Raw genomic sequence first — 288,358 nt, forward strand, 5'->3', positions numbered from 1 at the left:
ACTTCAAAATTTGGAGGCTGCACAACAATGGCGCAAGGCAAGGCATGACACTCTCACGAGGAAGAAGAAGAAGCCAGAACTCAAGCAAGGAAGCTTAGTCACGAGGAAGAAGAAGAAGCGAGAACTCAAGCTTAGTCATGAGGTATGATGGCCGTGTGGAGAAACGGCTAGATAAGAAGCTTCTTCGACGCTGGGAAGGACCCTTCAAGATAAAGCAAAAGTTCAAAAATAACACCTATCTTCTAGAGGATGCAAGTGGCCAGGAGGTTCCCAGATGTGCCAATGAATACCGGCTAAAGATATTTTACCCTCGAGCACCATGGCCAGCAGACCCCCAAGACAAGCATGGAGGATCTACTGGGGGGGAAGATGTGACATGAAAAATTGATATCTTTCATTTTCAATTTTGTGCATATTTTGATGGTTTCTCAATGGTAATAAGGTGGAAGCTTGTCCAAGAAGATTGCGGCGCCCACAATGGAATAACGGCGTGGTGATGCGGCAGCTTGGCGGCTACCCCGATAACAACATTCTATCTTCAAATATAATGGTCTTACTTGATTTAGGGCGCACACATTGTAAATGCCACAAGTATGCTTGATAAATACTTTGGTATGGTAGATAGGCTAGTGATGTGGAAAATAAAAGTGGACCTTCATGCTCACATGGATTTTAATTGTATTATCAATATGGTATTCACCATAAGGCTACACGTTGGGGAGTGTGGAAGGCATGTGGAGGAGTGTGTGTAGGTGCATAATTAGGAAAGATTCTTCTAGAATACCTACATGGAAGAGGAGAATTCTTCCATGTGTAAGGGGGATCTCCACCTACATGCCACTTAGACTTGGCTATTATCTTATCACACTTTCAAAGTCAAAAAGTCTTCAATTTAATAATCAATAGAAGACTTAGCCTAAGAGGACAATTGATGGTGACATCTACCCTTATGTCACTAAAGGGTTGAAGATTTTTATGTTGTAATTTGTAACAATGGAAGAGAGGGTGATTCTCCACCTATAAAAGGAGCCCTCCTCTCCCTTTCAAATCAAGGAATGAGCCTCCTCAATTGCGCATTTTGTGTCATTGCCATTCTCTTATCTTTCAAACCCTTATTCAAACACTCTCTTTACATGTGAATATCTCATTTAGCATTAGCTCCTCATGCTTAACCCAATTTTGGACCTCCTTGATGATTCATGATAAAAGTGGGATAAGGAGTTATTATCTTGGTGGGCCTGTGACTTCTCAAGGTAGCCCTTGCCTTATTGCTACCCTCCTTTGGAGGTACCAATGGTTTTAACGGTAATGAGCATGTGGAAAGACTTTGGGGACCATAGATAAATCTTTACGATTGTCCGCTGAGCAATGTTAACCCTTACCCTCTAGCTTAAATCATGAAGGAGATGAAAATTGAGGTTTCATGCAAAGAGAGGGAAGTGCAGTTTTTGTGGTCCAATACCCAAATTTCAACCATCACTCGGGTATTGATTTCTAAAATTGATCATATGGCTAGGAAGCTCTTTATTAACTCTTTCCACTCATATAACTAATTTCTTAATCCTTTACTTTATTGATGATCAGAATTTCTTCCAAAGTTACTAACTTTTAGGCGAATTTTGACAGTTTTATAGTCTTGTAGTAAAATGCTCATAACTTTTCGCTCGGTTACCCGTTTTTTAAAGTTTTTATATAGGCGTGAAGCTCTCTTCAAGCTCTATGCATATATCTTATCCTCTCTTACATAGCCTATATGGATTTAAAACTGCAATTCTCCGTGTATCTCTTTTTTTATAGAATTTTGGCAGTTTTATAGTCTTGTAGTAAAATGCTCATAACTTTTCGCTCGGTTGCCCGTCTTTGAAAGTTTTTATATAGATACGAAACTCTCTTCAAGCTCTACGCATCTATATAATCCTCTCTTACACAGCCTTTATGTATTTAAAATTGTAATTCTCTGTGTATCTTTGCTTTTATAGACTTTTGGCCATTATTTCTTCTTAATCATGATTAATTCCTCCTAATCTCTTATCAAAAGGCAAACCCCATGTGTCTTATCCTCTTGTAAGTGATTGCTATATTCATTTTCTTTAATATGTTCCGTCCAAATCACCCAATTTGAACAGATGAACCTTACCAATATTCCCCGTATGTTTCTGTTCACATAATCCTGAGTCGGAAGATTTTCTTCCAACAAAGAATCGCTCTCTTGTTTGGAGCTGCAAGACTGGCAGAAATTCTTGCTTCTTCCATGAATTATGATCTCACCTTTGACGTGTATATCTTTATCTTAACCTAGGGAGAGAAAGGGACGTGAGGAGGCTGTGAGGTTTCATACAAGTGTGTTTTGATTCTAAGAAGCGACCGAAGTCCAAACCCCAACTTCGTGTCACAGTACTTCAAATGCAACAAGCCACCAAATTTCATTCTCAGACTGTACATTAAAGTAATCATGAACAAGGCAAGATGCTAGAATCGAGTGCTCTATTCAAAATGACCTTGAGGCCTCCAGGTCATGCAAAAATGGACCTAGGGCCATTCTTCCTCATGTTGTGCATGAGGAAGAATGGCCCTACTGCCAATTATTGGATGCCTCCATGGCCATCCCAAAATGACCTTGAGGCCTCGGGGTCATGCAAGAATGGTCCTAGCGCCATTCTTCCACCTATTGTGCATGAAAATAATGGCCATTTGGCCATTCTTGGATATCCCCATGGCCACTATTTCATTCTTTGTGATGCATTTCAAAGTAAAACGGTGTGCATTCATAGACATACTCTTTTTCTCCATAGTATGAAGTTCATTCTTCAACTGTATCTTTCATGCCTTGGTATTCATTTCATAGAGTTTTACCAAGGTGTCCCATGCCTCCTTAGGGGACTTGGCATCCTGTATGTGCCCAATCATGGTGTCCTGTATACTGATAGAGAGCCAATACATAACTTTTCTGGCTCCTTTGTTCCAATCCTTGAACTCTTTCACATCTACAGCAGTCGGATTGATCTCCGGTATCTCCGGTGCCTCTTCATGCTTACCTTCTATGTAGTCCCAGTAACCCTTTCCCATCAGGAAATTTGTCAACCTGAATCTCCAAGCATGGAAGTTGTTCTTATCAAGCTTCTAAGCAACAATCTGGTTTATGCCATCATTGGACATCTTGCCAGATACAAATATACCAGAAACAGCACTCTGGTTTGTTCTACACAAACTGTTGTATTTTTTGCAGCGATACTGTATTACACTCAATCTGTCTTCCTATGCTTCTCTTGCTTGCAGCTCACCCCTTAGCATGAACCAGGCTCTGATACCATGAAAAGATGTAAGGGAGAAGAGATCTTGAGCTCTTGCACAAGTACACACACACACTCAGAAAACCCTAAAAGAGAACACACAAGGTGAGAGGCTGAAAATATTCTTCTTCTTTTTCACACAACACTCAACACACCATATACAAAGATAAGAGTACACATAATATGAAAAGGCACTCAACCAAATACATACTAGGGTTCTCTATAGTGTAAACCCAACTAAATGAGCTGGCGCTATAGCTATGCGAGTCTCTAGAATGGCTGTCACACAGCCTCTCATCCCACTGCACCCATGATCTCACCAACTATGCCAGTGGTGTAAGTGTGGGGCCTATCCCCCAGGTGGGTCATCAGTGTCCACCACCTCACTAGATGAGCTCGATATCTCAATACCATATCCATCCCAAAATGACCTTGAGGCCTTGGGGTCATACAAGAAAAGAATGGCCCTAGGGCCATTTTGGGATGGCCATTCTTTCTCATGTTGTACATGGAAAAGAATGGCCCTAGGGCCATTCTTGCAAGAATGGCCCTAGGACCATTCTTGCAACGAGAATTCATTTTGGAATAGTCATGGGGCATCCAAGAATGGCCTTAGGGCCATTCGTCTCATTTCACAACAGGTCAAAGAATGGCCTAAGGGCCATTCTTGCATGACCTCAAGGCCTCAAGGTCATTTTGGGATCCAAGAATGGCCATGGGTCATCCAAGAATGGCACTAGGGCTATTCTTTTCATGCACAACAGGTGTAAGGAACATTCTTACATGACCCCAAGGCCTCAAATATCCACCGTTTTACTTTAAAATGCATCACAATGCATGAAATAGTGGCCATGGGGGCATGCAAGAATCGCCCAAGGGCCATTCTAGCATGACCCCAAGGGGCCATGGGTGCATCCAAGAATGGCCCTAGGACCATTCTTGCAACGAGAGTAGCCCTAGGACCATTCTTGGATGCACCCATGGCCCCTTGGGGTCATGCTAGAATGGCCCTTGGGCGATTCTTGCATGCCCCCATGGCCACTATTTCATGCATTGTGATGCATTTTAAAGTAAAACGGTGGATATTTGAGGCCTTGGGGTCATGTAAGAATGTTCCTTACACCTGTTGTGCATGAAAAGAATAGCCCTAGGGCCATTCTTGGATGACCCATGGCCATTCTTGGATCCCAAAATGACCTTGAGGCCTTGAGGTCATGCAAGAATGGCCCTTAGGCCATTCTTTGACCTGTTGTGAAATGAGAAGAATGGCCCTAAGGCCATTCTTGGATGCCCCATGACTATTCCAAAATTACCTTGAGGCCTTTGCGTCATGGAATCATGGCCTTGCATGAAACGAATGGCCCTATGGCCATTCTTGGATGCCCCCATATGCATCCCAAAATAACCTTGAGGCCTTGGGGTCATGCAAGAATGGCCCTAGGGCCAATCTTCCACCTGTTGTGCATGAAAAGAGGCAATCCTTGGATGCTCCATGGCCATTCCAAAATGACCTTGAGGCCTTGGGGTCATGCAAGAATTGCCTTTGGGGTCATTCTTTCACCAATTGTGCATGAAACAAATGGCCCTTGGGCCATTCTTAGATGCCCCATGGCCATCCTAAAAATGACCTTGAGGCCTTGAGGCCTTGAGGTCATGCAAGAATGGCCCTAGGGCCATTCTTTCTCATGTTGTGCATGAAAAAGAATGGCCCTAGAACCATTCTTGGATGCACCCATGGCCCCTTGGAGTCATCCAAGAATGGCCCTAGAACCATTCTTGGATGCACCCAATGGCCCCTTGGAGTCATGCAAGAATGGCTCTTGGATGCCCCGATGGCCACTAATTCATGCACTTTGATGCATTTTAAAGTAAAATGGTGGATATATGAAGCCTTGGGGTCATGTAGGAATGGTCCTTACACCTGTTATGCATGATAAGAATGGCCCTATGGCCATTCTCGGATGCCCGATGGACATCTCAAAAATGACCTTGAGGCCTTGGGGTCATGCAAGAATGGCTGTAGGCCATTCTTCCTCATGTTGTGCATGGAAAATAATGGCCCCAGGGACATTCTCTTGGATACCCCCAAGGCGACTATTTCATGCACTGTGATTCATTTTAAAGTAAAACGGTAGATACACGAGGCCTTGGGGTCATGTAGGAATGGTCATTACACCTGTGCATGAAAAGAATGGCCCTAGGCCATCCCAAAAATGGCCTTGAGGCCTTTGGGTCATGCGAGAATTGCCCTAGGGCCATTCTTCCTCATGGTGTGTATGGAAAAGAATGGCCCTAGGACCATTCTTGAGTGCACCCATGGTTCCTTAGGGTCATGCAGCAATGGGCCTTGGGACATTCGTGGATGCCCCCATGGCCCTTGGGGTCATGGCACCTTGGGCCATTCCTAGATGCCATCATGGCAACTATTCTGAATGGCCCTTGGGCCATTCTCGGATGCCCCCATGGCCACTATTCTAAATGGCCTTAGAGTCATGCAAGAATGGCCCTAGGGCCATTCTTCCTCATGTTCTACATGGAAAAGAATGGCCCTAGGAACATTCTTGGATGCGCCATGGCCATCCAAAAATAACCTTAAGGCCTTTGGGTCATGGAATAATCCCCTTACATGAGACAAATGGTCTTAGGGCCATTCTTGGATGCCCCATTCCCATTTCAAAATGATGTTGAGGCCTTGGGGTCATGCAAGAATGGCCCTTGGGCTATTCCTCCACCTGTTGTGCATTAAAAGAGTGGCCCTTGGGCCATTCTTAGATGCCCACATGGCTATCCCAAAATGACCTTGAGGCCTTGGAGTCATGCAAGAGTGCCCTTGGACCATTCTTGGATACCAACATGGCCATCCCCAAATGACCTTGAGGCCTTGGGGTCATGCAAGAATGGCCCCTGGGCCATTCTTCCACCTGTTGTGCATTAAAAGAATGGCCCTTAGGCCATTCTTGGATGACTTCAACCAAAAATTACCTTGAGGCCTTGGGGTCATGCAAGAATGGCCCTTGGGCCATTCTTCCACCTGTTGTGCATGAAAAGAATGGCTATAGGGCCATTCTTGGATGTCCCATGTCCATCTCAAAATGACCTTGAGGACTTGGGGTCATGCAAGAATGGCCCTAGGTCCATTCTGATGAAAAACAGGTAGAGGGAGAGGAGACACACACACAGGAGCATACCCTAATGTATATTGCAAACCCTAACCATAGAGGGAAGCCATCTCCCTTCTCACACAATGCATAAAGCCATAATCCATAATACACAAGATACACTATGTGTTGTGTCCACACACAGCTAACCCTAGCTAATGTCCACACCCTATGACCAGTTGGACGCGGTCATTTATGTCTCACACATGCTGCTACCTAACATGTCAGCACATAGCACAGCTGGCACACGCTGACATCATCGAGCTTGAATCTCAACAGCCCCTCTCAAGCTCATGATGTACTGCCATAGATGAAGATGTAGATGAGCTTGGGCTATCAAAGATCTCAACACTCCCCCTCAAGCTAATGTCCACACCCTATGACCAGCTGGACGCGGTCATTTATGTCTCACACATGCTGCTACCTAACATGTCAGCACATAGCACAGCTGGCACACGCTGACATCATCGAGCTTGAATCTCAACAGCCCCTCTCAAGCTCATGATGTACTGCCATAGATGAAGATGTAGATGAGCTTGGGCTATCAAAGATCTCAATACTCCCCCTCAAGCTCATCCCACATACTCCCAACATAGTACGGAAGTACTCAAACTTTTCCCTGCTAAGTGGCTTTGTAAAGATGTCAGCCACTTGCCCTTCACTCTTCACATACTGCAAATCCACTATACCATCCAACACTTTCTCTCTGACAAAGTGATAGTGGACCTCTATGTGTTTGGTCCGTGCATGAAAAACTGGATTTTTGGCTAACTGTATACTGCTCATGTTGTCACAATGAATGACAACCTTGCCATCAATAGGCTCACCCAAATCAGCCAAGAGACTATTTAACCATACTCCTTCACATGTAGCAATGGCTGCACCCCTGTATTCAGCCTCTGTACTAGATAAAGCAACAGTAGGTTGCTTCTCGCTACTCCAACTCACCACGGCACTTCCAAGTGTAAAGGCATAACCACTAGTAGACCTCCTGTCATACAAGCTGTCTGCCCAATCTGCGTCTGTGTAGCCATGTATATCCAAGTCTTTACCATGCTCATAGAGAAGACCATAATGTGCAGTGGTCTTTACATATTGCATAATGCGTCTCATTGCATCCAAATGAGGTTTTTTGGGGCTCTGCATAAATTCGCTTACTAGCCCCACAGCATAACTGAGATTCGGGTGTGTGATAGTCATGTAAATGAGGCTTCCAACCATCTTTCTATACATAGATGGATCATCCAACTCTTCACCAAAATCATCCCGCAACTTCACATTATGCTCCAAAGGTGTACTCATCCCGCAACTTCACATTATGCTCCAAAGGTGTACTCATTGGCTTATACCCTGTCATCCCATATTTTGCCAACATATCCAATGCATATTGGCGTTGCACTAACCAGGTACCTACATGGTCTTTGATCACTTCAATTCCAAGAAAATATCTCAACTCACCTAAGTCTTTCATGTCAAACTGCCCACTCAATGCCTTCTTCACATGCATAACATCTGTAGTATGATCTCCTGTGACAATCAAGTCATCCACATAGATGACAAGTAAGACAATCCCATGATCTGTTTTCTTCACATAGAGTGAAGAATCTGCTGTGGAAACCTAAAATCCAAGGGAGATAAGATATTTGCTCATCTTATCACTCCAAGCACGAGGTGCTTGCTTCAAACCATGATCTGTTTTCTTCACATAGAGTGAAGAATCTGCTGTGGAAACCTAAAATCCAAGGGAGATAAGATATTTGCTCATCTTATCACTCCAAGCATGAGGTGCTTGCTTCAAACCATATAGTGCTTTCTTTAATCTGCATACATGAGTGGGATACCTTGGGTGTACATAACCTTCTTGCTGTGCCATATAAACTTCTTCTTGTAGATCACCATTTAGAAATGCATTTTTCACATCCATTTGATGCATTTCCCAACCATTTGCAGCCATAGCAATGACTGCTCTCACTGTTCCCATCTTTGCAACTGGACTAAATGTTTCATCATAGTCCAAGCATTGGGTTTATGCATAACCCTTAGCTACCAATCTTGCTTTATGGCGTTCAATGGAACCATCTGACTTGCATTTCACTTTGTAAACCCATTTGCAACCAATGACATTTTTGTCTTGTGGTAATGCAACCAAATCCCATGTTTCATTTTATGAACCAATGCGTCCATCTCAACATCCATTGCCTTCTCCCATACATGGGTTTTCCAATAGCTTCTATATAGCATTCTATATAGCATGTAGCAAAATCACGATATGTCAACCTGTCAACTGGATACCTGACCCTTTGGGAACTCCGCAATGCCTGCGGATCACTCTGAACACCTGTCACTCTAGCATGTGGAGGCACATATCTATCCTGCCTTGCACCAGGTGTGTGTAAAACTAGTATTCCAAGTTCCTCATCCAAACTCTCTGAACTTGACGACTCATAACCTGTAATTCCAATTCCTTCAACCTTCTTCTTTCCTTTATCCATAGCACTACTCCCAGTGCTCACACTCTCATGCCTCAAGCGTCCTGACCATGGACGTATAGTGCTACTCTCAGACTCTGCTGGCCCTCCCAGACATAGAAATAGAACTTGCTTGTGGCAAGTTCACATGCACATCAGCATCAAGAGAATCCATGACACCCTCATCCTTTGCTTTTGTACCAACTAGCAAGTTCATTAAACACCACATCTCGTGAGATAACCACTTGCCTAGTTTGTGGATTGTAACATTTATATGCCTTGCGATCTTGTGCATATCCAACAAACACACACTTTTCTGCCTTAGGATTTGTTAGGCACATGTACATAAGCTATGCAACCAAACACTTTTGAGGTGTCCAATGTCTGGCCTAAATCCTGTAAGCCGCATCTCTGGCGTACTTCCATGTATGGCTGTTGTGGGTGTCTTATTAAGTATATACACTGCGGTGGCATATGCTTCTACCCAATAATAATCTGGCATGCTCTTTTCATTGAGCATCGCCCTGGCCACTTCACAAATGACTCTATTCTTTCTCTCAGCAACACCATTTTGCTGAGGTGTATACCTACAAGTTAACTATCTTCTTATGCCATGCTTTCTCAAGAAATGCTCAAAAGCATGTGAGGTGTATTCACCACCTCCATCTGTCCTCAAACATTTTATCCAAAATCCATATTGCTTCTATGCAAAAGCTTTGAAGTCCATAAACTTTCCCAACACTTAACTTTTCTCTCTGAGAAAGTAAATCCAAGTCATTCTGCTAAAATCATCGATGAATGTCACATAATATAAGCTGCCTTTAATGGATGGATTTTGTGCAGGACCCCATACATCACTATATGAACTATTTCAAGTGGCCTGCTACTCATGTTGCCTTCTCTAGGAAACGGCAACCTTGCCTGCTTTACAAACTGACAGGCATCACAAACATGCATATTCCCATCATACTTGAATCTAGGCAGCCCACTAACAATGCCTCTTTCCTGCATGTTCTTTAACCTTTGTATGTTTTAAGCCACATGTCAATGTCTTGTATCACATTTTGGCTTTTAGAGAACATGGCTAATTTCAACTCAGGAATCCCAGTATCTAACTTAAATAACCTGCCTTCTTTCTTGCCTTTGGCAATGACTCTACATCCATTTTTGAAATCCTCAACGAAGTAACCATGCTCATTGAAACGAACCTTTAATCCCTGTTTCACCATTTGACCAACTGAGGCCAAACTTTTTGTAATAGAAAGCACATACAAGACATCTGCCATAGATTTTGTTTCACCATTATGCATAACCAATGGTACACTTCCAACATGTGTGATAGCATGTTCGGTATCATCTCCTATCTCCACATAGCCTTTCACATCCATGGGCTTCATATGCTCACACCATTCACCATGACAAGTCATATGGTTTGATGCTCCTCCAGAATCCATATACCAAGTGTCATCACTTTCAGCATTTGACATCATAGATCCCACAACATGTTTCATGGCAAACAAGTGATTTGCACTGTCATCATTACAGCTTTGATGCATAATTTCCACCATGTTGTGCATAAAGTCCACCATGTTGTGCTCTACCCCCTCTCAAATCATTTTGTTTGCAGAAACAATCACGTGCCATATGACCAAATTTCCCACAGTAATGGCATTCCACATTTTGCATAGATGTTTGTTGGCCTTGCCAACATCCTCTACCACGAGGAGTACCTCTGCCTCTCTGAGGTGTATATCCACGACCACCTCTAGCACCATATGTAGGCTGAAAATTCTGTTGTGGTGTCCTGTCCTGCTATCCACGACCATTACCATGGCCACGTGATGCAAATCTCCCCCTGCCTCTAAATCCTCTTTGTGAGTAGAAAGCCTGATTTCTACCATTATCATCATGGCTAGTAGATGCATCATGAAAGGAGTCACTAAGTTTGATTTCCTCAACAAGCAAGATTGAAACCAACTCATCAAAATCTGGTAAACCTGTACTCCGAACTGAGATGGATGTATCAAACGACTTATACTCCTTGCCAAGACCACGCAAGGTAATGTCTACCAAATCATCATCAGGCATGGGAGCATTGATTGTTGCCAATGCATCTGCATACTTTTTTATCTCTTGTACATAATCATGGATGCTCCTTCTATTCTCTTTCACATTATGAATCTATTGTCGCAACTGAGACTTGCGAGCACTAGTGTCTGTATCAACAGCTTTACCAATGTATTCCATGCATCCTTAGGATTCTTAGCATCATGTATATGTATGAGTATAGCATCCGAAATACATATAGACAAATAATGCAAAGCTTTGTATGCTCTTTTTGACCATTGCTTATGATCTATAACCTGCTGCTGTGTAGGTTGTTGCAGTAGTTCCTGGCTCCGCACCTGTAATAAGGTTCCAAAAACCTTTTCCCTTCAGAAAACTTTTGATCCTGTACTTCCATGCCTAGAAGTTCTTCCTATCCAACTGATGAGATTCAAGCTCGATGTCAACGTGTGCCAGCTCTGTGCTATGTGCTAGCATGTTAGGTAGCAGCATGTGTGAGACATAAATGACCGCGTCCAGTTGGTCATAGTGTGTGGACATTAGCTAGGGTTAGTAGTGTGTGGACACCACTCATAGTATGTCTTGTGTATTTATGGATTATGGCTTTATGCATTGTATGAGAAGGGAGATGGCTTCCCTCTATGGTTAGGGTTTGCAGGGTTTGCTCCTGTGTGTGTGTCTCCTCTCCCTCTACCTGTTTTTCATCATGGTATTAGAGCCGTGCTCTCTATTAGGGTTTATGAGAGTGAGTGAGAGAAGAGGGAGAAGAAGCTGTCAAGCTTGCCCCATTGATGCTGTGAAGCTTGGAGCACACCGATTTCCATTAGATCTGAGAGCTTGGCCTACCGAGTAAGGACTACTAAACACCCTTGAGTGGATTGCAGCAGGTGATTCATGTAAGATCCATGTCCTCACCGCGCAACGGGATTCGGGGTGCTAGCAGTGGAAGTAGCACATCTTGTGCGGGGCAGGGTCCCACACTCGGGGCCTCGCCCCCCACGGATATCTGGACAGGTGACTAATTCCTTGGTTCTTCCAAAACGAAACTTGGAAAAAACTTTCCTTGCCCCCGGAAAGCACAGGCGATTCCTCCAAGATAAATTTTACTCTAACGTTATTGACCAAACTGATCTGACCGAACCTAAAGTCACTTGGTCAGATCAAGGAAGAAACTTGCACTTGGATCATAGAGATCAACGCTTTTTTTCCCATCGAGAGAGGCACAGTCGTTGATTCCTTTTTCCGTAGAACAATTACTATCCGGGATTTACTTCATCTAGCGTACTACAATAGAAATTGAGTCTCATTTTACGGATCCATCAGTCTAGCCTAACCCCATCCAGTTCCATGGGTTAGCCAACCGCCCCACCAACCACTGTAGTGATGGGATCCAATCTAGAATTTGGTTAGGTTTTGTCCCGGGTACTAGGGAGAAGAGTTCCCAGGCCCCCTAGCTAGATTTTCAAGAAAATTTAACTCCAGTCACACCACTTACGCACCTAGTATAAAATTGCCTTTTTCCCAGATTCAACTAATTTAAATCAGTCATTTAATGAAATCATAGTGTTACTGATCATAAACTTCCAAGTATCCGGTTGAATCTTAATTTCCAATCATTCCTTCATTGGAGTATCTATGGCATCATTGGCAACCAGAATGCTCACCACCTGTTCACTCAGGGGCCTTTTCGATAGTTCCTAGCTCATAGTACCCAGTAAATATTCACTTATAAAAATCAAGATAGAATCCTCGTTGAAGATCAGCAAGATCAACCAACACATCCATATAAGAGAGCTATGGACTCATTAGTTGAGGACCAGCAAGGTCAATCAACCAGATCCATACTCAGTTTCAGAAAATAACTCTTACTCCTTGTTCCAATATCTTCCCTGACATACTTAACTCAAATTTAAGAATTTTGGAAAATATGCACAATTTTGGGACAATTCTTTGTTAGATCCAATACAATGTTTACTGTGCGATATGCAAGATTTATTATTGGATGTTCTCAACAAGCATTTGAATAATGCGATATTATTTATGTACTATTGTACATTTGTAACAAGTATATATGATGTTGGTGGGATGTAAATTTGCCTGCACACACACACACACACATGCACACCAAGAATTAAGTTTGTTTATATCACATAGCCTCCAGTTGACCATCAAACACAGAAACTTTAACAAAGAAAGGATATTCAATGTAACTTTAAGTCGTAAGAAAGACTAGGTTATAGAATTAAAAAGATCACCATCTGTATTGAATCGAAATTCTTGAACAATGGGTGAACCATAAATCTAAAAGCTTAAGAAAGCCTTACAATCTGAATTATGATTGAACTATGAGTTTGGTAGCTTCATACAACATTGCTAAAAGATTACGAAGCTAGTTGCCCATGTGCTAACAAATCATTCTTGCTCAATCGCACTGACATGTGATGGTGTCTCACTTTCATGTTGATTTAATTGATTCTGTTTGGCCTTGAGTATTATAGCCTTTGGAATCTTGATTTTCTCGGGAAGTCTTCAACCCTTGGGCTTCCATGCCCAAATGATGCAGCTAGTGTCTTCCCAGCACTCAGGATCATTTCTGTTCTAGCAATCCTTATAAACCTCCACATCACTTGCATTCTTCTTCTTTGAAATTGGTGCCCAATATTGTATCTGAACTTGTAGGTAGTTTATCGAGTTCTTGTTTTGATCATCACTTGTTGTCACTCCCAACCATATTGGGTAATTTGCATCACAAGGTCGTATAAGCACAAAATCTCCTTTAGACACATCAAGAGTCGGGTTGAACTCTTCAGAAGGTCTGTTGGGCATTGGACCACAATAATGGTCCTCATTTACATCAAACCTTTCATCTACATCATCCTCCACTTGAAGGAGGTTAAGAGACTCAGCCTTTTTGCATACACTCCTTGGCCAAAAATCATGAAAACCAATGTCTTCCTTTGCACTAGGGGTTTGCATGTTTAGCGTAAGAGTCTCCCAATAGGCAAGGACCGGATTGATCCACTTAACATAATCACTTTGGTCTCCTTTCTCTTGCAAGTGCTCTTTCCACCAATTGACATGTTTTTTTAAGCCCTCCACAACCTTCTCATTTTCCTTAACATACTCAAAGGGTGGCAATACTTTTGGAAAACCTTCAAGAAGCTTGGGTCCTCCCTGGTCATTTCTCTTCTATAACTCTATACCGCTTTCTGGTAACCAATTAACATTTTTGGGCTGTACTTTGGATTGCATCAAAGGTATTCCATCACTCATATAAAAACCTGAATTGCAATGGCTTTGAATGTCTAATCAATCTATCGGCTCCATCATGTAAGCATCCCTTGAGAAAGCCTTTGAAGTCTGCACCTTTTGTAGGAGAAAGGGTGCTGGATGATGCATGCTAACACACTCATTAAAGATCTTCATCAAATGTGGAAATGTGAAAATGGCTTGTTTCCTCAACTTCTCAGAGAAGGGACTAAAGAATGCATCAATATCTTCATGGAGTATGACCAACCATAAGAAAACCAAGCTGCACCATGTCAAACACTCCTCGTGCAACCAATAGGGATAGATAGGCAAATACATAACAATTCTTATTTTCAAAACCACAATTGTCAAGTTGCAACAACAATGTCCTTGGTGATCTCTTGAAAAATGTCCTTGAATTTGATGGCATTAAACTTGAGGCATTGACATTTCCCCTATCCTGCACATGTGTGTTAGTATGAAAGACTGACTGCATATGTGAAGAACAATTTCCCTCTGTATCCACATTTGTTTCTACATGTGTCTCTGAATCTGCATCCTCAATGCTTTGCTTGCAATATGCATTTCTCTCCTTTAGCACTTCCATATGAAAGACTGACTGCATATGTGAAGAACAATTTCCCTCTGTATCCACATTTGTTTCTACATCTGTCTCTGCATCTGCATCCTCAATGCTTAGCTTGCAATATGCATTTCTCTCCTTTAGCACTTCCATATGTTGATACAGGGCCATAGTAGACAAAACACAATCAAAAAGATCTGTTCGTGGTTTTGCATCTAAGTTTTGTGAGCTCAAGTCACCATACATGTGTTGCTCTCCTCTTTCTAAGTTTCTTAAACATTTTAAGAGAGATAAAATTGTGAAGTTGGGATCACTTGGCCATAACCCCAAGGCAAAGTGACCATAAGCTGTTTGTCCATGTCCATGAGTGAGCATTCCTGTTAAGGATACTGGAAGCCTCTCAACCCCATTGAGAGATTTAGGAACTGGTTGAATTTGTGGTATGGCAGTCTTGCTCTATCTTATCATGTATAATACACAAATACCTGTTTGGGTTCATTTCAAAAGAGCTCCTCCAACCATAGTATAGATTTCTACAACTCATTTGCTGCAACATGTGTGCCCTTCTTTGTGCCATGTATCTGGCATGCTCCTCTTGATTTTTTGTTGATTCCAACTTGACATTGATTGCCGTACAAATGTCGCATTTCGAGAAGGTGTTGGTTTTTGAGTGCATAAAACCATAATCCATAATACACAAGACACACTATGAGTTGTGTCCACACACTACTAACCCTAGCTAATGTCCACACACTATGACCAGCTGGACACGATCATTTATGTCTCACACATGCTGCTACCTAACATGCCAGCACATAGGACAACTGGCACACGCTGACATTGAGCTTGAATTTTAACAGGCCCTCTCAAGCTCATGATGTACTACCATAGATGAAGATGTAGATGAGCTTGGGCTATCAAAGATCTCAACACTCCCCCTCAAGCTCATCCCACGTACTCCCAACATAGTACGGAAGTACTCAAACTTCTCCCTGCTAAGTGGCTTTGTAAAGATGTTGGCCACCTGCTCTTCAGTCTTCACATATTGCAGATCCACTGTACCATCCAACACTTTCTCTCTGACAAAGTGATAGCCTTATTACCACCCTCCTTTGGAGGTACCAATGGTTTTAGTAGTAATGAGCGTGTGGAGAAAGACTTTGGAAACCATGGGTAGATTTGCATCATCCACCACTACGTAATGTTAACCCTTATCTCTAGTTTGTATCATGAACGAGATTAAAGGCAAGGACTTTGCTAAGTTGGAGTCTCAAATACAAAGAGGAATGCAGTTTTGGTGGTTTTAATCCTTACTTTCTATTGGTGATTACTCTTTTCTTGGGTGATCTTTTCTAAAATTATTTATATAGTTAGAAATCTCTTTTAATACTCTTTCCATATGTGTAATCAATTATTCCATCTCATGTTAAAATGATGATCAAAATCTCTCCCAAATTCGCTAGCTTAAAGTCATTTTTTTGGACAGCTTTCTATGCCGTTAGTAAAATGCCCATAACTTTCTGCTCGGTTATCCGTTTTTAAAAGTTTTTATATAGTCTTGAAGCTCTCTTCAAGCTCTACACATATATGTAGTCTAATTTAAGTGTAGCCATAAAGATTGCAAATAGTATTTCTCTATTTTTTACTGTTTTTGTTTTCTGCATATTTGGTCATCCCTCTCCTTAATCAAAAATTTTTCCTTTTAATCATCTTGCCCATGTGAAACCCCATGTATTTAAATCATTTGTAACCTATTTTTGCTACCATTTTCTTTCCAATGTTGCATCCAAATTGCCCAATACGTCCAAATGAGCCATATCAATACACCCCTTTCACCTCTATTCACATTAGATGCATAAGAGAAATTCTTTCATTCTAAACGTGTAATTCCTACTAAATTGGATTTATGCATGGAAGGATGCATAAAGAATTTAATTTAATCCAAAAAGTGTTATTCTCATCAATTTTGATTTTATGCATAGAAAGATGCATAAAGAAATCTATTTTTATTTCAAAAGTGTTATTTTCATCAATTTTGATTTCATGCATAAATAGATGCATAAAAAATTTTATTTTTATTCCAAAAGAGTTATTCTTATCAATTTTTATTTTATCCATAGAAAGATGCATAAAGAATTTTATTTTTAATTCAAAAGAGTTATTTTCATCAGTTTTGATTTTATGCATAGATAGATGCATAAAGAAATTTATTTTATTTCAAAATAGTTATTCTTATCAATTTTTATTTTATGCATAGAAAGATGCATAAAGAATTTTATTTTTAATTCAAAAGAGTTATTTTCATCAATTTTGATTTTATGCATAGATAGATGCATAAAGAATTTTATTTTTATTCCAAAAGAGTTATTCTTATCAATTTTTATTTTATGCATAGAAAGATGCATAAAGAATTTTATTTTTAATTCAAAAGAGTTATTTTCATCAATTTTGACTTTATGCATAGATAGATGCATAAAGAATTTTATTTTTATTCCAAAAGAGTTATTCTTATCAATTTTTATTTCATGCATAGAAAGATGCATAAAGAATTTTATTTTTATTCCAAAAGAGTTATTCTTATCAATTTTGATTTTATGCATAAATAGATGCATAAAGAATTTTACTTTTAATCCAAAAGAGTTATTCTTATCAATTTTGATTTTATGCATAGAAAGATGCATAAAAGATTAATTTTTATTTTGAAAGTTTTATTTTCATTGAAATTGAATTTATGCATAGATAGATGCCTAAAAGATTTATTTTTATTATTTTCATTGAAAAATAATTTACGCATAGATAGATGCATAAAAGATTTATTTTTATTTTGAAAGTGTTATTCTCATTAAAATGAAATTTATGCATATTAAAATGCATAAAAGGTTTATTTTTAATTCGAAAGTGTTATTTTCCTTAAAATTGAATTTATGCATAAATAGATGTATAAAAGGATTTTTATAAAAGTGTTATTCCTACTAAAGTTATCTTTATGCCTAATTAGATGCGTAAAGAATCTTTATATTAAAAAATTAGAATTCTCTTACACTCTATAAATAGATGTGATGAGATGTGATAGGAATCAGATAGAGGAAAATGGATGGATGGAAGTGATAGGAATCAGAAAAATATAAATGGATGAATGGATGAATGTGGATGTGGATGTATGAATGAGAATGTGGATATGGATGTATAAATGTGGAATGTGGATGTGGATGTGGATGTGGATGTATGAATGTGGATGTGGATGTGTGGATGTATGAATGTGGATGTGGATATGGATGTATAAATGTGGAATGTGGATGTGGATGTATGAATGTGGATGTCGACGTGGATGTATGAATGTGGATGTGGATGTGTGGATGTATGAATATGGAATGTGGATATGGATGTATGAATGTGGAATGTGGATATGGATGTATGAATGTAGATGTGGATGTGGATGTATGAATGAGAATGTGGATATGGATGTATGAATGTGGAATGTGGATATGGATGTATGAATGTAGATGTGGATGTGGATGTATGAATGAGAAAGTGGATATGGATGTATGAATGTGAAATGTGGATATGGATATATGAATGTAGATGTGGATGTGGATGTGGATGTATGAATGAGAATGTGGATATGGATGTATGAATGTGGAATGTGGATATGGATGTATGAATGTAGATATGGATGTGGATGTATAATGAGAATGTGGATATGGATGTATGAATGTGGAATGTGGATGTGGATGTGGATGTGGATGTATGAATGTGGAAGTGGATGTATAGATGTGGATATGGATATGTATGTATGAATGCGGATGTGGAAGTAGATGTATGGATGTGGATGTACGAATGTGGATGTGTATGTTGAATAATGAATGCGAATGTGTATGTGAAATGATGTGACGTCGATATGAGTGAATGGATGAGATGTGATGGCATGTGAATTGGGATGTGAATAAATGATATGTGATGTGAATAAATATGATGTGATGAGATGGAAAACGATATGTGATGAGATGGAAAATGATGTGATTGGATGAGAATGAGTACACATATGAATGGAATGTGGAATAAGTAATGTGGACTGATGAGGGATAATGTGGAAAGACGAGAATTCATTATAGAAATGATATGTGATGAGATGGAAAATGATGTGATTGGATGAGAATGAGTACACATATGAATGGAATGTGGAATAAGTAATGTGGACTGATGAGGGATAATGTGGAAAGACGAGAATTCATTATAGAAATTGTATTTGTGACCTGTTTGTAAATGACTGTTTTATGTCAAGAATGCTGTGGAAGCATTTTGACTGTCTTGTGAATGAGATCGTGGAGATCTATTTGTTAAAGTTGCAACTGTTGAAACGAAGAGTCAATGGAGGACGTCTCGCGTAGCAAGGTCGGCCGAGGTCTTGACCAGCCTCAGTTTGATTAAAATGGTGAGCTTCCGGTACAGTGGACCAAGGAAGCGGCCTATAAGTGAAGCGCTAGGTGACCTGCGAAGGATCCTAGAGGGTGCTGACCATATGGTGCTCGGGCTCTGGGTCGCCGAAGATACCCACACAAGTAAGACAAATTTAAGAATTTTGGGAATTATTCGAGTCCCATTTCTTATAGGATTGGTTGGAAACTCGGTATTTTTGTGTAGTTTGAGCTAACATCTATTTGTTGGTGCACTCTTTGTGCCATTAGATTATATCTTGAGACTGTTCAAGAGTGTTTACATAGGCACAAACATTCTTGTGTAGCATGGTGGACCAAATACCAACATGAAAGTACTGGCAAATCTCATCCAAAAATTCAAAACACCCGGGGTGAATAACAACTGTGGTGCGACCAATATAAATTCGAATGCAATTTGTTTGTGGATGCCTCTTCTCTTCCTTGTTGAGTAAAACTCCATTAAGATCAAGTATAAGTGCATGTTTCTTTATGGTGATTGCACGAGGAATATTGTCTGCATATGATACAAAAGAATGATAACACTTTAATGTGTTTACATACTTAACAATGTTAAAACAATTAATCCTATATTATCAATGAGAGCTAATTACAATAAAACATCCACAAGTTTACTTTCGTTTCATGCTCCCATACTCATCTATGATGATGCTCCTAGACTTTATTGCATTTCCCTATTGATTGGTGAATGATAACACTTTAATGTGTTTACATACTTAACAATGTTAAAACAAGTGATCCTATATTATCAATGAGAGCTAATTACAACAAAACATCCACAAGTTTACAAGTTTTGTTTCATGCTCCCATATTCATCTATCATGATGGCTCCTAGACTTGATTGCATTTCCCTATTGATTGGTGAAGATTGAAATACTAATCTATCTCCATCTCTCTCAAAAGAATATAAACTTCCTAGAGGCCTACTCTTTTGTGTATCGGAATGTAGCTCCTCAACATGTTGCTCTATTTCTTGCACACTTAACTTGTGATTGTTAGAAGCAGCTATACCTACAAAAACATCTCTCGCTGCTAAGAAACATACTTTTTAACACACAAAATTGCTGAATAAATCATCTTAAATAACATCCTATTGAAAAAGATCTACCTTTAGTTTTCTTGGCACCCCCTGCCGCCGCCGCCGCAGAGTCCTTGATTTCAACTATTCTCTCTTTATTCGTAGCATATGTAGCCTCGTCAATTTCTTCAACACCCTTTGTCCCGCCACAGAGTCCTTGATTTCAACTATTTTCTCTTTATTCGTAGCATATGTAGCCTCATCAATTTGTTTGACAATCTTTTCTTGTCTCTCCTTGTTGCAAAAGTCTCTTGAAGCTCTTCATTAACTTTATCTTTATTCTCACTAACCTCAATATTAACTTGCAAATCAGGAATGTCCTTAGTCTCTTTAGTCCTATCACTTGAAGGCCTTGAAGATGTTTACAAAGCTGGATCATCGATGTGATCTACCTCCACCATGTTGTCTTCATTATTTCTAGCATTTGAATCATGAGAGTTGATCTCTCTAGTAGGGCTTTCATGATGATGTTCTAGTTGAGCAATGTTATCTTCATCTTTCCCTTCTTTGTATATATCTGTAAGATTAAAAAAAAATGCTATTACTTTTAGGATTTAAGTAATACACCAAGGATAATACTAGTCATTTTTATATCTACACATATACTTTGTATCCAAACTTAGATTACTCAACATTGAGTGATGTACCATAATGAATTAGGAACCATATTACATGCTAAGACTTTCACATAAGGGTCAAACTTGAGTTTGAGCCTCACTTACAAGGGCAAAGTAAAGATCCCTCAACTTGAGATTGTGCCTTGTGTTAGAAGACATCCCCAAGGTTGGACATAAGTGGAGGTACGGCTCAAACTTAAGTTTGAGCCTCACCGCTACACTAGGATATGGAGTAAGTGTAATTTCTTATTAATAGTAAGTGTGCGTCATCATTTGTATTAGGCTCAAACTTAATTTTGAGCCTCACTGTGCTACACTAGGATATGGAGTAATTTCTTAATAGTAAGTGTGCGTCATCATTTGTACCAAACGTTAGCATGAAATAAAGGATAACTAGAATAGAAATATTCACTTTAATAGAAAAATGTTAAAAGTGAATCCAAAAAACCCAATGTATTAATCAAAAGACTAATAATTATTTCAACAAATCCACACTTTGAACAAGACCTATGTTAATATAAGTTGTTGATAAGCTCCTTTCAATGATCACCATTAGTTGTATATTCATAAGCACTATCAATGCACTTTTCTACCTTTCTTTGGTTGAGAGCTTGATGGGCTACGAGCATGGAAAGCCTTGTTGACATTTGTATCCCCAATCTTCTCAACGGCCATAGCGACCCCAACATTTGAAGCTTCCATGGCTTTTGCAGTATCTAATATATCATCACCATTCCCACCTTCATCATCATTTTCATGCCTTCTAATATCTTCAAAATTGTCTTCGGCATCCTCATTGAATAGAGCATCATTCCCTTGGTCCTCTTCATTCCTTTGCCCTGTATCTTCAAAGTCTATAGTATCCCCAACTTCTTTATCATCATCTGTGTCATTTTTGTTGTCAATATCATCACCTTTGTCTTCCTCCTTTGTACTTGGCGGGTCGTCAATGTGAAGATTTTGAAGGTTCTCTTTTTCTGCATCATCTAGTGTTTGCTTTTTTGTGCCACCACTTGCACCACACCACTCTTGCAAGCATGGGTGACCGTCTAAAAGAGCAGAGAACTTTGATTCTAATGCCATCGCTTCCAAATCAACTTTGCATAAAGCAATACATCGTCTCTTCTTTAGCAAGATCTCCTCTAGCACAACTCCACCACAATATATCTCTACAACATAGATGTGTTCAGGAAAAAACCCTGTGATGAGACCGTTAATAAAGCCTTTGTCGATGAATTCTCTATTTTGGCCACTAGAGCCTGAGATGAATACATTTTTTGTGAGAACCTTATCAATGGTCTCAAACTTTTCAACCTTGCTGATGAAAAGAACAACAGTTGCAATCTCAACTGTTCCAGATGTCCAGGCATCATCTTTTTGTGTGTGGATCACGCCAAATTCATAGTGCACCTTTATTGATTGGCTAGAAATCCCTTCGATAAGCGTTCCAGTGGTGATGAAATCAACAAAACACACAAGAATATATTCATATTGTGAGTTTAGTGTGTTCAAAGCAAGTGCCAACTTGGAGAAAAATTTTGATGAGAGCTGCTTCTTTGTACCATGTAGGTCCATGATTGCCAGTTGAAATGGTACATGCTCTTCACTACAGAAGGCTATAATCTTTGTCATATCAAAACCCACCCCCCTAATTGTCCAAGGAATAGACTCTTGTTGAGATACAATACCCATAGATGCTCTATATAAGTGATTCAGTAAAGTTACTACACTTTTTGGAAGTGAAGGATTTTTTTTTGAACGATTGAGAGCGTCCCTAACAAAGGACTGGCTATAGCTCCTCAATTGATTATACTCATACTCCCCTAGCTTATATGTCTCACACACCTATTCCCAAGTCATCTTTTTTCTTGTCAGATCAAAATAGAAGGCGGTTATTGCATCTTTGAGCACTCGATCTATTTTTAGCTTCCAAGCTATCTCCTCCATATCCATTCTTTGATGGGTTTACTTTCCCTTCTTAAGCAATATTCTATTGTCAAGAAACGCTGTTTGAATGTCCAAAACTTCACTCTTTTGAAGGCCTAAAATGCACCTAAACAATGTTGGGCCTAGCGTGACTGTTCTTGGTGCCTGCTGAATTTGCCCACTCTTCAAAGTTGGAAGTTTTGGATTTTGATCAAGACCTTCAGTTTGAGTTTCGCCCTTTGTATTTGGTAGCAAGCCTTTTGCATATAGCCTCATGATCTTAACCCAATTCTGCCATGCATCATCATCACATAGAAGCAAGTGTAAATCATTTTTGACAAAATTCTTATGTAGTGTGTGCTCCGTAGTCTCCACAAAGGCCTGCAAAGTTGCAAAGTAAGAAGTTAGCCCCCTTACTCTAAAGATATCACAAAATATTAGGAGGAATCATGAATCTATGGGTTTTCAATCATTTGGAGCTTATGCTCAAACTTGAGTTTGAGCCTCACTTACCAGTGCTAAACTAGTATATAATGGTGATGCTCGATCTTAGGTTTGAGCATCACCTCCGTATGCAAATCTAGCACTTGCAAGTGAGGCTCCAACTTAAGTTTGAGCCACAATTAGATATGCAAGTGCTACACCATCACAGAGAGGTGAGGCTTGAAGCTCAATCTCAAACCAAACTATTAAGTTTATGCAGTTTGAGAAGAAGCCTCACATGCATCTTTCTTATGCTATTGCTACACTTGAAACTATAGATCCATAAAAGATATTATGAAAAGTAAAGAAGAAGTAATGTATGTCTTTGAATTACCAAGATATAGCAAAGAATCAAAAGAGTACCTTTTAAGACTTGTCCATCTTGGGTTGATTGACACCAGGCAAAGGTTTACTAGGATGACCGTTTGCATGCCATTGTGCTCGAGCTTGTAGAAGTTGATCGAGGAATGGCTCCTTTTGCATTGACTTTGCAACAGATAAATTTGCATCCTTGGAAATGTCACGAGAAATCTTGGGCAGGCAATTTACAATTATCTTTGATCTCCTGAACCTAAATTGCTGACGCAGTTGAGGGGTCACTTTAGCCATATTTAGAGCCTGCAAGCTTTTTGCAGCACTAATAGAGTGTTGACCAGAGATAATCCAATATTCAAGTTTATGAATATCTTCTTTTGCCATTTTATCAAGGGGTTGTTTCGTAGCACGATTACAGGGCATCAAAATTCCAAGTATCTCCTCTTGCTTTGGGTCCTCAATAAAGTCTTGGATCAAAATACGAACCCAATCCTTATTTAACCTTCTATATACATAGTTTGAAGGAGCAAGATAACATTTCATCACATCAATGCTGAAGACCTCATTTAGACCAAAGGGATAATATCCCTTCTTTATTTCTAATGAGATCATTGCTTTGCTGCCCTTGTTTGGAGTCTCAACCTCCATTAGCTCGTCACATCGGACGCATCTATCTCCTTTGAACCACTTGCTGGTTTTGTTCTTTGCCTCTTTGAAGAGATTTATTGAACCTTTGTAGAGTGCTTTGCGTTTCTCTTCTTTGCAAGTGCTTGCTCCTCTTCTTGCACCTAAGAGCTTGCCATGTCTTCAGCTGCTATTGTGCTTACATCAAGCACTTTTGTTTTGTCACCCTCCTTTTTATGTTTTGAAGAAGTTGCACCAGCATTTCTAGATGCTTCAAGTGCACTCTTCACTATGGCTCTGCCTTTTTTCTCCACAATTTTCCTAACTTGAGTGGTTGTTGTCTCCTTTTTAGGTATGGACTTTTTTCGTGAATCCAAAGCCTTCTTTGCATGCCTCACCGCTTTCACCAGGTCCTCCACATTATCCATCCCTGAGTCTTCTTGATTGGAAAAGTCAATGATATTCAATCCTAGCTTTACAATAGAATTTCCTTTCCTAGTTTACTGCCAGTCATGTCTGCTGGGTGAAAAGTATCCAATGATAAGCAAAACTTATTTGCTTTTGTAGTTTCTCCTTCTGGCAATACATTGCATGTGAAGCATGGGTTTGCTCTTGCATCCACATCATCCTTAGCACCTACCACAATCCCCATATCTCCATATGATGTATCACCTTGAGATAGAAACAAATGGAGGACTCCTTTGAAGTTTGCACTAGCATCGTAGCTATCCACAAACCATTTTACTCCTTCTTGGTTACTCAATTCGAAGGTTTTATCCACCTTCGTTCTAGGAGTGACACTTTTAGCTTGAGTTGTTGTTTCGAGAGCATCCAGAGTAAAGATTGGTGCACCGAGGTAGTGGGCACTCTGCTAGCTTTCCATTCCTGTGAAGCACAAAAAAAGTTTCAAAACCTTAGAAAAAAATAGATTTAAATGCTACATATCAAATCAAAACCTATCAAACTTAAGAAACTTAATGCATGCTACAATTATTGATGCTTCACTTAGTTTTCTTGAATAGCGGGGGCCTCACTTGCATTTACTTAATCCATACAGAAGCTCGACTTAAAGCTGGAGCCTAGATCCAAGTTGTGCACTCATATGCTAGGAGTATGCTAGCATAGAGAGGCAAGGCTCAAACTCAAGTTTGAGCCTTAAGGTGAAGTTCCATGTATGGGAGACTTGAACTTAAGCTGGAGTCTAGATCTAAGTTGTGCACTCATATGCCAGGGTACACTAGTATATTGGAGCCTTAAGGCCAAGTTCCATATAGGGGAAACCCAAACTTAAGCTAGAGCCTAGATCCAAGCTGTGCACTCATATGAGAGGGGTACACCAGCATATAGAGACAAGGCTCAAGCTCAAGTTCAAGCCTTTAGGCCAAGTTTTATGTAGGAGAGGCTCAAACTTAAGCTGGAGCCTAGATCCAAGTTGTGCACTCATATGCTAGGGATACACTAGCATAGAAAGGCAAGGCTCGAACTCAAGTTGGCCTCCATTCTTGTCAAACTATAGGTGAAGTTGTTGGGGTTGAAGTTGATGGTGAGGTTTTCTTCACATTGTTTGATTTTGGCAACCATATGATGGAATTACCATCATAGTATCCTTGTTGTTGAAGTACATGCACAGGCATCCATCTTTGATAAACACTGTAATTCGATTGCCGATGTGTTTGGTGTTTAGGCTTTCTTTCTGCAAGCTTAGGGGACTTTGTGATGCGCTTGGGGACCCAAGCTTTGTATTTCTTTTGTAGTACCCTTCTGCTTCTTGCAGTAATGTTTTTGCTACCCACACTTGTTGCATTGGTGTTGTTCTTTTTTTTAGGAACTCGCATAGGCATTTGTGGACGGTGTTGTGGAGTACTTTTCTTCTACCTTGGCTTTTGAGTGCTATGTTGAGGAAGAGGTTTTGACTGTCGAGGCACCCAAATGTGATTGGCACCTTCATAGTAGCCTTGAGCTACAAGTAGTTGCTTCTCCACCCACATTTTGATACAGGTATCATGATTGTGGTAGTCTCGATGGAGTTTTCTTTTGGGAATGTGGAAGGTTTGGGGCCCTCCTTGACTTTGGTTGACATTGAGGCTGCACGTCTGAGACTCATTGGCATTTTTGATGACGAGGTTAGAGTCTCTTGTGGAGTGGTTCTCGATGACGAGGCCTTGGAGCATGCGGTTGTCTCCTTTGGTGAGTTTTGTCGATGAAGATGCATAGGAGCCGGGGCCTTTCCTTTGAGTTCCATGTTAGAGTTAAATGGTTGGATTTTGGGAAATTCTTTAGGAATAGCTGCTGATTGCGAGGTTTTGGCATCAAACTTCATAGGTGAGGATGGGGTTGATGGAGTTGAGGCTTTATCGGAGTTGGTTATTGATGCAGATGGTAGGTCATTATATAGAGGGGCTTTTGTGGAAGAGGCTTGTATTCTTTTGCATTCAACATCATAGATATCCATTAAAGTTGGATCCTCTTCCTCGCAGTAAGGTATTGGTAACTTTTTGTCATTAACGATTTCATGATGACTCTATCACTAGCAAAGCACAGTGATACTTGGGTAGCAACAATCCATTTATGCCCCAAGATCAAATCTGCTTCCAACACATACTCAACCACAAAAAACTTGCAAGTGAGGGGGTTAGTTTCAATATACATTGTATGTTCAAAGTAACCCAAACATGGCATGTTCAAGTCTTGTGTAGAGGTAATCCTTTCAAGATGTTCCTTGAGTGTTGGTTGACCTAACAAATCCCATAGCTCGAGATTCATGAGATTGTGTTCTCGTGTTGGATAAAGGTGTGCTTGAGCTGTGGTGATTTTATTTGTAATTTCCAATCCAACCAAAATCCTAGGGATCTTTTCAATAAGATGTGTTGGAAGTTCCAGCTCTTGCAAGGTTTCTTCCTCCCATAATAGTAAGTAGTATTAGACCCGCGCGTTGGTGCGAGACAGGTAGAGTTCTAGCTCGGTTTCTCCAAGATTTAGGTCATGTTTTAAGTAAAAACAATACATGATTTCAAGTGACTTCATATATACATATCTCAAAATAACATCCATGTCTCGTAGATTTATAGCGAAAACAAAAATATCATAGTAATGTAGCATACAAGGATGCAAAAAAGGACCAATATTAAATATTCTCAAAATGCACCACAAAATCTATATTCTTAGTCATCACTAATGTCAGAATCAACAAATTGAATTCTTCTCTTATGAGAAGGATCATTCATTTGTCTCCTCACAATACGTTCTCTATTGTAAAGAGGTGATCCATCCCGCACATGCTCTACTACGATGAATGCAAAGGATCTGCACAAACCACACAACGATAAATCAAATCTCAAAAAAGGATCTGCACAAACAACACAACGATAAATCAAATCTCAAAAGGACCTGCACATAACGACACACCGATAAATAAAATCTCAAAAAATTCTTATAATAGAAAAACATAATCAAAATTACCTCGTGCAATAGAACGAGTGGATGGTACATGAGGGACTCTAGTATAAAACCCATAACGAATACCAATGGTCATGTGTGATGGATGTAAGAAACAACAAGTCACATCGGGTATTGAATACCCCTCAAAACGATGCAAAGCATCTATCCATATCTCTCCAAAACAAATAGACACCCCAATCCTCATCACAGGAACACCGATCCCGTACATCTCGATGCCTTCGTCGATAACTCTTACCATAAACGTATCAATGTCATGCAATATCCTAAAATCAAAGCATAACAAATAGGTTATACAATTATTTATATATAGGTTCAAAAAATATTTATACAATGCCTAACAATTACACTTATACTTACCCATGCCAATATCATAATCCTTGCTACGTGACCCACAGTAATAGGGGCTGACCATAACGGTGGCTCTAAGTACAAATTGACATTAGTATAGAATGTTTCACTCTCTTCTTTTTGAAAGCCCTCTCTAAGGTGCTCTATGTAGCCTTTATGGCACAGAGCACCAAATGTATAGTTCTGATTAAAAAATCCCTTGCCTTTGATGTTTTTGGTTCTGGATTTAGGGGTAAGCTTCTTGCTCGTATAGGTATAGCTAAAAGCATAGGCATAGAGGATTCTCAAGAAATAGCCCAATCACTCCTTAAGCACACTCTGCCCAATAACAAGAGAAGGAAGCTCAATATTGTAAGAAAGCTTTTGTAAAGATGATGTATCACTTCTTATTATGAATACAATACAGTTTTTGCAAACTTATTTTCATCAAGTATATCATTGTTTTTTCTAGTTTGTACCATCAAGTTTTTTTGTAAATGCATCAAAAATGACCCTGGGAGCCTGGAGGAGCAGTGCCAGAATAGTGCGAATTTTGAGCCTGAACCACTGCTTTAGAGCCCAAATTCACACTGTTTTGGCACAGCTTTTCTAGCCCTTCAGGAGCAATTCTTATGCATTGGATGATAAATAATGTATTTTTACACATGATTAAAGGTGTTTTTATCTTGTAAATTACTATTTTTCATAATCAATGTACTCAACTTCATTATAAACGCATTAGAAATAATCCTGAGTGGCTGGGGAAGCAATGCCAGAACAGTGCGAATTTTGAGCCTGCATCGCTGCTGTAGAGCCCAAATTCGTACTATTTTAGCATAGCTTTCCCAGCCCTCCAGGAGCTATTTTACACATGATTAAGGTGTTTTTATCTTGTAAATTATTATTTTTCATAATCAATGTACTCAACTTCATTATAAATGCATCAGAAATAATCCTGAGTGGCTGGGAGAGCAGTGCCAACATTGTGAATTTTGAGCCTGCAACGCCACTGCAGAGCCTCAATTTGCACTATTTTGGCATAGCTTTCCCAGTCCTCAATTTGCACTATTTTGGCATAGCTTTCCCAGTCCTCAAGGAGAAATTCTGATGCATTGGATGACAAACAATATATTTTTACACGTGATTAAAGGTGTTTTATCTTGTAAACTACTGTTTCTCACAATTAGTGTACTCAACTTCATTATAAATGCATCAAAAATGATCTTGAGTGGTTAGGGGAGAATTGCTAGAATAGTGTGAATTTTGAGCCTGCACTGGTGCTGCAAAGCCTAAATTCGCATTGTTTTGGCATAGCTTCCCCAATCCTCCAAGAGCAATTCTGATGCATTGGATAATAAACAATGTATTTTTACACATGATTAAAGGTGTTTTTATTTATCCAAAGCTATTTGCGCATTTTTACAAAAGCTGGCATTGGACAATCTACATTTGTGGTGATTGCACACAGATCTCTCCAGAGTCCCCAAGTCTTCTTTGAATTCTCTATGTTTGCTGGCTTCTCAAAAAATCTCCTTGCCTTTGCTCCAGTCATGGAGACCTTTTGAGAAACCTCGTACGACATACAAGAGGCCTACTTATTCACTTCAATTTTCACGTTTTTGCCATGGCAGCGCCCAGAGAATTCAAAAGATGCTCTAATTTACCAAGGGCTTCAACTTTCCTCTCTTGTGTAGGCATTGTGAATGCATAATTGATATGGCACTTAAGTAATCGATCGAAGATTCTCATGAATGCATGAAGTGTGCAGTAAAAGTGAATATTCTTTAGTGAAAAATTAATGATGGGGCTCCAATTTGAATTCTTGTTTGGTTCTCCAAGTGTGCAGTAAAAGTGAATATTCTTTAGTGAAAAATTAATGATGGGGCTCCAATTTGAATTCTTGTTTGGTTCTCCTTGCATATCATTCAAGAGACATGACACCTTCCACCCATCTTACATTTGGTTGTTCCTCATCTTCATCATCAGTTGACTCGGTTGGATCTACTACATCGTCCTGTTGCTTCTTCCCTTTTTTGGGACCTTTCGAGACATCCTTCCTCCCAACAGAACCAACTTTCTGCATACCTTTTCCATTTGTCTTTTTCTGCCTAGGAATATCAATCTGAGCATTGCAGTATGGACAAGGCCATCTTGATGTCGCACCTTGAGCACAACCCATCATTGTCTTCAAATCTCCCCCAAGATGCCAATCCACCTTGAACTTTCCTATGTTTTCTACATCTAAAAGTTGACCATCAATTTGCTTTTTGATTACATCTGTTATCCAAGGAGTCCTTTCAAACATCCATGTCAATACCTCATGTGTCTCCTTTGGTACCTCGAATGCACCAAGCTATGAGACCTCTTTCTCAGATTGCACACTAAAACTTGGATTGATAGTCTTTTTCCATACACATATCATGGCCTCATTCATGAGCGTAATGCTCATATGTTTCAGCTTTCGACCTTTCACAATTTGGCACTCATCTAGCTTGAGCACAAATGAAAGTGTGCTCCCCAAAACTATAAATAAAGGGTAATTTAAAATATTCAAATTAACAAAATAATCGTCTTCATTTTCTGTTGAAAAACATGAATAGTAGCAATTTCAAGTTCTCACCTTCTGGTGAAAGACCATAGAACTTCACCATAGCTTGTTGTAGTCTCTCAATATGAACAAAGATGTTATTATAAACATCATAGTGAAATTTTATACTTGTTATCTTGATTTTCTTTCTACTCGACCCTGTGTCTACTGTTAGTGTGCCGTGCCCTCAACGTGATAAAACTGTCCTATAGCTCGTTGCACATCATCATTTTGATATGCTTGACATTGTGAATCACCTTGAGTGTAGGAAATAAAGTGCCAGTGATTCCTTGTCTTAGAAATGCATCTTTTACAACACCTGACGGATTGCTAGGTACCCTTTCATGCTGATTCCAGCCGCATCACAAGCATGTTGAATTAATGCTTCCTTCCACATCAGCAAAACATTCTCGTATTTAGGTAGGCCCCAAAAAGTGCTTTATTTTTTTTAATTTATTTTTTTAACATTTTGAGGTGGAAAAAATACCACCCAACCAATATGTATGCTGAAAATAAATTTTTCCCTCCAAAAAGCTTGTAATTCAAGGGTCACGTCAGAAGCCTGTCAGGAGCCAGTACATCCATAACTAACAGTCAGGTCCCCACAACCCCATAAACATAACTAACTGTCAGGAACCACTACATCCATGAGATACCGAAATTGTGGGGATCCCAATTTTTTTAAAAATTTTTTCTCATAAATGTAAGTTATTGATGAAAAACTCCATGTTAGTATATTTGTATATCAAAAATATCATTTTCTATGAGATTACCACCTTGATCGATTCTTATGGTGAGAATTAATGAGAAAGGAGATTTCAAACTGACAAGAAAGATTCAATTTGCAGAGTGAAGATAAAAAATTCATACATATTGGTTGGGTGTGTTTTTTCCACCTCAAAATGTAAAAAAAATAAAAAACAAAAAAATTTCACTTTTTGGGGCCCACCTAAATACAAGAATGTTTTGCTGATGTGGAAGGGAGATATGGTGCGAGTTAATGAGAAAGGAGATTTCAAACTAACAAGAAAGATTCAATTTGTAGAGAGTGGATAAAAAATTCAAAAAGTAAGAGAGAAAGTATGAGAAAAGTCAAAAAGTAAGAGAGAGAGTATGAGAATGAATATTCCCTTTAAAAAGTGAAACTAGGGGGGTATGGCTGATGTGGCAAGGCAAAAATAGGGGTCATCATAGCATTTGTCTCCCTTAAGCCTAACTTTTTAAGCTCTAATCCCTTAAAATTAGGAATCCTTTGGAGGCCCTTTTTGGGTCCAAAAAATTCCTAATGAATTCTGGACAACAACAGTCCAATGATTCACAACAGCAATCGTACACAGGTGGAAGAGGCCAGCCTAGAGGCAGGGGGAGCCAAAGAGGCCGAGGTGGTTGGCAAAGAAATCAAAATGCAAATAGCATAGAGTGCTATTATTGTGGCAAACCAAGACACATGGCAAAGGACTACTACAAAAAGTAGAATGACATTAAAAGTGGGAAGTTGTAGCAAGGCAACTACGCATCATCTAGCAAACACGGAGGTGATGACAGAAGTGAGCAATTGTTTGTGATGTAGCACATGCTTAGCTCCATAATAGGGAATATGTCAGGATCTCAAGATATATAGTATGTCGATTCTGGCACCTCTAACCACATGACTAGTCATGCTGAGTGGTTTAGAGATATACAAAAAATGAAGAAACCAGGTTGTGGAGAAACAGGTGATGATATTGTGCATCCCATTGCTGGTAAAGTGCCATTGTCTGTGTAGGATGGCAAAAGGTTGTACTTGGTTGATGTACTTCATGTTTCGAATATTACAAAGAATCTAATTTCTGTTGGACAGATGGTTGAGCAAGGTGTGCAAGTGAGGTTTAATCCTCAAGGATGTTTTGTGGAAGACTTCAAAAATAAGTGTCGCTTGGTTTGCAAAGGATAACAGAAATGGTATGTAGGCCCAAAATGTTGTAGGTTTTGCCAAAGTTTAATGTTAACAGTATGCTTAAGGTATGTGAAGCATGCTAACTTGGTAAGCAGGCCAAACATGTTGTCCCACATGAAAATCATGTCAGTGCAAGGCATTGGATGTCATACATTCACATGTATGGGGACCGGCCAAGCGTACAACAATTACAGGTTGAAAGTACTATGTTACATTCATTGATGACCACACTAGGAAAGTGTCGGTTTATTTTATAAAGGAGAAAAGTGAGGTGTTTGCTAACTTTCAAAGATTTAAAGCCTTGGTGTCGAGAAGGAAAAAGGCATGCAAATAAAATGCGTAAGATTAGATGGTGGGGAAGAATATTTCTCCAATGAGTTCAGCGATTTTCTGAGAAAGCAGGGAATCAAGAGGCAGTTTACGTACAGGTACACTCTGCAAAACAGAATGGTGTTGCAGAAAGGAAAAACAGGTACATTACAGAAGTGGCACGTGCCTTGATGGCTAAAAAGAATATCCCACATTACTTTTGGGCAGAAGCAGTAGCAACTGCTGTGTACGTTATGAACAGGACAACCACTGCAGCTGTTCATGGTATGACTCCCGAGAACAGAAGTTGGCACAGGATTTGTTTGAAAAAACTTGAGTCTGCCCCCAAGAGCAGAGGTTGCATAGGTGAGTTCCCTAGGACCTCTGAAGCTATTGGAACCTAGACCAGCTCAAAGCCTTACTCAACAATTCTCTGGAGTATTTATTGTGGAAGTCTATAGGGTATAGCTGTAGCTCTTGTTGTTAGATTTTTGATAATTGTATGGACGTCCCTTGATTCCATGATGTCATCTCCTATCTATTAAATCCCAATTTTTTATATACACAGGGAAGCCCGATTGTGTTAGATGGATGAATTCCTATGCTTTGGTCTTATCTCTGCTATTTTGATAGAGTGTTTTGAAAATAACCATGAGTGAAGAGATGATTTGTGTTGAATCAGAGCTACACTAGTTAGCTTGTGTTTGAGTCAGCAGGTTCTGGGAGCGGCAACATTTGTGTGTTAGGATAGGTCCAGTTGATGTTGAAGCATTGGTCTACTTGTTTTTTACACGTGAGGTATGTGTTGACAATCAAAACCAACCATAAGTCAGTCTAATAGGTTGGGCACTGTTACTGGTTTAGGTGTCAACCAAGAACTATGTTGGGTCAAAGGTATGTGTTGACAATCAAAAGACGTATCGAGAAAATCCTGATCTATTCAAGAAAAAAGAGAAGCAGCCCGAGTACACATGCATAAAAGAGGGGCTTCTCATCTTGGATCGGGCGGAAGACCAACTTTCCTCTCTCAGTTTGTAAGTATTTGAACTCTTAACATTTTGTATTCAAAATTTTGTTTCCAAAGAATTAAATCTTATATAAATTGTTGTTTTTAAATGTGTGTTTAATGTAGGAAAATGTGGTGGGCCGTTCTCCTTCTCATGAGTAGTACAACTTTGCTGATCGCGAATGGAATCTCCACCACATTTGAATGGTTGCGACAACATGGTGTCACAATGAACTATGAAGCTATGCCTACTATAAGTTTATATTGTTTTGGTTTTATAAGCTTTTAGAAATTTATATAGTTTGTGTAATAACATTACTTGATCTTGTGTGATACACAGGAAGATGATGAAGAGGAAATAGGTGAGGAGGACCAAGAGGATGAGGAGGAGGAGGAGGAGGATGAGTAGAGATTGGCCTACTGTGTTTAATATTGTGTAACTTCATACTCAATGTGTAACTTCATACTCAATGTAACTCGCCTATTATGACATTTTGGATGTAACACCTTTTATGGCGTTCGGGATTTAATACAATTAAGATTTTGAGAGTTACCATGTTTCATTTTATATTTTAACATGTCAATATGTCCATTGGTACAAATTAGAACTATTCTCAATATATTGACTTAATTTTTTTTGGGGGGCAGATGTGGGAATTAACCCTAATCTGCCCCAAAAAGAAAAATTACAGTACCGCTAAGCGACGAAAATAGCGACGCTAACGTTTTTTATTAGCATCGCTGAGCGAAGAAAATAGTGACATTGATTTTGTTTTTAGCGCCAAAGTGTGGCACAAATAGCGACACTGATGTTTTTAACAACGTTGTTGAGCGGCAAAAATATCGACGCTGATGTTTTAGCGCTTACAGCAATGCTAAGTGTTGAATAGCGTTGTTGTGTTTAAAATAACATGGGATAAAGCAGTGGTTATAATGTGGGATATAGCATCAAAAAAATAGCGATGTATATAGCAGTGGTTACAACAACGCTTACACCCTGATACTTTTCTAGATCCTTTTACACCCCGATGCTAACCCCTCTTTTTGTTGGAGTGCAAGTAGGTTGAGGATAAATGTAGGTACGTATGTATCATATGCAAAGGGAAGGAAAACGTAGATCAACCTTTTGTACCTGATGATCTGTCAGCAAGTCACTGATAGGTGGATGGTGACTCTAGTGGCTCTGAGTAAATCCTTGATGAGATGCTCGGCATTCTATCTATGGTTAGTCCTCGTGTAAGGAGAATAAAGGTTGTTTTGAGGACACCTGGCAATGATCCAAGTGTACACACATCTATGAGGGTTAGGTACCCTGTTGATAGGTTGAGATATAATGGATATACAACCCATCATTATACTTACATGGTCAAAGAAATACAAGATTTGAGCACACTTGTTTTGAAGAAGTACTTGGAAATAAAATGGGAAGATGCCATGAATTAGGAGATGGCAGCATTGGATGCAAATGCAACATGGGAGTTAGTGCCTTTGCCTAAGGAAAAGAAGGCAATTGGATGTAAGTAGGTGTATAAGGTCAAGAATAACGTAAATGGTGCAATGAGTAGGTATAAGGTGAGATTGGATGCCAAGGGCTATGTGCAGACCTATGGCATTGATTATGTGGAGACATTCAGGTCTGGTTACAAGAATGGAAACCATGAGAGTTTTTATTACTATGGCTGGGCAAAGAGTTAGCCTTTACATCAGATATCTGAATATAAAGAATGCCTTCTTGTATGGTGATTTGCAATGATGTAGCCACCAGGTTATGAGAGTGATGCACACCTAGATTTTGTGTGAAGGTTATGTAAATCCCTATATTACTTGAAGCTACATGCACCCAGAGCATGGTCAAACAAGATCAGGGAGTATCTTGTTACCATTTGATTTCAGATATCTAATGTAGATTTTTCACTTTATGTGAAAAAGACAAATAGAGAGATCATGCTATAGGCCATCTATGTGGATGACTTGATTATCATTGGATGATAGTAATGCTGACATACATGATGTCAGGAGGATTTTGAAGTAGAGGTTTGAGGTGAAGGATTTGGGTGAGCTGTAGTATTTCTTGGGCATAGAGGTGGTGAGATCACCTCATGGCATTTTGTTATTACAGAGGTAGTATGGTTTGGACATGTTATCAAAGTATGGTATGATAGGCTGTGCACATAGAAGCTCCATAAATTTAGAAGATTACTTGGAGTGTAGTGTGTGGAGTTGAGCTCAAGGGGGAGTATTCACATATCAAGATCAACTAGTGCTGTAGGAACATTGACAGCCCGCCTTGGTGATAGCTTTCGCACTTATGCCACTGGCATAGTTGGTGAGATTATGGTTGACATGCCACTAGTGGATGACAAGCTGTGTGTGATAGCCACCTTGGAGTACTAGAGTTATGGCATAGTTATAGTGCCAACTCATATATAGTCGAGTTCACACTATGGACTGACGATTGTATGTTATTATAGGAGAGTACATTCTCTTATACTATGTACTCTTATCTTTTAGTTATATGGTTGTAGAGAAGAGAAGAAGATAGAAGAAAATTCAGCCATCCATCTCTCTTGTGTTTTGCGTTCTTTTGTGTGTTTGTGTGTGTTTGCATGCAAGAAACTCAAGTTCTCCCTCTCCCCTGTATTCATTTTAAGAAAGGGGGGGAGAGAAAAGAAAATATGATCTGTTTGTTCCCCCCCTCCCTCTCATATATTTCGTGTACTGGGGTCCCATTGGGCACTATGCAAAAAAGAGCGGGTGGCAATATACCGTCACACTCATCCAACGTCCGATGGGGGTGAAACTCTGCAAGTGGGGGGAGAGTGACCCCATGGACCCACTCACAAAATTTCACCTCCATCGGACGATGCCAGATAGGCGTGACGTTGTGAGGTGAAAAAAAGAAGAAAAGACCACGCCTCTATAGCCCTTCACCTCCCAAACTTGGATACAACAACACGAACGGGGGCACCACCAACCACCGGCTGGAACACTTCTCTTAGTTCACCACACCACCCACGCCAGAAAGACAGCACAAAACAGGGGCACCATAGACAAAGCAAACACCCAGCAATTATATTCCCAGTCAAAACATTTCATACAAGCTTCTCCCGACACAGAAGCCTCACTCACACAACCATACAAACACTCAGGCATGGATTTACTGCCAAGGGAATTCCACCACGGCCACACCACCTCCGGAATTACGACCTTGCGTCTGACGACCAAGCCATCCAACCACGAACACATCAACACTTTGACATGCATGCTATGCCAATCACACCAGAAATAACCCGGCCACTCTCACTCTTCAGAGGGCGCCCCACCAGCTAACCCTCAACTCTCTGCAGCCCATCACTTCTGTAGCTACCCAAACATCTCTCTCTCTCTCTCTCTCTCTCTGTGGTGCTGATCCTCTGCCGCCACTTCCTCACTTCCTCTGCCACCACAGGCAGCTTCTCTGCAATGCTACCGGCCCCACCAGCCAAGCAGCCCACCACTGTCCTCTTCCAATCGGCACCCTCTTACACGTTGGCAACACCAACCACTGCTACACATCCAAAACCCTTCATCAGCACCCCTCTAGGTGGCTCCCCCTTAGCATCTCACCAGGCGGCTCCCACGCGGCCCACACCAGCCCTCGTAGATTACCCGCCAGCCACCGCTGCACCTGTAATTGCCTCCATGTATCTCCCACAAGGCGGCTACCTGCCCTTAGCTCGCCTGTCTTTCAAGCGCCTCCGCAAGGCGATCCCCCTGCATCTCACCAGGCGGCTGTCTGCATAAGCACCCGCCAGCCCTCTTCACTGCTGAAGCACCTTCACAATTCCTTGCCACTTGCTCTGTGCCAACCACTGCCACACATGCCTTCAGCTTACCAGCCCATCGCCTTCCACCACCACCACACCCAGGGGCCTTCTCCTCAGTCACCTGCGCTGTCACCTCAAGGGCGGCCTCTACCTTCGAAGCGACTCTCTGTCCCAGCACACCAACACGAACGGGCCTCTTGCGCCAGTCAGCTGCGTTGTCACCACTCCTCGGCTGACTTCAGCCCTCCACGTCGCTTCGTTGCTCTTCACAAGGGAGGCCCCCAGCTTTACACGATGGCCCTGTCTGCTCCAGGGCGCTTCCGGCTGCGCCTAGCCACACACCACGACACTTTGACCTGTACCTGTGGCTACACACGCCCCAGTGCCACTTTATCAACTAGGCCGTGGCTTCAACTCCCAAGGCGTCTCTCCTCTTGTACTCGACACATCAGCCCTACGCGCCGACTCGCCCTTCGCCAACTTTCCAGAGAGAACCCGCTCTGGCAGCAGCAGCGCTGACCATTGAACAAGTTGCCAAGTGGCTTTTCAATAGTTAGCCATGTTGATTTTTTTAAATTTTTTGTAAGGCCTAGAAGATGGCCATATCACCCTTATGCTTTTCACACCATTTCTCTTGCATACATTGGCCCTTTCTTTCCTAATTGCCCATGCCTCCATACACCTGAATACAGCTTCGAGTGCCCATTCATTTAAAGGGACGCGTACACAACCAAGCTGCCGAATGCTGATATCACCTATAGTGGACCTCCTGTGGACCATGCTCTAGACAGGCCTGCAACAAGCCCAAAACAAACCGTCCACCCTGTACACATGTCAGCGCATTCCAAAGCCAAACTCTTCACATGCCATGCATTCCATATATACACAGGCCCAAAACACCTCTCAGAAAAACGCCTGACATACTTTGCCAACCCCCCATCTGTTAGAGCATTCATGCTCAGCAGCAAAAGACAAATTCCAATAGCTATCCACCAAGATCAAAGGGAAACATCTGTAACTGACCATCCCATTCCCCAGCATCCGTGAAAAACCATGGCTGCATCATTGCATACCAAACATAAACCATATAGGCTACAAAATCATCCACGTCCACTTCACCCACAACAAACCTCCCTGTCTTCAAAATCTGTGGCATTGCAGCATTTAGCATCCAAGTGAGGCCAAGTTCCAACATTTTGACCTTTATGTAGACAAAAATCCATCTCCTTTCCAACCGCAGTGTCCACCAGCACTTCCAGCTCTTGTAAAACAGGCATCTCTTCACAACCATACAGCTCAACTGGTTCAGAACCCTTATCATCCTTGGACTTTGCCTTTAGCCTTTCAGCAACACGCATAGAAGCCTTAGCTACACTCTCAACCATATTTGCATCCATGTCTACCTGTGGCTCCTGTTCATCAAGGGAGCAACTTCCCATATATCATCCTCAAGCACACTACTCACATCACAATGCTCTTCATCAGCCAAATCTACATGCATACCTTCTTGAGTGTTGCCAACCCCCCTGGTATCATCGTCCAAATACTCCCCAGCACATAATGCGTCAAATGGAAACGCATCCACTTCATCCATTTCGCAGGTACCAGATCACCATCAACAAGCTGTCCAAGAAAATCCATAATAATAGGATCTTCCTCCATGCTTTCCACATCTGCATTGCAAACCATCTTCACTTCATCACAAGTCTCTACCCCATCCTCCTCCCTTGTAGAATCCGGCAAAGAATCATCCTCAAAGCATCATGTATCCAGCTCCTCTTCCTTCTTATCATCAGCCAATCCCAAGGCATCATCCTCTTTGCTTTCTTGTGCCTGCACGTCATCCAGATCCGAATGCAAATGATCTCCAATAGAGCCTTCCAAATCACTATCATGAGCAGTCATGACGTCCGAATCCAAATAAGAATTCACTGGCAACTCCTCATCTTCACTTTGTTCCAGATTCCTCATCCCGCTTTGCACCTGTATAGGCCTTTGAGGTTCCTGTTTAATCAAACTTTGCATAGGACTTTTATCCACCTCAACCACACTTACATGCATATCCCTTGCAGACACAACACCTTCATACGAATAAATACCCATCTCCATCTGCTTTAAAACCTTGCCTTCCTTTTCCTTAGCAACCATAACTGCATCGTCAAATGACTCAAGTGGGATTCTTTAACTCAACCCTGACCTTCAAATGGGGTAGCAAACCATCAATAAACAAGCTCTTCTTCAGAAACATAGGATGAACTTCCTGCTTCAATGCCATACACCACTTACTCCACAAACATGTAAATACCTTCACAAAATCATCCAGTGATTGCATGGACCTGCTTCAAGATGCTCAACTCCTGCCAAAGCACACTAGAATCCTCCGCTTGCTGAAAATGCTCCAAAAGGCCTTCTTTCAATCTGTATAAGGTCAAAACACCATGTACCTCACATGCCGCACCCTGTGCTTCAAAATCCTTAAGCCAGCTTCGGGCATCTCCCTTCGAGAAAATCTTTATCAGCTTCAGAACCTGCTCTTCATCTGTCACATGATTGCTAATGCATGCCAACTCCATCTGCTCCAAAAAGTCACACACATCCTCATCCTTCCTGCCATGAAATTCTGGATAAGACCACATCATGACAAACCTGCAACAATCCCAGAGCTCTCCTCAGTGGGGCATACGCCCTTCTAGGCAAAGAACATCACCAGAGTTATCTCCTCAGTGGGGGCACCAGAAGAATGTGAGGTGAAGAAAAGAAGAAAAGACCACGCCTCTATAGCCCTTCACCTCCCAAACTTGGATACAATAACACGAACGGGGGCACCACCAGCCACCGGCTGGAACACTTCTCTCAGTTCACCACACCACCCACGCCAGAAAGACAGCACAAAATAGGGGCACCAGAAAGACAGCACAAAACAGGGGCACCATAGACAAAGCAAACACCCAGCAATTATATTCCCAGTCAAAACATTTCATACAAGCTTCTCCCGACATAGAATCCTCACTCACACAACCATACAAACACTCAGGCCTGGATTTACTGCCAAGGGAATTCCACCACGGCCACACCACCTCCGAAATTATGACCTTGCGTCTGATGACTAAGCCATCCAGCCATGAACACATCAACACTTTGACCTGCGTGCTGTGCCAATCACACCAAAAAGAACCCGGCCACTCTCACTCTTCAGAGGGTGCCCCACCAGCTAACCCTCAACTCTCTGCAGCCCATCACTTCTGTAGCTACCCAAACATCTGTCTTTCTCTCTCTCTGTGCTTATCCTCTGCCAGCCACTTCCTCACTTCCTCTGCCACCACACGCAGCTTCTCTGCAATGCTACCGGCCCCACAAGCCAAGCAGCCCACTGTCCTATTCCAATCGGCACCCTCTTACACGTTGGCAACACCAGCCACCGCTACACATCCAAAACCCTTCATCAACACCCCTCTAGGCGGCTCCCCCTTAGCACCTTCGCATCTCACCAAGCGGCTCCCACGTGGCCCACACCAGCCCTCGTAGATCACTCACCAGCCACCGCTGCACCTGTAACTACCTCCATGTATCTCCCACAAGGCGGCTACTTGCCCTTAGCTCGCCTGTCTTTCAAGCGCCTCCGCATGGCGATCCCCCTGCATCTCACCAGGCGGCTGTCTGCACAAGCACCCACCAGCCCTCTTCACTGCTGAAGCACCTTCACAGTTCCTTGCCAGCTGCTCTGCGCCAACCACTGCCACGCATGCCTTCAGCTTACGAGCCCGTCGCCTTCCACCACCACACCCAGGGGCCTTCTCCTCAGTCACCTGCGCTGTCACCTCAAGGGCGGCCTCTACCTTCGAAGCGACTCTCTGCCCCTGCACACCAACACGAACGGGCCTCTTGCGCCAGTCAGCTGCGCTGTCACCACTCCTCGCCTGACTTCAGCCCTCCACGTCGCTTTGCTGCTCTTCACAAGGGAGGCCCCCAGCTTTACACGATGGCCCTGTCCGCTCCAGGGCGCTTCTAGCTGCGCTTAGCCACACAACGACACTTTGACCTGTACCTGTGGCTACACATGCCCTAGCGCCACTTTATCAACCAAGCCGTGGCTTCAACTCCCAAGGCGTCTCTCCTCTTGTACTGGCCCATGCTCAGCCCTACGTGCTGACTCGCCCTTCGCCAACTTTCCAGAGAGAACCCGCTGGCAGCAGCGCTGGCCATTGAACAAGCTGCCAAGTGGCTTTTCAATAGTTAGCCACGTTGATTATTTTTTTTATTTTTTGTAAGGCCTAGAAGATGGCCATATCACCCTTATGCTTTTCACACCATTGCTCTTGCATACATTGGCACTTTCTTTCCTAATTGTCCATGCCTCCATACACCTGAATATAGCTTCGAGTGCCTATTCATTTAAAGGGAAGTGTACACAACCAAGCTGCCGAACGCTGATATCACCGGACCTCCAGTGGACCATGCTCCAGACAGCAGGCCTGCAACAAGCCCAAAACAAACCGTCGAACCTGTACACCTACCAGCACATTCCAAAGCCAAACTCTTCACACGCCACGCATTCCATATATACATAGGCCCAAAACACCTCTCAGAAAAACACCTGACAACGTCCTACACAAACCCATTCTTTTTTTGCATAGGGGACTCATTCGACACTATGCAAAAAAAGAATGGGTGGCAACACCCATCTGGCGTGCGTCCAATGGGTGTGATGTCTAAGTACCCAAACTTGCTCTATGCAGGCGGTTATGCCCCACAACTATATGTACGAATGTAGCTGTGTGCATATCTCCATGGGAATTTTAAAACTCCAAAATTTCGTTATTGAAGCATGGTTGTGGACACAGTTATGACCTCATCCTCGTATAGTGGTGCCGCAAAAAGCTATGTAAGAAAAGTCAAATATTGAGTTTCATTTCCTTTAACTAGAGTGTATAAAGCTCGACATTAAATAATAATATTGCAATCGTTGTAACTAATCAAGAAGAAGCTTGCTTGGATGGGCCATTAGTCACCATAAAATGTGTGTTATTGAGTTGTTACACTTCGACTAAAGCTAGATGGTAGTACCAAAGGCAGTATAATATGAGAGGAGGCATGGATAGGAGCCCATGAGTGAAAAAAGAAGACAATTCATTTTGGTTTCCTTGGATTGAAAAGATCAATAAACAAAGACACTAAAACAACATCTGCATGCCTACTATTGCATTTTCCTCCATCATCGACCCCCCTTCTCGCTTATCCCTTTGGCTCCCTATTCGCAAGGCAGCATGTGGTGCAATGCGTTAGTCAACATAGCAGTTTGGCCATTCCTAATCGGTGCAATAAATGTAATGTGCTACCACTGCTGCAACTACAGTCACAATTCATAAAAGAAACAGAAAGGATGCTTAGGAACCCTGCGTCATTCTGTTTCTTTTATGTGGAGTGTGAAGAAGCGATGCCTAAGAACCTTGCATCACATCTAGGAACATAACTGCATGCTAGAATATATTTCTTTGTAATTAAAAAAAACTGGTATTATAATCACATGAAAGTGTAATAAATGACACTTTTAATATATATTTTTTTGTCAAAAATAAAAAATATCTATGGTTCTATTTTTTCTTCCTCTTTTTTAAATTGTGAGAGTTTTATTTTTTTCAAAGAGTAGAGAGAGAATAGAGCTAGTAGCTCTAGTAGGGTGGCTTCAAAAAGGATCATACACGGAAAGATGCCCGAAATAATAATAAGAGGCGTGAAATATAGCTATGCAAGAAAAGCCGGTTCTAGCCTTTCAAGAGGATAAAGGCATAATTTTCTTAGCTTGAAGCAGGCAAGAACGGTATCGTGCAAGAGCCGTGAGAGTGAAATGCTGGGCGTAAAAGTGATACTTGAAGTAGAAATGACCAGGAAAGCCTGTTCCTGTGAAGGAAGCCTCGTACCAAGATCCATCTTTTCTTTGGGTGGTTAAGAGGTATCTGACTCCATGTTCAATGGAATCTACCTCATATTTTCCTTGAGCATCTCCTGCAGCCAATAATCCTATAACTGCCCATGCGGTTTGAGAAGGAGTGCTTTCATATCCAGTCTGCTCTTTGAGGGCGGCAGGGTCGTTGTAGCTGTAGCATGTTTCACCCCACCCTCCATCTCCTATACTGTTGTTAGTGTTCTGCACTTGAACTAGCCATTTGGCTCCTCTTGAGATTTCTTCTTCATGAGTGGAGGGTGCTACGACAGATAATGCAACCAGCACGCCGCACGTGCTGTAGATGTAGTTAACGCCCCATCTTCCGAATCAGCAGCCTTCTTTCTCCTGCTCTTTTCTGAGGTAGGCGAGGCCTGTAGAGATGGACTCCGGGGGCGGCAAAGGAGCGTTGAAGTTGCCGTGCTGTAATCTGCCCACCATTTCCAGGACTCTAGCGGTGACATCGGAGGTGTTGGGGTCGATCATAGCTTTCCGGTCACCGTAAGGGGTGGAGTTGAGCCAGTCCTGGTCATTATCTTTGTCGAACGCCGCCCAGCCGCCGGCTTTGCACTGCATGGAGGTGATCCACTTGACGGAGCGAGCAATGGCCCCCTGCTTGACGCTCTGTCGAGGGCATCCAGGGCCATGACGACAACCGCGCTGTCGTCCACGTCGGGGTACCATTGTTGAAGAACTCGAATGCCCAGCCGCCCGTGAAGCCGGAGTTATTCTTGAAGGACCAATCTCCATGCTGGGTAATCTGCTTCTTGAGTAGCCACTCCCCAGCCCGCTGGAGGGCCGGATGATCAGGCGGCATCCCGGACTCAACCAGCGATCTGACAACAAGCGCCGTGTCCCACACAGGCGACAAGCACGGCTGCACCCAGTACTGATCAGCGGTCTCCATTGAGAAGTCTTTTAGGGCGAGCAGGCCCCTGTGCATCACCGGATCAGTCACCTCGTGCCCGAGCGTCTTCATACACAGCATGGAGTAGAACATGGCCGGAAATATCCCCGCCCAATCACCCGAGTCCTCCTGCCTCTCCACCACCCACTTCTCCGCCGCTCTGAGCCCCCTCTCCCTGAACGGCACCAACCCCCACCTCTCCGCCACTACAAAGAAATCCGTCCAATCGCCTCTGAAGGGTGCTGTCACGCGCGCTTGCTTCCTCCCTTCCACATACAGCTCGTCAAAGCACACCGCCGGAGTCACCCTGAATACAGGCTTCTTATCAAACACCACAATCAAAGGCACTGTACACCCCCTCGCCCAGCTAGACATTTCATAAATGTTTGTCAAAAACCAGTTCGGCAACAACGCCACCCAAGCTGGCAAAGAAGGTATCCCCCTCCAATCAAAGCACCCCAGCATAGCCAAACAAAGCTTGGTGAAAATCCTAGCCTTTGTCACACCTCCTCTGTTAAGGATAAATTTCAAAGGGTTCTGCAGTGCTGGGTCGGTAACAGGAACGTTGAGCAAACGCAGTGCAATGTAAGCTTCTATGGAGACACTCAACTCACCACCATCTCCATAGAAAAGCTCCCACCCGCCATGGCTGCGCTGGTTTTTCCTTATGTTATTCTCCATCTTGTGGACTGGGTAGTTACGATCAATGCCCAATATCTTGAACAAGAGCACGGTTTCAGCAGTGATGGAAACATTGCTCTCTAATTCTGCCCACCAGTAGCCTTCTGGGTACTGTTGGGAAAGCAGCAGATCTTGGCTGCGCTTGATGGCCTCATCTAAAGTCGGGTTTTCTCCACCCATTCCACCTTTAATGGCTTTCGCTTCATTGTAAAACTCTTGACTGTATGGCAACATCTTTGCTCACGACTATACGCACACCACTAATACCCTGCATGCAGCTCATGAAAGAAACAAGCAAATTTCTAGATTAGAAATATATATGCACAATCCAATTGATAATTATAAAGAAATATTCTTAAATAAGACAAATAATTACAGATAATCATCTCTTGATCGGTTCCCGAATCAGTAAGATTGTTAAATAATGATAAAGTTAATTCAATCTCATCGGTCTGATCTGCAAGTTGCAGAAGAGAGACCACTAGTTTCTAATTTCAATTTTCAACTATCCAAAAGTGGAATGTGGAAACCTGAAAAGTTTTACATTTTCCGAAAGATTCTCTAAATGTCAATTAAGGGATTTTAGTTATAATTTTGCTAAAAACTTTAAAATTTAAGAAAAACCTACAAAATGAATTGTTGGGAAAAATATTTTCTGCAGGTGATAAATAATTAATTCAGAATTAGAGAAGCTTACTTAAGTACTCCTTAAAGGACTACTTTGTATGCCTGCATGTACAACATCTTCAAAGCCCTAAAACAACCCAGGGACTACAATATGAATGAGATTAGTGCTGTAACACGAATGTCCTGTCTAAGCTAAATACAGAAGTTGGAACCATTCATTGTGAATCCCTAGTGAATTGACACGTTGATTAAGTCTCGAAGGCTAAATTTTAAAATACTAATTAGTGGATTTAGTGTAAGTGTACTGATGAGCAGACTACAGTTGGCCACCACTTCGTATATGTCCTTAAACTATAGAGTTTAATGTTTGAACTGATCTAAAGATATAGCTAAGTGAGCATGGATACGTAAGTCTGTTTGTTACAACACTCCATGGCCCAATTATTAGACTAACAGCTAGGAGATTGAAGATTCTATCATATCTTCAACTTTGCACATAGTATCGTTTGGTATCGGACTACGACAAAGTACATAATCAATTCGTTGAAATCCAAATTGATGTCCGGGTGGCAAGTGGCAAAAGTATAATCAATCAAATCATCTAAATAAAAAAGAAGGTTTTATTAAACCCAAACTGCTAGGGTAGCAGAAAAACATGCCTACCATTGCAGGATTGGATGGAAAAATCTCTAAAGTTGAAAGGAAAATTAGGCAAACATGCCTATCATTGCATCAGGATTGCATGGAAAAATCTTCAAAGTTTAAGGAAAATTAGGCATATGTCTGTTGAAATATGGAACAGAAACCGTAGTAATATTAAAAACAAGGTACGTGGAATCCATACGTATGACGTATGAGCGCCATTGAAGGAAAGGCAAGGGCAAATATATGAAGGCATATTCTACACGGACCTGGATAAAAGAAGGAAGAAGGCCAGAACTTTGCAATCACAGTGAGGACAGGATTATTGGCAATATGAAGGCATCAACTACAATGGCTTCCCGTAATGAAGACCTTGATGTCGAGCAGTTAAACGGGGGCCACAACAGTACTCGGTGGGAGCAGCAGGCCTGGAGATCATGATCATCGATAGAACTTATATAAAGACCACCTTGAAGTGCAGTTTAATGGGGGTCACTAAAGTCGCTGGGAGCCTGGAGATGATCATCAATACGATCAATGAAGTAGGTGGAAGAGTTTGGGGTCCTAACTCTCTCTCCGAGAGATGGCAGCAACACGCGACTTTCAGCTTTTAATATTTGGGTGAGGAGTAGGTTGCTTTTTAAAGGGTCATGCCCGTTTTTGGGCATTTTGGCCACTTATTTTTGAATGACCGTAAAAGAACATTATTTCTACCAAATTATTTATCCTTGTACTGTACCTTTGTAGAAATCCGTATATTATGGATCCCTCTTGAAGTGAATGTACTTCTCTTTATTTAAGATCAAGCAAGATCTTGCCTTTTCTTTGCCCTTCATCCTTAGACAGTGTAGTATGTGCACAGAAAAATCTAATATATATGAACAGTGAAAAATCTAATATATCTACACTGAAAATTCTTATTTGAATCTCCGAAAACTCAGTCTTTTATTACTTCTCTCAAAATAGGCCTTCCATTTTTATTTTCCAAAAGGATTTTCTGATTTGTTTTAACTATAATTGCAAACTCGAGCATATTTTTTCTCGCACGAGTTTTTGATAGATGGTCATATTTGTTGGGCATTTAGTCAAACATTTAAGGATTTAATACATAAATTTGCCCCTTGTCTAGCTTACATTTACCATGGGTTATTTTTGAAACAATCCATTTGTCTATCTCATACACTACAGTCTCTACAGTAGCGCTAGCGCATAGAGGAGAGAGAGGAGGAGAGAGACCTTAGAGTGGTCACAACCTATAGGAAATTTTGGTTTGTATGTATTTGCTTAATTTTTTAAATAATGTTAAATATTTTATTAATCAACTTTAATCTTATTACCTACTCACATTTTGGTTAGTATGCATTGTTTAATTTTTGGAACAATCTTGCATATTTTATTAATCAATTTTAATCCCATTGCCTACTCATGTTTTGGGTAGTATGCATTTGTTAAATTTTTTGAATAATATTACTATACTTTTCATGTTTACATGCGGTAGCATAACTTAATTCACACTATTTGGGTTCTTGTAGATCAAGACATTGCTGCAGCTCAGTGCATTAGAAGTAGAAGCAAGTTTTAAATTGGAAGAGCCTACTTCCAGATCAAGTAAATTCTTAACTTATTGGCATTTTGAATTCAGCATTTTAAACTATATTATTATTGAAATTATGATTTTAAAATGGTGTTTGTGTTTAAGCAAAGTAATTTGTATTTTACATTATTTATTGTGTATAATGTGACGAACTATCATCTTAAAGCGATTTGGTAAAATAGTGTCATGGGAGTACATAACTCTAATTTATACTTTATATTTAATGTGCACATTTTGTAGATCGAAATGAGACAAAGCACACTATTTCAAGTGCTAAGTGTTTCACAACCTCAGAACAAGTCTAGAGAAGAAATGATGCACTACTAGCCATTGGGTGTACAACGACTCTTGTAGTGACTCTTTTTCGTCGCTTAAGCGACGTTATTTAGAGTCGCTACTAGCGTTGCTGCAGTACGTCATTTTTACGACGCTGTTAGCGAATATTGTAGCGACGCTTTACGTCGCATAAGCGTTTATTTTTAAAATTTTACTTAACCGTCGCATAAGTGATGACAATTTCAATGTATAAGCGACGCGTCACTTATGCGACGCCCGCGCAATGGGAAAAAATAGCTAGCCGATAAATTTATACCGACGGGATTATATGTTCTTATTAGTGCCTCTCTCTCTCTCTCTTTCTCTAGCTCTATCTAGTATTGCTCTCTCTCTTTGCCACTTGCTTCCTTGCAATTGTGATTGTACTCGGTGTTGTCATTCTTTTTGCGGAGATTAGTCAGACCGGTGCGTAAACGAACATGAATTATGGTAAACAGCGCTATCTAGATCTCTTTTATTGTTAATTTTTAAATTTGAAACTTTAAATTAAATGAAAATTAGACTCTATATACCTGTCACTCACACTCTCTCTCCCCGACACACATATAGACATATTATATATATATATATATCATACACACACGCACAGTGCACACTCTCTCTCTTCGTTTATTAGGAGCTCGTGAGGGAAGGGATCCCCTTGGAAATTTTGAAGGTAGCCTACCATGAGCTCAAGTGTCTGTTGCTTGTTCAAATAGCATCTAGTTCTCATGAAGCCCTTCTAGACTCAAGCAATACTATTTCTTGTTAGAGCTACAGTCCTGGGCACTGCCCATTGTACCACATATGCACGCACTTTTTCCCTGTCACATTTTTCCTCTCCACACGACTGTCTGGCTGGTCGGCCTACATGCATGCTTTCCTGTATATAAGGAGGGCCATTAAACTCCATAGCTATAGCTGCCAGGTGATAGCCGGCAGGTAGAGCTTGAAGCCCGTGGGTATCAACAAGGAGAGAGGGTTAGATTTGGTACTTGGTACTTGATTTGGTATCATGTTGAAACCTCGTACTTGCAATTGGTACATGGTACATGGTACATAAATTGGTACATGGTACATGGTATTGTAATCGTAATAGCTTGTGTTGAGCTTGATACTTTGAAATCACGTGCTTTGAAACTTCATAGTTCGGATCTTTAAGCTTGAAATTTAGCTTGAGTTGATACATAGCGTAGAATCTGGGACCTCTGCAAAAATTATGAAAATCAAAAGCTTGTTAATTATAGAGCCTAACATAGAAAAACAGTCACTGGAACTGTGATAAAGATTCTGATTTGTCTCTATCTAGCTTTCCAAGAGCTTTTGAGAAATGATTGATGCTTGTCAATCTTTTGCTTCTTTTGATGTGTTACAACGTGGCCTCGCCTCTTTCCTTGTTTAGGGTTTGTTTTTTTTTTAACGTAAAGATAAATAAATAACGTTCTCATAGATACTTAGGCTAATTAACTTACTGACAAATAATTAATTGTTTGACAATAGACAAATTCAGTGATGCAACGAGCATACATCAATATAAATCATCAACAAATATATGTACATGTGTCTAGAGTGTGTGGTGATCAATCCTCACATATACAAAACAAATCCCTAAGTATGATCACTACATGAGCCATCACTATACGAGTCGCTAGTATCGGACTCGTGATCACCACCATCACCATCACCACTGCCACCACCCGTGCCCCCACCTGCAACACCACCATCACCAGTGCCACCACCCGTGCCCCCACCCACGAGCGATCATGCCGCCGCTCCTCTCAGCCTCTCGGCGTCGCCCCTTAGCCTCCTGTCGAGCCACCTCTGTCATGTCGTCCTCGCCATATTGCTCCTGCATTAGTTAGTGAAATCAAATAAGAACATATTAGAGTTAACATCAAAATAAACTACAAAACAAAACAGTGATACCCACAAGTGGATTTGGCCTGTCAGCAAGTGTCACCTGCAAAGCGCGGTAGCCGTAGTATGTGGCGCACTCCATCTCCTACGTCGTAGGTGCACGACCATAGTCTTTGGTCTGCATCAAGACAAAACCAAGGGTGGTTGCAAGATGAGGTTATCTAGTTTCATGTCGTGGGCGCCCTTGGCTTTAGCTGGAAAACAGGCATTTTTTCAAGAAGAATAGCCAATCTCTCATAGTTAGCCAAGGAGTTTCACTTCAAGGTCTTCTAATGAAACATCATATGCAAAGTTGGGCACCTAAAACTATAATCTGATCGAATATCCAATAATTGCAAATCCCCTTTTCTTTGGGAACCAAGTTTGTATACAGGCCCTGTCCTAGGTTTAGACAGGTACAGCGAATGTGAGTAAATTGCCTATAACTTTTACATTATTACTCATATGATGTTCCCACTTTGCATATCACAAATACAAATAACATAGAGCTTAACTTGATTTATCGAGTAATTTTTGATATGTTCTACTATTTTCTATATTTTTTAAAAGATATTAGAATTGTTAAAAAACATACTATTTTATCCTCCCACCACATCTACCATTTAAAATGCTCAAATTGTATGGATCTAGTGATGATTAGATTGGGAAAGATTAGTATAATGTGGGTATAAGATAAAATTACAAATCTAACGGTTGGAGTTTTGTAGATTTACTTTGGAAAATTTATTATGACTGTCAGAGGCCCATTAAATCAATAGTAATTTAATTCTAGAAAATTAAATATTGAATCTTTCAATCTAAAAACTCAAGGGATCAATACTCTTGTTGCCATGAATTTATTAAAAAAAATTTGGCTTGATTTGAGTATGGGAAGGTCCATTTTCAATCCTCCCAAGTGAAAATTCCCATATTGTGTCCACTCTCCCCTTTTCAAGTCTAAAACCAATCCTAGTTAGGTTTGGAAATCTAGGCTTGGTAAACTTCACAGCTTAGGTTTCATTCCATGTGTGAGGCTTGGGTAGGCACAAACCTTATATATGCATGCCACTTTATGTCCACGTGAGCATCGAGAGGATCCACATAAGCAGCTTGCCACCTCAGCTTGCCACCTCCACCCTCCATGTCAACATGGTCAACCTAGTTGACTCCCCACCTCATCATCCTAGTCATCATTAATGCCACATCATCTTGCCACCTTTGCATGCCACCTCGCACATGGTGACATGGCATGCCACATCATGGAATTGCCACATCAACCATAATAGTGCCACATGTCAAGAGAATGCCACGTGTCATGCACGCTTGTGACACGTGGCATCTCCTTCCCACCTCCCCTCTTTTTTCAAAAACATATTTTTGGAAAAGTTAATTTAGTAATTTAGAGAAATAGAATATAGAAATTTAAATAATAAAATATATGTAACTTATTAAATAAAAGAATTTAAAATCACTAATTTTAAAGGATTATATTTTGGGATTAGATCAATAAAAATATTATTAAAGATCATATTATTAATTTAAAAAAAATAAATTTTTAAATTTTATATTTCTTAAAAATTTTTTATGTAGAATAAACCTTTGAATAAAATTTAAAAAAAATACTTTATTTAAAAAAAGCAGTTATATAATTATAAAATAAAAGATATCTTTAAAGATATATTTATATATCTAGTAATGATAAATATTTAGACTTGTTAATAAATATTATAAATAATATTAATTTTTAAGTGGATAATAGTTTATCTTTAATTATCTTTATGTTTATCTTAGTTATCCAATCAATCTTAGATAGGAAATCCAATGAGATTTGAAGTGGATAACCTATTTTTTCTATATAATCACACATCTCTAGTACTATCCCACACTAATCTCTAGTACTATCCCATCATTAAGCCTTTATAATATTTTCTCTCTTAGCTTCCTTGAGAATGGGTTCTCAAAGTCGTAGGAGTCGAAAACGTGATAGGACTAGACTCCCCCCATCCACCAAGTTCAAGAGGAGGAGAGGAGAAGGGTAGCTCGTGAGAGAAAGAGAGAGTGGAGAGCACGTCAACGAGCAACACCTTCCGTTGGCGATGATCCAAGCCTTGCTCCTCCTCTTCCACTTCCTCTCCCTTCGCCCTCTTCCCCCCCACTACCCCTTAGTTTAGATAATCCACATGAACCCGCCCTTCTTGAGTCCTCTCTTCTACAAGAACCCACCCCCCCTCCTTTGGGCGCCCTTCGTGTGGATAGGAAAGAACTATCAAAGTCAGGGGCACATCGTCGTGCCCATGCAATCTTCCATTCCTATTTCAAAGACCTCACGTCTTCATCACAGGCATGTGTGCTTGATGCTTTGATTGATCTGCCCACAACATGGCCAACTGCAGGGCGCTTTCCGACATTAGAGGTCGAAGAGAGAGGAGAGCTGGCATGGCGGTGCTACAAAGTGTTCGTCATTCCTATATAGTTAACAAGAAGAGGAACTCTGCGGACGCTTTGGCTGCTCGACGGGATATTGTGGCAGCCATAAGTAGCTCCCAAATGAAGGGTAAGGTTAGTGCCACATCTCGCATCCTTTCCATAGCACCACACGCACTTAGAGTTGGGTCTATTAGACGACAAAGTTTAGATGCCAATGAGGTTGGTGCTATGTGGGCGAGTAGTGGTCGTGTAGCTAGGCATGATCGCCTACTAGTTGAAACCACTAGAACCTTGATAGAAAGTTTTTGGGAGGAGAATTGTCGTGCATCGCCAGTTTTCAAGAAAGCTTTGCGTAAGAGAGTGACAAGAGGAGTGTTCATTGAGCACGGTGCTTGCTTTCTTGAAATGACCCAAACTGAGTTGTATTCTCAGTTTGTGGCTTCGTATTCCAGAGCTTAAAATTGGGCAAAGGTCATTTGAGGGGTGTAAGCCTTGGTTTGTGAGGTACTCACGTCAGCGTGACACATGTTGTTGTCGCTACCATGTTGAGTTCAAACTTTTTTATGATGTGTTCCGTTCTCTTAGTGGGCATAGAGAGTTGCCTCGTAGTCCACGTGATTTCATCCACTCTCTTTTGTGTGCACGCACGGAGGATGCCCAGTTCCATAGGATGCCTTGTGTGGAGAGCAATTGCACATCATGTGGTTCACTTGCACATCTACAGATGGTAGATCTTGATGCAAGTGACCAAGAGATAGTGGCATGGCAACGTTATGAGTGGGTTGTTGCAAGATCAGGGTGACCAGTTTTGTCCAGTTTATGCTGGATTGGGACAATTCTTGGACAACAAATTTGGGGGGAAAAGGTACTTCAAACGAGATCAAGAAACTAATAGAAAATACACATACACTCAAATTTACCCCCAATATAACTTAAATTAATATAAATTAGTCAAATTTAGCAAAATTAACTAAAAGTATGATAAAATAATAAAAAAAATAATCTTTCCATACTTAGAGTGATCTAATTTTTTTTCCATAGATGCACCAATACAAGTACACTAGCCCCTATAGGTTTTAGATGATTTACATCAAAAATGTAATTTAACTAATTAGATTATTAGTATTTGCAGGCCTTCTGATAGCTTGAAAGAATTTTAGAAAAGAGGTCATTAAAAATCAAACCATTGGATTTGCAATTTTGACTAACCACCACATTCTACCAATGTCTCACTATCTACCACTCTTTTGATCTACAAGATTATGCATTTTTAAGTGGTAGTTATTGTGGGTGCAAAAAGTGGCATATACTATAACACTTTAAAGACCTTGAAATATTTAAAGAAAATAGACAAATAGCTTAAAAATTTCTCAAAAAATCAAGTTAAGCTCTATATTATGTGAAGATCTAAGACGCTAAGTGGAAATCTCATATGAGTTTATATGTGAAAGATATTAGCATTTTATGGAACCAGGCCAAATTTGGGACATGGTGTATACATTGAGCTTGTACCTAAGGAAATGAGGACTTTTAACTATCGAATGCTTAATTAGATTATGCAACTATATTCCCAAATTTGCATGTGATGTTCCAACAAAAGAACTTGAAAGGAAATTCCTGGGGAAGGCCCGGATTTTCCATGGCCTCTTAAGCACCAAGAGACTTGAAAAACCCGCACTGGGCGCTAATTACCAATCCAAGCATGCTCTGATTGTGACCAAACTTTGCAAGCATGTGGGAGGGACCCACCCCCACATGCTTGCAAAGTTTGGTCCCCATCAGAGCATGTTTGGGTATGATGGTATGGGGAAGGCCCGGATTTTCCATGGCCTCTTAAGCACCAAGAGACTTCAAAAATCCAGACTGGGCGCTAATTACCAATCCAAACATGCTCTGATTGTGACCAAACTTTGCAAGCATGTGGGGGGGACCCACCCCCCCATTCTTACAAATTTTGGTCCCCATCGGAGCATGTTTGGGTACGATGGTATGGGGAAGGCCCGGATTTTCCATGGCCTCTTAAGCACCAAGAGACTTGAAAAACCCGCACTGGGCGCTAATTACCAATCCAAACATGCTCTGATTATGACCAAACTTTGCAAGCATGTGGGGGAGACCCACCCCCTAATTCTTGCAAAGTTTGGTCCCCATCGGAGCATGTTTGGGTACGATGGTATGGGGAAGGCCCGGATTTTCCATGGCCTCTTAAGCACCAAGAGAGTTCAAAAACCCACACTGGGTGCTAATTACCAATCCAAACATGCTCTGATTGTGACCAAACCTTGCAAGCATGTGGGGGTGAGTGCCCCCCCCATGCTTGCAAAGTTTGGTCCCTATCGGAGCATGTTTGGGTACGATGGTATGGGGAAGGCCCGGATTTTCCATGGCCTCTTAAGCACCAAGAGACTTGAAAAACCCGCACTGGGCGCTAATTACCAATCCAAACATGCTCTAATTGTGACCAAACTTTGCAAGCATGTGGGGGGGACCCACCCCCACATGCTTGCAAAGTTTGGTCCCCATCGGAGCATGTTTGGGTACGATGGTATGGGGAAGGCCCGGATTTTCCATGGCCTCTTAAGCACCAAGAGACTTCAAAAACCCGCACTGGGCATTAATTACCAATCCAAACATGCTCTGATTGTGACCAAACTTTGGAAGCATGTGGGGGGGATCCACCCCCCCATTCTTGCAAAGTTTGGTCCCCATCGGAGCATGTTTGGGTATGATGGTATGGGGAAAGCTCGGATTTTCCATGGCCTCTTAAGCACCAAGAGACTTCAAAAACCCCCACTGGGCGCCAATTACCAATTCAAACATGCTCTGATTGTGACCAAACTTTGGAAGCATGTGGGGGGGACCCACCCCCCCATTCTTGCAAAGTTTGGTCCCCATCGGAGCATGTTTGGGTACGATGGTATGGGGAAGGCCCGGATTTTCCATGGCCTCAAGCACCAAGAGACTTCAAAAATCCGGACTGGGCGCTAATTACCAATCCAAACATGCTCTGATTGTGACCAAACTTTGCAAGCATATGGGGGGGACCCACCCCCCCATTCTTGCAAAGTTTGGTCCCCATCGGAGCATGTTTGGGTACGATGGTATGGAGAAGGCCCGGATTTTCCATGGCCTCTTAAGCACCAAGAGACTTCAAAAACCCGCACTGGGCGCCAATTACCAATTCAAACATGCTCTGATTGTGACCAAACTTTGGAAGCATGTGGGGGGGACCCACCCCCCCATTCTTGCAAAGTTTGGTCCCCATCGGAGCATGTTTGGGTACGATGGTATGGGGAAGGCCCGGATTTTCCATGGCCTCAAGCACCAAGAGACTTCAAAAATCCGGACTGGGCGCTAATTACCAATCCAAACATGCTCTGATTGTGACCAAACTTTGCAAGCATATGGGGGGGACCCACCCCCCCATTCTTGCAAAGTTTGGTCCCCATCGGAGCATGTTTGGGTACGATGGTATGGAGAAGGCCCGGATTTTCCATGGCCTCTTAAGCACCAAGAGACTTCAAAAACCCGCACTGGGCGCTAATTACCAATCCAAACATGCTCTTATTGTGACCAAACTTTGCAAGCATGTGGGGGGGACCCACCCCCACATGCTTGCAAAGTTTGGTCCCCATTGTTTGGGTACGATGGTATGGGGAAGGCCCGGATTTTCCATGGCCTCTTAAGAGACTTCAAAAACCCGCACTGGGCGCTAATTACCAATCCAAACATGCTCTGATTGTGACCAACCTTTGCAAGCATGTGGGGGGGACCCACCCCCACATGCTTGCAAAGTTTGGTCCCCATCGGAGCATGTTTGGGTACGATGGTATGGGGAAGGCCCGGATTTTCCATGGCCTCTTAAGCACCAAGAGACTTGAAAAATCCGGACTGGACGCTAATTACCAATCCAAACATGCTCTGATGGGGACCAAACTTTGCAAGAATGTGGGGGGGACCCACCCCCACATGCTTGCAAAGTTTGGTCCCCATCGGATGTTTGGGTACGATGGTATGGGGAAGGCCCGGATTGTCCATGGCCTCTCAAGCACCAAGAGACTTCAAAAACCCGCACTGGGCGCTAATTACCAATCCAAACATGCTCTGATTGTGACCAAACTTTGCAAGCATGTGGGGGGGACCCACCCCCACATGCTTGCAAAGTTTGGTCCCCATTGTTTGGGTACGATGGTACGGGGAAGGCCCGGATTTTCCATGGCCTCTTAAGCACCAAGAGACTTGAAAAATCCAGACTGGGCGCTAATTACCATTCCAAACATGCTCTGATGGGGACCAAACTTTGCAAGCATGTGGGGGGGACCCACCCCCACATGCTTGCAAAGTTTGGTCCCCATCGGAGCATGTTTGGGTACGATGGTATGGAAAACTCGGATTTTCCATGGCCTCTTAAGCACCAAGAGACTTCAAAAACCCGCACTGGGCGCTAATTACCAATCCAAACTTGCTCTGATTGTGACCAAACTTTGCAAGCATGTGGGGGTGGGTGCCCCCCCCCATGCTTGCAAAGTTTGGTCCCCATCAGAGCATGTTTGGGTACGATGGCATGGAGATATTCAACAAACAATATGATAGCCAAAGTGTTAAAAAATATAATAAAATCAAGAACATCAACTAAAATGTAATGATACTCAATAATGAAAAAACTCATAATGATATAAACATCAAATAAGTACATCAGAATGAAAATGAGCTACCCCAGCTAGTCTGAGGTTAGTCACTGCCCAAAAATCTAAGTACAATGTAAGTGAGCTAACCGAGCTAGTCTGAGTTTAGTCACTATCAACAGCAACCCAATCAAAATCGTCATCTCTAACTGCCGGTCGACGTGTGCATCGAGGCTGCTATGCACGTCGAGGAGGCTGTGCCGGCTGCGGGGGTCGTCGAATGTCTGCGGGGAGGTATGCCTCAAAGGCAGGATCGTGAGCTGGTGCCGGTGTACTCGGGAGCTCACGAGTTCCAAAAGCTGCTATGGCCCTCTCTCTCTCTCTACGTCGTACTAATGCAAGATGCCTCTGTCTGTAAACCCAAAATCTATAATCTGCAATGGTACGTGTCTGCCACTCTGCTCGTGTAAGCTCCTCTGCTGTAAGGACACGCTGCTCATGAGAAGCAGCACTGCTGCTAGCACCATCACCCGAGGTGCCACTAGGGCCAGCACCACCCACGCGCTCATATGCTGTGACCTGGCTCTCATGTAGGACTCTCTGGTAAGCATCGAACTCATGTGAGCTCCACTCTATCTCAGGAGGCACCTCAGGCTCCTGGGCTCTATCGTCGAAGGCGTCGAGTCCCAAGTCCATAGCTGATGTAAAGTCGACAGGCCTGCCAGTCCTGGCATCTACTCGAACGAGGCCTGGGTGAAGATCATCGATGCCCAATACCCTGTACGTCGCTAGGTCGATGCGTGCACGATAGGAGGGGCATGCTGAGAACCAGACTAGCTCCTGGGTGATGCAAGACAAGTGGAAAATATGTCCACATCCCAGGGCATATCCACCTGTACTATCAATGTCCTCGATACATAAAGTGCAGCACGCATCACGTAGGAAGGGTGGTGCATCCTGCGGGAGAGGTCGTCGAAAAACCTCTGTGTGACAGGCTGTGGATATAAAGGTAGGTAAGGCACTGTCACGTCCGAGGATCTACGAAACTCTCGAACATGCAGCATCAGCTGCTCTGCCCTGTGCTGGGCAATCTGCTCCATAATCTGATGATGCTGTGCCTCAGCTCTGGAGCTCTCTACCTCGGTCCGAGTCTACGCAAAAAAGTAAAGCATTAAAATAATTGATTAGTCTCTCATTAGGTATTACTTAAAGAAATTTATAACTTAGGACCTTAATTATAACTCTTTTACGTGCAAGAGAAACCTACCTGCTGGATGTCGGAGACTCTCAGATGCTGTGCCTCTGCAGTAGCTGCCTCTGCCATCTGTAATGCAGCTCTGAGGCGGTCAATCTCCGCTCTCGCCTCTACCAACTCCTGAGTGAGCCTCTCAGTGGTAGGTGTGGGAACCTACGTGACACAATCAACCATGCTGCTCATGTAAAAAGTATATATAAACATGTAGATAAATGACCAAAAAAACTTAAGACGTAATATATATGTAAATACCTCGACATCTGTCGTCGGTATAGATCATGAGAACAGGCGCACCACGTGCTGGATGCTCTTCGTGGTACTCCGTACGTCAATGCCGACCTGGGTGCCAAGAGCCTCTACTGTCGACAATGGCACAAATGAAGGATCTGTGGTAGGTGCTACACGAAGGCCTGGTGGAGGCCGCCTACCCTGGGGTGGTCTTGGAGACGGCCTCGGCCAGCACCACCACCCGGACGATGGCTGGTGTAATCCACCTCCTCCCCTAAGACAAACTCCGCATATAACTGCTTTGTGAAGTATATGGGAGTCTGGCGGTTGTTCGGCATCCTCCCATATGCGGCAACATATCGACTATAGATATGTGCCGCCATACGAGGATGCGAACACCGCGAAATAGTAAGGGGCTTGCCCGCCCCAGGCCTCATCCCACGACTATCGAGGAAAAGATCTAGGTAGGCTCCATCCCTAATAGGAGCAAGATCACAGACCTGACAATATGTCAGGCCATGTGACATAGGAGCAGTGCGATGGTGGGCTATCCACTCATCTACATAAACAATATCGTGAAGGCTACAAAGGGACGCATCGCCTCCAAGTCTGCCACGATATGTAAAGTAGACGGTGTGTCTCTAGCACTCCTACGGATAGCCGCTAACTCGCGGTCTATCTCCGCGATGAGGTCCGCAATAGATGAGCGGCCCTCCTCGTGGCCCTCCTCGTGTGACTCCATGCTAAAACCTAAGCCAAACAGGTCCCAATGTGAAGGGTCTAATGTGAAGGGTCTAATGCTTAGTGCTAAGTAGCACTAATGAAGCTATAAAACAATGCTAATAGGCTCACTAATGCTAATCCAAATCAAGAGAGCAAGGAGAGTGAAAACGACTTGTGACAATGAGGCAAAAAAAAAAGTTTTCCGGTTTTATAACCTCGATCGAGGTTCGGTAACATCATGCAATTTAGGGTTTGCAAGATTAACGCTCTGGATATTAGGGTTAGTGCAACATACGGCCAAGATACACACCTAATTTTAGGGTTGGGGAAGAATCGACGGCGGAGATTTGATATTACTATCTCGTTCGAGGTACATGGACGGCCACGATTTAAAGTCATTACCACGACAAGGTATCTCGACGGTCAAGATTCATTATATACCTCGATCGAGATATTTAAACGGCCGAGATCGCATCTTCCAACGTACGTGAATGGACGGTATAGATTGCGTTTACGTATCTCGATCGAGATAATTGGACGGTGGATATTGCATCTACGTATCTCGATCGAGATATTTGGACGGTGCAGATTGTATCTCTGTATCTCGATCGAGATATTTGGACGGTTGAGATTTGATCTCAATATCTCGATCGAGATATGGGGACGGTGGAGATTGTATCCCATTACCTCGAACAATGAATGGTCGCGATTTGATGTTAATTTCTCGTTCGAGATACGTGGACGATGGAGATGTGCTAGTCAAATATGCCTAGGGGGATACAGCGTGGCCCTGATGTGGATCCGAGTGCCATAGATATCTCGATCGAGATAATGTGGTGGCGGTGACATGTATTGGTGACATGGATGACGCCTGGAAACCCGAACCTGCTAGCGTGGCATTAGTTGGCATCTCGATCGAGATATGTCGATTTAGACTCGGGAGGCACGTGTCGTCTTTTAATTCGCGGCACTATCACGATCGAGGTACTCCGCCCGAGATGCATGGATGTCCCAATTTTAGAGAGAGTGAACGAAAGTGAGTACCCTCATCTTGCAACCACTCCCAAAGACTTATTGATTTCTTCATTCAATAATATTACCTTTGAAAGTTAAAATTTGAACGGTCTATACTCACAAATGTGGCCACAAATCCATCTCGTCCCATCCTGCCTAGTCTAGATGTGTGACCACCTTGCAGTCTCTTTCGTGCTGCCAACTATGTAAATTTGATTAAACAAAATAACATAGATTCAAGAATACTTAGAATCAATCTAGCAAATTTCATATTAATTCTAATATACGTTAGCAAAGGCACACACCTTGTGCTGAGGAAAAGTGATGCGTAGGCGTCTCTCCTTGCGAAGTATTGCCATGTCTCCATGCACATATCAGCCCTCCTCTTGTTTGTCTCCACCATACAGTAGCGTCTATTTATTTTTCATATTACAATAAGCGTTAGAATATACCATAGAACTTGTTAGATTTCAATGTTTTGTTTCTTTTATTGATTTTTTAACTTCGATCATTTGATAAATGACTCATGTTTTTATGGTACTTGAAAATCAGATTCGAACCAATCAGAGGGTACACCGCCACCTCCTACTGGTGGTGGTTGGGGTGCACAGAGTTCCAATACTGCACATGAGCCGTTTACGATGATTTCTACTATGATGAGTCCATTATATGCTGGTGTGCTCGTTGTCGTGGCACATATTGGAGGCCACGACGGGAGTGCTTTTCACATGAGATGACTCATGGTACTTTTGAGCGAGCACCACCACCTGAGGAGCAACATCGACCTATGGTATGTGACTGTTCTCTCTTAGTTTTATTATTGGTTATTTTATAAATCAAAGGCTCATATATAATGCAACCATATTATATATGTAGGTATATTCACTTGATGACGAGGATGACTTCACTATCAGTGGTGCACATGTCCCTCGCACACGGCACGGACAGGTCATTTGTCAGTTGTTGCAGCTCAAGGTTTCTCGACATCCTCTACCTCCTGCTTTGGAGGCTTAGACGGGTGGAGATCATCCATTGCCTACTCGTTTGGATTCTCTAGTACAGACGTATGATTGAAGATGATACGGAGGATGGCAGAGAGGATCACTTCCTTTAGATGGAGTGGTTTTTAGCTTCTGGGGCAATCGCTACATGATTGCTCCATCTACCATCAGTGGAGCATGATGAGGCCTCTTTATTGCATAGGATTTGCATGTTCCCCCTCATTTAGAGGTCACCCTTATGTCTTTTTGTGGACCTATATATAGATGGGGTCCATGGCGTCAGCTTACTTGCTACATTCAGAGCATGAGTACTTATGGGTTATGTCTCAATGCAGCCTCTCTTTCTGATAGAGGGATTACACATGCAGAAGGACAAAGACTCTATGTTGACAGAAGATCTTAGTGTCAAGGAAACATAGCAGGTTTAATCAATAGTAGTCGAGGGATGAGTTCAAGAACCAATTGCACATTTTGTGGAGTGTGAGAATAGTCATGAACTAGGACATATGAGTAGGGATGTAGAAAGATACATAGTTGTCAATGCTATTAGATCATTACGTGCTGGTGATTAATTATGGATGGCGTAGACCTCCAGGAGCACCCTTAATAGATGAGGGTTGACAACTTCATTGTATACAATTCCTAATGTTATTTTGACCTCTTGTACCCTAATTCTACACTTTAATTTGCACCACGTTCTCTACTGTCTCTAATTTAATTTGATAATCGTCTTTTATTGTCTCTAACTATTTTGTATCTGTGATAATTATTGAATTCCATGCATATCTCTCTTTTCTTTTATATAGAAGCATGCTATTGATACAACTTTCTTTGGCTTCAAATATGTAGATTCCGGATTATGACATCGACAATATCACAAATCAACGTTCACATGACGTATCTCACATGTCAATAGATTGCATGAGGATCCTACGCAGGAGTGATCCTAATGCGTATGCAAGACTAAAGAAACAATATTCTCATGACTTTAATGGGCATGATGATATCTTTGATAACGACGATGGCATGTCTGATTTTATTGAGGACTGGTATCAAAATAATAGTGCGAGCGATATTCCTAATAACAACGAGAAGTATCTTCAAGAAGAAGCTCTAAAGCGTATCTACGCAGGAAGCCAACTGACATGACTAAGTGCAATCTTACTTATTCTTAATCTTCAAAACCATTTTGGATGGAGTAATCTATCCATTTCAGCACTTCTGAAGTATGTAACAATCTAACATATTTTTTTGTTACACTCTAAACATGGTTGCTTCTTATTGATCATATTTTTAATGAACTTGCAGGCTACTCTCTCAGAAGTTCTTACCGACAAGCAATTCCCTTCCTGCATCACATGATGAGGTGAAGAAGATGATAAGTAGTCTTGGACTTGACTATTCTTCTATACATGCATGTCCCAACGATTGTATTTTATATAGAGGTCAGTAAAAGGACGGTGTGACGTGTCCAACATGTCAAACGCCTCGTTATAAAGAGGAGAAAGGTAAGGTCCCTACTAGAAAGGTATTGAGACATTTTCTCTTGGCTCCACGTATAAAACATATGTTCCAAAGTCCCGAATTAGCTAAGCTTATGACATGGGGAGCGGAGCACAAGAGCAAAGATGGAGTAATGCGAGTTCCATCAGATAGTCCTGCATTTGAGCATATTGATTTGCGACCAGATTTTGCAAAAGAACCACGCAATTTAAAGATGGGTGTAGCATTAGATGGCATGAATCCACTTTCAATGAGATCAAGTAAATGGTCTACATGGCCAATGGTAGTTATTAACTATAATCTACCCCCGTATCTCAGCATTAAGAAAGAGCATTTAATGCTCTCACTCTTAATTTCAAGAAAACGACAAGTTAAAGATCTAAATGTTTATTTTCCCCCTCTCATCGATGATATTCAAGATTTGTGGAGAGGGATTGATGTCATGGATATGTCTAGAAGAATCGGTCAAAGACAGTCCATTGTTCGTGGAATTTTAGCATGGACTATCCACGACTTTCGAGGATATGGGTTTTGCTCAGGTAAATGGTTTAAATATATATATTGTCTCTTACGTTTGTACGATGTTCCTTGCGCTAATCATCTTTGTTATTTTTTCCATGCAGGGATATGTACCAAGGGTTATAAAGCTTGTCCAATTTGTGGTGATTGGTTGAGATCGGCTTATAGCAAAAACCTCAACAAAAATATATATCTTTGACATAGACAATTTTTATCTGAAGATCATTATCTACGAGAAAGAAGGCAAGCCATACATTTTAATGGAAGAAGAAGGAAGATGTCCAATACCAATGACACCGAAGGATTGGTATATCTAAAGTGGACTGTTGGACCCGCTATCGATTCGGAGTTGGAGATCATAAGCGGCGATGATGATGACGCTGTAAAGAACCGAGCGAGCGAGAGGAAAACGTGCTCTAGCTCAAAGTCCTTTGATATGGTATACTTTGGAATATTGGAAGGATTTGAGGATATGCCATCTTCTTGATCCTATGCACGTTTTCAAGAACGTATGTCATTTGTTATGGCAACACCTCGTTGGCTTGAAAGACACAGCAGCAGCAGCAAGAAATGACTTAAAGGATCAAAACTCAAAGCCCAATCTATGGCCACTTTATGATGAAATTCGACGTGAGACAACCTACGAGCCTGCCCCATGGGTGCTCAAGACAGAAGAGCTGGAGACTATCAATAGGAAGACTCACTCGATTCGTACACCTACAGGATATGGAGCATCTTGTCGAAACATGTTTACTCTAGATGACAAGAGCTTGTCTGGTTTAAAAACACATGATTGGCACAATTTTGTGAAGGTAAATCTATCCAGATCTTTGTAAGTATTTATTTTCTTGCATGTTTTGTTGATCGGATTAATCATGTATGCAGCATGTTCTACCCTTGTTATTGATGGATGTACTACAAGAGGAGTCCGAGATGTAATATATCACCTTGGATCGCTTGCAAGGTATTTATCGGTCATTAACTTTTAGTATAAAATTTTATTTGATATCTTGTTAATTCAAAAACATCTCTAATATTTCTTTCTTTTACTGTTGATGGATTACATCTAAAGAGATTTCCAAAGAGTCAATTCCACAAAAGAAGCGTGAATGTATAGAGCTTCTTTGTTTAATGGAAAAGGAGTTTCCAACCTCCTTTTTTGATATCCAGGTTCATCTTCTAATCCATCTAGTGGACGAGATAGAGCTCGCTGGTGTTGTGAGCACTCGATGGATGTTTTGGGTCGAGAGATTTATGGGAGTATTGAAAGGTTATGTACGTCAAAAAGCAAGACCAGAGGGTTCTATGGCGGAGGGATGGATGCTTGAAGAATGCATGTATTACGTTTGTGAATACCTTGAGAAAACCGATTCTGAAGCTCCACGTGTATGGACAAATGAGTCGTCTTCTACCATGTCAGACGAGGTATTGTCCGGTAAGGGAGTCCCTTTTCGACTTAAGGTCCAAGATAAATTGGATATTTCTACTTTCATTCTCTATAATAGCGAATGCATGCAACAATTCGTTGATGAGTACGAGAAGGAACTTCCAAGCAAACGAGTTGGCAGACGTAAAAAGAGGAGATCAAGACGTCAAACCAATGTAAATAACGATGGGGACGTACCCACTTTCATGGATTGGTTATACACCCGTATGCAACGGGCGGTTAGTGATCATGAGCCAATCTTAACGGAACAAAGAGAGTTTATGATCGGGTGTGAAAGACAGGTAACTTGTTGGGTTTTGAAAACTTTGAACTAAACAAATGAATCTCATTTTTTTAAATAATTTATTTATTGGTCTAGGCTCGAATGTATACCAACATGTGGGCTTATGGACAACATCTTTGGATAAAATCTATTGATGACTTACGTCTAACTCAAGATTCTTGCGTTGTTGCCTCTTTCAAGCAATTATCACGTGCAAGTTCAAGAGACACAAATCTTATCGATAGTGAACTTGGTTACGTGGGAACCATAGTCAACATTTATGAAGCATCGTATCGTATCTTCAAGCAAGTAAATGACATCTCTCTTCATGCAACAATGACATGTAGATTTCTTGAAGCTATACATAATTCTAAAGTTTTGATTCGTGTATTTTGATAGGTGGTTTTGAAGGTGGATTGGTTTTGTGCCGAGTATAAAGGCAATAATGCCATAATGAAAAGAGAACCGTCCGGATTTTGGTCCGTCGACTACTCGAAGTTATTGTGTGCAACAAAAGAGCCTTACATTCTGCCAACTCATGTTAAACAAGCGTTCTTTTACAAGAATACATATGCTCATCCATGGTGGCAAGTTGTGCATGTCCAACCTAGAGGTCGACACTTGTTTGATAATGTTGACTCTGAGAAAGCGGATCAGGATGAATTGATTACGTCCTCGAATCTAGACACATTGACGTCAGAGAGGTGTAGAATTCTTCTTTTCGATCATGATGACATTGTAGATGATGAGAACGACAACGATCCAGACTCACACTACAGACACCGAAGAGGAAGAAACAATGGATGTCGAGCCTACGGAGGAAATAAACATCAACATAGATTTAACGATGGAGGAGTTCGAAGAAGTCAACAAGGATAATGAAGATGAAATTTTATTGACAGTTAATCTCAGAGATGACGATGAGGACTATTAGTCTTATGTGTCAACTCACGGATCAACCTATGTTCAGTAAGATTTAATCTTAAAATAATTCATTGTGAAGTCATGATTTTTATTCTTTTGAAAACTTACTTACAAGGGTGGGTGGTGGGGAGTCTCGTGTGGTGATAGCCTCATATGGCTAGTGTCAGGATTCGATTCCCCCCCTCACTCGTTTTTCTTGCTCTAGCTGTGTACAGGGTAATTTCAGCTTCAAGTTCACTGAAAGAAATTTCGTATTGGGATTCGATTCCCCTCCTCTACCAAGGCTTCTATCTCGCATTTCAACCCCAGTATCAGCATCTCAACCTTCAGTACCCGCAATCAAGCATTGTTCCCTGGATCGACTTGGCCTAGCAGTAGACCATTACAGCCAGCAGTCTTCTAGCATTTCGTGGCAGTAGTTCTAGCAACACCCTCAGTGAGTACCTGTAGTACCCTTAGCCGCCCCGCAGCACCCCCCACGCTGCCCATTTGTTGCTCCAACTCTGCTCTCTCTCTCTATGACACTATGGTCACCCCAGCTTTGATGTATGGTCACCCCAGCTTTGATGTATGCGGCAGCAATATGGGCCCCATGCTTGTCAGTCACCTCATGAAGGCAGATTGAGAGACCACAGATATGTATGATCTCATGCTTGTTCCGCAGCAAACCATCAATACCGCTGTTCTATCTGACATTGGTATCAGAGCTCTCTGGTGGTAACTTTTTGGTCTCATAGGTCATTTTGGCCTTTTGAAGACGTAAATATAGCATTTCATTTTGTTTCATTTCTCTCTCTCTCTACTTGCCATGCATTGTAGCGTTAATGACTCATGAGTTTGCATATTTGCTTCAGCAACCACTTCCGACTCCATCCTGTCCCAAACTCCGTCTCAAGTATGTTGATGACATATTTCTTGTCATCCTCAAGTTGCTCGCTGCATTGCAAAATAAAGTCAGTTAGTAATTCAAATAAAAAACTGTAATTCATATTCTTTATGTTAAATAATACTTACTACCATGGTATATGAACTTGCTGTAAATAAGACATGCAAAGGTCTCTCATCCGACGTCTGAAGGCGATGCTGGCTCCGACTTGAAGGATACCCCCGTCAGGCGTGATGTCGCATGTGACACCCAAAGTGCCAGTGCATGTGCGCATCGGCACTGGTGGGGGACACTGGTGGTGTGCTACTCTGCCGTTCACGCCTATGTGCAATACAAACATACGATATATTGAGATGTGAGTTCTTAAAAAGTACTTGATATTTAATCTGTAATCGCCATAAAAGATACCTACGGGATGAACGGCCATTAGCCTGTGAATCAGGTGTCACCTGAGTACCAAGAGGTACATCAGGAGTAAGCCGCTGACTCTCGTGATGTGATGTACCTAGGATAGGAGTCCTAAGCAAACAAAGACATCAAAAGGATATATATATTAAGAATTCTATATGTAAAAAAGGATTTTATCAATCGAGAAGCTTATCGATGCACTGTAGTGTGTGCATGAGAAGAAGTCTCCACTCCTGCATGTGGCTAGGAGGATGTACCCTCTCCAGGTCATACGGGCATACTGAATCTCCCAAGAATCTCGATGGCACCGTCTAAACCCGCATCATCCATCTCCACATAATCTGCCATGGCCTCTGACAGTGTATCTCCAGAAAGTCTAGTGCCTCGTAGCAAAGTCTTGATGATCGCCAGCTTCACTTTACGGGTGTGGTCACTCATCGTATCTATATATTTAAAACAACTATATGTCAGACTAGAGATACATTGTTAGAGGAGAGCTCAATCTATCTAATCAGAAACATTGACTAAATAACTCTAAGCAAGATGCGTCCACATCTCGAAGTTTGCAAGAGTCATATATGGACTGTGGCAAAGAACGTTGAGGAGTCATATATAGGATCCCATAATTTGGCCCATAGCAATGGCATCTATGTTCAAGAACATTATTTCTACTAGTAGCTACCCAAGTTTGCAACCATCAAAACATTAAGAGACATTACTTAAGACCCAAGCATCAGAGCTTCTCCATGAATCATAACCTCTCTATCTTACTAACTCGCAATGTGGCCATAATGATGATCCCACCACTAATGTTGATGGACATTTGCACGAACATAGTTTTTTAGGCATACATGTTTAATGTCACATTTGAGAATATTGTCCACCATAATGATGTCATGTGCATCATAGATGGCATGGACATTCTCAGGGCTAAATCCAGAAGAGGCAGCCAAATAAAGAGTATGAACCAGGTAGAACCAGGATGATGGAGCACAGAGCACTTTAGGCACTGTAGACTGGAGACAGGCGTGGAGAGCAAGCTGAAGGTTAGATGGCTGTCGGCTGTGCAGGAAAAGGGTTGGTGGCTCCACACAAGGCTATCGGCTGCTCACTGAGGTGGTCGGCTGAACCAGAGGACAGGGATAGCAACAAGCGCAAAAAGGAGGACCAGTCGGCTAGAAGGAAAAACTAGTCGACTGTATTAAAACGCATTTATTGCATTTATGGCTGGTCGACCAGCAGCAGTCGGCCAGCATATCAAGTGTCTAAGACACATATAAAAAGCTAGTGTGCTCATCATTGAACTCATTCACTCCCTCTAGGGGTTTGGATCTTTAGGGGTCCGATAGGGTACAAATTTTTGGTGTGTTACCACCTTTTATGTAAGGTAGCCCATGGTGGCTGCTCTACAGATTTAGGTATCTTTTTGTACCATAGGATATACTGAATTTCCAGCACCTCTCTTTCTCTACTCTCTCTCTATATCTGCGTTTTGCATCAGATGGTTTCCAAGAGTGTTTAGGGCTGAAAGAAGACTCCCAGAGCTTCCGCATGTTACATTGGTATCAGAGCATCACGCTCAGCAAAGCTAAACACGAAATCAGTCCCAGATGATGGTGTACAGGTCCAAGGTATAGGAAAGTACACGGATACGAAGCCCAAGGCAAGGAGCACAGAATCGGGAGAAGGACTGCCAGGAGGTTTGTTGGTGGTGTTCCATAGTGCCAGATGGGGATGGCAGTTCCGTGAGCCAGATAGGTTCTCAGGCAATGGTCCCAAGGGAGGTTTATCCTTCAAGGGTGATGTGAGAGTGCCAGACTCATTTCTCAGGAAAAAAGACCAAGACGGTGTTTAGAGTCAGGGCAGGAACGGATTGTGGACTAGAGGAAAACAGATGCATAGATCTTTGTTAGAGACAGAGTGGTTTGGAGAACAGGCCGGGTTTTCAGAGAAAAAAGGTTGCCAAGGATGGATGATGACAGAGGGACTTCAGGACAGGATTGGGATGATGACAATCATACAAGAGTAGGTTGGAATCCCGTCATCAAGTTTAGCAGGGGGGGTGTCATGTGCATCATAGATGCCATGGACATTCTCAGGGCTAAATCTAGAAGATGCAGCCAGATAAAGAGTATGAACCAGGTAGAATTAGGATGATGGAGCACAGAGCACTTTAGGCAGTGTAGACTGGAGACAGGCGTGGAGAGCAAGCTGAAGATTAGATGGCTGTTGGCTATAGGAAAAAGGGTTGATGGCTACACACAAGGCTGTCGGCAGCTTGAGGTGGTCGGCTGAACCAGAGGAGGACAGGGGCAGCAAGCGCAAAAAGGAGGACCAGCCGGCTAGAAAGAAAAACCAGTCGATTGTATTAAAACACATTTATGGCTGGCCGACCAGCAGTCGGCCAGCATACCAAGTGTCTAAGACACATATAAAAAGCTAGTATGCTCATCATTGAACTCATTCACTCCCTCTAGGGATTTGGATCTTTAGGGGTCCCATAGGGGACAGATTTTTGGTGTGTTACCACCTTTTATGTAAGGCAGCCCATGGCTGCTCTGCAGATTTAGGTATCTTTTTGTACCATAGAATATACTGAATTTCCAGCACTTCTCTCTTTCTCTACTCTCTCTCTATATCTGTGTTTTGCATGAGATGGTTTTCCAAGACTGTTTAGGGCTGAAAGAAGACTCCCAAAGCTTCCGCGTTTTACAAATGAGCCTTATGGAGGCATAAATTTTTGACAGCTTAACCTACCACTCCTACCATTTGTATTTCTTTATGGGTGGAGTCTTCATCATGAGCTTCTTTAATAGCCATTTTAGCCTATAGAGCCAATAGCTCTAGGTTAGTCACAAAGGCATAAATGTGACTAGTACACCCTTTCCCAAAGACACTAGAATTCCTATATTTCCAAATATGGCAGAGAAGTTTACTCCCAATGTTATTCCATAGAATAGGATCCATATGCCTACATTCACAAAGAAGTATCTCTTTCCATGAGAAGGGGATAGCAATCATGGACAAATGCATTAAATATTCTACACCTTTGCCACACCTAGAGCAAATGCCATTATAAACCCCCACTCTTGTAGCTCTCTAGCCAGACCAAACTACTTTGTGCAGAATAAGCCCGAGAAAACAAGCATGTTTGGAGCTACTAGAAGAGACCCAAATAGATTTGAATCTATAGGTCCATTGATAGGCATTCAAATTGATGCATAAATTTACATAAACCTTGTCAAGTCTAGCTGCCTTGTAGTAGCTCCCCTCCTATTTGTTAGTCCAAGAGACCCTCTATCAGCCCGCGGGCACCTCGAATAAACAAATCTCTCTCTCATCGCGGCTGGTGGGCCGGGGATATAAAATTTTTAGCCGTCTCTTAAGCGACGCATATCAGTTTAAGTCCTCTGGTGTATTTGAATCCTTTTAACCTGTTAGTTAGGAGAGGAGGACAACGGGACTTCTTCCATTCAAAAATTTAATTGGCAAGGGGATGAAGCTTGGAAAGAAATTCAGAAGGAGGGGGATCATGGGTGGAGTGGGAAGGAGGTAGAAATGGCGCATGAAACTGCTTTAACATGAGTGAGGCATTAAAAATTAATCGGTGCACGAGGAACGTCAAGGGAATCAAAGATAAAAAGAAAAACACTATTTTTTGTGGCTTAGTCAAAGAGTGGGGTCTATCCATTGTGGCTATTCAAGTGCATAATTTATACGGGTCTAAAATTTTGAGGAAAGATAAATTTAAGGATTGGGTAGTGTTGTTGTATGGGGGTGTGAATGGAGGGTATAGTGGAGTTATGACTAGTGTTAAAAGCAGTTTGAAACCTAACATCATAGCTAATCATCCTAATGGTAGAATTTTGGTTGTAGAAATACTTCTAGAAGGGGAGAGAGTTTGGGTAATAAATGCTTATGGGGCTCATAATCATAAAGTCAGAAGTGGGATGTGGGAATGGATAGTTAACCTAAATATTCAGGGTCATTGCATCCTTATGGGGTATTTTAACATGGTTGAGAAACATAGGGATAGGTGTGGGAGTAGAATTGTTTTGATGGAATAGGAGAAGATCAAGTGGGAGGGTCTAAGAGGGAGAATGGGTTTAAGGGATGGGTGGGATATGGGTGAATGGGGATTGGATCTTGGGCATACTTATTTTAGTCTTCAATATTTTGGGTCATCTTCAAGATTAGATAGGGTCTTTTTCAGTCAACAAGATGTGTGGATTGTGAAGAAGCTGAGTTAAACAAGTTTCCTACTAGGAAACTAAGGGTAAACAATTTATTACTCAAGGATGAACTATTTATTAGACAAACTGAAGACGCAATTGAGAGACTCAAGAGGAGAGGCACTATACAAGAATCATGGAAGATTTTTTCCAATGCAATGCAGGATATAATTAGTGGGGTTGGGAAATTGAGAGTTGAGGAAAAAAGACAGGAAAGAAGGAGATGGGGTGATCTTGTAGAAACTCTATAGAAAAAGACAAAGATTGGGAAATTTACTGATGAGGAGGCTACTTGGTATTTCAAATGTCAAGCTGGGTTGAGGAGTGAAGATGAGAAATGTAGTAGTAGGGAGGAAATTAGAAACAAGTGGAAAACCTTTAATAACAAAAGGAAGTCAGATGGGTATCTATTTAAGTTGACTGAGGGGAAGAGGGGTAAGGAGATTATGGGGAGGGTTTTGGTTGAAAATGATTAAGAGATAGAGGGGATTAGGTTAATAGCCAAAAAATGGGTAGAGTTTTTGAGTTAATAACCCTCAGTATCAAAGAGGATTACTCAAAAATGAATCCAAATTTCTACAACAAATTAGCAATAGATTGGATAGGGCTAGATGGATGGAGAGAAATATTAAGATAGAGGAATGTTGGGATGCCCTTCTAAAGATGGGAAGAGAGAAATCACCTGAGTGGGATGGTTTATCTGTAGAATCCTTCATTGCCTTCTGACCATCCTTAAAGGAATTTGTTTTGAAAATCTGTAGGACAAGCAATTTGGATAAGGACTTGAAGGAAAGGTTGGTGAAAATCATTCCCAAACAAAATGTTTGTGATAGATTTAATCACTAGAGGGTAACTGTTATATACAAAATTATGGCCAAAACCATTGCCATCAGGTTCACTCCTGCACTTCAAGTCATCATATCTAAGAAACAACATGGCTTTATCAAGGGAAGGTATATATATGACAATATATATGCTGTTATGTTGGGGATATATTTGCCTAGTGTTAGATTTAGGAAAAATTCATTAGCAGGGGATTGTAAGGCTGGAAGAGACTTTGTATGGAGAAATGTTGGCTCTAACAAAAAGGCCTTAGCCTGGCTTTCCTAGGATAGACTTAGCCTTCCTAGATGTGAAGGAGGCCTTGGCATTCTTCATCTCTACCTCTCACATAGTTGCCACGTTGGCACTTCTTTTACCCAAGTGCCTTTAGTAAAAGGAGATTTGGACAAGAGACCCTCTAGCTGCCTTGTAGTAGCTCCCCTCCTATTTGTTAGTCCAAGAGACCCTCTGTCCGCATGCACCTATGGATGTATTATATAGAGCATACACTTCACACATATACAAATGCATTGTATATAATTCACTCACCTATAGATACCTGCCTTGATGTAGATGATGACACGCTTTTGTTGGTTTTGAGGATGCTATTCACAGCAGCTTGGACGGTTTTGAAGTTCTCTCTCCTGCAGACCGGGGATATAAATTTTTTAGCCATCTCTTAAGCGACGCATATCAGTATGCAAACGTTGCTAAAAATAGTCATTTTAGATGTTCGCTTATACGACGGCTCCCAAAACGTCGTATAGGCGACGAGTTTTTAAAAAAAAGATTTAGACGTCGCTTAAGCGACGTATTCGTCATCATATAAGTGACGCTAGATAATTCAAACCCCCTCGCTAGACCCCCCAATGGCTTGTAGTGATGCATAATCTATTTGGCACGCCAACTTCTAGTAATGTTGAGACAGAAAACTTTGAAATTAAAAGTAGTGAAGATGATGTGAATGATGATTTGGAAATGGTTGGTATGATGCATGATAGTTTATTGTTGTCTAACAAAGTAGATGAGCAAGAACTTTCAAACAATAAGATGATGCGAGATAGTTCATTGTCGTCTAATAAAGTAGATGAGCAAGAACTTTCAAACAAGAAGATGTTGTGAATGATGATTTGGAAATGTTTGGTATGATGCTTAAATTTCACCATGGCCCCATTTTGGCATCTTAAATCTTGTTTATGGTGTATCTTGAGTATTACTACTTGAAACTTGTTGGACATTGTATATTTGAAATCTACTCATCATAAGCTTCTTCATATGTCGCATGGAGGGGTTCTGACATAAGATTGATAGGGTTCACCATGGCCCCATTTTTTAGAGAGAGAAAGAGCATGAAACTTCTTAGAGGGGCCCCAAAATGAGCTCATAATTTCCCTAATGGTTCATTGTTGTTGAACAAAGTAGATGAGAAAGAACTCAAACAAGAAGAATTGTCATCGAAAATATAGAAAAGAGTGGGAGTCAAAATTCACCTTTCTAAAAATGATTGTGTGTATGGAAAGGAAGAGTGCATGAAATGTGTATGGTGTGAAAAATATAAAGTAAAGGAACATTGGGGAAAGGGAAAAGGATGTAAAACCATTCAACTTAGTGCTATTCAGAAGCACATATGCTCAGAAGAACACAAATTTTCTCACATGAAGTGGTGTAGTGAAAATGCCACTAAAACGCCTCAGCAATGAAGGATAGAAGAAAAAAAAGAGTCATAACTTACGTGAAATTAATGTACTTCATTACCAAGACGGTACACATTATTGGTCTTAGAAGCATGTGTACCTCCAATTCAATGATTCAATCATTAGGGTTATCTTCCCCATTTAAATAATGTTATGTATGGCAAAGAAGAGACCAATGTAGGGAAGAACCCACCTTACAAGGCTGCTGTGAAAAATAAGCCAGGGATTTTAAAAATGATCTGAATTAGATACATATTATTGGCCACAATTGATATAGCTAGGAAACAAGAGGGTCTACATGGGTTACAATTGATGGTCCCATCACTATAAATCCTTTACAATTAGAAAACGCAAGTTAGTGTTTAATAATTCCACACAAAAACTAACAAGTCACGTAGGGGGAGCCTACAATGGCTCGGCTAAAGTAAAATAAGTAGACTTGGCTAAACCTTAAGAAGACCCTAAATAGCAAAAGACCACACCCAGATTCAGAAAGCTGAACTCATTGCTCTCCTCAAGCAATATAAGGATTTCTTTGCATGGATTACCACGACATGAAGGGAGTACTCACCATTGAGGTTGTAAAACAAATAATCCCCATGGTACCAAACACTATATCTATCACCAACAAACAACCCTATCCTAGTTTAACCAATTGTGATTGTACCTTAAAAGAATGGAAAATTGAGAGTATGTGTTGATCTTAAGAAGGTAAAGACGATTACGAGAAGAGACCATTAACCCTTGCCATATTTAAAACACATTCTCGAATGTGTAGCAGACAAGGAATCATATAGCTTCTTACACAGATACTCGAGATATAATCAAATTTTCATTACGCTCCTTAAGGATCAAGCTAATAGTGTTTTTGTTACAGAACATGGTGTATTTGCTTATAAAGTTATGTCATTTAGTCTCACAAATGCACTAGCTATATTCCAACAATGACTTATGAGTACTACTTTGAACTATTTTTTAAGGAAGTTTCTTGAAGCTTTCTTAAATGATTTATGCATTCATTCATAATGGAAGGAGAATTTATCTTGTTTACGTAAGGTATTTGAATGATTATTGCATATCTCAAACCCCTTCAAGAACCCATTTTTTGTAAAACATGGAGTCATCATAGGGCATATAGTGTCCAAAAATGGGATCTCCACAAATGAAAACAAGGTAAAAATTATATTTGAGTTATCTCCCCCTATAAACTACAAGGTAAATAGCTTTGACCTACCCCCACCTAGGAAACTACAAGGGAGTCCAAAAGGTTTATGGGGCATGTAGGTTACTATAGATGGTTTATACTCTTCTATGGGGCATGTAGGTTACTCTAGACTATTTATACTCTTCTATGTCGAGATTTAAACTTCTCATTATATTTAAGTGGACAAAAGAGTGCCAACATCCCTATGATACGTTAAAGTAATCTCTAACTAGCTTTGCAATCTTGTGAGCACCAAAATGGAATAATATATTCCATGTGTATATAGATTCTTCTAGCTTTGCTATTGGATGTGTCCTAGCTCAGCCGAGTGAACATAAACTAGAATACCCTATAAGTTTTACTAGTCGACAATTATGTGAGGCTGAGAGAAACTAAACCACCCATGGAAAGTGAAGGATTAGGTATGGTGTATGTGGTGAATAAATTTTGGCATTACCTATTAGCTAATAAGTTTGTTTTCTATGTTGACCATGAAGCCTTATTATACCTTGGTAATAAACCATGCCGCACAAGGAGAATCACCACAGTGGTTGTTGATCCTTCTTGAATTTGATTTTACAGTGGTTGTGAGACTTGGCTCGCATACCTAATGGTGAAGCACCAATTGGAGTAGATGATGATCTAATTGATGCTACACTATTCAAGGTTAAAGATATACCAGAGTGGAGTAAGTAAATCATTAACTTTCTAGCTAATGGTTTTTGCGTTAAGGTGAGATTGAGGAAGTCTCTAAAAGAAGTGGATCCTTACCAATTGATTGCTGGAACCTTTTATAGAAGAGGTAAGGATGACATAATAAGATGTTGCCATAGGAAGGATGAATAATTATACATCTTCGAACAAGCACACCAACAGGTAGCTAGTGGACACTTTGACAAGGAGACATTACTAGAAGAAAGATACTTCAATCCAATTATTGGTGGCCCATACTTTTTAAGGATTGTGCATTATTTGTCAAAGGATGTGAGGAGTGTAAATGATGTGTCAAACCATTAAAAAAAGGGCATGAAGTCTTTGCACCTTATCAAAGTTTTAGAACCATTTATAAAATGGAGCATTGATTTTGTGGGACCCATCAGTCCGATTGCATGTAGCACCCAAGGAAGATACATTTTAATAGATCTACAAACTATGTCACAAAATAGTTTGAAGCAAGAGATTTGAGGATGGGCATTAGAGACATTGTGGCCATAACTAAGTTTCTTTACGTGTGAACATTATTACCTATTTTGGTGGTTATCCTTGTGAAATGGTAAGTGACCAAGGAAAGCACTTTACAAATGATGTAATTAAACAACTTGCCATAATGTTCATGATTGCACATTGCAAATCCACACCATAATACCCACAAGAAAATGGTCAAGCCGAGAGTACCAACAAAGTCCTTATTTCTATACTAACTAAAACTGTTGAGGCTCAATGTAATGATTAGGAATTTAATCTCACCGTAGCTTTATGGGCTTAGAACACCTCTTACAAAGAAAACAACCAGTGCCCACACCAGTAAAATCGTTTACAGTCTCGAGAGCTCAGGCAGGCTGCAGAAGAGAGCAAAAACAACAAAACACAAACATGCATGTAGCATTAAATCAGAAATACACCTCACAGATGCATAAAGATCAAACATCAAATCAGAAATACACCTCACAGATGGTAAACACTATAGATCAAACATCAAATCACCTCAAAGATGCGTAAAGAAACATACCTATCACCTGTGTAACCTCTTCACTTTTGTGGCCAAGAACGAAAAGCACAAGAACAATAGAGAGAAAACAACCAGTGCCCACCAGTAAAATCGTCTACAGTCTCGAGAGCTCAAGCAGGCTGCACAAGAGAGCAAAAACAACAAAACACAAACACGCATGCAACATCGTACGCTTCGTGCTCAAGACTCAGGAGTCAGGTCACAGGCGATGCATGCAAGGCGGTCCGCTCCATAGTACTGCAGGAAGAGTCAGGCATCGGGAGCTTATTACGATGGGCCACGACTGAGGAGGAAGAGCATCTGGGATAGGCTGGGAATCTGAATAATTTCATGTGATTGGCCACTCAACACCGCAGATAAGAGCCAGGTTCCATTGTATGAACCCTAAAGTTTAAACTTTAAACCGCCCTTATAAACTAATAAGTAATGACTATTATTATACAATGTATTAACTAAACCAAAGCCCTAGTATGAACGAACCCGGATCATACATACAACTGCAGGGATATATCTTTTGGTTTATTTTCAAGGATATATTTTTTCTAGTCTGGATTCCACGTACCTTCTTTTTAATATTACTACGGTTTCTGTTCATACGTATGGATTCCACGTACCTTCTTTTTAATATTACTACGGTTTCTGTTCAACATTTCAATAGACATATGCCTAATTTTTCTTTTAACTTTGAGGATTTCTCCATGCAATCCTGCAATGATAGGCATGTTTGCCTAATTTTTCTTTAACTTTACAGATTTTTCCATCCAATCCTGCAATGATAGGCATGTTTTTCTAGTACCCTAGCAGTTGGGTTTAATGAAACCTTCTTTTTTATTTAGATGATTTGATTGAAGCCGTTTGGATAGCGTGTCATTTGAGAACCTTAGTAAGCTTAGTAAGCTATGGAGATGCAGAAGAGCAGTGAGTGGATAGCGTGTTTTCAATCCACGTTTTATGAACATTTACAGAATATATATATTGACATTTACAGAATCTTTCAGAAAATGTAAAACTTTTCAGGTTTCCACATTCCACTTTTGGATAGTTGAAAATCGAAAGTAGAAACTAGTGGTCTCTCTCTTCTGCAACTTGCAGATCAGACCGATGAGATTGAATTAACTTTATCATTATTTAACAATATTCTCTGTAATTATTTGTCTTATTTAAGAATATTTCTTTATAATTATCGATTGGATTGTGCATATATATTTCTAATCTAGAAATATGCTTGTTTCTTTCCAATCTTACTCCATGCTGTGTATGAAGACGCTCGGGCATATAGAAATATAACACCTGGACATTTTAGTTATTAAGAAATTAAAACATTCAAACGTCGTGATTTGAAACGACATACTGAAGCGACGAACTATCGCTATGTATCCTGCCGATTAAGCAAAGTAAACACGCATTTGTTTTGTATCTCAAGTGTCTCTGAAAACACCTTGTGAGCACACACAGTTTGTATTTTTCTACATGGTATCTCGCACAGGCTAGGAAGCCAATCAACGCCAAGAACATATACGGAGCGCTGCAGGTTGACACTGATCCGGACAGTAGTCACCCATGGCCCAAGCCGCAGCAGCCTCTTGAACTTATAAAGTCGATAAATTGACCGACACTAATTATCAGCCATGGAAAATGACCATGGAGCTTCTTCTGCAGAAAATGGACCTACTTGCCGTTGTCAACGGAACCCAAGTTATGCCCGATCCAACGGTTGCAGCCAATGCGCAAGCCGTCACGGATTGGAGGACCAAAGATCTGAATGCACGATTAGAACTGTTTCTTCACATGGAAGACAGTCAAAAACAGGCCGTCCGAACACTAACAACATCCACCAAATCTGGACACAACTTCGTGAAACGTATGAGCACACAGATGTCTCCTCACAAGTAGCGAACTTAAAAAAATTAATGCAACTCTCTATGACCGAGTCTGATGATGTCTCCAAGTTCATCCAGTCTTGGCGGACATCTATGGATGATTTAACATTGTCCGAACTCATCCTTCCTCAGAATGTTCAAGCCATTTGCCTGTTAGCCGCCTTGCCCCCGTCCTGGCAACCTTTCATCACAACGAAGGCGAATCAAGCCAATCTCACTATTCCTTCTCTAGTACCCACCATTATTCAAGAACAGGCTATGCGCACCACGATGGCTTCAACGTCATCGGGATCTACCACCACTCTTGCGATGTATTCTACACCACAATCACGTTTTCGTCGCACACAGGGTCGATCCAATCGAAACTCATCTTCATCACGATCCAATATGGAACGTTTTCGTTCCTCCTCCACACGTCGTTATGGTTCCAAGCCACATAATAATCCTAATCTTCGCCTTGCCAAACCACATTGCTGCATATGCAATCGGATTGGCCATAATTCACGTGACTGTTGGCATAATAAAGCGAACAAAGGGAAAACACCCTATCGCTCAGGTCACGCCAACTATGTCTCTGATTCAGGGACGGAATCTGAGAACGTGGTAGAAGAGGATGATAATTCGGTGGTATCCGATACATCTTTGGTTGAGGATGCCTTCCTTGCATTTTCTGCCTCACATCAACAATCCGATTCAGCTGAATCCACCTGGATCCTTGATACTGGGGCTACTTGTCATTTGACATCCCGCAAGGAGTGGCTTCACAATTATCGACCTCTTACAATTCCAGTTGATATAAGATTTGGTGATAATGGTACTCAAAAAGCCATTGGAGTCGGCAGTGCGAATGTCGAACTCTCAGATGGGAATCTCGTTATCATTGATCAGATCTACTATGTTCCATATATCGCAAAGAACCTCATCTCCGTCAGTAAGGTGACAGGCCCAGACACCTTTGTGCAGTTTCACCACACTCACTGTTCAATTCATCATCGTCTTCCTAGCGGCAAAAAATATGTTGTTACCTGCCCCCGGTATGGCCGTTTGTACTTCCTTGGTCGCACAACACTTCCTGCCCATGAAGTCTACAGTGCCGTCCATAATCCTGCTCAACCCTATAAAACGCTACTTTGGCACTATCGCCTTGGTCATCTGAACCATACCACAATGAAATACATGTCCAAGGAGAGATTGGCCTTGAACTTCCATCTTCCACAATCTAGCCGTTTTTCCTTATGTGAAGGCTGTATCTACGGGAAATTATCTAATACTAAGTACCCGACTCACACTAAAGCTACGACAGCACCGCTCCAACTAATTCACACAGATATATATGAATTACCTACTCCATCTCTTTCTCGCAGCCTTTACTTTCTTACCTTCATCGACGATTACACGAGGTTCACAATCTTATCCTTTTTGAAAGATAAGGCCTCTGCCACGGTCTTACGGGCTTTCCAGACTTACCGTCATCTTGTTGAGAACCAGTTACCCTATACCATCAAGATGCTACAGTCTGACAATGGTGGTGAATATGCCTCGGCTGAGTTCCGAGACTCCTGCTATCAACACGGCATCAAGCAACGCTTTACTATTGCTCATAACCCCCAGCAAAATGGGATTGCTGAGCGAAAGAATCGTACACAAATGAATGCCGCTCGTAGCATGCTGAAGGTTGCTGGGCTCCCACCTTCATTCTGGGAGGAAGCAGTCTCTACCGCATGTTACTTGCAGAATCGCATCTACTCACGAAGTGTTGGTGCCATTCCCTATACTCTTTGGTTTGGCCGTCAACCTGATTACAAGCGACTCCGTGTTTTTGGTGCAACTGCCTATGCCTTCATACCTTCCCCAAATCGCCGAAAGCTTGATGACCGTGCCCTCAAAACAATCTTTGTTGGGTACGGAGAGCCTCACGGGGTCAAAGGCTACCGACTATATGATCCCGCACGGAGGCGCTTCTTGTTCTCTCGCACCCTCATCTTTGACGAAGAATCACTCATCTCGACTGCGACTACACAACCTCCTCCTGAAGATAGAACATCTACCTCTGCTCCACCTTCACCCGCGACCGCCCCCTGTGAACCCCAAACCTCCACGAAAGAGACCCATTCGATGGTTACTTGGCGGGCTCCCTTTGATCCACTGATTCCTGTGGTGCCACCACCACCGATCCCAGCAGCAGTCGCTCCACCATCCCCACCGATTCAGACAACTCCGCGAACACCTGCTGTCCGTGTCCTGCATCGCTCGACAGAACACGTCAGCCCACTAGCAGTCACCCAACGTCCACCGTGGAATCCCACGGGGCGTTCTTCCCACACGCGTCGGTCCCTAACTGCCAATCTACATGCCAACCGTGCCATGTATGGTCCATCCCCTCCGTCTGCACCTGCTACCTCCGATATACCCTCACCATCCAGCGATTCCTCTCTCATTCCTCCTTCTTCCCCTACATCTGCCCCTGCGAAACGCACTAGAGCCCTCGCAGATCTTTATAATACTACTACACGACTCGATGCACTCTTGGCTCAGCACGACCTTGCATCGGAATATGCTTTCTCAGCCGTTTCTGAGGCATCGACCTTTTCACTTACGGAGGAACCCATCTCAGTTGCATCTGCACTTGACGGACCTAACTCTTCCCAATGGTGGTCTGCCATGCAGTCTGAATATGATTCGTTGGTTCAAACCAGGACCTGGACTCTCGTACCGCCTCCACCTGATCGTCATCCGATCAGCTGCAAATGGCTTCTTCGCCATAAACTCAAGCCCGATGGCACGATCGCCCGTTACAAGGCCCGATTGGTGGCGCGTGGTTTCAGTCAAGTCCCTGGACTTGATTACCATGAAACATTTTCTCCTGTCCTTCGTATGGCCTCCTTCCGGATATTGCTTGCACTTGCCACTTTACATGATTTGGAATTATATCATCTTGATGTGCAGACAGCATTCTTACATGGAGACCTTCCGGAGGAGCTATACATGGAGCAACCACCATACTTTGTCAATCAAGATACTCCCCATTATGTCTGCAAGCTGCAACGATCTCTATACGGACTTAAACAGTCTCCTCGCTTATGTTTTGTATAACACCTTGTGAGCACACACAGTTTGTATTTTTCTACAGGGCACGAGGTCACGAATCCGGTGATGCACAGGGGCCTGCTCGCTCTAAAAGACTTCTCAATGGAGACGGCTAATCAGTACTGGGTGCAGACGTACGTGTCGCCTGTGTGGGACACGGCGCTTGTTGTCAGATCGCTGGTTGAGTCCGGGATGCCACCTGATCATCCGGCCCTGCATGGGCCGGGGTGGCTACTCAAAAAGCAGATTACCCAGCATGGAGATTGGTCCTTCAAGAATAACTTCGGCTTCACGGGCGGCTGGGCATTCGAGTTCTTCAACAGATGGTACCCCGACGTGGACGACAGCGCGGTTGTCGTCATGGCCCTGGACGCCCTCAAACTCCCCAATGATAGCGTCAAGCAAGGGGCCATTGCTCGCTCCGTCAAGTGGATCACCTCCATTGCCGGCGGCTGGGCGGCCTTCGACAAAGATAATGACCAGGTCTGGCTCAACTCCACCCCTTACACCTCCGATGTCACCGCCAGAGTCCTGGAAATGGTAGGCAGATTAAAGCACGGCAGCTTCAACGCTCCTTTGCCGCCCCCGGAGTCCCTCTAGAGGCCTCGTCTACGTCAGAAAAGAGCAGGAGAAAAAAGGCTGCTAGTTCGGAAGATGGGGCGTGCTGGTTACATTATCTGCCGTGGCACCCTCCACTCATGAAGAAGAAATCTCAAGAGGAGCCAAATGGCTAGTTCAAGTGCAGAACACTAACAACAGTATAGGAGATGGAGGGTGGGGTGAAACATGCTACAGCTACAACCACCCTGCCCTCAAAGAGCAGACCGGTCACCGGATATGCAAGCACTCCTTCTCAAACCGCATGGGCAGTTATAGGATTATTGGCTGCAGGAGATGCTCTATGCTCTAGGAAAAGGCTGAGGATAAGAAGCAAGCCCCGCCCCCGCCCCCCCCCCCCCCCCCCCCCCCCTAGCGGGGGGCCCGGCAGAGAAAAGTACCATTACAACAACGTTATGTACCTTTTCAAAAAGGTGTTCTCCAACAACTACCGGTGGATAGAGCTGAAATATGGGTACTGTGTTGTGCACGTGGCTTCGAAACTTAAATTGCACAACCATTTACCCTACACATCCTATATGATCACACTCACATGCTATATGATTACACTTGAGTGTGCTTATACATGCAGGTTCTCCCACACCCTCATTTTTACATGAGGGCGAGGTCCACACTTAGAGAAAAATTCTAAGTGTAAGTGCCTACATGTGGCCTCAATGGGAAAGTGTTAACACAAGTACAAGCACCGAAATTTTTTTTTGGCAACCCACAAAAATCCGGCCGAGAAGTGGCTCCACCAAGGGGCAGAAAAGACAAGGGGAGGAGCTTGGGATTTATCCTCAGCCAAAAAGGTAGATTTTATTGAACACGGAGTCACATACCTCTTAACCACCCAAAGAAAAGATGGGTCTTGGTACGAGGCTTCATTCACAAGAACAGAATTTCCTAGTCATTTCCACCTCAGGTGTCACTTCTATGCCCAACATTTCACTCTTACGGCTCTTGCACGATACCGTTCTTGTCTGCTTCAAGCTAAGAAAATTATGCCTTCATCCTCTTGAAAGGCTAGAACTAGCTTTTCTTGCATAGCTATATTTCACACCTGTTATTATTTCGAGCATCTTTCCATATATGATCCCCTTCAAAAGCCACCCTTCTAGAGCTAGGAGCTCTATTCTCTCTCTACTCTTTGAAAAAAATAAAACTTTCACAATTTAGAAAAGAGGAAAAAAAAATAGAACCATAGATATTCTTTATTTTTGTTGACAAAGAGAAATATATTAAAAGTGGCATTTATTACACTTTCATGTGATTATAATACCAGTTTTTTTTAACAAAGAAATATATTCTAGCATGCAGTTATGTTCGTAGATGTGATGCAAGGATCTTAGGCATCACTTCTTCACGCCACACATAAAAGAAACAGAAGGGCACAGGGTTCCTAGACATCCTTTCTATTTGTTTATCGAACTGTGGCTGTAGTTGCAGCAGCGTAAGCACACTTCATTTATTGTGCCGACGATTAGGAATGGCCAAATTGCTATGTTCATTAACGCATTGCACCACATGATGCCTTGCAAATAGGGAGCCAAAGGCATAAGCGAGAAGGGAGGTCGATGATGGAAGAAAATGCAATAGTAGGCATGCAGATGTCATTTTAGTTTCTTTGTTTTTTGATGTTTTTCGTTCCAAGGAAACCAAAAAAAGACATCAAATAATTAATAGAATGTCTTTTTTTTCACTCATAGGCTCCTATCCATGCTATCCATGCCTCCGCTCTCATTATCTTGCCTTTGGTACTCCCATCTAGCTTTAGTTGAAGTTTAACAACTCAATAACACACATTTTATGGTGACTAATAGCCCATCCAAGTGAGCTTCTTCTTGATTAGTTACAACGATCGTAATATTATTGTTACTTACAACGATCGCAATATTATTGTTTAATGTTGAGCTTTATACACTCTAGTTAAAGGAAATGAAACTCAATATTTGACTTTTCTTACATAGCTTTTCGTGGCACCACTATGAGGGCATAACTGTGTCCACAACCATGCTTCAATAAAGGAATTTTGGAGTTTTAAAATTCCTGTGTAGATATATATGCACACATTCGTACATATAGCCATGGGCATAACCGCATGCATAGAGCAAGTTCGGGTAATCACACATCACACCCATTGGACACCGGCGGATGGGTGTGATGTGTGTTGCCACCCATTGTTTTTTTGCATAGTGCCGAAGGAGCCCTCTATGCAAAAAAAGAACGGGTTTGGATAGGATGTCATACCTATCTGGCATCCGATGGAGGTGAAATTTTGTGAGTGGGTGCATGGGGTCGCTCTCCCCCCACTTGCAGAGTTTCACCCCCTAGTGTGATGGTGTGTTGCTACCCGTTTTTTTTGCATAGTGCCCAGCGAGACCCTTTACGCAAAATATATGAGTGGGAGGGTGGGGGGAAGAAACAGATCAGATTTTCTTTTGTCTCCCCCCCTTTCTTAAAGAGAATGTGGGGGAGAGAGAGAACTTGAGTTCTTTGCATGCAAACACACACAAAAGAAAGCAAAACACAAGAGAGATAGATGGTTGAATTTTTTTCTATCTTCTTCTCTTCTCTACAACCATATAACTAAAAGATAAGAGTACATACTATAAGGGAATGTACTCTCACATAATAACATACAATGGTCAGTCCATAGTGTGAACTCGACTATATGAGTAATGCCACCCGCTCTTTTTTGCATAGTGCCCAACGGGACCCCTGTTACGCAAAATATATGAGAGGGAGGGGGGGGAAGAAACAGATCATATTTTCTTTTCTCTCCCCCCCTTTCTTAAAAAGAATGCGGGGGAGAGGGAGAACTTGAGTTCCTTGCATGCAAACACACACAAACACACAAAAGAAAGCAAAACACAAGAGAGATGGATGGCTGAATTTTCTTCTATCTTCTTCTCTTCTCTACAACCATATAACTAAAAGATAAGAGTATATACTATAAGGGAATGTACTCTCCTCTAATAACATACAAGACAATATTAGATAATTTAGAAAAAATCTCATACTTTGGGAATTACCTTTTCAACATAGTTTTGGCCATATCTTGAGCATATTAACTCCAAATTTGTCAAACATTATAGATTTAGATCCTACTCTTCAAGATCTTTCTAATGATATGTCACATGATGGGGTTTTGACAAAAGCTTGGATAGGTTCACCATGATCCCATTTTTCAAATGGGAATGGAATTTTTCCCAAATTATCTAATATGGTGTTATACAATCGTCAGTCCGCCATAGTGTGAACTCCACTATATGAGTTGGCACTATAACTATGCCATAACTCTAGTACTCCAAGGTGGCTATCACACAGCTTGTCATCCACTAGTGGCATGTCAACCATAATCTCACCAACCATGCCAGTGCCATAAGTGCAAAAACTGTCACAAAGGCGGACCGTCAATGTCCCCGCACCACTAGTTGAGCTCGATATCTGAATACTCCCCCTTGAGCTTAACTCCACACACTACACTCCAAGTAATCTCCTAAATTTATGGAGCTTACTATACTTGGATAACATGTCCAAGCCATATTGCCTCTGTAAGTAATAACAAAATGTCATGAGGTGATCTCACCACCTCTATGTCCAAGAATTACTATAGCTAAGCCAAATCCTTTACCTCAAACTTCTACTTCAAAATCCTCATGACATCATGTATGTCAGCATTACTATCATCTAGTGACAATCAAGTCATCTACGTAGATGACTAATAGCATGATCTCTCTATCCGTCTTTTTCACATAAAGTGAAAAATCTACATTAGATATCTGAAATCCAATGGTAACAAGATACTCCCTGATCTTGTTTGACCATGCTCTGGGTGCCTACAGCTTCAAGCCGTATAGGACTTTATATAACTTGCACACAAAATCTAGGTATGCATCACTCTCATAACATAGTGGCTACATCATGTATACTTTTTCTTGCAAATCACCATGCAAGAAGGCATTCTTTATATTCAGATATCTGATGTAAAGGCTAACCCTTTTCTTACAGCCATAGTAATAACAACTCTCATGGTTTCCATTCTTGTAATCGGACCTGAATGTCTCCTCATAGTCAACGCCGTAGGTCTGCACATAGCCCTTGGCATCCAATCTCACCTTATACCTACTCACTGAACAATTTGTGTTATTCTTGACCTTATACACCTACTTACATAATTGCCTTCTTTTCCTTATAGGCAAAGGCACTAACTCCCATGTTGCATTTGCATCCACCCAATGCTGCCATCTCCTCATTCATGGCATCTTCCCATTTTATTTCGAAGTACTTGCTCAAAATAGGTGGGCTCCAAATCCTATATTCCTTTGACCATGTAAGCATAATGATAGGTTGTATATCCATCATATCTCAACCTCTTAATAGGGTACCTAACCCTCATAGATGTGCATACACATGGACCATTGCCAGGTGTCCTCAAAACAACCTTTATTCTCCTTACACTAGGAGTAACCATAGATAGAAGTCGAGCACCTCATCAAGGCTTTACTCAAAGGAGCCACTAGAGTCACCATCCACCTATGAGTGACCTACTAACAGTTCATTAGTAACAAAAGTTTGATCTACCTTTTCCTTCCCTTTGCGTATGATACATGTGTGTCTACAGTTCTCCTCAACCTGCCTGCACTACAACAAAAACAGGGTTTAGTGATGGTTATAGTGTGGCTCTTATAAAAGGATCTAGAAAAGTATTAGGGTGTAAGTGCCGCTATATACATTGCTATTTCTATGACACTATATCCCACGTTATAACCACTACTTTATTCCATGTTATTTTCGCCACTTACTGACGCTATTAAAAAACATTAGCGTCGGTATTTTTGCTGCTCAACAATGTTGTTAAAACATCAGCGATGCTACTCCCTCTATGGTTAGGGTTTGTAATATACATTAGGGTTTGCTCCTGTGTGTGTGTCTCCTCTCCCTCTACCTGTTTTTCCCTCCAGCCCATTAGAAGAACTCGGAGCTCATTTTGGGGCCCTGTAAGAAATTCACTATTTTCTTATTTATCTTACTCTTAAACTACGTAAAATAGTCACAACAGGTCCAAAACCGTCAGTTTGAGGTAATAAATATACTGTTGCTCACAAACAACGAGGTCTTATCATTAAAAGCTTTGAGAAGATACCTTTTTTATAGGTTTGGCTCACACGTATGAACGATTCTTTTGTCAGTATTACATAACTAATCTCTCTCATTTCGAATTTAAAAATGTTTAGCGCCTTCTTCAACTCTCAAACAAAACAATATATAGTAAGAAAGAATACATCGCATTGTGTTGCGAAACATGGCAGAAGGAGAAACCAGTAGGAAACGACTTCATCATTTCCATGTCGACTTGGAACAACAGTATGCACCGATATTGAAGCGCCAAAAGAGTTTGCATCTATGCACTGAGCAAAGAGACATGCTGCGGAAAGGAGGTTTGCAGCATATAGACTTGTGGTGTGACGGAGGCATCTATCCAACATGCATCATTAGAAATTCAACACCTCCATTCTCTAATCCAACAACTCTATTGAAGTTTGTAGGCAATGGAGTAAATGGATTGTATGGATACATCTCAGCTCAATGTGCTAATGCAAATATGTATAAGAATTTATATCTACGAGAGGAGGCAAGCAAAAGGCAAGATAAGATAGAGTGTGTGGCATTGAAGCAACTTCTAGAAAATGAGAAGGAAGAACATAAAAAGACAAAGGCAATGCTACTGAAAGCGAGGAGAAAAGGCACTGTATTAGGAGAGAGACTACAAAATAGAAAAATCCGGAACATTGCAGAGTTGAAGGCTGGCTCTGGAGGATGTAAGCGCAGAATTCAAAAAGCAAGGTATGACGATATATTATTGTTAACTTCCATTAATGAGCCAAATTGTTTAAACGAATGAAGAGTTCCCAAAAATTTCAATGTAAATCAATGAACTTTTAAAGGTGAGTTATAATTGTCTCATTGTATAATTGTAGATGTGTTTCTTTCTTGTTGTAGGGAAATTTTAAGGATTGGTGAAGTAAATGAAAATTCCAATCTTGTTCCAGTGAAGCAAATAAAAGGTTTAGTCTCTAAAGTTGTCGTGCAGAGCTTGATAGATGAAAAAAAGTTCAAAAGGGTGAAACGTGATGCTGTCGAAAAGTTTATATCAAAAAGTAGAGTTGATGTTGAAAAAATTCAAGAAGCCCTAGATATGAGTGGGGTGAGTAGAAAAGGATATGCTTCAATCTTTAACATCGTTTCTTCTACTCTCAAAGATCATCAGATAAAACGTGTATTGTTACCCACCCCAGCAGTAGTGTGGCACCAAAGAGGTCTTCTAAATCAAGAAATAAATGACTTCATTGGACAATATTTACATATCAAAAATGTATATGAAGGGGCCAAAGGAAGGACTATATATGATCCTTTGAATAATATTTTTGTGGAGCTGCAACAATTACAGAGAAGAATGGTGGAGTTTTATAACATCACACTTGAGGAATGTAAAGGAGTTTTAAAGTTTGTTGTTAAGCTTGACGAATGTGAAATTGTAAAGGAAAAGAAGATAGAAAGAGTGACTATTACCTTGATGAATCGAGCACTTGATCCATCAATCACAAAGGCCAGTTCAAAGAACTTTAGCGTTCAATCAAAAAAACATGTATAGTGCTTGGGATCATTTGAGGTATGGATTTTCTTATTTTGGTGTTAGTATTTGTTGAATATACATGTATATTTTTTAATAAACTTCTACCATATATCATTCTATTGTAATGGCAGGTGAAGATAGAGGACCATGAAACACGTAACTGGGTTTTTCACCAGACAGATATACCCTCAACTGTAAGGAGTCAAATTTTAGGGGGTCATCTTCATGTTCCAGGTGATTTTCAAGTAGAATGGCATATGGCAGGTGATCTTAAGACATTGAAGTGTATGTACAATATCAGTAAAGGGGGTAACTCCAAATCTCCTTGCTTGTATTGTAAACAACCAGCCCATGTCTTGGATTTCAAATGGTGGAGAAGAGCACCCAATAGGGACAAGGAAGATCTAAATTTTAAAGTAGTTCTTGATATTCCATTATGCAATGTTCACATTTGCATATTGCATGCATTGTGTAGAATTATTGAGAAACTTGTTTTTCTATATATTGGATTTGCTTGGAAACTTCGGCTTGAGGTGAAAAGAAAAGAGGCAATACAATCATTGGAAGCGCTATATCAAAAATTGGTCTACATGGTGGAAATGTTCATATAACAAAAGATCTTAAGAAATCTACAAATGGTAAAGAGGTACCTATCAAGCCATCCATTGGTGGAGTAAAGGCGCGAAGGTTTTTATCACGTCCACAAAATACAACAAGAAAAGGGGGTAGACAATCACAATATGTATCCAGAATAAAGTACAGTGTGTGGAAGCAAGTCCACAATGTAGTAAAAGATCATCAGGCAGATGGGATGGCACGAGATGTGAAGGCTGAGGTGTGGAAATCGTTGGACAAGCTATTTGTTTATTGTGACAAAGTTTCTTGGAACAAAAATGATCAACAGGCATTTGAGAAAGAGGTTATGAATTTTGGAAAGGCAATGAAGGAAGCATGGACAACGTGCAACATAACCCATTACATGGTGACAACACTAACTTCCACCCAATTGTTCAATTTTGAGAACAAAATGATTTGTGTTTTCTGTGTTTTCTAATGCTAGACACTTTCTGTGTCCAAATAGCATATTATCTACACCATCTTCCATTCTTTGTAAAAAAGTATGGATGCCCTGCAATCTAGTCTACACAAGGAATGGAAAAATCACACTACATGGCCCGTAATGCTTTCTTTAGACATACACAACATTTTGGAGGAAAACAAAAAGGCAACAGCTTAAAGGAAGTGTTTCAATGGTTTTATTGAGGTGTACTTCAAAAGATCGAAACAAAGAGAAAGGTCAATGCATCTCAAGTCAAGATAGCCTTTCAAGTAGCTCAGAAGCAGAGAAGACAGAAAATTTTAGAGAGTTCGAATGCAGCAGAGAGACATGTTGAATGGAGAAAATAAAAGGTCTTTGTAGATCACAAATGGGTGGATAGAATGCAAGTGTAAATATTGTGTATCTCATAATCTCATAATTGAAAACACTTCTCAAATTTTGATGCATAGAAATACAGAATGTGTGTTTACAATTCCTTTGTGGTGGATGCAGAAGAATACAAGTGTAAAAATTGTGTACTGCATAATTGAAAACAGTTCTCAAATTTTGATGCATAGAAAATACAGAATATAAAAGATACAACAGAAATAAATTGTTGTTCTAAAGCTAAATATATAATGACAATTATCTTATAGCTAATGGCCTTAGGGTTTCTCCCAAGGTCTACCAATGGGAACCCTCCCTTTCACTTTACTTGGAGACTTCTTTTTTTTCAATGACACCACAGTGCTCTGAGATCTTCCTTGTTTCTGGTGAGGTTGGCTCTCGAGCACTTTCTCCTTCCTCCAATTTCTTTGGTGATCCCAATAGTGCTGGCTCTCGGTTTCGTATAAGTTTGTGCTGCCATAAGGCTCGAGACTGAGAGGATTCTTTACACCAGCAGCGAGCGTATAGGCAGTATATGATAAAAAATATCCTGCTCTAGAGCACTGTTTTCCGAAATAATAACCAAAAATATGTAAGGCATACCGCTTCTCTATCAATTTCACTTTGTCTACAGACCATGAAAGGGAATGGCCACCCAAGGCCTCTGACATACACTTGAAAAAAAGAATTATTGCTTCCCCATTGTTGCTCATTGTCCCATGGTATATCAACAATTTGGCATTACATAAGTCTGCAAGGAAATGGAAAAGACATTACAGTTTACCCAAGCCAGCAAATTTGCTTCCTTTGGACCTCAAGAGGAAGGTTTCATCTTCAATATCTAACTGCATGTAGACAATATTGTTAGATTACCTAAATGGTCACTAGAACTCAAAAGCAGGGATTGAAATATCACAAAAGTACACAAATAAGATGCCATTACCTTCATATTCTCATCCTGCTCAAGCAAGCTCTCTTTCCACAATGAGATACTATGTTCTGATGTCTTCTTAGAATGATGTGCCAGAGCTGAGCTTCCAATGAGATTCATACAGGCTTGTACCTCTTTAAAGACTTCATCATCCACCTCTTGAAAATTACTTGCCTCCTTAAAACACGTAGAAAGTTCCAATGCAGGATTGAACTTGTCTTTTAGGTCCAGCAAGGGATCATCATCTATCATTACTTCCTTGTCCACCTTGCATGATTGAGCTATGAGGCCAAGTGCATAGTCCTCTCTTAGATTGAAAATGCACAATATGTCATTTAGGAAAACATATTCTCTACCTTCTATCTTGAATGATGGAAGGATGGGAACAGTATAATTGGAACTATCAAGCTCAATTTTATCCACTGTAACTGCATCTCTTAAAGTCTCTGATTTCAGAGATATAAGATCAAGTGCTGCAATAGCAGACTTCTCCTCCTCTAGATTAATGCTTTGCTCCTCATCTTGAAGTTCTTCACTTGTCAACTCCTCCTCCTTTTCCTCATATTCTTCCAAGTCATGTTCTTGAGCAGACTTTTCAGAAACACCGTTGGAGCAGCAAGGTAGAATATCAAATATCCTGTTCAATTGATACCTCAGCTTATCACTTTGGCAGAAGTCCTTGATATGCACAAAAGCTTCATCCTTATTCACAATCCTTCCATCAGCTGGTCATCTGTCTAAACACCTCAAACTGGTCCTCCAAAAAGTGTTTGTGCTGAGCCACAATGTTAGTCAATTTGAAAGAAGTGTTGAACATCCTGTGAAATGTTGGATACTCCTTTTGGGCATTGGACTTTTGGAGAAACTCAAAAAGCTGTAGGTCTGGTGACTTTTGCTCTTTCAAAAGCTTCCTTGGCTCACCAGATTTGATTACTCCTTTGCTATTGGTACTTTGCCTCTTAGCTGTAATGAAAAATACAATAGCAAAAATAAAAAATAATTCATATTTTCTCATATAAAGAGAGTAAATTCAAATATTGCTCACCTGGACTTTCCTCATCTTTGATAGAGTATTTTGACAGGTCCAATGTTCTCTTGGCTGGAGCATTATCCAAAACTGTACATGCACATAAAGATACACAAAGAGAGCAGAGAAAAACATTACAGAATATATCGGTAAAGGCCAGAAATACGAGATATGCATCGATTCTCATACAAAATACTATTGGTTGAAAAACGCGATTTTGACATGTCTTTGCAGCCAGAACATTGAAATCGCGTTTTGTTGGCGAAAATTCTTTGAATGCCTTAGAACTCATATACTAGCATATGTAATTAAGGGAGAGGATATAAAAGAAAGTTGTGCAGAATCTGCTAGAAAACGCGATATTCTGTCCCCCTCAAGCAAAACCATCCTATTTCGCGTTTTCCATCAAAACCACCTTTCGATATTGGAACTACTACAACTCGGGGTCCGACAACACAGAAGTTCAGTTTCAGTTGCTGACAATATAGAATATAACACTATAATATATAATTGAGATCAGTTTGAATTGTACCTCTTTTTCCTCTGTCCATGCTCTCTGAACAAAAGTGTATGCAGGAGGACCTTGAATAGGTGTATCAAAGGTGTATCAAAGTTGCCTAAAAGGAATACCAAGATGTGGTTTAGGGTTGAAGCAGATGATCTGTGTCTCTTTGGTATTGCAGGGTACGAGGCTAACGCTTGAAGAGGAAAACATTGGAAGGGTTGATGTGAAGGGAATGGTGAAAGTGGTCACTAGATGGTTGGTGTGGAGGAGAACGCAAAAGGACACGATAAAAGAATCTTCACAAAAACTGAGGACACATCATCATGACGCACATGGCAAGTACCGTTGATCACACGTGTGACATTTATACTGGCACGTGCCATGCGGGCGTGAATTCTGAGACATAAAGTATACAATGTGCTAGAATACTTGCCCTCCTCACATGTCTGTTCAGTACATCTCCTCCACAAAAAGGCATCCACCGAATGAAGGATAGCATTTAGCATGGCATTCTCTGACTGAAAGATACCATCGTCATATCCCCAACTCAACCAAAGTCAAGTACAAAGCCTCTTGAAAGGATTGTAACATCTGAGAGAGTATACTCTTGAAAAATTGAAACCCTGTTATTTTATTCCTTATATATATTCGATGAATAGATCACTTTTTTGTCAAGAAATGCGATTTCGATGTGTCTTGGCAGCGAGAACCTTGAAAATCGCGTTTGATCGCAAATTTTGGCTTTAAGCTTTTTCATTCTTTCAGCTCAGAGTCATGTATCATAATACATCGCTATGGAATAAAATGGAATAATTTGTGATTAGATAGTACTAATGTTTTAGTGAGAAAACGCGATATGAACCTATTTTCCATCAAATGTTCGAAAATCGCGTTTTTTGGCAAAACTCTTCCTTTGACATGCTATCTTGTGGAGAAGGCGGATTCCGATCTATTCCATATCTTACTTGATTTCTAATGACATATGGAATTTCTTGTTCCATGATAGTTCTCATTATTGTACCTATTTATGAGTGGAAGCTTACCTTATGGGGATGTCATCTTTAAAGGTAATTAATTATTTTGCTTATTACTCTTTCACTTCTGATGGCAAGAATAAAGGAAACTGCAAGGAGAAAGGGAAGTGGGCCTAACTTGGCAGTGTGGCTGGAGGTCAAAGTCCTTCAAAGGGGAGGTCAAAGTCCTCCAAGAAGGGCAAGCCCATGCACATGCTCCAGGTATGCCAGAAGAAGAGAATCAATCAGGGAGCCAATGTTCTCAGGGAGATCAGGAAGGCACAAAAGGTTGTAGGCTTCGCAATGCCCATGGCTCCTTTCCAGAGACTTGTGAGGCAAGTATGTGACTATTGGGGTGTCGGATTCAGGTGGTGTAGGACAGGCCTTCTCACCCTACAGGAGGCAGCAGAAGATTTTCTCATAGAGTTTTTCCAAGATACCATGCTAGTTTTTGCCCATGCACATAGGGTGACAATAATGAAAAAGGATATCAACACATTAGTGAGAGTAAGGTACAGATATGATAAAATTCTGAATGCAGAAGACTGGGATGATATTAAGATGAGAGACATCTTATTAATACCACCAAGCAGGAAGCACTCTAAGGATGAGGTGAAGATAGAAGAGGTCACACACAACTATGAGACCAGAGGGAAGTCAGCCTATGAGGATTTAATGAAACAACAAGTGAAGGATTCATCTTCGGACCTAGAGTCAGAAACACTTGTTAAGGAGTTGAAGATACAGGAGAGGCTTCTCGAATTGGGGTCCAAAATTAAAATAAAATTAGAGACCACTCATTTTGATATGGCTGATTTGGAGTTCAGGCTCACTAGAGGCTCACTAGAGACTGTATAAAAGCTCTTTCCCAGAGGAAGTCGTACCTAACACATACTCTCATCCTGGCTACTCTCTAATGAGTGTTTTCCAAGATTATTTTTTCTACAAAAGTATCAATCCTTTTCAATCTCAAACTGAGTCTTTGAGTCTTTTCTTGTGCAGCATGTTCAAGAGCAAATTGCATCCTGGGGTTATGCACAGGATCTTCATCACTGATCCAAGAATCTCTTTCAAGCTCGGAGATCACACAGAGAGCAGTGCAGACATTGCAAAATGGTTCAATTACTGTAATTTTGAAGTAGATGATGTCATCTTCCTACCATACCACTCCAAGTAAGTACACCTACATTTTAGATTTCACATTACTTTGCTTTTTTGGTTCCTTTATCTTTCTGGTCCTTATATTATTCTTTTTTTTGTAGCTCTCATTGGAGTTTTGTTTCCATTGACCTTGAACAAAAGAGATGTTATACATTTAACTCTCTTCAGGGTACCCACCAGGAGCTAGGCCTGTTAGTCTTATCCTTAATGTATTCTCATGAAAGTTTGGAGTATGGAGGATGCTAATATCAAAGAAATTTGATAGTTCTCACATTTCGTTTGGTATTGTAGTGTCTTGAAAAGACTTTTTGATGCCCTGGACTTATGTCCTCCAAATACAAATTTACTCAACCTTATTGAACCAATTGCACTATAGGTTTGTGGAAGAACAATCTTATTTTATCTTCTGTATAGAGAACTATTTATCTTTATTTAAATTCTCATAATTTATTTACAGACACCACAACAATCAGACCCATATTCTTGTGGATGGAGATTACTTATAACAGTTAAATACATGTTGGACTCCTACTTTGGAGAGAAGCAGCCTGAGTTTGTAAGTCAAAAGATTTACAATCATCAAATTTTTTAACATAAATGCAGTCAGTTTTTGAAAATAATATTATCTTTATTGCAGATGTAAGAAGATAGTTTTGGCTCTAACTATGTCTATAGTTTCAGAGCCAATACAATTTTGAGGTTGCTACGACTTTCTTCTCCTATTCCTGCATCTCCTCCAATTCTAAACGAGCCAATATCCCCTTCCAATATTGATGTGGAAGTGCTTACTGAGCAGAAAGATGATTTGAAATCTTTCAATCTAAATGATAACATTCTTGATGGGTTCAAGAAAGTTCAGGAGCAGCCTTCCAAAGTGCCTGAGGAGATGAAAATGGAAGATGAGCCTCTCCCACGAAATATGAAGTCTTCGGATGTAACTGATCAAAAGGAGAAGCCGAGGGAGAGCCATATCGACAAGGAGACTTTATCCGAGTCTTTGGACCAAAGCCAGGCTCAGCCGCCTGAGCTAGAAACCCAAATATAAGATTATTTGTACATCTGTAGATATACCCTCCTCTGTACATCTGAGAACAACAACAGTAAATGCAAAGATAAATGCAATTACTTTTTCTCTATGGATCACTTCTTGGTTTGAAAATGTTAAGAATTCTATAATGCTTTTACTGTCTGCTAAAAGTATATATGAATTGCCTATTGTACCTGAGTTCAAGATGATTGAACTATCTGAATTGTTCAGCTTGCAATATCTCTGCATTGTATCTTGCTTTCTCTTCTTTACAATATGTGAAACAAAATCACAGTTTGAAAATGAGATGTCTACATTTTTTGAATTAAAATTTTGATAAAACAATTTTGCCAATCTCGAATGAGTACTTTAGAAAACTCAGTTTACCTTTTTGTTGTTTAAAATGAATGAAAATCCCATGCAGACACTCCCTTTAGTCTCCTTTAATATGTCATTCCGTAATCGAGAGAGTGTGCAGTATCTTCCAAGTGTGATGGATGCTATTAAAATGCCATTCTCGACAACATCTATATCAATAATATCATTTTCTAGACATGAAGAGCTCTCATCTTGTTCCATTGGTACTAGTTGTGTACCTATCATCCTGCTTCGTTTATAGTAAAATGAGAAAATAAAATTCTGGGAGGCAAACATGTACTTGAGATTGATTGTGTCATGGATAACCTCACAATACATAGTGTTGGCCATAATTTTATCCCAACCATCATCCAAAAATTTTGGAATGTCATCATAGCCTTTTGCTTTAAAAGAAAACATAGTCTTACAAACTCTGATTGAATATTCTTGAAAAATATCTATGAAAACATTGACAGGCATAAAAACTGTGATTTTGACTATTCTTGTTGCAATGCACTTCTGCATATAGTTTGGCTCTATATGCCTCTATTATACTTCCATCAGGAACAGGCCAGTCTATTATATTCCATTCCAAAAAATCTTGCCTTTGCAATATGCCATAAGAATGATCATAGTCCAATAGCTGGTAGAAGTAATCATAGAAAAAAATACCCGCTTTAGCCAAGTCTCTTATAGATCTACCTTTGTATTGTAGCTCTCCTATCGCGCCATGTACGACATTAAAGAATCCTAAAATGCATTCCACTGGTTGCCGCTCCTCGTATGATAAAGGATATAGATCTGAAACATTCAGAAAGATCATCTTAGTTAGAAAGAGAGAAACAATTGTGCCTTGAAAATAATTTAAGTTATATTATGTGTTTACAATTTGGTTTATGATATGGGAGATAAGCTGGATATTCTCGCAATTGAAGTTCTCGATGCATATAAACATGCTGCACCAGAATCTCTTTTACACATCTTCTGCCTTCTTTCACTCTAAAACCTTTTACTCTACCTTTCCAGGATGTCAGGAAAGTACTCGTTGATTGTTGCTTTTTGCTCTTCTTCCTGATCCTCTTGGGTTGCATTAGTACCCAAGCTCCTTTTCCCACTTCAAACATTTTCTAACTAGCATTTTCTGTTACAATATTGGAAACCTCTATGCTTGAAATCTGTGTGATAGGCCTTCGTGGCAAAGATATGTTTCGTACATCAACAGAGTCTTCACCATCTAAACCCACTGAACGTTTTCTAATGCTGCGTCCATTGTTTCTGGGTGCCATCTCCTCAGGCTCCGAATCTAACACTCCCCTAATAGAAACCAACACAAAAGAAAGATAGTATGATGTTAGATTTTAATTAATCTAACATTGTAAGTAATGCAGATCGACTTAAAAGAAAGAACAAAAAGATATCCACAACAGGTGAAATATTGAAGAGAGCAAATTACAACAAAGCTATGGCAAGGAGAGATGCTTATTGAAGATGGAATAGTCCCTCAAAAGTCTGAGAAGAAGGGAAATTGAATTGTTGCGAGCGGGAAGTTTCAAACAGACTCTTACGCTCAAAGATGGACTAAAATCTCATGATAGAGACATGCTGGAGAAGAGAATCAAAAACAAATGTCCCTATTCATCTCGCACGCTTCTGCCACCATAAAGTACTGTTCTATTTTCTATTTTTCACTCTTTTTTTTGTGGATTTTCTACGTTACGTTGGCCTTCTCCTGATTGGTTTACGAGACATTTTCTCCAAACCCTAAAAGGTTCCTAATGAGCTCCCCTTTTTCCTAATGCCATGCAAAAATCTCATCAAACCGTCGGCGCATTCAAGAGGAAATCGCATTTTTTTCCAACGTAGTTTTTTTTGAGAAGATTGCAGATCTTATCTTTATCCAATCAAATTGGTCTAATTCCTCACAGCTCGAGGGGTTTTCAAGCATGCTCTACAAGCTGGTGAAGTCAGAAATTGATTTGATCAAGTCTACAGTGAGATCCAAGCTCTTCATCAAAATCTGCAGGTGACTTTGGTAAAATAGAGATTAAGCATTTAATATTTGGTCAAATCTTGTGGTTCTTGGCTTAATCCTCTACTAGACTCATTGCTATTGATGGCCTTGAAAGCATTTGAGCTCATTTTAAGACTAAGGCACCAGATATGGACTCCCCGCATACTCTGTTTTCTGCACACAAAATAGAGGATTAATTTGCCAAACAGTGATTAATCAGTGCTAATCACTATATTTTGGTGTAATTGAGGGTCCAAATTAACCATTAGATATCTGATACAGATCCCTATAACTTCAGATTACAATTCAGAGTTGGTTTGATACTCCAACCCCATTCCGTACAAATTGGTTACCCCCTTGATTTAATTATGCTAATAAAATTTATGGTAATCATCATTTTTTATTTAACCCTTGGTTAATGCCTATAAATCTCACTCAAATTCAAGATTATTCATAGCCAAAGTTGCAATTGGGAATCTTCCTTTTGCATAAAAGATTTCAGCCTTTGAGACGCGGGATCTCCATGCTTCAAACGAGGTGGTGCATAAGAATGAATGCTATATGCATTATGTATTGGGCACATTACATCAGTGTAAAAATGGGACCAGACACTGGCCCTTGTCCAGAATAAGGCAACAGGTAAGACCTCCCACATAGATTTGGGTTTGAATTGCATAATGATACAAGATAAACATCAAAAGCCCAAAAGAACTATCAACAAAACATTTAAACATGTTACTCACATGGAGCAAGAAGAACTGATGGACAAGCTCATGGCCCCAGCCATGAAAGAAGAAGAACATCTCTTTCCAAGAGGAAGATCCACACCAAGAAGATCTAAAGGAAGCATTGAAGGAAGACATGGACACGAGAAGAGAAGCTGCCCCGTGAAAGGAAGACTGAAAGAAGAGGAAGACATGGACGTGTGAAGAGAAGGTGCCCCACGACAAGAAGACTGAAAACAAGAGAAGATGTGAGGCTCCAAAGAGAGGAGACATGTGAAAATCTCTGAGAGAGAGAAAGAGAGAGAGACCCCACAACCCAATGTAACCTGCCCCAACAAAGTAAAACCACTTCTGAGCTGCCGATGATGTAGGCCACGTGGTAGATAGATGTATGTGTGAGCACTTTAGTCAAGGTCATGGGCACTTGTAGTAGCCTTGGACACATAGAGAGAGAGAGTGTCAAGGACTATGAGTTTAGGGACTTGAGGCATTTGTCGTGGGCTATCAAGTAAGAGAGAAACTTGGTATAGGGTCCACGTGTGCTAAGTTAACTTGAGGGGAGGTGTGCTAGACACTAGTCGCAGACTATCAAGTAAGAGGGAAACTTGGTATAGGGTCTAGGTGTTCTATGAGTATTCACTTGAGGGGAGGTGTTGAAATATACAAGTGAATAGGGTGCGTGCGGGAACAAGCCCTTGGTTAGAGGCTGTAAAAGAGAATTTGTAAATGTGAAAGAACCTGTGAAAAGGTGAGAAGAATCTACTGGGAGAGAATAAAGGGTAGCATGAGAAGATTTAGGGAGTGTGGAGATATTGTGGGAGACGTGGAGAGAATCAAGCAAAAGAGGTGGAGTGAATCAAGGAGAAATCAGTGGGATTAGATGCTTGGATGTAAACTCTATAAATTGAGGCATTGGCCTAATGAGAATTTGTTGGTTTTTGATTATCCATGCCTACATTAAGCTATTTGTTAATTACTCACTAATCACATCTTAATTACTCACAATCACATCTTAATTATTTGCTAATCACTTTGTTAATGATGTTGATTCTAGTATTTGATCCACCATAGCTCATCACATTGCTATAATTTCAACACATTGTTCCACCTTTTGTGCATGAAAAGAATGGCCCTAGGGCCATTCTTCGATGGCCATCTCAAAATGAGCTTGAGGTCTTGGGGTCATGCAAGAATGGCCCTAGGGCCATTCTTCCACCTGTTGTGCATGAAAGTAGGCCTATATTGGGAGCCCCATGGCCATTCCAGAATGACCTTAAATGGCCCTAGGGCCATTCTTCCACCTATTATGCATGAAAAGAATGGCCCTAGGTCCATTCTTGGATGCCCCATGGCCATCCCAGAAATGACCTTGAGGCCTTGGGGTAATGCAAGAATGGCCCTAGAGCCAATCTTTCACCTGTTGTGCATGAAACTATTGAGATATCGAGCTCATCTAGTGAGGCAGTGGACACTGATGACCCGCCTGGGGGATAGGCCCCACACTTACACCACTGGCATGGTTGGTGAGATCCTGGGTGATATGCGGCCAGTGGGATGACAGGTTATGTGACAGCCATTCTAGAGACTCGCATAGTTATAGCGCCATCTTATTTAGTTGGGTTCACACTATAGAGTATATTTTTGGTTGAGTACCTTTTCATATTGTGTGTACTCTTATCTTTGTATATGGTGTGTTGAGTGTTGTGTGAAGAAGAAGAAGATTTTCATTCTCACCTTGTGTGTTCTCTTTTAGGGTTTTGTGACTGTGTGTGTGCTTGCAAGAGCTCAAACTCTCTTCTCCCCTGCATCTTTTCATGGTATCAGAGCCTGATTCATGCTAAGGGCTGAGGTGCAAGCAAGAGAAATAGTAGAGAGCCTGAGTACAGAGGTGCTGCTATAGCAGCATGTGAGGTAGCTTGGTTGAGAAAGCTACTTGCAGATTTGGGTCTATGAGTGGATAGACAAGTTGTAATTTTCTGTGACAACACTAGTAGTATACAGTTAGCCAGGGACCCAAGTTTTCATGCTCGCACGAAGCATATAGAAGTCCACTACCATTTTGTCAGAGAGAAGGTTTTGGCAGGAGACGTTGACCTTGTTTATGTCAGCACACAGAATCAGGTCACTGACATCTTCACCAAAGCATTGGGTATAGAGAGAAGCTCCGCAGATTTAGGGCTTTGCTTGGTGTACATGAGATGGAGTTGAGCTCGAGGGGGAGTGTTGAGATATCAAGCTCATCTAGTGAGGCGGTGGACACTGATGACCCGCCTGGGGGGATAGGCCCCACACTTACACCACTGGCATGGTTGGTGAGATCATGGGTGATATGCGGCCTGTGGGATGACAGACTGTGTCACACCCATTCTAGAGATTAGCATAGTTATAGCACTAGCTCATTTAGTTGGGTTCACACTATAGAGAACCCTAGTATGTATTTGGTTGAGTACCTTTTCATATTGTGTGTACTCTTATCTTTGTATATGGTGTGTTGAGTGTTGTGAGAAGAGGAAGAAGATTTTCAGCCTCTCACCTTGTGTGTTCTCTTTTAGGGTTTTGTGAGTGTGTGTGTGCTTGCAAGAGCTCAAGCTCTCTTCTCCCTTGCATCTTTTCCGAAACGAGTGGCCCTAGGTCCATTCTTCGATGCCCCATGGCCATCCCAAAAATGACCTTGAGGCCTTGGGGTCATGCAAGAATGACCCTAGGGCCATTCTTCCTGGTGTTGTGCATGAAAGATTGGCCCTATGGCCATTCTTGGATGCATCCATGGAGCCTTGGGTTCATGCAAGAATGGCCCTTGGGCCGTTCTTGGATGCCCCCATGGCTACTATTTCATGCACTATGATGCATTATAAGTAAAACGGTGGATATTTGATGCCTTGGAGTCATGTAGGAATGGTCCTTACACATGTTGTGCATGAAAAGAATGGCCCTAGGGCCATTATTGGATGCCCCATGGCCATCCCAAAATGACCTTGAGGCCTTGGGGTCATGCAAGAATGGTTCTTACACATGTTGTGCATGAAAAAAATGGCACCATGGCCATTCTTGGATGCCCCTATGGTCCTTGGGGCCATGCAAGAAATGTCCTATGTCCATTCTTGGATACCCCCACCATGGCCACTATTTCACGCACTGTGATGCACTTTAAAGTAAAATAGTTGATATTTGAGGCCGTGGGGTCATGCAGGAATCGTCCTTACCTGTTGTGCATGAAAATAATGGCCCTAGGGCCAGTCTTGGATGCCCCATGTCCATCCCAAAATGACCTTAAGGCCCGGCGGTCATGCAAGAATGGCCCTTGGGCCATTGTTTGAGCTATTCTTCCACATGTTGTGCATGAAAAGAATGGCCCTAGGACCATTCTTGAATGCCCCATGTCCATCCCAAAATGACATTGAGCCCCTGGGGCATGAAAGAATGGCCCTTGGGCCATTGTTCCAGCCATACTTCCACACTTCCACATGTTGTGCATGAAAAGAATGGTCCTTTGGATGCCCCATGTCCATCCCATGGCCATTAAAAAATGACCTTGAGGCCTTGGGGTCACACGACAATGGCCCTAAGACCATTCTTCCACCTGTTGTGCATGAGAAGAATGGCCCTATGGCCATTCTTGGATGCCCCATGTCCATCCCAAAATGATCTTGAGACCTTGAGGTATGTAAGAATGGCCCTTGGGCCATTCTTCCAGATGTTGTGCATGAAAAGAATTGCCCCATTCTTGGATGCCCCACGGCCATCCCAAAATGACCTTGAGGCCTTGGGGTCATGCAAGAATGGCCCTATAGCTATTCTTGCACATGTTGTGCATGAAAAGAATGGCCCTATGGCCATTCTTGGGTGCCCTTGGATGCCCTAGGGCCATTTATACTATGCATGAGAAGAATGGCCTTGTGGCCATTCTTGGCGTCCTAGGGGCATTTGCGAATCTGAAATTTAAATTTCAAACTAGAAATTTTCCACTGAATTCCCACATCAAATTTGAAATTTGAATTTTAAATTCAAATTATAATCTTCCCATCTTCCTCTTCCGTGCATAATGTTTTCCCTCTCTCCCCATATCAATTTTGAAATTTGGATTTGTAACCATCCTCATCCATAATTATCACACCCATCTACGTCCAACGCACCCATCTATGTCCAACGCTTCTACGCTTCATGTTCGCTTAATCGACATTTGGAGCGCTACCATCTCTACACTCGAATAGTACCCATGTTAGATATGCAAATTGTTTTCTTGTGTTATTAGAGTCTTTTCAGTCGATTAAGTAATTTTCTCGTGTTATTAGAGCCGTTTAAGTGGATTAGGTAATTTAATTAATATTATAATTAAGATTAATGAATTCATCTCAATTAATATTAATCTTAATTAAGGTTAATCTTAATTAAGGTTAATCTTAATTAATATAGATTCAATTAATTATGTTTGAATACATATTTAGACACAATAAATTGAATTAATTTTAATTAGGAGTCTTACTTAAATTTTTAAATATAATTAAACTTGCTTAATTAAAAAACATATTGAGAGAGAGAGACAGAGTCTGTGAGAGAGAGAGAGAGAGAGTGTGTATGTGTGTGAGAGTGAGTGAGAGAGAGAGAGAGAGAGAGAGAGAGAGAAAGCCCTCACCTACTCCTCCTTCTTCACGCTCCCTCCCTTTGGCGCTCTGTGAACCGACGCTCTCTCTCTCCTTTGAACCGGCGCTCTCTCTCCTCGCCGTGCGCTTCCACTGCTCGTCTCGCTGGTAGACGGCCGCCTCTCCATTTGCTTGGTGGCTTACTTTCAGGCGTTTTTGTTTAGCTAGATTAGGTTATGTTTTAAATAATATATAATATACTATAATAATATATAATATATACTATATATACTATAATATATATAATATACTATATACTATATACTATATATACACACGGTGAGATAAAACCCTAATATAAAAGCATGTAAAAGTCTCTCCACCACATAGTGGATATCACCCAATTTTCAAGAAAAAGTACATGAGAAAATACATGAAAAAATACCCCAAAATTTTTGCTACAGGGGCACCCCCCCTTGGACCCCCCATGCGACGATAGTAAGGAGGGTCCTGAGAAACATGTGGTGGCAAATGAGATCAGGCTTCGCCACCTAACAATATATACGATATTATATATACTATATGTAATATAGTATATATACTATATTATAGTATATATAATATAGTATAGTATATATATAGTATAGTATATATTATATACTATATCAATGCTTGAACAAAAGTATTTCTAGAAAAAGTAGAAAACCCTTAATCTAAAATTAAAAGAAATATCACTTGATAAAATTTTAAAAATTAAAAAGTATTACTACTATAACCCTTGAAAATTTGAAGGTATTCATACCTTCAACTCAAATTTCAAAAGGTAATTTTTAAATTTTGAAGTTGGAACCCTGGTTTTTTTAGCACTGTACTATATTATAGTATATATATAATATAGTATATACTATACTATATATATAAAAAGTATAGTATATATAAAGTATAGAATATATATGTAAAAGTATAGTATATATATAAAGTAAAGTAAAGTATAGTATAGTATATATAAAAATTGTATATGATTCTTATTGTATATATACTATATTATATATATTATATATACTATATATTAAGTATATACTATATTAAGTATATACTATATATATAGTATAATTAGTACATACCATAAATACTATACTATATATATAAAAAGTATAGAATATATATGTAAAAAGTATAGTATACATATAAAGTAAAGAATAGTATAGTATAGTATATACATATATAATTGTATATGATTTTGACTATTTATAATATGCATTGTATTAATAGTATATAATGTATAATATATAGTGTATTATACTATATAATGTATATATACTAAACATTTTATATATAGTATATATACTATACATTATAATGTATATATACTATATACATTATATAGTATATGTATATATACTATACATTATATTTAGCGGTGCATTGGCCCTATATCAACTACTTATTTGCTATACTAATTCTTTCTATTTACTACTTCCATTAGTGCTAGACTTCATTATGGCTAAGTCTACCCTGCATCTCTAGACGTTTATTAGAAACTTAGTACAAAGGCCTTTGTGTGAATATATGCTCTTGTGTGTGTGTGTGTGTGTGTGTGTGTGTGTGTGTGTGGAGTGCATGTGTGAGAGCATATCTTGATATAGAGTTCTACACCCACTATTGGGCATTGATGACGTTAGTGGGGATGACATAGTATCTAGTCTATACTTTGCATATTGGTGTTGATAGTTATATAGTCTTGTGTGGGTCATCTACCATGAGTATTTGGGCATGTTCTCGGATTCATCTAAGTATATAATTCAGTTATATTAATGCAAATAGTGACCTTAGTTGTCGTGAAACAATGGCCCTAGGGCCATTCTTGCACCGGTTATGCACGAAACGAATGGCCCCCTGGGACCATTCTTGCACTTGTTGTGCATGAAAAAGGATGGCCTTATGGCCATTCTTTTTTTCCCAAGAGCATGCAAGAAGGTTGGGTAGCACCAAGGCCATGCTAGAATGACCCTGGGGCCATTGTTGCATGCACAAGAACTTCAATATTGGCCCTATGGCCATTCTAGGATGCCCATGGCCATTATTGCACCTATTGTACAAGAAAAGAATGGCCCTAGGGCCATTCTTGGATGCCCAAGAGCATGCAAGAAAGCTGGTGCCACCAAGGCCACGCTAGAATGGCCCCATATCCATTCTTGCATGTAGAAGAGCATCAAGAGTGTCCCTAGGGCCATTCTTGGATGCTCCATGGCCATTTCCAACGTGACCTATGTGCCTTAGGGTCATGCAAGAATGGCCTTAGGGCTCAATAATGGCCCTAGGGGCCATTCTTGCATGCCCCATGGCCATTTCCAACATGACCTATGTGCCTTGGGGTTATGCGAGAATGGGGACAGACATACCTTTCTAGCCATTCTAGCCCTTTAAAAAATACCCTAGTGTTATGAACAAAATTGAGTCTATTATGTTTTCATCCTTGGATATTTGCACGATCTACTCTTGACTCTATGATGTTATCATTGATAGGTATGGATGCTTGACCTGGAGACAAGGTCTTTATGATGCTAGCAAGTGAATATGTTGGACTTGGTTGCATCTCTAGAATAGATCCACAGATGTTTTGCAATGGCTCTGTTAGATTCCTCCCTTAGCCCCTCAAGATGTCCAGTTTCTCCCCCTATATAATCAATCCACTTTTCAAAATAATAACAGATCTTGTTTCTATCTGTTTTGGCCTAGAGAGAGAAAATGTTCTAGAGAGAGATACTTTAGTTTCTAGATATCTTTGGATGAAAAAATATCCCTTCTTATTAAAATGATTTTCCCTAAAATAGAAATTCAAAAAAAAACTTTCCAATGTGCAATTAGAATAAATTGAAAATAGGTAAAAAGGACCCTAGCCTGAGGGTCCAGATTTTTTGAAAATTTTGGATTAAGGTTCCTATAGACCAATAAGATTAATCCAAATGTGGGGAGGAGATAAATTGAATAATAAAAGAAAATTTTCCAAAAATAAGTAAATACTCACATAAGATGAAGAGTTGACAAAGGACAAGGTTTCTTAGTTAAAAAAGAAGAGATATTTAGAGGAAATGATGCATTTTTGACACCTGAGTGTGTGAAATTTCCCTCATGAAGGAGGCACATATTTAACATGTGTGGATGAGTTTTAAACTCACAAATAATAAGATATTTTTATCTCTCCTCTCTCCTATTTCAACTAGATCCAAAAAGTAAGCTAAACTGACCTAAAAATGGTCAAAAAGTGACCAAACTGATCTGGAAAATTCTAGAATCAGTTTGCTTCATTAGAGGCTCACTTCTTCCTATAAATAGAAGCCTCCCCGCTTGTAAAAGGTTAATAGTGTTTATGCATTGTTACTCTACTCCTCCCAAGAGTCAAATACATTGAATTCACTTGATAATTCAATTGTTTTTTACTAAATCCTCTCCAAAATAACTGGCGGCCACTCTTGCTGCAAACAAGAGTAGAACCCTCAATCCCTCAAGCCAAAGGAAATCTTAAAAACTCCATGTAAGCTTAATTCTTACTTATCGTGAATTTTAAATCTATGGTTTTCTTAAATTTTATGCTTTAAAAATGTTTGAGTTAAAATCTGATGCTATGCCTTGATGGAAAGGCCACCCCCTTCTTTTCTTTACAATTCAGCCCTTCTTTATCCTAAAAGGTTTATAAAAATGATTGATTAAACTCTTTTCATTGTTTACTCTCTTAATTTTTAGAAAATGGAGTAGATTAGAGATATTAGAATTCAAATTGGATTAATTCAAGTCATAAATTGAATGTTAAAATTGAGAAATGGTAAGCCATACAAAGGAGGTTATGGCAAAATTTTGTGGAACTAAAGTCTATCATTAGGTTATTCTAAAAGAGTAATTCCTTCCATTTGTGCATTCTAAAAGATTTATTTTTATTTCAAAAGTGTCATTCTCATTAAAATTGAATTTATGCATAGAAAGATGCATAAAAGAATTATTTTTATTTCAAAAATGTTATTCCCATTAAAATTGAATTTATGCATAGAAAGATGCATAAAAGAATTATTTTTTCAAAAGTGTTATTCCCATTAAATTTGAATTTATACATAGAAAGATGCATAAAAGATTAATTTTTTATTTTAAAAGTGTCATTCTCATTAAAATTGAATTTATGCATAGAAAGATGCATAAAAGAAAAAATTTTATTTCAAAAGTGTTATTCCCATTAAAATTGAATTTATGCATAGAAAAATGCATAAAAGAATTATTTTTATTTCAAAAGTGTTATTCCCATAAAAATTGAATTTATGCATAGAAAGATGCATAAAAGATTTATTTTTTATTTCAAAAGTGTCATTCTCATTAAAATTCAATTCATGCATAGAAAGATGCATAAAAGATTTATTTTTATTTCAAAAGTGTCATTCCCATTAAAATTGAATTTATCCATAGAAAGATGCATAAAAGATTTTTTTTATTTTAAAAGTGCTATTCCCATTAAATTGAATTTATGGATAGAAAGATGCATAAAAGAATTATTTTTATTTCAAAAGTGTCATTCCCATTAAATTTGAATTTATGCATAGAAAGATGCATAAAAGAATTATTTTTATTTCAAAAGTGTCATTCTCTTTAAAATTGAATTTATGCATAGAAAGATGCATAAAAGAATTATTTTTATTTCAAAAGTGTTATTCCCATTAAAATTGAATTTATGCATAGAAAGATGCATAAAAGATTTATTTTTATTTCAAAAGTGTCATTCTCATTAATTTTGATTTTGTGCATAGAAAGATGCATAAAGGAATTTATTTTTATTTTAAAAGAGTTATTCTCATTAGTTTTAATTTTATGCATAGAAAGATGCATAAAGGAATTTATTTTTATTTCAAAAGTGTTATTCTCATTTAAATCGAATTTATGCATAGAAAGATGCATAAAGGCTTTAATTTTTTTTCAAAAGTGTTATTTTTCTTAAATTTAAATTATGCATAAATAGATGCATAAAGAATCTTTATATAAAAAATTAGGATCCTCTTAAATTCTATGTTTAAATTCTGTGAATAGAAGTGATGAGAATATGAGATGAAAAGATGTGATGGGATAAGATGTGAATCAAATAGATGATTGGGTAGATGTGACGTGGATAGAAGTGATGAGAATATGAGATGAACAAATGTGATGAGATAAGATGTGAATCGGATAGATGATTGGATAGATGTGATGTGTATAGAAGTGATGAGAATATGAGATGAATAGAAGTGATGAGAATATGAGATGAATAGATGTGATGAAATGTGATGCAAATCAGATAGATGATTGGATAGATGTGATATGAATAGAAGTGATGAGAATATGAGATAAATAGATGTGATGCGAATCAGATAAATGTGAATGAATTGATGTGAATGTGTATGTGAGGAATGGATGTGAATGTGTATGTGAACATGCATACATTTAGACCCACTTTTATTTTCCACATCACAACCATACCAAAGCATTTATAGAACATACTTGGTATTTACAATGGGCACATCCACACATTAGACAAACTTTAGGAAATGCAAAATATTGATGAGAGACACCATCGGGGTAGCCGCCAAGCCGCCGCCATGATGTCATTTTTTATGGGCCTGCCGCACGCAATCTTCTTGGAGGACAAGCTTCCACCTTATTACCCTTGCAAAGCCACAAAACTATATACAAAGTTGAAAATGAAAGATTTTATTTTTTCATGTCATAGTAATCTAAAGCTTCCCTTAAGCTCAAGGCATGGAGAAGCGAAACAGTGCTCCTTGAAGCCCCATCTATAGCTAGATCACCAAGGGGGTGCTTATCCAACCGCTCTAGGTCATGCAAACACAATGCAATTGATCCAATTGTGAGATTATGATCCCATGGCCATAACCTATTTAGCATAAAGTGACCGTAATTCCCCTCCCCATGTCCATGAGTGATTATACCAATCAATGCCACCTGCAGCCAGCTGTCATGCTGAATCTGTGTCCTTTGGTATTGTTCGTATTCTAGGAATGGCCGTCCTCTTTTGATCCATCTTATCATGGATGATGCACACATATTTCTCTGGTTGTAATTTTGAAAATGCATGCCATGCATAGTACATGTTTTTACAACTCTTGCTGACTCGGGAACTTTTATTTCCTCCTTGATGTTTGCTCTTTTGTGTAGACTTGGCTTGGCTCCCATTCTAGCCTTCAATGAACTACACAAACTGCACTTAGAGAACTCACTTGTCTTTGTCAATGCCACATGGGGATACTCTTGATTCCATATCCTCCCAAAAGAAAACTTGGATAATTTCCTTTCATATCCCAATTGATCAAGCATTGTATTGATCTCATCTAATATGTCAACCTGCTTGTATGTTTCGAGTATCCTTCGAGTATCCTTAACTGAGTCTCCCTTGAGCCATCCAGCATAGTTCCACTCTTGTTAGGCATCCACTCTGAGTTAACGTTGATGAAGTCCTCAAGTAGTTCTCTAGCCATACCAGTATGCTCAAGGCTTCTTCGGACTATCAAGTGCTAAGCCGAAAGATTTTCTTCCAGCAGAGACTTGCCCTTACTTTTGGGGCTGATCGGTTAGTCTAAATTAATGCTTCCCCTGAGCCATTTCTATTTCCATCTATGGATTACAACCTCACTTTGGATGTCTATATCTTTGTTTTACTCTAGGGAGATAGGGAGAGATTTTCTCTTTTTCTCATTTAACACCAAAATCTCATCTTTCTTCTTCAACACATGATCTTAATTAAGAAGTGACCAAAAAAAACTCCCAATTTTGTGTCACATCTTTTGGTGGATATAGCGGGCAAGTTTTGATTTGTTTTTTTTATAAACCCACCTTACCTAACGGTCTTTGTGAATGGGTCAATAAAGACTTCATAATGGTGAGGACACCATTGGAGGAGATTGGCACCCGGGTTTGAGAATTGGAAGAAAGTGAAATAGATGATCAAAAGCAATTCGATTAGTAATCATAATCATTTATTTCATGCTTTCCTTATTGAATATCCTCATGAGTCATGGATGCTAACAAGGTATACCATGATAGCATGGGGTTTGGTGACTACAATAGCTTCATGGTGTGCAGAAAAGTTAAGTTGGTGGGTCAATGTTGATGATACCTTTGAGAATGTACATGTTGATGTTTTTTCCTTCTTTTGTAATGCAAATAAGGAGAAGTATCATGCTCTCAAGTTGCTATGTGCATTACCCATTTTAAGAAGGATTCACTTGAATTGCATTCACACCCAATGGATTCCTCATACTTGTGGGTCATTTAGGTTCAATGATATTGTTAAAGATCACATGGTGGAAAGAATTTGTGAATGGATTCATAGTCACAAGTTAGTATTGTGCTTGTAACAAAGTGCCAAGGCTTGTGCATTTCTTTCCCAATTTCAAAGATGCTTAACATTCCAGTATTCCATGGAAGTGAAGGAGAAGATCCAAGGGAGTTTAGTCAAGCATGTAGGATAGCAAGTTGGTCATTGGAGTAGCGAGTAAAGATAATTCTTGATTTCTTGGAAGGTGCAGCTTTAGCATGGTATGAAGGCTTGCCAGAAGATTCTCAAAAGGATTGGGAGAAGAGCTAACTAAGGCAATGAAGGAGAGGTTTGGGTTAGTGGAGTCACCAAATGCTTTGCTTATACAATTGGATCAGCTTTCTCAAAAAGAGGGGGAGTCGGTTTCTGCTTTCTCCATGAGGTATGAAGCCTTGTTCAATAAATACATGCATGCCTCCTTACATGTTACTGCTTTCTCCATGAGGTATGAAGCCTTGTTCAACAAATACATGAATGCCTCCTTACATGTTACATGCATGCCTCCTTACATGTTACTGCTTTCTCCATGAGGTATGAAGCCTTGTTCAACAAATACATGAATGCCTCCTTACATGTTGTAGTTTCTTCTTCTCCTTCTTCTTCCATGGTGGATTCTAAGATCTCCTTGGCAATGAAGCACCTAAAAAGAGCCGATTTGTCATGGCCTTGGCTCCTTCTTTGTTGCGAGGAAAGGTCTTAATAAGCAAAGATGTTGATTCTAGTATTTGATCCACCATAGCTCATCACATTGCTGTAATTTCAACACATTGTTCCACCTTTTGTGCATGAAAAGAATGGCCCTAGGGCCATTCTTGGATGGCCATCTCAAAATGAGCTTGAGGGCTTGGGGTCATGCAAGAATGGCCCTAGGGCCATTCTTCCACCTGTTGTGCATGGAAGTAGGCCTATATTGGGAGCCCCATGGCCATTCCAGAATGACCTTGAATGGCCCTAGGGCCATTCTTCCACCTATTATGCATGAAAAGAATGGCCCTAGGTCCATTCTTGGATGCCCCATGGCCATCCCAAAAATGACCTTGAGGCCTTGGGGTAATGCAAGAATGGCCCTAGAGCCATTCTTTCACCGATTGTACATGAAACTATTGAGATATCGAGCTCATCTAGTGAGGCAGTGGACACTGATGTCCCGCCTGAGGGATAGGCCGCCCCACACTTACACCACTGGCATGGTTGGTGAGATCATGGGTGATATGCGGCCAGTGGGATGACAGGCTATGTGACAGCCATTCTAGAGACTCGCATAGTTATAACGCCATCTTATTTAGTTGGGTTCACACTATAGAGTATATATTTGGTTGAGTACCTTTTCATATTGTGTGTACTCTTATCTTTGTATATGGTGTGTTGAGTGTTGTGTGAAGAAGAAGAAGATTTTCATTCTCACCTTGTGTGTTCTCTTTTAGGGTTTTGTGACTGTGTGTGTGCTTGCAAGAGCTCAAACTCTCTTCTCCCCTGCATCTTTTCATGGTATCAGAGCCTGATTCATGCTAAGGGCTGAGCTGCAAAGCAAGAGAAGCAGTAGTAGAGAGGCCGAGTACAGAGGTGCTGCTATAGCAGCATGTGAGGTAGCTTGGTTGAGAAAGCTACTTGCAGATTTGGGTCTATGAGTGGATAGACAAGTTGTCATTTTCTGTGATAACATTAGCAGTATACAGTTAGCCAGGGACCCAAGTTTTCATGCTCGCACGAAGCATATAAAAGTCCACTACCATTTTGTTAGAGAGAAGGTTTTGGCAGGACACGTTGACCTTGTTTATGTCAGCACACAGAATCAAGTCACTGACATCTTCACCAAAGCATTGGGTATAGAGAGAAGCTCCGCAGATTTAGGGCTTTGCTTGGTGTACATGAGATGGAGTTGAGCTCGAGGGGGAGTGTTGAGATATCAAGCTCATCTAGTGAGGCGGTGGACATTGATGACCCGCCTGGGGGATAGGCCCCACACTTACACCATTGGCATGGTTGGTGAGATCATGGGTGATATGCGGCCTGTGGGATGACAGACTATGTCACAGCCATTCTAGAGATTAGCATAGTTATAGCACTAGCTCATTTAGTTAGGTTCACACTATAGAGAACCCTAGTATGTATTTGGTTGAGTACCTTTTCATATTGTGTGTACTCTTATCTTTGTATATGGTGTGTTGAGTGTTGTGAGAAGAAGAAGAAGATTTTCAGCCTCTCACCTTGTGTGTTCTCTTTTAGGGTTTTGTGAGTGTGTGTGCTTGCAAGAGCTCAAGCTCTCTTCTCCCTTGCATCTTTTCCGAAACGAGTGGCCCTAGGTCCATTCTTCGATGCCCCATGGCCATCCCAAAAATGACCTTGAGGCCTTGGGGTCATGCAAGAATGACCCTAGGGCCATTCTTCCTGGTGTTGTGCATGAAAGATTGGCCCTATGGCCATTCTTGGATGCATCCATGGAGCCTTGGGTTCATGCAAGAATGGCCCTTGGGCCGTTCTTGGATGCCCCCATGGCTACTATTTCATGCACTATGATGCATTATAAGTAAAACGGTGGATATTTGATGCCTTGGAGTCATGTAGGAATGGTCCTTACACATGTTGTGCATGAAAAGAATGGCCCTAGGGCCATTCTTGGATGCCCCATGGCCATCCCAAAATGACCTTGAGGCCTTGGGGTCATGCAAGAATGGTTCTTACACATGTTGTGCATGAAAAAAATGGCACCATGGCCATTCTTGGATGCCCCTATGGTCCTTGGGGCCATACAACAAATGTCCTATGTCCATTCTTGGATGCCCCCATGGCCACTATTTCAGGCACTGTGATGCACTTTAAAGTAAAATAGTTTATATTTGAGGCCGTGGGGTCATGCAGGAATCGTCCTTACTTGTTGTGCATGAAAATAATTGCCCTAGGGCCAGTCTTAGATGCCCCATGTCCATCCCAAAATGACCTTAAGGCCCGGCGGTCATGCAAGAATGGCCCTTGGGCCATTGTTTGAGCTATTCTTCCACATGTTGTGCATGAAAAGAATGGCCCTAGGACCATTCTTGAATGCCCCATGTCCATCCCAAAATGACATTGAGCCCCTGGGGCATGAAAGAATGGCCCTTGGGCCATTGTTCCAGCCATACTTCCACACTTCCACATGTTGTGCATGAAAAGAATGGTCCTTTGGATGCCCCATGTCCATCCCATGGCCATTAAAAAATGACCTTGAGGCCTTGGGGTCACGCGACAATGGCCCTAAGACCATTCTTCCACCTGTTGTGCATGAGAAGAATGGCCCTATGGCCATTCTTGGATGCCCCATGTCCATCCCAAAATGATCTTGAGACCTTGAGGTCATGTAAGAATGGCCCTTGGGCCATTCTTCCAGATGTTGTGCATGAAAAGAATTGCCCCATTCTTGAATGCCCCACGGCCATCCCAAAATGACCTTGAGGCCTTGGGGTCATGCAAGAATGGCCCTATAGCTATTCTTGCACATGTTGTGCATGAAAAGAATGGCCCTATGGCCATTCTTGGGTGCCCTTGGATGCCCTAAGGCCATTCATACTATGCATGAGAAGAATGGCCCTGTGGTCATTCTTGGCGTCCTAGGGGCATTTGCAAATGTGAAATTTAAATTTCAAACTAGAATTTTTCCACTGAATTCCCACATCAAATTTGAAATTTGAATTTTAAATTCAAATTATAATCTTCCCATCTTCCTCTTCCGTGCCTAATGTTTTCCCTCTCTCCCCATATCAATTTTGAAATTTGGATTTGTAACCATCCTCATCCATAATTATCGCACCCATCTACGTCCAACGCACCCATCTATGTCCAACGCTTCTACGCTTCATGTTCGCTTAATCGACATTTGGAGCGCTACCATCTCTACACTCGAATAGTACCCATGTTAGATATGCAAATTGTTTTCTTGTGTTATTAGAGTCTTTTCAGTCGATTAAGTAGTTTTCTCGTGTTATTAGAGCCATTTAAGTGGATTAGGTAATTTAATTAATATAATAATTAAGATTAATGAATTCATCTCAATTAATATTAATCTTAATTAAGGTTAATCTTAATTAAGATTAATCTTAATTAATATAGATTCAATTAATTATGTTTGAATACATATTTAGACACAATAAATTGAATTAATTTTAATTAGGAGTCTTAGTTAAATTTTTAAATATAATTAAACTTGCTTAATTAAAAAACATATTGAGAGAGAGAGACAGAGTCTGTGTGAGAGAGAGAGAGAGAGAGAGAGAGAGAGAGAGAGAGAGAGAGAAAGCCCTCACCTACTCCTCCTTCTTCACGCTCCCTCCCTTTGGCGCTCTGTGAACCGACGCTCTCTCTCTCCTTTGAACCGGCGCTCTCTCTCCTCGCCGTGCGCTTCCACTGCTCGTCTCGCTGGTAGACGGTCGCCTCTCCATTTGCTTAGTGGCTTACTTTCAGGCGCTTTTGTTTAGCTAGATTAGGTTATGTTTTAAATAATATATAATATACTATAATAATATATAATATATACTATATATACTATAATATATATAATATACTATATACTATATATACACACGGTGAGATAAAACCCTAATATAAAAGCATGTAAAAGTCTCTCCACCACATAGTGGATATCACCCAATTTTCAAGAAAAAGTACATGAGAAAATACATGAAAAAATACCCCAAAATTTTTGCTATAGGGGCACCCCCCCTTGGACCCCCCACGCGACGACAGTAAGGAGGGTCCTGAGAAACATGTGGTGGCAAATGAGATCAGGCTTCACCACCTAACAATATATACGATATTATATATACTATATGTAATATAGTATATATACTATATTATAGTAGATATAATATAGTATAGTATATATTATATACTATATCAATGCTTAAACAAAAGTATTTCTAGAAAAAGTAGAAAACCCTTAATCTAAAATTAAAAAAAATATCACTTGAGAAAATTTTAAAAATTAAAAAGTATTACTACTATAACCCTTGAAAATTTGAAGGTATTCATACCTTCAACTCAAATTTCAAAAGGTAATTTTTAAATTTTGAAGTTGGGCTTACACTAAAACCCTGGTTTTTTTAGCATTGTACTATATTATAGTATATATATGGCCATTCTCTTTTTCCCAAGAGCATGCAAGAAGGTTGGGTAGCACCAAGGCCATGCTAGAATGACCCTGGGGCCATTGTTGCATGCACAAGAACTTCAATATTGGCCCTATGGCCATTCTAGGATGCCCATGACCATTATTGCACCTGTTGTACAAGAAAAGAATGGCCCTAGAGACATTCTTGGATGCCCAAGAGCATGCAAGAAAGCTGGTGCCACCAAGGCCACGCTAGAATGGCCCCATATCCATTCTTGCATGTAGAAGAGCATCAAGAGTGGCCCTAGGGCCATTCTTGGATGCTCCATGGCCATTTCCAACGTGACCTATGTGCCTTAGGGTCATGCAAGAATGGCCTTAGGGCTCAATAATGGCCCTAGGGGCCATTCTTGCATGCCCCATGGCCATTTCCAACATGACCTATGTGCCTTGGGGTTATGCGAGAATGGGGACAGACATACCTTTCTAGCCATTCTAGCCCTTTAAAAAATACCCTAGTGTTATGAACAAAATCGAGTGTATTATGTTTTCATCCTTGGATATTTGCACGATCTACTCTTGACTCTATGATGTTATCATTGATAGGTATGGATGCTTGACCTGGAGACAAGGTCTTTATGATGCTAGCAAGTGAATATGTTGGACTTGGTTGCATCTCTAGAATAGATCCACAGATGTTTTGCAATGGCTCTGTTAGATTCCTCCCCTAGCCCCTCAAGATGTCCAGTTTCTCCCCCTATATAATCAATCCCCTTTTCAAAATAATAACAGATCTTGTTTCTATCTGTTTTGGCCTAGAGAGAGAAAATGTTCTAGAGACAGGTACTTCAGTTTCTAGATATCTTTGGATGGAAAAATATCCCTTCTTATTAAAATGATTTTCCCTAAAATAGAAATTAAAAAAAAAACTTTCCAATGTGCAATTAGAATAAATTGAAAATAGGTAAAAAGGACCCTAGCCTGAGGGTCCAGATTTTTTGAAAATTTTGGATTAAGGTTCCTAGAGACCAATAAGATTAATCCAAATGTGGGGAGGAGATAAATTGAAGAATAAAAGAAAATTTTCCAAAAATGAGTAAATACTCACATAAGATGAAGAGTTGACTAAGGACAAGGTTTCTTAGTTAAAAAAGAAGAGATATTTAGAGGAAATGATGCATTTTTGAGACCTCAGTGTGTGAAATTTTCCTCATGAAGGAGGCACATATTTCACATGTGTGGATGAGTTTTAAACTCACAAATAATAAGATATTTTCATCTCTCCTCTCTCCTATTTCAACTAGATCCAAAAAGTAAGCTAAACTGACCTAAAAATGGTCAAAAAGTGACCAAACTGATCTGGAAAATTCTAGAATCAGTTTGCTTCATTAGAGGCTCACTTTTTCCTATAAATAGAAGCCTCCCCGCTTGTAAAAGGTTAATAGTGTTTATGCATTGTTACTCTACTCCTCCCAAGAGTCAAATACATTGAATTCACTTGATAATTCAATTGTTTTTTACTAAATCCTCAAGTGTTTATGCATTGTTACTCTACTCCTCCCAAGAGTCAAATACATTGAATTCACTTGATAATTCAATTTTTTTTTACTAAATCCTCTCCAAAATAACTGGCGGCCACTCTTGCTGCAAACAAGAGTAGAACCCTCAATCCCTCAAGCCAAAGGAAATCTTAAAAACTCCATGTAAGCTTAATTCTTACTTATCGTGAATTTTAAATCTATGGTTTTCTTAAATTTTATGCTTTAAAAATGTTTGAGTTAAAATCTGATGCTATGCCTTGATGGAAAGGCCACCCCCTTCTTTTCTTTACAATTCAGCCCTTCTTAATCCTAAAAAGTTTATAAAAATGATTGATTAAACTCTTTTCATTGTTTACTCTCTTAATTTTTAGAAAATGGAGTAGATTAGAGATATTAGAATTCAAATTGGATTAATTCAAGTCATAAATTGAATGTTAAAATTGAGAAATGGTAAGCCATACAAAGAAGGTTATGGCAAAATTTTGTGGAACTAAAGTCTATCATTAGGTTATTCTAAAAGAGTAATTCCTTCCATTTGTGCATTCTAAAAGATTTATTTTTATTTCAAAAGTGTCATTCTCATTAAAATTGAATTTATGCATAGAAAGATGCATAAAAGAATTATTTTTATTTTAAAAATATTATTCCCATTAAAATTGAATTTATGCATAGAAAGATGCATAAAAGAACTATTTTTATTTCAAAAGTGTTATTCCCATTAAATTTGAATTTATACATAGAAAGATGCATAAAAGATTAACTTTTTATTTCAAAAGTGTAATTCTCATTAAATTTGAATTTATGCATAGAAAGATGCATAAAAGAAAAAATTTTATTTCAAAAGTGTTATTCCCATTAAAATTGAATTTATGCATAGAAAAATGCATAAAAGAATTATTTTTATTTCAAAAGTGTTATTCCCATAAAAATTGAATTTATGCATAGAAAGATGCATAAAAGATTTATTTTTTATTTCAAAAGTGTCATTCTCATTAAAATTCAATTTATGCATAGAAAGATGCATAAAAGATTTATTTTTATTTCAAAAGTGTCATTCCCATTAAAATTGAAATTATCCATAGAAAGATGCATAAAAGATTTTTTTTTATTTCAAAAGTGCTATTCCCATTAAATTGAATTTATGGATAGAAAGATGCATAAAAGAATTGTTTTTATTTCAAAAGTGTCATTCCCGTTAAATTTGGATTTATGCATAGAAAGATGCATAAAAGAATTATTTTTATTTCAAAAGTGTCATTCTCTTTAAAATTGAATTTATGCATAGAAAGATGCATAAAAGAATTATTTTTATTTCAAGTGTTATTCCCATAAAAATTGAATTTATGCATAGAAAGATGCATAAAAGATTTACTTTTATTTCAAAAGTGTCATTCTCATTAATTTTGATTTTGTGCATAGAAAGATGCATAAAGGAATTTATTTTTATTTTAAAAGAGTTATTCTCATTAATTTTAATTTTATGCATAGAAAGATGCATAAAGGAATTTATTTTTATTTCAAAAGTGTTATTCTCATTTAAATCGAATTTATGCATAGAAAGATGCATAAAGGCTTTAATTTTTTTTCAAAAGTGTTATTTTTCTTAAATTTAAATTATGCATAAAGAATCTTTATATCAAAAATTAGGATCCTCTTAAATTCTATGTTTAAATTCTGTGAATAGAAGTGATGAGAATATGAGATGAACAGATGTGATGAGATAAGATGTGAATCGGATAGATGATTGGATAGATGTGATGTGTATAGAAGTGATGAGAATATGAGATGAATAGAAGTGATGAGAATATGAGATGAATAGATGTGATGAAATGTGATGCAAATCAGATAGATGATTGGATAGATGTGATATGAATAGAAGTGATGAGAATATGAGATAAATAGATGTGATGCGAATCAAATAAATGTGAATGAATTGATGTGAATGTGTATGTGAGGAATGGATGTGAATGTGTATGTGAACATGCATACATTTAGACCCACTTTTATTTTCCACATCACAACCATACCAAAGCATTTATAGAACATACTTGGTATTTACAATGGGCACATCCACACATTACACAAACTTTAGGAAATGCAAAATATTGATGAGAGACACCATCGGGGTAGCCGCCAAGCCGCTGCCATGATGTCATTTACGGGCCTGCCGCCCGCAATCTTCTTGGACAAGCTTCCACCTTATTACCCTTGCAAAGCCACAAAACTATATACAAAGTTAAAAATGAAAGATTTTATTTTTTCATGTCACAGTAATCTAAAGCTTCCCTTAAGCTCAAGGCATGGAGAAGCGAAACAGTGCTCCTTGAAGCCCCATCTATAGCTAGATCACCAAGGGGGTGCTTATCCAACCGCTCTAGGTCATGCAAGCACAATGCAATTGATCCAATTGTGAGATTATGATCCGATGGCCATAACCCATTTAGCATAAAGTGACCGTAATGCCCCTCCCCATGTCCATGAGTGATTATACCAATCAATGCCACCTGGAGCAGCTATCATGCTAAATCTGTGTCCTTTGGTATTGTTCGTATTCTAGGAATGGCCGTCCTCTTTTGATCCATCTTATCATGGATGATGCACACATATTTCTCTGGTTGTAATTTTGAAAATGCACGCTATGCATAGTACATGTTTTTACAACTCTGTTGCTGACTCGTGAACTTTTATTTCCTCCTTGATGTTTGCTCTTTTGTGTAGACTTGGCTTGGCTCCCATTCTAGCCTTCAATGAACTATACAAACTGCACTTAGAGAACTCACTTGTCTTTGTCAATGCCACATGGGGATACTCTTGATTCCATATCCTCCCAAAAGAAGACTTGGATAATTTCCTTTCATATCCCAATTGATCAAGCATTGTATTGATCTCATCTAATATGTCAACCTGCTTGTATGTTTTGAGTATCCTTCGAGTATCCTTAACTGAGTCTCTCTTGAGCCATCCAGCATACACTACAAGGGATTGGGCTCATACCCGCGCTCTTAGCCGCTAAAAATGACTTGTGAAAAAAAGTAGCGGGCCCGTGTATCAGCGCGTGTATAATCGCGGCCAGAGACATGCGTGTAAAACCGCGTGTACAGTACCTCTCAGACGCGCGTATACACGGGTATGTAGCCGCGTTTTTTTACACAGACGCGTTAATACACGCCCCTATACACGCTTCTTATTATATTAGACGCGCTTATACACGGGTGTATAGCCGCATCCTGCTCAGTTCCCATGTCCCAGACGCGTTTTTACTTGCGTCTATACACGCGTTTGTTTAATTTAGATGCGCTTATACACGCGTTACTGCCAGTTTATACGCGTTAATACACGCGTAATTTCCAGGGTATCCGCGTAGATACACGCGAGTTTTAGCAGTGTTGACGCGTTTATACACGCAAACAGAGAGCAAAAAAAAAAATCCAGAGAGTGCTATTTGGTGCCTGAATACTGTTCCAGCATTCCAGCACCCAATAGCACTCTCTGGTTTAGGGTTTTTGGTGCATTAGACCATCCCATTAGACCATCCATGAAGAACATATGCACGAGGGAGATTAAGACAAGAACGACATGAATGCATACATTGTCATTACACGATTCAAGACAGCCATGAATGTAATACTATCGATCAATCAATTCAATATTACTATCAAAATTTCATACATGTATACAAGGGAGTCCATATCTCGAAGTAGCCCATGGCTTGAGTTTACAAAAAAATATATACAATCACATCCTAAATATGGAATGTGATACTACAAGTCTGAGTACTACTCAGACCCAGATGATGACTCGGTGCTCCCCCCATGCTCAGATGAGCTCGCATCGGTCGGAATGTCCGAGGAGTAGTGCTCACGTCCACCCTCTGCAGTGGCGGTCGGTGGATCATCAGCAGCTTGTGCCTGTTCAAGTAATATATAGTATATAAGTATATATATATGCAATTCAATAAACCAAAACCATTCGTTACAAATTTTCAAGTACCTGTCGACCGTATGGTCTCATGGCCAACTCAAACTGCGCGTCCGTAATACGTCCCTCGGCTCTGAAGATGGCCCACGTGTCACGTCTGCTATGCCGGCAAGCATACGCAGTATCGTGGGTTGTGGGCTTCCTCCCCGTAACCCGTCGCGCTGTATCATAATCAACACAATTTGTAAGATTAAAACAATTCATAGAATCAATGAATTAAGTAAACAATCAAATAAAGTGGCAGGATACTTACGAACTCTGCCTCCCATGACTCGACGCCGCCAGATCCGAAATGCAAAGATCCAACGGTCTCCATCTGGATCCGTTGTGCCTCCACATGCTGCCTGCTCTTCACGCCACCCTCTGCTCGTTTCTTTGCCTCCTTCCACTCGCGATAGCCACCCGCAGCTACATTTAGCCGGTCATCGTACGCGAGTTTTTTAAGGTGAGATCTTTTATTACTTAAGATCTCCCTTATTCGCGTCCTTCCCCATACATCCGAGAATGTAGCATGTGGGGGATTGGGGTACCGACTATGTACAGCCTCTATCACCTCCCCAACTAATCGGCTATTTTGATCTTTAAATTTAATAAAACAATTTCTATATGAGTTTGATACTACCCCACGCATGTACTCCATTACCTCCCTCCCCCTCGCATCCATCACTATCCCGCCCCTATCCGTCACATCATAGCAAACCACTCTCTCCATCTCTCTCATCTCCTCCTCTTCCGAACTGTCTCCTCTAACTCTTCTCCCTCTATCTCCTCTCTCACCCCGTGCCCTACTACCTCCCCCACCTCCCCCACCTCCCCCACCAAAGCACCCGCCGCATCCTCCACTCCCACTCTTCCTACTGCTGCGGGTGGAGTCACGACTGGGGGATTGTCTACGTGACGGTGGCTGTGAGCCCTGACGTGACGGTGGCTCTGAGGGAGCACATGATGGTGGCTGTGAGGGTGTACGTGAGTGTGTCTGGGACGAGGTATGTCTCCTCGGTGGACGTGGAAGAGGAGAAGCTGCATGCCGTCTCGTCGGACTCGGAGGAATAGACGGCACTGGAGTGCCCTGGATACTCGCGGTAGGGGTATAGACACCAGGCAGGGAAGGAGGGGGATGGGCATACATATACTCTGTAAGCTCAACCAGACCAGGTTGGCGCCCAAAGTGATTCATCATCTCCATCAACCAATTGCTGTACGCAAATGGATCGGATGAAGAACCTGGAATATCCATAAAGAACCTGCAACAAACATCATCATGTACATCATGGGCTGTCTCTTGACTCACACATTGTCATTACACAAGTCAATTGCCTGCAAACCATGAAATCTGAAACGCCGCAGTTTTTTGTCTGCAGAAACGCGTGTATACACCCGTCAAAAAATGCGTGTATACACCCGTCAAAAAACGCGTGTATACTCGCGTGAAAAAACTCTGCAGACAGGTTACACGCGCTGTTACACGCGTTTGTACACGCGACCTGCGAAAAAAATTTCTCGAAAAGACCGACCCCCCGACAAAGACAGAATGTCCTTATAAAAGGACCAGCCATTGTCGCCCCTGTCAGGATGCAGCAACCCAATCGTGTGCAAGAAGACAAACCCAAAGAGCAAAGAGCAAAGTAAACAAATCTGACAAAAAGAGACAAGGCACAGGACAAAGTGACTCACCTCTGAAAAAGTGAGTCCTCTCTGCTCCTTCTCTGCTCCCTCCTTCTCCCGTGTGTGTGCTCCTTTCTCTGCTCCCTCCTTGCTGTTGGAAGAGGCGAAAACAGGCGAAAACGCATGCACTGTTGATTTCTAAGTTCAAAATCTATATTTGGGGAAGGCGGGCTATTTTTAGTTTAAATATGCCGCCGCGTTTATGTTCGCGTTTATGAACGCAGGTATATTCGCGTGTATATGCTTTTAGCTGCGTTGATACACGCGTTTTGCAGAAATTAGCTGCGTGAATACACGCGTTTTTTAGGAAGTAGCCGCGTTAATACACGGAAATTTTAGGAGATAGCCGCGTGAATACACGCAATTTTGTGCTTTCATTAAAAATATATAATGAGTTTGTGTTTTCTGATTTGTACACAGGATGTCATCAACCTCTTCAAGCAGTTCTGGGGAAGATGAGACAATGCGTCATTGTAATCGCGATGTGTGGTTGGGACAACGGATCAAATGTATGTGTAATCGATGTCAAGGATGCATTGTACGAGCACGTCGAATTACCTTGAATCACATCTCCATGTATGGAGAATGGAATCAAACAGGTTTAGAGGTGAGTAGATGTAAATTGATGGTATTCAAATGACTCATGGTATCCAAATTAAATTAATAGAGTTGTAACATATAATTTGATAAATTGAAGCAGGATGCAGTACCACACCCTAACATGGTACCCTACGCGCGACGAGAGCACGTAAAGCGTCGACGAGATGATGCTGGAGCTTCGGGATCTATTGTCAGAGATGAGTGGGAAAGGGACGACAATAGCCCTGCACCCCACGAAGTTGTGGAAGAGGAGGTGCTTGATGATATGGTGCGGAATCTTTTTAAGGATGATCCCAAAGGTATGGACGACGATGATATGGAACAAGAGCATCTTTATAAAGCTTCATCGACACCGGTGTTTGAAGGGTGCACATTCTCAGTTTTACGTGCTTCACTTGAACTACTTAATATACAAACAGTTTATGGATGGAGCAATGCAAGTCTTGACGCATTGTTGAAGTAAGCATTCTAACTTATAAATTTAAATTAGTGGTTTAAGGTTTAGGATTTAAGACTAATTATAATTGATGATATTGGATGTAGGCTATTGTCAAACATGCTTCCAAAGGAAAATAGACTACCCACCTCAAGAGACATAGCGAGGCGCTATGTGACATCTCTTGGAGGACTGGATTATGATAAAATACATGCATGCGTCAATGATTGCATTCTCTTTCGTGGGACGCATAAGGAGGCTCTGACATGTACCACTTGTGGTGAAGCAAGGTACAGAACAGATATGAAGAGTTTTGATGTACCTCGTAAAGTCTTGCGACACTTTCCTATAATTCCTCGCATCAAACACATGTTCAAGTGCAAATCCATAGCAGAGCTCATGTCATGGCATTCCTCACATCGATCGGATGATGGCATGTGGAGAATTCCCGCAGACACTCCTGCTTGGAAGCATATTGAAGATGAGTGGCCCAGCTTTAAAACAGAGCCCAGAAACTTGAGACTTGGCCTGGGTATGGATGGAGTGAATCCATTTGGTTTCAAAAGCACCGCATACAGCGTGTGGCCAGTTGTGCTGGTGAATTACAACCTTCCACCATCAATGGCGATCAAGAAGGGACATCTTATGTTATCCCTTCTAATTCCAGGGAAACATAAAGTCAAGCATATGGATGTTTATCTTGAACCACTGATTGATGAGTTGGAGGAACTATGGAGAGGTGTTGCGGTGGTGGACATTAGTAGGCCTCCCTCCTCTCGACACTTCGACTTAAAAGCAGTGTTGATGTGGACAATGCATGACTTTCCAGGATACAGCGATTGTTCTGGTAAGAATTCTAATTACCTCCCTACTCTATTACTATTGGCTATATATATTAATTAGACGGTTTGACTTTATTATTCTAACTTTTATTTATATTTTAACAGGTTTGAAAACATCGGGTAAACATGCATGTCCTGTTTGTGGCCCTTCGTTAGTACATGAGTATGCTGATGGTTTGTGTAAGACTATATTCGATAATCATCATCAATTTCTCCCCTCAGATCATCCTAAATATGTTGCTAGTAAGAGTAACATTCCTCCACAAACACTTCGTGCAAAAGATTGGAAGCGTATTTGGGAGTCTACAACTATTCTTCCTCCAGATGGCATGAACAGGTATAGTGATGTTTTTTCAATCTTGTTTTGTGTAGTCTCTAATTGGATTAAAGGTCACATAGAGCAATCCCTTGTGCAGGTACTCCATTTTTTTCCGGCTGCCATATTGGACCCATCTTAAGATCAACCATCTTCTTGATCCCATGCACATCTTCAAGAATGTGGGATCTGGTATTTGGGAACATATTACTGGTAAACGAGACAATGTTAGCGTACGTGAGGACTTGCGGGTCGCAGGACGTATGCGTCAAGCTTGGCCACGAGAGGTGGGTGGGCACGTTCGTCTTCCGCCTGCACCATGGATTATATCAAAGAAAGAGGAGAAGCAGGTAAAGCAGGCCATCACCACTTTGCGTACTCCCACTGGATGCATGAGATCATTGAAGGGAGCCTTTACAACCACTAAGAAAAGAGGCGTTGAGCAACTATATGGGTTGAAGTCCCACGATTGGCACAAGATGCTTCAAGTAAGTGTTTTCCAAGTCTTGTACGTACGTTGAAATTAAATTTTGTAATGCCATAAACCATAAATGTGCTCTTATGTGCGCAGTTCATACTACCTACTAGCATCGACCATTGTGCGAATAAGAGTTTGAAAAAATGTATTTATAAGATGGGCGAGCTTGTGAGGTATGTAAAACCCATGCTCAGATCACCCTTCATTATACCTTGCAAAATGAACGTGCATGAGGTATAACGTACTATTTATTTATTTTTCAGATATGTTAGTTCCAAAGCAATTGATCCAGCCACGTTGGATGATGCGCGTGTTATGGCAGTGGAGGTGGTTTGTTTGGTAGAGGAGACTTTTCCGCGAACCATTCTCACAAGTCAACTACATCTCATTGTGCATTTAGTGGACGAAATTGCTTTATGTGGTACTGTGCATGCACGTTGGATGTTCTTCCTAGAGCGCTTCATGAAGACCTTAAAAGACTTTGTGAGGCAAAGTGCAAGGCCTGAAGGAAGCATGGCCGAGGGTTGGTTGATACAAGAGTCTCTTGTATATATTTCAGAATTTCTTGGTCAGGTGGACAGCTCTTTGCCACGACTATGGAGCAATGAAGAGGACTTGAGGATGACCTCTATTGTGCCTCAAGGAAAAGGACAGAGTAAAGTAATTGACAGAACATTGCTTGATGATCTCAATTTCACTTGTATCCTTAATAGTGATGTGATGAGCAGATGGGTTACAAGATATGAGGATGCAAAGACAAAAAGGCAAGCAGAAAGAGCTCTCTTTCGAAGGCAACATGGCTCTCGGAAGGCGTACCCTAAGCATCTAGCAACACTTCCGAATGATATCCATGTTGATTGGTTGCATGAGGAAATGGAGAGAGCAGAGAGCGACGAGGGGCTGCATATCACGGCGGAAGAATGGGAGTATGCACGAGGATGCATGTCAAAGGTACATAGAACTAATGTTTTGCATTAGTTGTAAGTGATTTGCTTTTAATATTTATTCACATTGCTTACACAAATATTGCTTCTATTTTGGTCCAGTGCACTATGTTCAATGCTATATGGTGTGAAGGCAAGCATTTTCGAACACAAAGAATTGATGAAAAGAGAAATACACAAGATTGCGGTGTCATTAGTAGCTTTGAGGAAGCTAATGGAAAAATGGATGATTATTGTGGCATAATCCAAGACATATTTAGGCTTGACTTTCGTCGCTTCTTTGTGTATGTTTTGGATGTCAAATGGCAAATGAACGTGGTGGAAAAAGGGCCTGATGCAACGATAAAACGCCATGCAAGTGGATATGTAACTATTGACTCTACAAAGTTCTGGCAAACAAAGAAAGATAGGCTCGTATTGCCACAACAATGTGAGCAGGTATGCATTTTTTTACTAATGTGTTTCATGTACATATATATCTAAGCTCGCGTACCCCTTGACTTTTGATATGCTAATTAATTACTGTACTGTGTGTATTTGAGTAGGTTATCTATCTACCAATGGTGCATGACATCAAATGGTGGTACGTCATCCCTATTGCACCACGTTCCAAAGTGATGTATAATACATTCACTGATATGGAGCATATGGAGGATGTAACAAGCCGCAATGAAGATGACGTCGAACATGCCATTGAAGATGTTGTGATTGATGATCAAGAAATAAGAGATGATCGTGATAATGAGGATGAGCATGCCATTTCTCATGATCATGAGAATGACCCTACCATTGAGGATGATGGTGATGTTGATGAGGATGATCAGGACATCGATACCATTATCAATGGAGTACAGAATATCGATAGTGGAATAAATTTAATCGTAGCCTTACCAATTGATCAAATGGATATTGATGTTGATCGTTTGACAAGGATGGATCTTATTGAAGATGAGATCGAACCCTAACCAATCCGTCACTGTATGTTCTAAATTGATGACATTTCTATCATCTCATATGCATGATTTATTTTTGAATATATTTCATTGTTGTAAATGCATGTAGTGGGATTGTGTAATGATGTATACTGTAATGTACTATGAGATAGTTTAAGGAAAATAGTTTTTAATTTTGTTAAGGAATTCAGTTTTTTTTCAGTTTTTCTCTGCCATGCGTGTATTAATCCGTGTACAGTGGCGTGTATTTATCCGTGTATAATAGCGAGTATCACCCCGTAAATATTTTCGTGTATTTATGCGTGTATTACTGCGTGTATATAAACGCATTTATACACGCGTTGATAAATGCAAATATACACGCAAACTTAAATGCTAAAATACACGCGCCCGATTCTATTCAAATACAAGCGCGACCATACACGCGTTCGTAATTTATCGCGTGTATGAAACGCGTGTATGGCAGCATTGTCTTGTAGTGATAGTTCCACTCTTGTTAGGCATCCACTCTGAGTTAACGTTGATGAAGTCCTCAAGTAGTTCTCTAGCCATACCAGTATGCTCAAGGCTTCTTCGGACTATCAAGTGCTAAGCCGAAAGATTTTCTTCTAGCAGAGACTTGCCCTTACTTTTGGGGCTGATCGGTTAGTCTAAATTAATGCTTCCCCTGAGCCATTTCTATTTCCATCTATGGATTACAACCTCACTTTGGATGTCTATATCTTTGTTTTACTCTAGGGAGATAGAGAGTGAGATTTTCTCTTTTTCTCATTTAACACCAAAATCTCATCTTTCTTCTTCAACACATGATCTTAAGAAGTGACCAAAAAAAACTCCCAATTTTGTGTCACATCTTTTGGTGGATATAGCGGGCAAGTTTTGATTTGTTTTTTTTATAAACCCACCTTATCTAACGGTCTTTGTGAATGGGTCAATAAAGACTTCATAATGGTGAGGACACCATTGGAGGAGATTGGCACCCGGGTTTGAGAATTGGAAGAAAGTCAAATAGATGATCAAAAGCAATTCGATTAGTAATCATAATCATTTATTTCATGCTTTCCTTATTGAATATCCTCATGAGTCATGGATGCTAACAAGGTATACCATGATAGCATGGGGTTTGGTGACTACAATAGCTTCATGGTGTGCAGAAAAGTTAAGTTGGTGGGTCAATGTTGATGATACCTTTGAGAATGTACATGTTGATGTTTTTTCCTTCTTTTGTAATGCAAATAAGGAGAAGTATCATGCTCTCAAGTTGCTATGTGCATTACCCATTGTAAGAAGGATTCACTTGAATTGCATTCACACCCAATGGATTCCTCATACTTGTGGGTCATTTAGGTTCAATGATATTGTTAAAGATCACATGGTGGAAAGAATTTGTGAATGGATTCATAGTCACAAGTTAGTATTGTGCTTGTAACAAAGTGCCAAGGCTTGTGCATTTCTTTCCCAATTTCAAAGATGCTTAACATTCCAGTATTCCATGGAAGTGAAGGAGAAGATCCAAGGGAGTTTAGTGAAGCATGTAGGATAGCAAGTTGGTCATTGGAGTAGCGAGTAAAGATAATTCTTGATTTCTTGGAAGGTGCATCTTTGGCATGGTATGAAGGCTTGCCACAAGATTCTCAAAAGGATTGGAAGAAGAGCTAACTAAGGCAATGAAGGAGAGGTTTGGGTTAGTGGAGCCACCAAATGCTTTGCTTCTACAATTGGATCAGCTTTCTCAAAAAGAGGGGGAGTCGGTTTCTGCTTTCTCCATGAGGTATGAAGCCTTGTTCAATAAATACATGCATGCCTCCTTACATGTTATTGCTTTCTCCATGAGGTATGAAGCCTTGTTCAACAAATACATGAATGCCTCCTTACATGTTACATGCATGCCTCCTTACATGTTACTGCTTTCTCCATGAGGTATGAAGCCTTGTTCAACAAATACATGAATGCCTCCTTACATGTTGTAGTTTCTTCTTCTCCTTCTTCTTCCATGGTGGATTCTAAGATCTCCTTGGCAATGAAGCACCTAAAAAGAGCCGGTTTGTCATGGCCTTGGCTCCTTCTTTGTTGCGAGGAAAGGTCTTAAGCAAAGACCCCAAAAGTTTTCAAGAAGCCCTTCGGATTGCTATGAAGAAGGAGGTGTTGAAAATACAAGTGAATAGGGTGTGTGCGGGAACAAGCCCTTGGTTAGAGGCTGTAAAACAGAAGATGTAAATGTGAAAGATCCTATGAAAAGGTGAGAAGAATCTACTGGGAGAGAATAAAGGATAGAATGAGAAGATTTAGGAAGTGTGGAGATATTCTGGGAAGTGTGGAGATATTATGGGAGATATTCTGGGAAAAGTGAAGAGGTGGAGAGAATCAGGGAAAAGAGGTGGAGTGAATCAAGGAGAAATCAGTGGGATTAGATGCTTTGATGTAAGCTCTATAAATTGAGGCATTGCCCTAATGAGAATTTGCTGGTTTTTGAGTATCCATGCCTACATTAATCTATTTATTAATTACCCACTAATTATGTCTTAATTATTTGCTAATCACTTTGTTAATGATGTTGATTCTAGTGTTTGATCCACCATAGCTCATCACAATGCCCTAGTTTCAACATATAGAGCTTACATCAAAGCATCTAATCCCAATGATTTCTCCTTGATTCACTCCACCTCTTTTCCCTGATTGGCTCTGATACCAAGTGAATCAAGGAGAAATCATTGGGATTAGATGCTTTGATGTAAGCTCTATAAATTGAGGCATTGCCCTAATGAGAATTTGCTAGTTTTTGAGTATCCATGCCTACATTAATCTATTTGTTAATTATCCACTAATTACGTCTTAATTATTTACTAATCACTTTGTTAATGATGTTGATTCTAGTGTTTGATCCACCATAGCTCATCACAATGCCCTAGTTTCAACATGGTATCAGAGCCATGCCTAGAATCCATCATTTTGTGAGCTCATTATCTTGCTAATTATTTTGCTAATTAGGATTAGTAGAAAATTATATTTTTTCCTCTTTTTTCAACTCACCTCTGTACCCCCAGCCAGTGGAGGAGCTCCCTCTCCTTGCACACATAAAATTAGGCCAAACCCTTCTAGCACATGATAGCTATCTCAGTGCTCTTCAAGCTCATCAAGAAAGAATCGCAAACCGTCAGAGCTGGGAGAAATCGCTGTTTTAGCAGGCGCCATTTTTCAGTAGAAGATCTCAGATCTTGTCTTCACCAAATAAAAGTTCTCTAATTCCTCTTAGCCCAAGGTGTTTTCAAGCATGCTCTACAAGCTGGTGAAGACAGAATTCAATTTCGTCAAGTCTACAGTGAGATCCAAGCTCTTCATCAAATCTACAGGTGACTTTGGTAAAACAGAGATTAAGCTTTCAATATTTGGTCAAATCTTGTGTTTCTTGGCTTAATCCTCTACTAGACTCATGCTATTGATAACTTTGAAAGCATTTGAGCTCATTTGAAGTCTAAGGCACCAGATCTGGACTCCTCGCATACTCTGTTTTTTGCACACAAAACAGTGGATTAATTTGCTAATCAATGATTAATCAGTGCTAATCACTATATTTTGGTATAATTGAGGGTTCAAATTAACCTTTAGGTATCTGATACAGATCCTTATAAGTTCAAATTGCAATTCGGAGTTGGTTTGATACTCCAACCATTCCGTACAAATTGGTTACCCTTGATTTAATGTAATTTCTGGGAAAATTGTGTTGATAAATTTGTGATAATCATCATTTTGCATTTAACCCTTGGTTAATGCCTATAAATCTCACTCAAATTCAAGATTATTCACAGCCAGAGTTGCATTTGGAATGTGCATAAGAATGAATGCTATACGCATTATGGGCACATTGCATCAGTGTAAATATGGGATCAGACACTGTCCTTGTCCAGAATAAGCAAGAGGTACCTCCCGCATAAATTTGGGTTTGCATTGCATAATGATACAAGATAAACATCAAAAACCCAAAGGAACTGTCAGCAAATCATTTGAACATGTTGCTCACATGGACCAAAAAGACCTGACGGACAAGCTCATGGCCCCAACCATGAAAGAAGAAGAATATCTCTTTCCAAGAGGAAGATCCACACCAAGAAGATCTAAAGGAAGACATGGACACGAGAAGAGAAGCTGCCCCAAGAAGAATGAAAGAAGAGACAGACACGTGGAGAGAAGCTGCCACCACGACAAGAAGACTGAAGACAAGAGAAGATGTGAGGCTCCAAAGAGTGAGGAGCCATGTGAAAATCTCTGAGAGAGAGAGAGAGAGACCCCACAACCCAATGTAACCTACCCCAACAAAGTAAAACCACCTGTGAGCCACCGATAATGTAGGCCACGTGGTAGATAGATGTATGTGTCGAAGCATTTATCTTTTCATGTGTTTAGAATCAGAGATTTACATAAAGATAAAAGTTTTCGAGGGCAAGAAACTCTACAAGAGTGTATGAGACTATAGAAAGCCAAATCCCTTTTATTTTTAAGTTATTCGAGTGCAAAGTGGGGCACTTAGCTGTTTTTGGCAGTTTTATGCTAAAAACACAACTTTGGGTGTTTCAAATGCTCTCAAAGAGACCTTAGAGCTCATTTTTAGAGAACCATCAGTGAGATGTGCTTTATAGAGCATTACAAGTCCTAAAACTCTATAGTTTTTACTTTTCTCTAATTCCAAATAGATTGGAAGATATTACTCTCCCAAAGAGACCCATTATTAGGCTTTGCCTTAGAAATTGCTATCAAGATTGACTATCTTATCTATATAGACCGGATGGACTAACGCATAAGCATAGTCAAGACTTAGCTATAGTGACTAGAGATGACCTCACTCGTTAGAACATGATAATTGATTATGTTAAAAACAAGGATTCCATGTGACTTAAAAGATAAAGAGAAGTTAAAGATTGTAAAAGCTTGTTTTATACTTGAAATAGATTGTGATTGATTTGAATATGCATGCCTTTTAAGATTATGGAAGTGAGATAATACGTATGAGTTATGATTACTTTGTTTTGAGATGAATGATTGATATACACGCGTATGACTGATTGATATGCATCTGTATGATGAGACGACATGAGATTTCGAGATTCAGGCCAGCCGTCATTAGACAGGGAAGTTGGAACACTAGATAGAGAACGAGATTTATACGCTCTGGGAGCCATGTGGTAGAACCTAGAGAGGACGAGATTCAGAAAGAGACATTCCTGGGATAGCCGAGATGTCTAGTGTGGAGGCTGGGTGGACGGGCATCAAAGAAAGCCCTAGATTAGCTGGATTTTGGTCTTTATGACTAACCATGTTGTCAAGCATGGTGATGATAATAGAATCTTAAGATAGACACATACATTGTGATTGACTAAGATGCTATGCTGTAATTGATAGAGATTTATATCATGTGAATGTTTGTTTGAGATTACATGATTCTTTGCTTATGTGATAAGAAGCTTGGATATGGCATGCATGCTTGTTTGTTATTTGAGAAGGTTGATTTGATTGCATTGCTATTCGAAAATAGTAGGATTAAGTGAGTTTAATGTTTTCCTAGATTAAGTTGTACGTTTAAGATATGGTTAGATTTAGGACCGTCACAGTCGGTATCAGAGCATAGGTTGGGCAATCTGCACTTAATTGTGGATGTTGCGGGTCTTGAGTAATTGATATTTTTTTTCCCTGTGATATAGACAGAAGTTTATTTTCTTTAAAAACACTTTTGCAATTTTGTTGTATAGTCACAAGATGGCTCACAAATCCATTTTATGATGACAAGGCATATTTTATGCAGAATAAGAGAACTCAGATGGGTCACATATTTGTTTCCAGAGATGATAGAAAAGGTGTGGCATGAAGGACTGTGTTTCCGTTGTTTAGAAAAGAGTCATAAAACTAATGAGTGCAAAAACAAGCCAGCATCACGTGAGGTGCATGAGAGATTAAATACAAGAGATCATAAAACAAGGCAAAATGTGCAAGAGAATGTACGTGGATTTTAAAGTAATGACAATGCTCATGGAGCAAGAGGAAAAGCTCTACAACTGTGGCTGAGGATATTGAAGAATATGCACATGTCAATGCTTTTGTTTATATAGGTAAGGTCGCAAACCAAGATTCAATTATTAATATTCCTATCAAGATTGTGAATAATGTATTTCGAGTATTGATTAACTCAAGAAGCGCGCATAGTTTTCAATCACCCCATGTGGTAAAATAGTTAAGGAATAACTGAATTTTACTAAAAGAATCTTATGGTAGAGCTTGCTTTGAGAAAGCAATAGACATGTAATGAGTATGTCAAGAATATGCTTTTTGTTCATAGGCGACCTAAAGTCAAAAGCTGATTTTTCATGTGTTGGCTTTGGGAAGATATGATGTCATATTAGGGATAGATTGGTTAGTGCCTAGAAAGGCCAAGATATTGTGTCATGAGAAGCGTGTTTGCATCCCTTTGCTCCTTTGCTCTCCATGCTAGTGCACCCCAGCCTTAACGCTCGAACTTCAGATTTCTCCTTCGTTCTCCATGCTAGTGCACCCCAGCCTTAAGGCCTGAACTTCAAATTGAGCCTTCGTTCTCCATGCTAGTGCACCCCGGCCTTAAGGCTCGAACTTGAGTCTCGGCCTTTGCTCTCCATGCTAGTGCACCCCGGTCTTAAGGTTCGAACTTGAGTTTGAGCCTTTACTTTCCATGCTAGTGCACCTCGGCCTTAAGGCTTGAACTTCAGATTGAGCCTTCATTCTCCATGCTAGTGTACCCCAGCCTTAAAGCTCAAACTTGAGTTGGAGCCTTTGCTCTCGATGCTAGTGTACACCAGCCTTAAGGCTTGAACTTCATATTGAACCTCCCCTACATGGAACTTATGTGTTAAGGATCATTCTCCATGCTTAACTTTACATGGAACTTGGCCTTAAGGATAGAAACAAACAAGCAAATCCCTCAACCACTCTCGTGCATCCAGCACACAAACATAAGAGCTTGTCTGTTCAAGCAAACAATCACGAGTCTTCCCTACTGCCTTGACATCATTTTAGCAACAAATTCAAGATCAAATACGGAGACTTAAGAGCACATCAAGAACAAAATAACAATGCTCTTGTCACCCCTCTCGAAACGATAAATGATCCATCCTAAGCAAGTGCAAACACAGTTGTAAAGTCATGGCCCATGTCAGTCTCTGCATTTTCACGTCATGACTTTCACGTCTCCTCTTTCACGGGCAAGACTTTCACGTCTGCACTTTCACATCTTGGATCTTCACGTCATGACTTTCAGGTCTGCTCTTTCACGTCATGACTTTCACGTTAGCTCTTTCACGGGCAAGACTTTCACGTCATGACTTTCACGTCTTCTATTACGGCAAGACCTTCACGTCATGACTTTCATGTCTACGATTTCACGTCTATACTTTCACATCTTGGATCTTCACGTCATGACTTTCACATCTTCTCTTTCACAGGCAAGACTTTCACTTTTGCAATTTCACGTTGTCAGGCAAAATTTTGTAAAAGTGTTTTGAGCTTGTGTACATATGGGATGCATGGCATGCAAAAAAGCTTTGCCCTGAAAGCCCTGGTAGGTGTATATAGTGGATGGTTTTGTAGTAGTCTAGTACATGCATGGTTTTTTTCTGGGAGCAGGTGCTTGAGGTTTAAAGTTTTTTTTCATTGTAGCTGTGCGTATGACCTTGAGGAAGGTTGGTCTCCAATGTGTGCAAAGCTTGCGAAAGGCCTTTGATGTTGGCAACCTTTGGGCTTTGATGTATGTATGTTGGAACAACAGGGTGGTTTTATGCTTTTTTATGAGCTATTGGTAATGCCTCCAAGTGGAAGTTTATGGGAACTCCAATTGGCATGATGGCTGGTTGATCCTAGGCTGATTCTGGATGCCATTCTCTGGCGCCTATAGTGTGTAGGTGTTGGCCATATTTAGTAAGCATGTGAAGATGGTTGGCACTGCATGGGCAGTGGCCATATTTGGTAATTTGTGATGTAGCTGATCGAGAACCTGTGGCAGCTCTGCAGAAAAGGATGGTCGTGTCCATGGTCGTGGCAATCGCAGCATATATACATGATCGCTGCAGTAGTGGTGGGCGAGGTTAGGAGTGATAGTGGAGGTTTCTGAGATGGTTCAGGTCCTTATGATCGTAAATCCGGTGGTAAATATGGTGGCTGTTCATCTGCAGGGTGACCCTGGTTGTGTTGAGACGGTGGGCTGCAAAGGTATTGCTCTCCTATAAGGGAGTGATGGCGATGGCAATAGGGCTGCTGCGACCAATGTCTGAGAGAGCAGAGAGTTTTTTTTGTGTGTTTTCTTGTTGAGTTGCCGCCTCTGAGCAGAGAGTGTGTGCGTGTGTTTGGTTAAGCCGAACAAGAGCTGCCATGTGTGTGTGGGTATTGAGCAGTCACCTCTTCAAGGGCCAGTGTCCGAGACCAGTTGAAGGTATGAAACCAGAATTGAAGCTTGCAAGCAGGTACCTGAGCGAAACCTGAGTGGTTGGGTATTTGGGAAAGTGTTGGAAGTGTGAGTTTATGTGAGCACAGAGTGTGTGCGTGTGTTTGGTTAAGCCCAACAGGAGCTGCCACCTCTTCAAGGGCCAGCGTCCGAGACCAGTTGAAGGCATGAAACCAGAATTAAAGCTTGCAAGCAGGTACCTGAGCAAAACCTGAGTGGTTGGGTGTTTGTGAAAGTGTTGGAAGTGTGAGTTTATGTGGGCACAGGGTGTTCCCAATACAGCTCCCAGTGTAGTACCACCTTTACTATAATCTGTAAAAGATCTCCAGGTCGGGAGCTAGAGAATAGAAGAGCGTAAACATAGCAACCTTCTCTCCGTAAAAGATCCTAGTGGAGTAGTGGGTAGCCGGTACTGCGTGCCAGGCCCGGTGTTGACTCCAAAGGTTTGAGAGGAGTGTGAATGAGATCTCATATGCGTCCAGGTGTTTTCCTCTTCCATAAAAGATCCACAGGCTATTGTTGTTAGAAGAGGGTTATTGTGCTGTTTTTCTGGTGTGGGTGGTGTGGTGAGCCGTGTGAGAAGTGTTCCAGCCCCAGTGTGCTGGTGGTGCCCCATGCTCGTGGTGTTTCCAAGGCTATTGGATGGACAGCTATAGAGGCAGGTGATTCCATGGTCCGGAATTTCCAACAGCTTTTTGGTGCCCCCACCGAGGAGAGCCAAGTGTTTTCCTTCGCCTACAAGGGTGTATGCCCCAGGGATTGAAGGTTTCAAGGAAGGTGTTTTTCTTGTTTTTTTCTTGGGATTTGAGGTGAAGCTTGGGGATTTTTTGGTGGTCCTAATGAAGATGTAGCATATTTTCTTGAAAGGATGGAGGTTGCGTGCATAAGCAACCACATCAATGAACCGGCACAGGTATTGCGGTTGTTGAGTATATGTTTGAAGGGAGATGCGAGGACATGGTTCAGAACTTTTGAAGAGTCGTTAAGGGATGCTGAGCCACGCATTCCAATGACCTAGGATGGATTGAAGACTGCACTTTTGAACAGGTTCAAGAAGGTTGAGGATCCAGACAGAGTCTGGCATGAAGTGCAGGGGTTAACACAGGGCAAATTGGAGCCAATTGATGATTATGTCAAGAAATTCTCCTTGCTGTGGGAGACCTTGTGCAGGGCTTTGGGGGAGGATCAACCTCCGGACATGATGAAGAAGGGTCGTTTTGTTGCGGGATTGAAGGGGGGCATTCGCTAGAAGGTTGAATTAAAAAAGCCCAAATCTTATGAGGATACTGTGGAGATTGCCAAATCAAAGGATTGGAAGTTGCAGCAGATGAACCAGCTGGGGATGGTTCCAGTGGTAGTGAGGCTTGAAATTAGAAGGGTAGAAGCGGTACCGATGAGAACCGTGCTGGAAAGAGTGCAACCGACAGAAACTCAAATGAATAATGCCACACCACAGGGGACAAAGGTGGCACCCACAGCTGTTATAGCTTCTGATGAAGGGCTTCAACAGGACATGAGGCAAATAGTGGATTGTATGAAGAATGTGAGTTTAAAAATGATAGGGAACCCAGGTGGTGGACGTGGCTGAGGTAGAGGTTATAATCAGGAAGGGGTTGAAGGTCAGACAGGCTATGGAAGTGGCCGTGGTTTTGGCAGGGGTAGACGATTTATTCCTACATGTTGGAATTGTGGTGAATTGGGGCATATAAGTCCCGAGCGACTGTGACAAACCGTCGCAAATGGGGGGTGATATGTATCCCTTACCCTCTCCGATTCCTAATAGGGCAAATGATTATGGAATTGAAAGTAAAGGTGAAGCAGGGACGAGTGGGTTGACAAATGAGGAGAAGGGTAAAACAAAGGTGGTGAATGTGGTCACCCTTGAGAAGACAAAGGAGATGGAAGCTGATGTAATGCCTTTAGGGAAACGGACACCACAGGAAAGGGAAGGTAGGGATGCTGCAAGGCCTAGCAAGAAGAAAGGTAAAGTGAAGGAAGGAGGAGATGTAAAGGTCAAGCAGAAGCGGAAGCCTCGTAGGAAGTTTCAAGTGACTAATTTTCCACTAGGGGTTGGGCAGGATAGCTACAATTTGCAAGAGGACATGGCTAGAAGGAAAGCTAATATTACTTTTGGGCAATTGATGGAGTTAGCTCCCAAATTGAAACGTCAGTGGAAAAGTCTCGTGAACCCAAGAAAGAAAGAGCCTGCCAGGGGGGGACAGTGACTATTTTATCTGTTGAGGGATATATGTGTTGTGGTGGATGTATGGCACAAAGGGAAGAATGTGGGAGAGGCATATATAGATGGTGGTGCATAAATTTGCGTAATCAAACTAGCAACTGTGGAGAGGCTTGGTCTTCATATTACTGAAACGTCTGGTTTTCGTATTCGGTTGGCCAATCACCAGAAGGTCAAATGCTTAGGTGTGATCAAGGGATTAGAACTGCAGGCTTTTGATGTAAAGGTGCTTGTGGACTGTCATGTTATGCCGACAGGAATGGGTGCATTCCCCATCATTTTGGGAAGACCATGGTTGACAGCGGTGAAAGCTGTTCAAGATTGGAGGAAAGGGGTCATTACTCTGTATGACAGGCGAGGGGACAAAAAGCAATTTAATATGGATAATCAGAAGCATGTTGATGATGAAGGGGAGGATGAAGCAGATTCGAGTGTTGATGACACAACTAGTAGCACTACTACTAGTGATGGAACAGAGGACACTTCATCCCCAGTGAGGAGGATGCAGAGATGGCTACCCTGGTTATTGATGAGGAAGTGCTTGGTGGATAAGATTGCCCAACAGGAAGAGGCTATACAGGAAGAATGCGAGGAAGTAACAACTGATTTTATGACAGAGGATGCCCTTGAAGAGTATATGTTTTTTGAGGTAGATTTCCTTCAAGATCCTGATGTACTTACTTTGGATGCTATGGTTGAGGTACAAGTGAATCATGAGCAGATGTATGCATGTGATGTGGAAGAGTATGCTTTTGAGTCTTTGGATGATGTACCTTTGTGGGATGAGTGGGATATAGAAAGTCTGCAGGACGATGAACCCAAGTTGGAGTTAGATGATCAGATATGCATTAATGTTAAGAAAGCCACGAGCAGAATTGATGCTATGAGGGAGGAGCAACACCAGAAGACTATGAATGATGTTGATGCTATGGATGAGATTTTGGATGCTGTGATAGATGAATTTCTTATTGGCCTTGATAAAGATAAACACACAAAAATTGAGGTGGATGTTTTGGCAATGGTGCCTTTTGAAGGTGAGTACGTTTTTCCTATAGTGGATAGCTTTGATGGTGATGTTTCTTATGTTGATGGACAAGAAAGTGCTATGGCATAGCAAGTCTTTCTTGATGAAACTTTTATCAGTAATTACACTCAGCACGAGTTGCTTCACTGGTTTTCTAATAATAGCGTTGACCACATCAGTGATTATGGAATTGAAATGAGGCAGGATGCCATGTATGTCAAGAGCTTTGTTTCCAAAAGTTCTTATGTTATGTTGTGGGATGTGGGATGGCAAACTATGTCTTGGGAAGATGACAATGTTTCTTTGAACACATGGAATAGAGATGTTTTGGTTACCTTGTATGATGCTCAAAGGATTGACAGAGGGAAACGTGGTCGTATGCTTTTTGTTGCTGATCATAAATGATTCAGCAGGCTAGGGGTTGGGCAAAGTATGTCAGGCAAAATTCTGTAAAAGTGTTTTGGGCTTGTGTACATATGGGATGCATGGCATGCAAAAAAGCTTTGCCCTTGAAAGCCCTGGGGCAGGTGTACAGAGTGGATGGTTTTGTAGTAGGCTAGTAAATGCATGGTTTTTTTCTGGGAGCAGGTGCTTGAGGTTTGAAGTTTTTTTTCATTGTAGCTGTGCGTATGGCCTTGAGGAAGGTTGGTCTCCAATGTGTGGAAAGCTTGCGGAAGGCCTTTGATGTTGGCAGCCTTCGGGCTTTGATGTATGTATGTTGGAACAACAAGAAGGTTTTATGCTTTTTTACGAGCTATTGGTAATGCCTCCAAGTAGAAGTTTATGGGAACTTGAATTGGCATGAAAGCTGGTTGATCCTGGGTTGATTTTGAATGCCGTTCTCTGGCGCCTATAGTGTGTAGGTGTTGGCCATATTTAGTAGGCATGTGAAGATGGTTGGCAGTGCATGGGCAGTGGCCATATTTGGTAATTTATGATGTAGCCAATCGAGAACCTGTTGGCGGCTCTGCAGAAAAGGATGGTCGTGGCCATCGCAGCATATATACATGATCGCTACAGTAGTGGTGGGCGAGGTTAGGAGTGATAGTGGAGGTTTCTGAGATCGTTCAGTTCCTTATGATTTAAATCCGATGGTAAATATGGTGGCTGTTCATCTGCAGGGTGACCCTGGTTGTGTTGAGATGGTGGGCTACAAAGGTATTGCTCTCCTATAAGGGAGTGATGGCGATGGCGATAGGGCTGCTGTGGCGGTTGGTGTCTGAGAGAGCAGAGAGTTTTTTTTGTGTGTTTTCTTGTTGAGTTGCCACCTCTGAGCACAGAGTGTGTGCGTGTGTTTGGTTAAGCCAAACAGGAGCTGCCATGTGTGTGTGGGTATTGAGCAGTCACCTCTTCAAGGGCCAGCGTCCGAGACCAATTGAAGGCATGAAACCATAATTGAAGCTTGCAAGCAGGTACCTGAGCGAAACCTGAGTGGTTGGGTGTTTGTGAAAGTGTTGGAAGTGTGAGTTTATGTGAGCACAGAGTGTGTGCATGTGTTTGGTTAAGCCGAACAGGAGCTGCCATGTGTGTGTGGGTATTGAGCAGTCACCTCTTCAAGGGCTAGCGTCCGAGACCAGTTGAAGGCATGAAACCAGAATTGAAGCTTGCAAGCAGGTACCTGAGTGAAACCTGAGTGGTTGGGTGTTTGTGAAAGTGTTGGAAGTGTGAGTTTATGTGGGCTCAGGGTGTTCCCAATGCGGTTCCCAGTGTAGTACCACCTTTACTATACTCTGTAAAAGATCTCCAGGTCGGGAGCTAGAGAGAATAGAAGCGCATAAACATAGCAACCTTCTCTCCATACAAGAACCTAGTGGAGTAGTGGGTAGTCGGTACTACATGCTAGGCCCAGTGTTGACTCCAAAGGTTTGAGAGGAGTGTGAATGTGATCTCATATGCGTCCGGGTGTTTTCCTCTTCCGTAAAAGATCCACAGGCTGTTGTAGTTAGAAGAGGGTCATTGTGCTGTTTTTCTGGTGTGGGTGGTGTGGTGAGCCATGTGAGAAGTGTTCCAGACAGTGTGCTGGTGGTGCCCCATGCTTGTGGTGTTTCCAAGGCTGTTGGATGGAGAGCTATGGAGGCAGGTGATTCCGTGGTGTTTCCAAGGCTGTTGGATGGAGAGCTATGGAGAGCTATGGAGGCAGGTGATTCCGTGGTCCGGAATTTCCAATGTCATGACTTTTACGTCTGCAGTTTCATGTCTCCTATTTCACGTCATGACTTTCACGTCTACTATTTCACGGTAGGACTTTCACGTCACGACTTTCATGTCTACAGTTTCACATCTGCTATTTCACATCATGACTTTCACATCTGTAGTTTCACGTATGCTATTTCACGTCATGACTTTCACGTCTATAGTTTCACGTCTGCTATTTCACGTCATGACTTTCACGTCTACAGTTTCACGTCTATTATTTCACGTCTGCACTTTCAAATCTACTATTTCACATCATGACTTTCACGTCTATAGTTTTATGTCTACTATTTCACATCATGACTTTCACATCACGACTTTCACGTCTGTAATTTCACATCTGCTATTTCACATCAGCAGTTTCACGTCTACTATTTCATGTCATGACTTTCACATCTTGGATCTTCATGTTAAGATTTTCACGTCATGACTTTCACGTCTACTATTTCACGTCTACACTTTCACGTCTTGGATCTTCAAGTCAAGACTTTCATGTCTGCTATTTCATGTCATGACTTTCACATCTTGGATCTTCACGTCATGACTTTCACATCTGTAATTTCACATCTGTAGTTTCACGTCTTAGTAGTTCACATGAAGAAAAAAATAATTGAGGTTAAAATTTACAAATTCGAGGAGTCCAAACGATGCCACTTTCTTCACAACTCAATGATTTTTCATCCCTAGAGTGAAGATCTCTATATTAGCCTCGCAAGTCAACGTAATTCTTCCAATCCTCACAACAAGTCACTACTTCAACATAGAGTAGTTCAATAAGAGTCTATATGACTCAATTCTTGTACTTCATGAAAATTTGCCTCTAAGAGCTCTTAAATATAAATAAAAACTTAAAAAGCACATGGGCAGAAGAAGAGAGGATCACATCCTACTCAACAACATTTCATCATAAGCCAAATACTTCAAATGATAAATGTCACTTCAATGAATCAAATGAGGAACTGAGAAACACCATCTCATCCTGATGATTAAGTCTACGTTCCTCCGGATCTTTTTCTCTCTTCTTTCCCATTATTAGCATCTCTTAGTGTCCCCACTAACAAAAATCACATGTAACCTTGTCGATGATTGCCAAAAATAAAGTGAGAAAAAAAAAACTCACATAAAAACATAAAAATACAATCATTCGCAAAAATCTCCCACCCCATTAGGAATTCTCAATACACCACTAACCTCTTCACTCATTAGGAATTCTCAATACACCACTAACCTCTTCACTCATTAACTAGCTTTTCTTATTCCTTCCCGGAGGAACAAAAACCATTGAATGTCATGCAACGTCAAAGCCATCGACAAAGCTTGTTCATTCTCCCCTCACAAAGGTCTTCAACACACGATCACAAGGATACGATCGTCATTAAGAAGAGGGGAATGTTAATCCAATTCTAGGATTAACAAGAGCTACCGCCATTATCTTACATCAAAAGGAGTCACCACGGTAAGGGTCATATATTCAAGATATCAAGCAATAGTGTCGACGACCAATGTAGACCTCTTTGCCTTTTCCCCACTCTTGCTTCAAAAACTAGAAAAACCATCATGGATCTCTTTGCCCAAACTATCAAACTTGTCAACCATGAACTAGAAGCTTTGATCCATGTGTTCAACCAAATTTTCATGCCTTTCCATGGTGATGTTATTCATTGTGATTTTCATGCTCAAGGACTTCTCTATAAGTTCTCTTCTCCTTGGAATTTTGTCCTCTTCCCATATTGCCTTGATAAGGATGAAGAAGTTCTTTGGCATGTTACAGAGCTAAAGTAATGTAAATAGCATCTCCACTTTGACCCATATCACTCTGTTTGACTTCAAAGTGGGTCTATGCTGGTTGGGGCATCTCCACTTGTCCAATTTGGATGAAACTTTAGCTTTATGTACATATCTTTGGATGTAAAACATCTATATAATCGAACTACCTAAAGTCAAACCTTAAGACCTCTTTGTTTTGATTATGTTGAAAGTTAACTTCTACTCTTTGACCAACTAAATGATATCCAAATGAGGTGCTCAAGGGTTTTTCTTAAAGCTTTTAATTTGCATATTTCAATGCACCAAGTAAATTCGATTTAGTCTGAACTATTTTTTGACTAAACTGGGGATCCTTGTGTGGTCAACTTTGCCAATTTTGACTTGAAAAATCAACTTTGATTTGGGAAAGCTTGAGCTTGTTAGAAATATTATAATGTGTGCTTTCAAGCCATTTGTTCACTTGTCCATCAACCCTAAACATTTTTGGTTGTGCCAACATTTTGAGCACATTATCCCAAAAATAGTATCGTAGATGATGTTTGAATTAACGACCTTTTTAATGTCAAATTTTAGGGTTTAATACCTTGATAAAATCCCCCAATAGAGGTTATCAAACACTTTAAAGCAATTCAAATCAGCCCAAAATATTTAGGATCGAATTTCACTTATTCTCTCAGCATAAATATAGTTAAATTTTCACGAGACAAGCCTCAAGTGCGCATACTTTGACCCAATATTGCATCCTTAGAATTTCACTTTTTCCATCAGCCTATATGTAGTCAAATATTTACGTCAAGCCTCAAGTGTGCATACTTTGACCCAATGTTGAATCCTCCACATGCATAATCATGTATTGCATCAAGAGTGACACTTGGCATGACATTTTAGAAAAAAAAAATGAATAACATTTTTCAAGAAAGATTAAGGTAATGTTTTATATCTCTTAGGCAATGTTGTACACCTACTCCACTGTGCCATGATCCAATTTGCCAAAGAGCTTTACAATCATTATATGCATGCCTTAATAGTTAACTTAAGCTATTAAATAAAATATTTACTAATCTTTTTATTTTTATGGCTAGGTTAAGTAATTGGCTCACATCCCTGGCAAGGAGGCTTGGATCTTAAGCTTCTCCAAACTCCCTCAACCGCCTGCACGCCTCTAGAGAAAGCATAAGAGGTAAGTCCTTGACTTGAATCTTTGCTATTTTTCACCTTTGAGTTTCGGGGATTTATTATTTATTTGTGTTTTGTTTTCCCCTATGCATAGAGATTATGCATAAGCTTAATGCACAAGCCTATGCATAAGCTTTTTGCATGCATGCATAAAGCTTATGCATAACCCTATACATAATCTTAATGCATAGGCTTGTGCATTAAGCTTATGCATAAGCTCTATGTATGAATGTATGCTTGAAGCTTATGTATAGAGCTTGTGTATTATGCTTATGCATCAGCTTAATTCTTATGCATGAGCCTATGCATAAGCTTGATACACAAGTCTATCATACATGCTTAATGAATGCATGCATGCATGCATAAGCTTGATACACAAGTCTATCATACATGCTTAATGAATGCATGCATGCATAAAGCTTATGGATAGCCTTGTGCATTAATCTTATGCATAAGTTCTATGTATGCATGTATGCATAAAGCTTCTACATAAGCTTAATGCATAGGTTTATGCGTTAAGCTTATGCTTAAGCTTTATTGTATGCATAAAGCTTATGCATAGATCTTTGTTTTTTGCTTTACAAGGGACCATGCTTTCTTGAAAAATCTTTTAAATGATGACCTTCGCATGTCAAGGGTTAGGTAAGTTAGATATATAGGAATTTCACTAGGTGTATTACCCTTGCAAAGGCTAGATGATTTGCATTCCATCATTGAAGCTTAGTACATAGAGAGTATGCATGAGCTTAAGGCATGAGCCTATGCATAAGCTTATGCATGGTCTCCATGCATGAGCTCTATAAATTAATCTTTAAAATGCATATAGCTTTTACATGAGCTTAATCCATAATGTTATGAAAACAGAGTTAAGTGTAGGATTACCCTCTTAGCATAGAAATCTTCCTTTGAGGTAAGTACTGATGTGACACCTTATTTAATAAGGTCAATGAAGAGGTTGTACTTTCAGTCCATAAAAGGGGCAGCCTTGTACTGGTTCTATACAAGCTCAATCAGCATAGTACTTTGTGCCTAAAGCTATCATGTACTTTCTCTCTCACTCTGTCTCTAGATGCACACACTTCATCATCATGGGCAATGGACATTCTTCATCCACCATAGCTTAGCTTGGTGTCTGATGTACCATCATTAGTATCTAAGCTGGGGTGCCTCCGCTTGTTTGCCTGCTTCTATTGGAGCTATCACTACGCAGACGTGCTACAATGCATGACTTTCCAGGATACAACGATTGTTCTGGTAAGAATTCTAATTACCTCCCTACTCTAATACTATTGGCTTTATTAATTATAACTATTGACTTTATTATTCTAACTTTTATTTATATTTTAACAGGTTTGAAAACATCGGGTAAACATGCATGTCCTGTTTGTGGCCCTTCGTTAGTACATGAGTATGCTGACGGTTTGTGTAAGACCATATTCGATAATCATCATCGATTTCTCTCGTCAGATCATCCTAAATATGTTGCTAGTAAGAGTAACATTCCTCCACAAACACTTCGTGCAAAAGATTAGAAGCGTATTTGGGAGTCTACAAATATTCTTCCTCCAGATGGCATGAACATGTATAGTAATGTTTTTCAATCTTGTTTTGTGTAGTCTCTAATTGGATTAAAGATCACATAGAGCAATCCCTTGTGTAGGTACTCCATTTTTTTTCGGCTACCATATTGGACCCATCTTAAGATCAACCATCTTCTTGATCCCATGCATATCTTCAAGAATGTGGGATCTGGTATTTGGGAGCATGTTATTGGTAAACGAGACAATGTTAGCATACGAGAGGAGGGTGGGTACGCTCGTCTTCCGCCTGCACCATGGATTATATCAAAGAAAGAGGAGAAGCAAGTAAAGCAAGCCATCACCACTTTGCGTACTCCCACTGGATGCATGAGATCATTGAAGGGAGCCTTTACAACCATTAAGAAAAGAGGCGTTGAGCAACTATATGGGTTGAAGTCCCACGATTGGAACAAGATGCTCCAAGTAAGTGTTTTCCAAGTCTTGTACGTTAAAATTAAATTTTGTAATGCCATAAACCATACATACATGTGCTCTTATGTGCGCAGTTCATACTACCTCTACTAGCATCAACCATTGTGCAAATAAGAGTTTGAAAAAATGTATTTATAAGATTTTCTCTCTCTAGGCCAAAACTGGTAGAAACAAGATCTTTTATATTTCTCAAGAGGGATTTAATTACAGGGGAAGATGCTGGACATCTTGAGAGGCAGGGGAGGAATCTTACATTCTCTCCCACTTGAAAAACGTGAGATGCCCTCATCTCGCAAACTGGGAGTAATCCCGCAACAACAGATCAGCTTCATTCTCCCATGTGGCATCTTCAAATAGATAGAACTTCCATTGTACCAATAATTCTCTGAGAAATCTGTTCTTGAGAATCTTTTCTCGAACATCACGAATTTCTTCAGGTTGGAGTTCCATCTGCCCTTGGGTCGAAGAGGTTAGGATTTCATCATCAAGTATATGATTTAGGCTTGGCACATATTTCTTTAGAAGGCTTACATGAAATACATTATGAATTTTGAGATGAGGAGGTAGAAGAAGCTCGTAGGCAATCACCTACCTTCTTTGTAATCTGATATGGCCCACAATATCTGGGGGATAACTTCTTGTACTTCCCAAGAGATAGAGAACTTCTTTTGGGCTGTACTCTAATGAAGACCATATCCGCTTCTTCAAACTTTCTGTCTGTCCTTTTCTTATTTGCATACTGCTTCTGTCGATCATAGGCAGCTTTAATAACTTTACGAATTGACTGCATCTGTTGCTCCATGTCGTCAAGCATCTGTCTGGACATCTCGACCCTAATTAATGGGTCGGACCAAGTTAATGGAGTTAAGCAATCTTGTCCATACAGAGCTTTAAAAGGGCTCATCTCGATACTTCGGTGATAAGAAGCATTGTAGGTGAGCTCGACTAGGTGTGCAGATAGCTTAGCCACTTCTTGGGTTCCCTGCTACAACATGACCGAAGTATATCTTCGATTACTTGGTTTACCCTTTCAGTTTGACCATCGGTCTCATGGTGATAAGCTGTGCTGAGATCCAAGAAAGTTTCCACTGCTTCAAAAAATGCAGTCCATAACCTTGAAGTAAATTTGGGATCTCGATCACTTACTATTCTCTTGGGTAGGCCATGCAATCTGAAGATTTCTTTGAGGAACACTCTGGCCACATCCATTGCAGTGTAGGTTTCTTTTACTGGGATCAAATGGGCAACTTTGTCAACTACCACAAAAATGGAGTTGTAACCTGATTGCACTAAAGGTAATCCAGTAATAAAGTCCATACTGATACATTCCCACTTCATCTAGAGGATGTCCAATGGATGTAACTTCCCAAGCATTTTTACTCTTTCAGCTTTGACTTTCTGGCATGTCAGACATTGACATACATGATTCAGTACATCCTTTTTCAGACTAGGCCAAAAGAAGCTTTTCTTTACAGACATGTAGGTTTTGATGAAACCTGGATGTCCTGCTATAAGGCTGTCGGGCTTCATTCAGAATTTGGTCCTTGGTTTCCTCATCATTGGGAATGCATAGCCTGCGATTATAATACATAATGCCATCATTGAGGCTGTACCCTTGAACTCTCTTCAACTCCTGTGGAGTTTTGCTTTCCTGCATAAGTAGGGTAGCAATAGGGCCAAAGAATCTATCCTGCATGATCTTTTCTCTTGCTTCAATAATCAAAGGATTTGATATTACAGTAATTGCAAGCAAGGAGGCTTTTCTGCTGAGGGCATCTGCTACCACATTTTCTTTTCCTAGCCGATACTTGATTTCAAAATCAAATTCCTATAAGGTCTGCATCCACCTTCTTTGGCGCATGTTGAGGTCCTTCTGAGTGAAGATTCACTTTAAACTCTGATGGTCTGTCATCAAAGTGAATCTTTTTTCCAGTAGGTAATGTCTCCATAACTTTAAGGCATAGACTACTGAAAGTAATTGTAGGTCGTGAACAGCATAATTTCTCTCATGCGTTCTGAGCTCTCGGGATTCATAGGCCACTGCATGACCTTCCTACATGAGTGCACCTCCCAAGGCAAAACCTCTTGCATCAGTTACTACCTCAAAGGGTAGAGAGAAATTTGGCAACTTTAGAACAAGACTGGTTACCAAGGCGGCGGTCTTCAGCTTATCAAAAGCACTCTGGCACCTGGCAGACCACTGAAATGGGGTATTCTTTTTGAGAAGGTTAGTCAGGGGGGAAGCTATGAGAGCATACTTTGGTATAAAAATTCTATACCAACTAGTCAATCCCAAGAATCCTCTGACTTCTTTCACTGTCTTTGGTTCAAGCCAATCTATGACTGCTTGGACTTTTGCGAAATCTAGAGAAATTCCATCTTTGGATGCCAGAAAGCCCAAGTATTCAATGTGGTCGGAAGAGAAAGTGCATTTGCTCGTTTTGGCAAATAGTTGGTGCTTCCTTAGGATCTCAAGGACTTTTCAGATATGAGTCTCATGGTCAGCTACATTCTTTGAGTAAATCAGAATGTCATCGAAGAAAACTAGAACAAAATCATCCAAGTATTCTCTGAGGATATCCTGCATTAGCCGATTGAATGTAGCTGGGGCATTAGTTAATCTGAACGGCATGACAGTAAATTCATAATGCCCATAGCGAGTATTGATGGCTATTTTCGATATATCTTGATCATTGATCCTGATCTAGTAATACCCAGATTTGAGATCTATCTTTGTGAAGATCTGAGCTCCATTTAGCCTGTCCAAAAGCTCATCAATTCTTGGGATATGATACTTATTCTAACTGTCAGCTGATTTAGACCTCTGTAGTCCACACCGAGTCTAAGGGTTTCATCTTTCTTTTTCTGAAAGAGAACTGGCGCACCCCAAGGTGAAACATTGGGTCTTACAAACCCTTGTTCTAACATCTGTCTAACTGTTCCTTGAGTTTGATGGCTTCAAGAACTGGCATTTTGTACGTGCATAGGGCTACTGTGGCTGAGCTCTGGGGGTCAATTCAATCACGTGATCTACTTCTCGGATTGGAGGCATTTCAGTTAGCTCTGCTGGGAATAGATCATCAAATTCATTTAACCATTCTGGTTCTTTAGCCCCTTAAGCTTTGAGTCTACTGGGTTCATTTTGACAACATAAATTTGCCGCTTCTTTCTAAGTCCTTTCAGCAACCTAGAAGCTTTTACTAACTGAAGGTATGGGGATCTGGAAATTCCAGTTACTTGAACTTTGTTCCCGTGAAGGTCATGGAAGGAAATGGTTCCATTGTGACAGTGTATGTCAGCTTGATTTTTGTGGAGCCAATCCATTCCAAGGATCCTATCAAAAACTCCCAGAGGTAAGAATTTGAACTGATAGTCGGTTACATTATCATCTAGATTGAACTAGATAAGATATGTCTCAAGGTGAGTGAAAAGAGTCTTCCCACTAGCCAATTCAACTTGCATAGGTTTTCCTGATTTCTGTTCTAAGACTAGCTTACGCAAGCATCGAGGGGAAATGAATGAATGAGAACTGCCTGAATCAATCAAAAGCTTAAAAGGCTTACCTTGATATTCTGTTGGAGTATGGATGACTGAGAACTGACGGTTAGGTTCTTAGTTTTCAATTACAGCAAAGATCTGCCCTCTTTCCTCTTCTACTACATCTGAAATTGTGACTGCTCTGGCTGCTGGCAGTTTGAGGTGGAACTCTTTCTCTTTGGTTGCCCCAGTTTTGGGAAGGAGTTCTGAGGTTACTCTGGACAGAGGTAGATGGATGAGCTGGAGTTCTTCTGGGGTTACCCTGGCTTGGGCGAGACGGACCTTGATTAGACTGGTACGAAGGGGTTGGTCTCTAAATTTGGGGTCCTTGACTTCCCTGTCTCCTTCACATGGCAGGAGTCGGCAGTCTTTCAGTTGGTGACCAAAACCTTGGCATCCAAAACATCGGTTTTCACTTCTGAGTTCATCCTTCTGATTTCTTGAAAGAGGTGGGGCTTCTGAGAAAGTATTCTGGGGGAAGGGTCTTCCTTCACTTCGGAATCTTCTTATATCCTCATTCTGATTCCGGCGTTGCTGCCTCTTTGGGGGTGGAAAGTTTGAAGTACTACCCTGGGCTTGAAATCTTTTAAAGTTAGAGGGTGCAGGCTTTGGCGGGACCTTTACTACAAAGGCTTTGGCAAAATCCTTTGCCATGCTTACTGATTCAGCCATGGACACAGGCTTGGCATTTTCGACCAGTGTGTCCAAGGGTTCGTTCATTCCCCGAATGAACCTCACCATGAGTTGTTCTTCATCTAGAGGTGGTGAATATTTGAGTAGAAGAGTAAAGGCCTGGTGATATTCCTCGATGGTTTTGCTCTCCTACTTTAGCTCTAAGAATTCGTTCATTTTGATTTCCAAAATATTAGGGCCAAAAATGGCTAGAAAAGGGGTGTTTGTTAATCTAAGGATTAAGAAATTATCCAATTGTGAATTGACACGTATACAAAAGTATGGCATTCTTGTCTCCTCTAAATGTCTTCTTAACGGTTCTATTTTAGTGGCGAACGGCTAAAACGGCTTAATTTAGACGTTTATGATGGCTAACATTAAAGTTTGGGTCCAAAATAGTGACATCTTGTTCCATTTTATATTTCAAAAAATCAAGCAGGAAGATACGAAATCTTCTCTTTTCAGGCTCTGAAAACAACGCTATTAATGACAAATCACCAAATTTTTTCAAACGTCTACTTTCCACCTTCCCTCCATTTTGGTATGGCTCATTCCCTTTTCCACCTTCCCTCCATTTTGGCATATGGCTTATTCTCCTTTCTTTGCATTTTCAAAAGACTCACTATTTTTCTCTCATCTGTGAGCTTTTATGGCATCCTCACGTCGTCCTTCTCATAATATAACTTCTTGTGATTTTCATAACACCAGAGAGGATGGTGTTTGGAAACCCATGTCTTTTCGTGTGAATGATTGGGTAACAATGCTTCCCTCTTGCAAAGGTGCCCACAGGGTGAAAAGAACCGAGCGAAATGAAGTGAAATCCCATTGGAAAGGTCGTGTTCTTGCCTTCAAAGTGACCGACAATGGCTGGCTTGCAAAAGTTCAATATGTCTACATGGCCAAAGACATGATGTTGAACTTGGATGAACATCCAATTCTCCATTCTTACTATAATTTAACAAAACTTTATCTATTTGATACAACACAATATTTCTCCTTCTGATATATTTGTTGTTTGTTTAATTTCAGTTATCTTTCCATCAACAGCTGTGGAGTGGCAGCCTGTTGAGAGCTTAAGTGGCACATTCAAAGCAATTCACAAGGGGATTGCAGATGTAATGTATGCAGATAAATCACCTTCATTTTACAAATCAGTGGATATATTTGTGTATTTTGTAGAATACAGGGTTCCATCAAGAGAAGGTGTTCATGGAGAATTATATGACAACCTATTCCCACATTAATGTCACTCGAATGGGAAGTTCCTGATCCAAATACCATAACAAGATTTAAATCCAAAATCAAAGATGATATTCTTAAAGCTATGTCTCCTGGAAGGATTTCAAGAAGGATAAAAATTAAATGGTTCTTGCCTATACATATCTTTGTGGCATGTTTCAATACAATGGAATTGGAGAGGACAAGAACGATGTGGCTTAATAGAAGACTATCTACGACTGATCTGGACACTGTACTTGGAGAAGGATGGAGTACCAAGGAAACTTTTCATATTGGCGATAATATTAGTTGTGTAGAGTAAGCCCAAATTCTATGTCTATCTCATACCAAAACTATGTCGTCAATTCCTAGTTTTGGGCTATGACTATAGGAGATGGAAAAGCAAGCTTGGTAGTTGGGTCCCTTTGGATTCTGAAGAGAATTGTCCAGAGTTTGAATTTAACATCATAGTCCATCCATTCATAGATCCTAGGAACCTTATAGTAATATCAAACTGGAGACTATAACATGTAAGAGAGTCACTTGAGTTTCTGGATGAAACATCACCTGAATATAGATTCAAAGTAGATGATATTGTTGTCAGTACAAGGATGGAGAGTGTAACCTCATGCATCACATGTCTTCCCCCAAAAAAAGTTGTATTTGAGCCACTTGCAAGGGCAAGTTTGTTAAGCTGAAAAGGATTTCTCCAATAATGTAATCAATATATTCTGCTAAATTTTGTCTTGACTTCTTCACAAAAATGGTCAACATATTGTTCGCAACACAAAACAAGGTTTAACAGTTGAATATCAAATTGTTGATACTGAATTTAAGTATAGAATATAGTCCCAAAAAGGCTGTGTTTATATGGACAAAATGAACAAAACAAAAGCCAATTTGTGGAATCACTCAACAAAATCAACTTTTCTTTTGGCATGGGATGACCCTGGATCTTTAGAGAATCTTTCTCTCTTCTGTTTGCTTCGATCAAATTTGGCTGATTGAGGTTCAAGTTTCGGTGTTTTGAGCTCTTGAGGTGTTGGAAAGGAAGACTTTGCAGTGGATTCCTCAACTGGTGGTAAGTTGGGCTCTTCTCTGAGATCTTTAGGTGTTGGCGAGGGAGATTTGGCAGTGGGGTCTGGTTTTGGAGAAGGTTCTTTGGAGGTTGGCTTTGGAGACTTGGCAGTCTTCTTGGGGAACATGAAAAAGAAATTGAATGGAGAGCCAACATTTGCCCTCTTACTTTCTTTGTTGGATGAACGACGCTTCTGAATTTTAAATTTCACTCGTGAGTGAAACAGAAGACCTTTAGTAGCACTCTTCTCTTTGACAGGGGTCTTCTCTTTGATTGGGGTTTTCTCTTTGACAGGGGTCTTCTCTTTGATAGGAGTCTTCTCTTGAGCTGGAGGGCTAGAGCTCTTCACTTTAGCATGAGGGCTAGGGGTCTTCTCTTTAGCAGGAGGGCTAGGGCTCTTCTCTGTAGCCTGAGGGCTCTTCCCTTTAGAATGGGTCTTCTCTTTAGTAGTGCTCTTTTTTCCCTTTGAAGATCTGCTCTTAGTAGGGCTCTTCTTTCTTTCCTTCTTCTCTTTGGCAGAGGTCTTTTTCTTTTTGGATGAGCCATCCTTGACATGGCTTTTCTTCTCCTCCTTTTTTCTTTTCTTTGAAGTTGTACCCTTGGATCCTTTCTTAGGTGGAAAGGGGGAATCAGGATCAACTGGATTGATAGATCTTTCCAAAACCATAGACACTGCCTTCTCCCTTACCCAACTTACCCAAGAATCTGGATATTCATGCAACTAAGGCAAAAGAAAATGATAAAATTTCTTAATATGAGAAAGTCACTAAATGTATTGACCCAATCAATCAATGCTATCATTACATGAACTTATAGTAAGTGTTGTCATTCTAAATCTTGACTCAAGATATCTCCAAGCATTAGCAAGCACCATCCATCCACAAGATGTTGAGTCTTTCTGCAAAGGAACTTTCTGATTGTAGTACTTAAAATCTTCAAGTTTGTAGTCTTCATAGGTGGAACCTAGGAAACTCAAGATAAGTTTGGCAGCACTGCAAGCATAAAATATTGAGGGTCAACCAAACAATTGAAAACTTACAAAATATTGCTCTAGAACATAAACCATGGTAAAGTTGATTCTTACATTTTACTTCTCCCATGAATGGATGCTAAAGAATTCATAAAGATTACATCTCTATCCAATAGATTGAAGATAATAAGACTCCAATGGACTCTGTGATAAGATGAATACTGCAATTAGTTGTGAATATTGTAATGATGGACAAAAGATAATTGAGTGTGAGTCTTACACTTCAACGTAAGGGTATACAATGTAATTGCATGTTAGCATATCAAAGTTTTTTAGAAAACTTTCAAGATCCCCTTGCCTATTGAAAAGGCACTATGTAACAAGGGAATCAAGAATGGTCACTTGCATAGCCATTGAGTCAGGAAGATCCTTCATAAGACATCTGGAGACATAAACAAAACATATCAATAAAATATGGAATCTGAGAAATTCATCAAGAAAGCAAAAGAAAATCCACACAAACCTCAAACAGATAAAGAGGACTGTGTCACATATCTCAATATTGTGATTCACAAGCATACTTGTGTCTTCAACGGCAATGTCACAATAAACCTCATCCTCTCCATGCATGGAGACATCTACTACCATTTGACCTGTTACATTCTGATAAAGTTTTGAATTGGATGCATGAAGAATTTTAGCTTGCTGAGAAAGAATGGCATCCTTTGTAATCTTCTCCTGCTCTCTCTCTTTCTCCACTTCTTCTTTAATACCGTGAGCTTTTCTTGTACTATAAGTATGCGAAACATCTTCAATAACAACTAATTGTTTGGGTTGTCTTGCTGGAGGAATATTTAGAATTTCAAAAGCCCTCATATCTTGACTTGGAATGGGTTCCAAAGCTTTGTCAAACTTGTATCTAAGTCTGGACACAAGCACAAAATCTTTGCTATGAGAGTGATCCTATGAGAAAATGCAGCAGCAATGTATCCATCATTCATAAAGTCGATCAAAAAATCCTCAGCAGCCTCTTGAAGACACATAAGGGCCTATGACTCCCATCGGACTTTATCAAGATTTGTGTTTCTCATTTTGTCAGTTAACCTTTCTGATATGTCCCTGACAACCTGCATAAATGGCAATCGAGGGATGAGAAGATTAGTAGATTTCTGTGCCGCTCTGATCTCTCTTAGTGACTTCACCTGATAGTTTAATCTCTTTCTTGCTGTTGCCCTAGCACGAGGCTTTGGAGGAGGCTTTTCTTATTTTTCATCTCGAGATAACTGGCTTTTTGAAAGATCCTCGTTTGTCTTGAGCTTTTTCAGTCTCCAAAGGGGCGTAGACTTTCCTTGTAGTCTGTTTTGTCCTCGCCATTGAAGTTAAAGAAAAAGAAGAGACCCGATCGGGGTGATTTGTGAGTTGAGATAAAAAAACTAACAGTGGCCCGAACTAAGCGATGGGGCGGATCCAAATTGGTTGGATTAGCTCTATCGCTTGATTCGAGCTATGACTATAGGAGATGGAACTAAGTGATAAATAGCTTCCAAAAGGATTGGAATAGCTCAATCCCTTGATTCCTAATATGTCCAAAATAAGGTGAAAATGGAGATCGGCTCTATTGCTTGATTCGGGGTATGGCCAAGTGATAGGGGAGGATCCAAAACCAAGCGATGAAGAAGGTCTGATTTGTTTGGACGAGCGTTATCGCTTGAATCCGAGACTAAGCGATGAGAAGGATCCGAGATGTTCGGATGAGATCTATCGCTTGATATGGGTGAGAAGGGTAAAAGGAGATTCCGGGAATTTCGGAGGAGCAATTTTGCTTGATACCGTGTCGATGAAAAATATAAATGTTTTCAAGAAAATTAAATTTTTATACCTCCGGAATCCGTCGTACATAGGACCGTTGGATACACGTGTCATGCAATCATTTTTGCCACGTGGCACGAATGGTCACTATTTAAGGTATTTTTGCCACGCTCCATGTGCTTCATCGGATATTCTCAAAAACTCTCTCTCATTTCTTTTCGAACCTTCAAATTGCCAAGGCCCGCACCAGATGATAGAAGCATTCCTTAACTTTTGGACCACTTATTTTCGCTTAGTCGGGCTCTGCCATATAGTGACTTCCAAGCCCTATTTTGCAAAACTCTCTCTTTTTTTTCAAACCTTCAAATTGCCAAAGCCCGCACCAAGCAATAGAAGCATTCCAAAACTTTTGGACTACTTATTTTTGCTTAGTTCGGGCTCTACCATATAAAGACTTCCAAGCCTTCTTCAGAATTGTTCCAACGTTTTTCTCAAATATCACAATGAGTAAAAGTGTTGAGGGACGACATGAACTTGTTGAAGAAAGCCCAAGTGAAAGACTCTTGAATGCTATTTTGCAAGATGGTCATGACATGAAGGTATACGTAGATGCAGTGGAGATATTCAATCCAAGGTTTGTTCTTTCAGATGTTTTGATGAAGCTTAAGGACATTCTTGAAGAGGAGTACAAACAATTTGAAATGTCAATTAAAGCTCATTGTTTTCATATCAGAGACAATGATTTTTGTCACCTTACCGATTTTACTCAGCTGTCAGTGGAGAAAGCCAAAGTTACAAAGCAGTTCAGTAGATTTTCAAATAGAATCTCTTTCACATGCCCTTTATCCATTTCTTGTCCAATTCATAAAAAGCTTTGTAACCTTGTCCCCAAAGATGTCTCCTTTCTTTTCTTTCTATTTTTGAGAGCAAAAATACAAGATAAAGAGTAAGAATCAGAAATTGATGCAGAGAAGGAGGAAGAAAACTTAAATGTCACCACAGTCTCAAAGCTAGAGAAAAGTGAGATTTTAGAAGAGGAAGAAATTGATGTTCAAGCTGAGGAGAAAGAAAGTGCAAATCTTGATGTTGCTGAATTTAGGGCTTTCATTGTTACTGAAGAGCCCTCAGAGGAAGCAAGCATATCTGAATCCTTTGTTACTGTTCCAAGCCTTCCTTTCTTCTATATCAATGAGAAAGATTTTATTCCTTTGTCCTATCTTCAATGTCTCTTCAATATCAGGGAAGACTACTGTATTGCAGCAATTTCAGAAGCTTGTGAGGCGACCAAAGACTTTATTGATACAGAAGTAGAGTCAAAGGAAGAGTTTTTGGTACTTGATTTGCAAACATCTGACCACTCATTTATCCCTACTCCTGATGCACTTGCCTTGTGCCTTAAAAGAGTGGATGAGGGGAAACCTTCCCTTAGAGATGAGGATTTTGAGAACAGGCTTATTGAGTTAGGTGTAGAGTCTTTTGGCGGAGATTTCAAGCTTCAGGTAGATTCTGATAAAGTGGAAAGGATTGGCTCATGCAACTTGATGAAAGACAAAGTAGTAAGTGAGGATGAGTTGCAGAAGGTAGTTTCCTTTTAATCTTTTGCAAAATGTTATTGTGATTGTAATTTTTTTTAAGTGAGGTTTTTGTCTTGCAGATTGAATTGCTTTTGATAAGGATGATTTTCTAGGAAGAGCTAAAGGCAGCAGAGTGAAAGCTACAGAGACTAGGTCAAGAAGGCCTTCATCTGCTCTCATGCACTACTTACCTACATTGGATAAGGCTGTGTTCTGTGCATTCCACATGAACTTCTCTGAAGATGATGAGTTGCCAATATTTGCCTTGAAGGTGTTGTCAAGGTTCATGGGATACACTCCCCTTCAAATAAATGCTAACAAGGTCTTGCTTCTAGAGAGAGCTGCTACTCTTAGAATCTTTGGATATGCTGCAGGTTTCAATGCCTCAAGAGCAGGATACTTTCTTTTCTACTCTAGCTATGCAGCTGCAGCTGAGGAGTTAGATATCAATCTTCTTGGAGGTTATAGAAGGAGAAAATTTTTTAGATACAAAGGTGACATGCCAAATAGTCCCAAGAGAATCAAAAACTAATGTACACACAATATTTTGCAAGGACTGATTATAATTCAGCAAATATTTTGTAAGAGGTACAAATGTGTTAGTAATTCATTAGTCTCTATCTTGAGGTGTTTGTGTAGTTTCAAATTGCGGGTTCTTTGATCTCATCCTTTGTAATTGCCTCCTATAGAACCAATTGAATAATTCTTTAAGTGCATTGCTTCTTCTTTGACCACCTCCTCTTTTGGTACATCTGAAAAAGGAAGTTCTCGCTTGATATAGTGAAACTTTTCTATTCCTTGTGTGTTCCATGTTGCAAGGGGTCCTTCTGTAGCAAAATATGGTCCATGCAAGTAAAGAATATGCTACAAAGACAATTCTTTGTTAGTAAATTCAAGAAATTACACTTTAATTTTAACTGTTTTGATAAGTCTGAACACTCACCAAGTAATAAGTTATGTCTTTTTCTCCCTAGGCATCTATGATAGCTTTTATTAAAAGCTTTATTGCTTTTTTGAAATCATTTGCATAAGTATTTGAACCAATTTGTTGTCTTAGGACTTTGAAAAAATTATCGAGTTTTTTCCAAACTTCCATACGTTTGTTGGCTACATTTGACATTTGTGGTAATAACACATAGATGTTTCCAGCAGTTCCACATTGCATTGACTTGTTTGGTGTCATGGTTACTCAAAAATCTTCTTGCTTTTTCTCCTTCCATTGAAACATCTTGCAGAACATCACCTGTACCTCTAGAAAGAACAGGATCTTTTTTAAGATGCACTTCGCCACCATGGAAACCCATTTGAGAGAGCAAGGCTTTGCATTTTTCTATGCACTCATCTGCAAGTTTAGTCGGCTTAATAGAATATGCATAGTCCAGATGAAGTCGGAGCAATTTGTCCAAGATTCTTGTCTCTGCATGCAATGTACATATATGCACATTTTTTAAATGTATTGGTAGAATTGGATCCTAAATTTTAACAGAAGTTGGATAATCGATAACATTCACATTATTTCTGGATGGTGGTTTTCCAATCTCATTTTCTGCAAGCCATTCTCTTGTCCCTGTGCTTGCCATGCAATAAAGACATGGATATTTGGTATTTGCTCCTCCATATACACCAAACATACACTTCAACGCCTTGAGGTCGGCACTCAAATGCCATTCAACAATGAAATCACCTATGTCATCTACATGAAGGTGTTCACCTGCATTTTGGCTCTGAATAACTGAAGGAATGTTTGTATGTGAAAAGAGTCACTTTAATGTTTCATGACTCTCTACTGGCACATGAGCTGATCCAATCCACCATAGCTCCATTTCTGATTGAGTTTTGTGGTATGGAGAATCAAGCTTACCTTGACTATAGTCCAATGCTTTATTCATTAGGGATATAGATATTCTTTCCATTTTTTGACATTTTTGGATTTGAGCTTCATCTAATTTTATAACAAATACAAGTTTTCCTTCACAATCTATTTCTCGAATGTTGTAATATCTCACCATAAAAGATTGGCTTTTTCTAATGTTCATCCAAATATTATTATAAACGTTGTATTCAAAAGACGATTTTTTTTTGTCTCTCATATGGCATTGTTCCCTCAATATAGAAATACTCTCCGAAATGTTTGGAAATTTCCTCATTTAACAGAGTTCTATATTTTCCAACATTGTGAGGTCTAGGCAACCCAAAAGCTTTGATAATACTTAAGGACCCTGAACCAGGTTTTAGAGATGGCTCTGTATCCCTTTCTACTCACTCCCACTGTGTCAGAAACTTCTTGCATTTGGGAAGGCTGGACCAATAAGTCCATATCTTTTAGTAGATGTTGAAAGACTAGTTTTTTTTTAGTTTGATTTTCAGGAAGTTTCAAAAGTTTCAAGATATCCGACCTATTCATAAGCTTATTAAAAAATCTTACCCTTTCCTGAGCATTAGACATGTCAAATCCTAGAAGGGTAGTAACATGATCTCTTACAAGTTTTAACCTTTTTTTCCTTTGTCCAGATCTCTCTGTCAAGTTAACTACATCCCGCATTCGTTTTACTCGTGCTCTTAACCCTATTGGAGTTTCTTTTAAGGTTTTCAATTGATCATTTTCTTGTTTCAAAGACACTATTTTGTTTTCAAGTTCTATAATTTTTGTTGCATTCAAAGATAAAGTATTTTGAAGATATGTAATATATTCTACATGTGATTGAGATAGTATTGAACTATAACCAAGTAAGCCATCCACCCCATCACCAACAAATCTAATCAAATCATGTGGTGTGTGAAAAGAAGGATACCTTCCTGTTCTGGGATCCGGTGGATATAGACTTCCATCTGTCCATAGGTCAATATGCTTCTTTTCTTCGTTGCGAAGATGTTGAGCTTCATTTGCACATGAAAGGAGTCTTTGGTAGACACTCCGTGTAGTTGCATACTCTTGGTTGAGCTTGATATTCAAATGAAACTTACGATTAGATGTATCACTCATTACTAACAGAGCTAAAAATATTAGCAGAGCTATTAGAAGATGAGAGACGCAGAAGAATGAGAATGTGATGTAGCTTGTGAAATTCTTAGAGAAGCAGAGGAGTGAAACTAAGAATAAGCTTGTGAATTTTTTTGGAGAATGGATGAGAGCGCATTCGGAGGGAATGGTCATTCAAAAGTAAGAGAAATAAGTATTTGCCGCGAAGTCACTAAAAGAGGACAAATTTCGAGACGAGCCATTAAAGAGTAGCATGAAAACGATATATTTTTTTAGATTTTAAAATATGTACTTAGATACGTGTTCAATCACATAGATACGCTTTAAATATCCAAAATGGCCAAATTTGGAGCCATTTTGACCGTCAACGTTCTACTAATTAGCAAGTTAGCGAATTCCTGACACAGCCCATTTTGAGACGTTTTTGGCCCTAATGATCCAGGGGGGCAAAAATTCTTTCTCAAATAGGTTTTTAGGCCATTCCAGGACTGAGTATTTCTATCCATGTCACAGTGGTTCCTGCATGCTACCCTAGCTGTTTCCACTATTTTCAGTCGGGCAAGAGCCATTTTGCTCCACTCATTGTAGCCTGTAACGTCAAAATATTCTTCCATGGCTTCCACCCATTTCTCCATAGTCTGGCCTAGGTTCTCCCCTTCTTCTTTGTGAAGGGTCCTGGGGCTGAGTCCTATGAAGAGCCTTGCGAACATCAGGGTCAAGCTCGTCATCTTCAGAGAGAGGTTCTAGCTGACGGCGGCCACAATTTCCTCGTCTCATGATTCTGTCAAAAATTTATATATTATTAAATTTTTATTTTGATATCATCCACGAGATCCTAAGACTTAAGAGGTTCGAAAAATAATTTCTTAAACAAGATAATGATCTTATTAGAGATCCATGACATATGTCCGATAATAGTTTTTTCTTTATCAGATCGTCCGTAAACAATCACTTATACAACAAGGAAATTTTTTCTCCAGAAAACATTTCTATATTTATATAAAAGTTGCAATATTCCATTTATACATAAAAATCATTTATGATGAAAATCACACTTTTCATATAAAAATATCTTTTGTGCATATGTTTATGCATACAAATCATTTATGATAAAAATCACTCTTTTAATATAAAAGAGTTTCTTTTCTGCATCCATTTATGCATAAAAAATAATTATATGTTGAAAATCACACTTTTAATATTAAAAAAAATATATTTTATGCATATAAATCATTTATGATAAAAATCACTCTTTTAATATAAAAGAATTTCTTTTATGCATAAAAATCATTTATGTTCATGAAAATCACACTTTTAATATATAAAAAATATATTTTATGCATATGTTTATGCATACAAATCATTTATGATATAAATCACTCTTTTAATATAAAAGAATATCTTTTATGCGTCCATCGATGCATAAAAATCATTTATGATGAAAATCAACCTTTTAATATAAAAAAATATCTTTTATGCATATGTTTATGCATACAAATAATTAATGATAAAAATCACTCTTTTAATATAAAAGAATTTCTTTTATGCATCCATTTATGCATTAAAATCATTTATGATGAAAATCACACTTTTAATATTAAAAAAAATCTTTTATGCATATGTTTATGCATACAAATCATTTATGATAAAAATCACTCTTTTAATATAAAAGAATTTCTTTTATGCATCCATTTATGCATAAAAATCATTTATGATCAGAATCACACTTTTAATATAAAAAAATACCTTTTATGCATACAAATCATTTACAATAAAAATCACTCTTTTAATATAAAAGAATTTCTTTTAAGCATCCATTTATGCATAAGAATCATTTATGGTGAAAATCACACTTTTAATATATAAAAAATATCTTTTATGCATATGTTTATGCATACAAATCATTTATGATAAAAATCACTCTTTTAATATAAAAGAATTTTTTCAATGCATAAAAATCATTTATGAAAAAAATCACACTTTTAATATAAAAACAATATCTGTTATGCATATGTTTATGCATACAAATCATTTATGATAAAAATCACTCTTTTAATATAAAAGAATTTCTTTTATGCATCCATTTATGCATAAAAATCATTTATGATGAAAATCACACTTTTAATATTAACAAAAATATCTTTTATGCATATGTTTATGCATACAAATCATTTATGATAAAAATCAGTCTTTTAATATAAAATAATCTCTTTAAAGCATCCATTTATGCATAAAAATCATTTATGATAAAAATCACACTTTTAATTTAAAAAAAATATCTTTTATGCATACAAATCATTTATGATAAAAATCACTCTTTTATAATCAAAATAAAAATTTCAATATGCTTCCTTCTATACATAGAATTTAATTCTAAAGAGGGTAACATTTTTTTAATGAAATGTTTTTAGTATGCATTTTTCCATACCTAGGATGAAAAATAACACTTTATGAATACATATACGATGGGAATTACTCTTTTTGAATAAAAAAGTAAAACTTTTTTTTCACAATTTTAATTTTTTTTTGCCATAACCTCCTTTGTATGGTTGACCATTTTTCAATTTTAAACTCTTTAAAATTAATTAGAAGTTCACCAAGAGTATTTAAATCATTCTAATGTAAACATTTTTTACTTTATCAAAGAGAAACATTATGAAAAACTTGATTTTATCCATTAATAATTCATCCAGGATAAGAATGGTTGGATTTACTAAAGAAGAGAGGGAAATGCCTTTTTTCAATGAGGCTATGGATTGATGAGTGGATGATATAAACTGATGTGGATTGATGTGGATGGATGTTTGGATGATGTGGATTGACGTGTGGATTGATATGGTAGGTCTCTCTTGTATGTAAAAGAGTTATAATTAAGATCTAAAGTTATAAATTTCTTTAAGTAATACCTAATCTGAGAGACTAATCAAACTTTTATATGCTTTACTTTTTGAGTAGGCTAGGACTGAGGTAGAGAGTGCTAGAGATGAGGCAGAGTAGCATATGATCATGGAGAGGATTGTGCAGCACATGTAGAGCAATTGATCCTGCATGTTCGGGAGTTCCGCAGGTCTTCTGACGTGACAGTGCCTTACTTGCCCTTGTATCCATGGCATGTTTATGGAGGTTTTTTGACGACCTCTCTCTTAGGATGCACCACCATTTCTCTGCGACGCATGCTGCACTCTATGCCGCCTCGAGGACGTCGACAGTATTGGTCTCTTTTGGGAGTGGTTTTGTTACTTAGAGCAACAAGAAGCAGCGAGTAATTGCCTTGTCAAGTACAGTGGTGCTACAATGGCAGCATGTGAGGTAGCTTGATTGCTAAAGCTACTTAGTGATTTGAGAATGTAGGTTGACACATAGGTTGCCATCTATTATGAAAACCTCAGCATAGTTGGTGAGGAACCAGATTTTTTATGCGCGAACTAAACACATAGAGTCCCACTATCACTTCATTAGAGAGAGGGTCTTAACAGGAGACATTGATCTCATGTAGGTTAGCACAGAGGTGCAGGTGGCTCACATTTTCATTAAAACCCTGACTACACTAGCTACTAGTCCACCATTGAGTTATGGCATACTTATCTTGCCATCTCACTCACTTACCATGTTCACATTATGGACCGCATGTACATAATACTTTAGTACTTATGTTGTATTTTCCTTATCTTTTGTTAGACCCCTTTTGTTGAGAAGAAGAAGAACAACAACAATTTTCAGCCTCTCATCTTATTCTCATCTTGTGTGTTCTCTTCTGGGGTTTGTGTGAGTGTCTCAGTGCTTGCAAGAGATCAAGATCTCTTGCTCCCTACATCTTTTCAGCTTCCCACTTTGAGAGAGGAGGAAAGTTTGCATTCATAGCATGCTTTGTGAGTAAAATTGCTAGTTGACTTATTTTATGTTGTATTTTCCTTATCTTTTGTTAGAACCCTTTTGTTGAGAAGATGAAGAAGGAGAACAATTTTTAGCATCTCATCTTGTTCTCATTGTGTGTGTTCTCTTCTAGGGTTTGTGTGAGTGTGTGAGGGCTTGCAAGAGCTCAATCTCTCTTCCTCCCTACATCTTTTTACCGTCCCACTTCGAGCGAGAAGGAAAGTTGGCATTCACAGCATGCTTTGTGAGTAAAATTGCTAGTTGACTTGTTTTATATTTTAAGTCTAATATGTTTTTAGTACATTAAGTTGAAAATTATCTTCATTCACTTGATATGTAGAAAGAGGTTGTTGGTCGTTCACTAATAATGGATGAGTATGCATACAGGCTTAATCATAATCAATTTGATTTGTGGCAATGGATTCGTGAGAGTGGTGTGGAGCTTAATAAATGATGCATGTTGGATGATGAGGTATAGATATATTATTTTGTTTGATTACATTCTCTAGATTTCATGACCTTGGTATATCTTTTCTTGCCACACATGATAGCTATTAATACTTGATTGTTTTCTTGATAAGTAGAGTGACGACATAACGCGGATGATGAAGATGATCAAGATGATGATGCCAAGGATAAGGATGAGCAGCAGCTATGGTGATGAGCCATCAACCACTTTATGTTTTGGCTCTTGGTGGGTAGTGTTTTGGCTCTTGTGCTTTTGTGTCTCTGCTTTTACTTTCTATGCCATTCTTGACCTTATAGCCAACCTTCCTCACTTGGTGATCCACTCTAATTTGGCATCTTAGGATGCCTTATGTATAGCCAATTTTGAATATAATGCAAAACTTGACTTGTTGTTTTTGGGACTCATTAGGACCAAAAATGCCTTAAAAAGGGCCCTTTACTGATCTCATGATTAAGAAAAGAGCCAAAGAGAGTGTGCCACATGCACAAGAATATGGTATTCTTGTCTCCTCTACTTTGGAGGTAGTAGAGTCCATTTCAAGCTTTTTTCTTCTAATATAGCCAAAATATGCAAATTGAGACGGATTGTGGTGGTCCCTAGGATCCGTTATACTGACAAAAGCTGTCAAAAGATTTGAAAAAAGATGGCATGTAGTTAATGCCAAAAAATTTTAAGTTTGGACAAACTACCTCCAATATTCCTTTTGGCGCCCATACCATTTTCATTCTTCTTCTCAACGTCTAGAAGCTCACATCTTCTAGCTCTCTCTCATCTCTTTTTCAAACTCATTGAGCTTCATTGCATCTTCTAGCTCTCTCTCATCTCTTTTTTGACCTCACTGAGTTCCATTGTCTCATTCTCTTGCTTATATTCTATATGAAATCCACAAGATGTCCTTCCCGTTCAATAAACTCTTGTGTCGTACACAACAAAAGGGATGATGGAACTTGGGAACCCAAGAGTTTCACTATAAACGATTGGGTTACTATGTTGCCCTCATGCAAGGGATCTCCAAGGTGAAAATAATGAAAAGACAGGATACAAAATACCATTGGAAGGGACACATCGCTGCTTTTAAGGTTACATCTGAAGGCTGGTTTGCTTAGGTCCAACATGTTTACATGGCAAGGGATATGTACTTACCTCCAACTCAACATATTCCTATGCAAGCACATTGTAAGTTGTAGTTCAATTTTGCAAATATATTTTTTCTTTTAATACAAGTTTTAACTTTAGATATCTTTCCCTTAACAAGTTTTGAGTGGCAGCTTGTAGAGAGCTTCAGTGTGGTACTTTCCAAGCCATTGACAAAGAATTTATAGAGCTTGAATGTATGGTGACCATAATGCAGCTTTTTTTATTAAGGGTAATCTTTTTGTATACTACACACAATACGTTGCTCCCCCAAAACCAGGTGTGTATGGGAAAATTGAGGATTCAGCAGTGCCAAGCCTTTCGTCTCTTAATTGGGACATTCTAGATGAAGCAACGGTGCAGAGCTTCAAACATAAAATATCCCAAGATATTTAAAAGGTTATGACTCGGAAGGATCTCGAGGAGGATACGGCTATCATGGTTCATGCCTCTACATGTCTTTGTAGCTTGCTTCAAAGACACAGAGTTATAGAGGACAAAGGCATCATGGCTAAGTAGAGGACAAAGGCATCATGGCTAAGTAGAAACTTCCCAGTAGAGAATTTGGACAACATTATAGGATTGTTTTGGAAATCTAAAGAGTATAACCATAAGGGTGACTACAGAAGGTGCAATGCATGCCCTCAATCCTTGGCTTTGTCTTACAATATCTCTCGACAATATCTTACTATTGGTTATGATTATAGGAGATACAAACTTAAGTTGGGTATCTGGGAGCCTTTGGATTTTGATACAGATTGCATGTCATTTAGGTTTGAGTTGCAAATTATTCCACATGCTAAAATAAAGGATGTTAATATTACCTCTCAGTGGACGCTAAAAGACGTTAGGGAAACCTTGGAGTTTCTTGACAACACCTCCCCTAGTTATAAATTCAAGGTCAATAGTACTACAATTGGAAGAAGAGCTAAATGCTCTATATCTTGTATGAGTTGTTTACCTCCAACTGTTGTAATTTTTAAACCATGAATGAATAGACAATTGACATTTTTCTTGACCATTTCCATTTGTGAACAAACATTTAGTAGATAACTACATCCTTCATAAACAAATTATGATTTGTATACAATAAATGGTACAAATACATCTTGCGAGAGTTATAAAATGTCATTGTGTACGTGTGAAGTTACAAAATATTCTAATCCTCTTGATCTTCACTTTGTTTATTCCCAGACTTTGCCTGCTCTTGATCTTCACTTTGCTTATTTGGGCTCCCAGACTTTGCCTGCTCTTGATCTTCACTTTGCTTATTTGGGCTCCTAGGCTTTGCTTGCTCTTGGTCTTCACTTGGTTTTTTTGGACTCCCAAACTTTGCTTCCTCTTGTCCTTGAGTAGGAACATCACCGAAGTTGAGGGGCTTTTGAGAAGAGGACTTCTTTGCATGAGATTTTTTTTGTGAGGTTCTCTTTGGGGGGGCTGAGATGTCTTCTTTGCAGAGGACTTCTTTGTAGTGGTATCCTTTGAGGCTTTTTGCATCTTCTCAAATTTTTAAATAGAATGCACTGGCAAACCCTTGCCTTTGTCTTTATGTCTTTTTAGCTTCTTCTCCTCCCCTTTTCTTTGAGCCTGATCTCCTGGAGGAGGAGAGTCAGGATCTACATGCGTAATTTCTTTGTCCAATATAATATCAATACATCTCTCTCTTATCCACCAAATATAAGATTCATGGTATTTGTTGCACTACCAAAAAAAGTGCAGTTCTAAGAAAAATAATGTACAAATACATTAAGAGAAATGCAAAGGATTCTTTGGTGTTCTTACATTGACTTGTTATTTTAACAACTTAAAATCTATTGTCCTGCAAGCGTTTGTTGCAATCACCCCCTTCCACAGCTAGTCAGACTGAATTGGAATAACCTAAAATAATAGTATAACTAGAAGAAAGCCATCTTCAAACAAAGAAACATTCAAACTAAATTCTCAATACCTCTTTGCTGAAGATACTTAAATGGCTTCTCTCGATCTGCAAGGTCTTCATAATTCTTCTCTAAATATGCTAATACAATTTTGCAAGCACTGCAATAAAGAGCATATCAAACAGGTGTAATGTTTGTAACAAAATTGTGATAGTTGATGAAAAGAGATACTTACATTTTTCATTGACCATGGATACCTGCTATGGAGTTCATGAAAGTAACCTCTCTATCCAAAACATCAATGAGTATAAGACTCCAATGGTGACTGCAAATAAAACAATAGTAAGAAAATATCTACTCACATGAGAGTTTTGAATTTAAAACTATTAAAAAATACTACCTTAAAACTATTTAAAAAAATACTACCTTTCATTATATGGGATGAATATATAATAGTTTCTCAAGTTGTCATATGCACTAAAAAACACTTCAATATTTGATCGTGTCTTTGAAAAGATATCACTTGATATTAGAGGATCAACCACAAATATGCTGCTTGAAACCTCTGTGGGCATTGTAGAAATGTATGCCCTGTAATCAAAGACAATATTAAGTATGAAAAAAAGAGAGAAAATGATGTCAAAACTATGGCTAAAGAATGATGCTTACCTCATGCAACAGAATAATATAGAGTCAGATATTTACAGAGTCAGATATTTTAATATCTCTCTTCTCTAACATCACTTTGTCCTCAGGTGAAATGCTCAAGTAATATTTATTGTGAGGGTTGGAGGAGACATTGATAATCATTTGACCAAATACCTTGCCCATTCTATCATAATTCATAGCACCAAGTCTCTTAACTTCCTCCGTATAAAAATTATCCTCCCCCTCGAGAAGCATCTCTTTTTGGTCAAGTGTTTTTCTTGTTTCATACTCATGTGTAACATCTTCAATAGTAGGCCCTTCAGCTTTGCGGGACCTCTTGGGAGGAATTGTCAGGATATCAAAGACCCTAGTATCTGTGGTGGGAAGTGGCTTGAGAACTTTATGAAATCTATACCTAAGCTTGATCACACACCCACTGAGAAATCCTTGTTCATTAAAGTGACCCTGTGTGCATATGTAGCAGCAATATAGGCATCACTCATGAAATCTATAAGAAAGTCTTCAGCTGCTTCTTGCAAGCAACATAATGTAGAAGCTTGCCACTTTTTGTATGGGGTATTACTTTTGGTCAAGAGACCAATCCTGTCACATATTTTCTTTACTACACGGATGAAGGTAGCCCTTGGGATAAGATGATGAGTGTCATCTTGGGCCTTCCTGATCTCTGAAAAACACCTCTTCATATAATACCATCTTGATATTGTTTTCTTCTTATAGGACTGGGTGCAGTAGCAACCTGTGCTATCTTTGGATCTTCATAATATACTTTCCTTGCAGTTTTCTTTGTCCTTGCCATAGATTGTAAACTCAAAAATATTTGAGAAACCGTGCAGTAGTTAAAATCCTTTCTAGATTAATAGAAGACCCTCAAAAAGGAAGAAATAAAGAAAGGATGTACATGGCCAGTGGTTTCAAAAAAGCACACAAAAGGATGTCCCAAACAGAAGCAAGAAAAAATTATCCATACACATATGCTAAGCACACACACAAAGACAAACAAGGAGGTTGGATAAGGTATTCCCAATAAAAGACATGCACAACAATCCATAATGGCATGATAGGTGGTAAATCCCCTGAACATGCAAGCAGTTCCCGCCATCGAACGGCAAAAAACAATACTCTCACTCTCTGGTAGCAATAGCACCAGACTTCGACAGGCCAAGGGAGCCAATTACAACATCATGCTCTTTTGATTTCTAACCTCGTACAAAATCATTGAAGAACTAATGACTTCTTCAAATGTCTTCCACATATTTTCAATGGATGATCAATGAATAAATTACTTCCAATAAAAGACATGCAAAACATTCCGTAACAGCGTGAGTAGGTGGTAATTTCATTGAAGAAGCAGGCGATTCGTGCCGTTTTACGGACGACTAAAAACAATACTATGTCTCTCTCTGGTAGCACTAGCACTAGACTTGGATCAGAGAGGGGATCCACTTACAATATCAGGCTCTTATGGGATCTATCTGGGTACGTAGTCTTATTTCTATGACAAACTCAAGGGGCCCATATTTCAAGCATAAATTCACCCCTACAACCTTGTCGTCTCACCCCTACAACCTTGTGCGTATAACAACGCGATAGGGGCAAAACCGCATGCTACTTTAGATCCCTTCACCCCGTACGGAAAAAAGAAGATCACATTGGATTACCTGAAGGCACGTGGAGACTTCACTTGGGAATGATGTGATTGTTTGTAAGGATAGAGCTCTCTCAAAGTTGAAAATGAATAATGTTGTCCCACATTTCTATAAATACCTCACTGACCATTGGACATGCGGCACATTTCCATTCGTTGTCTCCAACAGCTCGTGACACATGGCACGTTCTTACTGGAATGGCATCTTACCCATCACCAACTCACGCCTCACCAAGGTCACCATCTCCAGTGGGTGGTTCAAAGTCTTCATCTCAAAGGTCTACCTCACCAAAAACACCTATTGGTATGCACTCTTCTCACAAGTATCTCCATCCAGGTCCAAAACTTCCAAAAAGAGGGGGCTTTCCAAATCTCCTACAACAGCTACAAAATCATCTAAGAAATTGAAGGAAATAAGCCAACCCTCTCCAACAAAGACTACTAGGTCCTTAAATCTTTCCCTTAGTGCACTAGATACCCAATCAAAGTCTAGTGTATCCAAAGCATGTGGAAGGCTTACAAAGTCACAAAAGGCAAGTCCTATAGCATCAAAAAAGTTTAAGTCATTAGCCATTAAGGCTCCTGGTCTTTCTGAGATAGTAGAGGTGTCTCCTACAGAAGAGAATGTTGGATTTTCTTATTGAAAGTGGAATTGAGGCCTCTTTCTTTCTAGTTGCTAAAGATATTTTCAGTCTAGAAATTGATGTTTTAGTGAATATTAATCATGCCATGCAATTTATCAAAGAGGACTTCGATGAATTTGAGGAACTTGCAGGCCATTCTATCTTGATTAATAACAAGGAATATGTCCCTGTCCCTGTGGGAACCTCCTCTGTCTAGAGATAAACATTTACAAAGAGGTGTAGTATGTACAAACTTCAAAGGTTTTTAGTAGAAAATGCCGAATGCTCCTCTCATCGAAAAGGTTGCAGGAGACTGGTCAATGTTGTTGCATTCATAGTTTTCTCCATTGTCAAAAATCCTCTTAGAGGAGAAGAGGAGGAACTTGAGGAGATTGAACGCTCTTCAAAATTTTACTCAGAGATTTAGAGGCAAATAAAATAGAGGAGGAACTTTGACCCGAGGAGGAGGAGAGGCTTGCCAAGGATAATGAAATCACACAATTAAAGGCACATACAATCGTTCAGTCACCCAAGGAAGGTGGAGATCCATTGCATAAATATATTGTTCCTTCACTACCAAGTTTTCCTATCAAGGATAAGGAGTATTTACTCCTTACTGATATTCAAAAGTTATTTAACTTGAGGGAGGACTATTGTCTTGCCATAATTGCAGAGGGTTGTGAAGCTGCTGAAGGGCTCATTGATATTGAGAATGAGCATAATGATGAATTTGCTACATTAGATGTGTCTACTTCACATAACAAGTTCATTGACTCAACTCATGCTTTATCATTATGTATTAAGAAAGCACAGGAGTCACAACCATTGATCTCCGAAGATGAATTTAATCAGCTTCAAGCTTCACTTGGTATTGTTGATGTTGGTAGGGAACAGAGTGATTATGTCCAATTTAAAGACATCAAAGAAACCTCAATCTCACTATGGACATCAGATATACTTGAACAAGCTGAAAATAAAAAGGCAAATGAATATGAATTTGAATCCATACATTATATTATTTTAACTTACAATAATTTCACAATATTCCTCTTGTTTATAGTTGGAGGTAGCAGATGAAGACAACCTCTTAGGGAGAGGTAAAGACTCAAGGCAAGCAGGCTCTAGCAAGAAAGATACTACACTTGGACACTATTTGTCCAAAATGGATGAGATTATTTCCCATGTGTTGCATAGCCAGTTCTTCGAGGATGAGGATTGACTTATACTTTGTATTAAAGATCTCTGCAAACTGTATGTCTTCTCAATTATACAAGCCAATGCTAACAAAATCATGTTTCTTGAGAAGACAGCCACTACTAACATTTTTGGTTATGGCCCTGGGTTTTCCCCCTCTAGAGCAGGATATTTTTTGACATACTCTGCGTATGCTCTAGCTGCAAATAAAACCGATGTAAACACACTAGGTGGCTCTAATAGAAGGAAATTTCTACGCTCCAGGGGAGCACTAACAAAGGATGATGATGTGAAAACTTTGGAATAGACTTTTTGTACATACTTCGGATTACAATAGGATAACTTTTTGTACAAAGTTAGGAATATAATATTCTCTTTTTTGGCATCTTCCCCATCGCCAACTCACCGTCGCACCGTTCTGGAATGGCATCTTCCCCATCACCAACACATGCCTCACCAAGGTCACCATCTCGAGTGGGTGGTTTAAAGTATTCATCTCGAGTGGGTGGTTTAAAGTATTCATCTCCAGTGTGTGGTTTAAAGTATTCATCTCAAAGGTCTATCTCACAAGTATCTCCATCCAGGTATAAAGTTTCCTAAAAGAGAGGGCTTTCCAAATCTCCTATAGTAGTTACAAAATCATCTAAGAAATTGAAGGAAACAAGCCAACCCTCTCCAACAAAGCCTACTGGGTCCTTAAATCTTTCCCTTAGTGCACTAGATACCCAATCAAAGTCTAGTGTATCCAAAGCACGTGGAAGGCTTACAAAGTCACAAAAGGCAGGTCCTATAGCATCAAAAAGGTTTAAGTCATCAGCCATTAAGGCTCCTGGTCTTTCTCAGATAGTAGAGGTGGCTCCTACAGAGAGAAGGTTGGATTTTTTTATTGAAAGTGGAATTGAGGCCTCTTTCTTTCCAGTTGCTAAGGATATTTTCAATCTAGAAATTGATGTTTCAGTGATTATTAATCATGCCATGCAATTTATCAAAGAGGACTTTGATGAATTTGAGGAACTTGCAAGGCATTCTATCTTGATTAATAACAAGGAGTATGTCCATGTCCCTGTGGGAGCCTCCTCTATCCAGAGACAAACATTTACAAAGAGGTGTATTATGTACAAACTTCAAAGGTTCTTAGTAGAAAATACAGAATGCTCCTCTCATCCAAAAGGCTGTAGGAGAATGGTCAAAGCTGCTACGTTCATAGTTTTCTCCATTGTCAAATATCCTCTTAGAGGTGAAAAGGAGGAACTTGAGGAGATTGAATGCTCTTCAAACTTTCGCTTTCTCAGAGATTTAGAGGCAAATGATATAGAGGAGGAACTTAGACCATTGATCACACAATTAAAGGCTAATGATTTAGAGGCAAATGATATAGAGGAGGAACTTAGACCTGAGGAGGAGGAGAGGCTTGCCAAGGATAATGAAATCACACAATTAAAGGCACATACAATTGTTCAGTCACCCAAGGAAGGTGGAGATCCCTTGCATAAATATATTGTTCCTTCACTACCAAGTTTTCCTATCAAGGATAAGGAGTATTTACTCCTTACTGATATTCAAAAGTTATTTCACTTGAGGGAGGACTATTGTCTTGCCATAATTGCAGAGGGTTGTGAAGCTGCTCAAGGGCTCATTGATATTGAGAATGAGCATAATGATGAATTTGCTACATTAGATGTGTCTACTTCAGATAACAAGTTCATTGACTCAACTCATGCTTTATCATTATGTATTAAGAAAGCACAGGAGTCACAACCATTTATCTCCAAAGATGAATTTAATCAGCTTCAAGCTTATTAAAGAGTGATTATGTCCAATTTAAAGACATCAAAGAAACCTCAATCTCACTCTAGACATTAGATATACTTGAACAAGATGAAAATGAAAAGGTAAATGAATATGAAATTGAATCCATACATTATATTGTTTAAACTTACAATAATTTCATAATATTCCTCTTGTTTACAGTTGCAGGACAACCTCTTAGGGAGAGGTAAAGGCTCAAGGCAAGCAGGCTCTAGCAAGAAAGATAATGCACTTTGCCACTATTTGTCCAAAATGGATGAGAATATTTTCCATGTGTTGCATAGCCAGTTCTTCGAGGATGCGGATTGACTTATACTTTGTATTAAAGCTCTCTGCAAACTGTATGGCTTCTCAACTATACAAGCCAATGCTAACAAAATCATGTTTCTTGAGAAGACATCCACCACTACTAGAATTTTTGGTTATGGCCCTCAGTTTTCCACCTCTAGAGCAGGATATTTTTTGACATACTCTGTGTATGCTACAAATAAAACCGATGTAAACACACTAGGTGGCTCTAATAGAAGGAAATTTCTACGCTCCAGGGGAGCATTGACAAAGGATGATGATGTGAAAACTTTGGAATAGACTTTTTGTACATACTCCGGATTACAATAGGATAACTTTTTGTACAAAGTTATGAATACAACAGTTCTCTTTTTTGGCAGTGTTATGTGTCCGATATGTTGTTTTTTTGCATTCTTTGTGAAGTTGTCTTCTGAAAAACCAGTTGAATATCTATGCAAGAGCATTGCTTCTTGTAGGCCCTCCACCATGTCTTGTGCTCCGAAAGAATGATGTGGGTGCCTGGTAATGTGACTTTTCCATCCCTTGGTTACTATATGTTGCTAGGGGTCCATGCTCCTCAGCAAAATATGGCCCATGTACATGGAGGATGTGCTGTATAACAAAAATGTTTTTAAAGCATATATCAATTCCACTGAGTGTATCATGAATACAAAGGAGTCTTACCAAATAGTATGTGATATCTTTTTCTCCCCATGCTTATATGATTATTGAAAGAGATTTATAATAGAACTTTTGTACTCTTGCGCATATGTAGCTGATGTCTTCTGTTGTCTAAGAACATTTAAAAAGATATCAAGATGCTTCCAAACCTCCATTCTAAGATTTGCTAGCCGCGGTGTACTAGCAACATTTGTCGTGATCTCACAAAATTCTTTTCAATAATCCCACGTAACATTCAATTGTTTTTTACTATGGTTTCCTAAAAATCTTCTTACTTTTACACCTCCCATGGAGACATCCTCCAAGACATCTCGTGTTTTTCTTGAAACTGTTGGATCTTTCCTTAAATGAACCTGCCCCCATGAAAGCCCATTTTTGATAACAATGCTTCACATTTATCAATACATTGATCTGCCAATGATGTTGGTTTAATAGAATATGCATAATCAAGATGCAATCTCTGAAGCTTGTCAATTATTCTTATCTCTACATGCAAAGTTCATATGTGAACATTATTAAGAGAGATAGGAAGAATGGGATCCCAAATGTCTTCTTTATTCTTGAACTTACTTAGATCTATAGAGTCTCTCATTGGGACTCTCTTTGCATTAGCCCCGTTGCATATTCCAAGCATATATTTGATAGTCTTTAAGTCAGCACCCAAATGCCATTCCACTTTGAAATTTCCAACTCCATCAACTATGAACATATCTCCAGTACTTTGGGATTGAATGATATTGGGGATACCTATGTGGGAGAACAAACATTTGAGGGTTTGATGATTTTTCAGTTGGTATTTGAGCTGAACCAACCCACCAAAGCTCCATCTCTGACTAGAGTTTATGTTATGGTTCCTCTCCTCTACCATTACTGTACTCAATTGCCCTGTTCATGATAGATATGCTCACTCTTTCCATCTTTTGTCCTTTTTGGATCCGTGCCTCATCCAGCTTCAACATGAACTTTAGCACACCACCACATTCTTCTAGAGTAATTTTATACATATGCACCATTGCAATTTGTACTTTTCTAAGATCCACCCATATATTTTTGAATGCATTATAGACAAATGTACTTTTTTTCTTCTGCTTCTCATAAGGCATTATCCCTTCAATATATATATACTCTCCAAAAATACTCAGAATTCTGATTCATAGCAGTCCTAGCAGTAGAAACTAAAAGGGATCTTGGCAAACCAAAAGCCCTTATTCTCTTACATCTAAGATTTTGGAACCATAATCCAGAAAGAGCTTGGTAACCTTTGTGACTAATACCCATAGTGTCACAAGTCTCTACTATTTCATATGGTTTCACAATGGCCTTAAGTCTCTTACCAACTCTTTGAGAGTAAGATCTCTCAAGTTTGTATTCTCTGGAGATTGAAGAATTTTGACCAGCTCTGCGTTGTTCATGGTTTCAATGAGAAGCTTGATTCTCTCCTCATTTGGACGGATATTAATACCTAAAATGTGAGAGACACATTTCTTTGCAAGGTTGAGTCTCCTCTTTTTAGCCCTACTACTTTTACACAACTCACTTATATTCTTTAAAGTTCTCTTCCTCTATGAATCCTCCTGGGGTTTCTTTCAAGTTTACTAATTTCTCTTTCAAGGAGTGTTTTACAGCTTCTAGCTCTGTAATCTTATCATAAAGCTCTGAAATATTTTTCTAAGATGTTAATAAAGTTTCTTTCAGTTGATGCATTTGGACTAAGCACATAGAAGATGCAGAATATAACTTCATATAGTAACCAAGCAGACCATCAAAACCATCTCCAACAAATCTAATCAAGTCATGAACATTTACAAATGGAGGAGGTCTACCAGTTGAAGGATCATTGGGATAAATACTTCCATCCACCCACAAATCAATGTGCTTTCTTCCCTCTAGTCGTAGTTTGTTTGCCTCATCTTTGTCCAACAATGCTCGGTCATGAATACTTCTCCAAGATGAGTACACCTAATTTATGTTAATAGCAAGTTTGTATCTGCGTTCTCTTGCATTGAGTGGAGTTAGTGATAGATATTAGAGTATAATCCACTGTGCAAGGGCATAACATAAAAGAATAAAAGAGAAGAGAGAGAGAGAGAGAGAGCACTCAAATGATGAGGAGAGGAAAAACGGATGTGTTTTGGTGGGAATATTTGTACAATAGACGTTTCAGAAGTTCAAATAACACTGAGAATAACGACTAAAAAGTACCTCTGACAAGATTTAAGGAATGCTAGCATTTATTGTGGCTTGTCTCTTAAATGCACCAAAAGTGCCTCTGAATGGCCAAATTTAGAGGTCTCATTCTACTAAAACCTCAGCTAATTAGTGTTTTAATCAAAACCTTTAAGAGCCTTTTTTTTTCATTTTTGGCCCTAATGCTCTCTCTAAGCCTAAGGCAGGCTGGGGACATACTAAGTATGTCCCCAGTCTTCTGCCTTAATTTTTTTTCAAATGTAGATTACTGGTACGGGCGCTGGTAAATTTCATTGCTGGTAAGATTGTTGGATACTAGTGATCCCGTACAGCAATGCTACCAGCTTCGCCCTTCGTCATGTGGAGGTTGTGGTGTCAAAGTTTATATGTAAGTATGTCTTGTTCTTAAGGTTTTATGAGAGTGTACGGCTTTAAAAGGATGGTAATTGGAATTCAGATACTCTTTGAATCTGGGTTGTCACTACAAGAGAATCACTCTTTTCGACGCTTAGTTTCCACGCTGGTCACGTCGTCGATATGTTCGTTGAAATGTGCGTCGAAATACCCATGGAAATATGCGTTGAAATAAGCGTCGAAATAACAATGGAATTTTTAAATATATATATATATATAATATTTGCTAGTTCCCACCGTGGGGTGTGTCTTAGCCTTCTCTTTCTACCTCTTTTCAAGCATATGTGTCTATGCGAGAGAGAGAGAGAGAGAGAGAGAGAGAGAGAGAGAGAGAGAGAGAGAGAGAGAGAGAGAGAGAGAGAGAGATGGGGGGGACTAAGGGAGAGAGAAGGGTAGAACTTCCATCACGCTCTTTGAAGGAGGACAAATTCTAGCTCCTCCTTCTCATCACTAAGGTGCAATTAAGAAAGTGCTCTATTTTACAATGAAATTAAAGTTCATCATCAACTTGCTCGTCCTCAGTGAGATCCATGGCTCTAAACAAATATATTTCTAGAAATACTTCTTCATTGTTGTTAATTAGTGGAACTAGTTGTCTTGTAGTAGTAGAAGATAATTCATCCATGTCGTCATCCTCTTCTAGCTCTAGATGCATCATGATTATACTCAGCTTGAATCTCTTCTTCTTCTAGAATATCTCTAGTGTTTGTTTCATGTTTAAGATGTATTTGCTCAATGAGTACACCTTCATCCGATCCTAATCTAGTGTGAGCCTCACCTACTTCCTCAACTATTATGTCTTCTTTTTCTTGTTCAATAGGTGCTAGTGGTGTATGCTTAACCATCACATGATCTCAGGGGAGTTCCTCAACATCCGGTAATTTGTCAACTGCTATTTTCACCTCTTCAAATATTTGTTTGCCACATGGATTTATTTGGATAACAAACAACCATTTATGATCTATCGTCTTCCACAAAGATGACTTGCTCACAGTGCTTTGGTAGCACACATGTGTCCCTTTGGTCAGTCCATATCTTTGTGTGGTCTACTTGAAGAAATCCACACTTGTCTTTGCGTATAGTTACTTGCACCCCTTCATTTACCAAATTGAACCATTTCACATGAAAAATGAACATATCAAACTTTCTGAATCCAACATTGATAACATCTAGGATTGTTCCACAATAATCGAGCATGCCTACTTCAGTATTGCCATCACTTGCACTTGAACGACTTTCTTGCATGAAATTAGCCTTCACACCACAATCAAATGTTGTTCTCTTTTTATCTATTCCTTCTGCTCAAAAGTGACGTCCACGTGACCAAATTGCCCCAAACTTACGATACTGCAAGCACAATAAATAAGTACTTTTATTGTGCCCCAAACTTACGATACTGCAAGCACCATAAATAAGTACTTTTATTGTATAAATTCACAAAAGCACAACATAAAAGACAATGCGTAGATATCTCAAACTCACATACATGGAAATCACAACCATATGCAAGCTCGTTCTCCTCATGAGTTAGTGATTCACCATTGCGTTTAGCTTGCAATATGGTTTTCTCGAGCCATTTATTAGCAGGAAAGTCTGGAAGAAGTGCAAGTTCTATTGGGTACGGTAGTGTGTGGGTTGTTCGACTCCTTCTAAAACTCAAACGAGCTTGGTCCCTTTCAGCCTTCACCAAGTTATATCTCTCGATCCATTTCTCCATAGCATGTGAGTTTAAGATGCAAAATTTATTGATCTTCTCATGCAATGCTACATCCATTGTTCTCACAAGGCCTTTCCCTTGTGGCTCTTCCCAACTACTCGATCATATTCTTCTTGTGTCCATAATCTTTGCATATCGGGATCAGACATACTGAGAAATTCAGTTATATATATAAGTGATTCTTGAACAAGCTATCCCGCTGCCGTACTACCTATAAAACGAGCTCTTGACGAACAAATCCTTTAAGTGTCTTCATAAATCTCTCCAAGAAAAACATACATCGGCTATGGACAACCCCAACCACCACAGCAACTTCATCAACCACATGAACTCGCAAGTGCAATTGAATGGTTAAAATACTTGTTGGAAAGTATTTCTCAGCCATTGTAATAGCCTCGATGGAGTTTAACCGTGCTTCTTCCAATGTGCCTCTACTAATCTCTTTCCTTGATATCCAACGCACCACTGCACTAATTTTGTAAATTGTTGCTCTAATTTCATCGTTGAGGCAATCCTTGATGGCTATAGGAAGCTTGAATTGTAAGAATTTGTGCCAATCATGACTCTTCAAGCTTGAATTGTAAGAATTTGTGCCAATCATGACTCTTCAAGCCACCCACTAAGCTCATCGTCCTTTGTAAATGCTCCCTTCAAGCAATGCATGCATCCTGTAGAGGTACGAAACTCACTAATGCATTTTTTTACATGTCATTGCTCTTCCTTTGTCATGACCCAAGGTACTTTTGGTAGCTTCACCTTCCCATCTTCTCTATTTTGGGCCCATAAGTGTTGCATGCATTGAACCTCTTGTAAATCATCTCGTTGTGCCTTGCTCTCCTTTGCTCTTGTGATGGTTTTCCAAAGCACCTCGGCTATATTCTTGAAAATGTGCATTGGGTCAAGAAGATGGTTCACTAGAAGGTCATTCCAGTATGGAAGTTGATGGAAAACGGATAGATGCTTCATTCCTAAGGTGTCTAGGTTGGATCTAGCTCCCATAAGGTCCTCCAATCAATGCTCTTCCATATGCAAGGAGACCTCTCTAGAAATCCCTCACCCACGGTGTGTAGGTGCTTCCAAAGCACCTTGGTTATATTCTTGAAAATATGCATTGGGTCAAGAAGATGGTTCACTAGAAGGTCATTCCAGTATGGAAGTTGATGGAAAATGGATAGATGCTTCATTCCTAAGGTGTGTAGGTTGGATCTAGCTCCCATAAGGTCCTCCAATCACTGCTCTTCCATATGCCAGGAGACCTCTCTAGAAATCCCTCACCCAAAGGATGGTTGTCAGGGAGATACTTCTTGTGGTCCTCGTATACTATCTTCTTCATAGACTTTGAGCAGCCTCAAGTTACGGCCCACATAATGGACATCCATTATACCCTGACACTGAAAGCCCTGTCGAACATCAAAAAAGATTGTAGCAGGTAAGTTTGGATGACAATCATGACTTAACATAATATGTTAACAAGCTACAGTATTACCAGAGCACTCTCCATAGCCAGGCCAATCATGCATAGTCCACATAAGTATTCCTCTCAATGTTAGCGCACGTTGTCCAAACCTCTTGGAAATATCATGAACTTTAATGCCGTCCCATAGAACACGAAGCTCCTCAACTAGAGGGGCTAAATACACATCCATGTTCTTCACCTTGTACTTTCCAGGAACTATAACACAATAAAATATGCTCTTTTTTTATCGCTAGCCATGGTGGAAGATTATAGTTAACTAGACAAACAGGCCATGTACTCCATGATGAACTTTATAGACCAAATGGATTCACTCCATCCATCGCTACTCTGAGTCGAATATGGCGAGCCTCCTCCTAAAAGGCTCTATCTCAAGTGGAGGAAATCATGGGTCTTCCAAATGTACTGAACATGCCCCACTTTCCAAGTGCTCCATGCATGCTTGTATTCCTTCCTCAAGTTTCCCCCAATAACAAAATAATGAGGCATATTGTGTAGTACTTGTGCACGAATGTCCATGCCCTTCTCATCCTAATGAACCATATTTAAAATTGAGACTCAACATTACATATGGCAAACTATGAGTTTACATCTCAAAGCATAATTTTATATACTACCCGAGGAATTGGCTTGCATCGTCAATTTGACTGGCATTGGTTCAAATGATCCCCATTTTCTAATATGTTCCTATGTCACTCAACGTTCACGTACACAAACATTCTTGTATCTTACATGTGAACAAGGGATTCTTCTTAGACCCCGAATTAATGGTGAACCATCACTATCCGAACTAGTAGAAGACATCTGTATTGGGAACAAAATATGTGCAATTAAAAAACTGAATATGAATACATGCACTAAACCTACCAGTGTCAATGGTATATACATAGGTTTTCTCTCTAGAATTCACCCAACATTACTATAAACGACGTTATAAGCATCGTTAAAGCGTCGCTAAGCGTCACTTTTAGTGTCTCTAAATGTCGATATATTAGCGTCGTTGAGTGGCATTGGATAAGCATCGCTAGTAACAGTGTTATTAGCATCATGGTACTAGTTAAACGCCGCTATAACTTAAGCGGCGCTACAAAAAAAAACACCACTCCAACGACGCTGGGGAAAAAACAGAGTGTTGAAATTGAGTGGAAATGAAAACTTAAAATAAATTATAACCCAAAAATCTTGACAAACATCCAAATATTATTGAACTAAAATAACAAAATCATCAAATAGTTATACAAATCGATCAATGTGTACATCTATTATGATGATATATATTTAACTTCTACCATCATAAAATCCATCTTGCAATAAATCCATGTTGCTAATTGGTATATCTCTAAATTCATCATTCCAATGGCTCCTATATCAATACAAATTCCTATTCCACTACTTGAAGAAGATGTAGAGGTATTATCACCATGGTTCTCATGGTCGCCATATTGATTATTAGTTGCATACTCCATTGCTTGTCAACCATGCATTTCTTCTTCAACATCTTGATCTTTAAATATATGTTTAGTTCAAGGAGTGACTTGTATTACATACCATCAATTAGGATTTCTTTGGTTCGGCTAAAACACAACCTAAAAGAAAGAAACACAAAATATTTTCAAGAAAATATATACAATGCCCTTCTTCTATCCATAGATTCATCAAAATCGGAAATCAAGTGTAAACCTGCTCACAATGTTGTGGTAGAACGTATGTGTCTCTTGAATCTTGCCATAATTTAGTTAAGTCAATTGAAAAATCCACTTGGATGCTACTTGACGGTTGCTTGAGTACCTCTATATACCACTTTGAACCACTTAACATCAAAGACGAACACTTTGAAAGCTCTAAATCCAATCTCGAAGATGTCTTGACTTGTTCCACAATATTCAACTTTCTCTCCTATAATATTATTATCTCTTCTACTAGCTCGACTTTCTTGGTCAAAACTTACCATTACACCACAATCATATGTGATTCTCTTTGATTCTACATGTTGAGTGCGAAAATGTCGGCCTTCTGAACACATTGCATTATGCACTTTATACTACAACCCAAATTGAATAAAAAGTCTTTCATATAGCTTATATGTAAGCAATTTAGTATTCAACACTATATATCTTAGCAAAACATCTTTACTTACATGTTAGTTGCATCCCCTTGCATGCTCCCATCCTTCTCTTGTAGTCTCCACTCCCATCCTTTTGGCTTGATCTAGGACATATCAAGGCCATTTAATATGTCAATCCTTTGGAAGAGCCTTTAGGTTGGGTGGGTGTGCCATGTGCCTTTATGTTGATCTCTTAAATACTCTTATCTCCTCTTCTATCCGTATCTTTCTTGCATCTTCATATTTGTCAATCCACGTTTCTATCATAGAAGTGTTAGAAGACAAAATGCAATGCCCTTTTTGCACATGGACTCATCCACATTTTGAATGCATCATTTTCCATGTGGCACATGTTACACCATTCATTCATCCTCATCGTTATGCATAAATATAGGAATAGATGGATCAATTTGTTTCAAATATTCAGAGATGGATATGAGGGATTCTTGAACACACCATCTCTTCGCCATGCTTCCTTCTGGCGTTGCCATTTGCTCCACAAATCCAGCATTCAAGAAAGGACATCCACTAGCTATGAACAATGTCACATATAGCCACCTCATCCACCAAATGAACTAGAAGGAGCAATTGAGTTATGAGTATGCTTCTTAGAAATCTTTCTTCAATCATACACACCGGCTCCTTCTCAATGGAATCTAGATGAATCTCCTTTAACACTATTCACCTATTCAACAAAGGAATAAATGATAAATTAAAGAATAATAGATAATTCCAAAGCTATATGTTATACCAAACGAAGAAATCTATAGTTTTTATTAGAACTCACCTTGCTAGTCCACCTTATCTATAGATAGCATTCTAAGATTTCTCTTCTCTGCACCCACCAATTGATATTGGAAGTATGAACTAGTGAAATTAATTTTTGAAAACAATAAAAGGTCAATATAGAGTCCACACAACATAAACCTAGGAGTGCCCAAAAAATAGATATAGTTATGTACATACCTACATCATCTTATGCCAATCATTTGATTTGAGACCATACAATTGATGCTCACCCTTCTTTTTGTTATTCTAAATTCACCCTTTAACCGGTGCATTACATCGGTTGGTGTATGAAAATATGAAATTTGATTCTTGACATTATTTTCCTCTAAATTATCAACCTTCATGGCGCCTTTGGTAAAACCACCTTGTGATTAACTACCCTTGGCCAGGCATTTTCCATACATCCGATATCCTTTAGGTCATCCCTTATTGCAAGGATATTTTTTTTTCCAATTAGATGGTCCTAGATCATTGATGCCACATTTTTAAAAATGTGCATTGGATCCAAAAGATCATTTATTCTTAACTCTGTCCAATATGGTAGATGATAGAAGATTGAGTACCTTTTCATGCCCGCAAATGCTCTGATGGGAGTCACCCTCCATCTCCCATCCCTCCAACTTTCCTCCAATGACATCATAGGAGGCGAATGACACATGGCCTCCCACTTTGCACCTCTCCTAAAAATTGGACAAACCTCTTATGGAGCATAATTTGGGTGGTTTGGAGGAAGAAATCGATGATGTTCATCATACATCACTTTCTTTAGTGCATGTGCTTGTTTGAAAACAAGTGATGGACCACAAATTGGACATGCATTATATCTTGCAGTTGTGAGACGTACGAAATTGGCATGTAAGAATTAATTGTTAATAGACATTTTTCTAGGCTATACAGAGTGCTTAGGTACGTCATACTCATAAATTGATTCTTATCTAAGCATGCACAAATAATTCATTTATTGTAGTCCACTTTAAGATACCCTTCACCATTGCATTGCGGCATGAAATTGAAAGACAAACATCATTCACCCTTATGCCTCTCCATAATTGTTCAAGCTTATCAATCAAGGGCTCGAGGTATACATCCATATTCTTTACCTTGTGCTTCTCGGGCACAAGAAGTGCAAGCATCACGTGACCCTTATTGATGGACATCCATGGATGAATATTTTAATTCACAAGAACAATGGGCCATGTGGACCATGATGTAGACCTCAATACAAATGGCACATGCAAGTGAGCTTCTTCTTGATTAGTTACAACGATTGCAATATTATTGTTTAATGTTGAGCTTTATACACTCTAGTTAAAGGAAATGAAACTCAATATTTAACTTTTCTTACATAGCTTTTTGCGATACTACTATACGAGGATGAGGTCATAACTGTGTCCACAACCATGCTTCGATAAAGGAATTTTGGAGTTTTAAAATTCCCATGGAGATATGCACAACGCTACATTCGTACATAGAGTTGTGGGGCATAACCACATGCATAGAGCAAGTTTGGGTACTTAGACATCACACCCATTGGACGCCGGAAAGGTGTTGCCACCCATTCTTTTTTTGCATAGTGCCGAACGAGCCCCCTATGCAAAAAAAGAACGGGTTTGGGTAGGACGTCATGCGTATGTGGCATCCGATGGAGGTGAAATTTTGTGAGTGGGTCCATGGGGTCACTCTCCCCTCACTTGCATAGTTTCACCCCCATCGGACGTTGGATAATTGTGACGGTATATTGCCACCCGCTCTTTTTTGCATAGTGCCCAACGGGACCCCTGTACACAAAATATATGAGAGGGAGGGGGGTAAGAAACAGATCATATTTTCTTTTCTCTCCCCCCCTTTCTTAAAAAGAATGCGGGGGAGAGGGAGAACTTGAGTTCCTTGCATGCAAACACACACAAACACACAAAAGAACGCAAAACACAAGAGAGATGGATGGCTGAATTTTCTTCTATCTTCTTCTCTTCTCTACAACCATATAACTAAAAGATAAGTGTACATACTATATAAGAGAATGTACTCTCCTATAATAACATACAATCGTCAGTCCATAGTGTGAACTCGACTATATATGAGCTGGCACTATAACTATGCCATAACTCTAGTACTTCAAGGTGGCTATCACATAGCTTGTCATCCACTAGTGGCATGTCAACCATAATCTCACCAACCATGCCAGTCGCATAAGTGCGAAAGCTATCACCAAGGTGGGCCGTCAATGTTCCTACAGCACTAGTTGAGCTTGATATCTGAATACTCCCCCTTGAGCTCAACTCCACACACTACACTCCAAGTAATCTCCTCAACCAAGTCATCCACATAGATGGCTAATAGCAATATCTCTCTATCTTGCTTCTCATAAAGTGAAAAATCTACATTAGATATCTCAAATCCAATGGTAACAAGATACTCCCCGATCTTGTTTGACCATGCTCTGGGGTGCATGTAGCTTCAAGTCATATAGGGATTTACGTAACCTTCACACAAAATCTAGGTGTGCATCAGTCTCATAACTTGGTGGCTACATCATGTATACTTCTTCTTGCAAATCACCATGCAAGAAGGCATTCTTTATATTGGGATATCTCATGTAAAGGCTAACTCTTTGCCTGCAGCCATAGTAATAACAACTCTCATGGTTTCCATTCTTGTAACTAGACCTGAATGTCTCCACATAGTCAATGCCATAGGTCTGCACATAGCCCTTGGCATCCACTCTGACCTTATACCTACTCACTGTACCATTTACGTTATTCTTGACCTTATACACCCACTTACATCCAATTGTCTTCTTTTCCTTAGGCAAAGGCACTAACTCCCATGTTGCATTTGCATCCAATGCTATCATCTCCTAATTCATGGCATCTTCCCATTTTATTTCCAAGTACTTGTTCAAAACAAGTGTGCTCAAATCTTGTATTTCTTTGACCATGTAAGCATAATGATGGGTTGTATATCCATCATATCTCCACCTATCAACAGGGTACCTAACCCTCATAGATGTGTGTACACTTGGATCATTGCCAGGTGTCCTCAAAACAACCTTTATTCTCCTTACACCAGGAGTAACCATAGATAGAATGCCGAGCATCTCATCAAGGATTTACTCAGAGCCACTAGAGTCACCATCCACCTATGAGTGACTTGCTGACAGATCATCAGGTACAAAAGGTTGATCTACCTTTTCCTTCCCTTTGCATATGATACATACGTACCTACATTTCTCCTCAACCTACTTTCACTACAACAAAAAGAGGGGTTAGCATCGGCGGGGTGTAAAAGGATCTTATAAAAGGATCTAGAAAAGTATGGGGGTGTAAGTGCTGTAAGCACTGCTATATACGTCATTATTTTTTTGACTCTATATCCCACATTATAACCACTGCTTTATCCCATATTATTTTTGCCACTTAGCGATGCTATTAAAAAACATCAGCGTTGGTATTTTTGTCGCTCTCAGCAATGTTGTTAAAAACATCAGCATCGCTATTTGTGCCACACTTTGGCGCTAAAAACAAAATCAATGTCACTATTTTCTTCATTCAGCGATGCTATTAAAAAACGTTAGTGTCGCTATTTCCGTCGCTTTAGTGGTACTGTAATTTTTCTTTTTGGGGTAGATTAGGGCTAATTTCCCAATCTGCACCAATTTTTTTTAAGTCAATATATTGAGAATAGTTATAATTTGTACAAATGGACATATTGACATGTTGAAATATAAAATGAAACATAGTAACTCTCAAAATCTTAATTGTATTAAATCCCGAACGCCATAAAAGGTGAGTTACATCCAAAATGTCATAATAGGCGAGTTACATTGAGTATGAAGTTACACAATATTAAACACAATAGGCCAATCTCTACTCATCCTCCTCCTCCTTCTCCTCCTCCTCATCCTCTTGGTCCTCCTCGCCTATTTCCTCTTCATCATCTTCCTGTATCACACAAGATCAAGTAATGTTAATACACAAACTATATAAATTTCTAAAAGCTCATTATGTTTCTTATCAATTATTAGGTTAAGCATAATAGAAGCAAACCCTAATCATTAGGTCACACCATCACTTGTAGAGTGATGAATAGGAAAAAAAAGAGGAATAGCAAGGGGAAGGGGAAAGGGGAAAGGGGAAAAGGGAAAGGGAAGAAGAAGAAGAAGAACCCTAAACAAATGCATTAGAATAAAACATAAGAGAAAAATACCTTCAAGAGCTTAGACCATAGCCATTTGGTGTGATGAAGAGAAAGAGTCTCATGAAGAGGTAGGGGAAGGGGAATATATAGAGTACAAATGCATGTGAGGGGATCGAGATTGATGGAAGGGAGGAGTCGGTGCATGAACTCAAGAAAAGGAGTGGAGGGAATTTTTTGCGGGAGAGGAAGATAGGCGTCGACAGTGCCGTGGGTTTGAAAAGTTAATTTTCTCAACATCGCTATAAGGGCCACTAAAACGACACTTAGCGATGCTTTAACGATGCTTATAACGTCATTTATAACAACGCTCGATAAATTCCAGAGAGTAAACCTATGCATATATTGACACTGGTAGATTTAGTGCATGTATTCATATTTAGTTTTTTAATTGCACACTTTTTATGCCCGATATACAGATGTCTTCTACTAGTTCGGATAGTGGTTAACCATTAATTGGAGGTCTACAGTGGTTGCAAAGAAAAATCCCTTGTTCATGTGTAAGATGCAAGAATGTTTGTGTACGTGAACGTCGAGTGACATTGGAGCATATTAGAAAATGGGGCTCATTTGAACCAATGCCAACCAACTTGACGATGCAAGACAATTCCTCGATTAGTATATAAACTTATGCCTTGAAATGTAAACTTATGGTTTTTCATATGTAATGTTGAGTGTCAATTCTAAATATGGTTCATTAGGATCAGAAGGGCATGGACCTTGGTGCACAAGTACTACACAATATGCCTCATTATTTTGTCATTGGGGGAAACTTGAGGAATGAATACAAGCATCATAAGGAGCACTTGGAAAGTGGAGCGTGTTAAGTACATTTAGAAGACCCATGATTTCCTCCACATGAGATAGAGGAAGAGGATGTCATGGAGGAGATGATCACTCACTTTTTCAAAGCGAGGGTGAGGAGGAGACACCTTACTTTGAAACACATGAAAGAGAAGATGTGTTACACAAGGAGACTAACACACCATTGTATGAGGGTGCAAAGTACTCAAATTTGCGGGTATGCTTGCAAATCCTTAACTTGCAAACAACATATGGATGGAGCGATAATAGTGTGAATAGCCTACTCTGGTTATTAAAGAAGATGCTACAAACAATTTCATGTCTGCAAGAAGAAGTGATGCTCGAAGAATACTTTCCAGGCTTCGTATGGATTACACTTGAATTCATGTATGTTGTAATGATTGTGTACTATTCAGGGGTGTCTTTGCCAATGTCATGCAATATCTAATTTATGGAGAGGCTCGTTATAGGAAGGATTTACAAGATGCAAAAATTCTGCAAAAGGTATTGAGGCATTTTACTATTATACCTCACATTCAACATATGTTCCGTCAATCCATCACTAAGTCAATGTCATGGCATGTGAACCATCGTCCAACCGAATGCATGATGAGGATTCCCGTCGACTCACCGGCTTGGGCTCACATTGAGGATGGATGGCCAGATTTCAAACATGATCCCCATAATTTATAGCGGCTTGGATAGTCACCATAAAATGTGTGTTATTAAGTTGTTAAACTTCAACTAAAGCTAGATGGGAGTACCAAAGGCAATATAATATGAGAGGAGGCATGGATAGGAGCCTATGCGTGAAAAAAGAAGACATTCATTTTGGTTTCCTTGGAACGAAAACATCAATAAACAAAGAAACTAAAACAACATCTGCATGTCTACTATTGCATTTTCCTCCATCATTGACCCCCCTTCTCGCTTATCCCTTTGGCTCCCTATTCACAAGGCAGCACGTGGTGCAATGCGTTAGTCAACATAGCAGTTTGGCCATTCCTAATCGGCGTAATAAATGTAATGTGCTACCACTGCTGCAACTACAGAGCCACAGTTCGTAAAAGAAACAGAAAGGATGCCTAGGAACCCTGCGTCCTTCTATTTCTTTTATGTGCAGCGTGAAGAAGCGATGCCTAAGAACCTTGCATCACATCTAGGAACATAACTACATGCTAGAATATATTTCTTTGTAATAAAAAAAAACTGGTATTATAATCACCTGAAAGTGTAATAAATGACACTTTTAATATATTTCTTTTTGTCAACAAAAATAAAAAATATCTATGGTTCTATTTTTTCTTCCTCTTTTCTAAATTGTGAGAGTTTTATTTTTTTCAAAGAGTAGAGAGAGAATAGAACTAGTAGCTCTAGAAGGGTGGCTTCAGAAGGGGATCATACACGGAAAGAAGCCCAAAATAATAAATTGTGAGAGTTTTATTTTTCTCAAAGAGTAGAGAGAGAATAGAGCTAGTAGCTCTAGTAGGGTGGCTTCAGAAAGGGATCATACCAAAAAGATGCCCGAAATAATAATAAGAGGCGTGAAATCAGTTCTAGCCTTTCAAGAGGATAAAGGCATAATTTTCTTAACTTGAAGCAGACAAGAACGGTATCGTGCAAGAGCCGTGAGAGTGAAATGCTGGGCGTAAAAGTGATACTTGAGGTAGTAATGACCAGGAAATCCTGTTCCTATGAAGGAAGCCTCGTACCAAGATCCATCTTTTCTTTGGGTGGTTAACAGGTATCTGACTCCATGTTCAATGGACTCTACCTCATATTGTCCTAGAGCATCTCCTACAGCCAATAATCCTATAACTGCCGATGCGGTTTGAGAAGGAGTGCTTCCATATCCGGTCTGCTCTTTGAGGGCGGCAGGGTCGTTGTAGCTGTAGCATGTTTCACCCAACCCTCCATCTCCTATACTGTTGTTAGTGTTCTGCACTTGAACTAGCCGTTTGGCTCCTCTTGAGATTTCTTCTTCATGAGTGGAGGGTGCCACGACAGATAATGCAACCAGCACGCCGCACGTGCCGTAGATGTAGTGACTCCGGGGGCGGCAAAGGAGCGTTGAAGTTGCCGTGCTGTAATCTGCCCACCATTTCCAGGACTCTAGCGGTGACATCGGAGGTGTTGGGGTCGATCATAGCTTTCAGGTCACCGTAAGGGGTGGAGTTGAGCCAGTCCTGGTCATTATCTTTGTCGAAAGCCGCCCAGCCGCCGGCTTTGCACTGCATGGAGGTGATCCACTTGACGGAGCGAGTAATGGCCCCCTGCATTATCTCAGTGGGGAGTTCGACGGCATCCAGGGCCATGACGACAACCGCGCTGTCGTCCACGTCGGGGTACCATCTGTTGAAGAACAAGAATGGCCAGCCGCCCGTGAAGCCGGAGTTATTCTTGAAGGACCAATCTCCATGCTGGGTAATCTGCTTCTTGAGTAGCCACTCCCCAGCCCGCTGGAGGGCCGGATGATCAGGCGGCATCCCGGACTCAACCAGCGATCTGACAACAAGCGCCGTGTCCCACACACGCACGGCTGCACCCAGTACTGATCAGCGGTCTCCATTGAGAAGTCTTTTAGGGCGAGCAGGCCCCTGTGCATCACCGGATCAGTCACCTCGTGCCCGAGCGTCTTCATACACAGCAAAGAGTAGAACATGGCCGGACAATCACCCGCCCAATCACCCGAGTCCTCCTGCGTCTCCACCACCCACTTCTCCGCCGCTCTGAGGCCCCTCTCCCTGAACGGCACCAACCCCCACCTCTCCGCCACCTTGAGAGCGTAATCCACCACCACAAAGAAGTCCGTCCAATCGCCTCTGAAGGGTGCGGTCACGCGCGCTTGCTTCCTCCCTTCCACATACAGCTCGTCCAAGAACACCGCCGGAGTCACCCTGAATACAGGCTTCTTATCAAACACCACAATCAAAGGCACTGTGCATGACCTCGCCCAGCTACACATTTCATATATGTTTGTCAAAAACCAGTTCGGCAACAACGCCAACCAAGCTGGCAAAGAAGGTATCCCCCTCCAATCAAAGCACCCCAGCATAGCCAAACAAAGCTTGGTGAAAATCCTAGCCTTTGTCAGACCTCCTCTGTTAAGGATAAATTTCAAAGCGTTCTGCAGTGCTGGGTCGGTAACAGGAACGTTCAGCAAACGCAGTGCCATGTAAGCTTCTATGGAGAGACTCAACTCACCACCATCTCCATAGAAAAGCTCCCACCCGCCATGGCTGCGCTGGTTTTTCCTTATGTAATTCTCCATCTTGTGGACTGGGTAGTTACGATCAATGCCCAATATCTTGAACAAGAGGACGGTTTCAGCAGTGATGGAAACATTGCTCTCTAATTCTGCCCACCAGTAGCCTTCTGGGTACTGTTGGGAAAGCAGCAGATCTTGGCTGCGCTTGATGGCCTCATCTGAAGTCGGGTTTTCTCCACCCATTCCACCTTTAATGGCTTCCGCTTCATTGTAAAACTCTTGACTGTATGGCAACATCTTTGCTCACGACTATACGCACACCACTAATACCCTGCATGCAGCTCATGAAAGAAACAAGCAAATTTCTAGATTAGAAATATATATGCACAATCCAATTGATAATTATAAAGAAATATTCTTAAATAAGACAAATAATTACAGATAATCATCTCTTGATCGGTTCCCGAATCAGTAAGATTGTTAAATAATGATAAAGTTAATTCAATCTCATCGGTCTGATCTGTAAGTTGCAGAAGAGAGACCACTACATTCAGAGCAAGCGAGACCACTAGTTTCTAATTTCAATTTTCAACTATCCAAAAGTGGAATGTGGAAACCTGAAAAGTTTTACATTTTCCGAAAGATTCTCTAAATGTCATTATATATTATACTCTATAAATGCTCGGATTGAAAACACGCTATCCAAACAAGGTTCTCAAATCATGGACTAAGTGCTCACTCCTCTTCTACATCTCCATAGCTTACTAAAGTGTAGAAGTTATAATGGACGCCTACAACAGAGCTAAAGTTTAACACCCTTAAATCTAAATCTAGCAAAACATTGATGAGTGAAACGGCTTCAAAATAGTGTTCACGAAAAACCGAGGTTTAGTGTCAGGTGAATGGCAAATTTTGAAAAATAACCTTCAAAGTTCAAAATAACAAGTCACAAAAACTTACAAATTTTAAGGGATTTTAGTTATAATTTTGCTAAAAACTTTTAAATTTAAAAAATCCTACAAAAATTTGAGGTTGATAGTTCTTTGAATTGTTGAAAAAAATGTTTTCTGCAAGTGATGAATAATTAATTCAGAATTAGAGAAGATTACTTAAGTACTCCTCAAAGGACTACTTTGTATGCATGCATGTACAACATCTTCAAAGCCTGAAAACAACCCAGGGACTACAATATGAATGAGATTAGTACTGTAACACGAATGTCGTGTCTAAGCTAAATACAGAATTGGAACCATTCATTGTGAATCCCTAGTGAATTGACACGTTGATTAAGTCTCGAAGGCTAAATTTTAAAATACTAATTAGTGGATTTAGTGTAAGTGTACTGATGAGCCGACTACAGTCGGCCACCACTTCGTATATGTCCTTTAACTATAGAGTTTAATGTTTAAACTGATCTAAAGATATAGCTAAGTGAGCATGGATACGTAAGTCTGTTTGTTACAACACTCCATGGCCCAATTATTAGACTAACAGCTAGGAGATTGAAGATTCTATCATATCTTCAACTCTGCACATAGTATCGTTTGGTATCAGACTACGACAAAGTACATAATCAATTCGCTGAAATCCAAATTGATGTCACGGTCGCAAGTGGCAAAAGTATAATCAATCAAATCATCTAAATAAAAAAGAAGGTTTTATTAAACCCAAACTGCTAGGATAGCAGAAAAACATGCCTATCATTGCAGGATTGGATGGAAAAATCTCTAAAGTTAAAAGGAAAATTAGGCAAACATGCCTATCATTGCAGCAGGATTGCATGGAAAAATCTTCAAAGTTAAAGGAAAATTAGGCATATGTCTGTTGAAAAGTGGAACAGAAACCGTAGTAATATTTAAAACAAGGTACGTGGAATCCATACGTATGAGCGCCATTGAAGGAAAGGCAAGGGCAAATATATGAAGTTCTGTTAGGGGAATGTCATCAGCTAGACCCCTTAATCTGCTGGCAGTCTATTAGATGTCTCCTGTTGTGGCATGTCTAGAAACAAAGGAATGAAGCCCTCTTTGGCATAAAAACTAATCACAATTTCTTTCTATTTCTTGACAGCATTCTCAATCTGATCAAGCAAGTCTAACCTAGAGGTGAAAGTTCTGAAGCTGGTCATTGGGCGCAGGATCATCCGTGGAGAAAGTGGAGGAAAGTTCTGAATTCTTCTAACTCCAACACTAGGGCAAGCATGTGTCAAGGCGTGGAAAAGGAATACTTCAGAGCAGGCTCCATTATGGTGGTCATCGGGCTTAGTCCACAAGAATATAGAGGGAGGACAGCACACCTTTTCATTCATGTCCTTTGTTCAGTATATAGGTGGTATTCATCTTTGAGAGCTTTTGGATTGTAGCTAAAGCCACCTAGGCTTAGCTGTTTTATGGGTCCCCCATGGACTTTCCTCATAGGACGTTGTAATTTCCTCCTCTCTTAATATATTCCTGTTTCTATGGCAAAAAATAAAAAATAAAAAAAATATATGAAGGCATAGACTACACGGACAAGAAGGCCAGAACTTTGCAATCACAGTGAGGACAGGAGTATTGGCAATATGAAGGCATCAACTACAATGGCTTCCCGTAATGAAGCCCTTGATGTCGAGCAGTTAAACGGGGGTCACAACAGTACTCGGTGGGAGCAGGCCTGGAGATCATGATCATCGATAGAACTTATATAAAGACCACCTTGAAGTGCAGTTTAATGGGGGTCACTACAGTCGCTGGGAGATGATCATCAATATGATCAATGAAGTAGGTGGAAGAGTTTGGGTCCTAACTCTCTCTCCGAGAGATGGCAGCAACACGCTACTTTCAGCTTTTAATATTTTGGTGAGGAGTACCCTGGGGCCTCGTGGACGGGTAGGTTGCTTTTTTAAAGGGTCATGCCCGTTTTTGGGCATTTTGGCCACTTATTTTTGAATGACCGTAAAAGAATAAGGTTAAAAAACGTACATGTTTATGAATAATTATACATCTTATACTTTTCATGTTTACATGCGGTAGCATAACTTAATTCACACTATTTGGGTTCTTGTAGATCAAGATATTGGTGCAGCTCAGTGCATTAGAAGTAGAAGCAAGTTTTAAATTGGAAGAGCCTACTTGGATCAAGTAAATTCTTAACTTATTGGCATTTTGAATTTAGCATTTTAAATTACATTATTATTGAAATTATGATTTCAAAATGGTTTTTGTGTTTAAGCAAAGTAATTTGTATTTTACATATTTTATTGTGTATAATGTGACGAACTATCATCTTAAATCGATTTAGTAAAATAGTGTCATGGGAGTACATAACTCTAATTTATACTTTAATGTGCACATTTTGTAGATCGAAATGAGCCAAAGCACACTATTTCAAGTGCTAAGTGTTTCACAACCTCAGAACAAGTCTAGAGAACAGACGATGCATAATCTATTTGGCACGCCAACTTAATGTTGAGACAGAAAACTTTGAAATTAAAAGCAGTGAAAATGGTGTGAATGATGATTTGGAAATGGTTGGTATGATGCATGATAGTTTATTGTCGTCTAACAAAGTAGATGAGCAAGAACTTTCAAACAAGAAGATGATGCGGGATAGTTCATTGTCCTCTAACAAAGTAGATGAGCAAAAACTTTCAAACAAGAAGATGTTGTGAATGATGATTTGGAAATGTTTGGTATGATGCTTAAATTTCACCGTGGCCTCATTTTGGCATCTTAAATCTTGTTTATGGTGTATCTTGAGTATTACTATTACTTGAAACTTGTTGGAGATTGTATATTTGAAATCTACTCATCATAAGCTTCTTAATGACATGTCACATGGAGGGGTTCTGACGACATAAGATTGATAGGATTCACCATGGCCCCATTTTTTAGAGAGAGAAAGAGCATGAAACTTCTTAGAGGGGCCCCAAAATAAGCTCATAATTTCCCTAATGGTTCATTATTGTTGAACAAAGTAGACAAGAAAGAACTCAAACAAGAAGAATTGTCATCAAAAATATAGAAAAGAGTGGGAGTAAAAATTCACCTTTCTAAAAATGATTGTGTATGGAAAGGAAGAGTGCATGAAATGTGTATGGTGTGAAAAATATAAAGTAAAGGAACATTGGGGGAACATAATTGGGGAAAGGAAAAAGGATGTAAAACCATTCAACTTAGTGCTATTCAGAAGCACATACGCTCAGAAGAACATAAATTTTCTCACATGAAGTGGTGTAGTGAAAATGCCACTAAAATGCCTTTGCATGTTGTTGTTATGAAGGTTAGAAGAAAAAAAAGAGTCATAACTTACATGAAATTATTGTACTTCATTACCAAGATGGTACACATTATTGGTCTTAGAAGCATGTCTACCTCCAATTCAATGATTCAATCATTAGGGTTTATCTTCCCCATTTAAATAATGTTATACATGGCAAAGAAGAGACAATGTAGGGAACAACCCACCTTACAAGGCTGCTGAAAAATAACTTGCCATGGATTTTAAAAATGATATGAATTAGATACATATTATTGGCCACAATTGATATAGCTAGGAAACAAGAGGGTCTACATGGGTTACAATTGATGGTCAAGAACTCCTAAAGGTTTTACCATGCTCTACACTATGATATTAAAGGGATTAGATACAGTGAGCTTGAATCCACAAGGAATGAATCTAACACAAGAACTAGTGGTCAGTGAGTCTGAAATGGAAACTAAAGCAACACCAACTTTGCAAAAACCACAAACAAAACGTAACCGATAATATCAAAAGAAACCTTGGGAAGCGAAACTAAAAAGAAGACTAGCAGCTATGAAACCGCTGAGTCCCAATCTAAAGAAAGAAATGAGCATTCTTTAAAAACCAGGGAATCTCTCAAAAATGATAAATATGTAAGCGTTATGCAGCCAATCATCATAAAAGGCTACAAGAAAGAATGACTCCTACCCAATGGGTCTATAGTATGTTGGTGCATTTGATATACATCGCAAGTTTATTAACAATTAGGGAGAGGAATTATAAAAAGTTATGTATTGCTTCCCTCCTCCCATTAAGTTAATAGCTAAAATGGATATCATTGGCGAATCAAAGCTTAGTCATTTAGCCAAGCGAAATAAAAATAGAGAGTTGGCTCTAAATAAGAAGGAATAAAAAGCTATAGCTAAAGCAGTCAAAGATGATCATAAGCTAACACCTAACTTTCGCCCTACACCGGAGCACTATAAATCCTTTACAATTAGAAAATGCAAGTTAGTGTTTAATAATTCCACACAAAAACTAACAAGTCACGTAGGGGGAGCCTACAATGACTCAGCTAAAGTAAAATAAGTAGACTTCGCTAAACCTTAAGAAGACCCTAAATAGCAAAAGACCACACCCAGATTCAGAAAGCTGAACTCATTGCTCTCCTCAAGCAATATAAGGATTTTTTTGCATGGATTACCACGACATGAAGGGAGTACCCATTGAGGTTGTAAAACACATAATTCCCATGGTACCAAACACTATATCTATCAGTAACAAACAACCCTATCCTAGTTTAACCAATTGTGATTGTATCTTAAAAGAATGGAAAATTGAGAGTATGTGTTGATCTTAAGAAGGTAAATACGGTTACGAGAAGAGACCATTAACCCTTGCCATATTTTAAACACATTCTCGAATGTGTAGCAAGCAAGGAAGCATACAGCTTCTTAAACGAATACTCAAGATATAATCAAATTTTCATTGCTCTTAAGGATCAAGCTAATAGTGTTTTTGTTACAGAACATGGTGTATTTGCTTATAAAGTTATGTCATTTGCTCTCACAAATGTACCAGCCATATTCCAACAATGACTTATGAATGCTACTTTGAACTATTTTCTAAGGAAAATTCTTGAAGCTTGCTTAAATGATTTATGCATTCATTCATAATGGAAGGAGAATTTATCTTGTTTACGTAAGGTATTTCAATGATTATTGCATATCTGAAACCCCTTCAAGAACCAATTTTTTGTAAAACATGGAGTCATCGTAGGGCATATAGTGTCCAAAAATGGGATCTCCACAAATGAAAAAAAGGTAAACATTATTTAAGAGTTATCCCCCCTATGAACTACAAGGTAAATAGCTTAGAATTACCCCCACCCAGGAACTACAAGAAGGGAGTCCAAAGGTTTATGGGGCATGCAGGTTACTATAGATGGTTTATACTCTTCTATGGGGCATGTAGGCTACTCTAGACGGTTTATACTCTTCTATGTCGAGATTTAAACTTCTCATTGTATTTAAGTGGACAGAAGAGTGCCAGCATCTCTATGATACGTTAAAGTAAGCTCTAACTAGCTCTGTAATCTTGTGAGCACCAAAATGGAATAATATATTCCATGTGTACATAGATTCTTCTACCTTTGCTATTGGATGTGTCCTAGCTCAGCCGGGTGAACATAAACTACTAGAACGCCCTATAAGTTTTAATAGCCGACAATTATGTGAGGCTGAGATAAACTAAACCACCCATGGAAAGTGAAGGATTAGCTACGGTGTATGTGGCGAATAAATTTTGGCATTACCTATTAGCTAATTAGTTTGTTTTCTATGTTGACCATGAAGCCTTATTATACCTTGGTAATAAACCATGCCACACAAGGAGAATCACCGCATTGGTTGTTGATCCTTCTTGAATTTGATTTTACAGTGGTTGTGAGACTTGGCTCACATACCTAATGGTGAAGCACCAGTTGGAGTAGATGATGATCTAATTGATGCTACACTATTCAAGGTTAAAGATATACCAGAGTGGAGTAAAAAAATCGTTAACTTTCTAGCTAATGGTTTTCGCGTTAAGGAGAGATTTAGGAAGTTGCTAAAAGAAGTGGATCCTTACCAATTGATTGCTGGAACCTTTTATAGAAGAGGTAAGGATGACATAATAAGATGTTGCCATAGGAAGGATGAATAATTATACATCTTAGAACAAGCACAACAATAGGTAGCTAGTGGACGCTTTGACAAGGAGACATTACTAGAAGAAAGATACTTCAATCCAATTATTGGTGGCCCATACTTTTTAAGGATTGTGCATTATTTGTCTCAAAGGATGTGAGGAGTGTCAATGATGTGTCAAACCATTAAAAGGGCATGAAGTCTTTGCACCTTATCAAAGTTTTAGAACCATTTATAAAATGGGGCATTGATTTTGTGGGACCCATCAGTCCGATCGCATGTAGCACCCAAGCAAGATACATTTTAATAGATCTACAAACTATGTCACAAAATAGGCTGAAGCAAGAGATTTGAGGATGGGCATCAGAGACATTGTGGCCATAACTAAGTTTCTTTACATGTCAACATTATTATCTATTTTGGTGGTTATCCTTGTGAAATGGTAAGTGACCAAGGAAAGCACATTATAAATGATATAATTAAACAACTTGCCATAATGTTCATGATTGCACATTGTAAATCCACACCATAATACCCACAAGAAAATGGTCAAGCTGAGAGTACCAACAAAGTCCTTATTTCTATGCTAACTAAAATTGTTCAGGCTCAATGTAATGATTAGGAATCTAATCTCACCGTAGCTTTATGGGCTTAGAACACCTCTTACAAAAAAGAAAACAACCAATGCCCACCAGTAAAATCGTCTAAAGTCTCGAGAGCTCAAGCTGGCTGCAGAAGAGAGCAAAAACAACAAAACACAAACATGCATGTAGCATCAAATCAGAAATACACTTCACAGATGTGTAAAGATCAAACATCAAATTAGAAATACACCTCACAGATGGTATACACTATAGATCAAACATCAAATCACCTCACAGATACGTAAAGAAACATACCTATCACCTGTGTAACCTCTTCACTTTTGTGGCCAAGAACGAAAGCACAAGAACAATAGAGAGAAAACAACTAGTGCCCACCAGTAAAATCGTCTACAATCTCGAGAGCTTAGGCAGGTTGCAAAAGAGAGCAAAAACAACAGAACACAAACATGCATGCAACATCGTGCGCTTCGTGCTCATCACAAGACTCAGGAGTCAGGTCACAGGCGATGCATGCAAGACGGTCCGCTCCGTGTACTGCAGGAAGATTCAGGAGTCGGGAGCTTATTACGACAGGCCACGACTGAGGAAGAGCATCTGGGATAGGCTGGGAATCTGAACAACTTCATGTGATTGGCCACTCAACACCGCAGATAAGAGCGAGGTTCCATTGTATGAACCCTAAAGTTTAAACTTTAAACCGCCCTTATAACTAATAAGTAATAACTATTATCATACAATGTATTAACTAAACCAAATCTAGTATGAACGAACCCGGATCATACATACAACTGCAAGGATATATTTTCTGGTTTATTTTCAAGGATATATTTTTTTAAGTCTTTTTTTTTGTATATATTTTTTCTGGTCTTTTTTTTTGCAGGGACATATATTTTGTAGTCCTTTTTTGCAGGGACATATTTTTCTCATCTTTATTTTCAAGAAATTAAAGAAATAACCTCGGTAAATAAAACCCCCTGAAAAATAGATTAACCCTTTTTCGAGAAATTCAACCTTGAAAATTACACTAAAGGTGGATTTTTTTCTAGTGCTGATCCATAATATACGGATTTTTACAAAGGTACAGTACAAGGATACTAATTTTTGATGCCTTCAAAATGACAGATTTAGTATAGTAGAAATAATGTCAGTTTTTAAGGTACAGTACAAGGATAATAATTTTTGACGCCTTCAAAATGATAGATTTAGTATAGTAGAAATAATGTCGGTTCTTTTACTTTATTCTTTTACGGTCATTCAAAGTAAGTGGCCAAAATATCCGGCAGGGTAATCCCCACCCAAATATTAAAAGCTGAAAGTAGCGTGTTGCTGCCATCTCTCGGAGAATGCAGTTTTATCATCAGAGAGTTAGGACCCAAACTCTTCCACCTACTTCATTGATCATATTGATGATCATCTCCAGGCTCCCAGCGACTGTAGTGACCCGCGTTAAACTGCACTTCAAGGTGGTCTTTATATAAGTTCTATCGATGATCATAATTTCCAGGCCTGCTCCCACCGAGTACTGTTGTGACCCCCGTTTAACTGTTCGACATGAAGGTCTTCTAAGAGCTCTCTTATTACGGGAAGCCATTGTAGTTGATGCCTTCATATTGCCAATAATCCTGTCCTCACTGTGATTGCAAGTTCCGGCCTTCTTCCTTCTTTTATCCAGGTCCGTGTAGTCTATGCCTTCATATATTTGCCCTTGTCTTTCCTTCATTGCTCGTATGTATGGATTCTACGTACCTTAAAAAAAAAACCGTAGAATATATTAAAAAAAAGTGAGATTACAACGCCCATGAGGAAGGTCCATGGGGGGACCCTAAAGACTGCTAAAAAGCTAGATGAGGGATTTAGCTACACACCAGAAGCATTTAAAACTGGAAAAAATAGTGGCTGAAGGCCACAAAAACTGAGGGCAATTGAAACTGAGGATAACCTTTACATGAGCAGACTAAGACTGAATCATGATGAAAAGACTGAAACAGTTGCCATGGGCCTGACGAGAGGGTTTAATGTACCCCTCCAAAACCATCCGAGGCCTGAATATGATGAACAACATCTTTAAGCCTTCTGTGGCATTCAAACTCCAAGCCTTGACACATGATTTCCTTCGTTTTGGAGAGAGACGAGCTGAGAACTTTTCTCCACTTCCTCCATGGAAGAGCCTGCCAGTGGTCCACTACCGTCAGATCTCCACTTGATTGAATTTGATAGGTAAACTTGAGGACACTGTCCAAAAAAAGAAAGAAGTTGTGATTAGTTTTAATTTCATAGAGGGCTTCATTCCTTTGTTTCTAGACATACCACAGCAAAAGAATTCTGACAGACTGCCATATTAAGGGGTCAAGATGAAGACATTCCTCCAAAAGCACTTCTTTCCAGCTGAGTGGGGAACTTCTAATCTTCACAAAGGCCTCATTCAGTACCCTCAAGAACTGCTTAGTGTCTGGGTAGGAGTAAAAGAGATGCGGGAGAGTCTCTAGCTTTGTTTTACACCGGGGACAAATACCATTCCCATGCCCCAGCTTCAGAGCCTTCTCTTGTGTCCAGTTTGCTTTGTGAATTACCAACCAAGCCAGAATTGCATGCATCCTTTCTTGAGCAAAGGCCCAGATTAGTTTGAAGCGAAAAGCCCATTGATGCTTGTTCCAGGACAAGGATCACCTTTTGTTGAGTTCGAGAAGTTGCCTGCATTAAATGAGTTAGGTAGCTTGACAAGGTTACTAGCAAACCCCCACCGAAGGGCTTTAGCAAATTCTTTGTAATCACATTTAATCCTCGGTGGAATGGCAACCTTCAGCGCATTACATCTTTGCTCTATCAGCTCAACTCCACCCCTTGGCAAAGTGAACTTATTAATGATTTGAACTCTGTTGAACATACCAGATGAGTCACATAGATCTCCCCAAACCTTTACTCTAGCTTTGAAACAAGAGAGGCCAATTTGAACTTGATCATTGGCAATCGGCTTCACCAGGTGTCCAAACCAAACTGAATCAGCTGCATACGCATACCCGACCCCTCTTGGTATACATCTGAAAGGAAAAGAGCTTCTTATAACCCATCCATGACTCCCACATTTTGCAACAGAGCTTGCGGCCTATTGGTGAAAGGTGGGCCTTTGAGAAAAGAGCCTCATTGAGGGAGAACCCCTTCCAAGCCCTTTTGTCTTTCAGTCAGAATTTTCCAACATCCCTTTTGAGCAGGTCTGCCCATACATCATTGGAAAAGATGGCTCTTTGAATCCATTTTGCTGCAAACTTTTAAGCCAGTAATCCAATGTTGATTATACCCAAACCACCCTATTCTTTATCCATACAGCATACCTGAAAGGCTACCTTGCAGATCCTCTTTCTGTCAGGTGAACCACCCCATAGGTTGCTACCCATGATAGAGTTCAGTGAGTGAAGTTGGGTTTTGGAGGGCCTCCAGCACAGCAGGCAAAAAAATGTACTACTGAGGGGATGATGAAATGGTTGAGTACAAAGGCTCGAGAAGCAACACCCGTGTTAATATGACTCCATTTCATAACCTGGTTTTTGAGCTTAAGCAACACATAATCCCATCTCTGTTTGACTGAAATGTTAAACCCCATGGGAATGCCAAGAAGCCTGAATACAAAATGTGTGCAATTGAATATGAATACATGCACTAAAAACCTACCAGTGTCAATGGTATATGCATAAGTTTGCTCTCTGGAACTTACCCGGCGTCACTATAAACGACATTATAAGCATCATTAAAGCGTCGCTAAGCATCATTTTTAGTGTCTCTAAGCGTCGATATTAGCGTCGTTGAGTGGCGTTGGATAAGCGTCGTTATTATTAGCGTTGCTTTTAGTGGCACTAGTTAAATGCAGCTTTAAGCATCGCTCAAGCGGTGGTGCAAAAAAAACACCACTCCAACGACAGACACTGGGGAAAAAACAGTGTTGAAATTGAGTGGAAATGAAAACTTAAAATAAATTATAACCCAAAAAACTTGACAAACATCCAGATATTATTGAATTAAAACAACAAAATCATCAAATAGTTATACAAACCGATCAATATGTACATATATTATGATGATATATATTTGACTTGTATCATCATAAAATCCATCTTCAAAATGAATCCATGCTGCTAATTGGTATATCTCTAAATTCATCATTTCAATGGCTCCTATATCAATACAAATTCCTATTCCGCTACTTGAAGAAGATGTAGAGGTATTATCACCATGGTTCTCATGGTCACCATATTGATTGCTCTGCATCCTCCATTGATTGTCCACCATGCATTTCTTCTTCAACATCTTGATCTTTAAATATATGTTTAGATCAAGGAGTGACTTGTATTACATACCATCAATTAGGATTCCTTTGGTTTAGCTAAAACACAACCTAAAAGAAAGAAACACAAAATATTTACAAGAAAATATATACAATGCCTTCCTTCTATCCATAGATTCATCAAAATTGGAAATCAAGTGTAAACCTGCTCACAATGTTATGGTAGAATGTATGTGTCTCTTGAATCTTGCCATACTTTAGTTACGTCAATTGAAAAATCTGCTTGGATGCTTCTTGACGGTTGCTTGAGTACCTCTATATACCACTTTGAACCACTTAACATCAGAGACGAACACTTTGAAAGCTCTAAATCCAATCTCAAAGATGTCTTGAATTGTTCCACAATATTCAACTTTCTCTGCTATAATATTATTATCTCTTCTACTAGCTCGACTTTCTTGGTCAAAACTTACCATTACACCACAATCATATGTGATTCTCTTGGAGTCTACGTGTTGAGTTGCGAAATGGTAAGTTGTGCAGTAAAAAAATAAACAGGTATTTTAACCTTGACTTTTTCTAATTAAACTCTATTGTTATGTGTACAGCATAGAGTTTATGTGCATGGTGCATATTTCATGGTGCATGGTGCATATTTCATGAACAAGTATGGATGGCTCGACACGTGGAGTACCCAAGGGATGGAGAAATCACATTATAAAGCAAGAGGGGTTCATTTCAAAAATACAAGACATGGAGGCGGAGCTTTTGTTGGAGGAACACGTATAAACTATCTATAAGAGATGTTCAATTGGTTTTATCGCACAACCTTTGGTGGAAGGGTATTGGTTAGGGAGTAGGCCCAACAATCTAAGCTTGCACAAGAGGCACACAAGGCTGCAAAAAGTCATGCTCGGCTTGAATGGTTGCAGACCAATGATCCCCATAGGCATGATGCTTGGTGTGCCGCACGAATGAGGAGACAAGGGAGGTGTGGGTTGTGCATGCACTAGCATAAATCTAGAAGTAATAAGGAAGAGAAAGATGGATAACAATTTGCGAGAAAAAATCAACAAATTTTGCATCTTGAACTCACATGTAATGGAGAAGTGGATTGAGACATATGAAGCTCTCAAGCGACAGTGAGTACAAGATCGTTTAAGTTTCAGAAGGAATCGCACTACAAGAAATCTCCCATATCCATAAGGTCTGCAAGCTCTTCCAGACTTTCCCACACATAGATGGCTAGAAGCTACAATTTTAGAAGCCAAACGTGCTGGTTTAACTATAACAGAGGAGGAGGAGGAGCTTACAAAAGCATGCAATTGGCATGTAAGTGTTTAAGTTCTACATGTCTCTCTTTTTTTTCTCTACATGTCTCAGTTATTGTTTGTCCATCAACAATCTTTATGTGCTATTTGTAGTATCACAAATATGGGGCATTTTGGTCACATGGACGTCATTTTCGAGTAGAACAAATAGACAAAAGAAGAGCAACCTTTGATTGTTGTGTCACAACACAATTTGTTCAAGAAAGTCAAGCAAGTGCAAGTGATGATAACACAATTAGTGGAATGCTTGATTACTTTGGAACCATTCAAGACATATTAAAGGTTGGCTTTAGAAGTTTTGAGTTGTTTATCTTTGATGTGAAGTGGTTCAAGGTAATCACAAATGGGCCACATGCAACTGTACGTACAGACAAGAGTGACCTCATCCAAGTGGACGCCACAAAGGTATGGACCGATCAGCAAGATACTTTTGTGCGCCTAGAGCATTGTGAGCAGGTTGTCTTTAAAGCGGATCCAAAAGATCCACGCTGGCTATTTGTGGTTCAAGTCGCCCCCCGCAGTAAGCAAATTTGTGAAGAATTAGAGCTACAACAACAGGGTGATGTGGATTCACAGGGTGGTGGGGAGCAACAAGAAGAAGCCGATATCAACAATGAAGAGGATCAAGCAAATGAAGAGGAGAAACTAGAGCAAGATCCAAATGAGGAGGTGCAAACCAATGAAGCTAGAAAACCTGTTGAGGAAGAAGACATAGATGATGAGGACATCCTTCATCAAGGGACTTTTAATGATGATCAGGATGCTGAAATGTACATAGAAATAGATCTCTTTGGGGCTACTGATCTTAATGAGGATGATAGAATAGAATTTTTTTTTTAAATGATGTATCTTAATGATTATGCAAATAGTTATGACATATTTGTAATGATTTTATGACATTGAAGGTGCAAAGTGATATGGTTTACCATTGTTGTTTAGGGAAGTTAATGTTTGTCATATGGTCCTTTCATTGTTTACCATTGTTAATGTTTACCATCATAATCACTAGTGCAGGTGCAAAGTGATATGGTTTACCATTGTTGTTTATCATTGTTAATGTTTGTCATATGGTTCTTTCATTGTTTACCATGTAATTTTCATTTCGCACAAGTTTGTCATATGGTTTTTTGTCCAACAGGCCATGGGTGATGACTCACCGCCGCTCAACTACAGTCTTGATTTCTCATTTAACCCTACACCTCAGGGCATGAGTCCCGAGCAGTTATATGATTTTTTCTCGTCCATGACTCCAGAGCAGAGAGCCATGGCTCAGACTTATTGGGGTTCTAGAGCAGGGACATCTGCCTCACCATCTAGTTTCACGACGGCAGTTCCCACACCTGTAGGTACGATGGCAGTTCCCACACCTCATACCACACAGCCTTCCACTCCTCTTACAGCTCGATCTACCACCTCTTCACATAGACGTTGCTCACATAGTAGGTCTTCAAGGGGAGGTTGTTGTGGTGGTAGTGCCACAGATGTTGTGACACCACCACCACGTGAGCGTCGTCCTTTGCTCTCATCTATTGATAGCACACCCATAGGTTCACCTTCCACTCCTTGCACATGTCCATGACAACAACAAGATATACACAATTAGGGATGGGGCACCTATAATGAATAGTGCAAGGAAGGCAATGAAGACACGAATTCGACAATTGTGCACTATATAGTTTCACAACTCTGTTATGACTTTATGGGATTAGCAAGATAAGGAGAAGAAAAATTACATAAATACAAAGATAAAGCAAGAGTTTCAGCCATTTGACCCTATGAATGTCGTCTCTAATGAGTGGAAACAATATACAGCTCGCATTTTGATGGGGCATCGTAGGTCAGAGGCGAGGGATGCATTTAGAGAGGAGAAAGAGAAACCTGTTTGGCTAGATGATAGGGAGTGGGAAGCCATAGCTCAGGAGCTCACAGAGACACCAGAGAGGTTTCAACAACAAAGAGAGGCGGCAAGGACGAGACTCCAAACAGTAGGGGCTTCTCATCTTGGGAGTGGTGGTTACGAAACCATGCGCCATGAATTCGTAAGTATTTGTAGCAATTTTGTTTATCTAAATGTATGTATGTGGGCTAAATGTTGATTTCTAAAAGTTGTAATTGTTAATCGTTTATGTAGGAGTTGGCCATGAATCGCCCACCAAGTAGGCGACAAGAGAAGTACGCTCACAAATATGGCCTTGTGGCCTTATTTGAGATGCTTGAAGTAGAAGGAGAGACCATCAATTGGGAGGCATTACCATAATGTAAGTCCTTTAAACTATTGGTATATGATCAAAATATTCATGAGTAATGTTTAATTTCTTGTTTATCTGAAAATAAAAAAACGAGCACGGTTGTCTTTTGTGCTCTATTTTGGACCGAATGGTGCTGTCTGTTTACTGTTGTTGAGTCCTGTTGACTGCAGGCAGCTTGGCAACACCATTTTGTCCATAAAAAATTACTGCTATGGTCATCGATATATCCACCGGTATATTCGTCTACCAGCATGCGCACCGGTATATCTGCTAGTATCCGTGCTGGTATATTTGCCAGTATAAGGGCCGGTATGCATGCAGGTATAAGCACCCGATGCAAATACCGACATCGTGGTTTCGGCACAGATACCAGGGTTTATACCGATGTGACAGGGGCTTTTTTAGACCCCGTTTAATGACATCGTATAAGTGCCGGTATTAGGCTATCATGTAGTAGTGCATGATGATCATTATATAGTTGGATTGCAAAGCCAGTTTATGTAGGTTCCTCGGAAGCCACATTTAGATGGTGTGAGGCACACGTTGCGCCATGTGAAGTATACTATAGACTATGGTATCTTTTATGAGGCTGATACAAAATTGTAGTTGTTTGGATACATTGATGCAAATTGGGTTGGTAGTATCGCAGTAGATAGGAGATCTACCAGTGGATTTATGTTCTCTTTTGGGAGTGGTGTTTGTGACTTGGAGCAGCCAGAAGCAGCTAGTAATTGCCTTGTCAAGTACATAGGCATAGTATAGGAGTGCTACAATGGAAGCATGTGAGGTAGCTTGATTGCTAAAGCTACTTAGTGATTTGAGAATGTAGGTTGACACATAGGTTTCCATCTATTATGAAAACCTCAGCATATATAGTTGGCGAGGAACCTGATTTTTCATGCGCGAACTAAACACATAGAGTCCCACTATCACTTCATTAGAGAGAGGGTCTTAGCACGAGACATTGATCTCATGTAGGTTAGCACAGAGGTGAAGGTGGCTCACATTTTCATGAAAGCCCTGGGAGTAGAGAAGCTTTACAGATTCAGAACTATGCTTAGAGTCATAGAGATGGATTTGAGCTTAAGGGGGAGTGTTGAGATATCAAGATCAACACGAGCTGACACTTATAATATGCCTAGGTGATTTTTTTCTCCACTTACATCACTAGAGTGTTTGTTAGGATGCTGACATGATAGATCTTTGCCAGTGATTCTAAAACTAGACTACACTAGCGACTAGTCCACCATTGAGTTATGGCATACTTATCTTGTCATCTCACTCACTTACCGTGTTCACATTATGGAACGCATGTACATAGTACTTTAGTACTTATGTTGTATTTTCCTTATCTTTTGCTAGACCCCTTTTGTTGAGAAGAAGAAGAACAACAACAATTTTCAGCCTCTCATCTTGTTCTCATCTTGTGTGTTCTCTTGTAGGGTATGTGTGAGTGACTGAGTGCTTTTGCAAGAGCTCAAGATCTCTTTCTCCCTACATCTTTTCAGCTTCCCACTTTGAGCGAGGAGGAAAGTTGGCATTCATAGCATGCTTTGTGAGTAAAATTGCTAGTTGACTTATTTTCTGTTATATTTTCCTTATCTTTTGTTAGAACCCTTTTGTTGAGAAGATGAAGAAGGAGAACAATTTTCAGCATCTCATCTTGTCCTCATCGTGTGTGTTCTCTTCTAGGGTTTGTGTGAATGTGTGAGGTCTTGCAAGAGCTAAATCTCTCTTCCTCCTTGCATCTTTTTACCTTCCTAGTTTGTTGAGTGGCATCTTGTAGAGAGCTTCAGTGGTACTTTCCAAGTCATTGACAAAGAATTTATAGAGCTTGAATGTATGGTGAGTCGTGACCATAATGTGGCTTTTTTTAGTAAGGGTAATCTTTTTGTATACTACACACAATACGTTGTTCCCCCAAAACTAGGTGTGTATGAGAAAATTGAGGATTTAGCAGTGCCAAGCAAAGCTTCTCTTATTTGGGACATTCCAGATGAAGCGACGATGCAGAGCTTCAAACATAAAATATCCCAGGATATTCAAAAGATCATGACTCTGGGAAGGATCTCGAGGAGGATACGGTTATCATGGTTCATGCCTCTACATGTCTTTGTAGCTTGCTTCAAGGACACAGAGTTATAGAGGACAAAGGCATCATGGCTAAGTAGAAACTTCCCAGCCAAAGAGGTGATAGTCCAAGTGGTAAAGTGTTTGCCTAGGACCGAAAGGTCTTGGGTTCAAACCCTGCTTGGACCCCTCGGTGACACCTCTCATCCGCGCTCTCCATAAGCTTCCCTTTCGGCGTCGATCATGTTCTGGCCGCCTTTCCCAGGAGGACTCCAGTGTAGCCCCTCCGCTCTTTTTGGTCGAGTGTGCTCGTCGCCCTCTTCAGAGGGCCGCATAGATGATCTTGTAGCTCACGACACCAGCGTGGCTGGGACGTTGAGCGAGTTGTAATGTTAACTATTAGTAGGATCTCTCTCCGGAAAAAAAAAGTAGAAATTTCCCAGCAGAGCATTTGGATAACATTATAGGATTGTTTTGGAAATCTAAAGAGTATAACCATAAGGGTGACTACAGAAGGTGCAATGCATGTCCTCAATCCTTGGCTTTGTCTTACAATATCTCTCGACAATATCTTACTATTGGTTATGATTATAGGAGATACAAACTTAAGTTGGGTATCTAGAAGCCTTTGGAATCTGATATAGATTGCATGTCATTTAGGTTTGAGTTGCAGGTTATTCCACATGCTGAAAGAAAGGATGTTAGTGTTACCTCTTAGTGGACGTTAAAAGACATTAGGGAAACCGTGGAGTTTCTTGACAACACCTCCCCTAATTCAGGGGCAATAGAACTACAATTGGAAGAAGAGCTAAATGCTCTATATCTTGTATGAGTTGTTTACCTCCAACTGTTGTAATTTTTAAACCATGAATGAGTAGACAATTGACATTTTTCTTGACCATTTCCATTTGTGAACAAACATTTAGTAGATAACTACATCTTTCATAAACGAATGGTGATTTATATACAATAAATGGTACAAATACATCTTGCAAGTTATAAAATGTCACTGCGTATGTGTGAAGTTACAAAATATTATAATCCTCTTGATCTTCACTTTGTTTATTTGGGCTCCTAGATTTTGCCTACTCTTGATCTTCACTTTGCTTATTTGGACTCCCAAACTTTGCCTGCTCTTGATCTTCACTTTGCTTATTTGGGCTCCTAGACTTTGCTTACTCTTGGTCTTCACTTGGTTTTTCTGGACTCCCAGACTTTGCTTCCTCTTGTCCTTGAGCAGGAACATCACCGAAGTTGAGGGGCTTCTGAGCAGAGGGCTTCTTTGCATGAGATTTATTTTGTGAGGTTCTCTTTGGCTGAGATGTCTTCTTTGCAGAGGACTTCTAACACTATATTCGTGAGTTTGGGAGTTTCCCAACTCCCATTTTTTGAATACTAAAAAGGTGGGACCTGGATAACATGCCTATAAGTTTTTCAAAACCATATCATGTGACCTATTGTTGGAAAGCGCTTGGAAAATGGAATCTAGTGAGCTATAGAGCTCTCAATTCGGAGTAACGGTGTTCAAGTTATGATTAATCCAAAATTTGACCACATGTCCCAAACTTATGGGAAATTCCCATATTCCCCAATATGGTGTTTCCTTTGCAATGGTCTCCTTTGAGGCTTTTTGCATCTTCTCAAATTTTAAAAGAGAATGCATTGGCAAACCCTTGCCTTTATCTTTATGTCTTTTCAGCTTCTTCTCCTTCCCTTTTCTTTGAGCCTAATCTCCTGGAGGAGGAGAGTGAGGATCTACATGCGTAATTGCTTTGTCCAATATAATCTCAATACATCTCTCTCTTATCCACCAAATATAAGTTTCAAGGTACACTACCAAAAAAAGTGGAGTTCTAAGAAAAATAATGTACAAATACATTAAGAGCAATGCAAAGGATTCTCTGGGGTTCTTACATTGACTTGTTATTTTAATAACTTAAAATCTATTGTCCTACAAGCATTTGTTGCAATCACCGCCCATCCATAACTAGTACTGTCAGACTGAATTGGAACCTGAAGTATAATTAGAAGAACGCCATCTTCAAACAAAGAAACATCCAGACTAAATTCTCAATACCTCTTTTTGAAGATACTTGAATGGCTTCTCTGGATCTGCAAGGTCTTCATAATTTTTCTCTAAATATGCTAATACAATTTTGTAAGCACTGCAATAAAGAGCATATCAAACAGGTGCAATGTTTGTAACAAAATTGTGATATTTGATGAAAAGAGATACTTACATTTTTCATTGACCATGGATACCTGCTAAGGAGTTCATGAAAGTAACCTCTCTATTCAAAACATCAATGAGTATAAGACTCCAATGGTGACTACAAATAAAACAATAGTAAGAAAATATCTACTCACATGAGTTATGAATTTAAAACTATTAAAAAATACTACCTTAAAACTATTAAAAAATACTACCTTTCATTATATGGGATGAATATATAATAGTTTCTCAGGCTGTCATATGTACTAAAAAACACTTCAATATTTGATCTTGTCTTTGAAAAGATATCACTTGATATTAGAGGATCAACCACAAATATGCTGCTTGAAACCTCTGTGGGGGCATTGTAGAAATGTATGCCCTGTAATCAAAGACAGTATTAAGTATGAAAAAAGTAGAGAAAATGACAAAACTATGGCTAAAGTATTTCTCCATTGTCAAAAATGCTCTTGGAGGTGAAGAGGAGGAACTTGAGGAGATTGAACGCTCTTCAAAATTTTACTTTCTCAGAGATTTAGAGGCAAATGATATAGAGGAGGAACTTTGACCCGAGGAGGAGGAGAGGCTTGCCAAGGATAATGAAATCACAGAATTAAAGGCACATACAATCGTTCAGTCACCCAAGGAAGGTGGAGATCCATTGCATAAATATATTGTTCCTTCACTACCAAGTTTTGCTATCAAGGATAAAGAGTATTTACTCTCCTTACTGATATTCAAAAGTTATTTAACTTGAGGGAGGACTATTGTCTTGCCATCATTGTAGAGGGTTGTGAAGCTGCTGAAGGGCTCATTGATATTGAGAATAGGCATAATGATGAATTTGCTTCTTTAGATGTGTCTACATCAGATGACAAGTTCATTAACTCAACTCATGCTTTATCATTATGTATTAGAAAGCACAAGAGTCACAACCATTGATCTCCGAAGATGAATTTAATCACCTTCAAGCGTCACTTGGTATTGTTGATGTTCGTAGGAACAGAGTGATTATGTCTAATTTAAAGACACCAAAGAAACCTCAATCTCACTCTGGATATCAGATATACTTGAACGAGATGAAAATCAAAAGGTAAATGAATATGAATTTGAATCCATACATTATATTGTTTTAACTTACAATAATTTCACAGTATTCCTCTTGTTTACAGTTGGAGGTAGCAGATGAAGACAACCTCTTAGGGAGAGGTAAAGGCTCAAGGCAAGCAGGCTTTAGCAAGAAAGATACTCCACTTGGAAACTATTTGTCCCAAATGGATGAGAATATTTTCCATGTGTTGCATAGCCAGTTCTCCGAGGATGCGGATTGACTTATACTTTGTATTAAATCTCTCTACAAATTGTATGGCTTCTCAATTATACAAGCCAATGCTAACAAAATCATGTTTCTTGAGAAGACAGCCACCACTACTAGAATTTTAGAGTCGCTAACATGCCTATGACTAATTAATGGCTAGTACCAACATGAGGTGATGCACTCATCATGCATAGTGGGAATTGAGGGGAAGTGATAGAGGTCCACATACTCACTACCCACCTCCTCCTTCAAAATGTTGGAAGGATACCGAGGGGAAGTGAAAGAAGCTTACTATCAATATGGTTCTCCTTAAAGGCCCCATCCACACAACCATCCCACCATGTGGATAAAGCTAACGAGTGAATCTTGTTTTCCCCCTTCAAACCATCGATTGAGATTTACACATTTTAACATTTAGGGTCCTACTAATTTAGCCATTATATCTTACCTTTTTGTCCAAATTCATATGGTACAAGCGCAAAAGATAAAAGTTTAATGAAATATATTCAATGCTTGAAAAAACATCTGGTTGAGTATAGCTCAAATAAAAAGACTAAAAGGGAAATATGGTATGGAATATCAATGCTCCATCTTCATATTATTGTAGTTTCCTAAAAGCACTGGATCATGTATATATATCCCCCTTAGGATGAGTAGCCATGGTTAACATTATCATATCCACACAAGATAATGTCTTGGGAGGCCAAAGGGCATAGAGATGGCTTAAATATGGATTTGGCTCATTGCTAAATAGGTTGCACACTTACATGGATTGTCATCTCTATAATAGTCCATACTTATTAGGGTTGATGGATTTTACTCTAAAGATTTGAACACCATGTCTTGAGGTAGTGGGGCTTGGTTTGGACTTTAATCTCTTCCCCTCCTTCACACACACACACACACACACACTCTCTCTCTCTCTCTCTCTCTCTCTCTCAAATATTTCAAAAAGACAAAATAAAGAAAATGAAAATGAAAATCCCCATCCCATGGAGAGCGTCAAGCAGGGGGCCATTGCTCGCTCCGTCAAGTGGATCACCTCCATGCAGTGCAAAGCCGGTGGCTGGGCGGCGTTCGACAAAGATAATGACCAAGACCCCTTACGGTGACCTGAAAGCTATGATCGACCCCAACACCTCCGATGTCACCGCTAGAGTCCTGGAAAGAGTGGGCAGATTACAGCACGGCAACTTCAACGCTCCTTTGCCACCCCCGGAGTCCATCTCTACAGGCCTCGCCTACCTCAGACAAGAGCAGGAGAAAAACGGCTGCTGGTTCCGAAGATGGGGCGTTAACTACATCTACGGCACGTGCGGCGTGCTGGTTGCATTATCTGTCGTGGCACCCTCCACTCATGAAGAAGAAATCTCAAGAGGAGCCAAATGGCTAGTTCAAGTGCAGAACACTAACAACAGTATAGGAGATGGAGGGTGGGGTGAAACATGCTACAGCTACAACGACCCTGCCGCCCTCAAAGAGCAGACCGGATATGGAAGCACTCCTTCTCAAACCGCATGGGCAGCTATAGGATTATTGGCTGCAGGAGATGCTCTAGGAAAATATGAGGTAGATTCCATTGAACATGGAGTCAGATACCTCTTAACCACCCAAAGAAAAGATGGATCTTGGTACGAAGCTTCCTTCACAGGAACAGGCTTTCCTGGTCATTTGTACCCCAGGTATCACTTTTACGCCCAGCATTTCACTCTCACGGCTCTTGCACGATACCGTTCTTGTCTGCTTCAAGCTAAGAAAATTATGCCTTTATCCTCTTGAAAGGCTAGAACTGGCTTTTCTTGCATAGCTATATTTCACGCCTCTTATTATTATTTCGCTTTATGAAGCAACCGTACTAGAGCTACTAGCTGTATTCTCTCTCTACTCTTTTAGAAAAATAAAACTCTCACAATTTATTATTTCGGGCTTCTTTCCGTGTATGATCACCTTCTGAAGCCACCCTACTAGAGCTACTAGTTCTATTCTCTCTCTACTCTCTGAAAAAAATTAAACTCACAATTTAGAAAAGACGAAGAAAAAATAGAACCATAGATATTTTTTATTTTTGTTGACAAAAAGAAATATTTTAAAAGTGTCATTTATTACACTTTCAAGTGATTATAATACCAATTTTTTTATTACAAAGAAATATATTCTAGCATGCAGTTATGTTCCTAGATGTGATGCAAGGTTCTTAGGCATCGCTTCTTCACGCCGCACATAAAAGAAACAGAAGGACGCAGGGTTCCTAGGCATCCTTTCTGTTTCTTTTACGAACTGTGGCTGTAGTTGCAGCAGTAGTAGCACATTACATTTATTGCGCCGATTAGGAATGACCAAACTTCTATGTTCACTAACGCATTGCACCACGTACTACCTTGCGAATAGGGAGCCAAAGGGATAAGCGAGAAGGGGGGCCGATGATGGAGAAAAATGCAATAGTAGGCATGCAGATGTTGTTTTAGTTTCTTTGTTTATTGATGTTTTCATTCCAAGGAAACCAAAATGAATGTCTTCTTTTTTCACTCATAGGCTCCTATCCATGCCTCCTCTCATATTATACTTCCTTTGGTACTCCCATCTAGATTTAGTTGAAGTTTAACAACTCAATAACACTCATTTAATGGTGACTAATGGCCCATCCAAGTGAGCTTCTTCTTGATTAGTCACAACGATTGTAATATTATTGTTTAATGTCGAGCTCTATACACTCTAGTTAAAGGAAATGAAACTCAATATTTGACTTTTCTTACATAGCTTTTTGCGATACTACTATACGAGGATGAGGTCATAACTGTGTCCACAACCATGCTTCAATAAAGGAATTTTGGAGTTTTAAAATTCCCATGGAGATATGCACACACCTACATTCGTACATATAGTTGTGGGGCATAACTGCATGCATAGAGCAAGTTTGGGTACTTAGACATCACACCCATTGGACGCCGAATGGGTGTTGCCACCCATTCTTTTTTTGCATAGTGCAGAACGAGCCCCCTCTGCAAAAAAAGAATGGGTTTGGGTAGGACGTCATGCCTATCTGGCATCCGATGGAGGTGAAATTTTGTGAGTGGGTCCATGGGGTCACTGTCCCCCCACTTGCAGAGTTTCGCCCCCATCGGACGTTGGATGAGTGTGATGGTATATTGCCACCCGTCCAATGGGACCCCTATACGCAAAATATATGAGAGGGGGTTGAAACAGATCATATTTTCTTTTCTCTACCCCCCTTTCTTAAAAAGAATGGGGGGGAGAGGGAGAACTTGAGTTCCTTGCATGCAAACACACACAAACACACAAAAGAATGCAAAACATAAGAGAGATGGATGGCTTAATTTTCTTCTATCTTCTACTCTTCTCTACAACCATATAACTAAAAGATAAGTATACATAATATAAAAGAGAATGTACTCTCCTATAATAACATACAATCGTCAGTCCATAGTATGAACTCGACTATATATGAGTTGGTACTATAACTATGCCATAACTCTAGTACTCCAAGGTGGCTATCACACAGCTTGTCATCCACTAGTGGCATGTCAACCATAATCTCACCAACCATGCCAGTGGCATAAGTGCAAAAGCTATCACCAAGGCGGGCCGTCAATGTTCCTACAGCACTAGTTGAGCTTGATATGTGAATACTCCCCCTTGAGCTCAACTCCACACACTACACTCCAAGTAATCTCCTAAATTTATGGAGCTTCTATGTGCACAGCCTATCATACCATACTTGGACAACATGTCCAAGCCATACTGCCTCTGTGTGTAATAACAAAATGCCATGAGGTGATGATCTCACCACCTCTATGCCCAAGAAATACTATAGCTCACCCAAATCCTTCACCTCAAACTTCTACTTCAAAATCCTCATGACATCATGTATGTCAGTATTATTATCATCCAATGACAATCAAGTCATCCACTTAGATGGCTTATAGCATGATCTCTCTATCTGTCTTTTTTACATAAAGTGAAAAATCTACATTAGATATATGAAATGCAATAGTAATAAGATACTCCCCGATCTTGTTTGACCATGCTCTGGGTGCATGTAGCTTCAAGTCATATAGGGATTTACGTAACCTTCACACAAAATCTAGGTGTGCATCACTCTTATAACCTAGTGGCTACATCATGTATACTTCTTCTTGCAAATCACCATGCAAGAAGGCATTCTTTATATTGGGATATGTGATGTAAAGGGTAACTCTTTGCCTGCAGCCATAGTAATAACAACTCTCATGGTTTCCATTCTTGTAACCAAACCTGAATGTCTCCATATAGTCAATGCCATAGGTCTGCACATAGTCCTTGGCATCCAATCTCACCTTATACCTACTCACTGCACCATTTACGTTATTCTTGACCTTATACACCCACTTACATCCAATTGTCTTCTTTTCCTTAGGCAAAGGCACTAACTCCCATGTTGCATTTGCATCCAATGCTGTCATCTCCTCATTCATGGCATCTTCTCATTTTATTTCCAAGTACTTGTTCAAAACAAGTGTGCTCAAATCCTCTATTTCTTTGACCATGTAAGCATAATTATGGGTTGTATATCCATCATATCTTAACCTATCAACAGTGTACCTAACCCTCATAGATGTGTCTACACTTGGATCATTGCCAGGTATCCTCAAAACAACCTTTATTCTCCTTACACCAGGAGTAACCATAGATAGAATGCCGAGCATCTCATCAAGGATTTACTTAGAGCCACTAGATCGAGTCACCATCCACCTATGAGTGACTTGCTGACAAATCATCAAGTACAAAAGGTTGATCTACCTTTTCCTTCCCTTTGCATATCATACGTACGTACCTACATTTCTCTCAACCTACTTGCACTACAACAAAAAGAGGGGTTAGCATTGGCAGGGTGTAAAAAGATCCTATAAAATGATTTAGAACAGTATCGGGGTGTAAGCGTTGTTGTAAGCGCTGCTATATATGTCGCTATTTTTTTGACGCTATATCCCACGTTATAATCACTGCTTTATCCCATGTTATTTTTGCCACTTAGCGATGCTATTAAAAACATCAGCGTCGGTATTTTTGCCGCTCAGCAACATTGTTAAAAACATTAGCATCGCTATTTGTGCCACACTTTGGCGCTAAAAACAAAATCAATCTCACTATTTTCTTCGTTCACGATGCTAATAAAAAACGTTAGCGTCGCTATTTTCGTCGCTTAGCGGTACTGTAATTTTTCTTTTTGGGGTAGATTAGGGCTAATTTCCCAATCTGCCCCAAAAAAAAATTCAAGTCAATATATTGAGAGTAGTTCTAATTTGTACAAATGGACATATTGACATGTTAAAATATGAAATGAAACATAGTAACTCCCAAAATCTTAATTGTATTAAATCCCGAACGCCATAAAAGGTGAGTTACATCCAAAATGTCATAACAGGCGAGTTACATTGAGTATGAAGTTACACAATAGGCCAATCTCTACTCATTCTCCTTCTCATCCTCTTGGTCCTCCTTGCCTATTTCCTCTTCATCATCTTCCTGTAGTGTCACACAACATCAAGTAATGTTAATACACAAACTATATGAATTTCTAAAAGCTTATAAAACCAAAACAATATAAACTTACAGCAGGCATAGCTTCATAGTTCATTGTGACACCATGTTTTCGCAACCATTCAAATGTGGTGGAGATTCCATTTACGATAAGCAAAGTCATACTCCTCATGAGATTCCATTTACGATAAGCAAAGTCGTACTCCTCATGAGAAGGAGAACGGTCCACCACATTTTCCTACATCACAACAACACAAAGCAACTATAGACGCGCTTGATAGACGCACAAAATAGCGGGCGCGTCTATAGGCGTTGCTTGAATAGAGAAATTACGGGCGTGTCTAATAGCGCGTCTAATTATGCGTGTATTAGGGCATCTATTAGGACGTCTACACTGAGAATCTAACACTGCGTCTAACAGCGCATCTATTTACGCGTGTATTAGGGCGTCTATTAGTGCATCTACACTAAGAATTAGACGCGTATTTAGACGCAAAACAGAGAGTACAAAAAGTGAGATTTTGGTGTAGGCTGGTAAATGTACATCACTGCTTTCCAAAAAAATTCCATGATTACCAAAGCACATAATTTTAACAAAAACATCAATGCTTTTTTGCAAACCCACATATACAAAAAATAAGTGAGGTGAGGAGAATGAGACAATATGTAAAATAGTTTAGCCAATATCAATGATGGACTACAGTTCAATCTCATCCTCAATGAGATCAACCCTTGCCAAACTATCTACTTCAAAATCCAAACAAGTGTTTAGATCTACAAATACATTCAACCCACTACTACTTGTGCTACTCATGTGCTCATCGAAATCAGCATCACCAATGGTAGGCTCATCCTCACGAGTAATGGCCTCAATATCTGTATCTCCTATCTCATGATCATCCTCCTCTCTCGTATCACGGTCATCATCACCTCCATGGCCATGATCATCCTCTATACGCTCTATATTCGTAAATGTACTATACATCACTTTGGAACGTGGCATAATAGGTATGACATGCCACCATCTGTTATTATCCACCATTGGTTGATAGACAACCTAATTCAAACACAAATACAATCATGTTATTTTCCTTGCATCGAAGGTATTAAATATTTAAAAGTGAGTACTTTTATATGTGTGTATAGTACCTGTTCACATTGTTGCGGTAGTGCTAGTGTGTCCTTCTTACTTTGCCAAAACTTTGTGGAGTCAATAGTTACAAAGCCACTTGCATGGCATTTGATTGTTGCATTAGGGCCTCTTTCCACCACGTCCTTAAACCACTTTACATCCAAAACATACACAAAGAAACGTCGAAAGTCAAGCTTAATAATATCTTGGATTATGCCACAATAATCATCCATGGCTCCATTGGCTCCCTCAAAGCTAGCAATGATGCTGCAATCTTGTATGTTTCTCTTATCATCAATCCGTTGTGTTCGAAAATGCTTGCCCTGACACCATATAGCATTGAACATAGTGCACTACACCAAGACAAAATCAATTAAATAAGCAATCTAAATTATTGAAAGCTCCTAACTTATGCATAACATTCTATATACTGACCTTGCTCATGCATCCCTTAGCATACTCCCATTCTTCCATCGTGATATGCATCCCCTCGTCTTTCTCTACTTTCTCCATTTCGTCAAGTAGCCAATCCACATGAATATCCTTTGGAAGTGCTCTTAGATACTGAGGGTATGGCACACGAGATCTGTGGTGTGTACGAAAGAGGACCCTTTCTTCTTGTCTTCTTGCCTTCGCATCCTCGTATCTTGTCACCCATATTTTCATCACATCACTATTAAGCACGTAATAGAGGTTGATATTATTAAGCAACTCCGTGTCTATTACTTTGTTGCGTCCTTTCCCTTGAGGCACAATAGAGGTCATCCTTAGGTCTTCATCATCTCTCCATAGTCGTGGAAGAGAGCTATCCACATCAACAAGAAACTCAGAAATATATACAAGTGACTCTTGTATCAACCAATCCTCGGACATGCAACATTCGGGTCTTGCATTTTGTCTCACGAAACCCTTCAAGGTCTTCATAAAGTGCTCAAGGAAGAATAACCATCGTGCATGTATAGTACCGCATATAGCAATCTCATCCACTAAATGCACTATGAGATGTAGTTGGCTTGTGAGAATAGAACGTGGAAATGTCTCTTCACTAAACAAACCACCTCCACTGACATAACTCGAGCATTCTCAAGCATGGTGGGATCTATTTCCTTTGAGCTCACATACCTAGAAATGAAAAAGTACACCATATTAGCAATATGAATACCTTGCATGGAGCATTGATACGCATCACATTTTGTATCATGTAAAGTACCTCACAAGCTTGCCCATCTTGTAAATACAATATTTCACGTCCTTCGATGCACTACGAGAAATGCTAGTAGGTAGTATGAACTAAACACACGAGGAATGGTTGATTAGTTGCTTCTAATTCACTCACAAATTTGAAAGGAAAAAGATATTATGCACATAAAATACTTACTTGGAGCATCTTGTGCCAATCATGAGATTTCAAGCCATATAATTGCTCTACACTTCTTTTCTTGCTCTTTGTAAAGGCTCCCTTCAAACACCTCATGCATCTAGTGAGAGTACGAATTGTAGTAATAGCAGGCTCCACCGCAACCATCTCTAGCTTTGATAACCTCCACGGTGCACGAGGTAAAAAAACACACCCATTTGGTCTCTCTTGTGGCCAAGCTTCACGCATCCTCCCTGTGGTACATATATCCTCCCTTATGCCTACGGAATCTCATGTCCCATTCAAATGTTCTCAAATGGTAAATGCCACATTCTTGAAGATATGCATGGGATCAAGCAAGTGATTGATCTTGAGGTGGGACCAATATGGTAAATGATAAAAGATGGAGTATCTAAACAAAATCTGGTGTTAGCGGGCAATCTTTATTTCCAGCCAATATAGCACACAATAGTTACAAACCCTTACCGACTCATGCCAAGTGGTGGAGGAGTCGTGGAACCGTCCCAAATTCTCATCCAATCTCCCGTTGTGAGTGATTGTGGGAGGACTTCATTCCAAGGGGCAACATATCTAGGATGATCAGGTGGGAGAAATCGATGGTGATTCTCATAGATGACCTTATTCAATGCGTCTGCCCGTGAGGCAACAAGCGAAGGACCACAAACAGGACATGCATGGTAACCCGATGTAGTGAGACCTGAACAATAGACACAATTAAGAGTTGAAGGTGGGTTTAGGATGCCACATCCTTTGCCTACTCATAATTAGAAGTGCACTGCTTACCTAAACACTCGCCATAGCCTGGGAAGTCATGCATCGTCCACATCAAGATTGCTTTGCAGTTGAAGTCTTGTGACGAGGGAGGCCTGCTCACATCATGCACCTCGATACCTCTCCAAAGTACCTCTAGCTCGTCAATCAAAGGCTCCAAATAAACATCAGGATTTTTGACTTTATGTTTCCCTGGAATTAGAAGGGATAACATAACATGTCCTTTCTTAATCGCCATAGAGGGTGGAAGATTATAATTCACCAATATCACTAGCCATACACTGTAAGAGGTGCTTTTGAGACCAAATGGGTTCACACCGTCCATACCCAATCCAAGTCTCAAGCTCCTAGGTTCTTCCTTGAAGCTTGGCCATGTGTCTTCAATATGCTTCCACGTAAGAGTGTCTACGGCGGCGGGAGTTCTCTACTTGCCATCGGTTGATCGATGGGAGGAATGCCATGACATGAGCTCTGCAATGGATTTGCACTTGAACATATGTTGGATGCGAGGGATTATGGGAAAATGTCGCAGAACCTTACGAGGCACATCCAAAGTTTTGAGATCTGCTCTATATCTTGCCTCTCCACAAGTAGGACACTCTCTTGCATCCTTATGTAGTCCACGAAACAAAACGCAATCATTGACGCATGCATGGATGCGCTTGTAATTTAATCCTCCAAGAGAGGTCACATGTTTCCTTGCCATATCTCTTGAGGTCGGTAATTTATTCTCCCTTGGAAGCATTTTACACAATAGCCTGCACGTGAAGACCATAAATGAGGAAAAGCATTCGAGTAATTGACCCACTAGCATAATTCACCATGTTTACAAAATAGACTTTAAAGCTTACTTGAGTAATGCATTCAAACTTGCATTGCTCCATCCATAGATGGTTTGCAAGTTTAGTAACTCAAGGGAGGCACGTAGAATAGAGAATGTGCACCCCTCAAACAGTGGAGTTGATGCTGTGGTAAAAAGATTGTCCTGCAACATCGTGAGTTTGGGAATCTCCCAAGTCCCATTTTTGTAATACTAAAAAGGTGGGACCCGATTAACATGTCTATAAGTTTCGTAAAACCCTATCATGTGACCTATCATTGGAAAGCGCTTGAAAAGAGGGATCTATTAAGCTTTAAAGCACACAATTTGGAGTAATCGTGTTCAAGTTATGGCAAATCCAAAGTTTTAACCACGTGTCCCAAACTTATGGGAAATTCCCATATTCCCCAATATGGTGTTCTGCACTATGCTATCATCCCTCCCTTTGGATTGATGGACATATAAATCCCGCACCATATCATCAAACACCTCCTCGTCCCACGGCTTCATGAGGTAATGGCGGAGGGCTACTATCACCATCACTCCATGCATCCGTAAATGATCCCTCCTGAAGATCCCACCTCATATCACCGACGCTTTGCCTCCTCATGAGCATAGGGTAACATATGCGGGTGTGCCACTGCATCCTGTATCAAATTAAAACGGGATCATAAATCAAACATATGAACACCCATAGGTATCTCAATCAACCTTAACTCTTTAACACTTACCATGTTTACGGTCGCATCCCATTCTCCATACTTTGAGATGTGATTGAGTGTAATCTTGCGTGCACGATACATGTTTCCTCGACATCGATCACACATACATTTGATTTTTTGCTCCAACCACATTTCACGATGGTGGATACGGAGGGATTCATCCTCACTGGAGCTACTTGTTGAAGATGAAGACATCCTACAAATAAACAACCCAAAAAAATTACTCTTCTATCAAATATTTAATCTTAAAACTCTATGGCGCGTATATTTACGTGTCTAAAACCGCGTCTGTTCTGTGTGGTACGTGTCTATAAGCACGTCTAAACTGCTGTAAACGTGCAATTACACGCAATTTTAGACGTGATAGTAGAAGCTACATTAGACACTCCTGTAGACGCGAATTTATTTTCAAACCTACTTTTAGCGTGCTTGCTTTTCTTCACATACTTTTTAACGGGCTTACTTTGCTATTAATAGATCCATAGCCTAGCATCCACACTTATCTTCAAGCACCCACACTTATCTACAGGCTTACACAATCATCTCCAAGCACACAAGAGAAGAGGGTGAACAAGGAAGAGAAGAAAGAGAAGCAAAGGGTGAACAAGGAAGAGAAGAAAGAGAAGCAGCTTTGAAGAAGGACAAGAAGCTTCCATACCTCTATCCAAGGTAAGTCTCTTTAGGGTTGATCTTCTTTGAAAGTTTCTCTCGTTTGATTCGTCCTTTGCTCTCTTTGAAACGAATGTTTTTGGTACAACAATTGTGTTTTTGTGTCGGGCACGTCGGGCACATGTCGTTTTCGTCTTTTTAGAATAGTATGTCTGTCAGAGCGCGTCTATAGACGTATCCGAGAGCGCGTCTAAAAGCGCGTCTATAAACGCGCCTACTCTGTGTTGGAAAGAAGTAGCCGCGTCTGTAGACGCGTTGTTAAACGCGAATATAGATACTGTGTTTTTTCTCTTTTTTTCCCCTCCTCTCTTTTTCTCTTTTTTTTCGACTAAGTACCTCTCCTTTCTCCTCTCTTTTATCCCCACTTTTCTACTCTCTTTTATCCCCACTTTTTCTACTCTCTTTTACTCTCCTTTCTCCTCTCTTTTCCTCTCCTTTCTCCTCTCTTTTCCTCTCCTTTCTCCTCTCTTTTATCCCCACTTTTTCTCTCTTTTTCTCCTCTCTTTTCCTCTCCTTTCATAGAAATAAGTGATTGCATGAATGAAGAAAGGGATTGCATGAATGATGGAAAGGGATTGCATGATTGAAGAAGGGGATTGCATTAATGATGGAAAGGAAAAGCATGATTGAAAAAATAGATTGCACTCTATATTTTCCTCTCTTTTTCCTTCTCTCTTTTATCCTCTCTTTCCTTCTCTTTTCGTCTCTCTTATCTCCTCTCTTTTTCTCTCTTTTTTTCTCCTCTCTTTTCCTCTATTCTCCTCTCTTTTTCTCTCTTTTTCTCTCCTCTCTTTTCCTCTATTCTCCTCTCTTTTTCTCTCTTTTATCTCCCTCTTTTATCCTCTATTCTCCTCTCTTTTTCTCTCTTTTATCCCCTCTTTTTCTCCTCTCTTTTCTTCTCCTTTCTCGTCTCTTTTATCCCCGTTGTGCATGCCTTTTCTACTCTCTTTCCTTCTCTCTTTTTCTCTCTTTTTCTATTCTTTTTCTCTTCTCAGTTCATGAGTAATCTTCTTTTTTTCTTTTTTCCAGTTCATCATGTGGCTAGGAAGCGCTTCAGGCTCACCTGATCTTCGGAAATCCATCTTTCAGGACTTATATAACCTTTTGGGGCACCCTCCCAGTCCTGCGGAGTTATACGGCTACATGACGGGTACTCTAAACACTCCCAGGTTTCGGCACTATAGACTCCAAACCACCCCAACCCCACACCTTTTGAGATTACCCCAGTGGAGTCAACACAGCCCAGCTGGCTACATAGCCGAGACCCTTCCCCCATGCCATCCTATGTCCCTTCCCCCATGTGGTCAGGAGGCCCTTCTGCCTCGCAGAGCCGTCGGCGTACTCCCGTGCAGTCGAGACACTTGGTTCTCCAACAGCTTCAGGTGGCCAGCGTACTAGCTCAATACGACACAGTAGTAGCAGGCGTAGTAGTAGGGAGAGCGGTGGGGGATGCATGGCACAGTGCTTTGGGAGGGGTGGTGGTGGGGACGAGAATGATTCAGATGATTTAGACGTGCCTCCGGGTGATGGTACGATCTACTATGACATCACTCAGATAGGAGGCATCTTGATAGATGCACGGGGGAAGGACATCATGGCCTTCATGCGCTCTGTAATTGCTAACAATTACAGAGATTGCTTTATTCACTATAAAGATCAACCAAAGAGGTTAGCTGATGACACCCTCGCTGCTGTTCGCTCTAGGTATCCTAACCCCTCCAATGTTTAGTTCACAGATAAATGGGCCAAGTCAAAGATTGTTTCGTTACTTAGCAATAACAGATCTTCGCTTAAGAGGTATGCACTAGGGGAGCTTGCCAGGCTCCAGGGAGGTCAACCACCAAGGGGCCCGCCCCACACCGCTCACAAGCGTGAGTGGAAGAAAGCAATGAAGTCAGCGAAGGAGGAACCCAGTCTAAAGCACGTGGAGGCATGAAGGATCCAAATGGAGCAATACGGAAGCGTGCATTTTGAAGTAGGGGGTGTTGAATCATGGGAGGCCCAGTTTGTAAGTATCGATCTCAAATTATATTGTTTATGTAGTTTATTAGGAGGTTGTTTCTTTGTACTAACCCCTCCGCAAATTGTGTCATTTTGCAGCTTGATATCGTGGGGACAGGTACCCTACTCCTATCGAGACAGCCTACCACCGCCACCATCGCAGAGGAGATACATGGAGGCACTTCTATAATGACGGGTTGATTACTAAGGAGCAGTATATCCGGGCTACTGGAGAGTCCCCGAGGTATTTGAAAGTAATTAAATAATGTCAATATTATAAATAAAGATTTGATTTTTCATACATTGATATATGTTGTCCCTTGTTTACAGGACCCTGCACAAGAAGATGAGGAAGAAGATGAGGAAGAAGGAGGCGGAGAAGGGAGCACAGAAGGGAGCGAGAAGTAGTGCTAGCTACTTTTTTTTCTACTTAGCCACTGGCTTGGCTTCGTGCCTCTTGTATATACACTCCTCTTATTTTTGGTACTTGAAGCCACAGGACGTGGCTTAGCTTCGTGCTATATGTACATACAAGCACTTTTTGAGCTATCAATTAATGCCTTGTAACTAAACGTTTTGGAGTTATAATGTTTTATTTGGAATTGTAATTAATGTTGGCTATAGACGTGCTTGCAAGAGTGCTAATTAAAATGCGATTGGCAGTAAGAATTGAATTACACAATGTGGAAATGGGATTCCTGTTACTACATTGCATACACAACATACACAGCATTTTGTTAAAGCACACAAAATTTAAAAAATATTCTGTAGCGCGTCTATAAACACGTCTATATACGCGTCTATATATGCGTTTTTCTGTTCAAGAAGCGTCTATTTGAGCATCTATAAATGCATCTATGCATGCGTCTGTCTGTTTGCGTGTATAAACGCGTCTATACATGCGTCTGTCTATTTTTTAAATTTCTCCCCAATCGTCTATTTGCACGTCATATGCGTGTCTGTGTATGCATCTATAGGCGTGTCTGTTTGCTACCTTTTAAACGTGCCTTTAGACGCGGGTCTGTAGTCGCACTAATAGACGTGCAAATAGACACGCCCGTAAGTTTTTTTTTAGTTGAGTAAACGCGTCTGTGTGCGCGTCTGTAGGTGCTTTGTCTTGTTGTGCTCTAAACACACATTTAAAAATAACAATTTATATAAGATTTAATTCTTTGGAAACCAAAATTTTGAATACAAAATGTTAAGAGTTCAAATACTTACAAACTAAGAGAGGAAAGTTGGTCTTCCACCCAATCCAAGATGAGAAGCCCCTCTTTTATGCATGTGTACTCGGGCTGCTTCTCTCTTTTCTTGAATAGATCAGGATTTTCTCGATACATCTTTTTGGCCTTCTTCCAATCCTTTTCTGATTCTCCAAGCAGCTTGACACCCTACACAACATAAAAAGATAAAAGAGTAATTAGCAACACATTTAATGAACTTCACCTACCAAACACAAGAAATATACAAAATACCAATACACATTAAGCATAGACATATAAAGGAGAAGGTTAGTACTCTATGCATTAATCTTAATCTCATTATGTTTCTTATTAACTATTAGGTTAAGCATAATAGAAGCAAACTTTAATCATTAGGTCACACCATCACTTGTAGAGTGATGAATAGGAAAAGAAAGAGGAATAGCAAGGGGAAGGGGAAAGGGGAAAAGGGAAGGGGAAGAAGAAGAAGAAGAAGAACCCTAAACAAATGCATTAGAATAAAACATAAGAGAAAAATACCTTCAAGAGCTTAGACCATAGCCATTTGGTGTGATGAGGAGAAAGAGTCTCATGAAGAGGAAGGGGAAGGGGAATATATAGAGTACAAATGCATGTGGGGGGATCCAGATTGATGGATCTAGATTGATGGAAGGGAGGAGTCAGTGCACAAACTCAAGAAAAGGAGTGCAGGGAATTTTTTGGGGGAGAGGAAGATAGGCGTTGACAGTGCCACGAGTTTGAAAAGTTAATTTTCTCAACGTCGCTATAAGGGCCACTAAAAATGACACTTAGCAATGCTTTAACGATGTTTATAACGTCGTTTATATAACAACGCTCGATAAATTCGAGAGAGTAAACCTATGCATATACCATTGACACTGGTAGATTTAGTGCATGTATTCATATTCAGTTTTTTAATTGCACACTTTTTATGCCTGATATACAGATGTCTTCTACTAGTTCGGATAGTGATGGTTAACCATTAATTGGAGGTCTAGAGTGGTTGCAAAGAAAATCCCTTGTTCATGTGTAAGATGCAAGAATGTTTGTGTACGTGAACGTCGAGTGACATTGGAGCATATTAGAAAATGGGGATCGTTTGAACCAATGCTGCCAACCAACTTGATGATGCAAGACAATTCCTCGATTAGTATATAAACTTATGCCTTGAAATGTGAACTTATGGTTTTTCATATGTAATGTTGAGTTTCAATTCTAAATATGGTTCATTAGGATGAGAAGGGCATGGACATTGGTGCACAAGTACTACACAATATGCCTCATTATTTTATCATTGGGAAAAACTTGAGGAATGAATACAAGCATCATAAGGAGCACTTGGACACAGTGGAGCGTGTTCAGTACATTTAGAAGACCCATGATTTCCTCCACATGAGATAGAGGAAGAGGATGTCATGGAGGAGATGATCACTCACTTTTTCAAAGCGAGGGTGAGGAGGAGACACCTTACTTTTTGAAACACATGAAAGAGAAGAGGTGTTACACAAGGAGGCTAACACACCATTGTACGAGGGTGCAAAGTACCTAAATTTGCAGGTATGCTTGGAAATCCTCAACTTGCAACAACATATGGATGGAGCGATAATAGTGTGAATAGCCTACTCTGGTTATTAAAGAGGATGCTACAAACAATTTCATGTCTGCCGCAAGAAGAAGTGATGCTCGAATAATACTTTCCAAGCTTGGTATGGATTACACTTGAATTCATGTATGTTGTAATGATTGTGTACTATTCAGGGGTGCCTTTGCCAATGTCATGCAATATCTAATTTATGGAGAGGCTCGTTATAGGAAGGATTTACAAGATGCAAAAATTCTGCAAAAGGTATTGAGGCATTTTACTATTATACCTCACATTCAACATATGTTTCGTCAATCCATCACTGAGTCAATGTCATGGCATGTGAACCATCGTCCAACCGATGGCATGATGAGGATTCCCGTCGACTCACCGGCTTGGGCTCACATTGAGGATGGATGGCCAAATTTCAAAGATGATCCCCATGATTTATGGCTTGGATGGGGTAAACCCATTTGGATTGAGGTCTACATCATGGTCCACATGGCCCATTGTTCTTGTGAATTAAAATATTCATCCATGGATGTCCATCAATAAGGGTCATGTGATGATTGCGCTTCTTGTGTCCGAGAAGCACAAGGTAAAGAATATGGATGTATACCTTGAGCCCTTGATTGATAAGCTTGAACAATTATGGAGAGGCATAAGGGTGCATGATTGTCTAGGAAATATCTGGACGAGCAAGGCAAAGAGGACAAAACCCGACAACCCCCCCAGATATCCAACAAGGATAATGCTACACTTTCCTAACACCCCAATGAAGGCACTAGTAGATAGGAATGTATGCTATGAATCTTTCTGACAAATGACAAAAGAGCGAGATGACACCACGACAACCAAGTGAAGCAAAATTTAGCATGAAATGTGCTTTGTCTATTGAATTTCACGTGCACGTGTTTGATTTATAGAGCAAATTTATGTAGCTTTTTATGATGAGAAAAAGAAAAAGATCTTATTTGGCCACTTTTCGCTTGATGTTGACGAAGCTTTTGTGCGCTTGCCGATGATGCTCTCCATGAGAAAACAATGCCCTCACGACCCTTAAGGATTAAATTTTACAATGCTTTCAATTTTTGAATACAAACACTTACGAGGCTTGCTAACACGTGACTATGTGAGTGTGTGAGTGCGAAGCTAGGTTATTGTTTGCCGCCGAGAATCGTACCCGTTTCTTTGTTACAAAGATCTTCTTCTCTTTCGCTTCTCTCTTCACATGCAAGGAAAAGAGATGAATGTTATTATGCCTTTATCTTTTTTTTTTCTACCCCTTTTTTCCCTTGATCAAATGAAAGTGGCAATAGCCTTTTTGTTTAATGATACTCTTTTTTTATAGAAAAGCTTAAATAAATAAAACATATAATATAAAGGTTATTTTCCTTGTAGTGAAGGTCGCTTCCCCTGCGATGCAGCCAGGAAGGATCATTTTTTTTCTTCTTTTTGGCTCTCCCGCAATGCAGCGCTGGGAAGGATCGTTTTTTTTTCTTCTTTTTGGCTCTCCCGTTTCTGGACGCCGGGATGAGCACATCGTTTCTTTTTTTTTATGTGCGTTGAAGGAGTGTGCTGGGGGCGACTTCATCTCCTTCACCTTCACAGTCCCTGTGCGATGGACTGCAGAGCGGTTGTTAGTAAAGGTGGCTTCGCTTCCTTTTGCTCACAGCACAATGGCCAGCAACAGCGACGATTGGCAAAAGTTTGTTTCACTTCTTTCTGCTCGCAGCACATAGGATGGCAATAGCGAATGGCAGCATTCTACTTCTCTTCAAGCGATCGTGTTGGAGCCGGTGACGCTTCGCTTCAATGCTTGCATGGTGGCGGTTCGATTCCAATATTGCATGGCAATTTGCTGGCCACTAAAGGTTTAAAACCTTTAATAATTAAAGTGGGCTAAGCCTAGCCACTAAGGTTTAAGGCTTTTTAATTTTAAATGGGCCAAGCCTGGTGTCCCACGACGCCATGGCCGCTCCTGAAAGCTTGCATTGCCTGCACAATTCATTCCCCAATGCTAAGACCAAGTGAGAGTGTCGAGCGGGATGCATGAATGACAGAAACACGATGTGCTAAAAAAAATGCAACAGTGGCATCCTGCGGGGAAAGCTAGCTGGCTAGTGTGAACCCAGAATTTCCAGTTAGACTAGTGCCTTATCCATTGGGCTACAGGATCATGAGCAAATGTCTAGGATCTATAGTGAGAAAGGTAACATCTGACAAGTGAATCAATCAAAGGGTCATGGATAGAATGAGAGAAGCAAAAGTGGAAGGATGGGATGACTTGAAAACCCTTAGAAGACTACCCAACTCCTACTTTCTCATCCCCCTTTATACGAACTCTCACAGTATCCTCCTCTCTAGACAAAGGTGGATTCTCCTAATCATCATCAAGGGTAATCTCAATATAATCAAGGTAAATGCAATAGGAACTTGGTGTACATGAAGAAGTAGAACTTCCTTCATCATCCCTATCACTCTCAACATCAGTAGTAACCCCATGGCTCACAATAGAAGAAGGGTAAGCAGGAAGAACTGCTCGGGAAGGTCCTCTACCAAGAAGCAACCGCCCTCTGGGAATGTCAATAACACAATCAGTCTTCCATATATCCAAGGTCACCCTAAAAGAAGTTGGTACTGGCCAAGTCTTGGACTAAGCCACAAAACATAACAATCAATCTCCACCATACGCCCAGCGACGACGGTGAGTGGCAAACCCTGGATGAAACCCTCAGCTCTCAGTGGTCGATGATCACCCATATGCAAACTAGTAGCAGGAACTCCATTGAAAGATAACCCCAGCTTGGAAAAGGTAGAATAACTCAAAACAGGAATAGCATGTGGAATCACTAGTTAGCTGGTGGATCATGCACTCCACTCGAGGACACTCGCGCGCTCAGCAAGAAGGGAATCCACTTTCTGAACAACAGGGAGATATTTTTTTTAATATAAAAGCTTAAATATTAAAAAAAATATAATATAAAGGTTATTTTCTCTGTAGTGAAGGTCGCTTCCCTGCGATGCAGTCGGAAAGGATCGTCTTTTTTCTTCTTTTTGGCTCTCCCGTTTTTGGATGTCGGAATGAGCACGTCGTTTCTTCTTTTTATGTGCGTTGAAGGAGTGTGCTGGCGACTTCATCTTCTTCACCTTCACAGTCCCTGTGCGATGGACTGTAGCAGTTGTTAGTAAAGCTGGCTTCACTTCCTTTTGCTCACAGCACAACGACCGGCAACAGCGACGATTGGCAAAATTTGTTCCACTTCTTTCTGCTCGCAGCACATAGGCCAGCAACAGCAAATGCCACCATTCTGCTTCTCTTCAGGCGATCCCATTATTGCAGCCGGCGACGCTTCGCTTCAATGCTTGCATGGTGGCGGTTCGATTCCAATATTGCATGGCGATTTGCTGGCCACTAAGGTTTAAAACCTTTAAAAATTAAAGTGGGCTAAGCCTAGCCACTAAGGTTTAAGGCTTTTTAATTTTAAATGAGCCAAGCTCGGTGTCCCACGCCATGGCCCCCTCGTGAAAGCTTGCATTGCCTGGACAATTCATTACCCCATGCCAAGACCAAGTGAGAGTGTCGAGCGGGATGCATGAATGACGGAAACACGATGTGCTCAAAAAAATGCAACAATGACGTTTGTCTTTCAATTTCATGCCGCAATGCAATGGTGAAGGGTATCTTGATGTGGACTACGATAAACGAATTATTTGTACATGCTTAGATAAGAATCAATTTATGAGTATGAGGTACCTAAGTACTCCGTATAGCCTAGAAAAATGTCTATTAACTTTTAATTCTTACATGCCAATTTCGTACGTCTCATAACTGTAGGATATAATGCATGTCCAATTTGTGGTCCATCACTTGTTTCCAAATAAGCACATGCACTAAAGAAAGTGATGTATGATGAACATCATCGATTTCTTCCTCCAAACCACCCAAATTATGCTCCATCAGAGGTTTCTCCGATTTTGAGGAGAGGTGCAAAGTGGGAGGCCATGCGTCATTCGCCTCCTATGATGTCATTGGAGGAAAGTTGGAGGGATGTAGAGTGGGATGGGAGATGGAGGGTGACTCCCATCAGAGCATCTGCGGGCATGAAAAAGTACTCAATCTTCTATCATCTACCATATTGGATAGAGTTAAGAATAAATGATCTTTTGGAACAATGCACATTTTTAAAAATGTGGTGTTAATGATTTAGGACCATCTAATTGGAAAAAAAGATATCCATGCAATAAGGGATGACCTAAAGGATATCGCACATATGGAAAATGCAGGTTAATGACAAGGTGGTTTTACCAAAGATGCCATGGAGGTTGATAAAGTAAGAGGAAAATAATGTCAAGAATCAAATTTTATATTTTCGTACACCAAGCGATGTAATGCACCGGTTAAAGGGTGATAAAGTAAGAGGAAAATAATGTCAAGAATCAAATTTTATATTTTCGTACACCAACCGATGCATAAGATGATGTAGCTATGTACATAACTTTATCTATTTTTTGGGCACTCCTAGGTTTATGTTGTGTGGACTCTATATTGACCTTTTATTGTTTTCAAAAATTAATTTCACTAGTTCATACTTCCAATATCAATTGGTGGGTGCAGAGAAGAGAAATCTTAGAATGCTATCTATAAATAAGGTGGACTAGCAAGGTGAGTTCTAATAAAAACTATAGATTTGTGCATTTGGTATAAGCTTTGGAATTATCTATTATTCTTTAATTTATCATTTATTCCTTTGTTGAATAGGTGGATATAGTGTTAAAGGAGATTCATCTAGATTCCATTGAGAAGGAGGCGGTGTGTATGATTAAAGAAAGATTTCCAAGAAGCATAGTCATAACTCAATTGCTCCTTCTAGTACATTTGGTGAATGAGGTGGCTATATGTGGCATTGTTCATAGAAAGTGGATGTCCTTTCTTAAATGTTTCATGAAAACCTTGAAGGGATTTGTGGAGCAAAGAACTCAAATTTAGGAATTTTGGAAAAATATGCACAATTTTGGGACAATTCTTTGTTAGATCCAATACAATGTTTACTGTGCGATATGCAAGATTTATTATTGGATGTTCTCAACAAGCATTCTTTGTTAGATCCAATACAATGTTTACTGTGCGATATGCAAGATTTATTATTGGATGCTCTCAACAAGCATTTGAATAATGCGATATTATTTATATACTATTGTACATTTGTAATAAGTATATATGATGTTGGTGTGATGTAAATTTGCCTGCACACACACACACATGCACACCAAGAATTAAGCTTGTTTATATCACATAGCCTCCAATTGACCATCAAACACAGAAACTTTAACAAAGAAAGAATATTCAATGTAACTTTAAGTTGTAAGAAAGTCTAGGTGGTGATAGAATTAAAAAGATCACCATCTGTATTGAATCAAAATTCTTGAACAATGGGTGAACCATAAATCTAAGCTTAAGAAAGCCTTACAATCTGAATAATGATTGAACTATGAGTTTGGTAGCTTCATACAACATTGCTAAAAGATTACGAAGCTAGTTGCCCATGTGCTAACAAATCATTCTTGCTCAACTGCACTGACATGTTGATTCAATTGATTCTGTTTGGTCTTCAGTATTATAGCCTTTGGAATCTTGATTTTCTCTGGAAGACGTCCACCCTTGGGCTTCCATGCCCAAATGATGCAACTAGTATCTTCCCAGCGCTGAGAATCATTTCTGTTCTCTCGCCAATACTTGTTCCAGCAATCCTTATAAACCTCCACATCACTTGCATTCTTCTTCTTTGAAATTGGTGCCCAATATTGTATCTGAACTTGTAGGTAGTTTATCGAGTTGTTGTTTTGATCAACATCACTTGTTGTCACTCCCAACCATATTGGGTAATTTGCATCACAAGGTTATACAAGCACAAAATCTCCTTTAGACACATCAAGAGTCGGGTTGAACTCTTCAGCAGGTTTGTTGCACATTGGACCACAATAATCATTTACATCAAACCCTTCATCTACATTATCCTCCACTTGAAGGTTAAGAGGCTCAGGTTTTTCGCATACACTCCTTGGCCAAAAGTCATGAAATCCAATGTCTTCCCTTGCACTAGGGGTTTGCATGTTTAGCATAAGATTCTCCCAATAGGCAAGGACCGGATTGATCCACTTAGCATAATCACTTTGGTCTCCTTTCTCTTGCAAGTGCTCTTTCCACCAATTGACATGTTTTTTAAGCCCTCCAAAACCTTCTCATTTTCCTTAACATACTCAAAGGGTGGCAATACTTTTGGAAAACCTTCAGGAAGATTGGGTCCTCCCTGGTCATTTCTCTTCCATAACTCTATACCGCTTTTCGGTAACCAATCAACATTTTTGGGGTGTATTGTGTATTGCATCAAAGGTATTCCATCACTCATATAAAACCTGAATTGCAATGGCTTTGAATGTCCAATCAAGCTATCGGCTCCATCATGTAAGCATCCCTTGACAAAGCCTTTGAAGTCTGCCACCTTTTGTAGGAGAAAGGGTGCTGGATGCATGCTAACACACTCATTAAAGATCTTCATCAAATGTGGAAATGTGAAAATGGTTTGTTTCCTCAACTTCTCAAAGAAGCGACTAAACTATGCATCAATATCTTCATGAGTATGACCAACCATAAGAAAACCAAGCTGCACCATGTCAAACACTCCTCGTGCAACCAATAGGGATAGATAGGCAAATACATAACGGTTCTTATTTTCAGAACCACAATTGTCAAGTTGCAACAACAACGTCCTTGGCAATCGCTTAAAAAATGTCCTTGAATTTGATGGCATTAAACTTGAGGCATTTCCATTGCCCCTATCCTGCACATGTGTGTTAGTATGAAAGACTGACTGCATATGTGAAGAACGATTTTCCTCTGTATCCACATTTGTTTCTGTCTCTGCATCTGCATCCTCAATGCTCTACTTGCAATATGCATTTCTCTCCTTCAGCACTTCCATATGCTGATACAGGGCCATAGTAGACAAAACACAATCAAAAAGATCTGTTCGTGGTTCAGCATCTGAGTTTTGTGAGCTCAAGTCACCTACATGTGTTGCTCTCCTCTTTCTAAGTTTCTTAAACATTTTGAGAGAGATGAAATTGTGAAGTTGGGATCACTTGGCCATAACCCCAAGGCAAAGTGACCATAAGCTGTTTGTCCATGTCCATGAGTGAGCATTCCTATTAAGGATATTGGAAGCCTCTCAACCCCATTGAGAGGTTTAGGAACTGGTTTAATTTGTGGTATGGCAGTCTTGCTCTGGTCCATCTTATCATGTATAATACACAAATACCTTTTTGGGTTCATTTCGGAAGAGCTCCTCCAAGCATAGTATAGATTTCTACAACTCATTTGTTGCAACATGTGTGCCCTTCTTTGTGCCATGTATCTGGCACGCTCCTCTTGATTTTTTGTTGATTCCAACTTGACCTTGATTGCCGTACAAATGTCGCATTTTGAGAAGGTGCTGGTTTTTGATAAACTAATTGTCTTGAACTCTGTGTTCCACAATCTTGAGAATGATGGTTGTGACAGTGGCCGGTATTCGAATGAGACAAGTGTGTCATTCACTTCACGCAATATGTCCACCTGTTTGTACATTGTTGGTAGAATACGTTGGGTCTCGCGGGCTCCATGCATAGTTGTCCTTGACCTATGTGGCATTTGATCGGCATTATTACCTATGAAGCCCTGTATGATTGATTTTGCCATCTCAACATGTGTCATGCCCTTCCGTATTATCCCACTGTTGCCATGACTGCCATTACATGCACCATTCAAGAACTTCTTTTTGAACCTATAGAACATTGACTTATCGATGCCATGCATTACATACCATGCTTTACTACAAACCTTCTTCCCATCATCAAATGTGAAGCACTCGTCATCTTGACCTTGTCGATAGGCCATGCCCATGCAATCTAGTACAAATGTGTATCGTGTACTATAGCTCTGTCCCCAATAGTGTACCCTAGCTTGCATGATTTTGGATCTATCTCCAATTTGACATCGGTTCTCGCAACAATCAATGATTGAGACATTGTGAATGTTTGCAACATCACATTTTTTGCTAGCTCCATGGGTTTTATCGTAATTTTTCATTACCCTTACCCTATGGACATAGCTCCTTTTCTTATTTGTCCCTTCCGTGATATCATAGTCAGTGATCATGGCATCATGGTGTCTGTCATCAGAACTATCGCCATCATTGCCCTCTACATCATCATCCTCTTTTTCATCACTTGAATTGTTTAGGCTGTCAATATTTTTTTGCATGAAGTGATCTTGAATACCCTCATCAATAGAAGAAGATTCTGTGTCCTTCACTAATGGTTCACCATTCTCAAATGTGAGTTTCCTGATCGGCCAACTAACCAAATTCAAACCTGAAACACAAGTTGAACTTGGATGCAAAGATCCTTCTATAATGACACCCAAGCTACTCTCCCCTAGTTCTCTACAATTTATAGCCTCGTATGGGTGGACTAGCAATACTACTCCATTGCCAAGTTTTGTAGATCTGTTGTCATCCCAGAGCATGACACTTTTCTCTTTCCAGCTCTCCCTATCTATAAAGTGATCTTCTTGATCAATAAGAAGTTCCGCAAAATTATCCTCTTTGGTATTAGTAATGTCTCTGTCCATAACAAGGTTGACCAATGGCCATTTGATGATGCTTCCAACTGCTTCCAACTGCTTGAGACATTGTTCTTGCATCCATTGTGGCAAATGGAATGAGAAATATGTCATCAAAGCTTTGTTGAACATGTATTACTGCACATGTCTCACCAATGAATTGAAAACCACATGTTTGAGATGCATCAATGGAATGAATAACCCTGCGTGCCTTCCTTGCAGAACCATCAATGAGAAACACTGAAGCACCTTGTTTTAGGCCCCGTGATCCCTGAGAAAATCAAAATCTCAATAAGAAAGACTGAAGCGATGTTTTTGCGGTAGTACACAAAACTATAAATGTAATTTAATCTCAACATGAGTTCAGGCTCCAACCAAAGTTTGAATCTCACCTATCAATGCTAATTTGCTAGGAGGCTAGGCTCCATCTAAAGCTTCAGCATATGCTAGCTTGTTAGTAGGAGGCTCCATGAGGCTCACCATCATATGTTAGTTTGCTAGGAGGCTCCAGTTAAAGTTATCATCCCCACTTGCATCATATATTAGTTTGCATATGTTAGCTAGAATGGTAGGCTCCTCCAACAAAAGTTAAAGCCTGACCTGCGGATGCTAGTTCGCTTCTAGGAAGCTAAAAGTAAAGTTTGAACCTGACCCACAGATGCTAGTTTGCTTGGAGGCTCCAACCAAAGTTTGAGCCTCACCTTCATATGCTAGTTTGCTATTAAGAGGTCCCAATTGAAGTGATAATCCTCACCTCATGTATATGCTAGTTTTCCAAGAGGTAGGCTTTATCACCCTCTACATCTGGCCACACCGTCTCATTGGGATATTGAGTCAAGATATGGTGTCAATTAGCCATCAATGTTTCATAGCTACAAAAGGCAAAGGTGAGTGGTTACAACAGCAGCAAAGGCAAAGAGAAAGCAATAGAGAGAAACGATATGCTAGTGAAGAGAATGTGACATGGAAATGAGCAAATGGACATTGGATTTGAGACTCTTCTCCTTCGTGAGACTCAAATCAAGTTTGAGCCATCGTGCATTATATAGATTTTAGTTGAATTTTTAATCGCATAGTTTATAAGTATATTTGGGTGTATGGGGAAAGAGGGAAGAAAACAAGAAATCTCAATCTCAAGGTCAAGCTCAAGGCTCGAACTTGAGTTTGAGCCTTGTCTATTACACAAGTAAGTAGGAATAGAGAGCGAAGCTACGATAATCCAATAGAACAAGTGGGGTGTGGGTGAAGATGGGTATATAACCAAAAGTGAAAGTAACTATAATCAAAAGACCTAGGACCTGGGCCTGGGCTTGGGCTTGGGCTTGGGCTTGGGGAATGAGCCATTGTACATTATATAGATTTTAGTTGAATTTTTAATCGCATAGTTTATAAGTATATTTGGGTGTATGTGAAAAAAGGGAAGAAAACAAGAAATCTCAAGCTCAAGACTCGAACTTGAGTTTGAGGCTTGTCTATTACACAAGTAAGTAGGAATACAGAGGGAAGCTAGGATAATCCCATAGAACAAGTGGGGTGTGGGTGAAGATGGGTATATAACCAAAAGTGAAAGTAACTATTATCAAAAGATGGGACCTGGGGCCTGGCCTGGGCCTGGGCTTGGGCTTCGGGAATGAAACCGAAACCCGGCTTTCTACCGCTCCTCCGTGCTTCTCTCCCGGGCGTAGCCCACCCCCTCCTCCTCTGTGCTCCTCTCTCTCGGGCCACCCCCCTCCTCTCCCGCGCGCATGCCAGCCCACCTCTCCCTCCCGGGCGCATGCCAGCCCACCTCTCCCTCCCTCCCGCCGCCGGACGCAAGCCCACCCCCCCTCCTCTCCTCTCTCGGCGCACGCCAGCCCACCCCCCCTCCTCTCTCTCTCTCGGCGCAGCCCACCCCCTCCTCTCCTCTCCTGGCGGACGCCAGCCCACCCCCCCTCCTCTCTCTCCCGGCACACAGCCCACCCCCTCCTCTCCCGAGCGCAGCCAGCCCACCCCCTCCTCCTCTCTCGCCCCGTCGACGCACGCCAACCCACCCCCTCCTTCGTCGGTGCACGCCAACCCACCCCCTCGCTCTCTCGGCGCACACGCCAGCCCACCCCCCGTGTACGGCCGCCGCAGCCAGCCCACCCCCTCCTCTCTGCGCACGCCAGCCCACCCCCCGCGTAGCCCGAAATTTGAAATTCAAACCCCCCCAATTCAAAATTCAAACTTCCCCCCAACAACCCCGAAATTCGAAATTCAAACTCCCCCCCAACGAACGAATTTCGAATTTCCCCCCGCCCGCACACCGAAATTTCCCCACCGACCCTAAAAATTTTTTGCATTCGCCTTTCCTCACCAAAAAAAAAGACGGTCGACCTCGCGTTTCAACTAGACAAAAAGCTACGAACCCTGGAGCAATTCTCTGTTCGCAATAATCAACTCTGCTTCTTGTGTCTCTACAGCCCTGCGTTTCAAACAATTGTTCTCTGTGCACAATAATCAACTGTGCTTCCTGTGTCTCTGCAGCCGTGCGTTTCAAACAGTTTCTTTTCCTCCCGCAATCGACACGTCTACGTTGGTTCCGACCTCTGTTTCATGCAGAACCATCACGCCATCGGGATACTTCAAGCATCCCTCAAGACTGTGCGACATCACAGACTTCCGTGCGTCCATCTGCGTTTCGTGTGTTCCCTCGTCTAATTGAATACTTTACGCAGCAAGCAAGTCCTTCTTTAATTGATTGTCTACACCAATATAAATGCTTACTTGATTGCACGCTAAGTGTGCCATTTGTCAATCGTTGCTCGTCGTAGATTGTTTGCACCTTTTGCTGCTCTCTTTTGTATCTTCACATATGTCGAGAACCTGTAAAACTGATCTTTGTGCACATTATATAATCTAAATGATGAGGGTTCCCTATATAAACATGGTATATATGTCACATATCTAAGTGCACAACTTGGATATAGACTCCACCTTAAGTTCGAGCCTCCCCTACATAGAACTTATGTGTTAATGCTCGACCTAGATTGAGTCTTTGTTCTCCATGTTAGTGCACCGGCCTTAAGGCTCGAACTTGAGTTTGAGCCTTTGCTCTCCATGCTAGTGTACCCCGCCAGCCTTAAGGCTCGAACTTGAGTTTGAGCCTTTGCTCTCCATGCTAGTGCACCTCGGCCTTAAGGCTCGCCTAGCTGGCTCTCATGCATGCTAGTGTACACCGGCCTTTAGGCTCAAACTTGAGTTGGAGCCTTGACTGTGTACACTGGCCTTAAGGCTCGAACTTTAGATTGAGCCTTTGTTCTCCATGCCAGTGTACTGTGGCCTTAAGGCTCGAACTTGAGTTTGAGCCTTTGCTCTCCATGCTAGTGCACCTCGACCCATTAAGGCTCCAACTCCAGTTTGAGCCTTTGCTCTCCATGCAAGTGCATCCCGGTCCCTTAAGGCTCGAACTTCAGATTGAGCCTTTGCTCTCCATGCTAGTGCACCCCGGCCCCTTAAGGCTCGAACTTAAGTTTGAGCCTTTGCTCTCCATGCTAGTGCACGTCGGCCTTAAGGCTCGAACTTCAGATTGAGCCTTCGTTCTCCATGCTAGTGTACACCGGCCTTAAGGCTCGAACTTGAGTTGGAGCCTTTGTTCTCCATGCTAGTGTACACCAGCCTTAAGGCTCGAACTTGAGTTGGAGCCTTGACTCTCGATGCTAGTGTACACCGGCCTTAAGGCTTGAACTTCAGATTGAGCCTTTGCTCTCCATGCTAGTGTACTCTGGCCTCAAGGCTTGAACTTGAGTTTGAGCCTTTGCTCTCCATGCTAGTGCATCCCGGTCCCTTAAGGCTCGAACTTCAGATTGAGCCTTTGCTCTCCATGCTAGTGCACCCCGGCCCCTTAAGGCTCGAACTTGAGGTGGAGCCTTTGTTCTCCATGCTAGTGTACACCGGTCTTAAGGCTCGAACTTGAGTTGGAGCCTTGGCTCTCGATGCTAGTGTACACCGCAAACTTCAGATTGAGACTTTGTTCTCCATGCTAGTGTACTCTGGCCTTAAGGCTTGAACTTGAGTTTGAGCCTTTGCTCTCCATGCTAGTGCACCCCGGCCCCTTAAGGCTCGAACTCCAATTTGAGCCTTTGCTCTCCATGATGCTAGTGCATCCCGGTCCCTTAAGGCTCGAACTTCAGATTGAGCCTTTGCTCTCCATGCTAGTGCACCGCGGCCCCTTAAGGCTCGAACTTAAGTTTGAGCCTTTGCTCTCCATGCTAGTGCACCTGGGCCTTAAGGATCGAACTTGAGTTGGAGCCTTTGTTCTCCATGCTAGTGTACACCGGCCTTAAGGCTCGAACTTGAGTTGGAGCCTTGGCTCTCGATGCTAGTGTACACTGGCCTTAAGGCTCGAACTTCAGATTGAGCCTTTGTTCTCCATGCTAGTGTACTCTGGCCTCAAGGCTTGAACTTGAGTTTGAGCCTTTGCTCTCCATGCTAGTGCATCCCGGTCCCTTAAGGCTCGAACTTCAGATTGAGCCTTTGCTCTCCATGATGCTAATGCACCCCGGTCCCTTAAGACTCCAACTTAAGTTCAAGCCTCCCATACATGGAACTTTGCCTTAAGGCTGAAACTTGAGTATGAACCTTGTCTCTCTATGCTAGCGTACCCCTAGCATATGAGTGCACAACTTGGATCTAGGCTCCAGCTTAAGTCGAGCTTTTGTATAGATTAGGTAAATGCAAGTGAGGCCCCTGCTATTCAAGAAAACTTTTTATAGCATGCATTAAGTTGCTTAAGTTTGATAGGTTTTGATTTGATATGTAGCATTGAAATCCATTTTTTTCTAAGGTTTTGAAACTTTTTTTGTGCTTCACAGGAATGGAAGCTAGCAAAGCGCCCGCTACCTCGCAACCACATACCACATGGTGCACCAATCTTTACTCTGGATGCTCTCGAAACAACAACTCAAGCTAAAAGTGTCACTCCTAGAATTAAGGTGGATAAAACCTTCGAATTGAGTAACAAAGGAGTAAAATGGTTTGTGGATAGCTACGATGCTAGTGCAAACTTCAAAGGAGTCCTCCATTTGTTTCTGTCTCAAGGTGATACATCATATGGAGATATGGGGATTGTGGTTGGCGCTAAGGATGATGTGGATGCAAGAGCAAACCCATGCTTCACATGCACTGTATTGCGAGAAGGAGAAACTACAAAAGCAAATAAGTTTTGCTTATCATTGGAAACTTTTCACCCAGCAGACATGACTGGCAGTAAACTAGGAAAGGACAATTCTATTGTAAAGCTAGGATTGAATATCATTGACTTTTCTAATCAAGAAGACTCAGGGGTGGATAATGTGGAGGACCTGGTGAAAGTAGTGAGGCATGCAAAGAAGGCTTTAGATTTACGAAAAAAGTCCATACCTGAAAAGGACACAACAACCACTCAAGTTAGGAAAATTGTGGAGAAAAAAGGCAGGGCCATAGTGAAGAGTGCACTTGAAGCATCTACAAATGCTGGTGCAACTTCTTCAAAACATAAAAAGGAGGGTGACAAAATAAAAGTCCTTGATGTAAGCACAATAGTAGCTGAAGACATGGCAGGCTCTCAGGTGCAAGAAGAGGAGCAAGCACTTGCAAAGAAGAGAAAGGCAAAGCACTCTACAAAGGTTCAAGAAATCTCTTTTAAAGAGGCAAAGGACAAAACCAGCAAGTGGTTTAAAGGAGACAGATGCATCCGATGACGAGCTAATGAAGGTTGAGACTCTAAACAAGGGTAGCAAAGCAATTATCTCATTAGAAATAAAGAAGGGATATTATCCCTTTGGTCTAAATGAGGTCTTCAGCAGTGATGTGATGAAATGTTATCCTGCTCCTACAAACTATGTGTATAGAAGGTTAAATAAGGATTGGGTTCGTATTTTGACCCAAGACTTTATTGAGGACCCAAAGCAAGAGGAGATACTTGCAATTTTGATGCCCTGTAATCGTGCTATAAAACAACCCCTTGATAAACTCGCAAAAGAAGATATTCATAAAGTTGAATATTGGATTATCTCTGGTCAACACTCCATTAGTGCTGCAAAAAGCTTGCAAGCTCTAAATATGGCTAAAGTGACCCCTCCACTGCGTCAACAATTTAGGTTCAAGAGATTAAAGATAATTGTAAATTGCTCGCCCAAGATTTCTCGTGACATTTCCAAGGATGCGAATTTATCTGTTGCAAAGTCAATGCAAAAGGAGCCATTCCTCGATCAACTTCTACAAGCTCGAGCACAATGGCATGCAAAGGGTCGTCCTAGTAAACCTTTGCCTAGTGTCAATCAACCCAAGATGAACGAGTCTTAGAAGGTACTCTTTTGATTCTTTGCTATATCCTCTTGGTAAATCATAGACCTACATTACTTCTTCTTTACTTCTTCAGATCTATAGTTTTAAGTATAGCAGTAGCATAAGAAAGATGCATGTAAGGCTTCTTCTCAAACTACATAAACTTAATAGTTTGGTTTGAAATTGAACTTCAAGCCTCACCTCTCTGTGATGGTGTAGCACTTGCATATCTAATTGTGGCTCGAACTTAAGTTGGAGCCTCACTTGCAAGTGCTAGATTTGCATACGGAGGTGATGCTCAAACCTAAGATCGAGCATCACCATTATATACTAGTTTAGCACTGCAAGTGAGGCTCAAAGTCAAGTTTGAGCATAAGCTCCAAATGATTGAAAACTCATAGATGCATAATTCCTCCTAATATTTTGTGATATCTATAGTGAGGGGGCTAACTTCTTACTTTGCAACTTTGCAGGCCTTTGTGGAGACCACAGAGCACACACTACATAAGAATTTTGTCAAAAATGATTTACACTTGCTTCTATGTGATGATGATGTATGGCAGAATTGGGTTAAGATCATGAGGCTTTATGCAAAAGGCTTGCTACCAAATACAAAGGGCGAAACTCAAACTAAAGGTCTTGATCAAAATCCCAAACTTTCAACTTTGAAGAGTGGGCAAATTCAGCAGGCACTAGGAACAGTCACACTAGGCCCAACGTTGTTTAGGTGCATTTTAGGCCTTCAAAAGAGTGAAGTTTTGGAAATTCAAACATCACTTGATAAGAGAATATTGCTTAAAAAGAGAAAGCAAACCCATCAAAGAATTGGATATGGAGGAGATGGCTTGGAAGCTAAAAACAGATCGAGTTCTCAAAGATGCAATAACCGCCTTCTATTTTTATTTGACAAGGGAAAAGATGACTTGGGAACAGGTGTGTAAGACATATAAGCTAGGGGAGTATGAGTATAATCAATTGAGGAGCTACAGCCAGTCCTTTGTTAGGGATGCTCTCAATCGTTCAAAAAAAATCCTTCACTTCCAAAAAGTGTAGTAACTTTACTGAATCACCTATATAGAGCATCTATGGGTATTGTATCTCAACAAGAGTCTATTCCTTGGTCAATTGGGGGGGTGGGTTTTGATATGACAAAGATTATAGCCTTCTGTAGTGAAGAGCATGTACCATTTCAACTGGCAATCATGGACCTACATGGTACAAAGGAGCAGCTCTCATCAGAATTTTTCTCCAAGTTGGCAGTTGCTTTGAACACACTAAACTCACAATATGAATATATTCTTGTGTGTTTTGTTGATTTCATCACCATTGGAATGCTTATCGAAGGGATTTCTAGCCAGTCAACAAAGGTGCACTATGAATTTGGCGTGATCCACACACAAAAAGATGATGCCTGGACATCTGGAACAGTTAAGATTGCAACTGTTATTCTTTTCATCAGCAAGGTTGACAAGTTTGAGGCCATTGATAAGGTTCTCACAAAAAATGTATTCATCTCAGGCTCTAGTGGCCAAAATAGAGAATTCATCGATAAAGGCTTTATTGATGGTCTCATCACAGGGTTTTGTCCTGAACAGAGCTATGTTGTAGAGATATATTGTGGTGGAGTTGTGCTAGAGGAGAGCTTGCTAAAGAAGAGACGATGTATTACTTTATGCAAAGATGATTTGGAAGCGATGGCATTAGAATCAAAGTGCTCTGCTCTTTTAGATGGTCACCCGTCCTTGCAAGAGTGGTGGTGCAAGTGGCGGCACAAAAAAGCAAACACTAGATGATGCAGAAAAAGAGAACCTTCAAAATCTTCACATTGATGACCCACCAAGTACAAAGGACGAAGATGAAGGTGATGATATTGACAACAAAAATGACACAGATGATGATAAAGAAGTTGGGGATGCTATAGACTTTGAAGATGCACAGGGCAAAGGAATGAAGAAGACCAAGGGAATGATGCTCTATTCAATGAGGATGCCGAAGACAATTTCGAAGATATTGGAAGGCATGAAAATGATGATGAAGGTGGGAATGGTGATGATATATTGGATTCTACAAAAGCCATGGAAGCTACAAATGTTGGGGTTGCTATGGCCGTTGAGAAGATTGGGGATATAGATGTCAACACCAGGCTTTCCATGCTCATAGCCCATCAAGCTCTCAACCAAAGAAAGGTAGAAAAGTGCATTGATAGTGCTTATTATGAATGTACAAAGAATGGTGATCATTGAAAGGAGCTTATCAACAACTAATATTAGCATAGGTTTTGTTCAAAGTGTGGATTTGTTGAAATAATTATTAGTCTTTTAATTAATACATTGGCTTTTTTGGATTCACTTTTAACATTTTTCTATTAAAGTGAATATTTCTATTCTATTTATCCTTTATTTCATGCCAACGTCTAGTACAAATGATGATGCACACTTACTATTAAGAAATTTATATCCTAGTGTAGCAGTGAGGCTTAAAATTAAGTTTGAGCCTAATACAAATGATGATGCACACTTACTATTAAGAAATTACACTTACTCCATATCCTAGTGTAGCGGTGAGGCTCAAACTTAAGTTTCAACCATACCTCCACTTATGTCCATGGGGATGTCTTCCAACACAAGGCACATGAATCTCAAGTTGAGCGATCTTTATGTTGCCCTTGTAACTGAGGCTCAAACTCAAGTTTGACTCTTATGTTATGGTTCCTAATTCATTATGGTACATCAGTCGAAGTTTAGTAATCTAAGTTTGGATACAAAGTATATGTGTAGATATAAAAATGACTAGTATTGTATTAGCCTTTGTGTATTATTTAAATCCTAAAAGTAATAGCATTTTATTTTAACCTTACAGATATATACAAAGAAGGGAAAGACGAAGATAACATTGCTCAACTAGAACATCATCATGAAAGCCCTACTAGAGAGATCAACTCTCATGATTTGAATGCTAGAAATAATGAAGACAACATGGTGGAGGTAGATCACATCGATGATTCAGCTTTGCAAATATCATCAAGGCCTTCAAGTGATAGGACTAAAGAGACTAAGGACATTCCTAATTGGCAAGTTAATGTTGAGGTTAGTGAGAATAAAGATAAAGTTAATGAAGAGCTTCAAGAGACTTTTGCAAAACCAAGGAGAGACAAGAAGAGATTGTTGAACAAATTGATGAGGCTACATATGCTACAAATAAAGGGAAAATAGTTGAAATCACGGACTCTGTGGCAGAGGGTGTTGAAGAAATTGATGAGGCTACATATGCTACGAATAAAGAGAGAATAGTTGAAATCAAGGACTCTGTGGTGGCAGAGGGTGCGAAGAAAACTAAAGGTATATCTTTTTCAATAGTATGTTATTTAAGATGATTTATTCAGCAATTTTGTGTGTTAAAAAGTATGTTTCTCAGCGAGAGTTATTTTTGCAGGTATAGCTGCTTCTAACAATCACAAGTTAAGTACGCAAGAAATAGAGCAACGTGTTGAGGAGCTACGTTCCGATACACAAAAGAGTAGGTCTCTAGGAAGTTTATATTCTTTTGAGAGAGATGGAGATAGATTAGTATTTCAATCTTCACCGATCAATAGGGAAATGCAATCAAGTCTAGGAGCCATCGTCATAGATGAGTATGGGAGCATGAAACGAAAGTAAACTTGTGGATGTTTTGTGGTAATTAGCTCTCATTGATAATATAGGATCACTTGTTTTAATATTGTTAAGTATGTAAACACATTAAAGTGTTATCATTCTTCTGTATTGTATGCAGAAAATATTCCTCGTGCAATCACCATAAAGAAACATGCACTTATACTTGATCTTAATGGAGTTTTACTCAACAAGGAAGAGAAGAGGCATCCACAAATAAATTGTATTTGAATTGATATTGGTCGCACCACAGTTGTTATTCACCCCGGGTGTTTTGAATTTTTGGATGAGATTTACCAGTTTCATGTTGGTATTTGGTCCACCATGCTACACAAGAATGTTTGTGCCTATGTAAACATTCTTGAACAGTATGCACATAAGAAATATCATTTTTTTATGGTGTGGGGACAAGAAGAATGTTATATCCATAATCTTCGAAAAGTGTATAGGCGAGATAAGCCTACTGTTGAGGCTATGTTTAAACCTTTACTCGAGGTTTGGAATCAGTTCCAAGATATTTGCAATAAGAAGAATACATTGCTTATTGATGATAGCCCTTTCAAGGGATGCGTTAATCCAAAAGACAACTGTCTCTTCCCTAAAAGTTTTCAAGGAGGGCACGACTACGTATTGTGCAATGACCTTCTACCCTACCTTTTAAATCTAAATAATACAAATGACATTAGGTTTATTATTTTACTTAATCGGCTAGGTCAATCTCCTATCACACATGGCCATAATTTATTTATCGATTTTCAAGATGTACTGGAAGAATGGCTCCAATTCACCTCCCTATTTTTGCGAGAAGAAGTGGAAAACTCATCTTTTGCATCTTCACACTTACCACTGTATGGTGATAAGCTAAAGTATGTCCAATCAAGAGGGGAAAAAAGAGAAGTAGAATCTATAAGCAAGGATCTAGCAATGTTGGCATCCAAAGTTGGAGTACCATTACTATCCAAAGACCAGCTAAGCTTGTTAAAAGTGTGTTACAAAAGAAAGATTTTGAGTGATCAACACGCTATTGCTTATGCTACTCGCTTGGGATATGATCGTGGTCATCTCATAAGTGGAGTTGCAGCAAAAGCATACATATCAAGGCTACAAAAGGCTTACTTGAGCTTATGGGTAGGATAATGTCTGGTTTCATTAAACATTGAGTGACAGTATAATCAGATTCCAACCTAACCCATACTAGTTGTTGCTGTGCAGGTCGAAGGAAACCATTTCTGAGTTCTAAACGTGCAGTTTGAAGTATGGGCTCTGCACAAATATCAAGACTTGTTGGGTGCAGAATGTTTGGAGCCATTTTGTACCTAAAAGCCCATAAGATAGACTTAGGCTTTGGCCAAAACAATGTGCTTAGATGGGTTGAATTTTTGGATTGTACGAGCCAAATCTTTACACTATTGTATCAAGAAATCAAATGCCTCCAAACTTACGGTCATTTATCTCTTTTGTCAATATTTGCAATTCGATTGCAATAAAGATGTGTTTGTTTTTTATTGAAGATATTGCCTTGTCATGTAAGGCTATGAATATCATAATAATTTAATTTGGATAGACTCAATTATCTCAATAGTGAAAATCTTTTATTCATCATATTCAATAAATTTGAAGAAATTTAGCATTGACAATATACTCGCTCTTTTATTTTTTTGGTTAAACTAATGAGGTATTGGAGCATTTGTCTATGAAGGTTTAAGACCATCCATATCATGGATGAATTTATGTTGTTGGTACATAATATATTTATTCAAAATTTTGAATGTCCATTAACCAAACATTTTGTTTTCAACAGGATATGTTGAAGCATATAGCTTTGATTTCAAGTGTACAGAAAACTTACTATTGAGGTGGCACCAATCATTGGTGACTTATGTACCTAGAGGCAAAAGAGTTCCACTACCCCCAGATACAATAGGGAAACAAAGAAGAGTATTGATACTTGAACTCAATGGTGTTTTACTTAAGACCATTGAGATGCAACATGGTGATGTATGTCCAGACTGGGCCAAACATATGCATCTTGTGGAAGAGAATACAAGTGTTTGGCATTTGATTCACAAAGATGCATTCACTTTCCTTGATTTTTGTATGCAATGGTTTGAGGTATGGATCTGGAGTACTAATAGACTACAAAGGACTCGACGCATTCTTGAGTTGTGCTTTCCTCAGCACCATCAAAAGTTTAAGGTCGTAGAGCGGGGCATGCAGCATGTCAAAAGACGGATCTTCTTATTGGATATCGATTTGTATACCACAAAAACTTGGATGTAGCATGGAGAGTTTTTCATGACCTGGATGGAAATAACACGCTAATTTTTGATGATACCCTCTACAATGTAATGTGGAATATGTCCGGAACCTGCTTGATTTTTCCAAAGATGTGGAATCAAAATATAGAGGAGCTTCAAAGTTTTTTGGAGACAACAATCAACGCATGGTTACTTGGTTGGATTTATGCAAAGAACAAATGGGAGTATACTTGCAACACTTTAGTAAATGAAGCAGCTTATGATAGAGAAACTTTGTATGTATTGGAGCAATACATGAGAAAACGCTATGTTTGAGATACAATTTGTACTCAATTATTATCTTGATGAAGGGTTTTTGTCTTCGGCGGATGAATTGTAAACTTGAATGTAACAATTTCATTGAATGTAACAAGTGTTCTTTGGCATTATCATCCCATGTTTTTACTTCACCCTCAAATTTGAGCATATATATCATGATTTATAATCTTGATATAGTGTCTAAGATGGGTTTTTATCTATGGATCAATCGTAAACTTAGCATATTGTTACTGTCATTGAGATTTACTTTTTGTTTTGTTGTTTCTAACACCACACCCTTTAGAGATCTCTCATTTCTAAGGTTCCTTTTTATAATGATATTTAGAATTCTTTTGGCAAATTAAATAAACCCCATGTTTTTACTTCAATGTCTCAAAGTGGAGATAGTATTTAACATTATCTTCTTCATATGAAAGGTGTTGTATAATCTCAATTAAGTTTAGTGTCATGTTTCCCTTGTCCTTCCAATATTGTTGCATTGACGTATGTATCTATACAACTACAAACAAATACACCAAATAGTTGTATCAAGATATAATCTATTGGCACAAAGAGTGCACCAACAAATAGATGTTAGCTCAAACTACACAAAAATACCGAGTTTCCAACCAATCCTATAAGAAATGGGACTCAAATAATTTCCAAAATTCCTAAATTTGTCTTAAAGGGCAACTCCAGAAGGAAGCATGGCAGAGAGATGGTGTGTTCAAGAATCCCTTGTATTCGTCTCTAAATATTTGAAACAAATTGATCCATCTATTCCTATATTTATGCATAACGATGAGGATGAATGAATGGTATAGCCACATGGAAAATGATGCATTCAAAATGTGGATGAGTCCATGTGCAAAAAGGGCATTACATTTTGTCTTCTAACACTTCTATGATAGAAAAGTGGATTGACAAATATGAAGATGCAAGAAAGATAAGGATAGAGGAGATAAGAGTATTTAAGAGATCAACATAAAGGCACATAGCACACCCACCCAACCTAAAGGCTCTTCCAAGGGATTGGAATATTGAATGGCCTTAATATGTCCTAGATCAAGCCAAAAGGATGGGAGAGGAGATTACAAGAGAAGGATGGGAGTATGCAGATGGGAGTATGCAAGGAGATGCAACTAACATGTAAGTAAAGATATTGAATGGCCTTAATATGTCCTAGATCAACAAGCCAAAAGGATGGGAGAGGAGATTACAAGAGAAGGATGGGAGTATGCAAGGAGATGCAACTAACATGTAAGTAAAGATTTTTTGCTAAGATATATAGTGTTGAATACTAAATTGCTTATATACAAGCTATATTAAAGATTTTTTATTCAATTTGGGTTGCAGTATAAAGTGCATAATGCAATGTGTGCACTCAACATGTAGACTCCAATAGAATCACATATGATTGTGGTGTAATGGTAAGTTTTGACCAAGAAAGTCGAGCTAGTAGAAGAGATAATAATATTATAGCAGAGAAAGTTGAATATTGTGGAACAAGTCAAGACATCTTCGAGATTGAATTTAGAGCTTTCAAAGTGTTCGTCTTTGATGTTAAGTGGTTCAAAGTGTTCATCTTTGATGTTAAGTGGTTCAAAGTGGTATATAGAGGTATTCAAGCAACTGTCAAGTAGCATCCAAGCGGATGTTTCATTTGACTTAACTAAATTATGGCAAGATTCAAGAGACACATACATTCTACCACAACATTGTGAGCAAGTTTACACTTAATTTACAAATTTGATGAATCTATGGATAGAAGAAAGGCATTGTATATATTTTCTTGTAAATATTTTGTGTTTCTTTCTTTTAGGTTGTGTTTTAGCCGAACCAAAGAAATCCTAATTGATGGTATGTAATACAAGTCACTCCTTGATCTAAACATATATTTAAAGATCAAGATGTTGAAGAAGAAATGCATGGTGGACGAGGAATGGAGGATGCAACTAATAATCAAACGGAAGCATATTGAAGAGAAATGGGTAGCCTTTCAGGAGGAGGCTCGCTATATTCGACTCGGACTAGCAATGGATGGAGGGAATCCATTTGGTCTACGAAGTTCATCATGGAGTACATAGTTAACTATAATCTTCCACCATGGCTAGTGATAAAAAAAAGGGTATCTTTTATTGTGCTTGTTCGTGGAAAGTACCAGTTGAAGAACATGAATGTGTATTTAGCCCCTTTAGTTGAGGAGCTTTGTGTTCTATGGGACGGCATTGAAGTTCATGATATTTCCAAGAGGACAACGTGCGCTAACATTGAGAGGAATACTTATGTGGACTATGCATGATTGACCTAGCTATGGAGAGTGCTCTGGTAATACTGCTTGTTAACATATTATGTTAAGTCATGATTGTCATCCAAACTTACCTGCTACAATCTTTTTTGATGTTCGATAGGGCTTTCAGTGTCAGGGTATAATGGATGTCCATTATGTGGGCCGTAACTTGAGGCTCAAAGTCTATGAAGTAGATAGTATACGAGGACCACAAGAAGTATCTCCCTGACAACCATCCTTTGGGTGAGGGATTTCTAGAGAGGTCTCCTCGCATATGGAAGAGCAGTGATTGGAGGACCTTATGGGAGCTAGATCCAACCTACACACCTCAGGAATGAAGCATCTATCCATTTTCCATCAACTTCCATACTGGAATGACCTTCTACTGAACCATCTTCTTGACCCAATGCACATTTTCAAGAATATAGCCGAGGTACTTTGGAAAACCATCACAAGAACAAAGGAGAGCAAGGCACAACAAGATGATTTACAAGAGGTTCAACGCATACAACACTTATGGGCCCAAAATAGAGCAGATGGGAAGGTGAAGCTACCAAAAGTACCTTGGGTCATGATAAAGGAAGAGCAATGACGTGTAAAGAAGTGCATTAGTGAGTTTCTTATCTCTATAGGATGCATGCATTGCTTGAAGGGAGAATTTACAAAGGGCGATGAGCTTAGTGGCTTGAAGAGTCATGATTGGCACAAATTCTTACAATTCAAGCTTCCTATAGCCATCAAGGATTGCCTCAACGATGAAATTAGAGCAACAATTTACAAAATTAGTGCAGTGGTGTATTGGATATCAAGGAAAGAGATTAGTAGAGACACATTGGAAGCAGCACAGTTAAACTCCATGGAGGCTATTACAATGGCTGAGAAATACTTTCCAACAAGTATTTTAACCATTCAATTGGCTGAGAAATACTTTCCAAACAACAAGTATTTTAACCATTCAATTGCACTTGCTAGTTCATGTAGTTGATGAAGTTGCTGTGGTTGGGGTTGTCCATAGAGCCGATGTATGTTTTTCTTGGAGAGATTTATGAAGACACTTAAAGGATTTTTCGTCCAAGAGCTCATCCTGAAGGTAGTATGGCAGCGGGATAGCTTGTTCAAGAATCACTTATATATATAACTGAATTTCTTATTATGTCTGATCCCGATATGCAAAGATTATGGACACAAGAAGAAGATGATCGCCTGGTTGGGGAAGAGCCACAAGGGAAAGGCCTTGTGAGAACAATGGATGTAGCATTGCGTGAGAAGATCAATAAATTTTGCATCTTAAACTCACATGCTATGGAGAAATGGATCGAGAGATATAACTTGGTGAAAGGCTAAAAGGGACCAAGCTCGTTTGAGTTTTAGGAGTCGAACAACCCACACACTACCGTACCCAATAGAACTTGCACTTCTTCCAGACTTTCCTGCTAATAAATGGCTCGAGAAAACCATACTGCAAGCTAAACACAATGGTGAATCACTAACTGATGAGGAGGACGAGCTTGCATATGGTTGTGATTTCCATGTATGTGAGTTTGAGATATCTACACATTGTCTTTTATGTTGTGCTTTCGTGAATTTATACAATAAAAGTACTTATTTATTGTGCTTGCAGTATCGTAAGTTTGGGGCAATTCGATCACACGGACATCACTTTTGGAGAACAAGACATGGTGGAGGGGCTACAAGAAGCAATGCTCTTGCATACATATTCAACTAGTTTTTCAGAAGACAACTACAAAGAATGCAGAAAAACAACATTTCGGACACATAACACTGCCAAAAAAGAGAACTGTTGTATTCATAACTTTGTACAAAAAGTTATCCTATTGTAATCCGGAGTATGTACAAAAAGTCTATTCCAAAGTTTTCACATCATCATCCTTTGTCAGTGATCCCTTGGAGCATAGAAATTTCCTTCTATTAGAGCCACCTAGTGTGGTTACATCGGTTTTATTTGCAGCATACGCAGAGTATGTCAAAAAATATCTTGCTCTAGAGGTGGAAAACTGAGGGCCATAACCAAAAGTTCTAGTGGTGGCTGTCTTCTCAAGAAACATGATTTTGTTAGCATTGGCTTGTATAGTTGAGAAGCCATACAGTTTGCAAAGAGCTTTAATACAAAGTATAAGTCAATCCGCATCCTCAGAGAACTGGCTATGCAACACATGGAAAATATTCTCATCCATTTTGGACAAATAGTGTCCAAGTGCATTATCTTTCTTGCTAGAGCCTGCTTGCCTTGAGCATTTACCTCTCCCTAAGAGGTTGTCTTCATCTGTTACCTCCAACTGTAAACAACAGGAATACTATGAAATTATTGTAAGTTTAAACAATATAATGTATGGATTTAATTTCATATTAATTTACCTTTTCATTTTCATCTTGTTCAAGTATATCTAATGTCTAGAGTGAGATTGAGGTTTCTTTGATGTCTTTAAATTGGAAATAATCACTCTGTTCCTACCAACATCAACAATACCAAGTGAAGCTTGAAGCTAATTAAATTCATCTTCGGAGATCAATGGTTGTGACTCTCCTGCTTTCTTAATACATAATGATAAAGTTATGAGTTGAGTCAATGAACTTGTCATCTGAAGTAGACACATCTAACGCAGCAAATTCATCATTAAGCTCATTCTCAATATCAATGAGCCCTGCAGCAGCTTCACAACCCTCTGCAATTATGGCAAGACAATAGTCCTCCCTCAAGTTAAATAAGTTTTTAATATCAGTAAGGAGTAAATACTCCTTATCCTTGATAGGAAAACTTGGTAGTGAAGGAACAATATATTTATGCAATGGATCTCCACCTTCCTTGGGTGACTGAACAATTGTGTGTGCCTTTAATTCTGTGATTTCATTATCCTTGGCAAGCCTCTCCTCCTCCTTAGGTCTAAGTTCCTCCTCTATATCATTTGCCTCTAAATCTCTGAGAAAGGGAAAGTTTGAAGAGTGTTGAATCTTCTCAAGTTCCTCTTCTTCACCTCTAAGAGGATATTTGACAATGGAGAAAACTATGAATGCAGTAGCTTTGACCATTCTCCTGCAGCCTTTTGGATGAGAAGAGCATTCTGTATTTTCTACTAAGAACCTTGGAAGTTTGTACATAATACACCTCTTTATAAATGTTTGTCTCTGGACAGAGGAGGTTCCCACAGGGACATGGATATACTCCTTGTTATTATTAATCAAGATAGAATGCCCTGCAAGTTCCTCAAATTCATCAAAGTCCTATTTGATAAATTGCATGGCATGATTAATAATCACTAAAACATCAATTTCTAGATTGAAAATGTCCTTAGCAACTCGAAAGAAAGAGGCTACAATTCCACTTTCAATAAGGAAATCCAACCTTCTCTCTGTAGGAGACACCTCTACTATCTCAGAAAGACCAGGAGCCTTAATGGCTAATGACTTAATCCTTTTTGATGCTATAGGACTTGCCTTTGTAAGCCTTCCACGTGCTTTGGATACACTAGACTTTGATTGGGTATCTAGTGCACTAAGGGAAAGATTTGAAGACCCAGTAGGCTTTGTTGGAGAGGGTTGGCTTGTTTCCTTCAATTTCTTAGATGATTTTGTAACTGCTATAGGAGATTTGGAAAGCTCTCTCTTTTAGGAAACTTTGGACCTGGATGGAGATACTTATGAAGACTGCAAACCAATAGGTGTTTTTGGGTGAGGTAGACCTTTGAGATGAAGACTTTGAACCACCCAACTGGAGATGGTGACCTTGCTGAGGCATGAGTTGGTGATGGGGAAGATGCCATTTGGGAATGGTGCGAGGGTGAGTTGGCAATGGGGAAGATGCCAAAAAAGAGAACTATTGTATTCCTAACTTTGTACAAAAAGTTATCCTATTGTAATCTGGAGTATGTACAAAAAGTCTATTCCAAAGTGTTCACATCATCATCCTTTGTCAGTACTCCCCTGGAGCATAGAAATTTCCTTCTATTAGAGCCACCTAGTGTGTTTACATCGGTTTTATTTGCAGCTAGAGCATATGCAGAGTATGTCAAAAAGTATCCTCCTCTAGAGGCAGAAAAGGGAATTTTAAGATTCAAGTATCAAAGCATAAAGTTTGTGATTCTTGGGCTAGTCCTCTTCATGCTCAAAAAGTAGAGGATCACAGTGAGAAGAATTAGATATCTCAAGGTGGTCTTGGAAAATTCATTGGGCCTCACCTGTTTTTTATGTGGATTAGAAAAAAAGGTCCCTCTAAAACCATCCCCGTTTGAGTTTGGAGCAAGCTTTTCTTAACAAAACCAGTCTCTCTCTATACCCATACCTCCATTATTTTCCTCTCTCTTTTTTCCTCCCCCCTCCTCCTTCCTCCTCATCCCCTCCTCCTCCTAGCTAGGCCCCGCCTGACCCAGCCCAATGTGGCTTGCCCAACCCGTCATTCCTCTCTCTCTCTCTCTCTCTCTCTCTCTCCCCTCTTCTTCTTCTTCTTCTTCTTCTTTTCTCTCTCTCTCTCTCTCTCTCTCTCTCTCTCTCTCTCTCTCTCTATATATATATATATATATATATATACTCATATTTATATTTCTACTAGTCTTCTGTCCTCTCTCTCTTCTCTCTTTTGCACTGCATGGAGGTGATCCACTTGACGGAGTTCGAGGGCATCCAGGGCCATGACGACAACCGCGCTGTCGTCCACGTCGGGGTACCATCTGTTGAAGAACTCGAATGCCCAGCCGCCCGTGAAGCCGGAGTTATTCTTGAAGGACCAATCTCCATGCTCATATTTATATTTCTACTAGTCTTCTGTCCTCTCTCTCTTCTCTCTTTTGCACTGCATGGAGGTGATCCACTTGACGGAGTTCGAGGGCATCCAGGGCCATGACGACAACCGCGCTGTCGTCATGGCCCTACTAGTCTTCTGTCCTCTCTCTCTTCTCTCTTTTGCACTGCATGGAGGTGATCCACTTGACGGAGTTCGAGGGCATCCAGGGCCATGACGACAACCGCGCTGTCGTCCACGTCGGGGTACCATCTGTTGAAGAACTCGAATGCCCAGCCGCCCGTGAAGCCGGAGTTATTCTTGTAGGACCAATCTCCATGCTGGGTAATCTGCCTCTTGAGTAGCCACTCCCCAGCCCGCTGGAGGGCCGGATGATCAGGCGGCATCCCGGACTCAACCAGCGATCTGACAACAAGCGCCGTGTCCCACACAGGCGACACGCACGGCTGCACCCAGTACTGATCAGCGGTCTCCATTGAGAAGTCTTTTAGGGCGAGCAGGCCCCTGTGCATCACCGGATCAGTCACCTCGTGCCCGAGCGTCTTCATACACAGCATAGAGTAGAACATGGGCGGACAGATCCCCGCCCAATCACCCGAGTCCTCCTGCGTCTCCACCACCCACTTCTCCGCCGCTCTGAGGCCCCTCTCCCTGAACGGCACCAACCCCCACCTCTCCGCCACCTTGAGAGCGTAATCCACCACCACAAAGAAGTCCGTCCAATCGCCTCTGAAGAGTGCGGTCAAGCGCGCTTGCTTCCTCCCTTCCACATACCGCTCGTCCAAGCACACCGCCGGAGTCACCCTGAATACAGGCTTCTTATCAAACACCACAATCAAAGGCACTGTGCATGACCTCGCCCAGCTAGACATTTCATATATGTTTGTCAAAAACCAGTTCGGCAACAACGCCAACCAAGCTGGCAAAGAAGGTATCCCCCTCCAATCAAAGCACCCCAGCGTAGCCAAACAAAGCTTGGTGAAAATCCTAGCCTTTGTCAGACCTCCTCTTTTAAGAATAAATTTCAAAGCGTTCTGCAGTGCTGGGTCGGTAACAGGAACGTTCAGCAAACGCAGTGCCATGTAAGCTTCTATGGAGAGACTCAACTCACCACCATCTCCATAGAAAAGCTCCCACCCGCCATGGCTGCGCTGGTTTTTCCTTATGTAATTCTCCATCTTGTGGACTGGGTAGTTACGATCAATGCCCAATATCTTGAACAAGAGGACGGTTTCAGCAGTGATGGAAACATTGCTCTCTAGTTCTGCCCACCAGTAGCCTTCTGGGTACGGTTGGGAAAGCAGCAGATCTTGGCTGCGCTTGATGGCCTCATCTAAAGTCGGGTTTTCTCCACCCATTCCACCTTTAATGGCTTCCGGTTCATTGTAAAACTCTTGACTGTATGGGAACATCTTTGCTCACGACTATACGCACACCACTAATACCCTGCATGCAGCTCATGAAAGAAACAAGCAAATTTCTAGATTAGAAATATATATGCACAATCCAATTGATAATTATAAAGAAATATTCTTAAATAAGACAAATAATTACAGATAATCATCTCTTGATCGGTTCCCGAATCAGTAAGATTGTTAAATAATGATAAAGTTAATTCAATCTCATCGGTCTGATCTGCAAGTTGCAGAAGAGAGACCACTACATTCAAAGCAAGCGAGACCACTAGTTTCTAATTCAATTTTCAACTATCCAAAAGTGAAATGTGGAAACCTGAAAAGTTTTACATTTTCTGAAAGATTCTCTAAATGTCAATATATATGAATGGCAAATTTTGAAAAATAACCTTTAAATTTCAAAATAACAATTCACAAAAACTTACAAATTTTAAGAGATTTTAGTTATAATTTTGCTAAAAACTTTAAAATTTAAGAAAAAACCTACAAACATTTGAGGTTGATAGTTTTTTGAATTGTTGGGAAAAAAGTTTTTCTGCAGGTGATAAATAATTAATTCAGAATTAGAGAAGATTAGTACTCCTCAAAGGACTACTTTGTATGCCTGCATGTACAACATCTTCAAAGCCTGAAAACAATCCAGGGACTACAATATGAATGAGATTAGTGCTGTAACACGAATGTCGTGTCTAAGCTAAATACAGAAGTTGGAACCATTCATTGTGAATCCCTAGTGAATTGACACATTGATTAAGTCTCGAAGGCTAAATTTTAAAATACTAATTAGTGGATTTAGTGTAAGTGTACTGATGAGCCGACTACAGTCGGCCATCACTTCGTATATGTCCTTAAGCTATAGAATTTAATGTTTAAACTGATCTAAAGATATAGCTAAGTGAGCATGGATGCGTAAGTCTGTTTGTTACAACACTCCATGGCCGAATTATTAGACTAACAGCTAGGAGATTGAAGATTCTATCATATCTTCAACTTTGCACATAGTATCGTTTGGTATCGGACTACGACAAAGTACATAATCAATTCGCTGAAATCCAAATTGATGTCAGGGTGGCAAGTGGCAAAAGCATAATCAATCAAATCATCTAAATAAAAAAGAAAGTTTTATTAAACCCAAACTGCTAGGGTAGCAGAAAAACATGCCCACGTTCAAGGCTGCTGAAAAATAACTTGCCATGGATTTTAAAAATGATCTGAATTATATACATATTATTGGCCACAATTGATATAGCTAGGAAACAAGAGGGTCTACATGGGTTACAATTGATGGTCAAGAACTCCTAAAGGTTTTACCATGCTCTACACTATGATATTTACAGTGAGCTTGAATCCACAAGGAATGAATCTAACATAAGAACTAGTGGTGGTCAGTGAGTCTGAAATAGAAACCAAAGCAACACCAACTCTGCAAAAAACCAGGAACAAAACATAACCGGCAATATCAAAAGAAACCTTGGGAAGCGAAACTAAAAAGAAGACTAGTAGCTATGAAACCGCTGAGTCCCAATCTAAAGAAAGAAATGAGCATTCTTTAAAAACCAGGGAATATCTCAAAAATGATAAATATGTAAGCGTTATGCAGCCAATCATCATAAAAGGCTACAAGAAAGAATGACTCCTACCCAATGGGACTATAGCATGTTGGTGCATTTGATATACATCGCAAGTTTATTAACAATTCGGGAGAGGAATTATAAAAAGTTATGTATTGCTTCCCTCCTCCCATTGAGTTAATAGCTAAAATGGATATCATTGGCAAAGCAAAACTTAAACATTCAGCCAGGCGAAATAAAAATAGAGAGTTGGCTCTAAATAAGAAGGAATAAGAAGCTATAGCTAAAGTAGCCAAAGATGATCATAAGCTAACACCTAACTTTCGCCCTCCTACACCGAAGCACTATAAATCCTTTACAATTAGAAAACGCAAGTTAGTGTTTAATAATTCCACACAAAAACTAACAAGTCACGTAGGGGGAGCCTATAATGGCTTGGCTAAAGTAAAATAAGTAGACTTGGCCAAACCTTAAGAAGACCCTAAATAGCAAAAGACCACACCCAGATTCAGAAAGCTAAACTCATTGCTCTCCTCAAGAAATATAAGGATTTCTTTGCATGGATTACCACGACATGAAGGGAGTACCCATTGAGGTTGTAAAACACATAATCCCCAAAACACTATATCTATCAGCAACAAACAACCCTATCCTAGTTTAACCAATTTTGATTGTACCTTAAAAGAAAGGGAAATTGAGAGTATGTGTTGATCTTAAGAAGGTAAATACGGTTACGAGAAGAGACCATTAACCCTTGCCATATTTAAAACACATTCTCAAATGTGTAGCAGGCGCAAGGAAGCATACAGCTTCTTACACAGATACTCGAGATATAATCAAATTTTCGTTTCTCTTAAAAGGATCAAGCTAATACTGTTTTTGTTACAAAACATGGTGTATTTGCTAATAAAGTTATGTCATTTGGTCTCACAAATGCACCAGTCATATTCCAACAATGACTTATGAATGCTACTTTGAACTATTTTCTAAGGAAGTTTCTTGAAGCTTTCTTAAATGATTTATGCATTCATTCATAATGGAAGGAGAATTTATCTTGTTTACGTAAGGTATTTGAATGATGATTGCATATCTGAAACCCCTTCAAGAACCATTTTTTTGTAAAACATGGAGTCATCGTAGGGCATATAGTGTGCAAAAATGGGATCTCCACAAATGAAAAAAAGGTAAAAATTATTTAAGAGTTTTCCCCCCTATGAACTACAAGGTAAATAGCTTAGAATTACCCCCACCTAGGAACTACAAGGGAGTCCAAAGGTTTATGGGGCATGCACGTTACTATAGATAGTTTATACTCTTCTATGGGGCATGTAGGTTACTCTTCTATGTCGAGATTTAAACTTCTCATTGTATTTAAGTGGACAGAAGAGTGCCAACGTCCCTATGATACGTTAAAGTAAGCTCTAACTAGCTCTGTAATCTTGTGAGTACCAAAATGGAATAATATATTTCTTGTGTTTATCGATTCTTCTAGCTTTGCTATTGGATGTGTCCTAGCTCAGTCCGGTGAACATAAACTAGAATACCCTATAAGTTTTAATAGCTAACAATTATGTGAGGCTGAGATAAATTAAACCACCCATGGAAAGTGAAGGATTAGCTATGGTGTATGCGGTGAGAATAAATTTCGGCTTTACCTATTAAAATGTTCTTGTCTTCTTCCTACAAAGAATTTATGATACTTTCAAAGGAAGGGACTGGCTCCATCTCTTTAAGTACCGTCACAATTTGCCTAAAGTTTGAAGGTAAACTTTTAAGCAATATAGCAATTGCATCTTCTTCAGGAACAGGAGATTTAACATAAACCAATTGTGTCATTAAGCTCTTCAACCTGTTAATAACAGCTGTTAAATTTTCATTACTCTCCATGGTTAGATCAAAGAGTTGCATCTTCAAACTGATCTTGGAATGCTTTGCCTTTGCACCAAAAGTACGTTCTAGTAATTCCCAAGCTTCCATAGCTACAATATCAATATAATGAATAAAATCATCTTCTAAACCAGTAATGATAATTCCAAGTGCTTGCTCATCTTTTGCTTGAAGTGCAGTCGTTGTAGCTCTTGTAACTGCAACAAAAATACCTGCTTCATCATCAGAAAGCGGCTTGACTGTACTCCATAGAGTTTTCTTCATGAGATAGCCCTTCACCTTGATTTGCCAGGTATGAAACCCAGTTTTGTTGAATTCGTCGGGGAATTTGGAGCTCATGATGATGAAATATGATGCTTGATGTTGATAACTTGCTCATATAGATAATTTAAGCCCAAATAATAAAAATATCATCAATATAAAACAAAATAATAATCACCATGTTGCGGGAGCAAAAGAAGCAGAAAATCAATAACTGGAAAAAGGATGCGTACAGCTGCTCCGGTGAACCCAATACTTCAAGATTTGGTATGCTAAATCCTCACATGATAGCCTTGAATCATCTAAAAGGAATTAGGCTAATTTGTAGAGACGATGTCGAATGAATCGAATTAGCAAAAAAATGCCTGTTTGGATGGCGATGCGAAATTCATGGAGCTGTGATGAAATCCGCCTATGATCTTCGTTTTAGGCCATGCGTGGGAGCAAAGCTAGAAGCCTATATCAAAATATTAGGATATAATCACCTCAGATGCAAGCATGGAAGCAATCTATAGCATGCTGTCCAAACAGAGAAAAATTGGCTATGGTGATTAAGAGATAAATTAGGATTTTTGCTAATCAACTAAACCTAATTGGGTCATGCTCTGATACCAAATGTTGGATATGATAATTAAACTATGATCACAACTTGTACCTTATTTAGAGAATCCTCTACCCTATTTTTAGTTGCATGAGTTACATGAACCATATGCACCAACCATTTGTAGGCTTTGCAAACCAACCACTGACCACTAGCCTAACCACCACATATTAAATTGGACTAAGGAGTTGGGATTACATTTATCCAACAATCCCCCCTTAAGACCAACTTCTTACAAGAACATGAACAAGACTAACATACCTCCTTGACACAATGAGTAAGAGTCCCCCCTTAACAACAACATAGGGTGGTGTACTCTCCTCTACAACTACAACACAAGTCTTAACTCAGCCACATAGATGACATAATTTAAAAAGCATACTCATCATCTACATCTTTTATACTAAGACTAGAACAAAGATTTGTTTCTTCTTGTTGGTTGACTTCTTCAACCACATGTGCCTTTGCTAGCTTTTGATCTTTTTGGTAGCACTTTGAGGATGGATGATTTGTCTTTCCACAATACTCACAAGGATGTTTGGAGAAACAATCCTTAGTAAGATGATTTGTACGACCACAAATAGTATACTTCTTCTTTGCCGATGTCGAAGTAATAGCATATGCATAAGGATCTATCACATCCTTTGTAATGTTCTTGTCTTCTTCCTGCAAAGAATTTATGATACTTTCAAAGGAAGGGACTGGCTCCTTCTCTTTAAGTACCGTCACAATTTGCCTAAAGTTTGAAGGTAAACTTTTAAGCAATATACCAATAGCATCTTCTTCAGGAACAGGAGATTTAACATAAACCAATTGTGTCATTAAGCTCTTCAACCTGTTAATCACAGCTGTTAAATTTTCATTACTCTCCATGGTTAGATCAAAGAGTTGCATCTTCAAACTGATCTTGGAATGCTTTGCCTTTGCACCAAAAGTACGTTCTAGTAATTCCCAAGCTTACATAGCTGACTCAACATTATCAATATAATGAATAAAATCATCTTCTAAACCAGTAATGATAATACCAAGTGCTTGCTCATCTTTTGCTTGAAGTGCAGCCGTTGTAGCTCTTGTAACTGCAGCAAAAATACTTGCTTCATCATCAGAAAGTGGCTTGATCGTACTCCACTGATTTTTCTTCATGAGGTAGCCCTTCACCTTGATTTGCCAGGTATGAAACCCAGTTTCGTTGAATTCGTCGGGGAATTTGGAGCTCATGATGATGAAATATGATGCTTGATGTTGATAACTTGCTCATATAGATGATTTAAGCCCAAATAATAAAAATATCATCAATATAAAACAAAATAATAATCACCATGTTGCGGGAGCAAAAGAAGCAGAAAATCGGCGAGACTGGAAAAACGATGCGTACAGTTGCTCCGGTGAACCAAATACTTCAAGATTTGGTATGCTGAATCCTCACATGATAGCCTTGAATCATCTAAAAGGAATTAGGCTAATTTGTAGAGACGACGTCGAATGAATCGAATTAGCAGAAAAACGCCTGTATTTGGATGGCGATGAGAAATTCGTGGAGTTGCGATGAAATCCACCTATGATCTTCGTTTTAGGGCATGCGTGGGAGCAAAGCTAGAAGCCTATATCAAAATATTAGGATATAATCACCTCAGATGCAAGCATGGAAGCAATCTACAGCATGCTGTCCAAATAGAGAAAAATTGGCTATGGTGATTAAGAGATAAATTAGGGTTTTTGCTAATCAACTAAACCTAATTGGGTCATGCTCTGATACCAAATGTTGGATATGATAATTCAACTATGAAGATTGATCAAAACATACTCAAGGTGGATCAAAGCATGTACAAAACATCATGAATATGAGGGACAAAAACTGGTATATGGAGAAAATTGCTTTGAGATTAACACAAGAAGACAATTATGATTAGGCATGAACCAAACTTACATAATCACTTGATCACAACTTGTACCTTATTTAGAGACTCCTCTACCCTATTTTTAGTTGCATGAGTTACATGAACCATATGCACCAACCATTTGTAGGCTTTACACACCAACCACTGACCACTAGACTAACCACCACATATTAAATTAGACTAAGGAGTTGGGATTACATTTATCCAATATTTTCTTACATAGCTTTTTGTGGCACCGCTATGAGGGCATAAATGTTTCCACAACCATTCTTCAATAAAGGAATTTTGGAGTTTTAAAATTCTCGTGTAGATATGCACATGGCTACATTCGTACATATAGTCGTGGACATAACCGCATGCATAGAGCACGTTTGGGTAATTCGACATCACACCCACAGATGGGTGTGACATGTGTTGCCACCCATTCTTTTTTTGCAAAGTGCCGAAGGAGTCCCCTATGCAAAAAAAGAACAGGTTTGGATAGGATGTCACACCTATCTGGCATCCAATGGAGGTGAAATTTTGTGAGTGGTTCCATGGGGTCACTCTCCCCCCACTTGCAGAGTTTCACCCGTAGTGAGACGGTGTGTTGCTACCCGCTCTTTTTTGCATAGTGCCCAGCGAGACCCTTTACGCAAAATATATGAGTGGGAGGGGGAGGGGGAGAAAGAAACAAATCAGATTTTCCTTTCTCTCCCCCCCTTTCTTAAAGAGAATGTAGGGGAGAGGGAGAACTTAAGTTCTTTGTATGCAAACACACACAAAAGAAAGCAAAACACAAGAGAGATGGATGGCTGAATTTTCTTCTATCTTCTTCTCTTCTCTACAACCATATAACTAAAAGATAAGAGTACATACTATTAAGGGAATGTAGTCTCATATAATAACATACAATAATCAGTCCATAGTGTGAACTCGACTATATGAGTAATGCCACCCGCTCTTTTTTGCATAGTGCCCAATGGGACCCCTGTAGGCAAAATATATGAGAGGGAGGGAGAGGGGGGGAAGAAACAGATCATATTTTCTTTTCTCTCCCCCCCTTTCTTAAAAAGAATACGGGGGAGAGGGAGAACTTGAGTTCCTTGCATGCAAACACATACAAACACACAAAAGAAAGCAAAACACAAGAGAGATGGATGGCTGAATTTTCTTCTATCTTCGTCTCTTCTCTACAACCATATAACTAAAAGATAAGAGTACATACTATAAGGGAATGTACTCTCCTATAATAACATACAATTGCCAATCCATAGTGTGAACTCGACTATATGAGTTGGCACTATAACTATGCCATAACTCTAGTACTCGAAGGTGGCTATCACATAGCTTGTCATCCACTAGTGGCATGTCAACCATAATCTCACCAACCATGCCAGTGGCATAAGTGCGAAAGCTATCACCAAGGTGGGCCTTCAATGTCCCCGCAGCACTAGTTGAGCTCGATATCTGAATACTCCCCCTTGAGCTTAACTCCACACACTACACTCGAAGTAATCTCCTAGATTCATGGAGCTTCTATGTGCACAGCCTATCATACCATACTTGGACAACATGTCCAAGCCATATTGCCTCTTTAATAACAAAATGCCATGAGGTGATCTCACCACCTCTATGCCCAAGAAATACTATAGCTGACCCAAATCCTTTACCTCAAACTTCTACTTCAAAATCCTCATGACATCATGTATGTTAGCATTACTATCATCTAGTGAGACAATCAAGTCATCTACATAGATGACTAATAGCATGATCTCTCTATCTGTTGTTTTCACATAAAGTGAAAAATCTACATTAGATATCTGAAATCCAATGGTAACAAGATACTCCTCGATCTTATTTGACCTTGCTCTCGGTGCCTGTAGCTTCAAGCCATATAGGACTTTATGTAACTTGCACACAAAATCTAGGTGTGCATCACTCTCATAACACGATGGCTACATTATGTATAATTCTTCTTGCAAATCACCATGCAGCAAGAAGGCATTCTTTATATTTATATATCTGATGTAAAGGCTAACCCTTTACTTGCAGCCATAGTAATAACAACTCTCATGGTTTCCATTCTTGTAATCGGACCTGAATGTCTCCTCATAGTCAATACTGTAGGTCTGCGCGCATAGCCCTTGGCATCCAATCTCACCTTATGCCTACTCACTGAACCATTTGTCTTTTTCTCCTTAGGCAAAGGCACTAACTCCCATGTTGCATTTGCATCCAATGCTGCCATCTCCTCATTCATGGCTCATTTTATTTCGAAGTACTTGCTCAAAATAGGTGGGCTCCAAATCCTATATTTCTTTGACCATGTAAGCATAAAAGCATAATGATGGGTTGTATATCCATCATATCTCAACCTATTAATAGGGTACCTAACCCTCATAGATGTGCGTACACCTAGACCATTGCCAGGTGTCCTCAAAACAGCCTTTATTCTCCTTACACTAGGAGTAACCATAGATAGAAACCGAGCACCTCATCAAGGCTTTACTCAGAGCCACTAGAGTCACCATCCACCTATGAGTGACCTGCTCTGTGACAGATCATTAGTAACAAAAAGGTTGATCTACCTTTTCCTTCCCTTTGTGTATGATACATGTGTGTCTACATTTCTCCTCAACCTACCTGCACTACAACAAAAAGAGGGGTTAGTGGTTATAGTGTGGCTCTTATAAAAGGATCTAGAAAAGCATTAGGGTGTAAGCGCCGCTATATACGTCGCTATTTCTACGATGCTATATCCCACGTTATAACCACCGCTTTATTCCATGTTATTTTCGTTGCTTAGTGGCGCTATTAAAAAACATTAGCGTCGATATTTTTGCTGCTCAGAAATGTTGTTAAAAACATCAACGTCGCTATTTGTGCTGCTCATTGGCATTGATAAAAAAATCAGTGTCGCTATTTTCTTCGCTCAACGACGTTAATAAATTTTTTCTTTTTGGGGTAGATTAGGGCTAATGCCCCAATCTGCCCCAAAAACAAAATAAGTTAATATATTGAGAATAGTTCTAATTTGTACAAATAGACATATCTACATATTAAAATATAAAACAAAACATAGTTTCTCTTGAAATCTTAATTGTATTAAATCCTGAACACCATAAAAGGTGAGTTACATCCAAAATGCCATAACAAGCTAGCTACATTGAGTATGAAGTTACACAACATTAAACACAATAGGCCAATCTCTTCTCATCCTCCTCCTCCTCCTCATCCTCTTGGTCCTCCTCGCCTATTTCCTCTTCATCATCTTCTTGTATCACACAAGATCAAGTAATGTTAAAAACTAGATAAATTTCTAAAAGCTTATAAAACAAAAATAATATAAACTTACAGTAGGCATAGCTTCATAGTTCAATGTGACACCATGTTGTCACAACCATTCAAATGTGGCGGAGATTCCATTGCAATAAGCAAAGTCGTACTCCTCATGAGAAGGAGAATGGCCCACCACATTTTTCTACATTAAACAAACATTTAAAAAGAACAATTTATATAAGATTTAATTCTTTGGAAACCAAAGTTTTGAATACAAAATGTTAAGAGTTCAAATAGTTACAAATTGAGTAAGGAAAGATGGCCAATCTGAGCTTCATGAAGGATTAGCTTCTTTAGGGTAGGATTCTTAGGAATACATATCCTATGATTGAAGTAGAGGCACCCATCATGGGTGAAGTAACCCTTGATTATATTTTTCTCTTTCTCTAAAGTTCCCTCTTCTTCGATTGATTTCACCATCCTTTGATAATTAGGATCATGAAATGAAACTTCTTTCACCTTGACTAGTATGGGATCATTTGGCATCTAAATTGCACTCATCACGAAAGATTTGCCGCTGAGTGTCTACTACCACGTTATCCTTCCCAGGGTGGAATTTGATGTCGAAGTCATATTCTTGTAAGATTTCAACACATCTTCTGTGCCTCATATCACATCTTCTCTGCCTCATATTGAGGTTAGGTTGGGTGAAGATCCACTTTAGACTCTTGTGGTCAGTTTACAAGTTGGAACTTGCACCCCAGGAGGTAATGTCTCCATAACTTGAGGTAATGAACAACTACTAAGAGCTCCAAATAATGGGTGGCATGTTGGCCTCATATTTCTTCAGGTTGCGAGAAGTATAAGCCACCGATCTTCCTTCTTGGGCTAAGACACCACCAAGTGCTAGACTATTGGGCATCAGTAAACCACCTCAAATTTTGTGGTGAAATCATGAAGTTGTAGGACTGACACTAAGGTAATAATGGGTTTAAGTTGATCAAAGCCAATTTGATGGATTGGCAATCACACTATTTTTCAATCCTTCTTAAGAAGATCCGTCAAGGGTGCAGCTACCAAGGAGTTATCTTTGATAAAAATCTTATACACCATCCTGGGATCCCTAAAAATCCATGAACTTCGTGGATTGATTTAGGGGGTGGCCACTCTAGTATATCCTTGACCTTGTCACAGGATCTATTGAGATACCATCTTGGGAGATAATGAATCCAAGATACTCAATCTGATGACTAAAGAAGGTACATTTGCTCTTCTTAGCATAGAGTTTATGTCTACGTAGTAATTGGAGAACTCTACGAACATGCTCCTCATGCTTTTCCACCGACTTGGAGTAGACTAAGATGTTATCAGAAAATACAAGCACAAATTCATCCAAGTAGGGAGACGAAATATATCTTGCATTAGGCAGTTGAAAGTTGAAGGAGAATCGGTTAAACTGAATGACATTATAGTAAACTCATTGTGCCCATAACAGGTATTGAAAGTTATCTTGGGTATATATATTTCCTTGGCTGTGATCTGATAATAACCAGACCTTAAATGTATTTGTTAGAAAACTTTGGCCCCATGAAGCCTGTCAAGAAGCTTGTCGAATGCAAGGGATAGGATACTTGTTCTTGATAGTGACTTGATATAGCCCCCAATGCAGAGATAAAGATACTAGCATTGTTTGCAATTAACCAGTCCATCCCAAAAGGATCCCATCATAAATACCTAATGGTGGTAAGACCCTAAAATGTCCATGAGTTTGTTCACTACCTAATTCAAAGTCAAGTTTTCCTACAGAGTAGTGAGATACTATTTCACTCCCGCTAGGCTAGTTCTACAATCATTTTCCTAGTTAGTTTTTAACCCAAGTTTAAATTTTGTAAACACCTTGGAGAAAGAAATGAATGGGTACTATCACAATCAATCAAAAGTTGAAATGGCTTACCATGATGAGTGGCTGGGGTTTGAATCACTACTATATGATAGCCTAATACCGGTGCTTATACGGACGTCATTAAATGGGGTCTAAAAAAGCCCTGTCATTGGTGTAAACCCCGGTATCTGCATCAGAACCACAACGTAGGTATAAGCGTCGGTAATACCCGATATACATACCGATGCACGCACATACCGGCACACATATCAACGCACATAGCAGTAAATTTTTTGGATAGAATGGTGTTGCCTGCTACATGCTGCAGTCAACAGGACTCAACAGCAGTAAACAGACAGCACCATTTTATCCAAAATAGAGCACAAAAGACAACCGTGCTCGTTTTTGTATTTTTCAGATAAAGAAACATTACTCATGAATATTTTGATCATATACTAATAGTTTAGAGGACTTACATTATGGTAATGCCTCCCAATTGATGGTCTCTCCTTTTGCTTCAAGCATCTCAAATATGGCCACAAGGCCATATTTGTGAGCGTACTTCTCTTCTCGCCTTCTTGGTAGGCGATTCCTGACCAACTCCTACATACATAAACGATTAACAATTACAACTTTTAGAAATCAACATTTAGCCCACATACATACATTTAGATAAACAAAATTGCTACAAATTCTTACGAATTCATGGCGCATGGTTTCGTAACCACCACTCCCAAGATGAGAAGCCCCTACTGTTTGGAGTCTCGTCCTTGCCGCCTCTCTTTGTTGTTAAAACCTCTCTGGTGTCTCTGTGAGCTCCTGAGCTATGCCTTCCCACTCCCTATCATCTAGCCAAACAGGTTTCTCTTTCCCCTCTCTAAATGCATCCCTTGCCTCTGACCTACGATGCCCCATCAAAATGCGAGCTGTATATTGTATCCACTCATTAGAGACGAGATTCCTAGGGTCAGATGGCTGAAACTCTTGCTTTATCTTTGTATTTATGTAATTTTTCTTCTCCTTATCTTGCTGATCCCATAAAGTCATAACAGAGTTGTGAAACTGTATAGTGCACAATTGTCGAATTCGTGTCTTCACTGCTTTCCCTGCACTATTCATTATAGGTGCCCCATCCCTAATTGTGTATATCTTGTTGTTGTCATGGTCATGTGCACCCCAATGAGTGGAAGGTGAACCCATGGGTGTGCTATCAACAGATGAGAGCGAAGGACACTCACGTGGTGGTGTCATAGCATCTGTGGCACTACCACCAAAACAACCTCCCCCTGAAGACCTACTACGTGAGCGACATCTATGTGCAGAGGTGGTAGATCGAGCTGTAAGAGGAGTGGAAGGCTGTGTGGTATGAGGTGTGGGAACTGTTGTTGTACCTATAGGTGTGGGAACTACCGTGGTGAGGCAGATGTCCCTGCTCTAGAACCCCAATAAGTTTGAGCCATGGCTCTCTGCTCTGGAGTCATGGACGAGAAAAAAATATATAACTGGCCGGGACTCATGCCCTGAGGTGTAGGGTTAAATGAGATCACCCATGGACAAAAAACCATAGCTTGTGCGAAATGAAAATTACATGGTAAACAATGAAAGAACCATATGACAAACATTAACAATGATAAACAACAATGGTAAACCATATCACTTTGCACCTGCAGTCTATGTGTTGGGTCAGAGAATTGAGATCGTCCCTCCCCACCTTCTACTAATAAACGTCAAGTAGTGCAAGCACTAGTGATTATGACGATAAACATTAACAATGGTAAACAATGAAAGGACCATATGACAAACATTAACTTCCCTAAACAACAATGGTAAACCATATCACTTTGCACCTTCAATGTCATAAAATCATTACAAATATGTCATAACTATTTGCATAATCATTAACATACATCATTTTAAAAATCATTATCTATTCTATCATCCTCATTAAGATCAGTAGCCCCAAAGAGATCTATTTCTATGTACATTTCAGCATCCTCATCATTAAAAGTCCCTTGATGAAGGCTGTCCTCATCATCTATGTCTTTTTCCTCAACAGGTTTTCCAGCTTCATTGGTTTGCACCTCTTCTTCCTCAATAGATTTCCCAGCTTCATTGGTTTGCACCTCTTCATTTGGATCTTGCTCTAGTTGCTCCTCTTCATTTGCTTTCTCCTCTTCATTGTTGATATCATCTTGTTCTTGTTGCTCTTCTCCACCACCCTGTGAATCCACATCACCCTGTTGTAGCTCTAATTATTCACAAATTTGCTTATTACTGCGGGGGGCGACTTGAACCACAAATAGCCAGCGTGGATCTTTTGGATCCGCTTTAAAAAAAACTTGCTCACAATGCTTTGAAGTTTGGGCACACAAGAGTATCTCGTTGATCGGTCCATACCTTTGTGGAGTCCACTTGGATGAGGCCACTCTTGTCTCTACGTACAGTTGCATGTGGCCCATTTGTGATTACCTTGAACCAATTCACATCAAAGATAAACAACTCAAAACTTCTAAAGCCAACCTTTAATATGTCTTGAATGGTTCGAAAGTAATCAAGCATTCCACTAATTGTGTTATCATCACTTGCACTTGCTCGACTTTCTTGAACAAATTGTGCTGTGACACCACAATCAAAGGTTGCTCTTCTTTGGTCTATTCATTCTACTTGAAAATGATGTCCATGTGACCAAAATGCCCCATATTTGTGATACTACAAATAGCACATAAAGATTGTTGATGGACAAATAATAACTGAGACATGTAGAGAAAAAAAAGAGAGACATGTAGAACTTAAACACTTACATGCCAATCGCATCCTTTTGTAAGCTCCTCCTCCTCCTTTGTTATAGTTAAACCAGCACGTTTGGCTTCTAAAATTGTAGCTTCTAGCCATCTAGCTGTGGGAAAGTTCAGACAAGAGCTTGCAGACCTTCTAGATATGGGAGATTTCTTGTAGTGCAATTCCTTCTGAAACTTAAACGATCTTGTACTCTCTGTCGCTTGAGAGCTTCATATGTCTCAATACACTTCTCCATTACATGTGAGTTCAAGATGCAAAATTTGTTGATTTTTTCCCGCAAATTGTTATCCATCGTTCTCTTAATGCCTTGGCCTTGAGGTTCCTCACCAATGACTTGCCTGTTAGACTCTTGAGACCATAGCCGAGGTATCTTTGGATCTGATGAACTTAAATATTCAGTGATGTAAACAAGGGACTCTTGTATCAGCTACCCTTCTGACATACTTCCCTCTCGGCGAGCCATTTGGCGAACAAATCTCTTTCATGTCTTCATAAACCTCTCCAAAAAGAACATCCATCTTGAATGGACTGTTCCAGCAACTGCAACCTCATCTACAACATGAAATAGCAGATGCATCTGGATTGTTAATAAACTTGTAGGGAAAAACTTCTCTACCATGCAGAGTGCCTCTATGGTGTTTAAACCCGCTGTCTCCAAAGTGTCTCTCTTTATCTCTTTTAAAGAAATCCAACGCACCAATGTGCTAATCTTATAGATAGTAGCTCTAATGTCTTCAGTGAGGAAATCCTTTATTGCTATGGGGAGCACAAATTGTAAAAACTTGTGCCAATCATGAGACTTGACGCCACTAAGATCATCATCCTTTGTAAATGCACTTTTCGAGCAATGCATACAACCTATAGGAGTCTGAAACTCTGAAATTGTCCTCTTCACTTGTTGTTCCTCAATCTTACTAAACACCCATGGGGCTCTTGGAAGTAGCACCTTTCCATAGGGTCTAGTGTGAGCCCACAACTCTTGCATGCAACCTATCTCTTCTAAGTCATCCCTTTGGCCTTTAGTCTCCTTTTTTCCTGTCATGGTCTTCCACAGAATGTCAACTACATTCTTGAAAATATGCATCAGGTCAAGTAAATGGTTTATAAGAAGATCACCCCAATAGGGGAGTTGGTGAAAGATAGAGAGCCTCTTCATCCCAGGACATGCAAAGTTGCCACATTCCTCCCATTTGAGCTTCCAATCGCTTGCCTTCAGTGCAATTGGAGAGGAGGTCTTCCTAGATTACCATCCCGCAATTCATGATTTTATGGAAGATACCTAACATATCCTTGGTAGACATTCTTTCGTAATGCTTTTGAGTATCTTGAATCAAGTCGAGGACCACATAGAGGACATGAATGCCATCAAGCTTGCTATAGATTTGCACTTGAACATGATTTTTATTCTTGGGATGATTGGAAAGTGCCTAAGAACCGTTACTGGGACAGCTTCCCCCTGAACATCTTCTCTATATCTCTTAGAGCCACAATGGGGACATTCTTGCAAATGCTCGTATTCATGGCAGAAGAGAATGCAATCATTGCGAAAAGCATGAGTATTATTGTAATCCATGCCTATGGATTTCAATAACTTCTTGTTGGCATTTGCACGAGATGGAGGCATCTCGTTGCCATATGGCAATATCTGGTCTTTCAAAAGCCTGCAAGTATGGCAATATCTGATCGTTACTATTAAGATTTAGTCAAATACAAGTTGAAAATTTATCATTCCAACATTGGGTGTAATCTCCATAAATCACTTACTTGAAGAGTTCAGTGACACTTGTATTAGACCATCCAAAAATTGACTATAAATTTATCATCGTAAGAGATGCATGCAATACAGATATCTTAGCACCATTGTATAGTGGAAGGCGTGCAAGTTTACGCATGACCTCTTCCTCTGGTTCATAATTTGACCATTGAGAATGTCGTGGTTGATGATCTTCATGTTCATGCTCCTCAAAGACACCTTCTTGTTGCTCGAGAAAGGCATCCAACATTTCCTCCATTGGACCTTCTTCCATTCCCTCATGTGCTGTTAATTAAGCTCCATCTGTCACTCCCTCCTTCGATATTCTCATCCTTTGTTGGGGACGAGAATTCATAGGCGCAATGTTATCAAGATGTGGTTGCACACTTGCTTGGTTGTACGATTGAAACCATAAATTTTGTAAGCGCTCCATTGGAAATATGTCAGCGTCATGAATATGCTGGTTGCAAATCCTTTGTTTTTGAAATATTTGGTACTTACATCGCATGCATGGACACGCTATTCTCCCTTCAAGACTGAGAGGCTCCATCTAGTAGGATAACATGTATATGTAGCTCATTAAATGCAAATCATTACGCATTACACAAATCATTAAGCATTATGTAAACCATAAAATAGGGCTTCTTTTCCCCAGCCGTGAGGGAGATTTTAAAAATAACATTTAAAGCGTCAAACGGGCTTCTTTTCCCCAGCTCTTGAGGGAGATCAAGTATACATTAACGATGTTTAGGCATATACATTAGCTTATGGATATGTGATTTAGGCATATACATTAGAGTATATACATATAGACATAGCGTTGACATGCATGTCTTAGACATTAGATTTCAAGTCGAAAAAGAGACCGAAATGCCTTGGGTATGCGCCAAAAAGAAAATCTCTCTCTCTCTCTCTCTCTCTCTCTCTCTCTCTCTCTCTCTCTCTTGCAAAGTGTGTGTGTGTGTAAAGACAAATAAGAACATACATTAATTTCTTATGCACTCACATATATGCTAATATTAGCATATATGTGCATAAAACAACAAGCTTGCATACTCATAATTTTAATTAATAATTACAAATTGAGAACAAATTAAAACATAACAAAAAGAGAAGTAATAAAACAACATAATTGGTAATGTGCTTACCTCTCAAATGTGGATTGGATAGTGCATGTTCGAAGCAGATCTACAAGCTAGACACACGTGGAAGGAACAAACCTACACACACATTGCATACATTAGTAATAGATGCACATACACAAGCTCTCACTCTCTACATCTCTCACAACACACACATACAAATCCTCTCTCCAAACATAATTAAGAAGGTAAGAAGAAGGATGGAGAGAGAGGAAGGAGATATACACACACATCACACATTTACCATTTGACTCTCTTTGCTTAATTTTGCCTTAAAGAGGAGACTATAATTAGGAGTCTAATCAATCTCCTAATTTAGATTGATTTACATAATTGTTGATACACAAAGATTAGTTTTTCCTTGCTCTATCCAATGGTGTGCTAAATTGTGTGAATTAATTAGGGATTAGTGGTTAATTAGAGTCTTTGATTAGTGTTAAAGAGGAAAAGATTAGTGAAAGGATTAATCCTAGATCAATCCTAGATCACCTTTTTACAAGCATTCAATGAGAAGATGCTCATGAGTTGTCAATTGTCCATTTTGGAGGTCATTCATATAAAGGGTAAAAGGTGTGTTATTGAAGAGTTGACTTTTTTGATTCCACTTACCTTTTTTGGGAAAAGGTCCATTTTCCTTTCATTCTAAATTCAAAAAATATTTCCCCAAAAAAGAAAAATTCGTATTTCCCCCTAGACCCAAAAATAAAAATAAAAAAATCAAAATTTAATTCACACGTGAAGTCCGGTTCACACGTGAAGAGTTCTTCACGGCGTGAAACAACAGTTCACGTAGGTTTTTTTTAAATCAAAATTTAATCCCACATGAAGTCCGGTTCACGCGTGAAGAGTTCTTTACGATGCAAACAACACTTCACGTGGGTTTAAAAAGTAAAATTAAAAATTAACAAAATTAAAATTTAATCCCACCACGTGAAGTGCGGTTCACACGTGAAGAGTTCTTCACAGTGTGAGACATTTGACGTAGTTTTTTTCTTTAGAAACTCTCGAAACCACCCTTGTTTGGAGGCCTGTATCTCCTAAATAGTGTACCCGACGAAGGCACTCTAGGGCTCATCGAAAAGTTGACATCGAGCCCTTTAACTTTGGACGTGGTCGTCCCAAGTCAAAATTGATCATTTTGGTCTCCCACGAGCAGCCTCAAAATACAACCTGAAAATCGAGGCAAAAAACAGCCCAAAAACCATGAAAAATCGTAACAAACAGCGCGAAAATGATGACGAGCCATATTTAGGCTACTTTTTGAGGGTCTAAACGACAAAATCATAGACGAATTAGAAAAACAAAGTTTTAGTACTCCAAAAATACTACAACTCCCTTATAGAGAGTTTTTCAAAATTCATTTTGGAACACCCTCAAAAACATGCTGCAAAAACATGGAAAAAATTTAAAAAAATCGTCTTGAGACAGTGATGGAGAATAGGTTTTAGGATCTCCTCTTCCATCTGGAAAGTTCCTGGCATACACTTTTTCTGAAAAAATATCTTAGAAGTCATTCACGTGCGTATAGCGCTTAAGCTAATTAGGGTAAACGGACACCCGTTGATCTAAAAACAAAGAGTATGCCAAGCCTCTTGAGGCTGTAACCGGCTGTGGGAAATTATAAAAAGCAAATAAAAATAAAAATAAAAATAAAAAATTAAGGAGCATTTAGGCACTCTAACATGGCCACAATAGAGGGATTGCCTGCAATTACACAAGGACTAAACCAAATGGCTGACATCTTTGAGCCATTGAGATCCATGCTGCCAATTCACCTCCCCATGCCATTGACCATGCCTATAACAAGCGTGTCATCAGGTTTTACACCTCCTATCACTTCGATTCCACCAGGCTTTGGTCCCTTGCCTAACATTCCTTCAAATTCTATAAGTACCAACCCTTTCTTGCATCCCCACACCTTGGACATATTGACTAGTCTAGGAAGGGGGATGGCCAAAGGACTCAGTGAGTCTCTTCCAACTAGAGCACTCACATTACAGCCTCAATGACTCAAATAGAAATACGACCGTATAAATTTCCAAAATCATGGGAGCAAATACGACGGAACAACAGACCCTGTTTAATTCATTCAAATGTTTGAACAGAGATGTGAAGCCTTGGAAATCCCAACTGCCCCACTAAGGTACATGCGTTAAACTTATGCTTAGAAGGAAAAGCTAGTTGATGGTTCATTGCAGCAGTAATGCCAGCGATCAAGACCAACTTTAAAACCTTGAGATTGGTCTTTATACATGGCTTTTTCAGACAAGGTGATCGGTGGAGTGCAACAATAGAACTCTATTGAATTGAACATCAACCAAATGAGTCCATCTGAGATTTTATCCTTCGGAATAACAGCTTACATAGCTTGATCATTGTATCCAATCCGGAAACATTCGATCAATGTTGCAAAGAAGAAACACGTTTAGATGACAACATGCTAGAAGATGACAACATGCTAGAAGATGATCATGCTATAAGATGTTCCTCATCTAAACCAAGTGAAGCAATGGCAAAAGAAAGATTGATCTCAGAATTGACATTCCCTGAATTCTATGCAGCCTTGCTTAAAACCTTACGGTCAACATCTCTAAGAGAGGATGAAAACCTTCAAAATCAGACATCCTTAAGGTATATAAAAATGACGATCAAAATGCCTTGTGTTGAATGCAATCACTATGACCATCCCAATCCTCATTGTGCATACAAGGCACCTGTTTTTCTATACTACATCTATTGTAACACCTTTGAGCATGATACTAAAAAGTGTCTTGCTTCATTCACGATGGACTCAAAACCTCTCGTGCACCAAACAGAAACAGTCTAAAGGGTAGAAACTGCTCAAGAGGTAGTTAATCGGACACTTCAATGTTTCTATTATCGTGGACCTCACAAGGTGGCAGATTGCATAGTTTGGAATACTTCCATGCCCATAGTCACTGACACCGTATGACCCATGTGTGAACGATGTGGCATTGATCACATGTTCCAAGACTGCCCAAGACGAGTTGCTTCAATGCAACTTGTCTCACAAAATACAACTCTTAACATCTTAAGTGTACAAAATGGGCAATTACCACGATGCCCTTAAATGCTCTTACACGTTTACAAGCCAAGGCACACCAAAACAGTCAAGAAGAGTGTAAAATACAATACCTCAACATAGGTAGAAGAACATGTTTTAAAAAAGAACCCAAAAGAGAAAAAAAAAGCTTCTAAACCCAAGAAAAACAAGGGACAAAAAATTGTCGAAACCAAGGTCGAAGTAAAACACAAGGAAAAGGAGCCTGTAGAGGACATAAACCCAAAAGAGGACATAAACACAAAAGAGCCAAAATCTATACATAATGCAAAAGCATCCACATCAAAGACCACCACATAAACTTCAACATCCACATGTGCGACACAAGATACAAAAATCCAAAAGAAAATTTGATCCGGTCGCATGGGTAAACATAGAGAGAAACCGACAAACCAAAGGAAGTCAAAGAATGAAACAAGTTCTAGTACATCACTTAGAAGTGAGAATGAGAAAAGTTCTTACTCTTCGCTCAGTGCACCACATAGACCAATCATGAAACTAGAACCCACCCAGCCATCCCAAATGGATAATAATGATCACATGACATATGTAAAACGTAACAAACGAGCCCAAGAGTGCATGCTTAGCATGGTTGAATATCTTAAAGAGTCACCGGTTGTAGTAAAACAATAACCAAGATACAAAACCTAGAGGAGTACCACTTTTCCTTTCAAGAGGAAGACATACTCTCTACAGAATAGTCATTTGAGATAGATTGTACGAACTATAGGCTTGAGAAAGCACATACGGAATTCGATAATTCCCTTATAAGATTAAAACTCTCTCTCAAAACCTCATACGGAGGAATGCTCTTCTCTCATGATAAAGCCAGAATCATATCAACACGCACCTTTAATGGCTCAACCTGAGTTATACAAGGACACAATGAACTACATAAACCAGGACTGTGAAGATTCGCAAGTTTCCAACAAATAGCTCTCATTAAGAATTGTCAGAGGGCCAAGTGTGCCATTGTACACATTGGGTACTCTTGAAAAAGCTGAGACATGAATGGGAATATGAAACAAACACAGGATCTGAAGCTGAAACACTAACCAAAACTCCCATGGCTCCTTTGGAAGACTCTATCATGGTATGGTTGGATTTCCCTACAGGTAATGATGTTCAACGCAAACGCGCATTGATTAGCCCTCCAGCAAGTCATAACATCATCCCAATAGACACTTGGGTGTCATTGTGGGACAACTTGAACTCACCCCGACAAGTAATAGTCTTGTAAAAGGAACCATTGAACAAAACATTGAAGTTCTAGGTTACTTTAAATGCACTGCTCGAACAATCAATGGCGATATGGAATTTACATTCTATGTCACTCTAGATTCCCTTAAGTATGATGTCATCCTTGGGGCGGACCTTGGATAAGTGAATCGTTGTATTCACTAGATGAATCCATGCCAATAGTCACCTTGAACACTCCTGCGTTGTCGTGACGTGTGCGGTACAACCAGGAAAGTACGAGACTTCTAGCTGTGAGAGTGGGTACCAAATCTAACAAGGAAACTCACACACAAAATTTCCCAAGGAGTATTGAATATCACCATTGTCAATGACATATACATGTGTCGAATCACCTCAATACATCCTTGAATTCATTCTGATGATTGCACAAAATTGCATACCAAGTGTTTGTTCCTTTTCTCTCTGACTCCTTTCTCCAAATCCTTTGAACCATTCACATGTAAGCATAACAAAACCTTCAAATTTTTCCAATATACATGTGACCAGTTACATTCTTTACATCCAGTGCCATCAAAACCATCATTTCAAGAAGCTCTTAGTCACCTGAAAACCTGCCTTAATATTCTAACATCTCACAAGCAAAAGATGGCATAACATGCTCATGACTTCCAAAATTCAATCAAGCAGAAGCAAGACCAACTTCCCGTGATTTAAATGTGCTAAGAGGATACCTTTTTCCGCAAAACATCAAGTTCTTAAAAAAAAACCATTAGCTTGTTCACCAAGATTTTCTCATTTCCAAATCCTTTAAGGATTTATGGGTCTTACCCTTTTCCTAAATCCAATAAAGTAGTAGAAAAAAAAACTTATCTGAATGTATGAGTGGATTTACACTTTGTTTTTTTATTTTTGCTTGTCACAAAAAGTCGCTTCAATGTTGATTATGCGAAGGAGAAACGCGGGGAGCAGCATCGCTTCAGTTCAGATTTTGAAAATGGTTTTTCCAAAAAGTATATCATCATGTAGTACTCAATTCACCCTTTATTTCTAACACCTACAAGCTACAAACAGAAGGTATTTCCTTGAAATAAAAAACTCTGGTTGATATCACACTGGTTCGAGTTTCTGCAGACGTTTCCCAAAAACTGATAGCTCGTTTTTTTTCAACTCTGGTTCTTTTCTTTTTTTTCCCGCAAGAGATGCGGTGTCCCATCGCCTTTTGCAGCTTAGAATTCGGCCTTCCCATTTCCAAAAGGCTGCGCATACTTTTCTTTTATATCCAGAAAATTCCAATTAAAAGGAGATCACTCGCTATTCCACGTATGCTGCCTCTTTAATGTAATATTCCTAACCTTAGCATTAAGGTAAGGTTCTCAATGCTAAGTAGTTCATCTAATTTAATTTCCCCACATTCAATAAACTCTTCGACACTGTGATGTCCATTAAATCTCCATTACTCTTGATGCCTTCATAGTTTATAAATCATCATATCGGCCATGTGATTTATAGAATCCCCAATTGTTCATTCAAGTATTTTCCCATGTCTTCATAAATGCATTCCTTTGTGCATTGGCATGCCCTCATGCCATCATATATAACTGGATGCTTCTAACTTGCCCATGAGCTCTGAGTAACAGCAAAACCATCATCTTCCATACTCATATACAGAAACTCCTAGATCTGGCTCAGCCTGAGCTCGTCTTATTGAACCTCATTTACAATATGAACATATATACATGGCATCATATAATGACTCGTCATGGCACTTAACCCCATGCATCTGGATGTGTATTTGATGGCCTCACATGCACGGTTTCACATCATAGGCGTGCCATGGAACGACATCCACCCCCTCTAAACCTGCACATCCTCTGGTATGTGCCAATTCATCATCAAGGTCCACATATAACTGGATGTCGTCCTCATCTTCTGCAGTTCCAGGAAGATCATCCTCTTCCTCTTCAACCATATCCATACTACCACTGTCAAGCCTCTCATCCTGAGTCTCTTGTGAATCAAAAGGATCACTATCATGCCTTCTTTTAAATATCTTGATTCTTTTGCCAGCCACAAGATTCTTTACTTCTGTTCCATCAAGCTCACACAGAGTATACGTGGCATTCCCATGCACATGCTTGACAATGTAAGGGCCAAACCATCTTTTTGCAAATTTTCTTTGAACAGTGAATTGGTTGTCAAGGCTACTGTCATACATTAGAACCCAATCACCTTCTTCAATAGGTTTTGGCCGGAGTCTGTGTCTACTATCAAATCTTTCTTTATTTTTCAACCTTGCATCTTTCAAGCGAGCTTTAGCAAGCTCTATGTCTCTAGGCCTCCTCTCCAACTGTCTTATTCGCAATGCAAGGAGGTCATCTCTGCTCAATCCTTCCACCCAGGGCAATACATTCCAAGTTAGAACTGCTTCTTCAACTGGCATCACTGGCTTCTGACCATACATTAATTCTGCAGGCATGTATCCTGTCACTGAGCTATGAGTTGTACGGTCAGCCCACAAGGCATATGGTAACAGCTTTGTCCACTCTCGCATTCTTTCTCTGCATGCCTTAGCCAAAGCTTTAATGATTGGAGGATGTCCTCGCTCGCTTTTCCCATTGCCCTCAGGATTGTAAGCACATGTTAGGGACAGTTTGATACCAATTCTAGAGAAGAATTCCCTTGCTTCTTCAACATCTAGCTCACCCCTATCAGCTGTTATTTTCTCAACACAACCATACCGGCAGATCACATCTTCCAAGAGAAATTTGCATACTGTTTCCGTACTCTTTGTTCTGAGAGCACGCCCTTCTACCTGATTTGTCAAATCTTCTCTTGCAAGTGCTATATACCGCATCTGCCAAATTCCCAAAGGCATTGTAACTAGATCCACTACCCATTTGTAGTGCATGGCAGGTGGGTAGGTTGGTTGCAAGCCATCACGATGCCGCACATTTGAGTACATTTGGCATACCATGCATGTTTCCACATATTGGGAAATATCCTTGTACATTCCTTTCCACCAATATTTTTCCTTTATTTTGGTAAAGGTGGCCCACACACTTCTATGTCCAACCCAGAGACTCTCATGGAATTCTTTCACAAGCTTTCCTTGAGTCTCTTTATCACATATGACTCTCTGTGGCATAGCATTCCTCTGCTTAGGATGCTTCCAGAGATACCCATCCTTTAGGAAATAACCATATGCTTTTCTGCGGATCCTCTTAAATTCTGAGTCAGACCAATTTTCTTGCCTTGTCAGAGTACTCAAATATTGACCAATAAGCAACCAATCTCCTTCATATATTTCCTCAATAAAAGACTCAAGTGTATTTGATAGGCAAATATGATCCCCTTTTGCATATGCTGTAGTATAGAACTTTGTACCCACATCATCAATGTCACTAATCATCTCTTTCTCATCTTGATAGCATATCTGCAACTGGATTATCTTTTCCCGCAATATGCTCAAACTCAGGATTTAGTGACTTGATATAAGCAATCCACCTAAGCATAGCAATATCTGGAGTGGTACAACTTGCTATCATCCCAAGAAGTGGCAAGCAATCAGTTTCCACAAGTACAGATGCCCCAATAAGATATTCCTTTTCACATTTTAGAGCAGTGACTATTCCCCATAACTCTCTCTTGATCTGTGGATACTTTCGTTGCCGAAAGCTTAATACCTTTGCTCCAAATCTAATTACATACCTATGATCATCCTCATCATCTTGCCCTACTGCCCACCCTATCCCAGTAGGACTAGTATCAACTGTAACAATCACAGGCCTGCCACATTCATAATCTGCCTTCCTCAGAGTGGGTGATGATTGGAGCAAACATTTCAGCTTCCGCATAGCTTTAATATGTACTGTACTCCACAGAAATTTTTGATTTTTCCTCAAAAGTTGATAAAGAGGATCTGCTACATGTGCATAATGTGGGATCCAAATAACATAAAAGACGCATGCTCCAAGAAATCTCCTCAACTCTGTAACATTAATGCATGTTTCTTTCATTCTTTGTATTGCATCTATCTTGGCTGGACATGGTCGGCGTCCACTAGTACTACAAAGATGTCCCACTATTAGCACTTCACCAACTCCAAACACTGATTTCAGCCCAGATAAAGTAAGATTCACTTCTTCAAGCCTGGATAGAATCATGTCACAATCCTTTATATGATTTGCCACAAACTTGCGGCACCCCTTTGAATCCAAATCCTCATCTTTGTCTTTCTCATCATAGCCCTTTATTGGCACATCATCCAAAAATGGCATAGTTTTTTGTGGTATGAAGTCTCGTAAGACTTTATTCATTCCATTCATCATATGTGCCACTGAGTTGGTGGCTCCCTGTGGTAAGGTACACATCCTTACTAATCCCAAAGGAGTTCTCATTGTGGTCAAGTCCCTGCTTTGTATATCCAGCTGGAACTGATCATATCCCGAATACAGATCACCCATAGAGTATATAGCTTTCCCTGCAAATGCTTCTGCAAACTCATCCACAATTGGACCTGCTCCCACATTCCTGATTGTGACTTTGTTTACAGGTTGCATGTCTTGAATAAAGCGCAATGTCCCATTTTTCTTTGGTACAGTAAACCATCTGTTGGAATATGGGGCACATGAAGGCTCCAAGATTCCCAACCTGATCTTTTCCTTTAGTAATTCCATCAACTTTGGCAAGAGAGCCTTTGGTACTGGAATTGGCCGCAGGTTCCAGGGCACATGTGGAACAGTAAAGATCACCATTGGTGCTGTTACACTTGGATCAACACAGCCTATCTCATGCGGCTGAAAAGCAAAGGCTTTCCCATGTTTTACAAGCATCTCCTCAAAGCATTCGCTTTCAACTGGCAACAGAAAATCCTTCTCACCAATCTTCAGCTCTTTTAGAGTTTCTTGAGTAAATTTATGCCCAATTTTCTTCGGATCTCTAAGATTTGGTTGCATAGAAGCTTCATCTATCTTCTCCTTGCTTCTTGGTGGCAAGGGCAAGGCAACTGGTTTCACCTTCTTTGCAACCGTTTTGTACTTTGTATCAACATGAGCATCCATCTCACAATTCATGTTTTTACATTCCACCCCCTCAAATTCCTGGATTATATCATACATCTCCACAGATGACACTTCTATCATTTCATTTCCACCCTGTAAGCATGCTCTTCCCATATCAAAAAGCACATCCATAGTATCTACGAATGACACCTCTTCAAGCACCCCTGAAATAAACTCATTCTTTTTGTTCATTTTGTATATGTTTTCGCATGCCACGCTTCAAATCCTTGCTTTTTACAAAAACCAGTGACCCATAGCTGGAGAATCCCTGAAAATTTGCTGAAAAACTATTTACATTGATTGAGTCCTGCGAGAACTCATTTCCCCTTGTACCATTGGAATCCCGCTTTACAATGGCACCTGGCCAAAATCCCTCATCTCCCTGTAATTCATGAACTCTCTGTTTATCTTTGGGAGTGACTGTGCCCGAAGAGACTCACGATTCCTTTCATGATTAATGCAAACTGTCAAAAACTGAACAGCTTTTTTGCCATCTTTACTCCTTATTCTTGCATATGCTGAACCATCATCCAAAACCTTTGTTTCCATCCTTACAGCTGTAATGTAGGGTTGCCCAAGAATGAGGGGATACGATGACATCTCCTGAACAAAGAAATTCTGATCATCCTTCACATCCCCTATAGTTACCCTTACATTTGGACATGCTGCATAAAGCTCTCCAGATGAGTTATTAGCTGCTTTAATCATCCACCCATGATCCACATCCATTGGCCACTTACATTTGTTGTAGAGATTTTTAGCCATAAGATTTATTTCAGACCCATGATCAATTAGAGCGACATATGGCTCTTCCAAATCACCTATCTTGACAAGGGTTTCAGTGGTTGCTCTTGCCCAATGGCTCCTGGAGTAATGACTCTTTGTAAGAACTTCTTTTTCATCATCCTCTTCCACAAAGCGCACTTGTCGTGCCCCATCAGCAGAGTGATTACATTCCACCACATTTTCTCTCTCTTCCTTTTTCTGTACCTGTACTCCATGAGTCTTGGAAGTGCTTGCCTCCCCTTGTGATGGAATAGATTCAATTATGGACTGCCTTTTTCTTCGTATAATATCAATTATCTCATCATGAAATTCTTTCTTTGCAATCCCCAAGACTTCCCCTAGTGTGAATTCCACCCTGCTGTTTAGAATCCTCTCTTCAAGTACCTTTTTGAGATCTGTTGCAACTTCAATATCAGATTGAAGCTTGTAGAGTGGACTTTTCCCTTTACCCTTCTCCTTCATTTTTGCTGGCACTTCTTCCATTGAAACATCCTGTGGAGGTCTGCTATGCTGTGGGTGGAGGCATACGTGATGGCCCAGGATCCTTCTTTTCACTTCCACGTGTAACTCTTTTTGATGGCCCTCCTTCCTCATTTTCCCTTTTACGCTTCTCCTCTACCTGTGCCTCATTATTTTGGCATTTGGCAATATAGGCATGAATAGATAAAGAATCCACAGGCTCCTCCCAGCCAGTCTCAAGACGTATACAATCACCTGCTTCATGCAAAGCTTGCTTTGACACTTTCTTTGACGCAATTAATTCCATTGTTGATGGCCAAAAATCCTCATTCTCATAATCCTCATCATTCTCAAATCCCTGCTTTAATTGACCAACCTTTAATCCATAGGTTGCTGCCTCAACCATAGAAATGGCATGACTAGCAGCCATATCCTCTACCAGCTTTTTCATCCCTCCTTTTCCAAAGTTTGTACTCAATGGAAGACCAGTCTCTGTAAGATGTATTTTCCCATCTTTGAAAAACACAAGTTGATTTTTAAGAGCTTCTTTATAGCTATAGCACAATCCTTCTTTGCATGTTCTGGGTCATCACACCATATGCATCTATATGTAAACCCTTCTTTACTTTGAGGCCTTTGCATAGAAGCCTGCCCCAATGGTAAACCTTTTTCTTCAATCCTGGACATCTTCAATTTTAAGTCACGCATACCCTTGATAAGCTCATCCATTGGCCCATCTACCTTGGGAATTGTAGCAGCTGGTTTGGGTAGATTCTCAGGGGTAACAGCAGCTATGGGGGTTGCAGAGCCCATCACCATTTTATCCCTCCTCCGCTGCCGCTTTGCTAACATAGTAACTGCATCCTCAACATCATTCCAATCACTCTTTAATCCCTGCTCTGTATCCTTATCCTCAAGGAGGATTTCCAATTTCTCCTGGAGATCTTTCCCAGCTGCTTGTAAGAAGAGCTCTGTTTTTTCTCTGTCCAAAGTTGCACGCTCTATCCTTGACAACTGGGCATAACGCTTCTCAAACTCTCTTAGCAATTCTGTGGCAGAAATTCCCATTTTAGATTTTGTGACCCATTCCAAGAAAGTTCGTTTGGTCACTCGCTCAGAATCCTCCATAAAATATTCATCCTTTAAAGCAAGCTTGAACTCTTCCCAATTTCTGCCACCATGTGCTGTCTGCAATCCTTTTATGCGCTCTCTTATTTCAGGAACACATACCAGCTCGAAACTTCGAACCATGTCCTCCTCAGTCACCCTGTTTAGCTCCATCTCCTTTATATAATTGCGCAGGTACTTTGTAATGTCCTTCCCATCAAATTGATCCATCTTTTTCACAATTGATTGTAATGCTTTGGTCGTGGAAATTTGTCCTCTTTCAGCAGCTTGTTGTTGTTGCATGTACATGGTAAACATCTGAAACATCTGCATAACTCCGGGGTCAAAATGAACCCCCTGACCCTCAGAATTCTCAGCCATAGCTTCCCTATATATTTCACCACACTCTCACCCCAGCAGTTTCACGTCGGGTTCACCAATGCTGTCGTGACGTGTGCGGTACAACCAGGAAAGTACGAGACTTCTAGCTGTGAGAGTGGGTACCAAATCTAACAAGGAAACTCACACACAAAATTTCCCAAGGAGTATTGAATATCACCATTGTCAATGACATATACATGTGTCGAATCACCTCAATACATCCTTGAATTCATTCTGATGATTGCACAAAATTGCATACCAAGTGTTTGTTCCTTTTCTCTCTGACTCCTTTCTCCAAATCCTTTGAACCATTCACATGTAAGCATAACAAAACCTTCAAATTTTTCCAATATACATGTGACCAGTTACATTCTTTACATCCAGTGCCATCAAAACCATCATTTCAAGAAGCTCTTAGTCACCTGAAAACCTGCCTTAATATTCTAACATCTCACAAGCAAAAGATGGCATAACATGCTCATGACTTCCAAAATTCAATCAAGCAGAAGCAAGACCAACTTCCCGTGATTTAAATGTGCTAAGAGGATACCTTTTTCCGC

The 288,358-nt window shown here is 39.9% G+C and overlaps 5 pseudogenes across 2 annotated transcripts; 1 reads left to right on the plus strand and 4 right to left on the minus strand.

Moving 5' to 3' along the window:
• Positions 1-43,444: 43,444 nt before the first annotated feature.
• On the minus strand, positions 43,445-46,970 carry LOC147631905 (dammaradiene synthase pseudogene; annotated as a pseudogene). Its single transcript, XR_015267374.1, has 2 exons — positions 46,810-46,970; positions 43,445-45,539 (listed from the first exon to the last, which is right to left on the minus strand). The product of XR_015267374.1 is annotated as a dammaradiene synthase pseudogene (transcript).
• Positions 46,971-50,057: 3,087 nt separating this feature from the next.
• On the minus strand, positions 50,058-68,042 carry LOC147631906 (uncharacterized; annotated as a pseudogene).
• A 10,427-nt stretch (positions 68,043-78,469) lies between these two features.
• LOC147631907 (dammaradiene synthase pseudogene) lies at positions 78,470-215,104 on the plus strand (annotated as a pseudogene).
• On the minus strand, positions 190,459-194,901 carry LOC147631908 (dammaradiene synthase pseudogene; annotated as a pseudogene). The gene is made up of 2 exons (XR_015267375.1): positions 194,353-194,901; positions 190,459-192,584 (listed from the first exon to the last, which is right to left on the minus strand). The product of XR_015267375.1 is annotated as a dammaradiene synthase pseudogene (transcript).
• A 39,534-nt stretch (positions 215,105-254,638) lies between the features above and the next one.
• LOC147631909 (dammaradiene synthase pseudogene) lies at positions 254,639-258,928 on the minus strand (annotated as a pseudogene).
• Positions 258,929-288,358: the final 29,430 nt, after the last annotated feature.

This window comes from Cibotium barometz, chromosome 14 (genome assembly GCF_041138505.1).
Source record: "Cibotium barometz isolate CiBa-2024 chromosome 14, ASM4113850v1, whole genome shotgun sequence".
Classification (NCBI taxonomy): domain Eukaryota; kingdom Viridiplantae; phylum Streptophyta; class Polypodiopsida; order Cyatheales; family Cibotiaceae; genus Cibotium; species Cibotium barometz.